The sequence below is a fragment of the Heterocephalus glaber genome, unplaced genomic scaffold (assembly GCF_053883595.1).
Source record: "Heterocephalus glaber isolate CG9 unplaced genomic scaffold, H.glaber_assembly_v1.0 deba00001553, whole genome shotgun sequence".
Lineage (NCBI taxonomy): Eukaryota > Metazoa > Chordata > Mammalia > Rodentia > Bathyergidae > Heterocephalus > Heterocephalus glaber.
The window spans coordinates 14,059,864-14,303,656 of NW_028258344.1; the positions used below are offsets into that span (position 1 = coordinate 14,059,864).

The 243,793-nt window shown below is 40.7% G+C and overlaps 1 protein-coding gene across 1 annotated transcript; it reads left to right on the plus strand.

Annotated features, from left to right (window-relative positions):
* The first annotated feature begins 86,474 nt into the window (after positions 1 to 86,474).
* On the plus strand, positions 86,475 to 243,051 carry Sulf1 (sulfatase 1). The gene is given in 25 exon segments (XM_087190436.1): positions 86,475 to 86,747; positions 97,077 to 97,169; positions 155,925 to 155,997; positions 156,304 to 156,533; positions 167,944 to 168,183; positions 183,435 to 183,586; positions 186,049 to 186,218; positions 196,838 to 196,988; positions 197,872 to 198,047; positions 199,747 to 199,875; positions 200,121 to 200,177; positions 200,954 to 201,083; positions 212,897 to 213,113; positions 215,685 to 215,937; positions 217,446 to 217,542; positions 218,077 to 218,171; positions 218,425 to 218,490; positions 219,468 to 219,640; positions 229,302 to 229,444; positions 229,539 to 229,662; positions 242,086 to 242,115; positions 242,118 to 242,558; positions 242,561 to 242,666; positions 242,668 to 242,775; positions 242,777 to 243,051. Coding segments are annotated over 22 exon segments (3,324 nt in total). The 5' UTR covers positions 86,475 to 86,747; positions 97,077 to 97,169; positions 155,925 to 155,997; positions 156,304 to 156,361; the 3' UTR covers positions 242,871 to 243,051.
* The last annotated feature ends 742 nt before the right edge of the window (positions 243,052 to 243,793 follow it).

The window sequence follows — 243,793 nt, forward strand, 5'->3', positions numbered from 1 at the left end:
ATTTGTTTCCTATATTGGGGTTCCATCATATTCCTCAGCTTCTCTGTAGATTTATTAATCATGTCTTGCACTATGAGCACAATCTCTGCTGTTATCTGAGAAATTATTTCTGATTTCATTTTTCCGAGGTCCTCTTTTATGGCCAGTTCAGGGGGTCCAGGTCATTGAGTATCAGATTGTTCTATCTCATTTCCCTTTGGGGTTGTGGTAGGTGGTCTGGAAGTTTGGTTTTGAGACTTGTTTACCTGTCTTCTCATTTTGACGGGGTAGGGAGGTGCTGTTTGGCACCCGTGCAGCTCACTTTCTCTGAGCTGGGAGTGGTGGAATGGCGGCCCTAGGAAATATTTTTAAGATAAAATATTTATGAGTTTGTACTGTTGAGTCCAATTCAGCTTCAAGAGTTGCACTCAACAGTTTTCACCTCATTGATCTTACATTATTTCCCATTTCTTCCACACTGAAAATTCCCATTCTCAATATTACCAAACTATTTTCTCATTTGTTTTATTCCACAATACATAACCAGTGGTCCCAGGATAACAAGGACACCATTACCAATTATCTGACTTCTAAAATAACTTTAAATGTTGTGATTGTTCCTCTCTGTTCTTTAGGTGGATCTCACTATGGATATAAATGAAAGTTCTGTATTTTAAAAAACTGCTTATCATGGTTCCTTTCTGTGAGTTTTATCCACTACCTCAAGAGAGATTTATATGTTTCCTTGGACTTTCAATATTTATGAATATTTAACAATTAATTTTTTTCTGTAATTATGTAAAATACTGACAAGGCTCTAAAATATACCAGGTATATTCAGAGAATTTTCATCTCAGATTTTTCTGAAATAGTTTAGCTCCAATTTTCTTTATAACTATTAATAGAATGGCTCAATAGTAGGTCTCCTCTATGTGAAGAATTCCCATCTGATACTGCCCCAGATGTTAGTTTGGTCCTCAATAACCAATATCCTTTTCTACCTTGTCAACCCACTTCTGGTTTGGTTCAGATGTTCACCTCTACCTCCCATGGCTCACAAGAAAATCCTAATTAGTCCAATCCTTGTACCAATCACATTCTCCTTGTCTGAGTAGCTTAGGGGCAAGTATAAAATCCAACTCTGGCCAATGAAACATGAGGGAGGAAATAAAACCTAGATCCAAATGACAAAGTGATACACTCAGACTTTCTAACCCTTAGTGTCCTCATCTATAAAAAGTACTAGAATAGGGCTGGGGATTTAGCTCAGTGGCACTGCTCCTGCCTGGCAAGTGCAAGGTGCTGAGTTTGATCCTCAGTACTGGAAAAATATTTTTTTAAAGTACTAGAATAAAATTTATTACTTGGTTTGTCAAAAGAAATAATGTTTTAAACCCCTAGGCAAAGATGTTGGTAACATTTATAGTATAAATATAAGTGCTTGCCAATATCTTTGTTGTTCCTGTCCTTCTTGGGCATATTTCTAACCCTACCTGTACTACCTAATATAGCTAAATGAACTAAAACAAATTACTTAATTTACTTGTGCCTCAGTTTCTTCACCTATAAAATGGATACAAGAGTAACACTTTGTAGGAAGATTATATAAGTTAATAAGTATAGAATGCTTAGGAGAGAATATGATGCATTAAAAAATATTAAGTGGTAACTAATATTGTTAAATGTGTTCTTTTTTTTTTTTTATTTGGTACCAGGAATTGAACTCGGGACCTTGCGCTTGGGAGGCAGGCACCAGAACCACTGAGCTAAATCCCCAGCCCTGTTAAGTGTGTTCTTTAACCATCCCTACTATCGTGTGCTTTTGTTCCAATATAAGAATGTTTAACTTTGGAAGTGTGTGTATTCTTGTTTGTGTGTGTGTGTGTGTGTGTGTGTGTGTGTGTGTGTGTATCTTAGTTATTTTCTTGTTGCCGGACAAATATCCAACACCTACCCACAAATTAAAGGAGGAGAAGTTTATTTTGGCTCAGACTTTGTAGAGATTTCAGTCCATAGTTAGCTGGTTTCAAGGCAAGGTGGCAGAGGAGAAACAGTTCATGTCGCAGGAGGCAGTGAGGGATCAAAGAATGAATAGGGAGATACACCCTTCCAGGCCACACCCCACTGACCCACCTCTTCCCACCAGGCTTCACCTTCCAACACCACACCCAGCTATAAACCTATCTGTGGGGGACTCCACTGATGAGTATCACACCCTCATGATCCAGTCACCTCCCCAAAACCTCATCTACAAGCACATGAGGCTTTGGGGGGAACATTTAGTATAAAACACAAATATATATATATATATATAAATTTCTTTTTTTTTTTTTTTTTTGGCATTACTGGGAATTGAATCCTCAGCCTTCACACTGAGCTACATCCCCTGCATTCCATGTCCTTTTTTTTTTTTAGACAGGGTCTTACTATATAATCCAGGCCGACCTAAAACTCACTATGTAGCCCAGACTGACCTTAAACTTGTGATCTGCTGCCTAAGCCTCCCAAAGTCTAGGATTACAGGCATGTGCGACTACATCTAGCTTTATTTTTTATTTTGAAACAAGGTCTCACTAACTTGCCCAGGCTGGGCTTGAACTTGCAGCCCTCCTACCTCAGTCTCCCAGAGTGTACCACCATAGCAGGCTCCAAGTTTATGTTTTTATCCTTTCAGTCAACCTGCAATTCATATATATTTGTGAAAGGACTTTTGTCACAGAGCGGTAGTGAGTACTTTATAGACTATGCATCGATTACATTATGAAAAAGATGGTGATTTGAACACTTGTATCTACTTTGTGCTCTAGAATAAGAATAAAGAGGTTTCCTTTAATGCACAAACCAACAAAACTGTACAGAATAGTACAGAAAACAAGAATATCAAAATTTTAGAAGCTATAAAGCAAACAGGTGAGTGAGCAGCAAAGGACTTACCAGACCCAAAGCAGTTCAGCCCTGAGCCAGTATCAAGGAAAGCAAATGAGGAAACTGATTTATACCACAAAGTCCCCCAAAGACTTGGGTGACACTGGGGACTTCTAGAAGTGGGATGCATGGGAAGAGGTGTGACATAATAAAACACAGTGGAAACTCTGGAGAGGTCAACCCCAGATGCACCCCACACATCACATAGCCACCCCCACCGCACTTCGGCCAGAAGCTAGAGCTGAGGTCCCCCAGCAGGCCTCGGGCACCAAGCGACCAGAGAGCAAGCAGCAGACCCAGATGTGTCGGGGGAGAGCTGAGAACGTCCATTCCCCACTCAGCTCGGGGCGGGGGGGGGGGGGCTGCAAACCACAGCAGGAGACAGGAAGTCATCTTTTGGGTTCCAAGATCACAATAGTAGAGACTTGGAAACATTCACCCTACAGCTGTCCACAAAAGAAACGCTCCTGCCAGATCCCTAGAGAGTGAGCCCCACATTTGACAAACTTCTCCACACATTGGGAGTTTTCTCAACCCTACTTTTCCAAATTAAAAAAAGGCAAAAGAGATTATCAGACATCTGAAGAGAGCCATTAACAGGACAGAAAAAGACAAGACCAAACCTACAAAAGAGCAACTTGCTAAAAGCAGGCAAGATGAAAGGGACGAAAAGTTAAAAAAAACCAAAAACTAATTCATATTCTCAAAAAAATCAGAGAAAATAGAGCCATGTGGTTCAAGCTGGGGATTTAGCTCAGTAGAGCAAGGTCCTGAGTTCAATCCTCGGTACAAAAAAAAAAAAAAAGAATAGGAGGTTCAGTCAGGTATGGTGGTGCATACCTATAATCCCAGCACTCAGGATGCTGAGGCAGGAGGATCACCATGAGTTCGAGGCCAGCCTGAAATACATAGTGAGTTCAAACCCAGCCAAAACTACATAGTGAGAGCCTGTCAAAAGAAAAAAGGAAATAGGCTACCCTTTAAGAAGGAGTTCAGAAAACAAACAAAAATTAAAAACTCCAGAGCTCTGAAGTTCTTGGAAACTAACAATGTTTGCAGAAATAATAAAATAAATATATTCCACAAAAGAAAAGAAAGACAGACCTCACAGTAAACAAAAGAAAAAGTGAAAGAGATGGAAAATAGATGGAAAATGTTAGAAAAGAAAAGAAAAAAAGGACTAGATGAGTCTGATAGATCCAGAAATAACAGCAAAGAAAGAGGGGAAAGAGTATTAGCATTAAAAATATTCAAGTGGACTAGAATATAGCTCAAAGGTAGAGGTAGGCATGCAAAAGACCTTGACTCAATTCCTAGCATCACCAAAAATATATTCCTCTCTCAAAGAAATTTCAGAAAATGAAAGTATTATAGATATCTAAATTAGGTAGAAATATTCTAAGCAGTCAGACAGGGCTAGACCCTCAAAGGAGTCAGTACAGAAGATGGAAACACATTACAACTATGGCTGGAAGTACACTTGTTGAAGGCCAGGCCTCAAGATAAAGACAGAATGCCTATGTACATCCTTTGATGCCTGCATACCTCGAATGCCTGCCTACCTGCCTGAGGGATAAACAATAATGATCAATATTCTAAAAAGGCATCAATCACTTGGGTGGGTGACCAGGACCTCATGACCCATCTCTTCCAAAAAAGATCCTTGTTCTTTCCATGTACACTTGCTACATGACTTACTTCCCCACTGGATCAATATCACCTAAGTGACTGTACTTATAACCTTATTGGTTGGTCATAATTTTGTCCCACCTTGTACCCAACTTGTGATTTTGCTCTATAAAACTTCCTTTGAGAAGTGGGCTCATTGTCAATCCATTTTCTGGGTACCCTCCTGTCTCTCTCAGAAGCTTTCTGTCTCAAAAATATTCCCTTTTAGCTATATATGTCTCTAATTTCTCATTTTTTATGGCTGAGTAGTACTCCATTTTATAAAACACTCACATTTTCTTTATCCAGTCTCTGGTTGATGGACAACTGGGCTGCTTCCAAATTTTAGCTATTACAAATTGTGCTGCTATGAACATGGGTGCATATATCACCGTGGTATGATTCTTTTAATTCTTTGGGGAAGATACCCAGCAAAGGAATAGCTGGGTCAAATGAGACTTGCAGTCCTAGTTCTTTGAAGTATCTCCATACTGATAAATGGATGCACATTGAGGCAATACTCTTAAGTGAAATAAATAGGACACACATGTGTAAATACCAAATAGTTTCTCTAGTGTGAGAAACTTAAAGTATAAATAAAGACTAAAAGGTATAATAGATAATGTGAAATAGGAAGAAAAGGGGCAAAGGGGAAGGGGAAGTGGTAGGGGTAGGGGAAAGGAAAGAGGAGAATGGAATTAATGTGAGAAAATGAAAAAATGGAAACAAAGTCTTTGTAAATAGGGAGGGATGGGTGGGTTGAAAGGAAGGCAGGAGAATGGGGAAAAAATAAGAACCAAGAGAGATTGTGTAAAGGTGCAAATTCCCAATGGTGAATGTCATTATATTGAATATCTAAAATTTACCAATAAAATTCATTTAAAGAAATATTTCCTACTCTTAACCTCTGTCATCCCTCAGAATTCATTCTTTGATTTGGGGAACATGAACTTGGTGTATTGGACATCTAGCAGGTTGGGAATATCAAGCAGATAAAGTAGGCTCTTAGGCACAAGAGCAAGAGAGAAAAAAAGAGCCTGTGTGTGCTTTGGTCTGGGATTATATGAATTGCTCCTAAGGCGGCTTCCAAGCTCAAGTGGGTGGAGAGGAGTTACTAGGGACAGATGGCCTTAGGATGGCACTCTAGCCCAAATGGGGGAAAGAGGAGTGAATTCTTCAGCCCCTAATATCCTATCTGTATGAAAACCACAGATGAAGTCAGATCGCGAAGAAAGATATTTTCAGACAAGTTCTCAAACATTTTATGATGCATGCAGCTTTCTCTGAAAAGTACTAGAGGATATACTCCACAAAAATGAGAAGGTAATGCAGGGGAAAAAAAGGAAAGAAATGGAGCACAGGAAAAGAAGATTCCCACATTGAAGAGAGGTGGGAGGAGTTAGCAAGAGGATGAAGAGAGGCCAGGACAGCAGCTGACACCTGCCACACAAGTCAGAAAGGCTAGGAGGGCTCAGCAGGGAAGGTTCTGGTAAAGATTTCTCCCAGAAGACACAAATGAAAGAAAAGTTGACTCTTCAGAGAGTTCTTCTTACCCTCATGCTGTTCCTTGTGCCACTGATTCTTCCAAATATTCAGGTTATTCAGTCCCCTTACCTTGAAATTTAGACAAATGACTAGCATTGTGGTTGAATTATTGATAAAGACAAAGAAGTAAATAAAAATATGAATTTTTTTCCTTTTTTTCCTCTCTTTTTTTTCAAAAATATGATTTATTTTCTTTAGAGAAAGCAAAGTATACAAATGAGAAGAATAAGAATTACTTAATATATGAGCAGCATTTTCATTTATGTCATTATGATAACATAAACACTGAATACTGATGTAATCAAAATTGGACCTGGGATTCAGTTCAGTGGCACCGCGCCTGCCTCTCAAGCTCAAGGTTCTGAGTTCGATCCCTGGTACCAAAAATAAATTATGTACAACAGTGTAGAAGGATGAAGATATGTAGGGTACACAAGTGTTGAGAGCAAGATGAAAGGGAAAAATTTGTCTTTTAAGGAAGGAGACTCATAATCCTATGCTAAAAGTCAGAAATAGGAAGAAAGTCATAGGAGCAAGATCTATGGAATTAAATTGAAAAATCAGCTAAAAGAATTAAAAGTGCTTGCATCTAAGAAGAGCTATGGAAATGTAGAACTGACTTGTACTTTTCACAGTATAGCTTGAAAACTATCTCTTTATGCATATGCATATTTGGGATAACAGTAAAGGAAAATTAAAATCATCTTACAAAAATAACATCACTAAACTATGTTATAAAATTCTGATTTCCCAAATGAAATAGAGGACATTTCTTCCAGGTTTACTTGAGTGATTTCTTTCATTATTAAATCCTTTTATCATTAGAGGACTCTGCCCTATCTTCATTAAAACGAAATTATCATTAGTGCAATTTATTTTTATTTATTTATTCAATCAATAAACAGATATGGAGGCCCCCCTGCCTTAAAGGACCTTCCAATAGCTCTGGGGAGAATTAAGCCAAAAATCCTTGGCTGCCTTAGGAGAGTAAGAAAAGTGCCATGACAGTGCGGGACAGTGCCAGTGGCCTGAGAGAGGCTCTGAAACCCACTCAGAGGTGCTGTATGCAGACCAAAAGGGATGATGGAGTTTTGTCGTGTGGCGCCCCTAGGTGATTTAGGGCAGTGGATGCCCCGGAGCATGTCTGTGTGTGGGTCACTCTTCCAGGGATACTGGAAATACAGAGATGGACGAAGATTAGGGCTTTTCTCCCAGGTGGCACAGAATGCAAGGAGGAGTAAGGTAAGCACTGACATACAAACTCAGACAGCCTCAGGAATATGAGCAGGAAGGGTCATTCCCGATTAGAATGTGGAGTTGGGGCAAAGTGCAGTTCTGGAGGTAGGACCTGCTCCAGTCTGTCCTGTTGACTTCCAGCAGCACAATACTTGTGTTATTCATTCATTCATTCATCAACTACACCATTCATGAGTAACTGCTGTAGCCAGAACTGGATTAGGTCTTTGGTATATAGGGTATATTTGAGCAAAGGCAAGAAAAGAGATCAGAAGCCAAATTCAAATGAAGGAAAAGAGCCCAGCCAGGTTGGTGTGCAAAAGGGACCAGGCAGAGGGTGGAGGGCAGGAAGGGAGAGAGGAGGCAAGGAAAATGGGTCATAAAAATTAAAGACAGAAGGGCAGACTGTTTAAGATCTCTGCCTTTATGATTTATTGTTCCCCATGCCCTCTAACCCCTAAAATTCTGCTTACTCTTAGGAATTTTAAAAGCGCTTTGGAAAAACAATTCAGATTCCTAAACTTGTGCAGAAGCAGGGTTGTAGGCAGGAATGGTGGCACATGCCCATCCTCCCAGCACTCTGGAGGCCAGAGCAGAGGAATTCCAAGTTCAAGGCTAGTCTAGGCAATTTAGCATCTGTCTCAATATAAAAATTAAGAAGGGCATGGGATGTAGCTCAGTGGGATGGCCTTGGACTCAATTCCTAGTAACACAAAAAGAAGGAGGGCAATAATCAGGGTTATATCTCTTAGTTTTAGAGTTGATGTTTCTTACATTCTAAATGGTATGAAATAAATTAGCACATTGGTCCCCAAGTGTGGAGAAGAAGCCCTTCCTAGTGCTTGTGTGATATTCTGCCATTGACCTGCTGATGCCTTTACTTTTTCTAAGAATAGCTGGGTGTGGTGGCACACACCTGTAATACCAGCACTAGGGAGGCTGAGGCAGGAAGATCACCGGGAGTTCAAGCCCAGCATGGACTATTGTAGTGAGTTCAAGATCAGCCCAAATTATATAGTGAGACTTTGTCTCAAAAAGAATTTTTTCTAAAAACAGAAATAACTCAACTTTCATTATATTACAGTGCGTGTTATATAGTGCAGTTAGGACAAAGGGGCTGAGTGAGTCACTCCTTTCCCTCCAACTGTAAACACCACATTAATGATGATCCATGCTTCCATTGTCCTAAACTAGGTACAAAATAAAATAGAAAACTTAGAAGGTTGCCATGCTGAGGCGGTGGGACACAGACACCACTGAGAGGCAGTGGGAGTCACCTAGAGGTGGAAATGCCTGACCCTCTAATCCTGGAAGCCTGAGTTATCAAGGCTCTTTGTCCCTCTCCCTTTTCCGTGTTCCTGCTTCTACCTTCTTCTCCCTGATCTTCAGTAAATGTAGCTACTTTCTACTTTCTATGGGGTGTACATTTGGCAATTCTTTCCTCAAACTACCCAAGAACTTGGACTCTTACTGGCCCGTTCAACTGTAACATATGCTTCTTTGTTATGGCCAAGTCATATTGCATGCTACAGACAAGCCATATTTGGTCTCTCCTTTCGTCTTTTTGTGAACATTTGAGTTTATTTCACCTTTTGGCTATTATGAATAATGCTAATCTGAACATTCATGTACAAGTTTCCCTAGAGACAGAGGTTCAACTGGTGGCTGCTAGGGGCTCTGGTAGGGAAGCAGAGGAGACTGACTGCTTTGTGAGTTCAAGATCTCCTTTGGGGATGATGAAAAGGTTCTGGAAGTGGGCAATAGAGTTGCACAAAAATATTAATGAACTTAATGCCATTGAATTGTGCACTTTGGTAAAAATAATAAATGTCAGGTTTGATGGATTCTGTCATAATGTCATTTTCTATCAGAAGTCCCATTTCCCCTGTCCTCACTGCCTCTCCCTTGCTCAGGCAACTTCCTCATTTCTGCCTTGGTCAGTCCTTTGGTGAAGCTTTGGCTCTGAGCAGCACTGGGGCTGGAAACTCAAAAGAAAGCACCATAAGCAGCTTATCCTCTCACAGAGCCTAACTGCCTGGACCCTGCACAGAACTTCACGGAGTATCCATCCGCTCCCATCGCTGCTCCTGTTCCTGTTGCTCTCTTCACTCTAACTGCTGAAATCTTTCATGGTTTCTCTCAGAATTGCTCCCCAGTTATAAATAGCTGCATTCTCCTGATTCATTGCCTACTCTTAGTTTCAGGCTCCCTTTACACACACGTGCGCGAGCGTGCACACGTGCGCGCGCGCACACACACACACACACACACACACACACACGTCCTGCACTTCAGCATGAGCAGCTGGGCAGAAAGTTCACAGCCAGGAGTCCTAAAAACAAGTGATTCCTTCTACATTGCCATCAGAAGGAAAAAAAGAGATCCATCCAGCTTTATTTTTTATTTTTTCAGACGAGGTCTCTCTATGTAGCCCAAGCTGGCCTTAAACTCTCAGTGATCCTCTGCTTCAGCCTCCCAAGTGCTGGGATTACAGGTGTGTACCACCACGCCCAGCAAGATCCAGATTTGCTTGGTTATTAAAAGTTGATAGTATACAGAGCTGGCATTTCCCACACCAGAGTATTTTTCAAGAAAGTCAATGAAACACTCCCTATTTCTCTGTTTGCCTTTATCTGCTCATTAGGTGAGGCTTCTATCCCAGAAAATGTCTTGTGGCTCTTTTCTTAGCTACTGAGGGAAAAGTTTTACTTCTCTGTACCTGATAACTCTAATAAAGCCAATGATAAGAACTGAAGAAAGGTGTTGAGGAATTTAACAAATAGATAAATGCTTCTTAACTGCCTGCTATAACTACACAGATAAAAATCATGTTACCCAGGGCATGCTGGTGCATATCTGTAATCCCACCACTCGGAGGCTGAGGCAGGAGCATTGCTACGAGTTGAAGGACAGCCTGGGTTCCATACTAGGTTCAAGGTCAGCCTGAACTACATACCGAGGCCTTGTCTCAAAACAACAACAACAAAAATCATGTTACATGCTAACACACGAAGTTAAAGGTAAGTGTGTAAGACACAAACAAATTCTAAAGCAGAAGTCTGTGTTACTAGCATTTGGTGCTTGCGTGTTTTCAAGGAAGAAAGAGCAACAAATCAGTCTTCCAACTTCACAGATTACCTGAGTTGGTCTCAGTAATAGAAAATTTTGTTTTTTATTTATAATGAACTATTTAAATTTAGTGAAGGCAAATGTAAATGGTCCAGATCCTCAAAGAAGATTCGTTTTTATTTATGCATAGGGAAAGCCTAAAAATACATGATATTGATTTGTTTGGTTATTCATCTTAATTTTTCCACTGACAGTTTTGAGTTGGCACCTGTCCTGTGACAAAATTTGGTTGCTGACTCTTTCTTTTGTTTCTGTTCCCTCTGAAATTTCTTTTGTCTTTAATAGCAGATTCCAAAGATACATTCCGCGACTCAGTGTTGACTTGCAGACATTTTAGGCAAGCTCGTTTTATGTGGGAAATCCTTTAGAGACTCACCCAGGAGCAGAATGAGTCACCATTTGGTCCTCCGCATCTCCCAAAATAGAATTTTTTTAAATAGCAGCTATATTGAGATATGACCCATATATCTTGTAATTTGCCCATTTAAAATATACACTTTAAGATTGTTTTGTGCCCAAGTGTTGTGGTACATGCCTCTAATCTCAGGTAGAAGGGTCACAAGTTCAGGCCCAGCCTGGGCAATTTGGCTACTTAATAAAGCCCTATCTCAACATTTAAAAAGATATTTAGCATATTCACAGAGTTGTGCAGTCATTATCACAATCAATTTTAGAGCATTTTCACCAAAGAAACCCTACATATCCATTAGCACTCACTCCCTGCTTTCCCCTCCTTCAATTTGTGGCAAGCACTAATCTACTTCCTGTCTCCATGGATTTGCATATTCTGGGTATTTTGTATAAATGGAATCATACAGCGTTCATCCTTTTGTGTCTGGCTTCTTTCACTTGGTACAGAGTTTTCAATCCATGCTGGAGCATGTGTCCTTACTTGGTTCCTTTTTATGGCTCATTAATATTTCACTGTATGAATATATCACATTTTATTTTTCCATTCATCAGGTAATGGATATCTGAATTGTTTCCATCTTTTGGCTATTATGTTAGCTTTCCATCACTGCGACTAAATAACTGAGATAAACAGCTTAAAAGGAAGAAAGGCTTATTTTGGCTCATGGTTTCAGAAATTCCAGTCCATGGTTGGTTGGCTCTATTGCTTTGGGCCTGTGGAAAATCAGTATATCATGGTAGGAGCACATGACAGGGGAATCTGCTCACTTCATGGCAGCCAAGAGGCAAAGAGAGAGACAAGAAGGTGCCAAGGTCCCAATATTCCCTTCAAGGACATAATCCTTGATGGCCTTCTCTCTACTAGGCTCCACTTCCTAAAGGTTCTGTCACCTCCCAGTAGTGTCAAGCTGAGGACCAAGCATTTAATACATGTGCCTTTGAGGGACATTCCAAATCCAAACTTTGGCATCTAGAATTCTATAATTCTGCTATGAATGTTTGGTGTAAGTTTTTGTGCGAACACAAGCTTTCATTTCTCTGGAAAATATATATATCTTTTAATTCAATACTGATTCAAATTGAATCTGAATTCCCTGAGTAGAGACTCTGAGTATACAAGTGGGTATGTAGGCTCGTGTCTGGAAAAAAAAAAGAAAAAGACTCAGAAGAAGCTGTTAAAGGGTAAATGAGCCCAGTATGGTGGTGCACACCTGTACTCCCAGCACTCTGGAAGGCTAAGGCAAAAGGATAGCAACTTAGTGGGACTTTGGCTCAAAATTAAAAATAAAGAAAGAAGCTGGGTATGTAGCTCCATGGGAAGATCCATTACAAACAAATAAACAAACAAAAAAGTAAAAAAAGTAACTGGGTAGAACTTAGTTCACTGATTTTGTAATTTCTAAATCCCTCTGACACAGTACCATCTAAAATCAGAACACCTGGTCTGGGGATTTAGCTCAGTGGTTCTACTGCCTGCCTCGCAAGCACAAGGTCCAGAGTTTAATCCCCAGTACCAAAAAAAATAAAAAATAAAATAAAATCAGAACACCTTAGAATCACAATTTCACTTATGAAAAACTGAGAACCCAATAAAGTTAAAAGCTTTGCTCACCAATTTTTTAAGCTAGGCATGGTGGTGCACATCTATAATCCCAGCATATGGAAGGCTGAAGCAGAAGGATCATGAGTTTGAGACCAACCTGAGCTACCTAGCTAGTTCAAGGCCAGTGTGAACAAGTGAAACTTTGTCTCAAACAAAAACAAAAAAAAGTTTATTGTTGAAATCCATGAAGGCCTTAAAGCCAACGGTTTCCAGTTCTTCATATACATCAGCATTGAATGAGCATATTCTGATATACAGATGTCCCTAATTTTAAAAATTAAATTTGTTAAGAATTTTTTTAAATATACCATTGACTAAGATCTTCATTTTACCAGGAACACAAATAACACTGTGCTGATTAAGACGGACATTCATGGAAGAATCAGTATGTACCATTTCCAAGTGGAGTGACTTGTCTAAATTAACATATTTCATTTTGAAAACAACCCATTTTACAAATGAACTAAAAATTTTCTAAAAGTTGCATAGTTTAACACACGATAAAAGAAAGTTGAAGCCAGAAATGTCTTCCTCGACCCAATTTGCTTTTCAAGTGTTTCACTGTGCTGGCAGAAGTAGGTTAAACACACCCTGCCCACTTCCCTTGTCCCCTACTCTCAACTGCTGTTTTCATGGGTTTTGAATTTTACAGAACCTAAAAATGCAATATTTGTAACCTAGGAATGTCTTGTCTATAAATTTACAATTTCACTAGTCAAAAATCATACATTTCTAAATAAAATCACACATATCCTTCTCCAAAGTTATCAACCAAAACAAAGGGTTCTGAAGCCTGGGCTAGCTCACAAGAGGACTGTGAGTTCTTCCAAGCAGGTGTAAAATAGGGGCTTGTGAGACATATATTTGCCTTCGCTCAGTGTCTCCAAACTCTCACATCAAATCAAGGTAATAGAATTTGGTTTTGTGTGCATCGAACTCGGGACCTTGCACTTGTGAGGCAGGCATCAGAACCACTGAGCTAAATCCCCAGCCTGTTTTTTTAAATTCTTAAGTTCTTTTATTGGTACATTTTAGGTATACAACACATTTACATTTATCATTGGGTGCTTGTACCTGCACATGATGTATCTTGGTTCTTATTTTTTCCCCATTCCCTGTGCACCCTTCACCCCCTCCACCCTTCCCTATTTACATAGCCTTTGTTTCCATTTTTTTTTCTTTCACATAATTTTTCCTTTCCTTTCTTCCCTTTGCCCTTCCCCTCCCACCACCCCTCCACCTTTGGACCTTTTCCTATTTCAAATTATCAATTATTAATTTTAATCATTTTCATCCTTATTTACACTTTCAGTTTCTCACACTAGAGATACTATTCGGTATTTACACGTGTGTCCTATTTATTTCACTTAAGAGGATGGCCTCAATATGCATCCATTTAGCTATAAATGACTCTAGTTTCTCATTCTTTATGGCTGAGTAGTACTCCATTTTGTAAAAAAACTACATCTTACTTTTTTAACTTTAAAAAATAACATTCTATTGCATCTTATTTGGGATATATTGTAGTTAAATAAGGGGAGACAGGGCCAGGGATTTAGCTCAGTGGTTCCACCTGCCTCATAAGCACAAGGTGCCAAGTTCAATCCCCAGTACCAAAATAAATAGATAGATAGATAGATAGATAGATAGATAGATAGATAGATAGATAAGGGGGACCAGAAAAAAAATCAAGGATAGGAATTTTTTTTCCTGTACTAGGGATTGAACCCAGGGCCTTTGCACTACCTCAATCTTTTTTATTTTTTATTTTGAGACTGAGTCACTAAATTGCCCACATTGGGCTGGAACTTTTGGTCCTCCTGCCTTAGGCTTCCGGAGTACTGGGCTTAGGCCATCACACCTGGCAAGGATGGGAAATTTTAGATTTTGTATTAGATAAGAATGACTTTAATACTTGAGTTACCCCTAATAATAGTAAAAGAAACCAATGTAGAGGAAAATATCTTTGGGCATAGCTGGGTGGCCCAAGATACCTCATGAACTAGTAAAGTGACATATTTTTCAAACTGAAATTGAAACATATAACCCCCATAATGATTTTTTAAGTGAATAACAAAATTTATTAGTTAAAACACATTTTGCAAAGATGTTAAAACAACACTCAAGGAATTTTTAAATGAATCTCCTCTATTAAAAAGATGTACAACATTATATTTGGGAATGAGCCTGGAAAACACAGGACTATTGATTTAAATAGCAGGAAAAGAATTTTGGAGTTGCTACTCTCTGATTTCTCCAAAGAAAAGTCCTTACAACTTTGCCAGACTTAGCACCCTTTCTGAAATGCACTCCCCTCCTTTGTTCTGGCAGAAAGCCACAGATAAGCAATGAATGTTCTGGCCAGCAAGAAACATACATTTCACTCCAGAATGAGCTAATATTCCTATGGGCAAACTGTCAGACACATTCTGAAAGCCCAGTTTCTAGAGGTATAAGGAACTCACTTCCTATATTAGCTGTAATTTCCCATTCATATAGAGATTCTAGGTCCTCCTCCAAAATTCATTGCCTGAAATCCCTCCTAACTTTTGTTTACTCAATAGTGGGGGCTTAGTGTTAGTTTCAGTATTCTCTTGTAAGTAGGCAACCTTCTATGTTCATGAATTATCTAGGAATTCTTCAGTAGAGTATGAGTTCCTCCAAATTCCAGGTCTCTAGTCCTTGCTTATAACCTTCAGCGGCAGCTGAAGACTTTTTCCATAGTCTTCTCTGTTTAGCTTCAGGATATTCTGCCAAACCCAATGCTACACCATCTTTTAAGCTCTGGCATCCTATGCCTGGAGGACTGGTTTTCCCATAATGAATATAGAAATTGAGGGCCAGTATGTTAACTAAGTTAAACCTCAAGGTAAGCCACCCCCCCTTATCTTAATGTTCATCAGTAACCCCATCATTTCATCAGGTGTTGTTGCTTCTTCCTACCCTAGTAGATATTTATGTTTAAATTTTAAATTAAGCTTCTCTACCTTCCGATGTTTTTCCTCTTATTCCTTGATCCTACATTGAAATCATAATGCTAGACTTGTGACATCCCTCTCGATTGTTTCCAGATGGTTTCTCAGACTGGTCTAAAGGAAAGTGAAGCCAGTATACGTTAGTTTAAAAGTAAATCTTCAAACAGGGAGATAGTTCAACAAAGAGAGAACAAAAGAGTATGATAATAATGCTATAACACAAAACAACTATGGTAGAGGTAAATTGCTTTTTCTCTGTGTCTTAAAGTGTTTGATCAATTGTGCCAATGTATGAAAATGTGAAGTCTAAAGAAGACAGGCAGCTTTCTAAATCCAAACATCAAAAGCTTCGCTTTTGTTAGAAAAATTTAAACCCATGATACTTTGAATGAATTTGAAATTCTCTAAAATGAGCTCTAATAATAACCTTCACAAACAGAAAGGAAAAGAACAGTAGATTACGTGGCTCTGTGCTATCATTTTCTCTGGTACATTAGTTTTCCAAAGATGGCATTTTGGCTTGTACCAAACAGAAGGGCAAAGGTTACCAAATGCAAGCCTGGGGAAGCCAGAAAAGAGAAGAGCTTTTACAATGGAAGGGGAAAATCCAAGCTCTCAGCTCTGAATGGAGAGAAATTGCATGTGTGAAATTGACAACCCGCAACAGCATGGCACCATGAGAGGGGCCAGGAAATTAACTCTGCCGACTTCCTACTTACTGTATGACAGCTGTGGTTCTGTAGAGGTTTATTCAAGATTCAGATAGAAATCTCCAAGTCTTTGATAACTTTGGCGAAGTTCAGTTGCTGTTTGGAAAGCAATCTAAACAAATAAAATATCACAGTAAGAATGGTAGAAAGAGAGGGAAAATGATACAGAGAAAAACATAAAGAAAAAAAGTCACCCATTGTTCAGTATCTTAAGAATCACTGTTAACACTTGCCTACTGTGAGAAACATTGTTTTACAAAAGTGAACCAATTTGCATATGTAACTTAGATTTCTGCTTTTTCATTTAGACTGTCATAAATATTTTTCCCTGCCATGAAAATATCTTATCCAGGTGTAGTGGTACATGCCTATAATCCCAATATTCTGGGAAGCAGAGGCAGGAGGATCATAAATTCAAGTCCAGGCTCAAAAAAAAAGGAAAGAAATGGAATAAAGATGTAACTCAGTGTGAAATCCCTGGCTTCAGTCCCCAGTACTGAAAAATTTTAAAAATAAAATAAAAGTCTTTATAACCCTTGTTGTTGTTAATGTTTATAGAATACTCCATCACATGACTATATAGAACTTAACTTACTTAACCATAATTAGTGCAATTACTCTTCCCCATTTTTTGTCCTACTCAAATATATTTTCCATTGAACAACTGGAATGATCTTTTAAGAACTCAAAAGTTGATTTTGTAAATAAAAAAAAAAAAGTTGATTTTGTCATTCTATTTGGCACACACCTGTAATCCCAACACTCAGGAAGCTGAAACAGGAGGATCACTATGAGTTTGAGGCCAGCCTTGGCTACATAGTGAATTTGAAGCCAGCCTGCACTACAAAGCAAGACCCTGTCTCACAAAAAACAATAAATAAATAAATACATAAATACATAAATAAATAAATAAATAAATAAATAAATCAGAAATAGCCAGAGGTAGTAGCACATGCCTATAATCCTAATACCCTACTGAGGCAGGAGGATTGCAATTTTAAGCCCAGCCTGGATAACTTAGTGATTTAGCAAGATCCTGCCTCAAAATGGAAAACAAAAGGAGGGAGGGCAGGATTCAATCTCTAACACTGAAAAAACAAACAACCACTATTTTGAGACTCTTCAGTCTGCCATCGAAGACACTTCAGCCTCCCGATATGGACTCTCACAGGACACCGCAGTGAGCTCTAGACCTTCGACTGGACCCTTCAGATCTCCCATGTGCATACAGACCCTCTGCACTCTTCCACACATGACCCTCTCCCCTTCTAACATCCTTTGAAAATTATTAACTGCACTACCTTGACCCTCAGCATCAGTTGAAATTTTAGACTCTCAGGAAGATGGCAGAATGGTGAACAGCAGAGAAACAGCCTCTCTGAGATTTGGGGTCCAAACACTGGAATATAACAATATGAGGAAGAGAAGAAGGACAGACATGGGTTCCTGGGACCTGGCAAGGATCTGAAGTGAGAATTGAAGCCCACAGGGAGAGCGAAGACAGAGACCTCAATGCAAAAGGAGGTAGCAAGCAGCACTTTCTCCCTGAGTCCTGATTCACTGCGTGGGAGAGGCAACTTGAACTGCAGATTCACAGTACTAATGATGACCCCAAAGGCCTCCACAGAGAAATATACCAGTAGAACAGAGCAGTGGATACAGTGGGCTGCAGTGGCTGGTAAGTTATTCAAGTTCAAACATCCCACCAGAGAGGCCACCTGAGCTTGGAATTCAAAACAGCTGTGGCATGGCTCTATCTATGGGCTCCGGCTCTGTGTGTCAGGGTGAGGCAGAACTGAATTCAAATTGGCAGAAGGTCAAGGAGGTGAGTTCAACCTGGCAGGAGGCACATGGAGCATTCCAAGCCTCACACCAAGAAACCAGCCTAAACTTCAATAGAACTAAAGGTGCAGGATCACTGGGATTATTCACTATCCAACCATAAATATACAGCCATCTTGCTGGGATTAATTAACACAGATGAGGGACCTGTCTGCCCACTTTGTCTACCAATTACAGCCGAGACACGCCCTGAAGTAGTCATTTTTTTCTTGTTTTTTTTCTTTGTTTTTCTTTTCTTGTCTCTTTGTTTTTATTTTATTTTGTTTCTTTTCTTTTTTCTTGATTGTTTGTTTTTGTTTTTATATGAATGTGAACATTATTTCTAGTTGTCTTGTTGTTATTCTGTTCTGTTCTTGTTTTTATTTCTTCCTTTTCTTTTCCTCTTTTCTTCACCAGTTTCCCAAAGCTTGTGTAATCTTGCTTTGTCCTCCAGCCTTGCTTCTAAGCTCTTCCTCTTCTTCTATTTATCTATTTTTACCCCATCCCCTGAAGAATATCATGGCCACAAAACCAGCACCCCAAAATATTCTGAAGGACATTCTATAAAGGGATAACAAAGACTCAACTCCACAACATCAGCAGAATGAATCTACCAGGCAAGGCAAGTAATTAAACAGAGGAGAAATAAATGGAACCAACAATAGGAAGAAAACATGACAAGGATAATTCAATACATATCAGTTATAACCATCAATGTAAATGGTCTCAATTCACTAATCAAAAGAAATAGGCTCCCATTACTCAGCAGGCTGAGGCAGTAGGATTGCAGCAAGTTTGAGACCATCCTGGGCTATATAACATGACCCTCTCTCGAAAACCAAACCAAATCAAAACAACAAAAAAAAATACAAAAAAAGAAAGACTGGCAGAATGGACCAAGAAGTAAGATCCAACTTCATGCTACATACAAGAAAGACATTTAACTCAAAAAGAAATTCAGACTGAAAGTCAAAGGATGGAAAACAATACTCCATGTGACAGGAACCCAGAAAAAGGCAGGGATTGCAAAGTGGATTTCAACCCAAGACTGATCAAAAGAGACAAAAAAGGGGTTACTACATCCTTGAAAATGGAATAATCCAAGAGGAAAAAATAACAATCATAAATATATGCACACCAAATACCAGAGTACCCAACTATATAAAGCAAATATTAATAGAAATGAAAAATCAAATAAGCACTAATATAATCATAATGGGAGACCTTAATACCACACTGTAACAAATAGATCAACTAGACAAAAAAAATCAACAAAGAAATATGACAACCAAACCAAACTTTTGAACAAATGGACTTAATAGATGTCTACAGAGCATTTCTCCTCACAACATCAAAATACACATTCTTCTCAGCTGCACATGGAACATTCTCCAAAATAGACTACATTCTAGCTCATAGAACATGCTTAAGTAAATGCAAAGGAATTGAAATTATCCCATGCATATTATGAGACCACAGTACAATGAAATTTGAAATCGATGGCAAAAGAAACCACAAAACCTTCATAAACTCATGGAAATTAACACCACTTGTACAACCAATGGGTCAAAAATAAAATTAAAAAAGAAATTAGACAGCTTCTACAATTAAATGATAATACCAATACAACATACTGGAACTTATGGAATACAATGGAAGCAGTCCTACGAGGGACGTTTATAGCAGTGAATTCCCATGTCAGAAAAACAGAGTGAGCTCAAATAAACAACCTCATGTTGAAATTCAAGCTTATAGAAAAAGAAGAGGAAGTTAAGCCCAAAGCTCATAAAAGGAAGGAAATTATAAAGATTAGAGCAGAAATGAATGCAGTTGAGACTAAGAAAACAACAGAAAGAATCAATGAATTGAAGAGTTGGTTCTTTGAAAGGCTAAATAAAATTAACAAACCCTTAGGCACCTTTATCAAAAAAAAAAAAAAAGGAAAGAAAAGACTCAAATCCATGCAATTAGGAGTGAAAAGGGTGATTCTGCAGAAATCCAGATCATAAATACCTACTTCATGAGCCTGTATTCTAATAAGATGGAAAGCACAGAAGAAATAGACAGCTTCCTAGATACAAATAAATTAACAAGCTGATTCAAGAAGAGATACAAATTTTAAATAAACCAATATCAGTCAATGAAATTAAAGATGTAGTTAAAGACATACCAACAAGCAGGGTATGGTGGCACATGATCCAGGCATAGTGACACATGCCTGTAATCCCAGCACTTAGGATGCTGAGGCAGGAGGATCACTGCAAGTTTGAGGCTACATAATGAGTTCAAGGCCAGACTGGACTACACAGTGAGACCCTGTCTAAAAAAAAACAAAAACAAAAAATCATACCAATATAGAAAAGTTCAAGTCATGATGGATTCACTGCTGAATTCTACAAGAAATTTAGAGAAGACCTAATGAGAGTAGTTCTCAAATTTTAATGAAATTTATTCCGGAAAGCAAGAATTACCCTGATACCAAACCCAGGGAAGGATCCAACCAAAAAAGAGAACTATGTGCCAATCTACTTAATGAACATAGACACAAAAATTCTCAATAAGATACTAACAAACAGAATGGAATAAATCATCAAGAAAATCATACACCACGACCAAGTAGGATTCATCCTAGGGATGCAATGATGGTTCAACATATGCAACCAATGAATGTAATACACTATATGAACAGAACCAGGGACAAAAACCACATGATCATCTCAATAGATGCAGAAAAAAGTATTTGACAAAATCCAACAACCATTCATGATCAAAATCCTACAGAAAATTGGAATAGATGGGCTTTATCTCATACTGATGAAAGCCATATATGACAAACCAAGAGCCAATCTCATATTAAGTAGTCAAAAATTGAAAGCTTTTATTCCAAAATCCAGAACAAGACAAGAATGTTCACTATCACCACTCTTATTTGATATAGTTTTGGAAACATTAGCCAGAGCAATTAGACAAGAGAAAGAAATAAAAGGAATTAGGATAGGAAAGTAAGAAATTAAATTAGCATTATTTCCAGATGACATGATAATCTACACAGAAGACTTCAAAAACTTCACTAAAAGACTTCTAGATTTAATAACCAAATTCAGTAGTGTAGCTGCATACAAAGTCAATGCTCAAATCAGTAGCATTCCTGTACACAAATAACAAACTCAATGAGAGAGAAATTAGGGAAACAGCACCTTTCACAATAGCATCCAAAAAACTGAAATACCTAGGAATCAACCTAACAAAGGAGGTAAAAGACCTTTACATTGAAAACTGCAGTACTCTGAAAAGAGAGATTGAAGAAGATATTAGACAATGGAAAGATATCTCTTTTTCTTGGATAGGAAGAACCAATATAGTGAAGATGGCCACACTTCCAAAATTGTTATACAGATTTAATGCAATCCCAATCAAAATACCAACAGCATACCTTGCAAAATTAGAGAAAACAATCTTAAAATTCACTCAGAACCAGAGGAGACTTAGAATACCAAACACAATCCTGGCCAACACAGGCAAGGCAGGAAGCATCACAATCCCTGACTTGAAAGTATACTACAAAGCTACTGTGATAAAAACAGCAAGGTACTGGCCCTTTTCACATCTCTTTTGCTTCCTGGGCATAAGGTGAGTAGTCTTGCTCCACGTGTAGTCCTGCCATGATGTGCTGCCTCATCATAAACCCAATCAACATAGGCAACCAGTCATATACCAGAACCTCCAAAACTGTGTTTCAAACTAAATCTTTAGTCTTTTTAAGTTGATTATTTCAAGTATTTTGTCAGTGCTCATTAGAGAAACAGATTTAATATGATATTTAAATACATAAGGATTTACAAGGTAGGCATACAACATTTGCCCACAGAATCGGATGTGGAAGAATGCAAAAGGGTGGTCTGCAAGCTGGAGATCCAAAGGATCCAAAGATAGAAGGCTAGGGGCTCACTGTAGAGTCCTGTGCAAGTCCATGTAAAGAGGCTAAATAGTCTGCACTGGAAGCCAGGAGTTGGCTATCCAAGGAGAAGGCAAAGACTGGAGCAAGAAGAAACAGAAGCAAGACTTTCTTCTTCTTTTCCCTTCTTACTCCATTCAGGCTACAAGCCTATCGGTTGATGCCACTCACACCCAGGATGGGACTTCTGTCTTCAGTAAATCCTTTTAGTCACACTCAGAACTCTTTTGATCCAATCAGTTGGATATTTCTTGCTCGATTTAACTATCATAGTTAACTACCACAGTCACAGAAAGCTGACTAATACAGTATTATATCACAGTAAGAAGCAAGAGGAGGAGAAGAAGAGAAGCAGAAAGAAAAGGAGAGAGAGACAAGACAAACAGAAACAAAAAGCTAAAGGAGAAGAAATGAAGATAAAAGAGAATTCTAAGAAAATAACCTATTTATTGTGAAACTCGCTCATCCATTTTTTTTAGTAATTCTAACATTTGATTTGACTGGCAATCACATCTTCTAAAACTTTCCTGGATTCGTCCGTCCCAAAAAGAAAGTCTTTTTCCAAGCTTAGTCCTAAGCACAGTTCTACTATTTATATTCTTCCTCCCCCAGAAGCATTAGCTTTCCACTTGTGATCACTCAATATGTATTTTTAGTCCACTCTTCACCCTTGAATTCAAGGATGAGTATTTCTAACTCTCTCTGGATAATCTTATTTGAATATCTCACCAATATCTTTTACTTTATATTTTCAGTTTCTCCCTGAAAATAGCACCCATCACCACTTTTGTCTCAGACTTTTGGGCCAATCATCTTAATTATAAAAACTAAAACCCAATGGGCGCGAGGGAGTTGTTAAAGCCACAAAGCTGGCTAGCACAGTCCCAACTCTGAAAGGTTACAGTCATCTTTCACTTCCTTCCTTCATCCAGCCTCTCCCATTAGTCACTAAATTGTGTTGATTTTTCCTTCAAATGGTCTTTGTATCCCTCTGCACTCTTCCATCCCCACTGCCAGCCCCCTATTCAGGTTTTCAACACCTCGAACCTCGATGCCTGTGGCAGCCTCCTGGCAAATCTCCATAACTCCATCCTGCACACTGTGGCCTCGGTAGCTCACCCCAAACCACAGGATGTTTGCTTAGAAAGGATTTAGGAGATCATCAAATCTGTTGCACCAAACAGAGAGAATGGGAGAACCAACACAAACCTCTGCCTGCTGGCTAGATCAACACCGCCTCCTCAACTGTCAATCTATAGGAAGCCAGGCACAGTGGCACATGCCTATAATCCCAGCTACTGGGGAGGCTGAGGCAGGAACATCGCAAGTTCAAGGCCAACCTGTGCAACTTCGAAAGACTCTGCATCAAAATAAAAATTGGGCAGGGCCAGGGATTTAGCTCAGTGGTTTCACCACCTGATGCACAAGCACAAGAACCAAGTTCAATCCCTGGTACCAAAAAAAATAAAAATAAAAATTGGGCAGGGGATGTAGCTCAGTGGCCCAGGGCCTGCCTAACAAGTGCGAAGTCCTGGGTTCAATCTCTGCTACCAAAAAACAAACAAAATTTAAAAATCAAAAAAGCAGGCCCAGAGATTTAGCTCAGTGGTTCTGCCGCCTGCCTCATAAGTGTAAAGTCCCGAGTTCAATCCCCAGTACCAAAAAAAAAAAAAAAATCAAAAGAGCAGGGGATGTTGCTCATTGGTAGTTCATTTGCATAGCATCCATGGGGTCTTTAGTCCAACTGCCAGTAACACACACAGGAAACACACACAGTAACACACAGGAAAAGAAGAAATAAGCAGTGAATTTCAAAATAACCAACCCCCAAACACACACAGGCTGTCAGCAGAGCCAGTCTCATACTAAAAGGACCAAGTAGAATCCCACAACAGAGATCAGAAATATGGCTCAGGATTAATTTTAAGACTCCCCATTACAGGTACCATCTGTTCTCCTCCTGTCACACTTAGTCAGCAACCAGGACAAAGGAAATGTGGGATTTGCTCAAAAGTGAAGGGTCTAGCATGATTTCTGGGGAATTTGGAAGCTCTACTTTGATGGTATGTGGCTGCCTAGTGGAAGTTCCTTGAGAGCCATGGTAGTAACCAAGGAGTTTAAATTGGATTTTTAAGAATCCAAACATTCTCCTTTCACAGATGGAAAAACCAAGCCCCAAGCATGCAAAATAACTCATCCAGGATCCCTCACAAAAAAAGAGACCAGAACAGGGCTGGGGATTTAGCTCAGGGTGCTGCTGCCTGCTTTGAAAGTGCAAGGTCCAGAGTTTGATCTCCGGTACCAAAAAAAAAAAGAAAAAAAGGACAAATGAGAGTAGAACAGAAATGGAATGAAGACAACCTGCTTCCTAGCTAGTGCTTTTTCCTTTCCATGATGCCATGCATCCATCTCAGGAACAGAACAGGACTCCTAATAGAGCAACATTTGAAAAAGGTCAAAGCAGCCACATTATCTGCAATATTCCACCTCTGCAAACTCCATTCCTGCCAATCCCCAAGCTGAGCTGACTGTCACGGCACTACCAAACTTCTGAACTCCTGCTCCATGGAGCTGAGTGTTATGGGTTTCATCGTCATGCACCTCCTTCAGCTCTCCATAAGCTCACAATCTCAGCAAAGGACAGCAATCTCCACAGATGAGGACAAATCTGCACTGTGAGGTACAATAACTAAGAAGTAAATGAAGTAGGTAAGTAGTAAAAAGGCAGGCATGATTGTCTACAGGGTTCAAACTGTTTTAAGGTGACACATGAGCAGAATTTTCCAGGATAAACAGAACCCATACAAACAGAACCACTTCAAACAGCAGAGATGTCCGTGGTCTGGCTATGCACTACCACAGGAACACCTGGCTTCCATTTCCACCCTGGAATTGGGCTCATTGGAGAGCAGCACTCATTGCTCTCATCACAAGCTCCTGCCCAGGCCCACTGCTTCATTCAGTCTGTATAAGAGTTCATGTTCTGGACTTCTGGGAAGATGGCAGAATGGTGAGCAACAGAGAAATAGCCTCTCTCCAATATTTGAAATTCAGATGCTGTAATATAGCAACATAAGGAAAAGAAGGAGTAGGGAAGTGAGTCCCCAGGACCTGTCAAGGATCTGAAGTTAGAATTAGAGCCTATGGGGAGAGTAAAGAGACAGACCACAATGAAGAATAGGGAGGTGGAAAGCAATGTTTCCTCCTAGAGTCCCAGCTCTTGGTGTGGGAGGGGCAGCTTGAATCTGCAGAGACATAGTGACTACTGGAGACCCCCAAGGCCTCCATGCAGAAATACCAGTGGAATGGGGCAGTGGACATTGAGGACTTCAGTGGCTGGTGAGTTATTCAAGTTCAGATGACCCCTAGGAGAGAGCAATTGGCCAGTAGCCATTTTGGACAGGGACCAATGGAAATCAGAACTCAGAGCAACTGCAGATTGGCTCCATCTAGAAGCTCCAGGTGTTAGGGTGAGGCACAACCAAGTTCAAGCTGGCAGGAGGTCAGGGAGCCAAGTTTAAGCCAGCAGAAGACACTCAGAGTGTTATGGGTTGAAAAACTTAGGAAAAAAAATTTTAAAAAGAAAAGCTTAGGTCCCAGGCTCACAGCCAGAAACCAAAAGAAGCCTGAACTTCAGTGGAACTAAAGGCCCAGGTTTGCTGAGATTTTCCACCACTGCCATAACTCTATTGCTGCCTTGCTTAGATCAATCAACACAGACCTGAGCTCTGACTGCCCCCTCCATCAATCAGTGACAGCGAAGACATGCCCTGATGGGGACATTATTTTCTCTGCTTTTGTTCCTTTCTTTGCTTTTTAATTTTTTTATTCTTTTTTCTATTTTTTCTCTTATCTTGATTGTTTGTTCATGTTTTTATGAATGAGAACATTGTTTCTAGGGAGGTTTTTTGTTCTGATCTTCTTTCTGTTTCTTCTCCTTTCTTTCCCTCCTATCTTCTTCACCAGTTCCCAAAACTCATGTAATCTTCCTTTGTCCTCCAGCCTTGCTTCTAATCTCTTTTTTTCTATTTCTCTATTTTTCCCCTAACCCTTTTTAAATTTTCTCCCTAAGGGTAAAAAACACTCTTTTGAGGGGATGTGTACTATAGAAATTTTTTTGCTCTGTTTTAGATTTGACTATATAACTACAAATCCTGTTCATACAGTTAAAGGTGGCAAATTAATAGTAACCATGGTTTGTCATTTTCTAGGCTGTGTTTTATGCTACTGTTATTATTGATTGTACTAGTTTAGCCAAGGTGACATAATTGTTCTAATCAGTTGTTCTTCTGTGTATGCTAAGACTGAGATAGCTGAGGATCATAAACAATACTATAGGCCAATACCAAAGGACCAGGGGGTAGGCCAAATAGGCAGCAACTTCTCATCTCCAATAAATTGCAGAGACAGGTTCTTGCAACAGATTCAAAACTGAAAAGATAACTACACCTGGAAGATATCTCTGAGAATTAGTCATCTCCTATGTGTTCCCAATACTAGTAATAAAGATAACTACCATAAACAATTTATAAGCATCAACTCAGGAACTAAAGTAAAAAAAAAGAAAATGAGAAGACATGGAAGCAAGATCCAATCCTAGACTTCCAGCTTGCCAAGGTGAACCCAGGGATCAATGAAGTGGAACAATTCCAAAACCAACCACCTGCACTCTCTGAAGTGGTAACAGCAGAAGTAACAAAGCAAATGAATGAAGTTCTAGAAAAAATTCAAATCAGAAATAATTTCTTAGATAACTTCAGAGATGATGACCATAATGAAGGGCATGATTAGCGAATCTAGAGATGATACATATTAAAAAAAATAGAGGAGCTTAAGAAAGTGATGGAAACCATGAATGCCCAACATAGGAAAGAAATGGAATCCATGAAATGGATATAATCAGATGTCCAGGAGATTAAAAAACAATTCTATTGAAAGTATATGCAGCAGAATGAGCCAATGTGAAATAGGAAGAAAATGTTCAAATGGGAAGGGGAACTAGGGAAGGGGGAGGGGGAAAGGAAGGAAGGGAAAAAGAAAAAAAATGGAAACAAAGCTTTTGTAAAGAAGGAGGGGAAGAAGGGTTGAAGGGAGGTGAGGGAAAGGAGAAAAAAGAAGAATCGAGATATATCATGTACAGGTACAGATTCTCTATGATGAATGTGATCATTATGTATATCTAAAATGTACCCCCCCAAAATTTTTTTAAGTTCCTATTCTCCTAGTCCTTATCAATATTTCCAAGACAGTGTTTAAAATCAGGGCCAAGAGAAGAAATCTCCTGGCTTGACAACTGTCATAGTCTAGTTAGGCAAACATACACACCTCTTCCAGACAATTCAGTAGTGTTCTGTTCCCCTGGTCAGAAATTCTTTTTTCTCTCCAATCGTCATGAATCCCTAAGTCCCACCCAAACCTGCACACAGAGACTCCACTTTCTGTCACCAGCGGAGACCTGTACAGTGCCACCTGACCCCTCTGACTGAACCTTCTCCAGTCAGTAGGGCCTCACACTCCAGTCTCTCTCCCTCCTTCTCTCCCTTTTTCCTGCCTGCCTCCTCCCCAAGAAGCCACGCCCTCCTCCACATCCTGACTCCTCCCTACAGCCTTGGCACTGGCTGAATATGGCCTTGCTCTGCCTCAGGCCAGAGGGGACCCACATTTGGACTGTGATGCCCAGTAGGCCCTGCGCTGCTGTGGCCTCCACAACTAGCCCCTGACCAAAAATACTCAAAAGAAAAATACCAACTATGTAGACTTGTTTCTTATCATTATTCCCTATACAACGTAGCATAACAACTATTTATGCACTATTTATATTGTATTAGGTATTATAAGTAACCTGGAGATTATTTAAAGTATATATATAGGAAAATATATGTAAATTATATGCAAATATTACATTTTATTTATCTTTTAAAATAAATTTTTATTTTATTCCATTCCTCCCCTCAAGCCCCCTCCCCTCCCTATGTATAAAAACTTTGTTTCCATGTTTTTCTTCTATTTTCACTTTTTTATTTTTGGTACCGGGGATTGAACTCGGGATCTTGTGCTTTTGAGTCAGGTGGCAGAAACACTGAGCTAAATCCCCAGCCCTTCACTGTTTTTCTTGTCCCTCCTTCCTTTCTCTCTCCCTCCTCCCTTGTTCCTCTTTCCATTTGAACATTTTCTTCCCGTTTCCCAATGTCTATTATACATTTCGGTCCTTATTTCCACTTTTGGTTTCTTACAGCATAGAAACAATGCAGTATTTACACAGGGGTCCTATTTATTTCACTTAAGAGAATGGTCTCAAGGTCCATCCATTTAGTGATAAATGTCTCTAGTTTATCACTCTTTATAGCTGAGTAGTACTCCATTTTATACAAAAACACACACAACTTCTTTATCCAGTCAACCACTTGATGGGCATTTGGGCTGTCTCCAAGATTTAGCTATTATAAGTTGTGCTGCTATAAACATGGGTATCCATATATCACTGTGGTATGATGCTTTTAATTCTTTTGGGAAGATCCCCAGCAGGGGAATAGCTGGGTCAAATGGGACCTCTAAGCCTAGATCTTTGAGGTATCTCCACACTGATTTCCACAGTGGTTGCACCAGTCTACACTCCCACCAGCAGTGGAGAAATGTTCTTTTTTTCCCACAACCCCTCCAGCATTTGTTATTGGTTGATTTCTTGATAGCAACCATGGAATGAGATGGAATCTCAGCATCGTTTTAATTTACATTTCACCTATGATCAGTGATGTTGAACATCTTTTCATGTATATATATTTGCTGTTTCTATTGTTTTCTCTCCTTTTTTCTGGTACCAGGGATCAAATTCAGGACCTTTTGTTTGCAGGGCTGGTGAAGTGTCACTGAGCTAAATCCCCAGCCCTATTTATTTGCTGTTTCTAATTTTTCATCTGAGAAGTGTCTTTTCATTTCAGATGACCATTTTTTCATTGGGTCTTTAAATGTTGGGTGGTCTGATATTTCTTTTAGTTCTTTATATATTCTAGATAATAGTCCTTTATCTGATGAATAGCTGACAATATTTTTTCCCATGCTGTGGGTTGTCTCTTCACTCTGTTGGTGGTTTTTTGTTTTGTTTGTTTGTTTGTTTGTTTTGGGTTTTTTGCTGTGCAACTGAGGTCTCCATTGTTGATTCTTTGTAGGATTTCCCATGTGATCTGGGTTTTGTTCATGAAGTCTTTGCCTAGTCCTATGTTCTCAAACATTCTACAAATTCTGTCTTCCGGCAGACTTAGTGCTTCTGTTTTAATTTTTTTTTTTTTTTTTTGTACCAGGAATCAAACTCAGGACCTTGTGCTTCCAAAGCAGGCAGCAGCTCCACTGAGCTAAATCCCCAGCCCATGTTTTAATATTTAGATCTTTGGTCCATTTTTATTTTAGGTTAGTGCATCGTGAAAGATATGGGTCTAGTTTCAATCTTCAGCATGTGGAAAGCCAGTTTTTCCAGCACCATTTATTAAAGAGGCTATTTTTCTTCAAGTGAAGGTGTTTGGCTCTTTTGTCAAAGATAAGGGGGCTGAGCATGTCTGGAGTTGTTTCTGCATCTTCTAATCTGTTCCATTGATCCTCAGGTCTGTTCTTTTGCCAGTAGCTGTTTTTATCATAGTAGCTTTGTAGTATAATTTAAAGTCAGGGATTGTGATACCTCCTCCCTTGCCTTTGTTGCTCAGAATTGCCTTTGCTATTCTAGGTTTCTTCTGGTTCCAAATGAATTTTAGCATTGTTTTTTCTAATTCTGTGAGACATGCTGTTGGAATTTTGATTGGGATTGCATTGAATCTGTATAAAAATTTTGGAAGTATGGCCATTTTCACTATATTAGTTCTTTCTAACCAAGAACAAGGGATATCTTTCCATTTTCTGATATCCTCTTCAATCTCCTTTTTCAGTGTACTGTAGTTTTCAACCTACATCATTTTCTAAGAGGGTCTCTTTTTTTCCTTTTTGGGTTTTTTGTTTTGTTTGTTTGTTTCTTGAAACAGGGTCTTGTTATATAACCCACCCTGGCCTCAAATTTGCATTCCTCCTTCCTGCTTCCTGAGCACTGGGATTATAGGTGTGTGCTTATAGAAGAATCTTGAGCATCCACAGATTTTGGTGTCCACAGGGAACCTGGAGCCATTCCCTGCAGTATTAATTGATTGCATTTACTATATATATTTTTTGGTATTGGGGATCGAACTCAGGTCCATGCACTTGCAAGGCGGGGGGGCAGAACCACTGAGCTAAATCCCTGGCCCAAAAGTGCATGGAGGTGGGGGGTTACCAGAGATCGAACTCTGGACCTTGAACTTTTGAGGCAGTCAGTGGCACCACTGAGCTAAATCCCCAGCCCTTGCATTTACTGACTTTAAGTTACACTCAGAGAATTGAGGAGAGATTTAGAATTCAACTTCAACACATGTCCTATTTCTGACCTACAGTCTTTATTCTGCATTGGGAATTATTTTGATAAATCTTATAATTCTAGGTAAAGTGACATAATTATATGGTATATATTTGTGTGTTACACACATAAATTTTCCAATATAAACACAACATATGCCACAAGGATGCATTCTGTCACCACAATCTCCCTTTTGTTTTTGCTTGGAGTTTTTGTTGTTGTTGTTGTTTTATTGTTGGGGGGGGGGCGTTGAGACAAGGTTTTGCTCTGTACCACTAACCCAGCCTCCTGACTGCTGGGGTTACAGGTGTGCACCACCATCCCCCACTCTCTTGTTTTTTAACACATCAGAAACTTCTCCACCTCCGTCTTCCCTGTCACAGTATCATACCAGCAAGGGGATGCAGATTGAGTCCCCAAACACTCCTGCAGGGGTGAGAGTCAAAGCAGGGAACTGGGAGATGGCAGAATATAAATTTTCAAAGGAATGTAGGAAGACTTTGGAACTCCTGAACTTTTACAAATTAAATGTGTTGCTCATTAGCTCAAGGTTATAGTTTTAAATCTTCTATAAATAATATAAAAAATACACTGGTGCTAGGCATGGTGGCACATGCCTGTGATCCCAGCACTCAGGAGGCTGAGGCAGGAGGACTGCCATGAGTTTGAGGCCAACCTGAGGTACACAGAGAGATCCTGTCTCAAAAAGCAAAAACAAAATAGACTGGGCCTAGCTCACTTTGCACTTAGGGTAACTAGAGACTAAGAAAGACATTTTTCTTTTTCAAAGAGATGATGTTATAAATGTGGTTATCTTCAAGGCAAGTGTGAGAAACTCAGCTGATCCAGAGCAAACTAGGTGATGAAGTACTAAGTACTTTACAAGAAGTCTCAGAGCTCCTTCCCTTGCTTAGTCACAAGGTAAGGTCACCTTGGCCCTTCCTGCTCCACCCCAGCCTTTCCACCAGCACCCTCCCAAGATCAGCAGCATGAATTTGCACAATTCTTTACTGGGAAATAAGAGACAGGGATTTTTTTTTATTCTTGTCTGTCTGTTTGTTTGTTGAGATAGGGTCTTACTATGTAACCTGGGCTGGCCTTGGACTCGAAATCCTGCAGACTCCCGGGTTCTGAGATTACAGGCATGCACCATCACGTCTGGTGTACTTGGAACATTCATTCCCACCCAAGGGTGGTAGCAAAGCCTGGAATCCCAGCTGAGGCAGGAGGATCGCAAGTTTGACACCAGTGTGGAGCACATTTGGAAACCCTGTCTCAAAAAAACAAAATTTAAAACAGGAAAGAAAGAAAATGGAAAGGGAAAAACAGTGAAATATGAGGGAACATGGCCTAGGAATATGAATTCAAGTTACCCTGAATGACATATTCCACCATAAAGAGGTTACATGGATTTTTATAGTCGCAAAGCAAAGCCATAAATTAAAGTGTTTACGAAATACACAGGAGGGCTCCTCAAGGTGGGCTACAGCAAGGCAAGGGAACCTCTTCTATAGGATTCAGACATTACCACATTCTTCGTTTTCAGGTTGGAGTAGAGGCTTGGTGAAGTAGACAGAACATTCCCAGAGGTTTACCTACCTAATTGTTAGGAGAACATTAGGTCAGATACAAAGGTTAAAAGGAAATGGCTGCTTTTCTAAATGGCCTAAGAGGGCCCAAAATAACTTGGGCTTTTCATTTGCTACATTTTGTCTCTCTACAGTCAAGGTGTTGTACTCATTTAAGGTCAAAGAATCTGTAGGCTCTTCAATACAGATGCAACATCTTTTCCTGTTTGTTTTTAATTAATTGTATTGGTACTTTTTTGGCATACATAAAGGTCACATTCATCATATGGAATTATACCTGCACGTAATGTATCTTTATTCTTCATTTGCCCGTTCCTCTTCCCTTTCTTCAATTCTTTTTCAATTCCTGCTTTGCAAAAGCTTTGTTTCCATTTTCCCTTCTATTTTCTTTTTTTTTCCCTTTTCCTTTCCTTCCCTTTTCCCTCTCCCCTCCCTCCTTCTTCTTCCCATTTGAACATTTTCTTACTTTCCAATATCTATCATCCATTTTGGTCCTTATTTGCACTTTTGGTTTCTGTTTCTTTTTTGAGACAAGGTCTCGCTAGGCAGTTTAGGCTGTCCTCGAACTCACTATGTAGCCCAGGCTGGCCCTGAACTCATGGTGATCCTCCTGCCTCAGCCTCCCGAGTACAGGGATTACAGGTATGTGCCACCACACCAGGCTCCAGATGTGGCTTTTTGAAGGAACTTCAGCTCACACAAAAAATATCAGACAACAGGACTGGGAATGTAACTCAGTGGTAGAGTATTTTTCTAGGATGCTTGAGGCCTTGGAAAGAGGGAAAGAAGCAAGGAAGGGGGGGAGGGAGGGAGGGAAGAAAGGAAATCAGCTAACAGTGGCATTTAAAGCATTAATAAAATACTGCAATTTAAATTATTACTGTTAAAGGCTTTGCTTTCCAAGCTCAGGGTGACAGGCATCCCTGCACACCCAGCTGAAGCAGAGTTATCAGAGTCTCCTGGCTACACCAAAATGTCATCAGGTAGCCTACTTCCAAAAGAGGCCTCCCAACTAAAGATCACCAGGTTCTGGGTTGCTCGCCTCTCCCTCTGGAGTTAGATTCCAGGTTCTTCTTGTCTCAATAAAATATTGAACAAAATAACCATAAAGCAGTGACTAAGTTTATTTGAGAAAGTAAAAGGGAAGACTGAGAGAGAAACTGGCTCTGCAGAGTAAGCTTGGGCCAAGTAAAAGGAGAAAAAGTAAAAGAAAAAGACACCCTGGAGAAAGCAGGGTGGACTACTATGAGGAAAGTCAAAATAGTGGGCTCCTCATGGCATCTGTGTCCTTATATGCTGTCCAAATCTCAAGGAAACCCAAGAGAACTTCTACATATAGGTCTTGAGAGGTGGTGCTGGGATCCTACCCCTCAGGTGGAGGTCAGGTACAGGCCATCCTATTGAAAACCTGCTGGAGTTCTTGTGAGAAGTCCAGGTACAGAGCTTTGGGAATTGTTCTGCACATGTGTCCAGGATCTTTGTAATTAACAGATCACTCCTACTTCCCCAGCCAGCTTTGTCAAGCCCTAATTTCTTATCCCAACAGGAGGATGGTGAGTTTGGAAATGGTCTGTCCAATGCATCAAGTTCAAGGCCAGCCTGGACTGCATAGCAAGACCCTGTCTCAAAAAGATTAAAGAAAAAAATAGAAAAATAAAAATTTTGCTTTCCAGAGTAACAAAGCACAATACTTGACATTTCTGTTTTAAAAGGTGATTAGAAAACAGGCTTGGAACTGTTCCTTTCCTTTTTAGTTCTCCATGCATTAGATGTGAAAAACTTTCCACTAGCAGTTGCATGTGAGACTTTTCTCTAAAAACAAATTTCTCTTGAATTCAGGTCTTTCAACTTAATTGATTTTAAGTGATCTCTTTAAAAAATATCCTAAGTTTTATCCAAGGGACTCCAGAAATTATCTTATTAATGACTTTATGGTTAAATGCTAAAATACATCTTCCTAAACCGCTGAGATGCTTTGAAAATCATGTCCCAAGTATGTTGTCACTTGAGAAAACAAAAGTAATTTTTCCTTATGAGATCTTTATAGCCAATAAGTAAATTTAGTCTCTTTTCTAGGCAGTTTAGCAGAGAAATAAAAAGTAATAGACACAGCTGGCCGTGATGATTCAGTCTTGTAATCCCAGCACTCAGGAGGCTGGGGCCAGCGGATTACCCCAAATTTGAGGCCAGTCTGGGATTTGTAGTGAGTTCAAGGCCAGCCTGAACTACATAGCAAGACCCTATCTCAAAAAACCAAAAACAAAAACAAAACAAGTGATAGACACAACATAATATCACATTATAAAACTTATTTTAGTAAATCATTTAAAAAATATTTCTGGAAAAAAAAAACCATCACAGTTTTTGCTGTTGCTATTGCTTTGTGAGATTTCTTTCTTTCTTTTTTTCTTTTTTTCTTCTTCTTCTTCATCATAATCATCATGCTGAAGCCCTTTATTAGTCTGTTGGCTTCTTTTAAATCTAATTTCTAATCCTAGAATTGAGTGCACAGTGGATTAAACTGTTATCAAACATCTTTTGGGTATTAGAAGTCACTTCTGGATCAAATGAAGTGTAAGAAAATCAGCATGATGTTGTCCGGAGAAAGTAAGGCAAGCTAACTTAAATTCCATCAGGGAGAATTAAAAGGACTGGAAATGATTGATTAAGAATGGTATTTAATGATTGCCATGGGGATATTTACCTTATTTTAAAGAATCAAATACACGTGGCTATTAGGCCCTGGCAAAGATGTCAAGGCGGAGAGAATGAGAAGGCAGCCATGACTTCTTCCTAAGGAACTCAGTAACTGGGCAAATGGACCTGTCCCAGTGCTACTGACCTTTACCTGAGCCTGTGCTGGATCCAGTGGCTTGGCTTGGCTTGGGGTGGTGAGGGAATGAGATTCCTCCCACTGAGTGCAGGATGTCAGTTATTACAAGGTTATTCTGTTTTGTTTTGGGTACTGAGCTTTGTTCCCAGCCCTTTTTATGATTTATTTTGAGACAAGATCATGCTCTGTTGCCCAGGCGGGGCTCAAACTTGCAATCCTCCTGCCTCAGCTTCCCAGAGTGCTGGGATTATCAGCATGTACCATCATGCCTGGTTTGCTGTTGTTGTTGTTGTTGTTGTTATTTATTTATTTATTTGTTTGTTGAGACCAAGTCTTGCTATGTAATTCAGGTCAGCCTTGAATTTACTTTATAGAGCAGGCTGGCTTCAAACTCAGAGATCCTCCTGCCTCAGCGTCTCCAGTGTTGGGATTTCAAGCTATGGCAAGCCCAGCTCAAGGTTTTCTTTTTTTTCTTTTTTTGGATTTTTTTTTTTTTTTTTTTTTTGGTACCTGGGATAAAACTCAGGACCTTGCACTTTCGAGGCAGGCGGTGGCACCACTGAGCTCAAGGTTTTCTTTAGCAAATAAAAATTAAATAAAATTTAAAAATAAAACCTTGCAAAGGGAATGCAGCTCAGTGGCAGAATGCCTAAGCATGCACAAGGCCTTGAGTTTAATCCTCACCACTGCAAAACAAAACAAAAGCAAAAAAAAATAAAACCCCAAAAAGTCCTTTTGTAGAATACAGTTTTTTTTATTAAGTTTATTTATTGGTACATTTTAGGTACACAATATAGTTACATTCATCATTGAGATCTTGTACCTTTACATGATGTATTTTGGTTCTTATTTTTCCTTATTTACAAATAATTTGTTTCCATTTTTTTCCTTTTCTCATATTTTTTTTTCTTTCCTTTCCCCTTCCTCCCATTTCCCCTATTCCTTTAGACATTTTCTTCCTATTTCACAATGTTTGTATACATTTTGATCTTTATTTACACTTTTAGTTTTTCACACCAGAGAAACTATTCGGTATTTACACATGTGTGAATGAACAGACATTTCTCAGACAAAGAAGTAAAAGCAGCAAGTAAACATGAAAAAGTTCAGTGTCACTGGTCATTTGAGAGATCCAGATGAAAACAATGCTGAGATTCCACCTCAGCCCAGAAAGAATGGCTGCTATCAAGAAATCAACCAATAACAAATGCTGGCAGGGGGTGTGGGGAGAAAGGAACCCTTCTCCACTGCTGGTGGGAGTGTAGACTGGAGCAACCACTGTGGAAATCAGTATGGAGATACCTCAAAGAACTAGGACTGGAAGTCCCATTTGACCCAGCTATTCCACTGCTGGGGATCTTCCCCAATGAATTAAAAGAATTATACTGCAGTGATATGTGCTCACCCATGTTTATAGCAGCACAGTTCGTAATAGCTAAAGCTTGGAAACAGCCCAAATGCCCATCAACTGGAGACTGGATGAAGAAGATGTGGGGTTTTTAAAAAATGGAGTACTACTCAGCCATAAAGAATGAGAAACTAGAGACATTTATAGCTAAGTGGATACCCATTGAGGCCTTACTCGTAAGTGAAATAAATAGAATACACTTTTTAAATTGTTTGTTTTCAAAATAAATAAAAACTGAAGTAATGAACTTCCAAAGTGTATTGTTCTATAGTTTCCCTTTAATATTGTAATTGATGACATTAGAGGCAATTAAACCATTAATTAGAAATCTGCATTGATGCAGAAAGGAAATACACAACCTCAATTTTAGCTTCTGACATATTTACACTTAAAATCAAAGCTTTTGTTAAGTTAAATCAGAAAGAGCTACGTAGCATGAGAAAGAGTTAACCTTGCTTAGGAGTGTCTCTTTTTTTTTTTTCAAAGGGGTTTGTTGGAAAAATACTTGACAAATCTGCCTTTAAAAGCAAATGCAAAAATATTGTGACTATCCTTTCTACAGCCTTCCTATGAAATTTAACTGGTGGGAAAGAAACCATGGTTGTCAAAATAATAAGCACACCACATTTTACAGCTATCAGGAGAGAAATAACCAGTTTTCTATTTTATAGTGAGGGTTTTTTTGCATATCCTAGTGTGTGATGACTAAGAGCAATTAGCCTACAGATAGGTTAATGATGTCAATTTGTATCTTTCCACAGGAATATAACAAAATCCAAGCTTTTATTTAGCTTACAGAACTTACATTGGTCTGAGCAACCAAACATTTCAGCTCATTTGAAGAACAATTTTTTTAAAAGGGAAAGGAAAGAAATAAAAGAGCAACTAAATATTCATGGGCATGAACTTTTTTTAACATCTGTAAGTTCTGGCTTCTTAGTAAAGACTGTAATAGTAATAAGCCTGAGTGGGCAGCTGTTTTCCATCTGTTCCACAGGAACTTTTACACAAGTTCTTACTCCCCAATACTGTTAACCAACTATGAGACTTGTATCACCTTTGTTAAAATGAGAAAAGAAAAATATGTCAAAGATTTATGTCCTGCTTTTCAATAGCCATGTACTCAGCAGGTCAGTTTACTCAGAAGTAAGGACCTACAACAAACTGATTTCAAAAATTATTTAATCTTAGCCCAATGTGACGGCACATGTCTGTTATCCCAGAACTCGGCAGGCTGAGGCAGGAGAATTGCTATGAGTTGGAGGCCAGCGAGGTTGAGACCTGTCTCAACCTCCCCCAAAAAAAGAAATTACTTAATCTCAGACAAATTGAGCTGTTCTAGGCATAGCACAGGCAAATTCTACCCTGACACACAATCTGCTGTCAGAGATTGTAGATCTAGCTTATTAATGCTAGCGTGGAGAGAAGAGATACAAAGATGGAGAAAACACAGTATCTAATTTTCAAAGACTGCATGATTATGAAATAAATTGATTTTGGGGCCCATAAAAAGGGAACTCCCTTCTCCCTTTATATTTTCACCAGCATGTCTTTTTTGTTGCTATTTTTGGTTCAATTTTTACAGTTTTGCCATTAAAATTTTATTTCTTCAGCTCATCTGAGTCTGAGGCTTCACTTACTTTTTAAATTTTTCAAATGTCAGAAAATCTGTAGATTCTTTTCAAAAATTGATTCTGTTTGAGAAGCAGTATATCTTTGTTAATAACCTGGGCATTAAGCAAGTAAATAGGACATATTCCTGCCCTATATTCTAATTGTCTTACGGCCCTGATTTGGAAATTTTGCTGTTCAGGGTCTCACTCCATTTCTTGCAAAATAAATTTTTTTAAAATGCAATTAGGGCAAGAAGGTGACATGTATCCCATTTTTTATAATACAACATGGCCATGAGAAAAATTCCTTAGAGCTGGGTGTGGGGACATACACCTGTAATCCCTAAACTGAAGAAGCTGAGGTAAGAGGATCTCTATGAGTTTGAGGCCAGCCTGTGTTACATAGTAAGACCCTGACTCAAAAAAACAAAGAAAAGAAAGAAAGAAAAGAAAGGGGGGGGAGGGAGGAAAGGATGGAGGAAGGAAGGAAGAAAGGAAGAAGGAAAAGAGAAAAGAAGCATTGCTTTATCCCATAATTATTAAACAAAGCTCTGTTGCATTTATGATTATATCTACCTAACAATTCCCATACCTTTTCATCACTGTCATAGCTTAAAGACGAAATATTGCATAACTAACGGTATTTTGTACATCTAAATTCACAGACTTCTCAAATTTTGTAATGTAGTTCCAGTAATACATAATTACTCCAGTTTAAAAGAATATTTGCAGTTCTGAATTTTATTTCTAAAAAAAGCACATGTTGTTATTGAGAGAAAAATATATGAGCTAACAGAATAAATCTTGGAGTGTATCCCCAGTTCTACCAGTGACTCAGATATTGCCCTTATACTTCCATGGGCCTCACTTTTCTCGTCTCTAAAATAAAGAGATTACCATTTGAGAATTATTCCTTCCAAAAGAAAGATTCTCCTGTATTCTCTGGGCATGAGTGATGTCCATGGCTGTGTCTAAGTCTCTGCTCTCTTTCATTCACCTGTCTCAGCAATGTCCATATTACAAAGGAAACCCTAAGCTTGACTTAGTGCTCCATCTCAGAGACCCCAGCCCTACATTCAGCAGCTCTAACAAAACTCATGTTTCTATTGCTGAATAAAATTCACATTTTCCTTACTTGATATCTATATTTTCTCTTATTATGTCTCATAAATTTCATTATCTGCTCCAAGGAGGACTAAAGCCCAATGTTCCAAACACTGATTTCCACAAATAACGATTTAGAATTGATTTCTAAACTGTTTGATATCGTACTGCCATAATTCTATGGAGTGTAGTATTTTTTATTAAATTATCCCATGTATTGGTCACTGTTCTGCCCTAAGTCACTTTCTACCCTACCTCATCCTCCCAAAATTCTTTACTGCTAATCCACAGGCAGTGCATAGATGAGCAGGCCCAGTGCTTGTTGTACAGTACATGAATTTATTCAATGATCAGTGATTTCCTCTCTTTTTGAGAATGACTTGGTTCAATGTGAATAAAATCAGTAGAGTTAAAGGAGAGTAAGACAGTGTCTGAAGCTGTGTAGCTCTGAGTAATGTAGATGTGTAGGATGTTCCAAGTTACACCATTTATTGATATCTACAGATGCTTTATGATACAAATGGCAATGGATTAGTTGTTTAACATGTTTCTAGGGTCATGGGACTTTGGACGGTATTTGTCATTTACTTAAAGGGAAAATATCTAACAAATGCTCCCATACAAGAAAAGAATTAATCAATATAAGGAGCTTCACAGTTCCCATATGCTACCTCATGTAACATCGATGACCAGAACTTTTTCTTTTCTATTTCTAATAATTTGATTACAGAAGACCTCTGAAGCCAACTTCAGAAACTATTTTAAGAATAAAACATTCCATCAGAATTAGGGAAATCTTATTCTCCGTCATTTTATTCACATGAAAACTAGGGGTAGAAAAATGTGAGTAGCAGGGCCCATTTTGACTACCTTTTACCAAGATTAAACCTGGGCATCATATAAAAGCCAAGCTTCTAAGATGTTGGCATCTTCTTCATGTTTCTAAGTGAAGCATGGCTTACCGTCTGTTACTACTGAATCAATACTGAGTGTACAGAGAAACCAAGTCAGCACAAATTAGGAACCCCTGCAACCTGCTGAATTCTCATAATTTCAGTCATTCGCAGAAGGCTGTCCCCCACTGCATCCTGGTTCTGCCCTGGTCACACCTCCCAGATTCCAGGACTCCAGCAGCGGCACCAGGGCACAGTGTTGGGGGCTGCAGAACCCTCCCCTCCCTCCCCACCACCACCGCTCTGCTCTCCCAGCCTCCCTGGTCTGTTTACTGCACTCCAGTTGGGACTGTAGGCCAACGGGCAGCACGAGCGGGGAGGGAAGAACACCGTGCCTTGAGAGCACTAAATCTTCATAGTAGCCCCTTGGCTTGGTAAACCTTGATGTTGGCTTTGTTCTCTTTTTTCAAGCATGACAAACAAGTGGTTTTTCTTTTTCACTTTAATGATTCTTTCAACAAAATGGGATAGTTTAGGGCTTTTTCCAAGGCTGATAGGTATTTCCGTTTAATGAGGTTTTTATTATACTGTATTGGCTTCCCTGAAAAGAAATTACGAGCAGCAAACAGCTGACAATAGAACAAGGCTGGAAGAAACAATAACCAAAAGAGGGAAAAATGAGTGTGGCAGCAGATGCACGCGCGGTAGCGGGGGGATTGGATGCCACTGCCGCTCTCCCTTGGCCACCATTGTGCTAGCAGAAAAGTGAACGTGGGTACTTATGTGCCGGCTATGTGTGTGAGGAAGATGCGGCTATAGGCACAGAGTCAGCTAAACTGCCATCTGTGGAGCAAGAAGGGTGGCAAGCTCAGTCTAGACAAAGATGAGTGAAGCTCAGAGTGGGGGTTTACAAGGGCCGGTCGGTTACCATGGAAACTAATTGGAGCTAATAAGTAAAGGGACATTTTAACTGTAGGAACAGAGTAGGAGGGGTCATTCTTCAATATCACCGTTACCTGCAATTAATCTTTCATTTTCGGGCCATCCTTACTTAATTCCTATGATGAAGCTATTCCCTCCACCCACAGCCTCACGCTGCTCATCCTGACTTTCAAATGCTGGATATCGTCTTTTAGAAGGAGCTGTGTTTTAGGTTTAGATCCTACAAGACAGAATCAATTTCACTTTTTCCCCCCTTAAAAAATAAACTGTTTGCAGATGGCAAGGAGAAAGGAAGGGAAGTAATGGAAAATTCTTAACTTCTAAACTGACGCTCTGCTGAGCACGAAAGCTGGCTACAGAGAGAAGGGGAGCTGGGACCTTATCCTGCAGCACCAGCTTCAGGTTTTGGTTTGAGTTGATTTTCCCCAACAAAAGCATTTCAGAACAACAAGGAAAATATGTCTTTGTGGACTCATTTTTACAACACTTTTGAAAGATAGCGCGTTTGCTGTACACAGCAAGCATTAAAATCAGCGCAAACAACCAAGATCTATTGCTCACTTGTATTTTTTAACTTTCCAGAAAGTATTAAGCTGGGTAAATGACTACAGTTATCAACAAGAGTAGTAGTCACTGAGATTTAATGAAAATGTTTGCAATTAAGAATAGAATAAAAGGGTCACATTAAAAAAAAAAAACCATTTTAAAGAATAATGTAGGTCAGAGCCAGGCCTGTTTGAGAAATGTCTTACAGAAGGGGAGTTATAAGCACAGGGTTGATAAAACATTGATTTAACACTTCTACAGTTTCTTAGGTTTTACTTTTGTAACTCAATTTATCGTTTAAGAGAATACAAAACTGCCTTAATAGTGTCTCCGGGGTCTTCAAAATCTATGCAATTGAGGTAATCCAGATTTCCAGACAGAGATCTGGTTGGATTAAGTGCCCCCCCGAAAAAAAGGGAAAAAATTACCTTAAAATAATTGGAGCTATTAAAATTTTATGGTGCCCCAGGGAAGCTTTAGCCCTGTTCTGCCACTTGCCATTGTTGAAAATGCTTGTGTTGATTATGTATCTGGATTTAGGTGATTAGAAGTAGTGGTTTAGTGAGCACACTGTAGATTGTGAAACAGACACCTCATAATCACTTCTGAGAAGAAAGTGACGAAATGAATCAGAACTCCAACCTTGGATTATCTTTGTTCTCCTTCTTCCTTGAAAACTAGTTAATAAAAAAAAAAAATCATTATATGAAATAGTAATGCCCCAATCCTGTGCTTCAAAAAATTCTACCAGGAGTAATTTTTAATTTTTGTTGTTATTGTTGTTTTGGTACTGGGGATTGAATTTAGGGCCTCATACCAGCTAGGCATATGCTCTACCATGGAGCCACATCCCTGGCCTTATTTGGGGGTTTCTTGATATATCACACAAAAATTCTTAAAAAAGAAAAAAAAAAAAAACCTAACCAAGTCAATGTTGCTAGATACGATATGTTATTTGTGATACTCGTGCTCCAAGTATTAGATGCCTCTTCAGTCTAAATTTTAATGTTTTGGGCAAGTTTAAAATGGTTTTTGTTGTTCTCCCCAAGCAGTCCTTCCAGTTCAAAAAAACATTCAAAATGTTGACTTCCGACAGACCTGTCAAGGAGTTGATCAGATTTAAAATTCCTATTTTCTCTTTAAGATTATCAAAATTCCTTAGATGTTTGATGGAATTTTTGAAACAGTAAGATTTTGTGAGTACTGAATTTATTTCCAGATATCTTCTTAAAGTACTTTTAATAATTATAGCCATTTTCTGGTTCAAACTGCTATCCAAGTAATTAGTTCTATAAAATAGTGCAGAGAACTAAACATTTTTTTTCACATAAGGAGGAGGTATTGAAATGACAAAAAATTGAAAACATTTCAAAGCAAAATTGTTAATGAGCTGTTTGAGCTATACAGACATTATAAGTGCAATTAACTAGAAGCCAATAAAAATAATCAATGACAGAGTGCAGCCCTCTGGTACCAAGTGCTTTTACAAAGATATGTCTGTGAAAGCAGCAAGTGATTTTAAAAGCCACCTTTATCTACGGCAGCGCGTGCTGTTTTACATGAGTAGGATCGAAAATGATTTTCATTGACTATTTCCGAAGTTCAGCCTGTGGCAAACGAAGAGGAGCCGCACCGGGGAGAGGGAAGTCGCTGCTGGGCTGCGCCCCCACCCCCGCTCGCGCGCTCCCAGGCTGTCGAAGGCAGCCCGACCTAATCAAAGGAAGGTGGGAGTTTAGATTTCAAAATGTAGATGTCACATTTCAGCGCAAACGACTCCCACATTTAACACTTTATCAGCATGACAGGAGGAATCTTTTATCTCCTGTGGGGGGAAAGTGGCTTGCTGAGAAGATTGCCCTCAATGGATTGGCTGTAAAAGATTTTTAGGGTTTCTGGGTATCCTACTGAGGGTCCTCAGCATCCCCGGGGAAGGCAGGGAGTTGTGAAAAGTAACGCACAACTGGCCACCAGAATAATTCATTCCCTCTACCTTCCCTTTAGCACCTCCCACTCCTCCTCTTTTTATAGCAGTCCTTTCTCTCCGAAAATCTCAGGTTACTTGGCTGGGAGTTCTCAAACCTCCCGTTCCAGCCCTGCCCGCAGCCTCCAATCCGTAAGAGACACCCAGCCCCAGCGATTGGATTGGGCGGCCCGTCTTGACACACCACTGCGCTGAGTGCTCGAGGACGTGTTTCAACAGATGGTTGGGGTTAGTGTGTGTCATCACATTCGAGTGGGGATTAAGAGAAGGAAGGCTGCCTCGCTGGAGCTGTGTGGTCTTCTCCAAGTGAGAGTTGCAGGCAGAGCAACTACTTTGCTCTTGGGAGAAGAGGAGGAATTCATTTTCAGCAGCCACAAGAAAAGCAGTTTTTTCAGGTAAAGTAAAAGACATTGAATGCTTCTCTCTCTTTTTTACCATAGTTTTGAATGGAATGCTAGCACAGCACACTTGTCACAGGCAGTTTCTGCTGTCCTATCAATGCTGCTATTGTACGGCTGACGGATAACAGTGTATGTAGCTTGATGCTTGGCTGTAGTTCTAGAACTAACGATTCTCATGCTTTGCTTCTGAAGGTGTAGCTAAGAAAATGTCCTTTGGAACTGTGTTTGTGCCCTTTTAGGTCTCCATTATAGACTCAAAACAGTAGGTGTAAATTGCTCAGAAAGGATGGGCAAGGCCATGAAAACACTTATTTAGCTTTCAAAATTAGATTTCAGTTTCAAACTGTTGCGTTATTACTACTCAATTCATAAAGATTCTTTCAAGAGTCTATTACTGAGTCTCTGGCAGAGATGGAAATGCTTTGTTAACCGACTTGTACAAGGTAGATTGTGTCTGATTTATGATGGAGCAAAGTGTTTTTTAAAAATCTTCAGATTGACTCTAAAGTTTGGAAAGTCCTCAGGAGAAGGGACTTCCCTCTAAGCCCCAAATAGATCAGCTTTAAAACAACAGCAAATAATGCTTGGAGCTGGAAGAAAAGCAGAAGAAGAGGAAAGAGAAAAATGCTCCTTAACATAGCTCTCTTGCAGCTGCAGGGGGAGCAGATGGAGGTAATTCATTTGCAGATCTGTTTGTGAAAGTTTTACAAGTCGTGAAGAACTAAAGTAGCATATCTGTAATGGATCATTAAAGTCACTACATTTATAGGTTTTAAACAGGCTATCTGAAGTGTTAATTAAATGTAAATAGATGTTCAGGCTGAGTTATAAACAAACAAATAAAAGGTTTTAATTAGAAATTAGTCATTGGGAATTAATGGTCATCCGGTGCCTGAGCAGCATAAAATGAGCTGTCATCCTGTGTGTGAGTAACCACTCCGTTCAAGGCACCACCAAGATGAGACTGAATAGATTTATGTGCCCTGCTTAGTTTGTGGTACAAAAAAGACCTTTCAAAAACATGTCCTATTTTAACAGGGATCAAAATGTGAAATTTTCATTTTTCAAATTTTAAAGCAGGATAGGAGAGTCTATGAGTTACTTCTTTTGCCACCTAAGAGATTGAATTACCTTTCTACACGATGTGCATTTACTTGTGCTGTGCAAGAATTCTTGCTTCCACTGGACTTGCACACTTGGGAGAGAAACCCAACAGGGTCCTCAGCCTTTGCAGGTGAGATAGTCTGTGAATAAGACTGTATAGAAGCTATTCTGAAATAGGAGCTGTTTGGTAAACTGAATAACAGGATTGATAGTTAGTCCTTTGTGATTTCAGTACTCAACTGCAGAAAGATGCCTTATGATTCAAGTTGATATACAAATGGCATATGATAGATATATTATATATATGGCAGCCAGTTGATTTCTTTTAAATCTTATTTTTTTAAAGTTAAGATTAGAACGATATTTTAGTATAGTGTTTAGTTGCTACTCAGAATGGTCTCTGGTTATAGTCTGAAAATAGTTTGAAAAATCTCCTTCAGTAAGAAAATAGCCTCATAAATAAACAAGCAGTTATTCCAACCTAGTATTATCTGATTTCCAATATTACATAACCAAAACAGGACTTACTTCAAAAGCTGAAGTCTTTTGGAATTCCAGTCATTCTGTTTTGGCTTTACAATGGAACTGGAGTTTAAAGAAATAAAGCCAGAAGAGCAAAATAATATTCCATGTTGCGTCAGGATCAAGACTTGGGCAGCGTGGAGTAGGTATGGTGCTGGCTACCCATGCCGCTTTCACCATTATAGAAATATTTCAGCAGGAAGTAAAGTTCCTGCTCATGGGCCAGGTTCCCCCAGTGAGATGAGGCATGATGCCACTCTAACAAAGACAAGGTACAGTTCACAAGCGGGAGGCCCACAAGCACACATCCCCGCTGTTGTGGATTCATCACAGGCTACCTAGACAGGGTTTTGACAATATGGGAGAATCCCCCCCACCACCAAATCAGTTGTACAAAGGATTAGACAGGAGGGAAACAAGAAGGGAAGTGTTGAGAAATAATAAATTCACACTTTTAAGAGGTAAAGTTTGTGTCCTCCTACTTAGCGAACTGAACTTGCATAAAAGACAGTGCCCACAAGTCCATCCCAGTTTCTTGTCCAAATCTAAGTCTACGGTTCCAGATGGTAAGCATTGGAGAGACTTATTTATGGTGACTTCTACATACCTCAGTTTGACATTTGCTTTCTTCCTGACAGTGCCTGAGCTGGTAACACACGAAGTTCCCATCAGTATCCTAACAGATGTAGAAGTGTTTGAGCACGCAGGGTGCCCCTCCCTCTGTCCCTCCTTCTTTCTCTCGCTCCCTCCCTTCCTCCCAAGGAAGGGGAGCTTGGCTGGGGGTAGGAAGGTCTCTTCATGGTGGCTGTTTCCTTCTCTCTAGATATGTATTAAGATGATGAAACTTAGAGGTGATCTGGAAACTTGATTCATGAAGTTTACAAAATGCATTTTTATGGTTGGGAGGAGAATACTAACATACACGAATCCTGGTATTGACAGACATGGCAGGTCACGAGTGAGATTTTCATAGAAGAACTCGAAGGGTTCTAATGTTTCCTTCTAAGGAAATTTATGTGACATCAGCAGATTGTCATGACCATTTCCATTGTCATAGTTGAGCCCTGCAGCAAGGGCGACACTTTTCATTTCCTTTCCTAATTACAAATCCATATAGGAACAGACAGGGAAGTGGTTCTTTTGTGTTTTAGATTTACAACACATTTATTCTTTAAATCCATAAAGCAGGATTTCTGGTACAGAGGTGCACATAATACTGAGATTTCCCCAATCATTTGCCATGTGGATGAGCCCAACCAATGGGTCAGGTGAGGACATCTGGTTCTTTTTTCTGTGTACAATATTTTTGTATGTACAGCATAGAGGAAATTTCAGGGGATTCACATTTTATAAGCTGATTCTAAATAGGTTATTATTTTTATCATCATTACTGACATTGGGTAAAAGAGGCACATGTATAAAATTAAGTTTATGGTCATATGCTAAATTCACCTTTGTTTCAAGGTAGAGCCGTGAAAAAAAACTTGAAAGAACAAAGTATTTTATGGAAAAAGTTGATCCTGAAATGTGTTTCTTATTTAAAATATTTTCAATTCAATCTCAGTATTCTAGGGAAGAGGGCAATTGGCCTGTTAGCCTTATTTCTCTCTCTAATATTCCCTCCCTTATACCCAATCTGTCGTCAGATCCTTTGACTCTTTCCTTTAAAATGTGTCCCACATCTGGCCCACAGCTACTGTTCCTGAGCAATGGTCCTTACATGGAAGTCATTGCCACAGCTTCTTACCTGGTCCTCGCTGCTTCCATTTTCTTCTTCGTTTCCTTCTTCTCCTTCTCCTGTCTTCCTCCTCCTCCTCCTCCTCTTCTTCCCCTTCTCCTCCTCCTGCATGTTAAGCATGTGCTCTACCACTAAGCAACACCCTCAGCCCCTATTTCCCTCCTCTGTCCACCTCTTGCAGAATGAGATTTCCTAAATCACCACTTCCCTCAAAATATTTCTTTTCTGCCAGCTACCACATGGGACCTCACTACTACAGGCTGAAGTTCTAATCTGATGTGCTGTTTTTCTGGCATTTGGCCCCAGCTTTCCCCTCCAAAATCTACAACTTCAGAAATCTACCCTTGCCTCCCGATAAGGTGGCCAGACCATGTCCCCTTCTTTAGAATCTTTTCTCTTGGCCTCAACCACTCTAGTTTTCTGGCTTCTTGTCTATAAATTGCATTTGTCGTTATATACATGGCTCCTTCTGATTCTGGGTTCCCACACCTGTATGTAGAATGTGTCTCCTGGTTCATCCCCTCCATTTTTCCATCTTTCAGAGTTTTAGCTGTGATCCCCACCTTCTCATAAAGCCTCCCCTATGCCCCTTTTCCAAGAGTGCTTTTCTTCCCTTGATGCTGGTCTTTGGTTGTCTATGGATTATATTTAGCATAATTACCTTGTATATTTTATCTTACATTATAAAAATTTTTTTATACCTCGACTCTTAAAGTAATGTGATAAGTACTAGCCTGGTACCTTTTCATGCCACCAAAAGACACTAGTGAATGTGACACTCAAACATCCAGGGCTCTTTACTCTCTCAAGTTACCCTGATGTGGAACCATTAACCAGTGCTCATAGCTTCTGTCCTGTCCACAAGAGGAAAGAAAAACAATGATGAAATTCAATTGGTTTTATTTTAGGAAACCTTAGGGAAATATCACTTAAACAGAACCAGAAATTACTGCCCAAAATTAGATTGAAGTATTATATGAAAAAATCCTCATTTATTTTGGTTTTCTGTGACAATAGTAGATGTTATATCTCTTGGCTACCCTTCTATCATATGAAATTCTAAATATATCTTTGGTGCAGGAGAGTATGAGCTTTAGGTTCAAATAGACCCATGTTCTAATCCAGAGACCACCTCTCACAAACCGTGTGGTCTTGGATAGGTTCATTAACTATTCTGAGTGGTGGCTTCCTCCTCTGTAAAACATAATAAGGATGCATAGCTGGGAATGTTGTGAAGAAAACAGATAAAGCACCTAGGTCAGTGAATGTCCACTATTGGGTGTCCAGTAAATGGGGGAGGGTGAAGGTCAGTAGGTGTATGTGTTGATAGAGATCAAGGATGCAGGAATGTATCTTGGTTAAGTCAATCATCAACTGTATCTTCCATTAAGATCTTCTTCAGCAACCAAAGAGAGGGGAATAGGGGAGGGAAAAGGAATGTGCTTTGCACAACTAGGTATTTGGAGTAACTGAGTTAATAGATCTTCAGGAAAACCATACCCACTGATACTCCTCACACAGAGGAGCAGGTTGTGGGTCCTGGAATAATGAAGAGCAGAGGTGGCCAACAGTGCCATGGGGGAACAGAAGACCAATCAGTGGATCACAGCAGGGAGGTAGATTCACCTTGAGCCATGTGCTCCTCTTTCTTCCTCCTACCACACTGTTCAGGAAGAAATATTAATGACAAAACACTGGAGAGTTGGGTCCAGCTTGCAGAAGTGATTGGCAAAGCCAGATACCATTTAGGCAAGACAGGAGGCTTATACCTTTGCCATTAGTCACCTCCAGAGCAAACTGAACAACAAGCTGAAAGTAGTCAGTTTGGGGAGCTGCCTGTCCTTACGTTCTGGACCCACCCTGAACCCTGAACTTTCTGTCAGAACCCTCTCCCCATTAGGGCAACAGACTAAGAAATTTCTTTAACAAAGCACTGAATGTCATTTAGCAAATATGTTCTGAGAGTCTGGTCATTCAGCTTCAGTTATCAGGGCCCTGGGACAGATCCAAGGACATTGCTTCTGGACTTGATCATCTGGTGTGCACCTGCCCTAGTCCCTGGAACTGCCCAGGATGGGGCACAGAGCACTGTTTCTGCATACTTTTCTCTTACCAGCCAACATGTCTATGGAGCTTCCAAAGACAGGTATTAGCACTAATAGTATGTAATCTCACTTTCCGCAGTAGCAGCCAAGCTAGCCTACCTTGCCCTCAAAATACACTATGTACTCTTGAATAAAGATGTACTAAGCCTTTGTTAATATAAAACATGTAGCCTTCTACTTTTTTGTTTGTTGTGGGGGGCTTTTTTTGAGACAGGGTCTTGCTATGTAGCCCAGGCTGGCCTTGAACTCATGGCAATCCTCCTGCCTCAGACTCCGACTCCTGGGATTACAGGTGTGTGCCACCTCACCCACAATAGCTTTCTACTTTATCTTCAAAGTAAAAGCCTTTCTTTTATAGTAGGTTTTTGTTTATTTCTTTGTTTGCTTGTTTGTTAACAACACAACTACAAATCTGTAGGAATTTTTTTTTTGGTACAGGGGATCAAACTCGGATCTTTGCGCTTGCGAGGCAGGCACCAGAACCACTGAGCTAAATCCCTGGCCCAGGAAATTATTTTTAAAATGTGAGTATAAGGGACTCAGACATGCTACTTTTTAACTTAGTGGATAAGGCTGGTAATAAACTACATGATGAAAAGTGGAGAGGTGGGCTGTGTTTCTGAATGAAAAGTCTTAATTGTTAAAAGGAGACTATCTCACAATTGATCTAAAAATTTCATATGATACTAATCAAATTCTGACATGAGTTTGGGAGTTGGTTGTAGGAGCAGAGTTTGGGAATTGGCAAGAGTACAGATGGCTCTTGTTAAGTGTAAATAAGAAGATTCTGAAGTTCATATGGATAATGAACACATGAGCAAGCCTTAGGCACTGTTGTACAAGCACAGCATTTAAAAAAGGAGACTTGTCTTGCTGGGTGCGGTGGCACACGCCTATAAGCCAGCACTTCTGAGGCTGAGGCAGGGGGATCACTGCCAAATACAAGGCCATTGTGGGCTACACAATGAGTTCCAGGACAGCCTGAATCCATAGTTAGACCCTGTCTCAAAAAAAAAAGGGATGGGACCAGGGATTTAGCTCAGTGGCACCCCACCTGCCTTGTAAGACCAAGGTCCTGGGTTCAATCTCCACCAAAAACAAAACAAAACAGGGAGACGTCTTACATAAACAAGGGTGGTATAAAAATGATAGTAATCAGATTTTCTCATTAAGAAATTGACTCCAATGTTTACATATACTTTTGCTTTTCTTTTACTTCAAGATACTAGTTCTGTTGCCACAATTAACTAGTTTTTTTTACGACTTTGTTCTATAGTTTCTTCTATCTGCAAATAGGACTGCTAATAAAGGAACTTTTCCATTTCATAAAATATAAAGAAAGCCTGAAATGAGATTCTTTTAAGAGCACAGGAAGAGCCTTCCGAATTTCTTGGATGAGAAAGACCTAAATACTATCTAATCTGAGTGTTTTCTCTATTTTTTTTAATTTTATTTATTGGCACATTTTAAGTGTACAATATAATGACATTCATCATTGGAAATTTGCACCTTTACATAATCTCTCTTGGTTCTTATTTTTTCCCCCTTCCCCTGCCCTCCCTTCAACCCCTCCATTCCTCCCTATTTACAAAGACTTTGTTTCCCTTTTTTCATCTTTTCATATTAATTCCATTCCCTTCTTTCCTTTCCCCTACCCCTCCCACTTCCCCTTCCCCTTTGCCCCTTTTCTTCCTATTTCATGTTATCTATTATATGTTTTAGTCCTTATTTACATTATCAGTTCTCACACTAGAGAAACTATTCGGTATTTACACTTGTGTGTCCTATTTATTTCACTCAAGAGTATCGCCTCAGTGTGCATCCATTTAGCTATGTCTCTAATTTTTCATTTTTTATGGCTGAATAGTACTCCATTTTATTTAAAATAATACATTTTCTATATCCAGTCTCCAGTTGATGGGCAATTGAGCTGCTTTCAAGTCTTAGCTATTACAAACTGTGCTGCTATGAACATGGGCGCACATATATCACTGTGGTATGATTCTTTTAATTCTTTGGGGAAGATACCCAGCAGGGGAATAGCAGGGTCAAATGGGACTTCCAGTCCTAGTTCTTTGAGGTATCTCCATACTGATTTCCAAGGTGGTTGCACCAGTCTACACTCCCACCAGCAGTGGAGCAGGGTTCCTCTTTCCCCACAGTCCCTCCAGCATTTGTTATTGGTTGATTTCATGATAACAGCCATTCTTTCTGGAGTGAGGTGGAATCTCAGTGTTGTTTTCATGTGCATCTCTCGATTGACCAGTGATGTTCAACATTTTTTCATGTATTTATTTGCTATTTCTACTTCTTTGTCTGAGAAATGTCTGTTCATTTCAGATGCCTATTTTTGAAATTGGTCTTTAAATTTGGGAAGTCTGATTTTTTTAAGTTCTTTATAGATTTGAGATGGTAGACCTTTGTCTGAGGAACAGCAGGTGAAAATTCTTTCCCACATTGTGGGTTATTTCTTCACACTTTTGGTGGTTTCTCTCACTGTGCAGAAGCTTTTTAATAAGAAGAGAGCTCACTTGTTGATTGTTTGTGCTAGTTCATGGCAACAGAGGTTTTGTTCATAAAATCTTTTCCTACACCAATATCTTCAAGACTTCTGCCCAACCTCTGTTCCAGCCAGTTCAGTGTTTCTACTTTAATATTTAGATCTTTACTCCATTTTGATTTTAGTTGAATGAATGGTGTGAGATATAGGTCTAGTTGTAAATCTTTTGCAAGTTGAAACCCAATTTTTCCAGCACCATTTATTAGAGAGGCTATCTTTCCTCCTTTGTCGAAAATGGAGGTGGCTGAGTGTGTCTGGAGTTGTTTCTCCATCTTCCAATCTGTTCCAATGGTCCTCTGGTCTGTATCTTTGCCAGTACCATGCTGTTTCTAGCACAGTAACTTTGTAGTATAGTTTCAAGTTGGGGGTTGTTATACCCCCTGCCCTGTCTCTGTTACTTAGAATTGCTTTTGCTTCTTTTTGTTCCAAATGAATTTTTGGCTTATTTTCTCAAGGTCCGTGAAGTATGATGGTGGGATTTCAATTGGGATTGGATGAATCTATATAGCAGTTTTGGAATTAGGGCTATTTTCACGATGTTGATTCTTCCTACCCAAGAGCAGGGGATGTCTTTCCATTTTCTGATATCATCTTCAATCTCTCTTTTCAGAGTGCTATAGTTTTCACAGAAGAGGTCTTTGATTTCTTTCGTTAGGTTGATTCTTAGGTATTTCAGTTTCTTGGATACTATTATGAAAGGAATTCTTTACCCTATTTCTCTCTCAGTGAGTCTGTTGTTCGTGTAGAGGAAAGCTATTGATTGTTGTGTGTTGGCCTTATATCCAGCTACTTTACTGAATTTGGTTATTAAGTCTAGAAGACTTTTGGTGGAATTCTTGGGGTCTTCTATATAAAGTATCACATCATCTGCAAATAATGACAATTTGACTTCTTCACTTCCTATCTTTATTCCTTTTATTTCTTTCTCTTGTCTAATTGCTGTGGCTAATGTTTCCAGGACTATATTGCAAAGGAGTGGTGATAGTGGACATCCTTGTCTTGTTCCTGATTTGAGTGTGAAGGATTTTAGTTTTGGGCCATTTAGTATGATATTGGCTGTTGGTTTTTCATAGATGACTTTTATAAGATTAAGGTAGAGACCATCTATTCCAATTTTTTGCAAGGTTTTTGTCATAAGTGTGTGTTGGATTTTGTCAAATGTTTTTCTGCATGGATTGAGATGATCATATGGTTTTTGTCCTTGGCTCTATTGATATCGTGTATTTCATTTATTGATTTGCATATGTTGAACCATCCCTGGATCCCTGGGATGAATCCCACTTGGTCATGGTGTATGATCTTCTTGATGATCTTCTGCATTCTATTTGCCAGTGTCTTATGAAGTATTTTTGCATCTGTGTTCATTAGTGAGATTGGCCTATAGTTCTCTTTTTCAGTTGGGTCTTTCTCTGCTTTGGGGATCAAGGAGATGCTTGCTTCCAGGAATGAATTTGGGAGTATTGCTTCCCTTTCAATTTCATTGAAGAATTTAAACAGTAGTGGCAATAGTTCCTCTCTAAATGTCTTGTAGAATTCATCAGTGAAGCCATCAGGACCTGGGCTTTGCTTAGTTGGTAAGATTTAATTATGTTTTCAATTTCATTGGTTGATATTGGGTTGTTTAGAATTTTTAGATCTTCTTCGTTCAAGTTTGGTAATTCATACATATGTAGGAAGCTGTCCATTTCTTCTGTTTTCCATCTTATTGACGTACAGCTTCTTGAAGTAGGTATTGATGATCCTCTGGATTTCTGTTGGGTCTGTTGTAATTTCATCCTTTTCATTCCTAATTGCATGGACTTAAGCGTTTTCTTTCCTTTTTCTGATAAGGTTTTCTAAAGGTTTGTCAATTTTGTTTATTCTTTCAAAGAACCAACTCTTGGCTTCATAGATTTTTTGTATTGTTTTCTTAGTCTCCATTGCATTGATTTCTGCCCTGATCTTTATAATTTCCTCCTTTCCATGGGCTGTGGGTTTGTCCTGCTGTTCTTTTTCTAGAAGCTTGAGGTTCAGCATCAGGTTGTTTAATTGGGTTCCTTCTGTTTTCCTAATATGCGTATTCACTGCTATGAATTTCCCTCATAAGACTGCTTTCTTTGTGTCCCATAGATTCCAGTATGTTGTATTGTCATTGTCATTTAATTGAAGGAACTGTCTGGTTTCTTCTTTAATTTCCTGTGACCCACTGGTTATTCAGAAGTGTGTTGTTCAATTTCCATGTGTTTATGAAATTCTTGTGGTTTCTTTTGCTACTGATCTGCAATTTCATCACACTATGGTCTGATAACATACATGAGATAACTTCAATTCCTTTGCACTTACTTAAATATGTTCTATGAGCAAGTATGTGGTCTGTTTTGGAGAATGACCTGTGTGCCACTGAAAAGAATGTGTATTCTGATTTTGTGGGGTGGAACACTCTGTAAACATCTCTTAAGTTCATTTCTTCAAGAGTTTGATTTAGTTCTAGTATTTCATTACTTATTTTTTGTCTAGTTGATCTATCTGTTTGTGACAGTGGGGTATTGAGGTCCCCACTTCTGTTGTATCAGTGCACATATGACTTTTCTTTTCCACTAGTATTTGTTTTATATAGTTGGGTGCACTAGTGTTTGGTGCATAGATATTTATGATTGTCATCTCTTCCTCTTGGATTGTTCCCTTTACAAGGATGTAGTGTCCTTCTTTGTCTCTCTTAATCAGCATGGGTTTGAAATCCACTTGATCTGCCAAGAGGATAGCTACTCCGGTTTTTTTTTTTGGTTTCCTGTCACATGGAGTATTGTTTTCCACCCTTTAAGTTTCAGTCTATGAGTTTCCTTTTGAATTTGGTGTGTTTCTTGTATGCAGCATATTGTTTGATTTTGCTTCATGACCCATTCTGCCAGTCTATTTCTTTTGACTGGTGAATTGAGACCATTAACATTGATGGTTGTAACCGAAACGTATTGACTTATCATTGTCATGAGTTTTTCTTTTTGTTGGATTCTCCCCCTTTACATTTAATTTCTTGTTGCGCCCGACAGATTCATTCTTCTGTGTTTTCTGGGATTGTGATCTTTGTTGTCTTTTCCTAGGATATTGTCTAAAATGTTTTGGAATGCTGCTTTGGTATTTATGAAGTTCCTAAGGTGTTCTTTGTCATGAAAGTATCTTATTTCTCCATCAATTTTGACAGATAGTTTTGCAGGTTACATCAATCTGGGTTGGAGGCTGTTTTGCTTTAGGTATTGGAATACATCACTCCAACCTCTTCTTGCCTAGAGGGTTTGCATTGAGAAGTCTGCTATAATTCTGATGGGCTTTCCTTTGTATTTTATTTGTTTCTTTTCTCTAACTGCTTGTAGAACTTTTTTCTTGTGTTGAGTTTCTGGATTCTTAAAAATTATATGCCTATGTGTAGATTTTTTTTTGATCAAGGCTATTTGGAGTCCTATATGCCTCACTTATCTGTATGTCAAGTTTTTTTCCCCTGCTTGGGAAGTTTTTTGCCATTACTTCTGTGAACAGTGTTTTTTATGTCATCTGCACTCTGTCCTGTTTTTGCATTGACTCCAATCAGCCTTATTTTGTTCTTCTTTGCATCATGTAGAAGCTCCTGGATTGATTTCTTGTGGTCCCTTACAATTTTAAAGCAATTTTTCTTTTCCTGATCACTAATTGCAATCTTATCTTCTATATCTGAAATTCTGTCCTCACATTGGCTCATTCTGCTGTGTAGACTTTCAATGGAGTTTTTAATCTCCTGGAAATCTGTTTGCATCTGTTTTATGGATTCCATTTGTTTCCTATGTTGAGATTCCATCATGTTCCTCGGGTCCTCTCTAGATTTATTAATCGTGTCTTGCACTATGAGCACAGTCTCTGCTCTTATCTGAGAAATTGTTTCTGATTTCACTTTTTCCAGATTCTCTTTTGTTGCTAGTTCAGGGAGTCCAGATGGTTGAGTATCATAGTGTTCCATCCTGTTTCCCTTTGGGATTGCTGTACATGCTCTGGAAGTCTGGTTTTGAGACTTGTTTATGAGTCTTCTCATTTTGACAGGGGGATAGGGTCTTGGGGATTGCTGTTGGAGCCCACATGGCTCACCTCCTCTGCACTGGGAGCAGTGGTACAGTGGCCCAGAAGCCTCCTCCTGTGCACTGGGAGCAATGCTACCTGAGTGTTTTCTCTATTATCTGAGCAATAGTAACATATCCTTATGGAAACCTGAAGTGTGGAGAATTTGTTAGTTGTCTAGTTTTGTGGTGCAGTGTTATAACTCATGGGCAACACCTGCCATATTAATTTTTTATTTGTTTATTTTTGGTTCTTTTGAGAGAGGGTCTCACCATGTAGTTCAGGCTGGCCTGGAATATGTGGCGATCCTCCTGTCTCAGCCTCCCTAGTGCTGGGATTATAGGCATACACAGCCAGCCTGCCATATTACTTTAAAATAAAACAAGATTAGACTATTACAAGGTATTAGCTATAAAGGAGTCAAAGTGGGCAAAAAAGATTCATAGCATTCAGAGTATGCTTTTATTGATAACTTACATTCAAAGAGTGCAAGACTCATACTACTATTATTTCTTGGCACCAAAATCAATGCTCTAAAATATAGTGTTATCTAGACTTCCTGTCATGTGAAGCCACCTCCTTAACCTTCACCTGCTACCAATCCATCTTCTCCTGTATAGAATGTTCAAGTAAACAGATGTGCTTCATAGTGCCACCAGAATTTCTTGACACTTAAGCTTTTAACTTTCATGTTCCAAGAAGTACATCCCAGAAAACAGAGGCTCTTACAATTCATGTCCTCCTTTTTTCTTTTGAGAGCTCCATGATAGTAAGAGGCAGGAATGTGTTGTGAATATAGGAGAGAACAAAAGCAGAGCCTATATCATACTTTTCTTCAGCATATCAGAGGCCTCATATGTGCTGTCATATTTTTTTCCTTAAATTCTTTTATTGCTACATTTTAGGTAAACAGATTTACATTTATCATTGGGTGCTTCCACCTGTTCATGATGTATCTTGTTCTTATTTTTTTCCCCCTTACATGTGTGCCCTTCACCCCCTGCACCTTTCCCTATGTACATAGACTTTCATTCCATTTTTTTTCTTTTCTCATGATTTTTCCTTTGCCTTCTTTCCTTTCCCCTTCCCCTCCCACCATCCCTACCACTTTGGACCTTTTCTTCCTATTTCAGATTATAAATTATTCATTTTTATCATTTTAATTCTTATTTACACTTTCAGTTTCTCACACAAGAGAAACTATTTGGTATTTACACATGTGTGTCCTACTTATTTCACTTATGAGTATGGCATCAATATGCATACATTGAGCTATAAATGTCTCTAGTTTCTCATTCTTTATGGCTGAATTGTACTCCATTTTATTTTTTAAAAAACCCCACATCTTCTTTACCAGTTTCCAGTTGATGGGCATTTGAACTATTTCCAAGCTTTAGCTATTACAAACTGTGCTGCTATAAACATAGGTTCACATATATCACTGTGGTATGATTCTTTTAATTCTTTTTGGAAGATCCTGAGCACTGGCATAGCTGGGTCAAATGGAAACTCTAGCCCTAGTTCTTTGAGGTATTTCCATACTGATTTCCACAGTGGTTGAACCAGTCTGCACTCCCACCAACGGTGGAGAACGGGTCCTTCCTCCCCACAACCCCACCAGCATTTGTTATTGGTTGATTTCTTAATAGCAGCCATTCTTTCTAGAGTGAGGTGGAATCTCAGTGTTGTTTTCTTCTACATTTCTCAAATGACCAGTGATGTTGAACATATTTTCATATATTTATTTACTGCTTTTACTTCTTTGTCTGAGAAATGTCTGTTCATTTCAGATGCCCATTTTTGAATTGGGTCTTTGAATTTGGGGGATCTGATTTTTTTTCAGTTCTTTATATATTCTAGATAGAAGCCCTTTGTCTGACTTACAGCAGCTAAAAATTTTTTCCCACATTGTAGGTTGTCTGTTAGCACTGTTGGTGATTTCTCTTCCAGTGCAGAAGCTTTTCAATAAGATGAAATACCAATTGTTGATTCTTTCTGCAAGTTCCCATGCTACTGAGGTTTTGTTCATAAAGGCTTTTCTATGCTAATGTCTTCAAGAGTTCTACCTAACTTATCTTCCATCAAGTTTAGTGTTTCTGTCTTAATATTTAGATCTTTAATCAACTTTGATCTTAGTTTAGTGCATGGTGATAGTTAGGGGTCTAGTTTTAATCTTTGGCAAGTTGAAATCCAGTTTTTCCAACACCATTTATTGAATAGGCTATCTTTCTTCCAATGAGGGTGGTTGGCTCCTTTGTCAAAGATGAGGTGGCTGAGTATGTCTGGAGTTGTTTCTACATCTTCTAATCTACTCCACTGATCCTCAGGTCTGTTTCTTTGCCAGTACCATGCAGTTTTTATCACAGTAGCTTTGTAGTATAGTTTTAAGTTGGGGATTGTGATACCCCCAGCCATGTCTCTGTTGCCTACAATTGCTTTTGCTATTCTAGGTCTCTTCTGGTTCCAAATGAATTTTTGGATTATTTTCTCTAGTTCAGTGAAGTATATTGTTGGAATTTCAATTGGCATTGCATTAAATCTATATAGTAATTTCGGAAGTATGGCCATTTTCGTTATATTAGTAATTCCTACCCAGGAACAAGGGATGTGTTTCCATTTTCTTATATCCTCCTCGATCTCCTTTTTCAGAGTGCTTTAGTTTTCAGTGTAGATGTCTTTGCTTCCTTTGTTAGACTGATTCCTAGATATTTCATTTTTTTGGATGCTATTGTAAAAGGAATTGTTTCCCTAATTTCTCTCTCAGTGAGTCTGCTATTTGTGTATAAGAAGGCTACTGTTTTTTGAGTGTTGACCTTGTATCCAGCTACTCTACTGAATCTGTCAATTAAGTTTAGAAGTCTTTTGACAGAGTATTTTGGGTCTTCTATGTAAAGTATCATATCATCAGCAAGCAATGAAAGTTTAACTTCTTCCTTTCTTATTTTTATTCCTTTTATTTCTTTCTCTTTTCTAATAGCTGTTGCTAATGTTTCAAGAGCTGTATTGAACAGGAGTGGTGATAGTGGGCATCCTTGTCTTGTTCCTGATTTTAATGTGAAGGTTTTCAGTTTTTGACCATTTAGTATGATGTTGGCTGTTGGTTTTTCATAGATAGCCTTGATCGGGTTGAGATAAAGACCTTCTATTCCAATTTTCTGTAGCAATTTTATCATGAATGGGTGTTGGATTTTGTCAAATGCCTTTCTGCATCTATTGAGATGATCATATGGTTTTTGTCCTTGACTCTGTTAATATAGTGTATTACACATTGATTGATTTATGAATGTTGAAACATTCTTGCATCCCTGGGATAAATTCAACTTGGTCAGGGTGTATGATATTCTTGATGACCCTCTGTATTCTGTTTGCCAGTGTCTTGTTGAGGATTTTTGCATCTATGTTCATTAGGGAGATTGGCCTGTAGTTCTCTTTTTGAGTTGAGTCTTTCTCAGGTTTTGGAATCAAAGTAACACTTCCTTCCAGGAGTGAATTTGGAAGTATTGCTTCCCTTTCTATTTTCTTGATGAGTTTAAAGAGTAATGGCAATAGTTCTTCTTTAAATGTCTTGTAGAATTCAGCAGTGAAGCCATCAGGACCTGGGCTTTTCTTTGTTGGTAAATTTTTTTATTACATTTTCTATTTCACTCATTGTAATTGAGTGTTTTTTAATTTCTATATCTTCTTCATTTAACTTTGGCAGTTCGTATGTATCTAGGAATCTGTCCATTTCTTCTGTGTTTTCCATTTTATCAGGTTCTCAAAGAGGTATTGATGATTCTTAGGATTTCTGCTGGTTCTGTTGTGACTTCCCCTTTTTTGTTCTTAATTGCATGGATTTGAGGCTTTTCTTTCCTTTTTTTGATAAGGTTGGCTAAAGGTTTATTGATTTTTATTTATTCTTTCGAAAAACCAACTCTTTGATTCATTAATTTTCTGTGTTGTTCTTAGTCTCCATAGCATTGATTTCTGCTCTGATCCTTATAATTTCCTCTCTTGTATCAGCTTTGGGTTTGTCTTACTCTTCTTTTTCTAGAAGCTTGAGGTTCTGCATTAGGTTATTTATCTGAGTTCTCTCTGTTTTCCTAATAAGGACATTCACTGCTATCAATTTCCCACATATAACTGCTTTCATTGTGTCCTGTAGATTCCTGGCATTGTACGGGCATTATCATTTACTTGTAGAAACTGTCTAATTTCTTCCTTAATTTCCTCTGTGACCCATTGGTTTTTCAGGAGGGGGTTATTCAATTTCCATGTGTTTGTGGGAGTTTTGCGGTTTCTTATGTTATTGATCTCCAATTTTATTGCACTATGGTCTGATAATATACAGGGGGTAACTTCAATTCTTCTACATTTACTTAACATATCCTATGAGGTAGCATGTGGTCTATTTGGAGAATGACCCATGTGCAGCTGAAAAGAATGTGCATTCTGATTTTGTGGGGTGGAACACTCTGTAAACATCTCTTAAGTTCATTTCTTCAAGAATTTGATTGAGTTCTAGTTTTTTGTTGCTTGCTTTTTGTCTAGTTGATCTGTCTATTTGGGACAGTGGGGTATTGAGGTCCCCCATTACTATTGTATTAGTGCTTATATGATTTTTCATGTCCGTTAGTATTTGTTTTATATAGTTGAATGCAATAGTGTTTGGTGCATAGATATTTGTTTTGTCTTTGTTTTTGTTTTGGTACCAGGGATCGAACTTGGGTCCTTGTGCTTGTGCAGCAGGTGGTGAGATATTTGTGATTGTCATCTCTTCCTGTTGGATTGTTCCCTTCACAAGGATGTAGTGACCATCTTTGTCTCTCTTAATTAGTTTTGGTTTGAAATCTACTTTGTCTACAAATAAGATTGCTACACCTGCTTTTTTCTGGGTTCTTGTCCCATGGAGAACTGCTTTCCATCATTTTACTTTCAGTCTATGAACTTCCTTTTGAGTTAGGTGTGTTTCTTGTATACAGCATATTGCTGGATTTTGCTTCTTAATCCATTCTGTCAGTCTGTTTCTTTTGATTGATGAATTGAGGCCATTAACATTAACAGTTATAATTGAGAGATATTGACTCATCCTTGTCATGATGTTTTACTGTTGTTGGCTCTTTTATTTATTTTTTCTGCCTTTCCCTTTAGTGTCTTACCTTGTCTGGTGGCTTCCCTCTGTTGGGCCTCATGGAGTTGTGACCTTCATTGTCTTTTTCTAGAATATTGCTCAGAATTGTTTGGAGTGCTGGCTTGGTGTTCACGAAATTTCTCAGGTGTTCTTTGTCATGGAAGTATCTAATTTCCCCATCAATTTTGAAAGATAATTTTGCAGGATACCACAGTGTAGGTTGGAAGTTATTTTCTTTTAGGGCTTGAAATACTTCACTCCAGGCTCTCCTTGATTTGAGGGTTTCTGTTGAGAACTCTGCCATGAGTCTGATGGGCTTTCCTTTGTGGTTGATTTGTTTCTTTTCTTTAACTGCCTGTAGGATTTTGTTCTTCTGTTGGGTTTCTGGGATCTTGACTATTATATGTCTAGGTGTAGATTTTTTTGATCGTGGCTGGGTGGAGTTCTATATGCCTCACTTACCTGTATGTCAAATTCTCCGCCACTGTCTGGGAAGTTTTCTAGTATTACTTCTGTGAACAGTTTTTTTATGTCATTTGTACTTTCTCCTGTTTTTTCGTGGACTCCTGTCAGTCTTATGTTATTCTTCTTTGTACCATCTAGCAGCTGCTGGATTGATTTCTCATGGTCCCTTGCTATTTTTAAGAAATCTCTGTTTTCATGGCCCTTAACCACAATCCTGTCTTCTATATCTGATATTCTATCTTCAGATTCCCTTAGTCTTCTCTGCATGCTGTCAATGGAGTTTTTCATCTCCGAATATCTGTTTGAATCTGTTTCATGGATTCCATTTCTTTCTTATGTTGGGAGATCATGGTTTCCATTTCTTTCTTATTCTGTGCATTCATGGCTTCCAGCATATTTCTGAGCTCATCTATTTTTTTTAATCTGTTTCTGTTCTAGAGCTTCTAATCATGTCTTTTACTCTGCTCACCATCTCTTTAGTTATCTGGAAGAGTATTTCTGTTTTGAATTTTTCTAGAGCCCCATTCATCTATTTTGTTACTTCTTGTGCTATCAGTTCAGGGTGTCCAGGTGGTTGATTATCAGACTTTTCCACCTCATTTCCCCCAGAATTTGCCTTTTGTGTGGTGGAAGTCTGAGGTTGCGCCTTACTTAAATGTCTTCTCATTTTTGGTTTTGGTACTGTCTTTGGTTTAGTTCCTGGGTTGATACTTTGAAGTTGTGTATTGTAAGTATCTTTGTTGATGTATTTAGAACCTTTATGGAATGATTGATTCTCAGAGCTGTCTTCCAGATATAGCTGGCCTTTAGGTTTTGAGTCTCTAATGGCTCTGAGGCTGTCTCATTTTCATTATACCAGGAAGGACCACTGATTAAATCAATCACAACACCTTAGCCCAAGTGGTACAAAATCAGCAACACAATAGCATTAAGTATCTCTTAGAAAATGACAGTTTGTGGTAGTTATTAATCTATCACCTTTAACTGTGTGAATTAGATCAAAATCAAGGACCAACCCAACATATGTTTATAGTGAATAAACTCTTCAATATGGCAATTTTACCCTTCAGAATGGGGAGTTAAAAGGAGTTAGGGAGGGAGGGATAGGTAGGTAGAAGGATAGGGGAAGGTTAGCAGTGAGGACAGAGGACACAGGTGAGAGAAGGAAAGAGAAGAAAAGAAAATTTAAAAAGAAATATGAATTAGGTCCAGAACAAGAACACAAAGGGAGATGAAGAACAATGTGGGACAGCAAGAGAGTTGGGGGGGGGGGGGAGAGAAAAGAGAAAAGAAAGAAGAAAGAGAAAAATAAAAAATTTTAAAAGAGTAGAAAAAGAAAAAAATTAAAAATAAGAGCAAAATAAATAGTGGTAATTTTGAAAATAAAAATAAAAAATAAAAGTGAGAATGCAGAAGATCATCAAGAAGGTCATACACCCTGATCAAGTGGGATTCATCCCAGGGATGCAGGGATAGTTCAATATACGAAAATCAATCAATGTAATACACTATATCAATAGAGCCAAGGACAAAAACCATATGATTATCTCCATAGACGCAGAAAAAGCATTTGACAAAATCCAACATGCATTTATGATAAAAAACCCTACAAAAAATTGGAATAGATGGTCTCTACCTCAAACTGATAGAAGCCATCTATGAAAAACCAACAGCCAATATCATACTAAATGGTCAAAAACTGAAATCCTTCACACTCAAATCAGGAACAAGACAAGGATATCCACTATCACCACTCTTGTTCAATATAGTTCTGGAAACATTAGCCACGGCAATTAGACAAGAGAAAGAAATAAAAGGAATAAAGATAGGTAATGAAGAAGTCAAATTGTCATTATTTGCAGATGACATGATACTCTATATAGAAGACCCCAAGAACTCCACCAAAAGTCTTCTAGATTTAATAACCAAATTCAGTCAAGTAGCTGGTTACAAGGTCAACACACAAAAATCAATAGCTTTCCTCTACACCAATGACAGACTCACTGAGAGAGAAATAGGGCAAATAATTCCTTTCACAATAGCATCCAAAAAACTGAAAGACCTAGGAATCATCCTAAGAAAAGAAATCAAAGACCTCTTCTCTGAAAACTATGGCACTTTGAAAAGAAAGATTGAAGATGATATCAGAAAATGGACAGACATCCCCTGCTCCTGGGTAGGAAGGATTAATATAGTGAAAATGGCCATACTTCCAAAACTGCTATATAGATTTAATGCAATTCCAATTGAGATCCCAGCAGCATACTTCATAGACCTTGAGAAAACAATCCAAAAATTCATTTGGAAGAAGAAGAGACCCAGAATAGCAAAAGCAATTCTAGGTAACAAAGACATGGCAGGGGGTATCACAATCCCCAACCTGCAACTATACTACAAAGCTACTGTGATAAAAACAGCATGGTACTGGCAAAGAAACAGACCTGAGGACGAGTGGAACAGATTAGAAGATGCAGAAACAGCACCCGACACACTCAACCATCTCATCTTTGATCAAGGAGCCAAACACCCTCACTGGAGGAAAGATAGCCTCTTTAATGAATGGTGCTGGAAATATTCAGCTTCAACTTGCCAAAGATTAAAACTAGACCTGTATCTCTCACCATGCACTAAACTAAAATCGAAATGGATTAAAGATCTAAATATTAAAATAGAAACTCTGAACCAGTTGGAACAGAGGTTAGGTAGAAACCTTGAAGACATTGGTGTAGCAAAAGATTTTATGAACAAAACCTCAGTTGCCCATGAACTAGCACAAACAATCAACAAATGGGATCTCTTCTCATTAAAGGGCTTCTGCACAGCAAGAGAAACCACAAGCAGTGTGAAGAGACAACCCACAACGTGGTAAAAAATCTTCACCTGCTGTTCCTTAGACAAAGGTCTACTATCTCGAATCTATAAAGAACTTAAACAGGTCAGACCTCCCAAATTTAAAGACCCAGTCCAAAAATGGGCATCTGAAATGAACAGACATTTCTCACACAAAGAAGTAGAAATAGCAAATAAATACATGAAAAAATGTTCAACATCACTGGTCATTCGAGAGACGCAAATGAAAACAATGCTGAGATTCCACTTCACTCCAGAAAGAATGGCTGCTATCATGAAATCAACCAATAACAAATGCTGGCTGGACTGTGGGGAAAGAGGAACCCTGCTCCACTGCTGGTGGGAGTGTAGACTGGTGCAAGCACTGTGGAAATCAGTATGGAGATACCTCAAAGAACTAGGACTGGAAGTCCCATTTGACCCCGCTATTCCCCTGCTGGGTATCTTCCCCAAAGAATTAAAAGAATACCACAGTGATATATGTGCACCCATGTTCATAGCAGCACAGTTTTTAATAGATAAAACTTGGAAACAGCCCAAATGCCCATCAACTGGAGACTGGATAAAGAAACTGTGGTTTTTTAATAAAATGGAGTACTACTCAGCCATAAAAAATGAGAAATTAGAGACATTTATAGCTAAGTGAATGCACTTTGAGGCAATACTCTTAAGTGAAATAAATAGGACACACATGAATAAATTCCGAATAGTTTCTCTAGTGTGAGAAACTGAAAGTGTAAATAAGGACTAAATGTATAATAGGTAATGTGAAATAGGAAGAAAAGGGGCAAAGGGGAAGGAAGTGGGAGGGCTAGGAGAAAGGATAGAAGGGAATGGGATTAATATGAGAAAATAGAAACATAGGAACAAAACTTTGTAAATAGGGAGGACTGGAGGGGTTGAAGGGAGGGCTGGGCAAGGGTGAAAAATAAGAACCAAGAGAGACTATGTAAAGGTGCAAATTTCCAATGATGGATGTCATTATATTGTGTACCTCAAATGTACCATTGATTAGAATGAATAATCAATAATGCAAAATAGGAAGAAAAGGTCCAAAGGGGTAGGGGTAGTGGGAGGGGCAGGGGAAAGGAAAGAAGGGAAAGGAAAAATGATGAGAAATGGAAAAAATGGAAATAAAGTCTTTGTAAATGAGGAAGAGTGGAGGGGGTGAAGGGAGGGCTAGGAATGGGGAAAAAATAAGAACCAAGACGCATTATGTAAAGGTACAATTCCCAATGAGAAATGTAATTGTGTTGTATACCTACAACGTACCAATTAAATAATTTAATAAAAACAAATAAAAAAAGAAAAAGAAAAGTGAAGGGCCTCCTTCAGGGTATGTCTCTGCTGTCACAATAGACAATGTGGCCAGCAGTGTGCAGTTATAAGTCAATGAGTCTCAGTAAGCCAATCACAGACCCATGAGATTCAGGCAGGTTTCTGGCTGCAAGTCCCAAGTTGAGCTCCCTGTCCTCCTGCAGGGTTGAACTCTGCAAGGTTCTGTTGCAGGTTCCAGGTGCCTGTCCCCTGAAGATAGTTCAGGTTCCAGTGGGAGGTGATGATCCCTCCCATTTACCAAGTATGGTGGTCTGGTGTGCCTTTACTGCAGAGATTCCCTTCACTTTTCCAGTGGGCTTCAGTTATCATCAGGGAGCCTGAGAGAACCCCTCTCTCTGTTGTTCACTTCTGCAGCTCAGGACAATAGCCTTTATGTCCCCCTGTGCCTCTAGTGTGGAACCTGGTAGCTGCACAGACAAGAGGCCAGAGGCTGGGGGCGGGGGGCTCTCTGTTGTTGCAGGCTCCCGTGTGGCTCCATGGGTGGCTGGTCAGCATGCCTGGGGGGTCCTCACCCGCCTGGGGGGGTCATCCTATCATATTCTTTTTTATGTATGATACCTGTATTTAGTAAAGGAGATTTGGGGGAAGTGCTCACTATTGAATATCTTAGGGCTCCACTTACTAGCAGTGACTCTGATGTTCTCCAGAGCAGCCACAGCCTGCCTTCCAGACAGACTCGATCCAAAACACAGGCATGAGACAGCTTTACCTTAGTCGAGAACTTCCCGTGTGCACATCTTTACCCCCTTCTCTGTTCCTGTGTGGAGAAGAATACAAAACAATACAGGGCACTGACCTTTCCCTGAAGGTATATCTAGAAGACATGTGCACACACACAAAAAATTTCAGTAGAAATGCAAAGGATTTTGTGGTTGAGTATCAGTTAGTAGTATTAATTTTTAAAAAGGCATGTTAACAGAGCCCCCTGGAGGAGGAGGTGGAACCCAAGCTGGGAAGACTTTGCTGAAGTTTCACAGGTTGAAAGAGGGAGCAGGAACCCATGTTTATAGCGGCACAGTGTATAATAGCTAAAACTTGGAAACAGCCCAATTGCCCATCACCTGGAGACTGGATAAAGATGATGTGGGGTTTTTTTTATAAAATGGAGTACTACTTAGCCATAAGGAATGAGAAACTAGAGTCATTTATAGCTAAATGGATGCACATTGAGGCCATACTCCTAAATAAAATAAATAGGACACACATGTGTAAATACCAAATGGTTTCTCTAGTGTGAGAAACTGAAAGTGTAAATAAGGACCAAAAGGTATAATAGATAATGTGAAACAGGAGGAAAAGGTCTACCGAAGAGTAGGGGAAAGGAAAGAAGGGAAAGGAAAAAATATGAGAAGATGAAAAACTGAAAACAAAGTCTTTGTAAATAGGGAGGGGTGGAGGGGTTGAAGGGAGGGCAGAGGAATGGGGAAAAAATAAGAACCAAAATGTATCATGTAAAGGTACAAATTTCTAATGATAAATGTCATCATATTGTATACCTAAAATGTACCAATAAACTTAATGAATTAAAAAAGAAGAAGAAGAAGAAGAAGAAGAAGAGAGGGAGCCGGAGATGAGTCAGAGCAGTGGTTCATCCTCATCTCTTCCAAACTGTGAGGTCTCAAACCATTTATTTACCATCTCTGCCACCCAGGTTCCTCCTCTAGAAAGTGGGGATATGAGCATCGCATCGTGTGGACCGCAGCAGCTGAAAACCAGCTGTGTCGCTCTTGCACTGTGAGGAAGGCTCTATCTGAGTTGGGCATTAGAATGAGGGTGTCACTTGCCAATTTTTTTTAATTATACAACTTGTGAAGACGTAGTGTGAATATACAATTAATGGAATCACTTAGGCAAAGCGAAGAAGGAGGAAAGGAAGGGGGAAAGAGTGATTGAGGGAAAGAGAAAAGAGAGGAGAAAGAGAAAAGTCATAGACTTCCCTTGCCTCTACGCTATGCTCTTCGCTTTTATAAGGATGTTGTGTCATCGTTAAATTGGGTCAGATTCTAGAGTGCCCTTTTTCAGAAATGAAGGGAGGAAAGGGGGTGGGAGACAGAGACAGAGAGAGGAATTGGGGGATTCCTAAAATCTAAGTTTTTGGAGACAAAGTCTCACTACGTGCCATGGCTGGCCTCAAACTAATGATCCTCCTGCCTCGGCCCTGTGAGTGCCACCAAACCCAGCTCCAAAGTCTAAATTTTAAAAAAAGAAAAGTCTACTCCCATTAATGCATTGAGAATGAGAAAAGAATGGAAGAAATATATAACAGTAACAGAATTAAGTCAGATAAAGGGACAAAAAGGACACTGGATTGTTAGCAAGCCCAGGCCACAGGAGGATGGCGGCTCCCTTGTAAGGAGAGTGGGGGTCCTGAGTGTGACTTTCATCTAGCAATACCACAAACCTCCAAAGCAACAATGCCCATAGCGAAGGTTTCTCTGTTACAGACTACACTTGGGAAAAGTTTATAATCCAACCTAAGTAATATACATGTATATCCCTAACCATTTATAGTTCAGGAACTGTCATCTTCATCAGAGTTAGTTACTTTTCTTCTGTTGAAATTAAGTTGTTTTCTTTTCTGTTTGTTGGTTTACTTTTTCAAGGATTTATATTAAACTTTGTTCTGAGACCTTCCCACTTAGCTGTACATATTTTGCCATCTGTATAAGGTAATTTTCTACTTTCTCTGCTTTCATTTTTTCAGGCTTCACAAGTGCTAAGTTACTGATTGATCTAGAACTTCGGCTAAGATACTATTTCTCATTTCTGCTTGCCTGTGCTTTCTTCCCCGTATTTCGCCTGCAGCTGGGCCAGCCTCTGTTCCTCAGTGCCTCCTGCTTCTAATCTGCCAAGGTGCGACTACAGTAGCCACTGTCCAGCCCCACCCAGAGCGACCTCACGCAGCTCCTGCAGTGCGGGTCACTTACACATGTATATCAAGGTTAAATAATATAATTGAAACAGATGAAGTATAATTTTCAGATCATTGGCAGACACTGAACAGAATACACAACTTTGATTGTTTAATAAGACATATACCTTCTCAAATAAAAAAGATCTTTGCTCAGATTTAAAAATAATGGTTGGCCAAGTAAAAGTTTAATGTATCTAACTTGGGGGATGTCATGAATTTATCAAGTCAAAACAACAAGCTAGTTTTGCAAAACAACTATAATCCTCTTCCTTCAAATAAAAAAAAAAAATTGGTGGAGAACAACCTAAAATTTAAAGTCTAGGGCTGGGGATTTAGCTCAGTGGTTCTGCCGCCTGCCTCTCAAGTGCAAGGTCCCGAGTTCGATCCCTAGTACCACAAAAAAAAAAAAAAAATTAGAGTCTAAAGGCAAGAAGAGATAAAATCTTTAAGTTGCTTTTGCTTGTAATTTCAGATTTTATCTTGGAAGAGGTCGATGGACATCTTTTTACAGAATGAATGAATGAATGGCGTATTTTACAAATACTAAACATGCTCCCTTCACTATAAAAACAAATCATTCTTTTAAAATTTTTTAACTGACACATGATATGGTACATATTCAAGTAGTACAATGTGACATTTTGACACATGTATACAATACAGAATGATCAAGCTGGTGCAGTTAGCATACAGACAAAGTCTTTGGGGCTAGGGTATGCTAGGCAAGCACTCTAACCACTGAGCTACACCCTGCCCTAGCCTCAGACAACCATTCCTTTTTTTCCTCCCCTGGTACCCCAGATTGAACTCAGGACTTTGCCCTTGTGAGGCAGGCACTGTGCCACTGAGCTAAATTCCCAACCAACCATTCTTAATTTTAAGATTTGGGAAAGCTTTCTCCACTCCCGTGGTTTTCTTTCTGTCCTCTCTCACTTTGTCCTTTTATTTTATCTCAACCACATCATTTCCTCCTCACAATAGAAGAGCCACTCTTTAGTCAAGTACCCTAACTCAATGGCCAGTTTCGGGACTAGGTGTGGTTTTGTTAGAAGGAGACCACTGTGTTCGCCATTTCGTATTCTTTCACTGTGTACTGGGGGCAGCATGACTGAGAGGATAGAGATTATGTCAGTGAGCTGCGGAATTAAAAAGTAGTTCTGTTACTGAAAACGTGTGGGATAGCTTCAACCATGGAGATTCAACAGCATTTGGGTTTCTTAAAAGAGACTTGGGTTCCAGTCAAGTTTTTAATGAAGACTTTGGCCTGTTCTCTTACCCAACTGAATGCTCCGAACCATGTGCTTTGGTTCCTGTGGAAGAAGTGCCAGCCAAAGAACAGCACCTGTAATCTGCTTCTCACAGTTGCCAGGCCTGAGGAGCTGAGTGGCATGAGCCAGTCTGTATTTGAAAGCCTTTAATGGCCAGCAGCTGACTTGTTGAGAACTCCAGCACACTGAACCAAGGCCAAGAGACATAATATGTGAGTGCCTTAGTTAGATCAATAAGCATCATCTGCAGTAGGAACAGAAATTGGGCTTGGATCCCCATCTTAACACTGGGTCTTTTCATTCAGCACTCACTAAGCTGTGACTTTCAGAGTGTGTGTGTGTGTGTGTGTGTGTGTGGTGCTGGGAACTGAACCCAGGGCCTTCATACTGAGCTGCATCCTCAGCTTCTTTTTTATTTATTTATTTTTTATATATATTTTTTTGAGACAGGGTCTCATTAAATCATTAAGTTTCCCAGGTTGGGCTCAAGCTTGGGATTTTCAGGCCTCAGCCTCCCAGAGTGCTGGCTCTACATAGTGAGTTCAAGGCCAGCCTGAACTACATAGTGAGACCCTGTCTCAAAAAGAAAAAAAAAAAGGACAGAAAACATAAAAAATAAATTGTATGGAAAACTTCATGTTTATAGCCATTTTGCTACAAAGGAGCTCTCTACCAACCTACCATTGAGGTTCCCCACTTCATTCTGGGAGGGAGGGAATTAGGCGCTCCCTACAGTGGCTTCTGCCATTGTCATCACTTCTCTGGAAGCTTCCAATAGCCCTGGACTGCGTCGTATTTGGCTACAGGTCAGTCATATTTTGTGCAGGCAAAAGAACAAACTAAAATGTATATTGACCTCAGTATTTCCTTGATAACTTTTCAAGACTTAGCAAAGCATGTTACTAGCCATGAAGTACTGTTTGCTGAATAAGGGCAGAAGTGTTACCTCTAGGGAAGAGGGGTGGTAGGGTACAGTGGGCAAGAGCAACAACAAAGATTGGAAAGCTGACTTCTAGAACTTGGCTGCCTCTGACGCTGGGATTCCAAGGGGGCTGGTTAACCTTACCATTGGCTCTTACCTTTACTTTGCCCTTCCCTCCAGCTACATTATTCTCCTTCACTGGCAATCTCTGCTCTTCCCATACAGGAAGCTTAAATAAAGAAGACCTTCCGGAAACTAAAAGGGCCAGTAGGAGACGGGAAGGACTGTAATTCAGTTCCACGTACCCCCATGCTTCCATATTGAGCTGTGCAGTTTATCTCACTGTTCTGTACGGGCTCGGAATCCGGGGCTCTGCCCCGAGCTACATCCCCAGCCCTTTTGTACTTTTTGAGACAGCGACTTGCCAAGTCACGAAAGTTGCCCAACTTGGGCTCAAACCTGGTATCCTCTTGTCTCAGCCTCCTCTACTGCTGGGATCATAGGTATGCAGCACCGCAGTGGTTTCTGAACTTCATTTCCTATCTCTATGTGTCTTATTTTTTTCTTTTTTCTTTTTTTGAGACAAGGTCTCTGACCTTGAACTCATCGTGTAGCCCAGGCTGGGCTTGAACTCGCTGCAATCCTCCTGTGGAGGCTCAGCCTCCCAAGTGCTGGAATCACAAGTCTGCAACACCACGGCCGGCTTTCTCCACATCTTCTATATCCCTAAAACCATTAAACTAATCTTCCCTTAGTATTGTCTCACCACATCGCACTGCCCTTTAACAGCTGTCCGTCTCCCAGTTTTCTTCAGCATCCAGTCTAGATCAGTGCCAGCATTTCAGGACTTCCACGCCCTTTCCACTAACACCATCTTTCTTCCTCTGTGCACTTTCTGCTGGTCCAACAGGCCCTGAATTTACATCTCTTGCTTCTACTATGGAGCATTTGTTCCTACTGCTTTCTGTGCCTGGTGCTGCCTCCCACCATGGTTCTGCATGTCTGAATCCCACCCACATCAGTAATCCCACCATGATCTGTAATCTGCACTTGGGAGGCTGAGGTAGGAAAATTGCCATGAGTTAAGGCCAATCTGTGCTACATAGTTGAAGCCCTGTCTCAAAAAAACCAAACCCAAACAAATAAACAAACAATAGACCCAAGGAAACCCTGTGATCTCCATGGAACTTTCTTTTCCTAAATATCAATAATTTCCCTTTTCTACATTCTTCCTGCTTAAAATCTTGTCATCACTTTAAGCTGTTTCATTAGGTGCAATTTTGCATTTATTGCTATTTTTCGTAGATTTTTGCTATTGCTTCCTTCTTAGAAACACTGCGGCAGAAGTTGCACTCCAAATCTCTGCCTCCATCCAGCACGGCTGCGAGAGAACTCCACCGATGCCTGCCTCCTTCCATCACACACTCAATTAGAATGGCCAAGGCCAATGGGGGAGAAAATTACACTTTAGTTACTGAAAATTTTTAGGAAACTCGGCAGCAGCAGATCCACAGCCACACCAAGCATTCTTTTTGACAATGTGGAAGACTCTCTTGGCCAATCTGTGGCTTTTTTTTTTTTTTTCATTTTTCCATTTTTTTCCCCCCATCCCTCTCTAGGGCTCCATTATAGCCAGCTGGATTCCACCCAGAAACAAATTCAAATAGACAGTAGGCCAACTAGAATTCCCATCTTCCTCTATGAGACGTGAAACCGAGGGGCCAAGTGTCACTCAAAAGCCAGCCACGCGGGACTGCATGTCATCAATTAACTTCTCCTGAGAGCTGAACTGAGGAGATGGTGACAATCATAGCCAGACCAGAAATTCAGGGACATTGATAGATATGTAGACGTGTCCAGTATCTGCTGCGCAGCATGAATTAAAGCACTCTGTAAATTCCATAGTAAATCATATGTTTTTTTACACTGAAATAGTTATAAAAATTCTTTGCCTGGGAATAGAACTTTCCTTTGTATGACAATTAGCAAGAGAATTAGCTGAGAAGCTTTAAATCACTTGAAAGAGAATATTATCACACATTCTATCAAAGATGGTCAATCTTATGCATTGTTGCTTCCTAAATAATGTAGTTAGGGTTTCTAGATCATCTAAATAAATTTTACATGTGAGAAAATGTGCCACTGGGTTTGTAGAGAGGCTTGCCTAAGATCAAACTTAGGGCCTCTCACACACAAGGCAGGCGCTCTGCCACAGAGCGACACTCCCAGCCCTCAAAATTTGCTCTTACCAGAGAGTTCTATAACCCAGGTTCTGTCAAAAAGTCCAAGTACACCAGGTGTGGTGGTGCATGCCTGTAATCCCAGCCCTTGGGAGGCTGAGGCAGGAGGATCACCATGATTTCGAGGCCGGCCTGGACTACATAGTGAGACCTTGTCTCAAAAAACAAATGTCCAAGTGCATGAATTTCTCCTGGCCCTACAGTGAGTTCATGTGTCAGTTTTACCTCTTTAGGCTAGGACCTAATGAGAAGGTAAAGAGCCAAGCTCTGCCCTCCTTTCGACCATGGAGTCCTTTGATGAGTGCATCGGTCAATAATTAGGCACTGTAAAGAATAATGTGGACTTGAAACTAAAGAAAAGTCATTTACTTTTTAAATGAATTCCTTGTGGAAAATCCACTCCAAAAAAAATAATAATCAGCGCTATTACTACACATGATCTGAAAGTACATAGCTTTATTATATAGACCTTCTTTGCAATAGACTTTTTTTTGCTGTATTTGGGCACTGAATCAAAGGCCTTCTCACTGAGCTACTCCCTGGACCCTCCTCTCCCCTGCTTTTTTTTTTTTTTTTTTTTGAGGCAGAGTCTCATTAAGTCAATAAATTGCCCAAGATGGGTTTGATCCTCCTGTCTCAGCCTCTCAGAGTGCTGGAATTACAGGTGCATGCCACCATGCCTGCTTGTGATAGCACTCTTTAAAAACAAACACCTAAGGAATACTATGAAAGCTCTGGTGACAGTAATAAACATCACTCCACCTCCAAAGCTTTTTCATTTGAGCTGAATCATTGCAATTTGCAATACTTGATAAGCAAAGCAGACGTGCTGTTTCTGCACCCTGGGAAACGGAACATATTGGCCTAAAGACTTTCTCAGGGAAGTGATTAGTGTTAGAATTTATGAGCTTTTTTATGTTGGCGTCTGAACCCAGCCACCTGTCCGCCACCGCTACACTTCGCGCCCCAGAACTCACGGCTGCGGATGCTGACGTCACTGTTCCACACTTCATCACATGTTGTCACCATCAGGGACACTTATCACAATCGAACAGTGGATCTGCCCCTCAGTAACATTACCTCACTGGAAGGCAAGCGTTTAAAATACCTCCTCAGCAACTGAAATTTCTCCAAAGAAATATAAGAGCCAGGCAAAGTGGCACACGCCTGTAATGCCAGCTCTCTGCAAGGCTGAGGCAGGAGGATCATCAAGTTTGAGCCCAGCCTGTGCAACTTAGTGAGATTCTGTCACAAAATAAAAAATAAAGAAAGAGCTGGAGATGTAGTTCAGTGTGCAGGCTCTGAATTCAATCCATAGTACCCTCAAAAGAAAGAAGTATAAGAAAGCAAAATTTTGTTACAGTTTATGTACATGAGTATATGTACAATTATGTATCTTCCATATAATTTGTTTTAAAAACTGACTTATTTGTGAAGCAAGCAAAATTAATAATTATTGGATAATAAATGTTTTTCATACTCATTAACTTATATTCTTCATTTTGTACTAGAAGAAATAACAATGTAATAGCTCAAAATAACAGATCAATTTAGAACACATAAGTGTGGTTTGATTTTCTGGAAAATAGTTTTGTTTTTAAAACATGTAGATTTCCTTTTTGATGTTGTTGTAAGTATGTAAAGGAAGCCATTATGATTTTCCGAGCAATGAAAGAAGTATGTCATGAGCATTTTTTATCATATTTTAAGGTTGTTGGTCATAGTTCAATCCACTGGAAAATGTAACTGCAAATCTGGTTAGAATTACAAAACTATCAGGCTTATGAATATGGCAACTTGTGATGAAAAGGTGAATTCTCTTGGAGACAAGATAATCAGGCAGAATAGTGAGACCCTGTCTCAAAAAAAAAAAAAAGAAAAAAAAGAAAAAGACGCTGGTCCTGGTCCTGGCAGGAGGAGGAATACAACTTAAAAATGTGGCATATAATGTGAGGGTATCTTTCCTTCTCCTCTCACCACAGGGACAAATTGGGCCACGAATCATTAGCTTGTTACGTAGACAATGAACTTTCTTAGTCTGTACTCATTTTAGGTGATTTGATTTTTCTCCATAGTTTATGAAATATACATCTTTTGGCTTCTTGTAACAATCCATGTCTTAAAAGCACTTTCTAAAGTGCTTTTAAGCATTTCATTTGATTTTTGACTGCCTTATGGAACACAGCATATCTCTACCTGTGCCTATTTTACAGGATAATAAACAGCCACATTCTTAGATAACACATTTTGGGGTTCTGAGACAGGGTCTAACTGTATATTCCAGGCTGGCCTTGAACTCACTACATGGCCTCAGCTTCCCAAGTGCTGGGTTTATAGGCATGAATCTCTATGCCTGGCCTTGAAATATTAATATGTAGCTGCACAAGATCACGGTGTCTACAGACCGTTGTGAATAGTTTAAGGAAAGGAGACAGCACCTTCTGTCTCTCTGTCTCTCCTCTTTCCTCCTGCCACCCATCTATCTGCACTCACAGATTTCCCAATTTACGATGGTTGAACTTATTTTTACTTTATGACCCTGTGAAAGTGTACTCATACACTTCACTGTTTTCACTTTCAGCACAATATTCAATAAATTATACAAATAGTCAACACTTCTTTTTTCATTTCTTTCTTTTTTTTTTTACAAAACAGACTTTGTATTGGATGATTTTGCCTAATCATAGAATAATGCAAGTATTCTGAGCATGATTAAGATAGGCTAGAGGAAGATATGGTGTTCAGTAGGTTAGATGTTTTAAATGCATTTTCAACATATGATATTTCCAGCTTAGAGTGTGTTTCTGGGACATAACCTCACCATAAATCAGGGAGCATCTGTACGTGAGAATGACATGCATGAAGCAAGCAAGTGGGGCAAATTGTTAACTACAAATGAATCCAAATAATTAACATGCAAGTGTGCTTTCTACCATTCCTACAACCCTCCCACGTTTAAAACTATTTTCAAATAGTTTAAAAAAAAAAGAAACAGACACAAAGGAGTTAAATAACTGACACGCGCACACACACAGAGCTGAATAGAGGCAAGGTGAAGGACGGGAATCGAGGTCTTCCATTTCTCCAAACTTCCTCTAAACCTGTAATCTCTCTGCAAACTGAAAGGTAACCTGTACCTAAAGTGCTTACCAGTCACAGTCAGCCCTTGTACTAATCAGTCATCAGTATCCAGTACCAGATCCCGGGGAAATCTTACTATGGTGACTGATTGATTGATTGAGGCAAGGTCTCACTCTGTTAGCAGATTGGCCCCGAACTCCTGGGCTCAAGTGACCCCTCTCAGCTCTGCCTCCTGAGTTGCTGGGACTACAGGCATGAGTCACTATGCCTGGATTTTCATAATTATAGTTGAACAATAACCTTTACTTATACAAGGTGTTATCCATTGCAAACCATTTTTACCAGTCCTTTAAAATTTGATCTTCATAATGTTTCAGACAGAAAGTAGATAGGACAAGCATTATTGGGCCCATTTTATAGATTGAGATATAGGTTGTATAGGTTACTTGTATCATTAATGTTCAAATTACTATGTGGCAGAGTCCAGAAACCCAAATTATAGGGAAAAAATTTTTCTATTCCCTTTTTATTTTCATTTTTTTGGTGCCAGACATTGAACATAGGGTCTCACACATGCTAAGTACAGGCTCTGTCTACCCTGCATTTCCAATATATCCAGCCATACAATATGCCCTCTTACCATCCCAGTGCCTTTGCATTTCCTCATGACCTTTTTTTTTTTTTTCCCCCCGGTTTTGCTTTGTTTTGTTTTCTGAGACAGGTATCACTGAGTAGTTCAGGCTGCCCTTGAACTCACTATGTGGCCCAGGCTGGCTTCAAACTCACAGAGATACTCCTGCCTCAGCCTCTTGTGTGCTGGGATTATAGGCATATGCCACCACACCTGGCTCTTTTAAAGAACAAAACAAAATTTCTGAGAAAGACACCTGTATTTTGCTTACTATGGTTCTATATAAAAAATAGCTAAGATTTACTAAATACCTACTTAATCATGTATAAGTATGTTCTGTGTGCATTATCTAATTTAATTATTTCAACATTACTGTGACTTTGAGTCCTCATAGTTCCTATCTGACAAATAAGTGAACAAGTTCTGTAACTTGACCATTGTTATAGACTTGTAGGGATAAGGCTGGACATGGGCTCAAGACCCCTACCATTAACTATCCCCACACTATGCTAGGAATTGGACCCAGGGTCCTGTAAATCCTGGGTAAGCACTATGCCACTGAACTATACCCCCAGCCATTGCCCCATTGTTTTTCTTGTAAATTCAGTTGATATTTCAACCAATTTCTTTTTCTTTTTTTCCTTTTTTATCTTTGGTTCCCCAGTCTGGCCTTAAACTTGCAGTCCTTCTGCCTCAGCCTCCCAAGTGCTGGGATTACGGTGTTGTGCCCCAATGCCTGGCTTAACCAACTTCTTTTCCATATATTTTGTAATACTTTAATGTTGCAATTGAGAGAATTCTTTCTGGAAACATAATTTGTAAGGCAAGGTGTATGTGGGACAAAGCAGGTTACCACATCTTATGTGTATCCACAGCAGCCCGACACACACCAAGCATTCAATAAATGCTTGTTAAATGAATTATGTTTGCAGATCTCTATTAAAAAGCTTTTAAGACATCGTGATTTAAATACTTAAACCCAAGACCTAATAATTAAATTGGCTTAGTTCACCAAACCTCAGCTTTACAGCAAAGCACAGTTTCAAAGCCAGGGAGGGAGGGGGAGAGAGAGAGAGAAAACAAAGATCACTTTTAAGTGATTTTTCAAATCAGCCCTTGGAAAGTTGAACTGCTCTGTTGATAATCTGATAGATATGGTCTCTGACTGTCTGGATAACTTCTTTTAGATTTTTATCACCTGCCCGTATGATTAAAAAAAAAAAAAAAAAAGTGATACTCAGACGGGGCGCTGGTTGTATTTCATGGTTTTTTCCTTTGCTCTAAACAGAGATGAATGTAAAGACCGTGGTCCCCAGGCGGGAGCAGAGCCATCTTCAGGGTATAGACCGATTCCCTGGCGCCCTGCAAAGCCGCCCCGCTGAGCAATGACTCAGGAAGGGACCGGGCGAGAGGACACAGGAACTGAAGACGAGTAGTAGGGTACACATCTCCTCCCTCTTCTCACGCTTCCAGCAAACCCTTTTGTGGATTTTTTCCTCTCAGTTCCTCCTGCTCTTCATCAGCGCGCGGCCCCCACCCCCGCCCCGCCCCAGGCTGCTCAGGCACTCGGAGGCCTCTTCGCCCCCCGCTCCCCTCCTCGGTGCTCGCCCTCAGCGCGGCCCCAGACACCTCAGGAGCGCAGTGTAATCTCAGCAGCTCCGGACCTGCAGGTCGGTCGGAGCCGCGCTGCTGCAGTCCACCCCACCTCAGGGCTCAGGTTACAGCCCGGTGCAGTTTAAAACCTCAAAACAGCTCCTTTAGGGAGCTGCCCCTTATCAGTTCCGCTCTGTCCGTCACCCTCACCTCTGCACTTCTTCCTAATGCATCTTTCAGGCCCAGACATGGGTCTTGCAGATTCTGCAGACGAGGCTTTTTTCTATCTACCTCTCAGCATATCCTTATCTCCCCTGCCCCGGCCCCAAGTATCAGGCCCTCGGAGACCGCAGCCTCTACAGTGGGCTGGAGTCCAGCCTCTTGTTCCCAACGCCTTCTTCCTGTTCCCCCAGTCTGCCCAGCCTGTGGTCCTTGGCTTTACCGCCCTCCTGCTCTCTGCCATACGTGGCTTTGCGTTTGCAATTTAGGTCTCTACCTGCTTCCACGACGACCAGGCAACAATCTGGACTCACCACTCACTGAATTTCTTGGATGTTGTTCATTCCTCTGTCTTTCTCTAGTTCACTATTTTCCCGGGGGGGGGGGGGGGGATTACAGATTTCTAAGACCTCTTAGAGTTTTCCTGATCTTCTAAATGACTGTCCCCAGGTGTAAAGTCACAACAGTAACATTCATATTATTATTATCAAAATTGTCTTTTAAAAGAGACTCTTACTGTGATAGATATATAGAGAATTATACAGATATGTAGATACATCTATACGTGTATGTAGATATATCTACATATCTATATATGCTTCTGTAAACGCTTTTGTTCACAAACAATTCCTTTTGCAAACAGAAATGTTCGGCAAAATTTTCCTTCTGTTCACGAACTCCGAACCAGGTGACAAACATAACAGCCATCTTCCCCAGAATCATGGAACGAATTAAATTCGTGAACTGAGGTACCACTGTGCATATATATATTTGTTTTGGTGCTGGAGCACAAACCCAGAGCCTTGTGCATGCTAAGTAGGCAGTCTACTACTGAGCTATATCCAGCCCATGCCTTTGTGTTTTTGTATTTAAACACAAAAACTTAAAGTGTCACAGTCACCTCCCATCTGACGCTCCCTGAAACGAGAATGTGCTTTTTGTTCACCAGAACAAATAATATGGAAGTAATAGTTAAAGACATTCATACTCTAACACTCTCAGAACAGAAAGGAGAAACAGAATGATATGAACTCACTACCACATACTGGTTACTCTTATTCCCTTTCAGATTTTGTTATTCCTAAACTAGTCAGTCTAGCTCTAAGTATAGGAATTGATTTAAAAAAATACACACCTATAGAGCTAGGGTTGAACCCAAGTTAGTTTGTCTCCAAACAACCTGTTCAAGTTCTACAAAAATGCTAAACAGTAAAACTTAGTCATCAGTTACGTAAAGGTGGTTTACATTTTCCTGCCATTTACATCGTTTTTCCAGACCAATTAAGTTTCCCCCACCAGTAAAGTGCTTCTTCCCATAATTTGGTAGGCTTTTTTTGGTAAAGAGCTAAAAGCAGGTTTGCTGAGCAGCTGGCGAGGAAGAGAAGACTGAGATTCCAATAAAAACGTGTTAACTGGTGTGCAACAGCGCGCCTACTAAGGATGGGACAACTCCACCTCCCCTGAAGAGTACGCAGGCCAGTCTCTGCATTGCTTAATAACTGGTGGCCCAAATGCTCTTCTCTCCTAGACTTGTCCCTTGGGCTGGAACAAAACACACCAGTCATTCAGAGCCCAGAGCATCATGATGATCATGTTCCCAATGGTTTCGTAAGGTATCACTGCTGTGTTCCAAATAAGCAAGCTATGTGCGCACTTACTTCATGTGTTCCCTTGATTTACATGTCCTTGCTTAAGTCACTTCCAAAAATTCTTAGTAAATGCAAAAGGAATTTATCAAATAAATGTGTCATCTTTTCCTCCAAAAGGTCACTTGTTGAAAGATCCTTTCCAGATTCTTCTTCAGTTCACCCTGACTTTTAACAAACTTGGATCTACATGCCATCATTAGGAAGCTACAGTAAGCCAGTTTATTCAGTTAATTTGCATCAGTCTAAATAATTTTTCCTGACAATCACTTCCGTCCTAAGCACCAAATATTTTTTAATCCTAGGTAGGTTATTGCTAAGCATAAATGATTTCACATTTCTCATAAAGATGCCTGTCATTAAGAATATTAACACACATTCCTTCCCCTTGGATGGAAAGGAGCTGTCATTCTAGTAATGTTGCTGCATCAGCCTTTCTGTTGTCAAACACAATAAATGATGAGAAAATCAATCTACTCTTTAGAATTAGTCAAGTGAGGAATCCTTTGAAGTGGGGAGGCAGTGGGGGGGGGGGGGCTTGCCTAGATTCTAGAATCACATAAAAACAAGTACTGTATGTATGTTGGTAAAATGTTGTGAAATTTAATGAGGACTATTTGTTGCCATAAGATCTTCCAGACAGAATCTATCTCTGAAAAAGAATTCTCTACTCCTAAAATAGAGCTTTGATGAGCAACAGATGTGGCTTAAATGAACCCTTGTTCCACCGAAGCAAGAATATATTTTGATTTGTAGGAGGCACAGTGCAGAAGAGAGGGGTTATGACAACAGCACAGCCTCTGCGTAGAAGCTGCTTGTGGGGTCAGGTGGTATTTATTTCCTCCGTGAAGTTTCTCTCATGAGGCAGAATGCAGATGAGCTGTAATGAATATGTTTTGATGCAGAGAGGATGTCTTGCATGCTGCTTACGGAGCGATTTGCATTTGTACTTGTAGTCTAAGGACTTGTGGCATTTCAATGGCCAGTCCTAACCTTTACAGTGATCTATGCCCTGGCAAAGATCTGCAAGTTTCACAAGTCAGTTTCTCCACCCATAAAGGAGAGATTAGATCGTTGTTCAAGAATGACAAGTATTTCATATTTGGGAATGACTAAATAATGAAGTGCCTGGATTCTATAGAAATGCCAAAGAGAAAAGAAGATTAATTTCAAGCCGAAGTCTAGTATAAACATGACCTTCCTATTGTAAATCTCATGAACAGGAAAAGAAATTACATCTAAAGCTTTGCTTCTAGGGCTGAAAATTTGGAAATATATTAATATAAGCATGCTTTGGATTAAAAAAATGAGCTCTGTGTATTATAATCTCTTGTCTGTAGAGAAGAGAAAAAAATTTCTGCTACATTTTCTGCAAAGAATGCAGTTAGTAGAAATTTAAGTGACAGGAAAGGAAGGGTCATCTTTTCATTTCTTTGCCTTTAGGCAGGACTGTAGTTAAGCCATCTAAGGAAAGAGAGCAGTGCTATTACTCCCAATCATCTCTAGGCAGGATGATAAAAATTAGAAAGAGCACATGACAAAACTCAAGGACCTTGAAATTAGTAAAGATCAGCTCTGGCTGACATAATTTCAGTTAAAATTCATTTCTATATTTACAAATAGCCTGACACTTAGCAAAACTCCAAAGGATGAGCTATTTGGTACTGGTTCTCAGCAAAAATTCCATTTAGTTTTAGTATTAATGTCTGGTCATTGTTTCTTTCACCTCTTCTTCATCCCAGTGTTTGAAGGAGGGAGCCCCACCCTGGGGTGCTGGGGATAGCCAAACATAGCACCCTAGCCAGACAGCAGTTTATCGATCATATATACTCAGAGGCACGAGGGAAAAGAGGGCAGGAACAGCATGAGCACAGGGACTATAATAAATCTGTGCTAACAAAAGGAGGAGGTACCCCCTTCCCAGGTGAGGATGGTTTGTTTGAAGAACTGCATGGACCAGCTCAGGGGAAAGCCACTAAGTTGAACTGGGTTGAGGATTTGGTGCAGGGTGGCTGGCCCACAGGGGAAGTAGCATGTAGGGAACAGACCAGTGGGAAGCCTTTGGCCTGGTGGGAGTGAGGAGCTTACAGTGAGGCCATTGGAGCCCAGGGAGACTCAGAGGCAGAAACACATGATATTTTAGGCCTTATGAGGCTGGGTGCCCATATCATCTATGGCAGTTTAAATGATGGTCATATTCCCTGGGCTATACGTGCTCTCTGATGTCTTTCCTATATCTATAGTGTCTCATGTGAAGAATCACTTTTGACTGAGTTCATAAATATGGAGGTTTGGGCCGGGGATTTAGCTCAGTGGTTCCGCCACCTGCCTCAAAAGCTCAAGGACCCAAGTTCGATCCCTAGTACTAAATAAATATGGAGGTTTAAGGAGTTTTTCTAGTAAGAGTACTCTCAGTTCAAGGCTATAGAATTAGCTACATGACTCATGAAGAAGTATTCTTCACTTCTTATTTATTTCTTCTTGTTTATTTTTAATTTTGAGACGGAAACTTACTATGTAGTCCAGGCTGGCCTTGAACTCCACGCCTAGTCACTTCTCACTTTGATTTGAATGGAGGGAGGCGAGCCTAAATGATCCAGACAAATCACATTTTTAACTGTGTTTACTTGATTTTTGTCCCAAGGTAAACGCTGACCGACTCTGGACTTAAGCCAAAGAGCTAAATACCATCTAGCTTGCCAATGTGAGGGTGTTCCTGCCTTCCATTTTTCAAGCAGAATACTGTCAAGGTGATCATGTCTGAGAGCTCAGCCACACTGCAGCTCCTCTTACTTTCTCTGCATTAACAAGCAGGGAGATAACAGGAAGAGCTATGTGGAGGCAGTAGTGTCAGAAAGAAGTTAGATATCTAAACTACACATACAGCCCTTCACTCTTAGTTATTAGATCTTGGCAAGGCATTTCATATTTCCGGCCCCATGTTTTTTGTAGAACTGGTGATTGAAGCCAGGGCCTTTGCACTAAACTACACCCCTAACCCTTCTTTAGTTTTTCTTTTGAGACAGGGTCTCATTGGGTTGCTAAATTGTCCAGATTGGGCTCAAACTTCTGATCCTCCTGTCTCAGCCTCCCAGAGTGCTGGGATAACAGCCATGCACAACGATGATTAGCTTAGACTCCAAATTTAATGATTTAAAAATATTTAGGGTCTTTCTATGTTGCCCAAGCTGGCCTTGGCAGTTCCTGGGCTCAAATGATTCTTCCCCTTCAGCCTCCCGAGTAGCTGAGTCAACATGAGTATACCACTATGGCAGGCCTGAGTTAAATACTTTTTCCGTAGCAAAGCCCTACAAAACCTAAAGTCACTCTGTAGAAACAGGCAGAAATGATGGTTCTTTGAATCTTATGAGTACATCTCAAGCTCGACTGACCTATCTGCCCCTCACAGGTGCCCCCCGCCACACCTGGCCAAGGTTCCTGCATTTCCTCCTTGAAACCCTAGGGCTCCTTGGAACCCAGTTTGATAAGCAGATAAGGTGAGATAATACCCAAGTTTCCTCCCAACTCTCAGCAAAATGGAAAAACTATAGATTGTGGAATTAGATTTAAGTATTTGAATTCTAATCCTGTTACTCTCTGAACTGTATGATCCGTGTTATGGTTTGGATTGATTGATTGATTGGTTGACTAATTTTGTGGCACTATGGATTAACCCGAGCGTTTGCACTGAGCTACATCCCCAGTCCCTTTTATTTATTACTTTGGGGTCGAGTCTCACTAAATCACCAAATTGTTCAGGCTGGGATTACAGGAATGTAATTGAATCTGCGATCTTCCTGCCTCAGCCTCCCAGAGTGCTAGGATTACAGGTATGCACCACCATGCCCAGCTCTTACACCTCTTTTGGAAAACTTGCTGTACCTGAGGAAATATTTCAAATGCTTGTCTCCCAGTGAAGTAATATTACTGAGGGAGAGCTTGCCCAACTGCTCTAATGTAGTAAATTCCCCGGACATTGACAGAATGTGATCAAGTATGGAATCAGAAGTCATGAGCTCTGGTGCTGGGGTGTAGCTCACTTGGTTAGAATGCATGACTCCCTGGCTTCAATCCCTAACTCCACTGGGAGGAAAAAAAAAAAAAAAAAGAACAAAAGAAAAAATTTAAAAAGAGTGCATGAAAAGCATCTAGCTGATATACCCGAAACCCAGGAGGGATAAATGGTAACTCTAATAAAGGTTTTGGCCTTGACCTACATAGAACAACATAAAGGAAGATTCTTGAACTGTTAAATAGCAAAGAGATCTCTGACATTCCTGAAGCCACACCCTCAAGAACTTGAGTCTGAAATTCTTTAGAACCTGAGTTGGGTTTGATTGTCCCAAATTAGCGGAAGCAGGAAAATTCTTCTGATTCACTGAACATTCTGCATGCACTGGAGAGCCTGTACTGGGTGGACACACCCCAAGTCGCTTAAATGACACCGGCCCATCCAGCCACCACAGATGGAATTTAAAGCATGTTGCTTTTACCGGAGAATAACAGAGGACATGTCATCAAGAATGCTTTACTACAAAGCCACAAGAAATTCAGTACCTGACAGATCACGTTCCATATTTCTCCCAGTATCATTCATCAAACAGCTCACAAGAGAGCTGTTGCTCATTTGTTGAAGGCTGTCGTGATGGCCCACATTCTCCCAGTAGTAGGGGAGTTCTTCCATAAAATGCACCCGTAAGTGTGGGCTTTCTGAAAAACCTCACCTTTAGAGGACTTCCCTGGTATTGAGTGAGTAAACTCCACTTTACGGGCCCTCTACCGCATAGTAGCCATGGCCCTGGGTGCCTCCTGACCTGTTTCCCTACAAACTTACATCCTAAAGAAAGCTGATTGAAATTTTAGATGCTCCTTTCAACATATTTTTTTTCTTTTTCAGTACTGAGGATTGAACCCTGGGCTTTCTCACTCAATAATATACCCATCCTTCTCAACCCCCTCCCCCCTTTTCTTTAGAGAGACGATCTTGCTAAGTCACCATATTGTCCAGGCTTGGCTCAAATTTGTAATCCTCCTACCTCAGCCTCCCAGAGTTCTGGGCTTACAGGCCTGCTGGCTTCTCCTTACATTTTATATAACTTTTCTACCACGATCCAATCTCTTCTCCACCCCCACCCCCACCCCACTTCTCTCCCTCTGGCTCTCTCTCTCTCTCTCTCTCTCTCTCTCTCTCTCTCTCTCTCTCTCTCTCATTTCGTTTTGTGTGGTACTGAGGATTGAACCCAGAGCCTCAAACCTGTTGGGCAAGTGCTCTGCCACTGAACAAGCGTGAAAACCTCCCCACTTAAGTGATGGTGTCACCTAAACTCACAGGTCACAGCCCAGGAAAGATCAGGTCAGCCCTTAGTTAATACTCACTCTGCACCTGATTTTCCAGGGCCCTCTGCCCCAGGCCACCAGGGAGAACAGGAGGGCCCAAACCTTTGATGGGAGAAAAAGCAATATGAACAGGGAGAAAGGAGGGGAAATTTGCCGAAGTCTTTGGGGGGGAGCCGGAATTTGAGCTAAACCTTCAAGAAATCTGGAGTGAGGACTTTCCCCCGCTGAGGAGGGGGATGTAACCTAGGAAAAAGAGGCACTGAAAGGCCATCTTTCGAGAATGAGTCATATTCTAATGTGCTGGGCTGAGTGGGCTGAGTGGGGTGAGTGGCTGAGGCTGGAGGTGGGAAGGGAAGTGGAAAATTAATGTGGAGACAAATTGCGGGCTTTGAAGGCCAGGATGAGGAATTTCTTTCCATGCTGGGGAGCAGTGCTAAGGACAGGGCATGATAATAATAAAGTGTAAGCAGCAAGTGGGGAACGGTGGCACACTAGCTCAGCTCGGGGCTGGCCGTTGTAAGTCAGAACTTTCCCAGATGACCCGGGCTCTGATGAGGAGCTCTGTCTCTGTTTATAGCTCCCACAGAGGACGGAGCAGAGATCCTGCGAGGTTTAAAATAGAGGATTTCTCGGGCACGGAGAGCGCCTTCCAAACAAGCGACCAGGAATAATGACAAGGACAGAGACCCCGGTGGGAGTCTCAGGGCGATCCGTGTTTCCTAAGCACTCCGCCTGGACCGCCTGGCTTGCCCAGCCCCACAGCCCCGTCGTGCTCTCGTCCTGCCTGGCGGGGGGCAGCTACTGTGCCGAGTGCGGGCCGGAACCGCACGCCCGGAGGCCCGCTCGGCTCCGCCCCTCCCCCGCCGGCCAGCTGCAGGCACTGTTTGTTTGCCGAGGTTTGCATGCACAGATTGAGTTGCCTTTTTTTTTCCTGTCAGTTCAGCGGTGTCCCGAAATTCACCCCCAGTGCAACTTCTGCCTGTGCTCCTCCTCTTCTTGGAACTGTCTTGTATTTGTCTGGCAACGCTGGTTCTATGGGGGTGTGATGATGATAGTACGAGGCTTATATAACCCGCTGCATCTCGCAAGCACTTCGCAGACAGCCCCTCAGGAGCCCTGGGCACCGGATCGGCCGGCGACGCTATCCGCGGATAGCAAAGCCGAGGCGCTGGAAGCCGGGTGGGAGGGCAGGGGGTCGGAGGCCGGGCCTTCCTGGCTCCCGGGGCTGAGCGGAGGTCAGGGCAGATAAGGAACAATGACTCCCCCCTGGAGGAGAACGGAAGTCCCGCTGCCACCTTATCTCCGCTCCTCTGTCTCCCCCCTGCTCCCCGAGCTCTTTCTCTAGAGAAGCTTTGGAAAGCGCCACTTGTAAGTATGATGCTCTACTTTTACTTTAACAAGGAAGAGATGACAAACTTTTCCTTCCTGCCCTTGAGCGTTTCATGTAATTTATTCTTTTCCCTGGTTCCTCTTCTTAGAGGATGGAAAATGTGTTTTTGGCCGAAGTCTTCTACCCAGTGTGGTCCCTCCTAAGGCTAACAGCAGGGAAAGAGGTTTCCTCTGATAATTCACTTAAAATAACACTCAGGGAGGCACTTAGATTGGCCGCTTTGAGGGCATTCTGGTCATGTCTGTCTGTCTGTCTCCCCCCCCCTTCCTAAATATGAGTCCTGGTTATTCACCTGCCTTGTTAGGCAACAAGAAACTTAGCAACAACTTTGATCTTCAGTTTCTCTGCCTTACGAGTATCACAATTCCAGTTAAATATAATTGTTGAAAGTTTCTTTTCACACTCTGAAATAAATTCCTTCTCTTAGTGTAGGGTTGAAATTTGCACCGACTTATGTAAACTGCACAAAACACTAACTATAGTGAATATGTTCATTTTTATTAAAGTTTTTTTTTCAGTGCGTGGCTGAAGGGTTTTAATTTAAAAGGAACATGGGCACTGAGTTCTTAAGTCTTGGCAAAACCCAAAGCCGTTATTAAACTGTGTTTCTGTGAAGAATGCTGAAATTCACACAGCATTTTTCTCAGGGGTGATGCCCATGGCTTTGAGAAACTACCCTTCAACAAATGGTGGATGTAAAACTTGAGAACAACACTAACAAAAAGGCTACTTATGAACACAGAAACTATGATTTGCTAGTTAAACAAGCCAAGAAAGTAAAGTTCTGTTTGGGGTAATTGCATAATTTGCATTTACAAAATCATGATTATACCTTGTTATACTATGGAATAGAGAAGACTATTGCCTTAGTAGTATTTCAGGTAAGAAAACTAAGAAATATAAATTGGTTATAAGGTTAAAAAAAAAAAGTCTTCTCATGTTAAGTTACTGAGTTTGGTTGTCTTCATTTTAGATAAACAAATGTGAAACCCATATATAATATGTATTTACTAGTATATGATATATACATATTTTGTTATCTTGAACTTTTTTTGAGACAAGGTCTTGCTATGTAGTCCAGATTGGCCTTGAACTGGTGATTCTCAGCCAGCCAAGTGTTTGGAATCACAGGTGTGTACCACCAACCCTGGCTGGCTTGGATCATAAATGCCCCCCAAAGGCTGAACTTATATATGTGTTGCATCTATTGAGTGCTCAGTGTTTTACAAAATGAACCAAATGAGAAATTTCATACCAAATTTCAGATTTCAATGGAGTTATTTTTCATTATTTAGCAAACGTATTTGTCTGTTTTTGAGATTCCCTTTAAATAATATTTCTACTTCAAACTATCTGCAGCTCCTAAGAAATTCTAATATATAATTAAACTTGAAAATGAAACTGGATCCTAGATACTTTTATCCCAAAATTTAAAATTAATTTCTGTCCTCTAGCTAATTTGATTACAAAGACCAGCCGTGGAATCTCAGCATTGTTGTCAACAGCATACTGAGTCACAGTAGAAAGAACATAGATTTGATAAGATCCGAATTTGAGGCTTGGTTTGGCCATTACCTGGTTATAGGGCCACCTATAAGAGGCTTAAGATTTCCAACCTCAGTTTTCACATCTATGAAATGGGATCAATAGTACTTACTCTAAAGAGAAAATTGTTGAAAAGACTAAGAGAAAACAATATATGTAAAATTAGGACAGAGTCTGAAGATAGTCTTTTAGTCCATTTTACGTCTTTTCTATTTACTCTTTATTTTTTAGCACTCATTCAATTTCTTCATTTTATTAAGCATCTACTATGGATTACGTGCTAGGCTAAGCACTAGTGATACAAAGATGAATAAGACTTATGTCCTGGAAGAGTCCATTATCTGAGGAGACAGACAAAACAACAGATTGTTTTCATAACAGTATAATACCTGCAAAAATAGTCATGTGTTCAAAACCATAGCAACACTGAGGCCAGAGTGGTTAGCTCTTCCTGAGAAAAATCAAAGGAACTTTTCACAAAGGTGATGCTGACTGAGTTTTAAAGGAAAAACATGAGGTAGGGAAGGAGGGTCCAAAAGAGACAGCACTGGAGAGCTGGAGGTCCACGGCAGCCTGGGAACAGGAACTGGTCCACATGGTGTGAGAGTGTTGAATCTGGAGGTTTAGTGGGGGCCCAGTCAGTACATTGGTATTTTGTGCTATTTGGACGGTCAACCCTAGTGAAAGGAACTCACCTGTGGACCAGCCTTGGATAGGCAGTTTGTGTCACTGAGACAGCACAGTGGGTAATTTGGGGAATGGAGTGGTACTAGGTATTGAACCCAGGACCTTCTACGGGATAGGTAAGCGTTCTACCACTGATATGTATTTTTAGCCCTAATAGTTTTGTTTGTTTATTCGGCTATTTTGTTTGTTGCAAATGCTTCTCAGTGATGGAAACACTGTAGCACAACCTACTTAAACATTCAAATTCAGCACTTTTGGGAAGACTTCCATCAGTGGAGAGACTTGGAGCTAGGAAGGTGCGCAGAGTAGATGTGATTTACATTTTAGAAAGATTTTGTTTTTACTTATTTTTGCAGTGCTGGGGTTTGAAACCAGCATATGCTAGCCAGCAAATGCATTCTACTACTGAGCCTAGAAAGAATGAATATATATATTATATGAATATATATATTGAACAAATATATATATATAAAATGAATGAATATACATATATAATGAATGAATATATATACCATATATATATATATATATATATATATATATATATATATAGTCGCCCACGTGAAGTGTTGGTTGGGGGTAGCAACTCTGGGGGAACAGTGGAGAGACTAATGTGTACAAGTGAGAAATGCAAAGGGCCTGAGCTGTGTAGGTGACAGCAGGCTCAGATTCCAGACATACTTACAAGGTAGGACATTCTTGACTTGGGACTGGATAAATGAAAGGATGAAAAGGAAACTGCCATAATTATTAGTTCTGGGTTTGGGCCACTGGGTAGCTATAATGGAATACCGTAAGGCAAGAGGAGGTCCAGGTTTTTAGAAGAAAATAGAGTTCTTTGGGGGTAACAACAGGGGGAGACGTCAATATAAGTTCAATTGCAACACTGGGTAAAAATGAAAAGTAATTTTTTTAAAAGCAATTTTTAGAAAAAGTATAAAATTGCTAGATTTTTCTTTCTGAAATTTTGAGAAGAAATATAAAGACTGAGCTCCCCCTCTTATGCTCTAATGTCCCCAAGAAACATCAGTGTCTGCACTGATGGGTTTAGCACTTTAATCTTGGATCCTTGCTGTCTTTAATCTTAGGTCCCTGCTGGCTTTTGTGACTCTGCTGTGGTGAATGGTGTTCCCTCCCATTAACTTTTCAACAGGAAGGCCATGTCTAGGCGATCTTACCATGGGTACCTTCAAAGTGAGTAATTTCTACTTCCACTGAGCCCTCAGAAATGGGCAGAGTCTAGGAAGAAAGATCTATGCGCTAGTAGATACTTATCTATAAGAAGCACATACTCAGAAAGAATTAATATTTACTCAACAAAAAAGCTCTTTCTTTAGCAGGGATTTTTCCACTTCCCCTGACCCACTCAGGGACTGCCATAGGGCAGGTAGCTTCTTACCCGGCTAGTGATGGCCTAGCTACTGTCATTTACTCCTTCCTCCGTGACCAGTGAGCTCCTCCCATACCCTAGACTGGTGCTTGATTAGAGAGGGAGGAAGTGACATTTGTGAATTTTTTGTTTTGTTTTTTTTTTTGGTACCTGGGATCGAACTCAGGACCTTGAGCTTGTGAGGCAGGCATCGGCACAACTGAACTAAATCCCCGGCCACATTTGTGAATATTTAAACAATGACAACTGGAGGAATTTTAACGTTTTGGATGAATAGAAAATCTGATTAGTAGACAGGAAGCTGTGACTTTTAAAATTTTTGAAGTCTGCTTGCTCAATAACAGTTTTCTTATCCCTCTCACCTTGTCTACACTTAATCTTCTATGGCAAAGTCTCTCAGATTTCCTAGCTCTTACCCCACCTGTACACTTCAGAGGAAATGCCATTTATTATGGAAAGGGTTTAGCCCCAGATTTTATGGCTTGTTTTGCAAAGTCGTATACTATTTCTTTCTGGTAGGTGAACAGTATCAGCACATTTAAAGACAGATTTAAGAAGCTATTTCCATCTCTAAATATAAAAAAGTGTTATCACTTATTAGAAACATATTATTTGGTTATAATCTGAATTCTATCAGGCTTCTAATAGCTTATCTCAAAATCCACCAGACTTCACAAATTATCTTTGACTTTGGAAATGATGAAAAACGGTTTCTATTTTTACTAATATTCTTTTGCCATAAAACAACAACAAAAAAGGAAGACTTCCTAAAAGGAACTGTTAACATCTTAGCTATGCAAAATAATGGTGAAATAGATACTTTAGAATGAGAAGAGTTAGCATCATGGGAAAGTTTATTATTTAAAGAAAGAGCAAGATAATATTTGGGGGAATTCTCATTAGCACAAATTAAAGTGAAGAATATACTGCGCTTCCATATATGGTGCTGGCCATTGCACATCTAGGTTACTGAAGCCATTTAAAGTCTTAGCTTCCTAAGTAATTGCTGCTACACTCCTCACAGTCATTTTGAGTTTGCTAACATAATGATTTACCCCAGGCTGGCCGCTGCCTGAGCCACTGAGCTTGCCCACACGCCGTGTGAGGAGTGGATGAGTCGCAGCTGTGCAGCCCCCGGACACCTGAGCCCTGAGCGTTGCTGGAGTTTGCTTTATTTCTGAGCTCCATGGAAAGCTCGAGGCTCCCCAGCTTGCTCTTGGGTTTGGCTCCCTAATCACATGTTTTCTGGTCTCATGTCATTGTGCATGAAGTAATGATGGGCCCATATGCATGCACTGTCCACAATGGCAAAATCTGTGTGCTCAGGGCTAGTGTTCTAATGAGGACATTTTGGACCTTCCAACCACCCTTTAGGGACCAAAGTTTAGATCTGGTTATTACCTCCCAACACAAAGGCAGAATGCACTTCAGCAGCAAAACTAAAGCCACTCTTAGGAGATGATTAAAGGACAAGGGCGTAAGAAAAATAAACATTTACCTTACACATCTGTCTAAATATATGTGTTGTACAATATAGAAAATGCCTCCAACTCACAGTTTAAAAATATCAGTTACTGTTTCAGCACTTCACTAACTCTGAATGGTGCTAGTGTTTTCCACTGAGGACGATTATTTTAATGACATTTCTCTGCAGCAAAATCTGATGCATTTACGAAGTTTGAGAGCCAGGAAATGCAGCTCAGTTCTTGAACAGCTCAGCGAGCCAAGAGAGTTTAAGTTCCACCATCTAGCTGCTTTATAGCAGGAATTTGTTGAGTGCTAAGTGCAGTAACACACAAAAATAGAAAAGCCAACCCAAACAGTTCAAGAACAGCTCTTAAAGTATCAAGCTGAGCAGCAGGTGAAATTCTGTCATTCACCCACATTAATTTGTGCATGGTAATTTTAAATTAATAGGCCTATGTGCCAACATTTTACAGAATTTTGGAGTAAAAGGATTTGGGAGGTCTATCAGTCTTACCTTATCCTATCAGTTTAGGAATGGAAAACCTGAGAATCAAGTGAAAGTTCTTTGTCTCTCTTTTCCCTCGTTCCCCCCTTCCATCTACTCTCCCTCCCTCCCTCCCTCTCTCCTTCCTTTTTGTCTTTAATTCCATGCTGAGGATTGAAGCCAGAGCCTGGCACGTGCTAAGCAAGTGTTCTGTCACTGAACCCCACCTCCACCCTTTCTCCCTCTTTACACACACACACACACACACACACACACACACACACGCACGCACACGCAGACCTAAGTCTGGTGCAGAGTCATTGCTTACAGAAAGTGTCTGACTCAAGAAAAGGGGCAAATGACTAAGAGATTGGTTAAGACATTGGTTTCCAGTCCTTTCAAGTGTATGTGTCTCATTTTCAGGACTGCGGGATAATTCGTGCTTCTCTGAGGAACCACTCAGGATCTCATATTCCATTTGGTTTTTTGAGAGATCTCACACTTTAGCCCAAGTTATCCTTGAACTCAAGACTTCCTGCTTCGGCCTCTAGAGTGATGGATTGCAGAGGTTTGCCTGACTGATTAAATACTGTTTTGTTTTGGTTTTTTTGGTACCAGGGATCAAACTCAGGACCTTGCACTTGCCAGGCAGGTGCAGCGCCACTGAACTACATCCCCAGCCCTAGATACAGTATTTTTAACCAAAATTTGAAGAAACTGAAATGAACCAAGGACCACACTTGCAGGGATGCTCAGTAACTCATAGTTCATGGGACCACGTTGTGCTCAGAGCATAAACCAGACACAAGGCCCAAGCTACAGCTGTCACTCTGAGCAATTTTCAAACCTGACCAAAGGCCTGGGGGTGCGAATCTGCAGTAGGCATACCCTGATATACCCAAGGACCCAGATTCCATCCCCAACACCACCAGAAAAGCGAATAACAATAAAACCTGACCCAGACAGACTACTCCCTTGCAGGCCACAGATTACGTAACTAAGTGCAGTGTTGCATAGCACAGATTTTAAATGTCATAGGAGTTCTGGTGAGAGAGTTAAATAAAAATTAAGATTTTTTGGAAAGTGGGATTTTAACAGGCACCAAAGTGAATGGTATTAAGAACTTTAAGTTTGTAGAGGCCTCCTGAAGCCTGAGGCCTCAGCTGAGTGTGGCGTTGCACACCTGGAATCCTATTACTCGAGAGGCCAAGACAGGACAATCTTGAGCAGTCAGGAGACTGAGGCAGGAGGATTGTTAAATTCAAGGCCAGTCTGAGCTACCTAGCAAGACCCTGTCTTAAAAAGAGTGGGAGCCGAGAAAGTGGGGCTGAGGTGCTGTGCAGCCACGTTTCTCAACCCAGGCGCCAGGCAGGCCACAGGCCACGGCACCCCCAGTGTTGGCTCGGTAATGTTACCTACTGAAGTGTCAGTGAAACACAGCAGCCACTGTCTTCCCTTGCTGGCCTCTGGGGATCGGCTCCTGGACCCCTCCCCATGCAGACCTCAAAATCTGCAGCTTCTCAGGCCCTGACATAAAGAGCACAGCATTTGCCTCTAACCCATGCACCTCCCCCTGTATACTTTCAACCATCCCTGCATTGCTTACCACACTCAGTACAATGTAAATGCCACATAAAGAGTTGTCACACCAAACTTCTGAGGGTAACAAGGAACAAAAGCCTATACACATGTTGAGTATCTACACTTTTAAAAATATTTTAAATCTGTGATTGATTGAATCTGAAATACAGAACCCGTGGATGGGGGTGACTACAAATTAATATGATTACATTTATATCCCTGAAAATCCAACAATTAAAACTAATTAAATATAAGCAAAACTATAAGCCAATGATATTGTAACCAAGAATATGTAGTTTTACTGAAACTAAAGAATAAATGTGGCCAGCTGTGGTGGCGCCTGCCCCTAACCCCAGCATTCCGGGAGGCTGAGGCAGGTGGGTTGATTGCCCAGCCTGGAAAACATAACAAGAGCCTGTCTCAGAATAAAAACCACAAAGGACTGGGGATATAGCTCAGTGACAAAGCCCTGGGTTCAATCCTTAGTACTGCAAGAGAGAGAGAGAGAGAGAGAGAGAAATATTATTTTAACCAGATAGTCAAAAATGAAATTGGGCTGAGGATTTAGCTCAGTAGTTCTGGCAACTGCCTCATAAGCTGCAAGGACCTGAGTTTGATCCCCAGTACCAAAAACAATCATCAATCAATCAATCAATCAAAAATGAAATTGGCAAAAAAATTCCCCTGGCATATTGTACTGTCCCTGCCTGACAAACCAGTATGGAATTGCCACAAATGAAAAAGGAGCAGCCAGTGAGCTGCTGGGTTCCAGGCCATGGAACTGGGAATTGATGATTCGGTCATCCCCTCCCTTCTCTCAGTTCCAGGAACTAAGCAAACCTTCACACAACACAGCAGGAAGCATTCGACTCTTATGTGCGCACATATGCCAATCAGGTATTTAGGCTTTCTCTGGTGTCCTATACCAATGAAATTATTACAGGATTCAACTACACAGTATTATTTTAGAGCTAAGAGATCAAAGTCTCCATTTAGAAATAAAACATAACAAAAACCCCAACTAGTCTCATTCTATAATTTGTTCCCCCAGTGCTGGGGATGAAACTCAAGGTCTTATGCACTCTAGGCAAGTGTTTGGCCACTGAGCTACATCCCCATAACCTAAAATGTCTTGTCACTGCAAATATGCAAGAGAAGTTGTATCTTTATTACTGACTTTAAAAACAAATCAACCCAAGTAATATTTGCCAGTGTTTATTGAGCACTTATTTTGTGCCAGGAGCTCTTCAGTTTTCACGTGGATGTTCTCATGTAATCCTGTTTACCCAATAGTGTGGATACCATTTTTAATCCCCGTTTTTCAGAGGAAGATACTAAGGGATAGAGAAATTAAATAACTTGCTCAGGATCACATAGCTAGTGAATGTTGTAACCTGTAATTCAAGCATTTAATTCCAGAATCTCCCGATCTGAAAAACAGGTTCAGAATAGTCTCAGAAAGGGTTGTCAGTATCATCTGAATCTTTGGCTATGCCAGCCTGACCACAGCCAAATCTTTAGGCATTACATTCAGATTTTTCTTTTGTGCTGGGAATTGAACCCAAGGCTTCACACATGCTAAACGCAGGCCTTACCTCTGAGCTACATTGCCAGCTCAGAGTAAATTTTAACTTCAGGCAGTCCCAGGGTGATATAAGCATTGATATGTCCTCTCAAAACATATAAAAATAAGCATCTGCATGATGCTTATAATAATTTAGGATATTTTCAAGGACTTGGACTAGGATGTGAAAGTTCTAGAACTCACCAGTTCCCAGGATAAGGAGGACAGGGAGGGGGCATTCTAAAGGTCTCCTGAGTGAGAGGTGCCAGACCCCAGAGGGTGGCATAAAACTGGCAGGGGAGGAGCTCAGCTGCTGTCAGAGGGTAAAGACACAGGACAAGGATGGCCTTGGAGGAAACTGGGCTCTGCAGCCCCAGGCCTGGTCTGGGGAGCCCCGATGCAGCATCTCAGTGCTGTAGGAGCCATGCTTCCAGGGACAGGGAAGGACCTGGAACTGCTCACTTTTAACCTGAGTCACCAAAGCCAGTTCCCAGTGGGAGCTGCCAGGTCTGTGGAAGGAAACAAGATACACCTGTTACCTCTGGCAGTTACCCCACCACCACCACCAGCTATAACAACATACAATTGCATTCAGCAGTGGGAAAGTAAGAAAGGCCAAATGAAATGCTTTATTAAACATTTCTATTTACATGGGCAAGAGAAAAAAATTAAACAAAAGGAAAACTTTGAATTATTAAATAGTCCGTCACTTTCCTATTGTATCTGATATTATTTTCTTTCTATGTGTATCTGTGCAGTACTAAGGATTGAACCCAGGGCCTTCACACTGAGCTACATCCCCAGCCCTTTTTATTGTTTTAATTTTAAAACAGGGTCTCACTAAATTGCCCAGGTGGGGCTTGAACTAGTGATACTCCTGCTTCATCCTCCTAGAGTGCTGGGATTATAGGCATGTGCCACTATAGCCAGTTCTCATATATATATATATATATATATATATATATATATATATAAAATGTTAAAATGTGTTATTAATAATAGCAAGATTGCTTTATCAAACACTTGATGCGTTAAAATGGATGTTTCCTCTTAAACTAACTTGTTTTAGTCACTTATATTTTTAACTGTCATAAATTCAGAATATAAACAAATTAGCCACTTGTAAAGGCTTTCTTTGCTATTCATCAAATAATAACTTGCAGCAACTTTAACATTTTATAAATTTATAAAACTTTTTGATTCAGAACATTTTTTAAAAATAGATTCCCACAACCTGAAATTAGATGTCACTCAACCTTTAAACTTGGAACACTTTATAAACTTTAGAAAAGAAACTCTTCTTTATTCGTTCTATGAAATCCAGGCAAAGAATAATACGAAATGATTCTAATGGAAAATCTTTCCCTCGATGAAGAGGAGGTAAAAATGGGAACTTCTGCAAAAGGACTGAATCTCCCACGGTGCTTCAGAGACTAACGAATGAGCATCAGAAAATCAGTTCTGATAAAATTTGATGAATATTATTCCTGATATTCTCCTTTTGAAGCCATGAAAGGGCAACATCTGAAAGATGACAGGAATTGTTGACAAGATGCAGCTGATGGCACTTTTGTTCCTGTCCCTTACAGGTGCTGACGGCCACCCAACCCCTGCTGAGGAAGGGATTTGGCAGATAATATGCAGGTTCTTCAAGGCAGAATAATTGCAGAATCTTGTCAAAGGTATACTTACCAAATTTTTATCTCTTAACTAATTATGCCAAGGCCACCTGAGCACTGTCACTAGAAGGGGGGAACATTTCACAAATGGAGAATAGTAAGAACTAGCGAAAACGGAGGGAGCCGAGGGCTCTACACCTTCCTGTAACATTCTCAGTCTTCTTGGCTGAGAGAGCTTAAAAAGGGCTTTAAGTGTGGCAGAGCCAGGTCATGACATCCTTGCCCCAGAATGCCAGGACTGCCAGGAAATGACAATTGGAGGGGAACAAGTGGCGGCCAGTCCAACTCAGCACCCGTAGTTGCACCTTCCAGGCTCAGAGCACAAGCAGCCGCAGCCACTTGCCTCGCTCACAGCTTGTCTTCATAGCTGCTTGGCGCAGCCAGGTAAACACTGATGCAGGTAAACACTGTATGGTGAGACAGACCCACCTCAGCAATGCAGACTGGGTTGCACAAACATTCTCAGGAGTTGGATTTGTATGAGTTTACCTTCCAATAGCTTCTTCTCAAATGTCAGCGATACCCCAACCAAAACAATGCAGTGGAAGCTGTTGAGTTCTTTTGGTTTCAAATTGCTACTCTTTAACATCATCATCCTTTGCTTGATTTTCCTTCCAAACCTTGTGTTGGCCCAGGTTGGCTTGGAACTACTCCTCTAATCACCAGAATGTTCATGACTCACACAGAAAACAAAAACAAAACAAAATCTTTACATCTGGCCCGAATTTCAGGTTTGTCTTCTGAGGGATTAGGCATTTTGTCTGCATTCTACAAATGCCAAGGGAGGAGGGGCAATGGCTGGAAGTGTCTGGGCTGGGGTGAGTGTCTGACATGGAGGTTTCGGTGTTAGCGGGTTTCCTCTGGCTCTTGGGTGCTTGGCTGCAGGAGGACCTGATTACTGCACTGTGTGGAGCAGAATCAACAGTCAGGGGTTACAGGTCGAAAGGGAGGTCTCCTTACTGCGAGACTCCAGACAGGAGAAGAAGAAAATATTCCAAAACAGAAACTATAAAATGTCTGTATGTACATCTAGGAATAAGTTCAGTGAATGGAAATGTGACTTCATTCAAATTCTTTATCTTCTTGCGTCAGCTTGCCAGACATTTCTTTGTGAATCTCTAGCCCACTGCATCAGCTTCTCTGTGGGAAAGAAAGAGGTTCGACTTTGGTAACTAGAGAAAAGCTGGAGGAACTTAATACTGGAGGCCTCCCTTTCCTTTCCCAGGAGATCTCTGAAGATCCAATTTCTTCAAGCGTCTGCCTTCATGCACGTGTATATGCGTGTGCACATGCATGCATGTGTGGTGAAAAGCTCATTTTTCTGGAGTGCTGTGTTGTTTGTTACGTGGCCAATAATCTTTCATTTTACACTTCTCTCTCATTAATGGGAAATTTCACCTCTCTACACATTGCGTCTTTTTCGGTTTTCAGCATATTCTTATTAGGAGGAAATAGAAATGAGTGTTTTCTCTAGTGCTGGATCAGAGTCACTTGTCAAGTTTAACACACAGGACACTTTTATTTCTTAAAAATCTGTAGGCTCCTTGTAAGTGCTGGCTCCGGTCTGTTTTTTCCATCTTTGAGCTGGAAAATTCAAGTTTAATGTCTAACTGGCTGCCAGCTTCAGAGACCTCTTTTCCTTCCCACCCAAGTCCGTAGTTTGAGTGGGATTAGATAAGCAGCTGAGTCACTTTGCACAGTCACATCTGTATTCACAGGTCCAGTCTTCATATCCAGTAAATTTTTGTAGAAAGAGACAAGTCCTCTTAGTGTGTGTGGACAGTCAGGCTTTATTTATAAAATAAGGATCACTTTACTGAGCCACGTGGTCAGAATGTTGCATTGTACTTTTTTCATGAGCTCTGCTCGTGTTGTTTGGGTATAGTGTTCTTTCATTTTAAAATTTTTCTAGCTTTAAGAACTGATGATGCATGCCCATAATCCCATCACTCAGAAGGATGAGGTAGAGGAGTGCTGTGAATTCAAGGCCAGCCTGAGCTACATAGTGAGTTCAAGGCCAGTCTGAACTATGTAGTGAGACACTGTCTCAATAAAGAAAAAAAACTACTTACCAGTAGCTCTTTGAACTTGGCATCACCTCCAAAATACATAAACCAAGAATCAGAATGAGGAGATATTGTAAGCAAGCATCTAGCATCTTCTGTCTGTTGGATTGCAAGAAGAATATCTCTTGTTCCAGGGAAAGACAGGTTGTATTCATACATAGTAAAGCACCAAAAGGACAATACAGTCTCACCGTTTGGGGGGGGATTTTCAGGACTCTCCTCAAAAAATATTCACACCTGTAGAACAGATTGGTATTTTTGTAGAGCCTGGTTTTCAGCTTCAGGTACACCTGCCAAAATATGAATGGCTGTTACTCTACCTTCTGGGCTCTAATATCGCAGTGTCTGACAAGGTTTGGTGCACACAGACAGGATAACTTAGAACAGCAGCTATGTTGTTTGAAAAGAAATTAAGACATTGACTAGCCTTGTTGATACCTATTTGGATTTGAAAATTTTGTCATTATAAGCATTCCTTAGCAGTGCCTACCAGACACTTTATTTTTTAAATATTTTCTTTAAGTAATATTCAATACATTAAATTAAATGTGACTTTAAAATTATTCCTCAAATATAATAGTAAATTATATCTTTTCAAGGAATCTATATGGAATGTAGACCCTAAAAACCACTAAGATTACTCATCTTGGTACCTAAGAAGCATTTAAAGAAAAGCTTTCTTTTGTGTTCAACCTTACTTACGTTTGAACATTTCTCATTCAAGATGGCATCAGGACATTTATGCCATTGGAAAGCAAATATTCATTGTCAAACAATGAAATATCTGCCAAACACAAAAAGTTTATAGAGTTAAATGCACACACACACACACACACACACACACACACACAGAGTGCATGGTGGTGCATGCCTGTAATCCTCGTACTCTGGAGGTTGAGGCAAGAGGACCATCGCATTTCAAGGCCAGCCGGGGCTGTCAAGAACCTGTCTCAAAAATCAAACCAATTTTAACACCCCACCCCCCCAAATACACAGAACTGAAGCCAATCAGTATTTCTGTGTGTCTATGTCCTAGGTAGAATAATAGAGAATTACTTTAGACTAATTTTGACCTACAATGGCAGTAACTATATTTTTTAAATTTTAAAATATTTTTGCAGTATTGAGGATCAAGCCCATGCCCTCGTGCATATTAAATAAGCATTCTACAGCTACACTCCCAACTCCCAAAGGAGCAATTTTACATTTAACATAATTGGAAGTATGGAGACTATGGAGTTTTATTCTTTTTTCTCCTTCTCACAGCAGAATAGTGTATGATTTCCGCATTGTCTTCATAGTTCTTTTAAATTTGCGCATCATGTTCTGTTATATGGCTGTGGAGTGTGTAAGTTGCGTTTGCTTTATCTCTGCAAGAGATAACACTCCAAAACTTCCATCATTACCCTCCTTCAGATAATCATTCTGTTTGGCTGGATTCCAGTGCCATTTTTTGTTCTTTGTTTGTTTGATTTGATAATTTGTATTTTTGAGATAAGTCTCATTTTGTAGCTCAGGCCAGCCTTAAACCCAAAATCCTCCTTCCTCAGCCTCCCAAGTACTGGAATCACAGTTGTATATGTTAACACCTGTCTCCAGTGCCATTTTTAAAACTAGTATCTTCTTTACACCCTCCTTTTGTCCTTTGAGACTAAAAGGCTTTGGCATGTGTCTTTGACACAAATCTAAGCAATAAACTAAGGCCGGTATGGAAAAGCACACACATTCATGCATGTGTATGTACATAGTTAAGTGGATCTGTTTGGATAGTGTGTCCTCAAAGCCAGTGAGTATGTGGGGGTATTTTTGTTTATTGTTTCTGCAGTGCTGGGGATTGAACCTAGGGCTTTATGTATGTTAAGCAAGAGCTGTGCCCCTACACCCCCAGCTTGGTGAGTTTGTGTTTAAAGAAAATATCAAAGAGCAATGGGATGAGAAGTGTTGTGCACATCAGACTGTGCCGTCTTCAGCTGAGTCCTCTCATTTCTCGTCTGATCAAGATCTGTCCTGATAGAGGGGCCTCTCTGTATGCTTTGGCTACCAGCAGAATGCTGTGTTGTTTGATATGGCAGGGAAACAACCTGCATGAATGTCGACTGACAGGATGAAAACAAACCCTTTGCTCTTGCTAGGATGATACATTTGAGCAGGAAGTTAAGAGGAAAATAGCTATGGGCGGGGCGGATAGTTATGATGAGGATGAGGGCTGGAGGATATTCACAAGTGCCTGTCAAGAAAAAAGAATGGGATGATGTCATCCTTTACTGGGACAATCACTAAAATGAAATGAGGTCACACAACAATAGTCTTGCTCTGTGCTCTGTATCACAAGTTGTTCTGAGAGATTACTTTGCTGTGATGTTTCTCAGGCCAGAAATCCCGGACTTGCATGAAGCCATGCTCCCCCCTACACAAGCCCCCACCCTCCAACCTGCAGAATCATCCTAGCCTGTGTGGAAATGGCCCACACTCAGTTACCAGCTTTTGTTTAAGGTCACCATTTAGGACAGAAAAGGTGTCCAGATTCTTGCAACGTATTTACTTTAAAGAAACAATGCAATTACACAATTTGGAGCCAGGCCAGATGATTTAAATTGGGACTTTTTTTGGTAGGATACTTTTGAATGGCATACTACAGTTCAGACAGAATGTATTCCTGAGTAGAAAGTTTCAGGAAGTCACTTCCTGAAAAGAAATGTGGCCTTGTGTTATGTTAGCATTAATAGGGTTGATTAATTCTGCTTACAGAAGAGGCATTTGATCTGTGTTGATTTTGAGTTTCTAGTTCCTGTGGCAAATACTTTCAATTTTAAGTTCCTTCTCTCAGCGGTATCCTAATTTGACCTCATTTATCTGCTTAGATTTCACCAAAGTGTATCACAATTATAAATGAAAGTTAGACTTTCGAAGAAGCCATCGCTGAAATAATTAGGTGGAAAGGTCAAATCCTGTTATTAAGATTCTGTTGTTATTGCATTAATAGAGTTTAAAAGAAATAAGGCATTGGATGAGGTAGTTTTTAAAATCTACCTAAGTATAATAATAGAATTGTGCAGGCTTTTTTTTACATTGGCATCTGTAGCCTGGAGAATTTTTAGAAAATATTCCTTTTTGTTAAATCACTAGTCTTTGGGTGTATGTATGTATTCAGGGTCAGGAACTTTCCTGTAAATGACATGAAAATATGAAAAGGACAAATTATAATACATTGGCAATTCATACTAGTATTATGAATTTGCTGTCAAATTATTAGGAAAGTTGGTATCATAATGTAGGGGATATGGATGTTGTGATATATGTGGGATAAATACACTTTAAAACTGTTTTAAATGTGGCTACCAGAATATAAAGAGAACCGTTTTGAAGGAGGGAGTCCCCTTTTGGCAGATTCTAATGTAAACTGATGACTTTTGGTACTTTTGTGTGTGTGTGGTATTGAGAATTGAGCCCCTAGCCCTTTAAGAAACTTTTTATTGGGAAAGGGATTTAGCTCAGTGGTTCCCCACTTGCCTTGAAAGTGCAAGGTCCCGAGTTCAATCCCCAGTACCCCCAAAAAACAAACTTTTGATTGTGAACCAGGGGCTCAGACTTGCCATCCTCCTCCTCCTCAGCTTTCCAGAGTGCTGAGATTACAGGCATGTACCACTATGTGGCGGCATGTTGTATATGTGTGTATGCTTGTTTTTGGGGGTGAGTGGGGAGTTTGGCTTTTTGAGACAGAGTCTCACTATGTAGTTCAGGCAGGCCTCAAACTCTTGGCAATCCTCCTGCTTCAGCCCCCCAAGTACTGGGACCAGAAGTGTGGGCTTCCATGCCTAGATTTACCGTTGTTTTTAAATGATAGGTAATTTTGGCTCTAGGGTCTTCGAGAGAGGATAATTATTTTAAAAGTAACTAAAATATTTCCAAAGTATCAGCACTATCAGAAGTTCCCAAATTTTCAAGATCAAATTTAAGTTTCTTTTCTACTTACTTTTGGTAGCCTTTAAAGACATCTAAGTCCATTACCTATTGACAGTGTGCAACAGCATCTAAACCACAAGTGTTATTCTAAGCAAAGCTATTATTTAAAAAGCAGTAAGTTTTGGGTTTGTTTTTTTTTTTTTTTGGTACCGGGGATCAAACTCAGGACCTTGCGCTTGGGAGGCAGGCAGCGGAACCACTGAGCTAAATCCCAGGCCCAAAGCAAGTAATTTAGTCATGGCTGCTTATGATGGGATTCACCACAAAATTAATTTAAAAATTATTTCCTCTTACATTTTTACACAAAAGTGATTTAATATCTTTTCTATATTAAAAAAGCATTTATTTATCACATAAAATATGAATTTTCCAGATTAAGTCCATTTACAGCCTACAAATTCATGGGAGTCAGGCCCCGGCAGAAGCACCGGCGTGAAGGCGTCCACAGCGTGTGGGGCCGCGAGACTTGGCCCATTCGGGTTCCCACGAGGGTTGAGTGCTGGGCTGCCAGGGTTACGGATATTTTGAGTCTCTCTCCTGATCACAAGTATGCGCCTTAGACTGAGACACAAGATTCTGTTCTCCAAAATAACACTGCCGAGAATCAAGACTTGGATTCTGGTTTTAGACACTTTATTTACTCTGTAACTTTGTACCAAATTAGAATGCGCTGGGCCTATTTCCTTTACTGTGCTGTTGTTATAAATCTAAGGTAGAGAATGCGAAAGCACTTTAGGGGGAAGCAACATAGGAAGCCACTCAAACTTAACCCATTCTTATTGTAATATTAAAAGGCTCAAGTATTGTGTGGTAATCATTAGTTCCCAGAATACTGCGTTGTTCCCACCACCTTATTTCTCCTTCATTATTCTTTTAGTTTTATGTCTCTCACTGCCAGTAAACTAATCCCAATGTGTATTTTTTAATGGTTGGAAAAAATTCAAAAATGTTTTGCAAAGAAGGGACACTATAGAATTGATAGGATTACAACTATGTGTCCAATGCCTTAATAAAATTAAAACACTAAAAATAAAATAGAAGGAATGATCATCTCTACTAGCTTAAGCACTTATATTAGAAATGAAATACTTAGGGTGTATTGTATACTTCTGGTTGCTGGAATTCAGCTAAATGTTGATTCTAGGTCATCTTCGCAGTTAGAAAAAAAGAGGTCTAAGACTAACTCCCAGAGGACGTGTTCCTGCTTTCCAGGGTTGGTTGGCTGTTGTCATTCACTAAACTGGTTGAGAAATTGCCATCACCTGGATCCCTAGCAGAGGCGAGAGCCTAAAATGCCAAAGTTCTCACTGTCAGTGCCTGTCACAAGAACGCCTCTCTCTCGGAGAAATATTCCATTTTCTTGTTGCTTTTTTTCCCACCCCAAGCATTGATTTATAGAGGAACTTCTTTCAAGTATGTCACATACAGTATTATCAGCTTAGTATTTATAAGTGATGAAATGTCCCTTCTGGGTGAAAAGAGAGGAATGTAGTTTACATTTCTCACTTATAAGTTCATCTATTTTAAAGAACTTTCTCTCTGGTTGCGGAAATACGAAGACAGAGTTTGTATGGCTTGTGTGTACATGTGTGAACAACTGTTCTAGTGACAACTAACCCTTAGAGGTGACAGGCAATAATTCTAACTATCAAAACATGGTGTTTCTGTGCTCCTTGATTCATGTAGGCAGCAGGACCTTGCCTCTCCCTGATTATAACTGGACTGAGCGCTAATAGGCTTCTGTGAATGTCTGAAAATAAACACGAAAAAGTTTGTTACAGTGATGTAAAGAAAAAGTCTTTCCTACCTTAGGGAGATTTTGGGAAGAGTGCAAGAGTCATCACCTGCAAAGGTGATCTTAGGTTCCTAAATTGAAAATCGGGGCGGGGGGTGCCCTAATTTATAGTGACCCATAAAAAAGGTGTGGCATAGGGGTTAGAAGCAGGATTTAGGAGCCAGATTGCATAGGTTTGAGTACCTGCTGTGCCATTTTTCTAAACGTGACTTCGTTTCTATGTGTCTCAGTGGTCTCATCTGGAAAATGTAGACCAGTAATAATATTATCCTCACTGTTCTGAGGTGAAGATGATTTCAAATGCAATAAAGGCTCAGACAATGCCTAATACTTAGTAAAATGCCTTATGCTTGGTAACTATTATTATCATATGTGAAAATGTAAAGGATCAGTAATGCACAAAGTAGATAATGTCAGTCTGCCTCATAATTCCAAAATTTAAACAGAGTCAATATACCAATAACTCTGGAGGAGCCAGTCAGGCACAGCCCTGCCTTGCGCAACCTGGTGCCACGGGAGGAAAACGTGCATGTGCGCCCAAATAACAGCACGACAGTCCCTCCCCTTTACACACTTAAAACACACCTTTGCACACACATAACAACTGTTGAGGGAGTCAAATGGCTCAATGAATGCAAAGGTATTTGGGAAGTATATTAGCAGCTTTTCAAAAACCAGTTTTTAATTTTTTACTCTCTGGGCCGGGGATTTAGCTCATGTAAAGCTTGTTTTTGCGAAGTCAGGTCAGCTCTCAGTGATTGGCCCTTGAGGCCTGCTCCTGAGGCTTGGCCTTTGCCCATCTCCACCTGGATGTGCTCATGAGTTGTCTTGCCTGTGTTCTACGAGCTCCATCTACGAGACTGGTCAGAACTTGAGTGTCTCCCCACCATGTGCAATTATGTTGTTCAACCGATGTCCCTCCAGTAATTGTCCTTTTACCGAAGTTGTGGAGACTCATTCTACACATCTGTAGCTTAGGATTCAGCCCAGGCCGTGAGGGGAGCCCTGCAGATTCCTGGACTTGTGCCTCTCTCCTTGCGTGCTCTGGCTGACACCTTCTGCAGTACACCTGAAAGGCACTCTGTCCTCATTCATCTTCACTTAGGTTCCCCTCTCTGTGCCGGGCCAGAAAGGACCTCCAGTGGGATGTCTGGCATTTGTGTCCTTCCCTTGGGGGTCATAGCCTGCCATGTCCCAGGCAGTGGCTTCACATAGCCCTTTGTCCAGTTTTCTGAGGACCGGGCTGACACCAATTGCTCCATCATGACCGTGGTCATGACTGCCACATTTGATTTCGAACTTTGTTTCTTTCTTTTTTCTCTCCACTAGGTAGTGAGACCCTTCAAGGCAGTGGCAGGGCCCCATTCACCTCTGTCTTCTCAGTGCCTAACCTGAAGTCCAGTACTCGTAGATGAAAGGCATCTGTAGTTCAGGCAGTGCACAAGAGTTAGGGTGTCTGCTTTTAGTTGAGATGTTGAAATAAATATATAAGTGCTTCTGTAACGTGTGCCTTTTTAAACAATAGAGAAATGTATTAACTGAATACCTATAACCTAGAGATCAATGCAAGGGTGGAACCAATTCTATGCAAAGCTTGCTTACATTCTTTACAGCTACAAGATCAAATCAAAAGCAAAGATTACATGATTGCAGGTACTACTGGACAGTAATGCCAAGTTCGAAGTAGTAGGGGCTGTTTTTAGGGTTCAGCCTGTAAGGTTGGCAAATGTAGTATCCAGCCTGAGGGATTTCTGCCTCTAAGCATATAGCAGGATTATAAACTTCCAGACTGTGGTGTCATTTACTGTAGTCCTCCGAAGGACTATGGTGGCTTTTAATTTAAATTGAATTGGCCTTTTGAAAGTCTATCTAGCTATTTTCTTATGATCAAAAAGTCAGTTTACAAAAGAAGAATTATAGCCAGACTGCTATAAATAGCAGCGATCAAGAAGGAAAGAAGTCCTGCATTTTTATGTTAAAGGTTTTTCTCTTTAAAAAAATCTTTTTTGTTGTTGTTTGTTTTTTCAGTACTGAGAATTAAACTCAGGGCCTTTGTGCTGAGCTATATCCTCAGCCCTTTACTGCTTTTTATTTTGAGATAGGTTCTTGGTACATTGCCCAGGCTGGGCTCAAACTTGTGGTCTTCCTGCCTTGGCCTCCCAGATTTGTGGAATTACAGGTGTGTATCCCCATACCTGCCTTCTAAAACCTTAACATCACACCTGACTAGGAGGTTTCATATAAGAAAGGTCAGTTTCTGGAAGAATGTAGTATTTGTGGAAGTGTGTTACAAAAATGAAAAATGGGCACATCTCTTATATTTAGGGTATCCTTATTTTATTACTTAGAGACTCCCTCAAATTCAGAAGTATTCCAGACACACGCACACACACACACACACCACAACACATTACCTATTCCATTGGGTAATTGAGAGTTCAAACAATATTGTTATTATCAGTAACACAGTTTTTTAATAGTCATTTAATCCATAGGATTCTTAAAATTCTTTTTTGCTCCTTTTTAGCTATATTTCTGTTTTCTTTCAATGAAAAGCAGCAATCTTTTAGGTCAAGAAAGTCTGCTGTGAATGAGATGTCAGCTCTGTTGGTTCATTCTTCTAGTTAACCTTCGGCAAGTCACCTTTTCATCTTTGTTCTCCGATTACACAACCTACCAGGTGGAAATAATAATTTGATCTCCACATGCGTATTAAGCGCCCCAGAGATTCTAATATAGGATAACAAAAACCGGTGCAGTATTGTGGGAAATTTTTCAAAGTAATCATTGTACTTGATTCAACTCTGAGAGAAATGACGTTTAAAGGGCAGTGATTTAAGTTTGTGGTTCCAAAACTGTTTGAAAAGTAAGGGTTTTATTTCACTTTGTTTTTTTTCCAGCATTTCCCCCTTGGTTACATTCCCCACTTAAGAATTTAAAGCAAACTTTTGCCAAAGCCTCAAGTTCCACCTGGTTTGGGGTTGAAACCACATGAAGCCACTGAATTTTGCATAGTTTCCATTTGAAGTGACCTATCAGCTTGGGTTTGCTTTGCAGGGGGAGCCAGGCTCACAAAGAACTTGGCCTGGCTTTTGGTTGAAACTGCATGGAGTTCTGATTTTATATTAGACCCTAAAATGAGGCCACTTACCTCCTTCCATCTTTAAAAAAGCTCTTATTGTAGCGTCCCCAGAGTGTGTATAATCATTAGTAGATGCAGAGGCGCGGTAACACCTTGTTCCAGGACAATGTGGGGGAGAATTTGTCAGCTACTTGGAATTTGTTCTAATTGGGAAACCAGACAGTCTTAGTAACGGAGGCTCTGGTGTCAGCAAAGCACTTGGGAGAAAAAGTTCCTTTGAAGTCTCAACAAAAGGGTTTTCAAGTAAATAGCTCAGAGAGACCTATTTAACTTATTTTTCTTCTTTGCTTCTTCCTTCCCTATGCAGTCATCAATTCAACAGATACTTACTGAGGATTACGATACGCCATGCATGTTAGCTTTTTGTTACTGTGACAGAATGCCTGAGAGAGCAGTGTAATGAAGGAAAAGGTTGGAGCTGGGTCTGCTGGCACAGGCCCTTAATCCCAGCACTCAGGAGGTTAAGGCAAGCAGCCTAGGCTTCCCAGTGTGTCTGAGGTCAGTTTGGACTACACTGAGACCCTGCCTAAAAATAAAAGGAAAAGTCTTCTTTTGGCTCACAGTTTTAGAGGTTTCAGTAATCAGCCCTGTTACTTTGGACGGCAGAGTACATCATGGGAGGAGCAGAGGGCAGTCAGGAAGTGAAAGAAAGAGGAAAGGACCAGGGTTTCCATAGCCCTCTAAGCCCCCAGTGACCTTCTTCCATTAGCCCTCACCTCCTGAAGATCCCCCCTCCTCACCTTCCGAGAGCGTCACGGGTTTAGACCAAGCTTTTAGCACATGGACCTTTGGAGGACATTTAGGATTCAAGCTGGAGTAGCCAGCCAAGCTACAAATGTGGAATATATCGGTGAGCAAAATATTCAGAGCTCCAGAACTTTGTGGGTCTCGCATCTCAGTAGCAAAAGAGACAGTAAAACTAATCATAATATATGGATCAGATACATAGAAATAAACTATTGGAATATAATAAGTGCTATGAAATAAAAATGGAGGAAAATTAGAGATGAGGGTAGAATGCAGTGTTAGAGAGGATTTTCCAGGAAGTATTCTGAGATGGTAAGATTTGGACAAAGACTTAAAAGAGAAAGTAGCAACCAAGTCTCATACAGAAGAACATCTCAGACCGAAGAGCTAGAGGAACAGCCTCGCAGCAGAGGAAACACAGGGGACCATTGGGGCACAAATGGAGTCAGCCAGCTTGTAGGCCATGGCTTGTAGGCCACAGGAAGTATTCTGTTATTTCTCTGGATGAGAATGAAGTCATTACAGGATTTTATACAAAGGAATAGAACATTCAAATTTCTACTTCAAAATGTTCTCTCTGTCATGCTGGGAGTAGAAGGTAGATGGACAAAGTTAAAAAGAAAAGAGTTCTTATGAGGCTACTAAGAACACAAAAGTGTCCCAGGTTTGGTGATAGAAATGTAAGCAGCAGAAGTAGACAGATGCTAGCTAGTTTTGAGCCAATAGTATTGCCTCATCAACTGGATGGAGTATGTGAAAAACAGAGAAAGGAGGAAGGGAGAGAGTAAGAGGGAGGGAAGGAGGATGGCAGAAAGGTTTGGGAAGGAAAAAGAGAAATGAGGAGTCCATAACTTTGGAAATTTAGTTTGAAATGCCTCTTAGACCTCCAAATGGAAACGTCATTAATTAGAGAGTTAGATTTATGAGTCCGGATCTGGAAATAGAGGTTGCATTTGGAAGTCATTGCACAATATCCACAAGGATGTGAGTATAGACAGAAAAGAACTAACCCTTGGAATACTCCAGTATTCAGAGATGAAAGAAAAGAAGAGAAATAAGCAGAAGATATCTGAAAGAGCTCCAATGAGGTAGGAGGAAGACAAGAGGGCAGAGGAATTCCTGATTCTGTGGAAGCTGAAGGAAGCCGGTGTTTCAAGGTCAGAGTAATTAACTGTCTGGCAGATCTGATATGATGATGGTTGAGAAGTGACTGTTGGATTTATCTACTTGAAAGTCATTGGGGACATGTTCAGAGACCACAGTTGGTGAAGTGGAGGAAAAGAAAGTCTGATGACAGTAAGTATAAGATAAAATGGGAGAAGGGAAACTAAGATATAATATGGCAACTCTTTCAAGGATTTTGCTGCCAGTAGAGCAAAGAAATGGGGTGGCAGAGTCAAGAATGTTTTCAAATGATAAGAGAAGAACCAACATGTTTATATGGTAGTCAAAGTAATATCATTTTGAGAAAAAACAGTCCTGGGCAAAAGAGGTGATCATTGCCGGAATGATGGATTTGAACAGGTAGGAGAGGTGGAATCTTGTAGATAGGTAGAAAAGTCAGCTTCAGAGAGAGAACAGGACAATTCATTTCTTTGAGTAGATGAGAAGAATAGAGTAGGGTAGAAGCCAGGAGGCGAGCAGACCAGGGCTCTGGGGCTGTGAAAGTTTCCCTCCAATTCTTCTATTTCCTCAGTGAAGCAAGGTTATGATTAGGGGTCAGGGAAGAGTGTGGGGAGGGAGAAGTTGTGGTGTAATGGGCACCTGAGAGAACAGAAGAGTACCTGGTCTGGGGAATTGAAGTTTGTAGCATCAAGGGCCTCCTTCAGGTTCTTGGCACTGAATATGATCTGAAACTGTTGAGGGCAAATTTTTGGTTTTCACCAGAATTGCACAGGTGTGAATACAGACCAGGCAGGGAGCTGGACTTAACTCTGGTTTTGGGGAACCAAATAAAAGTAGCAAAGTGACAAAGAAGAAAGGGAGCTGAGCGTGTTTGCAAAGGTCCCATATTAGACCTGACTAAGTTTTGTCTGATAAAAAGGGGACTGAAGACATCAGGAGCGGGAGGGCTAGTGACACTGGTTAGATCTAAAGACTGATGCGGTCGGGCATGTCCAAGAATGGCTGCTGAGGGTGATGCTTGGAGAACAGGATGCACAAATTTGAGAAGATGAAAAGGGGAGAGTTCTCAGGACTGAGGAGGGCAAGGACTGACCCAGGAAGTAGCTGGGGGGAGAAGAGAGGGGCTCGGAACAGATCTCACATTCACTTCCAACACTCTAAGAGTTCAGACCTGCAAAATCCTGGTGAGAGAGACAGGGGCAGGAGTTCAGTGACTCAGAAATGAGGGGTGGTGTCTGGGGGTTTGTTGGTAACTAGGGAAATAGTTAGCTAGTAATCTGATAACAAGAATTAACTTTTTTATAAGATGAGAAATAAAGAAGCTAACAGACTTGAGGAAAGAAGAGGGAGAGAACGACAGAGGGAGAAGAGAAGGGAGGAAGGCTGGCAGGTTTTAAGATTTAGGCATGACACTTTCAGTGGATACATCCCAATTTGAATTCAGTTTTCCAGAGTTACGGTCAGATAGCGTAGTTACACACAAACCTAGGCAAATCATTGCATCGAGTATAACATAACAGTTTGCCAAAATGAGATTCCTTCCCCTTTCTTAACAAGAAAGTATCAAGATGCCCAATAACTTACTCTTCTTGTTTTATAGTGAAATAACACAAGAAAATCCTTAGAAAGATCCCAAACAACAGTACAGAAGGAGGAATCCAATTTAAACATAGATGGTCCAGGCTTATTTTATGGCAACAATAAACCAAATAGCGTCCCTCAGAAAAAGCTGAATTCCCTGAAGGCAGGTGGATAGATAGTGCTTCAGATGTATAATAGTGGCTTTATTACCCTTTAATGGCTTGGCAGCTTCTCCTTGCTCTGACAAAAGATCATTGGAAGTTAACTTATTTCAATGATATCTATGCAGACTTTATACCCACAAAAGTAATTCATGGTATTTATCCTGGTGACAGCTCAGAAGAGATGATCGAATTTTTATTTTTTGCATAGTTGTGCCATATTCCATTCTTGATGCCAGAGAAATATTTTTTTAATTTGCCTGGAAATCAGGAACAGCACTGTGGGCAGGTTCTGAACCAACGTGAGCCCATAGATACTCACAAAGTGCTCAGTTGACGAAGTTCTGTAATTTCAATTTCATAGTGGCAGTGAATCCTATTTTCTTTTGGAGCAAAAGAGAGAAAGATGGTCAGGTAGAATGTCCCTGGAGTAATTTTCCTCTTTGTGTTTATAAATTATGCCTTTGCCTGTGGTGAGCAGAGGCCAGAAAGGGGGTGACTTATTTGAAAAATTAGTAAACCTAAGGAAACTTCTTCCTTTCACTTTTCTAGGAAAAATGTCGGGGAGAAAGAAATACTCAAATAAGAAAATAACATTAAGTAGAGAATTGTAGTGAATCAGCATCTTGCTTTTGTACTTTACTATAAATATTATAAAAATCACAGTAAGCTCCCAAGGTAGCTGGCATTATGCAAAACAGATCCTGTGGCCTTCACTTCACACTACAGCTCTCACTCATGCATTCAGCAGACACTCATGTGTGTTTTATGCATGCGGGACAGTGCTCCGGACCCTGGCAAAGGAATAAGACGGGGGCTCTGTTCTCAGGGAGCTTACATTCTGAGGTGGCCACAATACTGCCACAGTGCGAGCCGGAGCTGTCACTGCAGGGGACCGTGTGGAACTCTTGGTGTGACTGGGAATGACAGCACCTTTAGGGGAGGATGAGGCTGGATGAAGAGTTTTTAGCACTTGGTACAAATTTCTTGAAGCTCTCTAGTGCAGAATAACCTTAAATTTGTTGTTAGAATACAATACACTTCAGAAAACTGATTAGAAATTAATACAAAAATTTGCACGATGTTCCCCAGAACTAAAAAGCTTGGAAGTACAAATTGCTATACAGCCAAATGCCTAGCTTCTGCCAGCCTAGGGATGGTTAGGACAGTGGAAGTATATCAACAATCACATTCCCGTCAACTGGTGCTTTGAGTGCAACAAAATCCTTTTCCTCCCATGACTGTGTTCGGGAGTGCAAATAACACTCAGGGAGAAAGCCCCTCTTCAGTCCCCTCTAAAGGCAGAGCACGTTCTCCTAAGTCAGTGGCTGAGTTTTGATACAAAGGAGAACTGAAATGTACGAACTTTGAGCCAAGCATCGTGGCACACACCTCTAGGCTGAGGCAAAAGAATGGAGCGTTTCAGGCCAGTTTGGGCAATATAACGAGACCCCCACCTCAAAAAAAAAGGACTTTTGCTTCCAAAGATCAACCTGTCTTTTCTTAAATTTTGTTTTATCAAAGTCAATCTGTTGAAATTATCACTGTTAAAATTTATTAGTTAACTTTAAAAATGCTTCCATTTCAAAAAATTTTTGTCTCTGGCAGCCCATACGGAGGCTACTTAAATTTCATTTGAGTGACAAGATTAGCTTCAAGAGAAAGATAGCAAAAATACATAAATTAATAACAGCCTCCTATAAGTGTCTGAAAGAGAAAACTAATCCGAAAGTACTTAAACCTCCTAGAAATGCAAATAATAAAACATCAGTGTGAACGATGCCTGTTTGGCATCAATGAGTAGCTTCATGTCCCTTACAGGTTTGCAGAATCGTTGATGGCTCTGCCGAGGGTGACATCAAAAATAGGTCATATGTGAGCAGATTCTGGACACACACTACAAATGTGAAAGTAGCGTGTATTTCAAGCTTCATGTTAATAGTTTGCCGTCATATTATCAGTCTGTAAATTGTCTATAAACAGAAAAGTTGCAAAGAGAAATAAGAAAATGAAACTCAAGCTAGGAAATTGTGCCACGGAAAGCCTTATAGTAGAAACCAAAATAATAGAAATCCTTACAATAGCTGTGTCATTGGGGGCAAATGAAAAAACAAGGCAAAGGACCAGTGGCTCCAAGAGAAAAGAACTGGAGGTCAGAAAGCACAAAGACTCAGCAGAGAGGGCGAAAACTTCATTCCAGATGCTCAAAGACACAGGCTGGGGGTAGGGGGATTCCTAGGCAGCTTAGGGACTGAGCAGGCATAAGGCTTCGGTTTACTTAAAATACCAGTTACGCAAAACCTAGCATTGCAGGTGTCCCTGCAGGATGTCTTTCTCCACACGTTTCTAAGTAAATAAAGGATAGACAGAAGGGTAGATAGGTAGATTAAATGAAGAATAAACAACCATTATCCACACAGATTTAAAGGCTTAAAAATGAATGAGATTTTTATTGTGTGGTTTCTACCCTCTTGGTATGGGTGGGGGTGTGTGTGTGTGTGTGTGTGTGTGTGTGTGTGTGTGTAGAATTGCAAGGAAAAAAATGAATGAAGAAAAATGCTACTTGAATGACCTAATTCTGTGTGTGCTACTGGGTGAAGACAGGGCAACAAGGATGAAAGAAATGAGCATGGGAATTGGTAAGAGTTTGATTAAAAACTGCCTTCACCCCTTCCCCAGTACAATACTTCTAACTAAAGGAAGGCTAGCTTTGAGAGGATGAAGTTTTTTGTTTAACATTAAATAATGAAAGTGTGATATATCCAGGCAATTTTTTCCTTTCCCAGGAACTCTTTTATGCCCACCATCTCTAGCTTCCTCTAATCCTTTTTAGCCTTCTTGTCCTTTACCCTTTCATGACCTTTGGCACATTGCCTCCTGACCTTAAAAATGAGGACTTCAGAGTTTGAGGGAGATTTTGATGAAACCATCTGCTGTTCTGCTCTACCATTTCCCTCACCACTGAATCCAAATAGATCACCAGGGGTTATAAATATGTTAATATTCAGAACCACACCAGTTTACCCCCTTGGCAATTCAGTGACATGGGACAGTCACGGGGATGGTGTGAGTTTGTAACACTCCCGCTACTACCCAAACAGGAATGGGAATGGAAGATCTTGGAGACAGTGGATTCTGATTTCTTCTATCATAAGGAAAAATTATAAAGGTCAGGGCAAATTTTCTTAGCATTGTGTTTTGAAGTTGGGAAAATTCTCATTTTTTTCCATCAGACTTGGTTTTCTTTAGTTCTATACTGCTAATTCTGACCAGAAAATTGAAATATTTGGTTATCTAAGATTTTGCTTTTAAAAATCCAACTTTGAGATTTATAACTCTCTGATGAAAGGGCCATGTCCATGTATCTTGACACATGGTAGCGTTCGGTATGGGGATGCCATAAAACCATTTTGATAAAACACCTAGTAAAGCCAGGGAAGAAAACAGATGGGACAAGTAGAGGTTTCTCAGATAGCTTATCCTTGTCTGTTTCAGGTTTCAAAGTCAAATTGAAGTTGAGTCCAGTCATTTGAGTTGACTAGATGAGGGGCGCATGAATTCATGGATCATAGAAAAGAAGAAACTACAAAATGTTTAGGTTGTGAAAATAAATTAGTAATAAAAGTAGCCAGGCTCAGTGGCACATACCTGTAATATACAACTACTAGGGAGGCTGAGGTAGGAGTATCACATACATGTAAGAGGGAAGCCTAGGCAATTTAGTGAGACCCTGACTCAAAAAGAGATGGGGATGTAGCCGAATGGTGGAACCCCTCTGGATTTGAACCTCAACCCCACCAAATAAATTAGTAAATAATAATAATAATACTGTACCAGCTAGTTTCCCAAGTATGTTAGAGGTGTTATTTTATTTAAACTTCGCAAAATCTATGAGGCAAGTGCTGTTACTCCTATTTTCCTTATCAGGAAACTGACAGCCAGAAAGACTAACTTGTGCAAGTTCTTACCACTGGTAAATGACAGAGCCCATACACATTAAGATCAAGCTTGTCCGACCCCAAAGCCGAGGCTTTTAATAAAAGGCTTATTTTTTAATAAAAGCCACTATGCTGGATGCTAGAAAGGTGCTTGCATCTAAGAAAAGAGGTGAGACTCTCCTGGAAGACCTGTTAGGGCATTCCTTTGGACCGTAACTGTTACAGTGCTCAATTTTAGGACACTACTATTTGTTCTCATGAATTATCAACAGTCAGCACTGTGACTCTTACTAAAAAATATTGAAAGGCAACTTCAATTATTCATGAAATCAACCTTTTTTTAGAAGCTTATTGTATTTGTTATCTAGTATTGCATTAAAAATGACCCTGAAATGTAAGTGGCTTAAAACAACAATAAACATTGATGATCTCACATGGCAATTTGGGAGCAGCTTGGCGGGATGATTCTAGTTCAGGATGTTTGATGAGGTCATGGTCCAACATATAGACCAGGCCTGCAGCCCAGGGATCGCTTGAGGAGGAGGATCCTCTTCCAGGATGGCTCACTCACATGGCCTGCAAGTGGGTGCTGGTTGTCAACAAGAGGCCTCAGTTCTTTACTGTGTGAACTTCCTCCTAGGACTGCTTTCCCCACAGAGCAAGTGATATAAGAGAACAGGGAGAAGCTGTAGACTTTATTAGGCCTTAGCTTCCAAAGGCACATTCTTATCTCTCTGCAGTGTCGCATTTGTTACACAAGTCAGCCGTGTTGTGCGAGGGCGTAAGCTTCACAAAGGTGTGAACTTAACGAGGCAAGAATCTTCATGGGCTCTGTGGGAGGGTGAGTACTACTATACTTGCTCTCAATCTATTAATGGTACCACTTCATGATTTGGGCTGATTCTTCTGCTTCAGGGCAAGACAGAGAGATGAAATAAATGAATGAATTATAATCGCAGCAGCATCTATCCCAAGAAAGCTAGAACTGAGACATCTTGCTGGATTCTCAAATACAATGATTCTTTTGTCCTCCTATGACATCAAGTGCAGCATTTATAACAGTGTTAGGGTCAGAAAGATAGTCAACCATCAGGTGTTTCGAGCAAACAGGAGTAGACATGTTTAGGGTTATGCTTCATACTATTTGACAGATTTTGTTTGAATACCTACTGATAAACGGAGCCACCATCTATGTAGAATCTTTTTCATAATAGGTCACTGGGAAGGTTCACCCTGCCATTTATAGAGATTTATTGCTAAAATGAGCCTTAGAGGTAATTAAATACAACCACTGACCCTTATTATCAATGAGAAAATGTAAGTTCCCAGAAAACTAAAACTTGCTTGTAATTACATGGCGACGCCTGTTCTGCCATAACTGCTCATTGATGAAATCTCAATCAAAATAACTATCTGTAACTGTTTCCAGAGGGTCTCGATGGATTTCACCAGCTTCCCCTAGTTACCAGATGCACTGTTTAAGTGGACTGTACCTCTTCCCAGTCCAATGCCAGACATTCATGGTCATAGATTGTCACCAACACACAATCTGGTCCTTTTAGAGTAAAATCTAATTAAGTCATATTGTGTTTCCCCCAAATTCCTTCTTAGCCAATACATTTGTCTGCTTTAGAACTATGATTATAATAATTAATAGGGAAACTAAAAATTTGGTTTTATTATGACTGAGAGAAGTCTCCATGGGGACCTTCCATCTTAATTTCATCTGAAGTATTTTTTATTCTGGAATCATTTCTTAAACATAGGTACATTATAATTACTGCTTTTTCTTTTTCTTTGTCTTTCTCCATAATTAGCAAGACGACTTTTTCCTCTTACTTCTGTCTGTGTGGTGGCTCCGCAGCTCAGGACCACAACAGGAAAGAAAGGCAGTTCTAAGCTGATTAAATAAATTGCCACCCCTGGAAGGGGGAGACTGCACTGCTGCCAAGCTTGGGAACTCGAATCCCTGCCACAGCAGACAGCTCTGAGGAGCTCAAGACCCAAGGCACATTTGTGGCTTCTGACCTTTGATGGGATCCTTTCTAGCTTTGCTGAAACTCCAAGGAGAAAAAGTTAAGAGTAGTAATGGAATCACTGCTTCTTCCTTCAAGAACATTGAGAAACAAAGTGCTATTTTTCATTAGAGTGTCATATCCGTTTAAATACAAAATTCTCTTTCACGTCACGCATCCCCCGCCCCTTTGGTCTGAGGATCCTGTAAGGAAACAAGTCACTCTGTCTTAAAATAATTGTATCTAAACCACCATGCATGTGAGAAAGTGTTAAGCTTCATGGAACCTTAAAAGAATTTTCCAAATCAGAGGAAACATCCTTCACTTCTTAAAAAACAAAAACAAAGCAAAAAAAACCTGGGCAGCAGTATGCATACAGTAGATCCATTAGCATTGTGAAAAACAGATCACTAACCCCTCTTTTTCCAAAAGAACAAATACTTCACTGATTTTAATAACCATTAGAAAAATCTGCTCCTCATTGGAAAGGAGCAGAGTTTTTACTACCTTCTGAAAGAAGAGAATGTGTGCTCTTATCCTTAAATGTATTCTTCTCTAAAAAAAGGGGAAAAAAAGAATGCAGACAGAAAGGAGAGCAAATAACTCTGTTTGATGTGCAGATATCATAGTTTTACTGCTAATTAGAAAAATTATGAGTACAAATAAAATTTAGATGTGCAATTTGATTAATCTAGATAACAAATATTTTTTAAAAATCACAGATTAGAACCAATCTCGGCCAAGTGATTAAGAACACTTGTTTGGCTTTTACTAATACATTCTTCTATATGTTCAGTTTTGTGCAAAAGCTGTTGAAAATCCTCATCACCAATACATATAATCCCAATGAGGCCAGGGTTTTACTGAGCTGTGGAAAGTGGGAAAATCTAGCTCTCCCAGCCCTCGGCCATTTGTTCCAAAACCAAACAAGTTGGAAAGAATGTGGTTATTTTTTTAACCCCCAATCTGTCTCTACTGTGATATTAAAATCAAAGGTTTGTTGTGAATAGCTCTAAACCCCATAAACAAAGTTAAAAGGCAAACAACAGACTAGGAGAAAATATATGCAAGGTTCAGTTGTAGAGTCAACTATTTTTCCTGGCTTAGGGGAGTTGTATTCTTAGAAGTTATGATAATGACCAAAACCATGACCCGGAGTGGATATGAGAAAGAAGCTTGCGCTGGTTTGGGAAAATCTGTTAATGGCTCATGGAAATCGCTGTGATGGAAGTTCAACCGGAGGCTGAGTACTTACTGGGTACGGTGTACATTACTGAGACCTGAGGTTTGCTTACTTGCAGTAGCTACTAATTAAATAAGCAATCTGGAGGGGCCAGATAAAAATTGAAAAATATAAGAAGTGGGCTGGGGATTTAGCTCAGTGGTTCCGCTGCCTGCTTCGCAAGCACAAGGATCTGAGTTCAATCCCCAGGGCCAAAAAAGAAAGAAAAATGTAAGAAGTATTTTCAAATGATTGGTTTAAATACATCTTTAAAGTCAAATAGTTCTCTGAGAAATTCTTTAATGAAGAACACTAAATGGTGTATGGTCAATATTTTTCTGGGCACTCTAGCATTAACTCAGTCTTTAAGGGAAGTATTTATATGTCATTAGAAAGAAGAATCTTAGCGTGCCTGAAGATGCCAACTCTAAAAAATAGGAATATATTTCTGGAAACATTACCAGGCACTGAAGTTTCATAATACCCAAGAGCAGGCATTCATTCTAGTAAGGCAGGGCTATTACATTTCTGTTGCTTCCATCTGCTTTATTACCAATTCAAACTTCAACACTGGTGAAGTCAGCTTGATCTTCCAAATGTCATGGACTGCATTTCCTTGACAAATGAATGAATTATAAGACTTCATTTCGCCACTCTTTTGAGACTTAAGAGAAATGAGATAAGATAGTACTATCCAAAGGCAATTTGAGGGCTTGGCAAGGTTACAGATTGCTCAAGCCTGTGAAATGAGTGTGTTACATTGATACAATTGATGTCATACATATTTAACAAGAACTGCATTTTTAAGTTGCCCTAAACACAAGTTATCATTCATAATTAAATAATACTTAAGTGAAAAAATTTAAATAATTCATCCAGGAGTGTGCTGATTGAAAATGAAGGAATAGTAGACTTCACACAGATTGCTTCAGTCACAAAAGCAAGGCTCCCCCCTCCCAGTTGAGGATTGAACTCAGGGCCTTCACACTGAGCTTCATCCCCAGCCCTTTTTTCAGACAGAATCTCAGTAAATTGCCAAAGCCACCCTCGAACTTGGAATCTTCCTGCCTCAGCCTCCGGAATACTGGGATGATAGGTGTCCACCACCATACCTGGCCAAAAGTGAATTTTTAAAACTAAAATTTTACAGCATATCAGAATGTTTTGGGTTGAGATAGAAACCTCAGCCCCAATTACTTTAGGCATCAAGGGACTGGAATGTTTGAGCTCACTATTTCTGGGGCTGTACTGCACCACTCAGTTAAAATCACCTGTTTGTTTTCTTCCCTGAATCTCTCGGCTTTGGCCACTGTGGGAAGCTGCATGTTAGAGCAGGTTTGGGCCCTCACGTTTGCAGCGTGGTTGCTACTGCTCGGTCATCACATCCTCACAACTCTTTTTTTTTTTTTCTTCCCCCATTAACTTTATTGGTACATTTTAGGTATACAATACAGTTACATTCATCATTGGGATCTTGTACCATTACACGAGTTTCTTGGTTCTTATTTTTTTCCCATTCCCCTGCCCTCCCTTCACCCCCTCCACCCTTCCCTATTTGCAAAGACCTTGTTTCCATTTTTTTCCTCTTCTCATATTTTTTCCTTTCCCTTTTTTCCCTTCCTCACCCCTCCCAATTCCCCTGCTCTTTTAGACCTTTCCTTCCTGTTACACAATATCAGTTATATATTTTTTAAATTACAACATCAAGATCTAGGAGACATTACCACAGATTTTACAGAATTTAAAAGGATATAGAAAGCATATTACAAAAGTCTTTTTTGAAATAAATTTGACAACTTCTAAGAAGTAACTTAGAAGACAAATTAATGAAACTAACTCTGGAGGAAATATAAAATTTGAATAGCAACTATTAAAGAAAGTATATTCCTAGCTTGAAAACCTACCTATATGACAATAGCAGGCTCATAAACATTTTAACTGATAGATTATATCAAACAATTAAAGCAGAAAAAAGAAGGAACACTTCTCCCCTCATTTTAGGAACACAACATTGTGCTAATCCTAAAACTGGATAAAGATAATAGAAGAAAAAAGTATGAACATAGATAGAAATTTGTTTAACAAAACAAACTCTTAGAAGTCAGATCTGGCAGGATGTAGAAAGTGGTTTTGTTATAGGGATGGCAGTGTTGGTTCAGCATTGGAAGATCCACCCCCAAAAGTCATCATTTTAACAGAGGAAGGGAGAAAGACATATGATCCTGTCACTAGTTGGAGAAAGAGTATTGGACTAAATTCTACAGCTGTTCATGGTAAAAGCTATCAGGAGACTAGAAGTAAAACAGAACCTTCTCAACAGATCAAAGACATGTACTCCATACTTCCAACAAAAACTCCTTCTATGAATGGAGACGATACAATGCTTTTTCCCTAAGGTGGGGAACAAGGGCATATATGCCTACTCTTCATCTGTCCATTAGAGTTTGAAACATAGGTGTAAACCAAGATAGTTTGGCAATAAAATGACACAAATAGGATAGGATTGGCACAGCAGAAGCAAAATCTTTATATGTAGATGAAATGATCATCTACAGAGAAAATACTAAGAAATCTCTAGGAGCCCCTAGAACTTGTACTTGAATTTAGCAAGATTAGAAAACACAAGGTATATATAAAAATTCAGGTCTGTGTATACTTGCTATAAACGAAGAACTGGATATTGAAATTTTAAAGTTATGTAGGAGTACAAAGGACCCAGAAAAGCCAAAAACAGTGTTGGAAGATGTTTAGCACCCAATTTTAAGACTTCTTCTAAAGCTTCAGTAATCAAGGCAGTGTTGGTGTAAGGAAAGACATATAGATCATTTAAATAAAACAGAGAATCTAGAAATAGAACCACACATATGTGGTCCACTGAGTTTTGAAAGATTATTTAACATTAGCATTTTATAGAATATAAACTTGATTCAAGAGCTGAGGAAGAGATAGTGTCTTCAGCCAACGGCACTAGAACACCTGGTATGCATATTTAAAAAATTAACCTCAACTCTTTTTTTCCATACATGAAAATAACTTGAAGGGATCTATGAACCTAAATAAGAAAGCCTAAAAGTATAAAACTTTAAGAAGAAATTATAAGGGAAAATGTTTATGAATTCAGGGTAGGCAAGAACTACCTAGGATACAAAAAACATGATGTATAAAAGAAAAAAAATTGATGAGATTCCATCAAAATTTAGAACTTTAAATGACATCATTAAAATGAAAAGTAGTCCTTAAACAGACCATATTTACAATGCATATAACCTATGAGCAGAATATATAAAGAATTCTTACAGCTCATTAATAGACAACCTAATTAAAATGTAGACACAAGAAGATGATAAATAGCCAGTATAGCACAAGGAATGGTGTGCAATTCTAGGATCAGAAAAATACTAATCAGTACAATAATAAGATTGAATTATACACTCATTAGGGAGATGAAGTCAAAAGTTTTAAAAGCCTTGTCATGACTTTTTCTTTTTGTTGGATTCTCCCCCTTTGCGTTTAATTTGTCACGCCCAGTGGATTAATTCTGCTGGGTTTCCTGGGGTTGTGATCCTCATTGTCTTTTCCTAGGGTATTGTCTAAAATTTTTTGGAGTGCCGGTTTGGTATTCATGAAGTTCCTGAGGTGCTCTTTTTCATGAAAGTATCTTATTTCTCCATCAATTTTGAAAGATAGTTTTGCAGGGTACATCAATCTGGGTTGGAGGCTGTTTTCCTTTAGGGCTTGAAATACATCACTCCAAGTTCTTCTTGCCTTGAGGGTTTGCATTGAGAAGTCTGCTGTGATTCTGATGGGCTTTCCTTTGTATGTGATTTGTTTCTTTTCTCTCACTGCTTATAGAATTTTATTCTTCTGTTGGATTTCTGGAATCCTAACTATTATATGCCTATGTGTAGATTTTTTTTGATTAAGGTTAGCTGGAATCCTGTAAGTCCCTCACTTGCCTGCATGTCAAGTTCTTTTCCCCTCCTTGGGAAGTTTTCTGCCATCACTTCTGTGAACAGTTTTTTTATGTCATCTGCACTCTCTCCTCTTTCTTCATTGACTCCAATCAGTCTTATGTTATTCTTCTTTGCATTGTCTAGCAGCTGCTGGATTGATTTCTCATGTTCCCTTACAATTTTAAAGCAATTTTTCTTTTCCTGGTCACTAATTGCAATCTTATCTTCTATATCTGAAATTCTATCCTCACATTGGTTCATTCTGCTGGGCAGACTTTCGATGGAGTTTTTAATCTCTTGGAAATCTGTTTGTATCTGTTTTATGGATTCCATTTGTTTCCTATGTTGGGATTCCACCATATTCCTCAGATCCTCTATTTTTTTATCTGTCTCCTCTCTAGATTTATTAATCATGTCTTGCACCATGACCAAAATCTTTGCTGTTATCTGAGTAATTATTTCTGATTTCGTTTTTCCCAGATCCTCTTTTGTTGCCAGTTCAGAGAGTCCAGGTGGTTGAGTATCAGAGTGTCCCATCTTGTTTCCCTTTGGGGTTGCTGTAGGTGATCTGGAGGTCCGTTTTGGAGGCTTGTTTATGTGTCTTCTCATTTCCGCGGGGGTAGGGGGGTGCTTCTGGCGCCCACATGGCTCACCTTCTGTGCCCTAGGAGCTTGGCATGGCAGCAGGGGAGCTTCCTTCTGGGTGCTGGGACCGGCTGAGCTTCTCTGCCCTAGGAGCCTGGGATGGAGGTGGGGAGCTTCCTTCCGGGTGCTGGGACCGGCCTAGCTGCATTGCCCTAGGAGCCTGGGATGGAAGCGGAGGAGCTTCCTTCCTGGTGCTGGGACCAGCTCACCTTCTTGGCCCTAGAAGCCTGGGATGGCAGCGGGGGAGCTTCCTTCCGGGTGCTGGGACCGGCTGAGTTTCACTGCCCACATCCTCACAACTCTTAAGTCAGTGAACAACAGTGTAGTGGCTTCCTTCATAGCTCAAACAACAAAGCTTGGGAAGTAAGTCTCACTGACCTGATTTTGGTCATCTATCAGTTTTTGAAACAATCGCTCTTACTGGTGGGAATGGAAGTGAAAAGAAATGGGGAGGGGGGAGTTCCGACTATTCCTAGAAGTACAAGGGCTACCAAAGAGGGAGAAGTGATTCCTTCCAAATAACCAGAGATGGTTACAAGAATAAGGTGTAGCTCATGAACCAGAAAAAGGCAAATAGCTCCTCATTATAGTGTTTTTATTACAAACGGGTTTTTTTGGTACCAGGGATGGAACTCGGGTCCTTGCACTTGCGAGGCAAGCGGTGGAACCGCTGAGCTAAATCCCTGGCCCTCCTCATTATAGTGTTTGAAGGAAGGCACTAGCCTTGTATCACCACTAATGTAAAACCATGAAGTTGGCTTAGATAATGTGAGGATTCCAACAGGAGAGGGTGGGGGGAGTGGGCAAAGCGAGTGCCCTGAGCTCCAAGGAGTACAGTTGCTCTGATGCAAGGGGAAACTGTCTGGTACCTGCACACCATCACTTAGGTAATGGGAACTTGATCCACTCAATCTGATCATTTTTTATGGTATTTGTGCCCACGGGGCTCAGCCACCAGTCCTTATGGCATTGCTGCTTGTCACGCCCCATCCATTGTCTGTTTGGTGCAGAGAACACCAGGGGCTGGCAGTGCCTAAGAAGGGGTCATCTAGTTCTTACCCAAGCAGTGTTTACAGGATCCAACATCGAAGAGAATGTTGCTTTCTTTCATTAAAAAATGCTACCAAAAAAGGTTACAGAAATTCATTCTGTTTATACCTTGTATAACTCTGTGATCGAAAGTATCAGTTGCAATTTAAATATAAAATAACTGAGGATCTACTAAACATCAGAGGACATGTAGGTGTTCTTGACAGCCTGCTCTTTGAGTCTGTTGTCTGTGGTTAGCAGGACAACCTGTACTCGAGGCTCATTGGGTTGGAGGTCCGGCGGGGCGTAATCTGTTAACCACACTCTCGAGGCTAAAGCATATTTAACAAACAAAAAACTGCTGAGCCTGGAGCCCCAGAGCGTCTCCCTTTTTCTAGATCAGTGTGCAGATATATTTTCCAGTGTTTAGGCCACTGTGTCAGCTCATAAGCCACAGAAGCAAGGCATAGAGTGGTAAGTGCCAACAAGTCCAGCCCTGCCCAAGGGGACCTTCCCAGGGAGGCTGGGTGTGTCTTGGAAGGGTCCAGGCATTTGACCATCTCAATTAAATGCTAGCCCCCACCTACTGGCTGTGCTGCCTTGGAAAAGCTGTTTAACCACCCTGTACTCAGTTCCTTCAGCTGAAAACTGGGAGACATCATCCTCCGTTCTTGGTGTTGTGGCAGTCAATGCTATGTGCAGCACATGCTATGCTCAGTGAACAGAAACTGAACTCACACTGGACACATCTGTAGTTGCGTCTGGGCCCTGGAGAGAGCAAAGACCTCAAGCTGGTCCTTCAGACCATAATACTCTGTTTCCCTCCAGGAGAAAGAGATAAGCTACCACCCTGGTGCAAGTCCCCGGACTTCAGGGCAACCCTCCTAGCACCTGGTGCACAGTAGGGATCCTTACAGGTTTGATAAATGAATGCTAATGCTCCAGCTGATAGCTGCCTCCCATCCCCAGGGTATCAATAGCTCAGTAGTTCCATACATTTCTTTCTTTTTTTTTGTACTAAGAATTGAACTCGGGACCTTGTGCTTGCGAGGCAGACAATGGAACCACTGAACTAAATCTCCAACCCCCGATACATTTCTTCTTAATAACATCAGCCTAGTGTCCCATGAAATGGATTTCTATGGGCAGGCACTATCATTAAATATGCATACTTCTGTTAAAAGGTTTTCCTGATAAGAGCTTCTGATCTCTAAGAATAGACTGTATTAAACAGGTAGAAAAATTCTCAACTTTACCCTCAGCATGGTTGTGGGCATCTTAGGGTACCTCAGCAATGTGAGTTATTCAGGAAGGTTGCCCTTGTGGCTAAGCCATTCCTGGTATTAAAGCTCACATTCTGTAGCAGCAGAAGGGCTTAATGTCCTCCTAGCACATGCAGGGCTGGAGGAACCAGTATCCGAATATTAGAAATGAGTCTGTGACATGTAGGGCTTTGTACAGTATAAGAAAACAGTTATGCTGGCTTTCTCCATTCCTTCATTGATTGTTCAATTTTTCTGAAGCTTTACCTTTTCAGGGCCCTTTTAACTGTGCATCTGGAACTGAAATGTTATACAGCCCAGAAGAAGGTTTTTTTTTAAAGGAAGAAGGTACTCAGCCTGCTTTAAGGTTTTGTTTTGTATTTGTATTTATATTTGTATTTTGAGACAAGCTTTCACTTTGTAGTCCAGGCCAGCCTTTAATTCATATGTATCCCAGGCTGCTCAAACTTAAAATCCTCGTGCTTCAGCCTTCCACGTTCTATAATTACAGGCATGTGTCACCATGCCTGGTTTCAACCTGCTTTTTGTTTTGATTGCTTATTGGTTTTAGGTTTATTTGCTTTTAATTTTATTTATTTACTTATTTATTTAATATATTGCCGTACTGGGGATCAAACCTAAGGAGTACTGAGCTACATTGCAGCAGGCACAGTGCCCCTGAGCTACGTCCCCAGCCCCATCGTAGCCTTTTTTTTTTTCTTGATTAATGGATTTTGTTTTGGAAGATATGTACATGCACATAATATGCTGTTATCATTCTCACCTCCACATCACTCCCTTGCTCCACTCTTCCCCTAGTTTCACATTTTGGTGGGAGTTTCAATACATATATTGTTTTTCTCCCTTTTGGCTGGAACCACCATCTTCCAGTAATGTGCCAAAAAGATGAACACAAAGAGAAAGAGGAGAGGAACCCAGTATATGTTCTCTAGGCCTTTTAGAAAACATGGGGTTGTTCCTTTGGCCACATACATGTGAATCTATAAAAAGGGTGATATTGTGGACATCAAGGGAATGGGTACTGTTCAAAAAAGAATGCCACACAACTGTTACCAGGGGAAAACTGGAAGAGTCTACAGTGTTACCCAGTGTGCTGTTGCCATTGTTGTAAACAAGCAAGTTAAGGGCAAGATACTTGCCCAGAGGATTACTGTGCGTATTGAGCATATTAAACACTCAAAGAGTCAAGATAGCTTCCTGAAATGGGTCAAGGAAAATGATCAGAAAAAGAAGGACGCCAAAGAGAAAGGTACCTGGGTTCAAGTGAAGCTCTCAAATGCCCTGCCCAGAGACGGACACTTTATGGGAACCAATAGGAAGAAGCCTGAGCTGTTGGAACCTGTTCCCTATGAATTCATGGCCTAAGCTGGGGATGTGGCTCTGCCCCTCAGCACCTAATTAGGGGCTAAGTGTTCTAGGCCCTGCTTAAAGATAAAAAAATCATCCTATGTTGTAAGGATGGTTTTCTTAATTGAATATGGCTGTGATTCCTTTACCTCAGAGAAATAAATATTTGGAGCAGATTCTTATTATACCTAGTTAGTTATGTCAGGTCTTCACTCTTCAGTGTTTTTCTTGTTAAGAGATAGGAGGTATTGGGCAGATGAATACCCAAATGACCAAATAGTTATGAAATATTTCTATTGGTTTGAAGATCCTCTAAATCACCATGGGGAAAAGATGTATCAAAACAAATGGAAGTCAGTGTATGGCATTTCAGTTAACTACATTGTTCAAAGCAAAAAATATATTTTGTTCATGTCCATCCTCCATTGCATACCCCTTTTATTCCCTTCTTTGAGCTGCATCAATAGCCCTTTTTAAAATTTTGAGACCAGGTCTAAAAAGGTTGCCCCATTGGTACTTGAATTTGAGATTCCCCTACCTCAGCCTCTGGGAGTAGCAGAATGGCCAGTGCGCAACACCATGCCTGCCTTCCTCCCCTCTTTGACCCATTAGGTTCTTTATGAAGGCACACAATTCTCACCCTGTCCTCCTACAAGATGCCGTGAAAGCTAACCCTTTCGGCGGTCCCATCCATTTGCCTGCCTGCAGTCAGTGACAAAAACATTGGTTTGAGGTGGGGTTTTTTTTTTGTTTGTTTGTTTTTTGAAATAGGATCTTGCTACGTAGCTCCGGCCAGCCTTGAACTTCTTTGTAGCCAAGACTGGTCTCAAACTCAGCAGTCTTCCTTCCTCAGCCTTCTGAACCCTCGGGTTACAGGCCTGGCCTACACCACCATGCCTGGCTTTGGTGTGAGATTTCTAGGTTAAGAGTGGTAAGCAGTAAGGCAGTATCCCTTTCTGAAGATGACACATTCAGAGTCAGCCAGGTAGACAGGAAGTTGAGTGAATTCTGAAATCACCTATCCAGAAGGTGAGAGGGAGGGGGTGCTGAAGAACTTGGAAGCAAGCTATGTAGCAAAAATGACACAGAGAAAGCCGAAGTCTTGTCATGTCAACACCTTCTAGCACTGTAGTCTTCTTTGTTGTTGCAAGCTTTATTTCCAAAACAAAGTGAGATAAGCCAGGAAGGATTGAACCTTGTGGCTGGCTGACTTCTAGTGTCCAAGGCTGCCTTTGAAAAGACAACAGAGGTACCCCAGTCGGAGAATCCCTCCCCTGCTCACATGCGCCCCTTTGTCCTCTAACTTGCTGAAAGGCTGAGGGGGCTGCTTTCTGGTCAAAATACCTTAGCCTTTGTTCTTGGAAAAGACAAAATTAAAAGTTAAGAAATAGCTTTCAGGCTGATTGGGAAGAAAGTCAAACGTTTTTATTCTTTTCTTTTTTCTAGTCTACTGAAGGAAAATGGTCTTCTAGAGAAATCAAGGCTCAATGGAAAAGGAAAGGCTTTTAAAGATGAAAGATTGCATGCTATTTGAAAAAGGCATTTAAATGCCCTAATTTTCTCATATGCTCTATGATATGCAAATAGGAAAAGATCTCGTTTGTGGCAGTTGTTAACTAGATATTTCAATATGGCTGAAAATAATGAAGGGTGAGGTAGCCAATTTACTTCTTAAAATATTTTACATTTAAGTTGAGGAAATACCTACAAGAGATGGGATATTACCATCTAGACATCCTTTGTTTTACTTAAGAGGCATTCCTAAGCCTCTATGCTGTGTCAGATTCCAGAGGCAAACTCAAGGGAAAATGATTTCTAGAAGACACCAAAATGCACAGGGAATCCCTAGAGTCCAGAGAAGGAACTGGTGATTTCTGGGGGAGGGAAATTGATGTATGAGTGACAGGAGGAAGTCAAGTAAGACTTCATTCAGGTTTGAACATCCTCAGGGAACAATAGGGGAATCAACCACATTGGTAGGTATTGGTAGGCAGGCACCAGTAGGTTCTTGAACCCAGAAGATTTGTAATGGTAGGGCATCATTTGAGAAAGCATTGAACTTTGAACAGGGAAAAGGCAAGGTTAGGTTAGCACTGAAGACTCCCCCAGTGCCTGGATGAATTTAGGATTTTAAGGTGGTGTTTTGTTTTATTTTGGTTGTTGTCTTTGTGTTTTGATCCTGGGGATTGAACCTAGCACCTCCCACATGCTAAGCATACATTCTACCAATGAACCATATGCATTCTCAGCCCCTATGGAAAATTTGACAAGAAGCAGAAAGATCATTAGAAGTTATTCCAATGATTTGGAGAAGAGTTGAGGAAGGCATGATCTGTGGTGATGATAAAAAGGAACAGAGAAAAGGAGACAGAATTGAGAAACCTTTCAATGATCAAGTCAGCCAGATAAATGATTGATCAAATCTAATGAGGCAGGAAGGTGGTAGAGTAATCTCACTGTTCACAGAATGATAATTGTGCCATCAGATGAGATAGAGACACTAATAAGACCCTAAGTCACTTTTCCTACTAACTCAGTGATGTGGATTTTTTTTTTTTTGTAAGTGGAGAACAAAATACTAGTGTGTTTGATATTTGTAAGGTGTTTTCACTCTTACCAAATGCTTCATTAGTTTTAAGTCATTTGATGTAGTAGTAACTTGCCTGGAAGACAGGCAAGGCTATTATATTTTAGTGATGAGAAGCTGGGTTTCACAGAAGATGTCAACTTGTGCAAAGTCACCCAGTTGGTATCAGAGAAAGCAGAACTACATATTCAGAGCTCCCTTCTTGAGCTGTATTCCTTCCTGGTAGCAGATCTAGTTGTTTGGATAAGGAGCTGACTCCTTGCCAGGATAGAGGCGTAAGCTGTTTCTGTCTTGGTGATGGCGTTTCCCACCTTTTTGTTCAGGTTACTATAGGCATTGCCAAATATGGTTAATAATGCACATTTTTGCTATAAGATGTCATTTGAGAGCTCCATTTGAGACATGTATTGTGTTTTCCTTTGCCATTTGCCAAATAAAGCCCACAAACGAAGACCAACAATAAGTCCCTGGAGCAAATAAACCCAGGACCTGTTATGTCACAAGTTGTCACAGTTCACAACCATGGCACAGCACAAAGGATGAAAGATTACTCAGAGTCAATGTCCAAGAAGGTGTAGAGGGGCTACCTTTAACTGAGATCCTCAGCATGAGAGAGTCTCATAAGGACAGCCCCAAACTGAAGCTTCTGTGGCTTTTTATTGATAGAATTAGAAAGCAAGGATTTTAAAAAAAAAAAAAAAGAACGGCGTCTGGGCAGTAACTCATGTAGGGGACAAGGGAAGCACAAATGAAGGTCAAGGTGGTCTGTTAAATGACTGATCTTGGGACCAATCTAAGTGACAATTCAGAGTATGGGGAAGACAAAGACCAGAGCATGCACTCCTTAAGGCAATGCATTTTGATCCTACTGTGACTTGTGGCCCACTAGGCTATCTTTTAATCCCTAACCATGCATTATGGGAGGTTTTGGGCTTGTGGCTCCAAAAGTCCCTTATCTCTGCATATTCATCTCATACATACCTCTGACCAACCACAGGTGATGGCAAATATTTCATAAATAAAATCAGTAGAATATGTTAATCAGCTTTCCAGTTCAGTGGGAGGTACCCAAGTTAAACAATTTATAAAAAGGAAAGGCTTGTTTTGGTGCATGGTTTCAGAGATCTCAGTCCATGATTGCTTGGCCCTGTTTCTTTGGGCCTGTGGTGACACAGTACATCAGGAGGAGGGAGCATGTGGGGAGGAGGTCTGTTTACCACTTGGCAGCAGGTAAGCAATGAGAAAGAAGAAGGGCCCAAAGTCCGAATATCCCCTTCAAGGGCATGTCCACTGACCAAAATTCCTTCCTCTGGACCTAACCTTCCAAGAGCTCCACAGGTTGGTGATCAAACCTTCACACACAGGCTTTTAGGGAATGTTCCAGACCAATCTATAGCAACAGGAACATACTGATAGCTCCATTAGGGTCACTCTAAACTAACCCTGATTAACCTAGCCCAAAATTATCTGCAGTATTAATAAGATTCTCTTACCTGAAAAGCTCATAGCCTTTTCTGCCTCATATAACAAAAGGATTTCTGAAAAGGGTAATTTAGGGGAAGAGAAGGTAATAAGTGTATGTCTTTGGAAAAAGAAGATGGAGAATGATTGGCAGCAGTGGAGGGGGAGGAGACAGTTTTACAGGGAAGAAAATATGAAGTTGCCAGGTTTATAAATTAATTTCCACTGAGTTCAGCCAAATGTCAATAGATGGCATCCATATTACAGAGAACTATAAAGGAGAAGCAAATTAATTTTAAATGCCTGCCATTTGTGAGACCAGAATATACTTCTGCTGGTCTTAATTTAGGTAAAGACAATGTGACATTTTCTTTGAAGAGCAGGATGCCAGCTGGGCCTGCCTGTGTCACATAGCAACATGAAAGACCATCAAACTTTACCTGTGTCTTTACTCAGACCAAGAACTAAGGGTAGAAATAAGGGAAATTTATTTTTACTTTCTCTTATTATTTGGGAACCGGGGATCGAACTCAGGACCTTTTGCTTGCCAAGCAGGTGGTGGAACTACTGAGCAAAATCTCCAGCCCTGCTTTTACTTTCATACCATTCACTTACAGTAACTTGTGATTTCAAGACTCACTATTATATATTTACTCTTAAGAGGAAGAAGAGCAACAACAGACTTGAACCTAGTGAGAGAATATGTGACATTTCAACTCTACTGAATGTATGTGAAAAGAATGGAGGGGAAAATAGAAAAGAAAGATAACCCCTTCTAACAGTTACATTTTTAGAGCAAGCACAATGATCCTTGAACATATTTGAAAACTCAGATGTCTTACTTTCTCATTTCTGAGGCAAAATACCTGAACCTCACTAGCTAAAGAGAGGTTTATTTTGACTAATAGTTTGTAGAGGTTTTAGTCCATAGTCATCTGGCTCCAAGGCGGGGCAGCATTGCAGGCAGGCACAGCAAAAGAGAACAGTCCATGGTGTGGCAGGCAGGAGGCGGCGAGGCTTCCTTCTTTCCCTACAAGCCTATGGGTCAGTCCCTCTTCAGTGAATCCAGCCCTCACACCCAGAACTATGCTAAACCAATCAGTGCACTAGTCCTATATCACACATCCAAGATCCATAAAGTCCCACCTATGAGAACATGAGGCTTTGTGGTGACGTGTAGATACCAGCCATAACATGGATTTCTTATTTCAGTAGGGTATCACAGAACCCCAAAACTCTAGAAAGAATGAAACTTTAGAAAGAATGTGTTTATTTCTGAATATTTCTTAGGGACAAGGCCATTTGATAAACATTGTGGAGATTTAGGATATACCTATGTATGAGGAAAGAATGAGGTTTGTGTTCCATAGCAGAGAATACAAGATTTGATTTTTAATTAGATGGAACTATTTTAAGCTCAGAGTTTATGGATCTATCAATTTGCGAACCACCAAAAACATTTGATTTTCCATTTTTTTCAAACCCCCTGAGTCTAAGCCTTTGATGGGGAAGAGTTGGGAAGGAAGTAAAGAAGAGGGTGAAGAAGGGCTTTCCTTCCTTAAATGTGGGGCTAAAGCAACGAGAATTTGCACACTTTCTGTACCAGGCAGCTATTCATTTGCTGAGTCAGAGTAGAGGTGAGTTTTATAACATCTTCCTCCCAGAGAGCTGATGACAAGTAGTCGTATCCCTTCTTCCTCCCCTGCCTTCTTCACTGGCATGACTTCTCCTGGGAGTCACTACACCTTTTTTGTTGTTTCTGAGTCACTACTTTAAAATGTTGGGACTTCGGCGTGCTCAGAAGAATGGTGGAGAGGGTTTCACAAACTTAGGGTATTTGAGACTGATGGGGCCAGAAGACATTTCTTAGCATGCACACAGCTTACTCATTTGAGCAAGGCCCTTAACTAGATACAGAATGGGCTTTTATGAAAATCTGAAAGGAAGAAATTGCTTTTCATCAAGTGTGCTTACTATATGTCCCCAGTGTGCTCATGATGGACTATTCTCTGGTGAAATAGAAAAATACAAGCTGAGGAGTTGATAGCATAGTTTAGTAGTAGAGCACGTGCTTGGTATGCACAAGGCTCTAGGTTCAATCTCCTTCGCCAGAGGAGAGGGGAGGGGAGGGAAAGAGAGGAAAAAAGTATAAGATATGAAAACCTCTTCTCCAAAACTCCTCTGAGGAACAGTGATTTGGAATTGGCATTTAGCCTTTGAATGTGGTTCAGTCCCTGAAAAATGGGACACCAACAACACTGCTGAGGGTTACTGGAAGACTTGAATTACAGCAAGTATGTGAAATCATTGTTCAGTGTAAGTCTGATACCAATGGTGTTATTTTTTAATTTTTTATTTTTTTGGTACTGGGGATCGAACTCAGGACCTTTCGCTTGCAAGGCAGGTGCAGTGCCAAATCCCTGGCCCCAGATGGTATTATTGATTACTTGAGCCCTCAGCTTCCTCAATTTTAAAATTAATTGAGTAACTTGATTTCTAAAGTTGCTCTTGAGTCTAACTTCTATGAGTGTGTGATTCGGTGAAGTAGAGATTTAAGTGATCACTGGTTGATTCTTCTTATTGGCTCTTTTAATTACTCTTTAAAAAACCACTGTATGCCACACATACTTGAAAGTATGTAAATTAGGCCCCTGATTTTTAATATTCTATTTTCAATACCTTTACACAATATTTGTAAATAATGTGTAAAAGCAACATTTAGAAATCCTCATAGCCTAATCTAACTCACGGGATCACAGCCCCCTAGCAATCACTGTGTTGACAGTGGGCCACAGATGAAGTGCAGCTGTGTCCAGCTCTAGATTACAGGTGTATCTGCTCCTCAGCCAGGCAGGCCTGTGACGGCCGAGTCCCCAGGGGCCATGAGTAGCTATGTCTGCTTACCGAGATCGGCTGTAAATCTTTCTGTATTACTATCCTCTTAGTGTGCTATGACATGAAATAATTGAGAATCACAGTCTCTATGGACTAAGTGAACAAATGATTTTCATTTCATGGTGCTTAATATGAATCAAGTGGACTAAAGTATTTTGGTTTGTGGATATATAGGTTTTTCCTTCTAAACTTTGCTAGTTTATCAATGATAAGTCTGGATTTTAGTAAAGGCTATAGAATCATTTTCCAAATCTAAGAGTAGTATGTTGGTTGTCTATTCAGTTGAATTTGTACAACCCTAATTAGAGGTATAACTGAGAGTTTTATGTAAACAAATCAGCTTTTAAAACATATTTTATTAGTACATGTTTGCAGTACCTAATGATCACATTCATCCTGGGGAGTAGGTACATGGACATGACATATCTTAATTCTTTTTATTTCCCTTCCCTCCTCTTTCTCCATCTCTAGATGCCCATTCATTCCCCTTCCCATTTGCAAAAGATCTATCTCCCTGCTTCCTATTGTCTTATATTTTATTTTGTTCTTTAAGTTATTTATACCTTGGGTTTCTCATATAATAGAAGTTATGCAGTATTTAAGCTTGTGTCCTAACATAATGGAGTTCACACTTAACACTTAACATAACCCTTAACATAATGGTCTCAAAGTGCATCTGTTTTACTAAAAATGATTCAAGTTTATCCTTGTATATGGAACAGTAATACTTCATTATGTATAAATAGATTTTTTTATTCATTCATCTGTTGATTGATATAAGCTGCTTCTATGACTCAGCTATTATGAGTTGTTTTTCTACAAACATGTGTATTCATGTATCACTGTAATATGATGGCTTTAACTCTTTCAAGAAGATACCTACAAGGGGAATGCCTGGGTCCAATAGTTGTACTTGTTTACATTCCCACCAGTAATATAGTAGAACCCTCCCACATGCAACCTTGCCATTATTTGTTATTATTTGATTTCTTGATGATAGCCATTCTTTTCTGGAGTAAGATGAAATCTCAGTGTTGCTTTAATTTCCATTTCTCTGATAGCCAGAGAAGTTGGACATTTTTTCGTATATTTATTGGCCATTTGTACTTCTGAGAGATGTTTATTCATTTCAGTTGCCCATTTTGGGGGTCCTTTATTTTGGTGGGTCTGATATTTTTTAGTTCTTTATATATTCTCCATATTAGTCTTCTATCTGAAGAGTAGCTAGCAAAATTTTTTCCCATTCTGTAGGTTGTCTCTTCACTCTGTTTTTTTCCCCTTGCTGTGCAGCTTTTTTTTTTTTTTTCGGTACCAGGGATCGAACTTGGGTCCTTACACTTTCAAGGCAGGTGGTGGAACCACTGAGCTAAATCCCTGGCCCCAAAAAGCTTTTTAATTGGATATGATTCCTTGTTTGTTTTTTTGTTTTGGTTTTTTGAGACAGGGTCTCACTATGTAGTCTAGCCTGGCCTTGAACTCATGGCAATCCTCCTGCCTCAGCCTCCCAAGTCCTGGGATTATAGGCATGTGCCACTATGCCTGTCTATGATTTCATTTATTGATTCTTGATGATATTTCTTGTGCAATAAGTGTTCTGTGCAGACTCTTTGTATATCCTGATGTCTTTAGAAGTTTTGCCTATTTTATCTTCCAGCAGATTAAGTATTTCTGTTTTAACACTTAAGTCTTTGACCCTTTTTTTTTTTGTACCGGGAATTGAACTTGGGACCTTGCGCTTTGGAGGCAGGTGCCAGAACCACTGAGCTAAATCCCTGGCCCCTTTGACCCATTTTTATTTGGGGGGATACATGGTGAGAGATACGGGTCTGCACTCAGTCTTCTGTATGTGCATAACCAATGTTCCCAGCAGCATTTGCTAAAGAGGCTTTCTTTTCTCCATGCCTGCTTTTTATCATTTTGTCAAAGATCAGATGGCTTAATGCGCCTCAGGTTGTTTCTACACCCTCTACTCCTGCTTTGCTCTTGTTGCCTAGGATTGCTTTTGCTATTCTGGGTCTCTTCTAATTCCATATAATTTTAGGATTGATTTTTCCAGTTCTGTGAGGAATGCTGTTGGTATTTTAACTGGGATTGTATTAAATCTATATATCAGTTTTGGTAGTATGGACATTTGGATGAACAAATAATTTTTCAAAATTCCTATAAAGTGTAGAAACTTTGAGGACTGAATTTTTTTTTAAAGGCAAAATTCCTATTTTCAAGTGAAAATAGAAATCATATTTGCGAGAGTATAAAAGGAAAAAGATAAAATGCCTGTAAATTAAGAAAGACAGTTTTTTCTTATAAATAAACACACACCCATATTTCTGTTTGGGAGTTGGTTTTGCTATTGTCATTGTATTCAGCACGAAAATTTTGCAATTAGGTAAAAATAATGGCCATGTTTAGAGAATAGCAATATCTTCTAAATATATTTAAGTTCTTTCTTTGGATGTGAAATACAAAATCAATGATTTGGGGTTTATTACTTACCCTTTTTCAGGAAAAAAAAAAAGTTCAGGTAGCGTACTGGTACCTTTTGAAGGATTCCAGGTTTTTTTTAATCATCGAGCAATTTATACCATAATAAAATCCACTTGAATCCTGGGAAATTATAAAAGAGGAACCCATTTCAGTTTTTCATTTCCATGACTAATGAGAAATTCCTAACATTCTTTAATTGACCTGGAAACCTTAAACTCCCTTAAATATAGTTTGGAGCTGCATGTCTGCTGAGGCGATTTCATGTTCCTACTTGCCCCCATGAATTTCACTGTACTCACAAGTTGTAATTACACATTTATTTGTATAGTTCTTTATTTCTTCAAATCTCTCATTAACCACAGGTTGTTGTTTGTCTTCTTCCAAATATAAATCAGACTCTTCTGGTTTCTTGAAAAGGCCATGTTTTTCTAATATTTTAAACCTAGGATGGCTGTCGACTGAGGGAAAGAAAAACAGTAGTTTTGGTTAGGAGATGTAATTAGGAATATGTACACACATACCAAAAATCAAAATAGTGCCTATTGGTAAAAGGTTTTGTTTGTTTGGTACCAGAGATCAAAATCAGGACCTTGTGCTTGCAAGGCAGGCGCGGAACCACTGAGCTAAATCCCCGGCCCTGGCAAAAGGTTTTCTTCTCTCACATATAGGAAATCAAGAGTCAAGGTGTCAGGGCTGGAGCATTAGTTCCTAGGGAGCCATGTTTCATTTCTTCTTCTGCTGTACCGTGGAGCATTCCATTTGTAAGAGCACTTCATGGTCCAAGATGGCTGCTGAAGCGCCAGCCATTGACAGGTGGCCGGCCACAATCTTTAATGGGATCATCCCAGAAGTTTCACACAATCATTTAATTACATTTTGTTGGAACAAATTAACTCATAGGGGTATACAGCTGCTAGGGAAAAAAAAAAACCCTTTTTTGATTTTTTATTTTGAGATAAGGTCTCACTAAGTCACTAAATTGCCCAGGCTGGGCTCAAACATGTGATCCTCCTGTTTCAGCTTCCCAGAGAGCTGGGATTCAAGGTGTGTGCCACCATATTTGGCTCACATACTTAGGGTTTTTCTAAATATGAGATTCTATTAAGGGTATACTCGCTGATCAACGTAATAGTATTCTAAAATTATTAGGAAACATCATTCACACTGTAACTCACTATATTCCTATTTTGAGCATACAGAATGAGTAAGTAAACCTGAAACCAATATTCTGTTTGCTTCAGTTATAGTGAAAAGTAGCAAGGAAAAGGTTTAGAACTAGGGCAAAATACGTCTCTTCTTTGCTTGTCTATGGATTAAATTAGTTTATACATTTTTAACATCTGTGTCCCTGAATGACTGAATTGGCAGTTACTTACAAGATAATGAGGTAAAATGAAAAATAACTGATTTACTAGAGGAAAAATCCACCAGCCTCAGAATCAGAAAACCTGCGTGCAGATTTCAGCTAAAGCTTTCTCAGCTTCCTAGCGCAGTGATACAGCACTTTCCCGTGCAAGCTGTAAAGAACAGATTTGACCATTTACACCAACAGACGCTGATGCCTTGTGAGCATAGGAGCTATTTTATCCTTGAAAGAACACATATATCTTCTACCTGGATTTAAGGTGTAAGAAACTGTTGAAACAGTTGACAGATATGATTCGCCATTCAGTCATTATCAACATAAGGTTAGGCTTTCAGAGGATAACAGAATACATACAAGGGGAAAGTACTAGGTAAGAAATAGTCGTCTAGTAACTAAGTTAGAAATATTTGACTCTCGTCTACCTTGACTTCAAAATATGGCTCTTTGCAAGATTTTTTTGGTTTTGTTTTTGTATTGTTAAGGATTTAACCCAGGGCCTTCACACTAAGCTACATGCCCAATCCTTTTTATTTAGTATTTTGAGACAAGGTCTCATGAAGTCTGTAAGTTCTGCAGACTGGACTTGAACTTGTGATCCTCCTGTTTCAGCCTTGTAGTTGGTTTTTATTTGAAAAAGATTAACATTAGACTCCACTGTAGTGTTCAGAGTAATGTTAACACAAATAGAACATCACTCACGTTCTGCGGGGAGCCTGGGGCCTCTCGAAGTGTGCTGTCACCCTACCTTTAGGGTGAGGGCCCTTGCAGCCAGTCTTGTCTAGAGCTATGCATTCTAAGGCAGGGCTTTTTTTATCCCTCCATTAATTTTGTCACTAGTGCCTAATGGAGTGCCTCACACAGGTGCTCAGCAAAGGGCTGCTCAACTAAGATGTTTATGGCAATTAGAACAAATGGAATTGAATGAGAAATGGCAGATACTATTGACATTTAGTCAAATATCTTAAGAAAAAAATTCCTGTTAAATATAGAAAATGCCAAAGCAGGAATGATTCCTTGAGACTTAATCCAAAACCCAGCCTCCTTCCCTAACTTTATTTATCTAACACTGTCAACCAGCCAGGAAAAATACACAAACACAAGCAAACACAGAAAGGAATCTCATAAGCCTATGAAGCACCCAGACCCAAACATTGCCACAATGGCCATGCACGAAAGCCACCAACATAGCCCACTTGAGAGAGACCTTCATGTCTTCGCTCCAAGTTGAAACACAGGTCTAAAATGCTACTTTACTGGTATCTCCTTAGCATATTAGAAGGGAGGAGAAATGATGAGAGGTTAAGAAGTAGAAGAGATCATTAATAGCAAAGGGGGTAAAAACACCACTATGAAAAGCATCCATGGCTCCTAGGGCAGAGAAGGTGAGCCAGTCCCAGCATCCAGGAGGAGGCTCTCCTGCCACCATTCCATGCTCCCTGGGGCAGAGAAGGTGAGCCAGTCCCAGTGTCCAGGAGGAGGCTCTCCTACCGCCATTCCATGCTCCCTGGGGCAGAGAAGGTGAGCCAGTCCCAGCATCTGCGAGGAGGCTTTTCCACTGCCATTCCACACTCCTAGGGCAGAGAAGGTGAGCCAGTCCCATCATCCAGGAGGCGGCTCCCCCACCGCCATTCCATGCTCCTAGGGCAGAGAAGGTGAGCCTCACGGGTGCCAGAAGCACCACCACCACTACCACCCCCGTGGAAATGAGAAGACACATAAACAAGCCTCAAAAACAGACTTCCAGATCACCTACAGCAACCCCCAAAGGGAAATGACATGAAACACTCTGAAACTCAACCACCTGGACTCCCTGAACTGGCAATAAAAGAGGATCTGGGAAAAATGAAATCAGAAATAATTTCTCACATAACAGCAAAGATTGTGCTCATAGTGCAAGACATGATTAATAAATCTAGAGAGGACACAGATAAAAAAAAATAGAGGACCTGAGGAACATGATGGAATGCCAACATAGGAAACAAATGGAATCCATAAAACAGATGCAAACAGATTTCCAGGAGATAAAAATCTCCATTGAAAGTCTGTGCAGCAGAATGAACCAATGTGAGGACACAATTTCAGATATAGAAGGTAAGATTCCAGTTAGTGACCAGGAAAAGAAAAATTGCTTCAAAATTGTAAGGGACCAGGAGAAATCAGCCCAGCAGCTGCTAGACAATGCAAAGAAGAGTAACATAAGACTGATTGGAGTCAATGAAGAAACAGGACAGAGTGCAGATGACATAAAAAACTGTTCACAGAAGTAATGGCAGAAAACTTAAGTGGGGGAAAAGAACTTGACCTACAGATAAGTGAGGCATATAGGACTCCAACTAGCCTTGATCAAAAAAAAAATCTACATATAGACATATAATTGTTAAGATTCCAGAAACTCAACAGAGGGGACCCTAGGAAAAGACAGTGAGGATCACAACCCCAGGAAACCCAGCAGAATGAATCCATTGGGCGTGACAAATTAAACACAAAGGGGGAGAATCCAACAAAAAGGAAAAGTCATGACAAGACTTTTAAAACTTTTAACTTCATCTCCCTAATGAGTGTATAATTCAGTCTTGTTATTGTACTGATTAATATTTTTCTGATTCTAGAGTTGCACACCTTTCCTTGTGCTGTACTGGCTATTTATCATCTTCTTGTGTCTTCTTTTTAATTGGGTTGTCTATTAATGAGCTGTAAGAGTTCTTTATATATTCTGCTCATAGGTTATATGCATTGTAAATATGGTCTGTTTAAGGACTACTTTTCATTTTAATGATGTCATTTAAAGTTCTAAATTTTGATGGAACCTCATTTATCACTTTTTTTCTTTTATACATCATGTTTTTTGTATCGTAGGAAGTTCTTGCCTACCCTAAATTCATAAACATTTTCCCTTATAATCTCTTCTTAAATTTTTATACTTTTAGGCTTTCTTATTTAGGTTCATAGATCCCTTCAAGTTATTTTCATGTATGGAAATAAAGGGTTGAGGTTAATTTTTTATATACAGATACCAGGTGTTCTAGTGCCATTTGCTGAAAACACTATCTTTTCCTCTGCTCTTGAATTGAGTTTATATTCTATAAAATGCTAATGTTAAATAATCTTTCAAAACTCAGTGGACCATATATGTGTGGTTCTATTTCTAAATTCTCTGTTTTATGCAAATGATCTGTATGTCTTTCCTTACACCAACACTGCCTTGATTACTGTAGCTTTAGAAGAAGTCTTAAAATTAGGTACTAAATATCTTCCAACACTAGTTTGTTTTTTCTCGTTTTCTTTTTACTTTTCTAGGTCCTTTTTACTCCTACATAACTTTTAAATTTCAATATACAATTCTTCATTTATAACAAGTATACATAGACCTGAATTTTTATATATACCTTGTGTTTTCTAATCCTGCTAAATTCAAATACAAGTTCTAGGGGCTCCTAGAGATTTCTTAGTATTTTCTCTGTAGATGATCATTTCATCTACATATAAAGATTTTGCTTCTACCTTGCCAATCCTATCCTAATTGTGTCATTTTATTGCCAGACTATTTTGGTCTGGGCCTATGCTTCAAAGTTCAATGGACAGCTGAAGAGTAAGCATATCTGCCCTTGTTTCCCACCTTAAGGAGAAAGCATTGTATCTTCTCCATTCATATAAGGTGTTCTTGCTGGAAGTATGGAGTACATGTCTTTAATCTGTTGAGAAGGTTCTGTTCTACTTCTAGTCTCCTGATAGCTTTTACCATGAATAGCTGTGGAATTTAGTCCAATACTTTTTCTCCAACTAGTGACAGGATCATATGGCTTTTTCCTTTCCTCTGTTTAAATGATGACTTTTGGGGGTGGCTCTTCCAATGCTGAACCAACACTGCCATCCCTATAACAAAACCACTTTCTATATACTGCCAGATCTGACTTCTAAGAGTTTGTTTTGTTAAACAAATTTCTATCTATGTTCATACTTTTTTCTTCTATTATCTTTATCCAGTTTTGGGATTAGCATAATGTTGAGTTCCTAAAATGAGGGGAGAAGTGTTCCTTTTTTTTTTCTGCTTTAAATGTTTGATATAATTTATCAGTTAAAATGTATACGAGCCTATTGTTGTCATATAGGTAGGTTTTCAAGCTAGGAATATACTTTCTTTACTAGGTGCTATTCAAATTTTATATTTCCTCCAGAGTTAGTTTCATTAATTTGTCTTCCAAGGTACTTCTTAGAAGTTGTCAAATTTATTTCAAAAAAGATTTTTGTAATATGCTTTCTGTATCCTTTTAAATTCTGTAAAATCTGTGGTAATGTCTCCTAGGTCTTGATATTTTAATTTTAAAAATGTATAATTGATATTGTGTAATAGGAAGGAAAGGTCTAAAGGAGCAGGGAAAGTGGGAGGTGTAGGGGAAAGAAAAGACGGGAAAAGAAAAAATATGAGAAAAGGAGAAAAATGGAAACAAAATCTTTGCAAATAGGGAAGGGTGGAGGGGGTGAAGGGAGGGCAGGGGAAGGGGAAAAAAAAAATAAGAACCAAGATTCTCATGTGATGGTACAAGATCCCAATGATGAACATAACAGTATTTTATACCTAAAATGTACCAATAAACTTAATGGGGGAAAAAAATTTAAAAAAAAAAAAAAAAGCATCCATAAGGAATTTCAGTCAGTCTGGTGTCAATTATGTATTGGGCAAACAGCTTTCTACATCGCAGAATCCCTTGAGGGAAGTCTGAATTATGGCCAAGGGTGATATTGATGTTAACAAAGATGATCCCAAGTCACAAAACAGTGGCACCACCTGCAGTATTCTGTGAAGACTGGGAAGTATGTAATTAATTTGAAAGTGTACATGGCAGACTGCATCATGGTGTCTGGTTATTGCTGCCCTTGTCCACCAGAAAAGTGAACAGAGTTCAGTGTCCTCACCCAGGAAAGCAGAACTTATCCCTGCCTGACCCACCTGGGCTCCACCATGTGCCTTGCTTTGACCGGCGGCAGGTACCCAGGTATGCTGGGTGCAGATCCCAGCAAATGCTGTGGGTGGCATTCTGAGCTCCCACCAGCGTCCTTGCTCTTGCTGAGCCAGCGCTAAGAGAATGGCATCTCTCTCATGGGGTCTGCTTCAGCCTGAGCCCTAGAGGGGGAAGACACTGGAGGAGGACCAGCACCTGGAGCGGCCTCCATGTAACACACACAGTGAGAAGTCACACTTTTTTATCCTAAGCTAGTGACCTTTGAGGGGGTCCCTTTCTTTTTTTCCTAAGACAAGGTCTCTCTAAGTTTCCCAGGCTGAGCTTGAACTTGCTATCCTCTACTTCAGCCTTCAAAAGAGCTGGGATTACAAAGTGTGCATTGTCACACCCAGTATGGGGGGTCCCTTGTATAAGTGTGGTCTGCTTTTAAAATGGCTTCATTGTGTTTGCTTGCTTTAAGTTTGAGCCTTTAAATAGTTTGCATAAGGTATTTTGGTAATTCACATATTTGGAGACCCCTGCCCCCCTACTAGCATAGGTAATTGAGGAATTACTGTCAGTAATGTGGGTTAAAATCTTGCTAGAGGAGATGGCAGAAAAACAACTGCAAGCAGTCAAGGGCAATATATTAAGCAGATTGTGCCTCCTCCGCCCAGGAAGCCAGGCCTCCAGGAGGGCTCCCATGGGTGTCCCTGCTTGGGTGGGGATGAAGTCCTGCCAGGGCTGGGTGCAGAGGGAGATCTCAGTGGATGGAATTTCCATGCACAGAGATACTGAGGATGACGCCTTCAGGGTGTGGGTTATGGACAGCTGGCAGCCACCTGCCCTCCTTTTAGAAAGTTTCGAGGATGGGGGATGATGGATCTCTTAGATCACAGGCACAAAAGGAAAAGTCAAGTCCAGTCTTCTCTCCATCTCTGGACAACAAAGTGCTCCAGTACTAACTCAGAGCCTGAGAATGACCGACTTCGTGACTGTGCACAAATTATTTAACCTTCTGCCTCAGCACCAAGCATTAATTAATCATGGCAAGTGGTCTCGAGACTCTACAATGCTAAATACAAATAGAGGAGACCCCCTAATTCATGGAGTTGTGACTCATGGTCTTGAATATTCATGTCTAGCCACACCAGTCCATTCGGTCCCCCGGCAACGCTGCTTTGTTTTCCCGAGCTCCAAGGGGTCCCCTTCTGTTTGTAAGGTGAAAGGGGGGGCTGTACTCGTGTGTGGCTGCAATACTGATGCCCTGTTTGTTCTTTGGGGACATCCTGAAAGGCATGGCACAGAGGCCTGGAAACACCAGTGACACCTGAAGTCCGTATTCACACCAGAATTTCTCCCCATTCATTTTACCAGTTTGAAATTCTTTAGACATACAAGATCTTTAAAGTAAAAATTCACTTCAAAGGAAAACAAAAACAAAACAGTTAGGAGCAAAGACTCTAGTGTGGGGTTGTCCATTTCTGCCCCTTGCTGTGTCATTTTGGACAGAGCCCTTAATGTCTTTGAATCTCCATTTTCTCATTAAAAAAAAAAGAGTAATAATAGTATGCATTTCGTGGGCTGTGGCCAGGATAAAGTGAACTGATGACTAGGAAATGGTTAATGCCTGGTACGTGGTGTGTGGATCTTAGCAAAAACTATTACTTGGTAAAGATTCAAGTTTCATCATCTCAGAAAAGGAGAGCGAAGAGCCAGGAGAGCAAAAGGCAAAGGGGGAGTGTGCGGGACTGTCAGAGCAAGGGGACAGTGGTATCTGTGGGATGAAGAAGGAGAAGCAGATGAAGAAATGAAGGGCTGGGAGGTGTTGGGCAGGAGCAAGAGGAGGCCGGGATGATAAGCTGTGATGTTCCTGGCAGCGGTCTCTGTGGTCAGGCAACAGGAAAACCCAGGTCTCAGATTCTTTCCTCTTCTCCACTGGATGCCAGACCGTGTGCCACAGTTGGGGGCCTGAGAAGAAGCTGCTCCAAGAATGGAGACAGACGAAGTAGTTGGGGAAGTTTCAGGCCTGACCTTAACTTTGCCCCTGGGAAGCCCTCACTTCGCCTCGGCCCTGCTCAGCTCAGGCAGCAAGGCTTCTCCCTTTCCTGCTGTCTACAGCGGGAAGAATTGGGCTCAGAGTGCCACAGAGCACTTGGCAGTGTCTTGTACATGACAGTGGGCTCATAACATTTTTTGGATCACATTGTTCAGTTGATCCAGAGACTGTTTTCTACTGTGGTTATACTCGTCTGCCAGGATCCCAGACAGGAGATGACAGGTGAAGGCAGAGATTTGGGTTTTGGCAGAAACAACTAAAAAGAACTAGAAAACTGAAGGGGAGGCTCCATTAAAACAAGCCACAAGCAAAAATCCAGCATACTTGTCATCCCAGCTACTTGGGAGGATTACAAGTTTGAGGCCAGCCTTAGTGAGACCCATTTCAAAATTTAAAAAAAGGCCGGGGATTTAGCTCAGTGGTTCCACCACCTGCCTCAAAAGCACAAGGTCCCGAGTTCAATCCCCGGTACAAAAACAAAAATTTGAAGTTTTAAAAAAGAGCCAAGGACCTAGGTCTGTAGCCCTGGATTCACTCTCCAGTCCTGCAAAAACAACAACAACAACAACAAAAAAAAGAAAACAGAAATCAAAAACCAAGTACAGTAACTTGCTCTGCCTGATATATCTCTGATAATAATTCACTTTACTATATAAAATAAAATTTGTCAGTGGTAAGCCTATCTTTGTGCATAACAGTTGTTGAATAAATACAACAAATTTGAACATTGCTCTGGGCCATTGTCAGATTCCATTAGTTCAATTGTGTCAAGGATTGGAGGAACCTTATTCCTTCAGACACTTAAAGAGAGTATATAGAAGGTGCTATTAGAAGGTCATTTGAAAGCTGCTCAGATGATCACTCACAGATACAGGCTGAGACACGTTTCAAGATATCCAGTAGTAAACTTTTCAGTTTTTGGTACTAGGAAAGACTGAATGTGCCTCTCAGTAACTCTACAAAACACGATCTTCCACAGTAGTCCTGCCAGGTGTGAAATAATTGGCAGTATCAGTAGAGTTCTATCTTCTGCATGCTTAGCTGCCTCAGCCACTACAAAATCCACCTTCTCAGAAGTCCACCTTCGTGAAAAGACGAGAAGCACCTGCTTGGCTGGGCCTCTACTTCCCCTTTGTAGTGCTAGTGGGCTGGTATATTCTGGACCAGTACTATTGGCATTGGCAGCACCTGGGCACTTGCTAGAAATGCAATTTCTTGGGTTCCACTTGCAAGTCTGGAAAGCTGGAGTATGTAGCAAGACCTCCAGGGGATTCTGGTGCATCTTTGATGATCAAAATCTATGAATTATGTTCTTGAACTTGGTGGAATGGTTGAGATTCTCTTACATGGCTCTTTGAAAATATTCTGTATTCTGAAATTGGGAGCCAAGTGTAGTAAAGATGTTTCTTCTTGGAAGGAAAGCTTCCTCGAAATCTAATTGCTGGAGGGGAACCGATGACTAAATTGCCAGGGAATGGAAACAAAGAAAAAATCCAGTACTTGGATTATGACTGTAGTCTGAATCTTCATCTCTTTTGTCTGGCTTTACTTTCCAGTAAAACTAATTAGCAATTTAAATACGCAAATTTTGGAATATTTCTGAGTTGGATTAAGTTCCAACACAAAAGTAGTGGTACATAAAAAAATTTTTCTCTGTGAATTTGGAAACTATTGACTTACAGTAGTCTGGTGTGAGGACCAGAATCCTATCAAATCTGTCCTTTATTTTTTCATCCATGAGTGAAACTAAATACAATCAGGAAATAGAAAAAATGTTCAAGGTCAATACATACAACATCCAGGGATCCATCACGACCAGAAGTCTTTGTAAGTTTTGGGGGTCTTAGCAAACATCTTAGGCAGCCACTCTTAGGAGCTTTTTAGGAATCCACTTCTAATGATGACAAGTAATATTTTGAAGTTGTCAAATGTTGTTATTTGGCACATATTCATAAATGTTCTACTATAGTGGGCCAAGAGAATGATATACTTGAGATTCACAGCTTTATAAAGGATTTTCTAAATAACCCAAGCTCTTCAGTATTTATAGTTATGAAATGGTTGCTGTACTTTGCTTATCTGCCCATCACTGAAAACTGTTTGTTTCCCTTCATTTTAACATGCAAGTTATATAAACCCATTCCAGATAAAAGGGGAGCCTTCTGTATTTTTATTTTTCTTAGTTAAGTAAATATCATCTACCCTTCAGTGGTTAAGTAAGTGTACAGATATCATTGAAAGTGCTTTCTTTTATGGAAACACAGATACTAAAATCAACTCAACCTTGGTGCATTATAATTTCTAATACATCAGGTTTTAATTAATCTCTTTTTTTTTTTTTTGTGGCACACATGTGCTTAAGACTTCATGGCAACCAACCGGTAGAAAGAAAGGATTACTTTAGATGATTTTGAAATATGCATTGTTTGAAATGGCCTCGGGTGACCAGCTTTCATGAATGGCTGATTTTACTTGAGGGGCACATCATCTGGTTTAATTATATCAGCTCCTTTGTGTGATAATTGTTGTTCCTGTGTATGCTGAGAAATGAAGTTTTAAAGCAAAATAGAGTTGTTAGTGACAGAATAAATTGTGGAACACCACTGGGTGTTTGTAGTTTAGAAGTGTAAATTAATTCCAAGGACTGGTGCACCAAAGTTTATAGATATTCCAGTAACAGTAAACAAATTTGTCCCAAACATCCATGGGCATAGATCCCAATCTGAGCAAATAGCTCAGGGAGATTTATTTTGCAAATAAAACCAGTAACAATTGAGTGTTGCAATTTGGCTTTTAAATTTTTCATTCTATAATGGTGCAGCTTACACATTATAAAATCTACTCTTTTGTAACAATAGAGTAAAATGTTAAGTTTTTCATTACTAAAATGTTTTCCAACTTCTCTGAAATTAAAGTAAGAGTAATATTCTAAGTTTCAAGTCACTACAGATCTCTGATACAAGCAGCATCACGTGAATCTGCAAATGTTAGTAAGTTTATGGTTTTTAAAAACCCCGCTGTATCTCCTCAGATGCTATTCCATTCATGTCTGTCTGTCCAGATAGTGATTTGAGGTAGATCAATAGTTTTGATTGGGCAGAACGTCATAAATTACATAGGTGTCAATAAGAGCGGATAGACAATTTGTATTCATTGTACAGCTTTATGGCTAAGATTAATGAATTAATTTTCCTAAATATATGTGCTAGTTTCTGTATTTATTCTACTGTAATGATAGTTTCCTTGACTGCAGACCTGAATTTCACTATGAGTTCGAGCAGAATCGCTCTACTGATAAGTGTAAAGCTGTCCTCATCAGCTGTTTGGAGGTCAGTATCAGCTGAAAGAGATCCAGTAATCTGAACACAGTGCAGGGATTTAGGCACAGAAGATGATTTTGTCAAGAAAACACTTAGGCTGTGTATGTAACCAATACAGTAGTATAAAAGATCTCAAAACAAGATTTCCCAGTACAAATTGTGAAGAGAGCTTTTGAAATAGCAACATAGGAACTAATCTCAATTTTAAGGCTTACTTGAAAATGTCTCTGTGTTAGGGGACTGACTTTAATATAAGGATGTTTTTTAAAGTCCTATAAGTGATATTTTGGAGAGGAGGAGTAGATCTCCATTATTTACCTTGAGGTAGGAACTGGAATTCTCTGAAGCTGGGAACAAGAATTCTCTGTGTCTTTTGAAATGGGGATTCACCCTTCACGGGTTTCTTAGAGCTGCCTCTGTCAGGTGTCGTCCTGTGCGACACCAGCTGGTTCTCCACTCTGCCACCTCCCAGACCATTGTGTTGGTGGAAAGCAAAAGCAAAAGCGCACGGGGGTGGCCAGTGGGCGTCTCCTGCCTGTGGCTTAATTTATGCGGGGAAGTCAGGTGCTCCTCTTTCCTATGGAGAGCTTGACTCTGTGATAAATATTTGGAGAAATGCTTTTGAAATACAGATGTGCCGTCTAACAGTCTTATAAAAGTATTTTCTTTGACTTAAGTGCATCACAAGAATTATGGAACTTTAAATTTGCATCATAGTAGATTATATACACAAGGGGAACAGACTGAAACAAAACATGCCTTAAAAATCCCAAAGTCTGTTAAAAGCACTTTTTTGGTTGGTGCTAGGGAGTGATCCCAGGGTCTCAGTCATACTAAGCGTGCATTCTATCATTGAGCTACTTCTTTAGTCCTTAGAAGCCCATTTTTAGGGCCTAGGAGTGACTGAACTTTAAGTTACAAGGGTGATGTTTTTATACTACTTGAGAGATCATATGTCATGTGTCTAAATGTTGCCATGTGCATAGTTATGTTGATGCACTGTCTTAAGTATGTGTGCACACACAGAGAAAGACAAATGCATAAGCATTTTTGGCACAGTGATACTCAACAAAGTCCCCACCTCCTTACAGTTGGGTGGGGTCACATGACTACTGGCAGCCAATGGAATGTCAGAATCATACTAGGTTACTTCCTGGTTGAAGCCATGAAAAGCTCCCTGCAAGATTCTCTAGCTTTTTCTTCCTTTGCTTCTTGCTCCAGTTACTGCAGCAACAAGACAACCACACTGCCCTGATCAGCTGGCATTCATGCAGGACTGGGCAGAGCAGAGCACTCTACCAACCTGTGTGTGACCTGTAGTTGGGGTGACAGATAAACTCTGATTGTATCAAGCCACTGATATTTGGAATTTGCTATTGCAACAGATTAATTCTTTTCCTCAATGAGAAGATAGAGAGAAAAAATGTAGAAAACTTAAATTTACCATTTGTATTTTCATAATTCAGCAGTATGAGAATGAAGTGGAAAATAGAATCTGTCTCTGTCCCTCGCCATCCCACAGGGATAACCAACACCAACAGGCCTATGAACCCTTTCAAGGTTTCATCCAACTTCAGAATCCACAGCACTGAGAGGGAGAAGGGGGGAACAAGAGAAAGGGAAAAAAAACAGCATGGCTGGAGGAGGCTCTCATCATTTAGCCAAGTATTTCCCCAAAGATGCTCTGGGCCAGAGGCTCGAGCTTTCTCAGCTGTTGTTGGAAGAAGATTTATGACCCAGAGGGTATAAAAATGTTATTGCTCCAGAAGGAGACTGTTGTCGATCTTCTTTACTCTGGGTTGTGATAAATTAAATGGGGAAACAGGCTTTCTGGGGATCAACAATGGATGAACCTTGCCAGCTATGGGATTGTTAAGAGGAGAAATTAGCTCCTTCGTGGTTTCACATATATCATAAAGATAGTGTATCCCAAAAGCTTCCTCCAAAGAAAAGCAATGTATGGGAGACTAGAGAGCCAAAAATAGGGAGAAAAGGCCATGTAAACTGATCCTAAGAAATATGAGTGTGTAAATTGGCTGTGGGGGTGGGAATCAGTGCTTTGCTGGTATGATCCTGTTTTGCTTCACTCCGGCAACAACCTGTGTTCTGGTTGAATTCAACTCTGAGTAGTTGCAAAATCTCCCCTGCTGCTTCATTTGGTTTTAGTGTCTCCTTTTCTCTAGTCTAACTAGTTAGTGACATTATTTTGTCCTAGAAATAATTCTTGTGCCCCATGCCAGAGAAGTTTATTTCTGTGATGAGTTATTCTGACCCTGTGCCTCACATGCTTTAGATGTGTAAAACTTGTAAAATTCTGCATTATCCTCAGGCAGCAAAAGAACACAGAATGTCATCACTGACCAGCAACTCCTAAGTGAGACCAGGCACTTAGAACTAAAGATAGTTAAAGGAAAAAAGGGAAGGAGAAGTTTGTGGCTATGGCCAAATCTACAACCTTTGAGGTAAAAGTCTTAACTGTAGAACCAAGTTGACTACAGGCCAGGAATTCTCAAACCTTTGGGCTCAGGATCCCTTTATATTATTATGTTCAAATTTATTGAGGGTCCTTCTCCCCAAAAGCTTTCACTTCCATGTAGATAATAGCTATTAGTATTTGATAATTAAAGCTGAGGATTGTTTCTTTTACTTCATTTTATTTATTTATTTATATTCAGACAGGGTCTCACTAAGTCACTGTGGTGCCCCATCTGGCCCAAACTCTCCATTCTCCTTCCTCAGCTAGGATTATAGACATGCACACTACACCCAGTAAAACCGAGAAATTTTTTAAATACTTATCAAATCTTTAAAAAATAACAATAATAGATTATATGTTAACTTAAATGATATGTTCTATGAATAATAACTGTATTTCCCAGATGAAAAGTTTGGTGAATAAAGGGCATTAGTTCTGCACTTTTTATTACTTTTTAAAATGTTTATCTGCATAGAAAAACACTAGGTTCTTACACAATATCTACTTCTGCATTTCAGCCTCTTGAAATGTATTATTTTGGTTAAAATATGGAAATAAAATCTGTCCCCTCTTGGATAAGTAGTTGGAAAAGTAGAAGTATTTTAATAGTAAGTACCTTTTGCAGGTACTTGGAGATATTCTTCTTTGATATTACAACAAACTTGACAGGTGATAATTAATGTTGTAGTAAGAAATCTGAAATCATATCAATGAACTCTTAATATTCTTTAAAATCCACTGGTCATCTTACACTTCGAATATTTTTTACTCGTGTGATTTTGTAGTATTGTGGTCATATGAAAAATACTGGTTTACTGAATTGTGCAAGTATTATAAATGTTGAAACATTTTATTTTGCAATATTAAAAAATGCCCTTTTTTTAATATCACTACCAAAATCATCAGAAAAAATTTTAACTTTGGGGAAACTGCTGAGCTCACCATGGTGGATGTACATTTTCTAAACTTGTGATTTTGGCTTGAAAGCTAAAAGCTAGATCTCTATCATTAGTAACAGATACTATCAGGTTTTTTAAAAATAGTAGGCTTGTTTCACTCATTATAAGAAAATATCTGCCAAATGTCTGAGTCCACATAATTATTTAAATAAAAATAATTATTTATGTAAAATTGGCACTCCGTGAAGAAATGAACTGCTAGTAGAGCTTGGTGCTTAGACTTGCAAGTGCTTTTTCAAAAGACACCCATTTCTCAAGCAGCAAGGGGCTTTGTGTGTCCCTCCTGTTTCATCAAACAGAACATGCAAAAGAAGTTCATATTCAAGGTCAGGATTTAATAAAATTAAACCTTTTACTGATTCATCCTCAGTGAAGCTGGCACACTTTTTAACTGTATGTGAAACTTTATTTATTCACACTAACACAAAAGCAGTTTGCCCAACAGCGCTCTTCTATTAGGAGCTGCAAATCTCAGCAAAATAGAAAAAAAAAAAAAAAAAAAAAAGACCATATGTCAACATTCTTCTCAAAAATAGTTCTGACCTCGTGGACCCTAGACAAAAGGTCTCAGGGTCCCCACAAAGTGCTAGACTACACTGAAAATTTTGTCTGTGGACAAAAGGTACAGGGCTCCAAAAGCGTATTTGGCCATTGTCTCTTTGTTAATTTAATTTAATTTTATTTCATTTTGTAATGGTGAGGCTTGAACCCAGGGCCTCTCACCTGTCAAAAAAATGATCTACCACTGAGCCACATGCCTCAGCCCCACCAGCATCCTCTGTGAAAACCTTGGCACTAACTGGCCATAAAAAGGGAGTTCGGTGAACCCAGAGGTCCCCTTAGACCCATTGGAAGGTGAGGACTCCCATAGCCTATGGCACTGCCAGGCCAGCCTGTGTGAACTAAACTTTCTCTTCAATTAGCTTAAAGCCTTCCTGTTTTTTCTTTGTATGTGACTTGAAACATATAATGCTACATGTACTGTTTGGGTTGACTGCCTTAAACAAAGTCTTGTAGACTTGCTGTAGCAGTTGACCAGAACAACAATTGAGGTTTTCATTCTATGTCTTGGAGAAAAAACAACTTGTATTCTGGTCCCAATCATTCCTCAAGCTCATTTTCCATGGGTGAGAAAAATCTCTTTTTACATTTCTCCCATTTCTTACTGTTCCTCAAGACAAATTGTTAGTCTCAAAGGACACTTGTCGTCCTCCACAAAGTATCCAATTCAAACATCACATCCTTGTCTTCTCTGTCAAGTTGCATTTTGTCTGTCAGCTGCCCTCTCCCCTCCCTTCTTTACTTCTTTTCCTTCTGGAGCTGGAAACCAGGCAGAGAGGGGATGACAGGTTCTAAAAGGTCATTTCTGAATAAAGAATTGTCTGTGTGTAGTGGGTCCCCCTCCCCATGCTGGGGGTTGAACCCAGAGCCTTGCACTTGCTAGCAAGCACTGTACCACAGAGCTACACCTCCAGTGCTGTGTGCACTGGTTTTGGAGAGGTGTGTTTGGTGTGCTTTAGGGAAGGGAGGTAGGGCAAAGATGGAGAGGTCCTTCGCCAGACATTTCTAAAACTTCAATTTTTCTTTATTATTCAACATATATAGGCTTTTACAAATAAATTCCTTGTACTGATAATAAACTGGAGGCATGGTGAAGGGTACAGTATTCCATTTAGATAGGAGGAATAAGCTTTCAAGATCTATTGCACACAAGATAACCACAGTTTATTTATTGTGTATTTCAAAATAGCTAAGAGAACAGATTTTAAAGGTTCTGAGCACAAAAAAGATAAATATGTGAGCTGATGGATATGTTAATTACCTTGATATATTTCACAATGTGCAGATATGTCAAACATTAATTGTGCCACATAGATACATGCAATTACCATTATTCCATTAAAAACAAAAAATTTAAATAACAAAACTGTGGCAGCAACAAATGTAGGTCTCTTCTGTACCTTCAGTTCACCAGGAGCAAAGGTCACTGAAAAGGTAAAGACTACATCTACTTTGTTCTCCCTTTTATTTATTAGGAAATGATTTCTGATATAGTTTATACAAGGTGCCACTAAGGCTCATTTTCTTTTTCCTGAAGGAAAAAATACAGGAAATAAGATAAAGAATGACTAGGAATGTTGACTGAGTTCCAGGGAATACTGTTGGCATTTTAATTGTCAAGAGCTTTCCGTTTCATTTGTGGCTGATTATTTAAACTCAAGTGCCACTGTCAGCCCGGTGCAGTGAGCCGTCCTTTCCTGGTCACCCGTCAGGAGAGGCCGCTTGCTCCCATAGCGGGTGCAAGAAAACCCTGTTCACTGTCTTCACACACCCTTGCAGGCATCAGAGGTGAGCAAAATTTTGCTTCTTAAAGGACCAACACTGTATGAAATATCTAATTTAACTAGTAAGCCTACCCCACACTTAGTGGGAACAAGCCATTAGCTGACATCTCATTTCTCTTGTTTTCCTGTCTTCGTGCTTGCATCAGGTTTCTCATAATATAAAATAAATGCACAGGAGTCAAACAGTCAGTGCAGAATAATTGCAGGCCTTCAGTGTTCAGCATGCACGGCAGTCTCCAAAATAACCCTGAGTTATTAAGAAAAAAACACCTAATCACACATATTGACATATCATAGCCACAGGAGCCATTGGAATTGGCTTATTTTTGGCTTTGCAGATAATGTAGCTATCCAGGACTGTCTTGCTGCAGATTCAAGGCTTTAATTTTAAATCTTATTACTTGTTGAGTCTCTCTCTCTCTTTCTCTCTCTCGCTGTGTGTCTCTACCTCTGTCTTTGTCTCTGTCTCTCTCTCTCTACACACACACACACACACACACACACACACACACACACAGTGTAATTACAGGCTGCAGAATGAAAAGCATTAGAACTGTTTACAAAACATCTCATAAAGTTTTCAAATAATAGGTGTATGTGTATGTGTGTTTGTATAAAACTAAATAACCTGTACAGCAGAGATAAACAGTACACATTCTTCTTCTGATGCCCCAGGTCTGCTCCAGAATTTAGAGCAAGGCACGCCTGATGGAGCACTGTCCTCCTGCCGTGTGATGCTTACACTTAACTAGCTATGCTTATTGATCAGGTGCCAATTTATTGTTGCAGATCAAAATACACCTCTCCAGGTGTATGGGGACAGAATGGCTGTTGAGGCAGGCTGCTATCTAATTAACTTTAGAATAGTCTCAATTCCCATAAAGAGGGTTCCTCGTGACATTATCAGAGAAAGATTTTTTTTTTAAATGAGCCCTTTTGTTATCATTTAGAAGTCCAAGAGAAAAGCTTTCCACCGATTAGTGTTCCAAAGTGAGAGAGGCATTTTTCCAGCCCTTTCAAAAGTCTCTTTCTGTGCAGCTTTGCAAAGATTTTGCAGCGCTCCCCTCTGGATTTCATTTATTTATTTTTTGATGTGGAAGGGTGGTCTCCTTGGAGCCAGTCAGTCATCTTGCCCTGTAGGTTTAGATCTGCTGCGGCAGAGTGAAACCCAGAGACCAGCCACAGTCCGGGTCCAGACAGCAGGCAGGCTAGTGACCGACGTCGCAGGGGCTCTGTGTGCTTAGGTCCAGGCACAAGAGCCAAGGAAACAGGCTGGACAGAGGGACCAGCCTCGTGCCTTTCCCCCTGGTGATTGACCAGGACACTTAGGAGCTTTTTGGGGGCTGGACAAGGTTGTTCTGTCAGTTGCTCATTGTGAAGTCTCTGTCAGCAGAGCAGACTCTGGTGGGTAAGGAGTGACATAATGCAGATAACAAACGACAGCTTTGCGCTTCACTCTGCCTGATAGGTACTCAGCATCTTGTGCAGGTGAGTTAACCTCCCCCAACACGCCCCTCGCAACCCTTCCCGGCACACAGATACTCTGGTTCCCCAGACAAGGCTGGCCCTTCCTCGCCCAGCATTAGGTTTGCTGGGAATGTTTAAAGCACTGTGAGAGTGTGAAGGGGGATGATGTGCTTACGCTGTTGTATGGAGCTGATTAGGAAATAGAGATATTATTTGAGTCACTAGCAGTTCTACATGTTGCCTTCTGTTTCTTTTGGAGGACAGGAGAAAAAATATGTAAAATATGTACATACCTGATACGCTATTTCAAGACACTACTTCAGATCAAAAATCTGCTTCAAACCCCTTGACTGATGTTGCGTTTGTATTTTTTCCTCCCCCCTTCTAGGACTCCATCTGCAGCTGTTCTGAATACCTCCAAGCCTAGAAATTGATTATTCAACCAGGACACCTAATTCAAGGTATTAGCTCTTGTCAGAAAGCTTTCAAATTTGAGCTCTGTGCTGCAAATTATACTTTGGCATTGAATTGAAATAGGAAAAGCTGGACCGAGAATAAAGGAGAAAAGTGAATTTGCAAAATAATCAAGTGCTTAAAAAACTATGCACCCCTTGTGAGTGTTTGCTGCTTCTGACTCATTTACAGCCCTCTTTCTGCCAGTGGATGTGCCAGTTCTGACTTATTTGCAACCCTTTTTTGTGCAACTGTGTTTGGGGTTTGGATTTCATTTTAGTTTTTCTCTCTTTCTTTTTCTCTTGACTGCTCAGACCACCAGAACTCAGGAGACAGACATTTTGTCAGTTTTGCGACATTGGACTGAGTACAATGAAGTATTCTTGCTGTGCTCTAGTGTTGGCTGTCCTGGGCACAGAACTGCTGGGGACCCTGTGTTCCACTGTCAGGTCTGCGAGGTTCAGAGGACGGACACAGCAGGAACGAAAAAACATCCGACCCAACATTATTCTCGTGCTCACCGATGATCAAGACGTGGAGCTGGGTGAGACAGTGCTTCTGCACTTGTTAGTCATTTTGTTCAGATGATTTTCAGAGCCTCGGTGCTGTCTGGGACCGTGGTGGCCACTGGGGGGTTTGCCCTTCATTGTGGTTCCATCACCAACAGTCCTAGAGTATGAGTGACACTGTACGGTCAGAAGGCATTTGGTGTGTGTTTCAGCATTACTTCTCTGGGGTTAAACTTTCAAAATAGTCTGAGGAGGGGCCCAGGAGAGGACAAGAAAGGAGAGTGAGAAGAAGCCTGAAAACTGTAGAGTCAAGGAGGTAGCCATGCACCTTAGAAACTCTGGGTCAAGAAGTTTATAAACCATTAGGCCAAAGTTATTTCAAAGAATATGTAAATATGACATTCTGTGCAATTCGTGTGAAAGTAGACTGATACTAAAGAAACTTTGAATGATTATTTTTAGAATGAATCACTTGTTCACAGTTTGTTATAAAAATGTGAGACAGTTGAAAATTACAGTGTTCCACATATACTTGGTAGTAATTCACCTACCATTAACTTAGGGTTAATACTTTTGGAATTAGCTCACCTAGGGTAATTCTAGAGCACTCAGAAAATATACCAAAATCTAGTGCTTCTAACTTACCTTCTGACTGGCTTTCTCATCTTCTCAGCTCTTTATCCTCCTCCTCCTCCTCTTTCTTTCTTTCTTTTTTTTTTTTTTATGCTGAGATTTGAACCCATGCCAGGCAAGCACTCTAACCCTAAGTAATATCCTCAGCCCTTTTTATTTTTCTCTGAGACAAGGTCTCACTAAGTTGTCTAGGCCGACTTCAGGCAGCCTTCTGAGTGGCTAGGATTACGGGCATGCACCACCACACCATGCTTCTTCCTCTCTGAGGTTCATCCTAGGCTCTTGTCCATAAGCCTGGGGCCAGGTTCTTCCAGTGTACCCTAAGATGGATAGACTTGCCCCACATTGTCATTTCCATTCCCGGACCCCTCTTCCTTGCTCTCCAGCATCACTCAGAGATGCTTCCCCATCACATTCAACTTGAACGTGGGGAGAATCTTTCAGCAGAGCACACCGGGCTTCCTTTCTGAGCTCCTATGCTAGGTTCTTGATGGTTAAACCTTCCATGCTGAACTTGATCTGCATGCCAGGAAGCTTTGATTTCCAGTTTGAAACCAAACCGTGGAATTACAACAAAGTTAACTCCTGGAGTTGGGACAGAAGCACATGCACAGAAAGTCAGCAGGAGTCATAACTGTTGAAATTGATTCGCAGAATCTGCTCTCCCGATTATGTTAAAAAAAAAGGCATTGATGTTTTCCAGGTGACATGATGAAATGAAAGGACTTGCACATATGACTCTGGCGTGTGTGTAGGGTGGTTGCGCCCTTCTTTGACAACCGTCACGTCCATCCCTGTGCCTACAGCTGAGATCAGTAGACCCTCCTTATCCTCCTTGTCTCCTTTTATTCTCAGATTCCCCCTAACCAGGTCACCTGTCCTCGGTGCCCTCCAGACTTTCCCTTCCTGCCCATTCTTCACTTCCTTTTGAGAGGTGTCTTCCATGTGTCTGATCGCTCGGTTGTCTCCCTGGGCCCAGGTGAGCAGGCCTCTCTCCTCTGCAGGCGAATGAGCTCCACACTGACCAGTCTCCAAGGCTGTTTCCCTCTCCCGACTCCTCTATACAAGAGACTTCCATTTTCCTGGAGATGGCTGGTGCCTCCGTCTCCCTCACCTCTGTCTTGCGCGCTGGTACATCTTGTCTCCTATACCTTTTCCACCCCACCTGTTCTTCATGACCCAGTTCAGGCTTCCCACTCTCAGGTTTGGAGTTCCTGCAGAATACCAGCCTCTCCTCCAGCAAGATTGAGTTTTCCTCTGTTACTCCCCCATGCGCACACATACCTCCAGCCTGGCCCTCATCCCACGGTCCCTTGCCTGTCCCGTGCCTGTCCCTAACACTTAACCGCAAGCCACTAGAGGCCAGAAGTGTGTTTTCTTTATGTTACAATCTCCATGTCGAGATTGTGCCAGGAATATATTAGGTGCTCAAAAAACTTGGGATAGACCCACAGGGGGCTGAAAAAGACTAAGACAATTCCCAGAAGTGAATACAGGTATCCATTGTGGACTACTTCATCAACAAACAGCACTGTCTTTAAAAGTACATTAAGGAATTATTGGGGGAAAAAATTTTAGCAAAATTCTAATTTTCAGCTGTGTGCTATACCACATTCATTAAACTTTTCCTGAGTAATTACCAAATACTGGATTCTGGTGCATACATGTAAATTCAAAGGTGAAATGGTGTAATCCAGGCTCAATCAACCCAGTGCTTTCTACATACTTATTTGCCTTTTCTTCCTTCCTTGGTTTTTTTAGTCAGAAAACAAGTCTTCCAGATAACTCTATGAAATAGTCCATATTACTTTCCTCAATATTTATCCATAAGAAAATTGAGACTTAGAGAAGTCGATTCATTTGTAGTGGGCTAGCGAACAGGGACACCAGGACCTATATTAGTTACAGGTCTCAAGAGTACACGTTGAACAATTTGACATTCCGTCAATCAGTCCATCAGCAGACATTTAGTGAGCCCTTACTGAACACAACCTGTGCATGCATCATATTGCTCTAGGTTCAGGGAGAGAGAGAAGGTAAGCAGAAGATGACCCTTCTTTCCTTATAGGCCTAATAAGATGACTATGAACCAAGCAATCCATGGGTCAACAGCTCAGAGATCTTTCTCAGCAGAAATGTGATGCTTTTGGAGTGATTCTTGCTTGATCTGGTACTTTGGCCATCATTTTGTAAGGTGCTCATAAATCTTCTTGAAACTTTCTGCTCTAAATTTTGGTTGTTTTTGGCTTTTACCATCTTGACAATTTTTAAGGGTACAGCTTAATAGTGTAATGTTAAGTATACTCATGTTGTTGTACAACCAATATCCAGGGTTCTTTTTTTTTTTGAGACAGGGTCCCACTATGTCATTCAGGGTGACCTTGAACTCTCTATGTAGCCCAGGCTAGCCTTGAATTTTCAGCAACCCTCTTGCCTCACCCCACCCCCAGTGCTGGAATTACAAGTCTGCAACATCAGGCCCAGCTTCAGAATTCTTTTCATCATACAAAACTAAAATTCTGTACCCATTGAAGAGCAACTGCATTTGCCCTTGCCACAGCCTCAACCCCTGGTAACCCTATTGTGCTCTGTGTCTCTGTGAATCTTCTACTCTAGGTCCCTTGTATTGGTGGAATCATACAACATTATTGGTTTTATGCCATGTAGCAGCATAGTGTAACAGCCTCATGATTTCATCCACGTTTTAACAGAATTTCCTTCCTTATTAGGGCTGAATAATATTCCCTTCCGTGAATATAATGTATATCACGTTTTTATTCATTCATTTAGGGTTGAGAATTTGAGCCACTGCCTCATTTTGGCTGTTGTGAATAATGCTGCTATGAACATGGGTGTATAAATACAGTGTTATCTCTTCAAGATCCTGCTTCCAGTTCTTTTGCAAAGGAAAGTTCTACCCAGAAGCAGAATTTCTGAAGCCTATATAAATTTTATTTCTCAAGGAACCATCTTGCTGTTCTCCATAGCAACTGCACCATTATCCATTCCTTCCAGCTGTGTACAAGTGTGACAATTTCTCCACGTGCTCATCGACACTTGTTATTTTGATTTTTTTTGTCTGTTTTCTAGTAGCCACTCTAATGTGTGCAAGGTGGCATTTCACTGTGGTTTTGATACAGTTGGGTTTGTTTTGTTTTTCATTTACATGTAATTTTGTTTGCCAAGTACTTTAATAAACCTTTGCTTACATAAAACTTTTGCACCTGTACTGCTGTAGGCAATTTTGGCTTCTGTGCCTCCAGAAAGCTATAACAGACTTAGAAAAGACTTAGAAGAACAATTATAGAAATTTTTAATAGAACACTTTTCTTTCTGGGAAAGAATGAAACAATTCTACCTCTTTGTCTGGAAAGACAAAGAGTGAACAGAGCTATAATCAAAGTTTATGAAATAAAGCTGGGGAGAGAAGCAGTTGTTCAGTACAAGTAGGGGCTACTCCCTCAACTTTGAAGACAACTAAAATAAACTAGTACTTTGTGAAGGGAGTTAGACCCATAAAGGGTTCATTAATTACAGTGCTAGAACCTTCCATATGGGTATACTTCATCATTTTCCAAAGAACATTCATTCACAGTAATATGAATGAATATTGTCACCCCACCCAACTTGGGTGGATAGAACAAAAATCATCATCCCAAAGGAAACAGTCTGTGGAAAGCTTAATGACTCACTCATGGTCCCCTGACTTCTGAATATGCTTTTTCCAGAACTTAAGAAATAGTTCCTTAGATTGTACCGTCATCCGTAAATAGTTCAGCTTTTTAGGCTAAGATAATAAATGGAAGACCCCCCTCCCTCATTTTTTTTAAAGCTAGGAAAACACATGGAAGTGACAGATGTGAAGTTCAGGACAGTGGTTACTTCTGAGGTAGGAGTGGTAACCAAAGCATCCATAACATCTGTATTTTATCTTAATATTTCAATATTTGCATACTTATGTATGCATCTAAAAGAAATGCAGTCATGTTATACTTGATAACCGTAGGAGATGTGTTATTCATTCTTTTATTCCCTATGCTTGAAATACTTTATAAATCAAAAGAAAGAAAGTCTGAAATTCTCAATGGACTCCTTTAACTTTCTGAGAGTATAACCAACAAGAGAGAGAATGGGCTCTAAATCTTTCCCAAATGGTCCCTTAGTCCCACTCTGAAAAGCAAAACATCACATGGATTTGACCATTATTCTGACTCAGTGCGGTGTTTCTTACATTTTGCTGATGCTAATATCACAGCAACTCTGACCTGATGATTCTCTTAGATCATAGGTGGAATTAAGCCATAAGTCCATGGAGATACTTTTGTTTCTTTAAAGAAGAGGTCAAATAACTGGGTCTCCAGCCTGGAGCTTGCCCACAGATATATATTGTTTGACTAGCTTTTAAAAAAAAATCAAGCCAACATTTTCCAAATTACGTGGTTTCCTATTTTTTTTAAATCCAGATTTTGACTTGTCTTAGAAATTCAGAAGAATGAAGCCTTGCATTTGCATTCGCATGAGACAGCCACCAATCAGCCAAGGCCCTGTGATTTCTCTTGTAGCTGGTTGCCTTCATTGCCTATCTTGTCTTATAGCCCTGTGGGCACATTAATTTCTATTCCTGTATGCAACTACCCTCAGCTTTTAATAGCCTTTTGCTCTTTTCGGTGAGGGAAGGGAATAATGAGTCTTACTGACCTGGAAACATTCCAGACAGACTTTTTATCCTTTCTTATTCTTTTTTCACCCCAACTTGTTTTTCCCTTTTGGTTTTAGATTAAACTATCTGTATTCCACCACCACAACCACCCACCCCGCCACCATCAATTCCATAGTTTTGGTAGAAAAAGACACTGTTTTATCATGTCTTTTATTTTCTTGTGCTTTGAGAATTAACATTCAGTAGATCAGTACAGCCATTTTTAATTGGGGAAATATCACTGTTTAGGGTTTCACACTTATTGTGGGATTAACTGTCGGGGTGAAAAGATCACAGTGGTGCATTTAATACAGACTACCTGGGTATTTAGCATGAGCTGTACCTCATCATTAAACAATGCTATCAATGAACAATCCTACATCATTTATTTTTTAAGGCTGAGGATCAAACCCGGGACCTTCAAACACTGTACCTCTGAGCCACACCTCTACCCCACAATCCTGCACAATGAATAAGAGTAGGTATTTGCTTGTTACCACCATCAAACCATCAACTGGTGCAGTCCACACAGGTGTGTCTGTCTAGGAGGACAGGTGTATACATGGACCTCCATAAGTGATGATGATGATATTTACTATTGTATTTCTGGTTTTGTGAGTTTTTCTGGCCATGATAAAAAGGCTTGATGAAAATTTTAATGTTACAATAGCATACAATATTAAATAATCAAATGCTAAGATAGTTGAACCAGGAAAGATAAATCTTTGTTTTAAAGTTTAATGTGTTAGAGGAATAATTCCAGCTCTCTGTGTGATTTTGGTCACTCAGGTCAGTGGGACATCTCCCTTTTGGCCTTTTTCACACAGATGGTTTGGGAATTGAACTGTTGGAGTGAGTAAATCACTTCAACTAGCAACAGTTCCCTCCAGCCTCATCCTGTCACACACTCACCATCCAAAACCATGTCTGGAGCCTTGATTTTTAATTCAACTGAAATTTCAAGTGTGGAGAACTTGCTAGGTTCCCAAAGGCTGCTGCTTCTCTGCTCCCAGTCACCACTGACCTATCTGGCATCTGGGTGCATCTGAAAGCTGCCACAGCATCCCCCACCCTTCAGGAGCAGTGGCAGATGTCCCCAGTCCCCACCTGGAACTCTGGCTAACAGACAGCATTTCTTGGCAGTCCCGGGGCTCAGCTGTGGCCTGGACCTTCGCTGTCGCCAGGCCAGCCCAGTGAGCTGTGTCTCCATGCCAGCTACACAGACCTAACTCGGCAGCTTCATGGCATCCCCATCAGCCCCCCTCAGGCAGATTTAAAACACTCATGAAATTGGGATTTTGCTAAGGGGCTGGGGGAGAGAGTGTGTAGACAGGGGAAGAATAATCGTAAGCCATCCACATCATGAAACAGAAAATGTAACTGGCCTAGCTACCCTTCCTGTAGATTTCAAAGAAGTAGATGAGAAAGGTGGAAGGATGTGGTGGAGTTGAGGCGATCACAGTGAATCTCTAGCCATCCCTGGGGATCTTAAGGAGGCTGTTGGTTCTAGGACCCCTGAGGTCACCAAACACGATGCTCAATCCCTTCTATAAAATGATATAGCATTTGTATATATCCCACACACATTCTGCCACATACTTTAAGCCATCTCTAGATGATTTATAAAACCCAACACAATGTAAATGCTATGTAGTTATTCTGCTGTATTATTTAGGGAATAATGACAAGAAAAACAGTCTGTACATGCTCAGTACAGACACAAGTTTTTTAAAAATCTGCATTTCTATCTGCATTGGGTTAAAAGTACAATGCAGACCCTCTGAATACAGAGGGCTGAGTGTATGGCTACATCCGAAGAGTCCCACATCCAGCCACATGCAAGGGATCCCTAACAGCGTTATGCCGTTTGATCCTCAGCAACCCTGAGAAGAGGCAGGAGAGCTGCAGTTAACTCCGCTTTATGGATGAGAAGTACAAACCAAAACAGATTAAGCAACCTGCTCAAGCTAATTTGTGGCAAAATCTGGAGATTTCCCGCAAAGTTCAAGTTCAGGGCTCTTTTCTCAGTCTAGTCCTTGGTATGAATGTGAATCTTGGTGTGAGTGTTTGGTCGCATCCTTTCTATTGTTCCCAGGAACTAACAGCTCTTAACAGCGAAAAACCAGCACAATTTGTGTTTTGGGCCCCAAAGGCCTGAAACTTGGAGAAGAAAAGAGCTGCAGTTCAAAACAAAACTGGGCTTTCCACCCTTAGGATGGAGCACTGTCCCTTCCACTGTTCTCAGCAGATGTGAATGCCAAATTATGAGTTATATTGCAGAATAGCTTTGGGTTCAGCTTGCCAATGAAAACCCAATGGTGCCATAATGGTGGCGGTAGATTGAGTGCAAGGCAGTGTTACTGACAGTAATTAGTGCACAGCACAAAAGAGACGAAGGTCCCTCGTGCGTCCCTTACTGGAGCCCACTGGCTCAGCAGCACAGAGGTTCGGATTCCTGTGCTCCATCACCTGAGTCTGCCCTGAATCTATCGAGATGAGAGGCCATGATTAACACCAGCATGACAGCCAGCTGCTGAAGACAGAGCAACCTCACCTGGGCCTGAGGTACTGAGATCTTTGCAGACCTGGACAGGCGTTCATATCTGTCAACACCTCCCCTAAGAGCCCAGATGAAGCACAGGATGACACTCCAGAAAGTGAGGCCTATCCTGACAGCAAGCAGACACATTTTAGTTCTCGAAAACATCACTGTCACAGCCAGTACTCATCCTGCACACAGCTTCAGAGTATGGCTTCCCGAGCAGGGTGTCTGCATTGGCATCTGGACTCTGCTCGTGAGATTCACCCTGTGAGCCTCAGTTTCATCATCTGAAATACAGGAATCATCACACATAGTCCCCACAGGAAAGCTTACCGTCAGGATCTAATGAGCTGATGCACGGAGAGCACATCAGAAGAGAAGCTGGCAGAGATACGTCCTGACTGCTATATATCCTACAGCATAGATATGGTCTGAGCCTCTTAGATCACTCCAAACAAGGCGCTCACCAGTCTCTCCCAGCTCTGGGCATCCCAGATCCTGGGCCCAACCTCAAACTCCTCTCCAAATGTGGTCCACAAGAGGGACCATCAGGGCCACCTGGACACTTGTGAGAAATGCAAATACTCGGGTCATACCCTAGATTTACTAGAGAGTATCTCAAGATGGGCCTAAACTCCTGTGACTTAGTATCCTCTTCAGGTGCTTTGTACAGCTGGACAAGCGTTCCCGTAGAATCTTCTTTTTGCTGAGATATGAAGCCTGAGCCCACTTTCAGGAACCTCAGTGGCACTGCTGCCCGTGGGCATGGCATGTCCTCGTTGTTTGCTTTGGCGTGTGGACTGGCTGGAAGCAGGGTCTTTTATGGGGAAATTGTTTAGGACTTCTACACAATTAGCTCAGCTAATTTTAAAAAGTTCAATACTCAGAATGAGGAGAGTCCTGCCTGGGGCAATTCCAGTAACATGAATTGGGCTAAGTTTTAGCCCCAGTTTACTGGGACTCAAACTCAGGATCTTGCACTTGCAAGGCAGGCACAGCAACACTGAGGTACATCCCTGGCTAGCCCCAGTTTTTATATTATTTTTGACTTGCAATCCAGTTTCCACCTCCACCCCAGATTTGCAGTCCAACTTAGTCCGGGAGCTGGAGGTTGCAGTGCCGTGATTCAGGGCCTGGGACGATGCCCTCCACTGCCTTCCTTTTTAATTTGAATTCAGCCAAAGCCCATAAAGGAAACTCGGAGAGCTCATTCTTTGAAATAGTCTGTTACACAATGGAAATCCATCAGTAGTGTTTGCTGTTTTCTCAGAATTCAAGGCACTGCAATGAGTAAGGACTACAGACATCTAAAGAGAGACATCTAAATGGTCACCTTCACCCCCACTTCCATGTCTCTGTTCATTGATCTGTGTCCAAAATGCTTCCCCTGTATGATCAACCAACACAAATAAAAAACACAACACTTCTAAAATAGACTTCTTTGATCTTCTACTGGGCATATTCTTTTTTAGTTACTTCTTCACCACCACAGAAACAATTCCTTTTCCAGCTTTCTTCCTGTGCTGAAAACTCTGAGGTGTTAGCTCATAGCCCTTTGATGAATTATGACATTGCTTGGATCTGCTTCTTAGAATCTATGACAGGGGCATGGTATGGTCCAAGTTCTTCTCATCCCAAGGCTGGATGGCTTCAGCAGCTTCTTGGCTGTACCCTGGGTGGACCAGCCATGTGCCCGCCTCAGTCCATGAACCTTCACTGCGCAGTGCCGCTCCATGGCTTTTCTTCTGTTGCGCATGCCATTAGGAAAAAATCTACCCTACCTTCATTTTGGCTTTTATTAAATCTAAATATCTCTTGCCCAGCATCTGTGCTATATACCCGCTCTGCCTTCTACATTTCATCAAGTGAATTCTCTATCTTCCTTTTCATGCCAGGAGATCAAGGTGCCATTTTTGCAGCTCTACTTGCTTTTTCCCACTTTGATATCATCACCCATGCCATCCTCCCCATGTCCCCAATAATACACTCCACCCATCTGACATTTTCTTCCTCTTTTCCTTCCATTTGTCCTCATTTCTCATTTCAGAACTTGAGCATTTACAAGTCCCCTCTATCCTTATATGTACTAGTACTGCTGTATGCACAGTTTTTATATATGTGTTGCTTTGCAAACATTCCCAAGCAATTTCTGTATGTAGGTTGTTATCTAGGGATTTACAACTAAAGACCAGAGGCTGAGAATTTTCCTTTTCTTTTGCTAATGCTACAGGTTGGGGATCAGCCCAGAGTGCTGAGGTTGGGAGAATGTTCAGTGTGAAATGGGTCCTTAGTACATGTTGTCCACTGACCACAAACGTTGCTTGACCCCCTTAAGACAACCAGAAGAAAGAGAGGAGAGAGAGAGAGAGAGAGAGAGAGAGAGCAAGGTGTATACCTTGAGGGAGCTCTCCAGAGACCCACGAGAGAGAGAGAGAGAGAGAGAGAGAGAGAGAGAGAGAGAGAGAGAGAGCAAGGTGTATACCTTGAGGGAGCTCTCCAGAGACCCACTTAGAAACCTTCCTCCTGATCTCATATGCATCATGTGAACGGAAAAAGTTATTATATGAAAAAATTGGTTTAACTATGGCTTTTTGGATTGTTGCACGCTCCTCTTCTGCTCTGAGTGCCTGCCTGGTTTGCATTACGATTTCCTTCCGTGCTGGAAAACATAGACTTTCTCCCTTTCTTTGGAAGGAGTGAGACCTGTTGGAAATCTGAGGCTCCAGGATTCAAATGCAATGGCTTGGCTGGAATGCTCTGCAGTGCATTTCTTGACAAGTCCTGAAAAGACTATTGAATTCTGGGCTGTGCTTTTCTGCAGGGTTTGGATGTGTTTCAGCTACAGTGTTTGGCTAGAGAGAGTAATCAAAATAGACTTTTTTCCTCCCTTAGCAATCTTAGGTTACCTTTTCATCCTTATAGTTAAAGTGGAATATTTTACAACCATGCAGGTATTTTGAGTGCAATAGAATCACAAGTCATTCACAGCTTATCTTTCAAAATTGCATGTAATTGCTCAAAATATAACCTGGTGGTCCTGACCTGATAGAAAAATTGGCAGACATTTGGTTCACTTGCTAGAGGATCTTTTTTTAAATTAAATACAGGAACTTTTATCTAATAGGTTTTCCCCATCTTTATATGATAAAAATGCTGTATCTAATAATCTCTGCATTGTCACTTGCATTCTCACTGTGGTGGGCTGGGGGTTTTGATACTCTGCGTGTAACAGGCTGTTGTTCTCTGTAATCTTCAAAGGGCTCCTGGCCTTTGAATCTGCTCCATATCTAAAATTCTAGCTTTAATTATCAGATTAGCCCTCTTCTTTTTTTCTTTGTGATTAAGGAGGGGAGAAGCTGAAATGTGTTCATTGTTCCACAAAATACTTGAGAGGGTAGGATCCCAAATGTTTCATTTTGTTCTAGAAATGAGAGCTCATCAAATTATACACTCCTTCAAATCAAGGGAGGGAAATTAATAAATCAGGCAAACAGAGACATTGAATGACAGGATATAAATGGGTGTTTGCGCCGTGCACTTTGCTAAACAATGCTGGAATTGTGCTTTGCAGGGTCCCTGCAAGTCATGAACAAAACGAGGAAGATTATGGAACATGGAGGGGCCACCTTCACCAACGCCTTTGTGACCACACCCATGTGCTGCCCATCCCGGTCATCCATGCTTACAGGAAAGTACGTGCACAACCACAACGTCTACACAAACAATGAGAACTGCTCTTCACCCTCATGGCAAGCAATGCATGAACCTCGGACCTTTGCTGTGTATCTTAACAACACTGGCTACAGAACAGGTAAAGTGCAACATTTCTAGCCCATGAACCTAGGTATTATGTCTTAGGCAGAGGAAAACACATTGTGTAGTATAATCTATGTGACGGTCCAGTAAGCCTCTAAACCAAAGTGGTCTCGTTTCTCTGTCAGAATCCTCTCCATCTGGGCTGTACTCTTGATCTGTAATCAGATGCTATAACAGAATTCCTAATTTATAAAGAAAAGAAGTTTATTTAGCTCACAATTCTACAAGGTAGGAAGCCCAAGAGCATGGAGGCAGCTTCTCATGAGGGCTTTGGTTCTGTGCCATAGTCTGGCAAATAGTGGAAGAGCAAGCTAGTACCTGCAGATGAGACAAAGCACAAGGGCACCATTGCTTTGTAACAACCTGCTCTCGAAGTAACTAATCTACTTCTTTGAGGAAGGAGTGAATCTCATCTAAGGACGAATCACCTCTTGAAGTCCCGCTTCTCAGCCCCATCACCATGACAGTCAATTTCAAAATGCATTTCAGAGAAAGCAAAAACTATATTCAAGCCACAGCACTAACGTCTTATTCTGAAAAATGTACCAGTGACAGATCCCTTAGAAAAGTCAGGATTCTCAGTGGACTCACCAGGACACCCAGCAGTTGGAATTTTCCAGGATAACCCAAAAATAAAAGAGTTTTTGTTCCATTTGCCTCCTTACCTATACCTCTCAAGTCCCAGGAGATCACAACACACCTTAAGGCTTTTCTTAGATGCTGGCAAATTCCTGGTGACTGTTTCAAATGAGAAATGACTCAGTTTTCAAGCTGTTTAGAACCTATCCCAGGGTCTGGAGTACAGCAGGTGATCAAACTTACTTATTGCTTATTGAATGAGTAACTAAGCAAATAAACCAATGATGTACACCCTATTGATTCATTTACTTATTTGTGCATAATTACTATTGCTTCAGTCATTATTAAGTCATTATTTTTAGGTCTCAAATGTTCACCTCCATCTTCTAGGAAAGGAAATCATCCCAATTGCTACACCTGGTATCAGTGTTTAACTTACACCGGGCAAGATGATGTTTTCGATTAGTAGGCCTTTTGCAAATTGGGGACCTCTTTTGACAGGGGTTGTAAACATCAAACTGATCTCAGTGAGAAAAATGTGTAGGATTTGTGTGACACCCTCCCAGCCCTCATTCTCCCAGGGCTGATGGCTGTCCTTGGGTTTTCAGAGTGTATTTTCTTGGAAGAAAACAAGAATATATATGGAGGGGATGCAGTGAAAAGTAGAGTTTCCAATGTTTTTTGTCCAGATCCACCTAGACTTATTCGTAAAAATTAAAGAGGTCATTTTGAAAGCTTATTGGAAATGATTTTCAGGCCTACAGATTCTCTATTCTGAAGGTTATTCTAAAGGATTTCAAATAAATATTCTCTTAAATCTGTTTTTAAAATTAAATTAATCAAGCCAGGGATTTAGCTCAGTGGTTCTACCGCCTGCCTCGCAAGCGCAAGGTCCCAAGTTTGATCCCCATACCTCCCCCCAAAAAATTAAATTAATCTTTCCCACTGGACCCAGAAATACATGGCCATTTGCTTTTTTGCAGAGTGCCCCATGGGCACTTAATACTTGTTATTTATGGATGAAAATATCGATTGTGCATATGATAGCAGCATCACTCACAGGCATCTCAACATCTCTACTCGAAGAAGTAGCTCCTCCTGTGATCTGAAGGGTATCTGCTTTTGGTTAGGAGGGAAATTAGGTTACAGGGAGGTTACAGAGAAGCATAGTGTGTTTTCTCACATTAGTGATTTAAATTTATAGCACCTTTCATCTGAGAACTCTAAAGCAATTTGCAAATCCATCACACATCCCTGTAGGGTTCATAGACAGCAAATGTACTTGGCTGTGTTTTATAACTGAAGTGGGGGTTTCAAATTCTGTGTAACCAACTCAGAACCAGAAGCAGAAGAGGTCCTCTAATGCCTAGTTCCTGATTTTAACCACTAAATTCCATACCACGGGAAGTGTGGTATGAAAACAGCCTTCCAGTTCCCAGGCTCCCTAAAATTTAATCCCTAGAGCAGATCCAGAGCTTGAAGGGCTGGGCTTCTCATCCTACCAGAGTGACATGGTGCAAGAGGTGGGCATAGTGGCACATGCCTGTAATCCCAGCACTGGGGAACCTGAGTCAGGAGGATTGCCATGAGGCCAGCCTGGACTACAAGGTGAGTTCAAGATCAGCCTAAACTACACAATGAGACCCTGTCTCAAAAAAAAAAAAGACAGGTGCAGGGAGAGCAGGGCCCTGCCAAGACTTAGTCCAACAGGGTGTGCTAAGTTGTTTCAACTAGCTCAGGGAAGGTGAGAAGGGAAGCAGTTACTCTGGTTTCTTATGTACTCTGTACCAAGAATTTTATCGAAGTTATCTCACTTAGGTTTGCTTTGGTTTGGTTTGGTTTGGTTTGTGCAGTCCTGGTGATCGAAGCCAGGGTCTTCACATACAGATACATCTCCAGGCCTTTTTATATTTTATTTTGAGACAGGGTCTCTCTAAATTGCTAATATTTGCCCAGGCCGGGCTCAAACATGCAATGCTCCTGCCTCAGCCTCCGAGAGTGCTGGGATCACAGGCATGAGTCACCATGCTCAACTTCACTTAGTTCACCTAGCTTCACCTTACGGCAAGCTTGCAAAGAAGGATTCACCCATGTTACCAATGCACAAACCAAGACTCTTGAAGGCTAATTGTCTAAGGTCACCAGCCTGTCAGTGGTGAAATAAACCTAGCACTTCTGACTCCCAAAGTCTTTCGCCCACCTCATTTTCTTATTTCTCTAATTATTATTCTCTTCACCCTTTTCCAAAATGCCTTACAGAGACCAGAAAACATGATAGGATACAGAACAATAAGGTTTTGACAGAAACAAAGGCTAAACTAGTTAAAGTCGAGGCATGAACTACATACCATGGAGATGTAGGGAAAGGTTGCATATTTAGAAACAGGCTTCTTGGTGGCAAAAGCCCAAAAAAATCCACTATACATTGCAAAGTTTACTGGGTCACCAGAATCAAAACAAATCAGTTGCTCTAAGAAGCGCCGCATATTCTGTCACGTTTCAATGTTACTATGTTGTATACATGCCATGATGGCTCAGTTCCCTTATTTTTAGAAGAACAAAAGTACAGCCACAAGGTTACAGTGACTTGCTCAAGTAACAGTGACATTAACACGAGAAGTGTCTGCATGAAGATCTAGGTCTCCAGCATCGCTCCAGTATGCTGCCCTAAGGGTTAGGGCAGGATGAACCCCGCACTGGAAGGCTTTCCTGATGGCAACTGTGAAACCCAGCAAGCTTTTCCTGGGTGCTTCCTCCAGGGGGAGCAGGTTTGCTCCTGGAGAATAAAGGCTAATTTTTCAAGGATTGAGACACTCAGAAGGATTAAAAGTTGGAAGACCAAAATAACAGTGATAAAGACCTGTATCATTTAAATTTATCTTTCATGAAAAAATACTGAAGTGTCTCAGACAATTAGGAAGTAAAGATGTCTTTGTGACAATAATTATTGACATAGCCATGGATAGTAATCTATGTGAAAATACACACATGAACACACAAGAATGATAGGCATTGCGCCAGTTAACTCTGTCAATTTGACTGGATTAAGAGACTCCTGGAGTGGTGGTTGGGTCATGGGGTTGCTCTACTCATTGGTGGATTAATCCACCATGTTCACAGCTGAGTGTGCTGTTAGGAAATGGGGTGCTGTGGAAGGTGGGTCACTGAGGTCAAGCCTTTGGAGGGTTTACCTTTCACTGGAGTTCTTCCTCTGTGTTCTGCTTCACTACCACCATGAATGAAGCAGCTTTGCTCCATCATGCCCTTCCACCATGTTTCTGCCCTGGAGCCAGCTGACTATGCACTGAACCCTCTGAAACCATGAGCCAAATTAAACCTCTCTAAGTTGTGTGCATCCGATATTTGATCCCTGTGATGACAAAGCTGACTAATATAGGCATGTTAGGAAATTATAAGAATTGGTGAGTGGCAGGACGAGCCACGGCCGCCTCAGAGGCGCACGTCCTACTGAGGTCCCGAGTCACGCAGAAGATGCCGAATCACCCCGCTGCAGACAGGCAGGTCTGCCCACGCCCTACCGAGGACCCAAGTCCTGCAGAAGACACCAAATCACCCTGCTGCAGACAGGCAGGTCTGCCCACACCCTACCGAGGTCCCCAATCCTGTGGAACACGCCAAATCAGCCCACTACAGACAGGCAGGTCTGCCCACGCCCTACCGAGGTCCCGAGTCCCGCAGAATACCCCGAATCAGCCTGCTGCAGACAGGCAGGTCTGCCCACACGCTACCGAGGTCCCAAGTCACAACGAACACACGGAATCAGCCCGCTGCAGACAGGCAGGTCTGCCCATGCCCTACTGAGGTCCCAAATCCCACGGAAGATGCCGAATCACCCCGCTGCAGACAGGCAGCCACCTGGTTCCACACCACAAAGACGCAGAGGACACCAGATCACCAAAACATGGCACTGAGTCCCGCTGCTCACGGCCCAGAGGTAGGGGCTTCTGAGCTGCCGTCCCACTGCTCCTGGTCCAGAGGAAGGGGCTTCCCAGCCACCATCCCTCCCGCTGCTCCCAGTCCACAGGAAAGGGCTTTTGGGTCACCATCCCTACTGCTGCTCCCGGCCCCTGTCCCACCTCTCCCAGCTCAGAGGAGGTAATCCGTGCAGGCGCTAACAGCTCCCCCCCTCCCCCGTGCCAGTCGAAATGAGAAAACACGTAAATAAGTCTCAAAACCAGACTTCCAGATCACCTACAGCAACCCCAAAGGGAAATGAGATGGAACACTCTGATACTCAACCACCTGGACCCACTGAACTGGCAACAAAAGGGGATCTGGAAAAAATGAAATCAGAAATAATTTCTCAGATAACAGGAGAAATTGTGCCCCTAGTGCAAGACATGATTAATAAATCTAGAGAGAAGCTCAGGAACATGATGGAATCCCAACATAAGAAACAAATGGAATCCATAAAACAGATACAAATAGATTTCCAGGAGATGAAAAACTCCATTGAAAGTCTACACAGCAGAATGAGCCAATGTGAGGACAGAATTTCAGATATAGAAGATAAGATTGTAATTAATGACCAGGAAAAGAAAAATTGCTTCAAAATTATAAGGGAGCATGAGAAATCAATCCAGCAGCTGCTAGATGATGCAAAGAAGACTAACATAAGACTGACTGGACTCAATGAAGAAACAGGAGAGAGTGCAGATGACATAAAAAAATCTCTTCACAGAAATAATGGCAGAAAACTTCCCAAGCAGGGGAAAAGAGCTTGACATACAGATAAGTGAGGCATATAGGACTCCAAATAGCCTTGATCAAAAAAAATCTACACATAGGCATATAATTGTTAAGATTCCAGAAACTCAACAGAAGAACAAAGTTCTACAAGCAGTTAGAGAAAAGAAACAAATCACATACAAAGGAAAGCCCATCAGAATCACAGCAGACTTCTCAACACAAACCATCAAGGCAAGAAGAGCTTGGAGTGACATATTCCAAGCCCTAAAAGAAAACAGCCTCCAACCCAGATTGACGTACCCTGCAAAACTATCTTTCAAAATGGATGGAGAAATAAGATACTTTCATGACAAAGAGCACCTTAGGAACTTCGTGAACACCAAACCACCACTGCAAAGAATTTTACACAATATCCTAGGAACAGACATTGAGGATCACAACCCCAGGAAGCAAAGCAGAATGAACCCATCTGGCATGACAAGAAATTAAATGTCAAGGGGGAGAACCTAACAAAAAGAATAACTCATGGCAATGACAAGTCAATACGTTTCAGTTATAACCATCAAAGTTAATGGTCTCAATTCACCAATCAAAAGAAATAGACTGGCAGAATGGGTCAAGAAGCAAAATCCAACAATATGCTGCATACAAGAAACACACTTAATTCAAAAGGAAACTCATAGACTGAAAGTTAAAGGGTGGAAAACAATACTCCATGTGACAGGAACCTGAAAAAAAGCAGGAGTAGCTATCCTCTTTGCAGATCAAGTAGATTTCAAACCAACACTGATTAAGAGAGATGAAGAAGGACACTACATCCTTGTAAAGGGAGCAGTCCAAGAGGAAGAGATGACAATCATAAATATCTATGCACCAAACACTAGTGCACCCAACTATATAAAACAAATACTAATGGACATGAAAAGTCATATATACACTAATACAATTGTAGTGGGGGACCTCAACACCCCACTGTCACAAATAGATAGATTAACTAGACAAAAAATAAGTAGTGAAATACTAGAACTCAATCGAACTCTTGAAGAATTGAACTTAAGAGATGTTTACAGAGTCTTCCACTCCACAAAATGAGAATACACATTCTTCTCAGCTGCACATGGATCATTCTCAAAAATAGACCACATACTCACACATAGAACATGTTTAAGCAAGTGCAAAGGAATTGAAGTTATCCCTTGTATATTATCAGACCATAGTGCGATGAAGTTGGAGATCCATAGCAAAAGAAACTCAAAAAATTTCATAAACATGTGGAAATTGAACAATAGACTTCTGAATAACCAATGGGTCACAGAGGAAACTAAAGAAGAAATCGGACAGTTCCTTCAATTAAATGACAATGACAATAAAACATATCAAAATCTATGGGACACAATGAAAACAGTCTTACGAGGGAAATTCATAGCAGTGAATATGCATATTAGGAAAACAGAATGAGCCCAATTAACCTCACGCTGAACCTCAAGCTTCTAGAAAAAGAAGAGCAGGACAACCCCAAAGCTCATACAAGGGAGGAAATTATAAAGATCAGAGGAGAAGTCAATGCAATGGAGACTAAGAGAACAATACAAAAAATCAATGAAGCCAAGAGTTGGTTCTTCAAAAGAATCAACAAAATTGACAAACCCTTAGCTAACCTTGTCAGAAAAAGGAAAGAAAAGGCCCAAATCCATGCAATTAGGAATGAAAAGGGTGAAATTACAACAGACCCAGCAGAAATCCAGAGGATCATCAATGCCTACTTCCAGAACCTATACGCCAATAAGATGGACAACACAGAAGAAATGGACAGATTCCTAGATACATATGAATTACCAAAGTTGAACGAAGAAGACCTAAAACTTCTAAACAACCCAATATCAACCAATGAAATTGAAAATGTAATTAAAAACTTATCAACTAAGAAAAGCCCAGGCCCTGATGGCATCACTGCTGAATTCTACAAGACATTTAGAGAGGAACTACTGCCAGTACTGTTTAAACTCTTCAATGAAATTGAAAGGGAAGCAATACTCCCAAATTCATTCCTGGAAGCAATCATCACCTTGATCCCCAAAGCAGAGAAAGACCCAACCAAAACAGAGAACTATAGGCCAAACTCACTAATGAACATAGATGCGAAAATCCTTAATAAGATAATGGCAAACAGAATGCAGAAGATCATCAAGAAGGTCATACACCCTGATCAAGTGGGATTCATCCCAGAGGTGCAGGGATGGTTCAATATATGAAAATCAATCAATGTAATACACTATATCAATAGAGCCAAGGACAAAAACCATATGATTATCTCCATAGATGCAGAAAAAGCATTTGACAAAATCCAACATGCATTTATGATAAAAACCCTACAAAATATTGGAATAGATGGTCTCTACCTCAAACTGATAGAAGCCATCTATGAAAAACCAACAGCCAATATCATACTAAATGGTCAAAAACTGAAACCCTTCACACTAAAATCAGGAACAAGACAAGGATGTCCACTATCACCACTCTTGTTCAATATAGTTCTGGAAACATTAGCCATGACAATTAGACAAGAGAAAGAAATAAAAGGAATAAAGATAGGTAATGAAGAAGTCAAATTGTCATTATTTGCAGATGACATGATACTCTATATAGAAGACCCCAAGAATGCCACCAAAAGTGTTCTGGACTTAGTAACCAAATTCAGTCAAGTAGCTGGTTACAAGGTCAGCACACAAAAATCAATAGCTTTCCTGTACACCAATGACAGACTCACTGAGAGAGAAAGAGGGCAAATAATTCCTTTCACAATAGCATCCAAAAAACTGAAATACCTAGGAATCAACCTAACAAAAGAAATCAAAGACCTCTTCTCTGAAAACTATGGCACTCTGAAAAGAGAGATTGAAGATGCTATCAGAAAATGGACAGACATCCCCTGCTCCTGGGTAGGAAGGATTAATATAGTGAAAATGGCCATACTTCCAAAACTGCTATATAGATTTAATGCAATTCCAATTGAGATCCCAGCAGCATACTTCATGGACCTTGAGAAAACAATCCAAAAATTCATTTGGAATAAGATTAGACCCAGAATAGCAAAAGTAATTCTAGGTAACAGAGACATGGCAGGGGCTATCACAATCCCCAACCTGCAACTACACTACAAAGCTACTGTGATAAAAACAGCATAGTACTGGCAAAGAAACAGACCTGAGGATCAGTGGAACAGATTAGAAGATGCAGAAACAGCACCCGACACACTCAACCATCTCATCTTTGATCGAGGAGCCAAACACCCTCACTGGAGGAAAGATAGCCTCTTTAATAAATGGTGCTACAAAAATTGGGCTTCAATTTGCCAAAGATTAAAACTAGGCCTATATCGCTCACCATGCACTAAACTAAAATCAAAATGGATTAAAGATCTAAATATTAAAATAGAAATGCTCAACCAGTTGGAACAGAGGTTAGGTAGAACCCTTGAAGTCATCGGTGTAAGAAAAGATTTTATGAACAAAACCTCAGTTGCCCGTGAACTAGCACAAACAATCAACAAGTGGGATCTCTTCTTATTAAAAGACTTCTGCGCAGCAAGAGAAACCACCAGCAGTGTGAAGAGACAATCCACAATGTGGGAAAAAATCTTCACCTGCTCTTCCTCAGACAAAGGTCTACTATCTCAAATCTATAAAGAACTTAAAAAGGTCAGACCTCCCAAATTTAAAGACCCAATCCAAAAATGGGCATCTGAAATGAACAGACATTTCTCAGACAAAGAAGTAGAAATACCAAATAAATACATGAAAAACTGTTCAACATCACTGATCATTTGAGAGATGCAAATGAAAACAATGCTGAGATTCCACTTCACTCCAGAAAGAATGGCTGCTATCATGAAATCAACCAATAACAAATGCTGGTGGGGCTGTGGGAAAAGAGGAATCCTGCTCCACTGCTGGTGGGAGTGTAGACTGGTGCAAGCACTGTGGAAATCAGTATGGAGATACCTCAAAGAACTAGGACTGGAAGTCCCATTTGACCCAGCTATCCCACTGCTGGGGATCTTCCCCAAAGAATTAAAAGAATCATACCACAGTGATATATGTGCACCCATGTTCATAGCAGTGCAGTTTGTAATAGCTAAAACTTGGAAACAGCCCAAATGCCCATCAACTGGAGACTGGATCAAGAAAATGTGGTTTTTTAATAAAATGGAGTACTACTCAGACATCAAAAATGAGAAATTAGAGACATTTATAGCTAAGTGGATGCACATTGAGGTGATACTCTTAAGTGAAATAAATAGGACACACATGTGTAAATACTGAATAGTTTCTCTGGTGTGAGAAACTGAAAGTGTAAATAAGGACTAAATGTGTAATAGGTCATGTGAAATAGGAAGAAAAGGGGCAAAGGGGAAGGAAGTGGGAGGGCTAGGGGAAAGGATAGAAGAGAATGGGATTAATATGAGAAAATGGAAAAATAGGAAGAAAATCTTTGTAAATAGGGAGGACTGGAGGGGTTGAAGGGAGCGCTGGGCAAGGGTGAAAAATAAGAACCAAGAGAGACTATGTAAAGGTGCAAATTTCCAATGATGAATGTCATTATATTGTATACCTAAAATGTACCAATGATTAGAATGAATAATCGATAATGCAAAATAGAAAGAAAAGGTCCAAAGGGGTAGGGGTAGTGGGAGGTGCAGGGGAAAGGAAAGAAGGGAAAGGAAAAATAATGAGAAATGGAAAAAATGGAAATAAAGTCTTTGTAAATAGGGAAGGGTGGAGGGGGTGAAGGGAGGGCTAGGAATGGGGAAAAAATAAGAACCAAGATGCATTATGTAAAGGTACAATTCCCAATGAGAAATGTAATTGTGCTATATACCTACAATGTACCAATAAAAGAATTTAATTTAAAAAAAAAGAATTGGTGAGTATCTATTAAGCGACAGTTATTTATGAGGCACTGAACTAGTGGGGGAAAAATAACAAAGTATAAATATTATATTGCTCTCCTAATAATGCACCTATTATTTGGAATATTAAGCTGCAAACCTAAGAAAAATAATGAAGGAAACTGAAATATGTATCGTACCTAAGTATCCATCTAGACAAAAGGCAAAACAACAATAAGTTTTATGAAGAACAGCTCAGAGAAGATGAATTACTGAGAGGTTTATTTTGGGAGGCATCCAGCATACATAGATTTAAATGAATTGAATTGATCCAATATTCACCATTATATGACATGATTTTTCTTTTTTACAACTTAGGCATATTTTGGGGCTGGGTGTAGCCTAAATTTTTCTAACTTTAGTCATGGAAAATATGAGTCTACAATAGCTTAAATGTTCAAGAGGGAAAAACCAGTAATGTGCCTGTTGCACTCTGTTCTGACAAGTGAAGTGGGAATGACATTGGAGTACCTATCATGAAAGTGAATGTTCTACCTGAATCTGCTTTAAAAAAATTAGTTTACATTTCTTATGAGGGTATAGGCATTAATATAAAACCGCACGAAACTTTAAAGTAGAAAAGACCAACCATAGTTGAGGCAGCATGGAGTGCAAGAAAAAACACTAAGGTGAGGATGAAGGAGTTGGAGTCATATCTGGCACTGCCCTTCAGTAGTTTTGCGGATTTAGGCCAGCTTTTCAACCAATATCATGCAGAGATTGACGCAGAATGATTTCTAAGTTTTCTTTCCTGTGCAAGATTATATTGCACACTTTATTATACTCACTGGAATTACCATATCGATGCAGTTAAAAATTATCGTGTTCAAATTACAATTATAACACACAGTACACATATGAAATTTAATCACATAAGAATTAAATTTTACGCACGCTAATTCTCCTTCATATCATGAATGGAAGGAGTAATATTTAATAGAAATCTTCACTAAATCTTGGGGGTTTTTTTGAGACAGAGCCTTGCTATGTTGCCCAGACCAGTCTTGAACCCCCATGCTCAAGCAATTCTCTACATCAGCCCCCCAAGCAGCTGGGACCTCAGACAGACCTCAGATGTGTGCCGTCACGTCTAGCTTTGCAGTAAATCCTTTTGTTAAGAATTCTTTTGTAACAAATCAACTTAATCTATTTTCCAATTTCATCTCTTTTGACCTAACAAAATGTACTTACATTAGTTACAGCAAGCACATTTATTTATTCTTTAGTATGGAATTTAATTGTAGAGTTCACTTAAAGTAAGACAATATTCTTATTGTTATGAATTATGTATTATAGATTTTTGATAGGTACATAAACATGAAATACACCACAAATTTATCAAACCACAATGTATTTAAAACTACACTCGACACTGGGGTGTAATAAAGTAAGATCCTGGACTTTATTAGACTTATAACCCAGTTAGGGAAACCAAATTCTTATATAAAACCAAACTAATAATAATTTCAACTTGGTTCAAAATTATGTATATTTATAGTTACTACTGTGAAATTTTGCCCCCCGAATCTATTAACTACATGGAGTAAAATTACAAATAATACATCCTTTGATATAGTAAACAAGATTTGACTTCTCTGCAGCATCAGATATTTTTGTAATTACTGGCTTAAAAATAAGTGCCTTTGCTTCAAGAGTTCAAGGATATTTTTCTAAGGATTGTGTCATAGGTGGACTTGGAAAGAAGTGGCAGGCCCCATAGCCAGCAGTCATTACAATAGAGTCTTCCTTATCTGCCTCCCTGTCGCCCAGTCTCCTACCACCTTCTTAACAGCTGTGAAGAGAAGTGTTCAGTGGTGTCCAGAAGAAGAGAATGATATAGAAGGTCAGGGAAATGTCATGTCAGTGGCAGCTGAGTTGAATTGTCAAAGCCGGAGTATAGAAACCTTTCAAATTGTCCAGAACCTGTACATAGATGCAATGGCAATATGGACAAGAAAATAAAATTCACCTTAGGGAGGGAGAAGGAGATTTAATACATCTGGAGGAAAATAATTAGAAGCCCAGATAATCAATTGCAGCGCGCTTCCAGGAAATGTAATATCGAAAGAAGCGAAGGGTGATTACAAATGAGTCTCAATGTCACAAGGCAAGAAGAAAGGCTACAACGAGTGCAGCTGACAGCCCTGGGTGCTGATCACAACGCCAGGGTCCCGTCTCTCTGGAACAAGTGTGATGGGTAATGACACATCTGGAATCCTGAGCACGTTTTCACACTCCATTAACACAAAGACACCAAAAACCTGGAGAGACTTCTGAAGCCTATAACAAGGGCTATGAAGAGACTTGAAGGAGTCGTTTATAAGGGAAGGATTAAGGCAGAGGGTAATAGCCATGGCAATGGGCAGAAAATAGTGCAAAATAACCTAAAAAGTAAAACAATGAGGAAAGGGTAAGACTGACTTGATGTGACTGTTTTAAGGGGGGAAAAAAACCACCAAAAGTAGCAGGAAACATTTAAAAACTGATTAAGCAGGAAGATGTAAGGCAAATGAGGGGATCTGTTTCCACAAAATAAGCCATATTGGGGAGCAAAAAGTATGTCACCTTTCAAGGGATGTTTTCAAATGTGCAGTGAAAACTCTAGAGCAAGATTTCCATGTGCTGCAGGATGGTAAACTATTTTAAAATCAGAAGGCAAAGGTAGAAAGAATAATAATAATGGTGATGCTCATAATAACATCAGGAGTAGCAGAATTTAATAAGCCCTTGTTATGAGCCTGCCAGACTCTGTTTTAAGTGCTTTACATACTGATTAACTCATTTTGTCCTCACAGCAGTCCTACGACTATTATGTTCTCATCAGAGAATGGAAGAGGGGAAGGGGGAGAGCTGACAAGTAGCAGTGCCACGATTTGAACCCAGGCAGGCTGGCTCTAGGATTTTATTCTATACCACTATGCTCTCTTACCTCTTCGAGAACAAGAAGACAGAGAAGGCGAATAAACCTCTGGGGATGTGGAGAAGGCCAAAGAGAGCCAGCCCAAGGTTATTAAGCACAAGTCTCCTGGAGCCTGTCCCCCTTGGCACTAACCACTGGTAGGGTGTGGCCCTGGTTCACCACCTGTGACTCCAAGTCACACTGAGTTTTGTCAGAACAGGAAAATCATCCTGTGGTTCCATGTGAAAAGCTCAAGTAGTCTCTGAAGATAAGAAGTATTCCTCTTGCACATGGTACAGAGGAGAATCCTGAGCATCTGATGCAAAACCCCCTTGGGCACTTTGTCCTGTCCCCATCAACCTACTCAGGGAGCAGGCAGGATCCTCCAGCACTGGGGGCTCAGCTGGCTGACCCTCCATTAGTTCACTCATTCACAGATTCAACCAGTGAACATTCAATACATCAATAAACACTGCCGAGTTTATCACTGGATAAGTTAAAGATTCAGATGTGTGTGCTTTAAGACTAATGCCAATAAAATGCTTTGATTCTGGAATCCATTTTGTCATCCAAAGCCAGTCTTTCCAGTACTGCTACCATTTGCCACAAGTGTATGAGGAAGCACCTGTAAACCCTGCTTCATGGCGCCAGAAGGAGCTTCAGTATGGAAGGCATCAGGCTGGCTACAGGACATGGTCTTTCCCAAAACAAAAGGTCGCAACATTATAAAAATCAGAAACCACCAGGGATTTAGCTCAGTGGTTCCAGCCCCTGCCTTGCAAGCACAAGGTCCTGAGTTCTATCCCCGGTACCAAAAAATAAATCAGAAACCTCAAATTTGCCTACATATATGTATGTATGTATCGGTATGCATGTGTGTGCACACAGACATATATCTACATATCCGTATATTTCATATATAATATGAAATAAAATTTTCTGGTTAATACAGCCAACAGTTTTACCTAGAATAGTGCTTTTTTATACCTGTTTTCTTAGTGTATCCGTGAAAATTATAAGTAGCACCCTCTTTCTCAAAACTATTCCAGTAATACATGTTTTGCCACCCTTCTGATATATATAAGGTATTGGAGGGCCGGGGATGTAGCTCAGTGGTTCTACCGCCTGCTTCGCAAGCACAAGGACCCAAGTTCAATCCCCGGTACCAAAAAAAAAAGGTATTGGACTTCAATATGCAACTTATTTTGTTCCTGAAATCTCACCTTCCTTTCTTTCTCTTTCCCCCCTTTCCTATTGTCATCTCCAGCAAAGGATCATGTTTTCAGTCTTTCTCTCAGAAGGGATCAGTCAGCCTGTTTCGTAGTGGCCTTTCTTAGATATGACATGCCAGTTTTGAATGTGAAGGCCTTCCAGGGGCCTTTTCAATGAATAGCGGTGTTTTTGTTGCACATAAACGTCTATTATACTATCATTCTATGAAATTAAGTGATCCATGTAGTAACTCTGTTACCAGAATTTATTAGCAATAATAGATATATATCCATAAAATATATATATACATAAACAGCCATGACATAAAAATGCAAAGTGACATGAAAACACTGACCATATCCCTAAAAACAGATTTTACCCATTCCCTGATTTGGAAAAATGTATATTCTTTCGATATGTGAAAACCAAGATAAGATTTTTTGGTAGTGTTTTTATAATTCACAACTCTCAAACAGTAAGTTAGGAAATTTATTTTGCCACAAAAACGAAACTTACAGTTTTTTAGTACTTGCCAAACAGTAGCACCCCAAATCTCACACTGGGTACTTCTCTGATGGTTACATTCACTTAACAAAAGAACATATTCTGGTTTTATTCCAGGAGGATCATAAGAAATAGATTCCCCAGAGTGTTATAATAATTATGGTGATTTTATTGAACCATAATCCATGTACTTTGGTGCTACTTATATTTATTCAAAAGGAAAATGTGTGTATGTCACTTTGCCAAAGGACTGGAGAAATTTTGGCATTGCTGTTGCCTAGATTAAATTTCATTTCACCATCTCTTTTTCAAGTCATAATTTCATATTTATGCATTTATTTGTGATTAATCATTTCACATGAGAAAATAACCCTTTTTTTTTTTTCCATTGCAGCCTTTTTTGGAAAATACCTCAATGAATATAATGGCAGCTATATCCCTCCTGGGTGGCGAGAATGGCTTGGATTAATCAAGAATTCTCGTTTCTATAATTACACTGTTTGTCGCAATGGCATCAAAGAAAAGCATGGATTTGATTATGCAAAGGTAATTTTCGGGCACTTTTACACTGCATCAATTTACTTTGTGCATAATGGGGAAAAGCCATTTTCAGTGAGTTAAACTATCCACAAGATTGCCTTCTATGTTCTCACAGTGTTAGAATAAGAAATTTTAAGGTAATTTTCAACTCCAGCAAGAAAAAGATTCTAAAGGAACACTGCCTCTGTATAGTGATCCCCCTTCATTAGTCTGAAAAGCAATCAGCCTTTGATGAAAGTATCATCAAGGAAATGATAGATCATCTATTCTGTCTTACAATAATTTTTGTTTTTCTCTCTCTGGAGGACTTGTCCACATAATCAAATGTTCATCTTTGTACTGTTTTGCTTTTCGGTAGGGTGAAAGTATATTTTGCTGGTGGCTTGAGATTTAGATGTAAAAGTAAGATCAGACAAGTGCAGTAATTAAAGGTTAAGAAACCACATTCCTTGTCTGACCAAGCTTAGTATATGTGACAAGCACACCTGCCCCATGGCAGTGAGAGTCCACAGAAGTTTTTAAGGCTATCACTCTTACAATTTCTAAATCAGGTCACAGAAACTGAAATTGACCCACCCCATGGTTTTCTAACACGCAGATCCTAGAGTTGACTTAGAAATTCACAGAAGTGTTAAATTGCGCACTTAAATTTAAAGGTTTTTTTCTCAGATCATAAGTGCAAAAGGGAAAATACCTTTGAATTTAGCTTGTTAATTTGCCTACTATATTCCTTTCCCTACTTTCCCTTCTAGCCATACCATCTCTTCCTCATTTACCTACAGGAAGTCAAGAATTGGCTCTATGTAGCAGCCCTTCCTGACAGGGTAGAGAACTTGGTAGAAACAAAAGAAGGAATTTAATTTAATGTTGTTGGCCTGATTTGAGCACAGGGGACTTAGAGGGAGATAAGGTATAAGTCCTGATCTTTCATACCCTTTAGAAAACAATGAATGCAAATGAATTCACAGACATTGCTAAACAGGCTTCTAGGCTCATCAGAATTGAGAGTGCCAGGGACCTTTGAGGCAAATTTCAGTAACTTTCTAATTTTTTAAGATGAACAAAAAGCAGCCTAGAGCAGGCCCACCAATCTCAGACCCTAGGTCATTTCCCCAGTTGTGGACACAATCATAGCGTGAACACAGTGTGTGCCACATGCGCTAATTGTCCCTGTTATCAGTTTCTAGCTGTAGGGATGCTTTTCATGCTCCTTGTTCAAGCTATTAACCTTTTTCATCCCCTGTTGCCCTAAGGAGAGCAAAGTAATCAAGCTTCTCTCCAAATACTAAATCAGCGTAACTTGCTCATTATCACAGCTGATTAAGTGTCGAAGACAACTGTGTCTGAAAAGAATAGATATCTTTTTTTTTTTTGTAGCGGGGAAAGAAATTAAAAAGATACTCTCGTGGAAGAAGGGGACAACCTGTGGACTTGTCCTAACAATGATATGTGACACAGATTTTGTCCCTCTAGCATTGCTTTTGCAGCTGTTCTGGTCCTTAAATCCACAACATGTGACCGGTCATGGCTAGAACCCTTTGACATTGTGAACATTGCCTGGGACTCTCTGAATAAAGTTCATACTGGAGCTCCAGGCCAGTGACACACACTTAGAGGAAGCAGGTGGTTGAATGTAAATTTTCATCTTTTCTTTCCTTTTCATCCCGTTCCCTCCCTCCCTCCCCCGCACCACTTGCATCAGTCCCCCCTGGCTGGGGTTAAGTCATTTTCTTGGCAAGTCAGGCTCTAATCCCTGCAGCTGTATTGCTTTAGTTGTACAATTAACACAGCCCAATCTGTAGGAAATCAGCCACTCCCCGTATTTAAGTGTTTCAAGTAAATTAATTTATAAAATGCTGCAGCTTTCCTCTGTGCTCCCAGATTTGGGCCTCGATTTTGCTTAGCAGCAAAGTTGTGTTATTCCCTCAGGTGAATTTTTAATTTGAAGAAAAGATCTTTTCTTGTATTTTGCATTTGTGTGTGCATGCGTGAGTGTGTGTGTGTGTGTGTGTGTGTGCTGCAACTGGAGTGTGGGTGTGGGTGTGGGTGCTTCCTGCCCTTGAAGTAATTAAATTTTTTGCCAATGAATTACATCAATGAAACCTGAGAATGAAATATGTATCCGGTGTTTCATGTGTTCTAGCACTTGTATTGCCGGGTCAGATCATTGTCTTGGGCAAATACAATTTGTCTTTTCTTCTTCCCTAATTGGTAAATTGTCCATTGCTTAAAATATATATATATGTAATTTTTGCATGTTACTAAGCCAGCAGACTTAGAAATTAACTGGCAACTGATTTTCTCTTTTCTTGAAGATGTTTAGTTGCCTTGAGAGGTATCATTTCCTTTCTTGTTTTAGATTTTATCTCTTCATTCAGTGAGTTGCTTCTGAAGAAAGTAGTATTCAAATGTGAACTGATGAATGTCACCTTTTGTAATTTTTGTTTTGTGTCAAATGTATGTTTCAGGACTACTTCACAGACTTAATCACTAACGAGAGCATTAATTACTTCAAAATGTCTAAGAGAATGTATCCCCATAGGCCCATTATGATGGTGATCAGCCATGCTGCGCCCCACGGCCCAGAGGACTCAGCCCCACAGTTTTCAAAACTGTACCCCAATGCCTCCCAACACATGTGAGTAATAGCGTCAACACTGCTCCCTGCCAAACATGGCCCTTTTTTTTTCTCCCCACCCTGATACTCACCTTTACTCCATTTCTTTTCCTACTGCGTATCAACAAGACAGAGATGTCAGCATCCACCATGACCAGATGATAACCTCAGTGCCGGCCCAGAGCAGCCTTGTCTGAAATACAGAGCCCTGCCTAGGTGGTGTGATTAGGAACCACATTTGAAACATTTACAAGTAACTGAAAAGGAAGAGGCACACATCGGGTGAATGGGGGCAGTTTTTACCTAGTGCTTCCTGTTGTTGTCTTAAATAATATTCAGGAGTCAGGCCTAAGAATAATAAAGGTCAAAGGGCATGCTTTTCCTAGCAGCAGAGTGGCCACCCAGGGCTGGCTCTAGAAGCGTGAGTTTATTTTCCAGGCGAATGCTAGAGCAGCTTTGCTGCAGATGTGCAATTAGAATTGCTGCAGAAGCAGCTTGAGTGGCTTGCCCAAGAGGCCTTCTTAGGTCATGGCTTTAAAATAACCAGTGTTTCTCTCGGAGAGGTGGGTCTCGGGGAGGAGGGGCCAGGAGGCACAGGGGAGAGGGCTGAGAAGGAGAGAAGAGAGCTGCAGTGTGCCACAAATTCTCACTAGCCAAGGGTGGAAAAGTCTAGATATCTTGACAAGAAAAAACGTGGCTTTGTTGACTCTCAACACAATTTCTTTCCAACCGTTGTAACCAATGTGCAGTGCTCCACACAGACACTGGCTCTGCAGAAAGCTTGGCATTAGAAAGGCAGGGAGCAGGGACTTGATGTCTGTTTCTTTTAATCACTAAAATCCCAGACTCACTTCTTAATCTACTTGTGCTTAAATACTACCCGTCTGCATCCACAGTGATTTTCTAGACAAGATCCCTGATAGAAAGAAATTTATAAAAGTCAATAAGTAACCACTCTAGTTGCCAATTCTTGGAAAATTTTTCTCTTTATATTCTTATTTTGATTTTATTAAAACTAACTCACTGATGATTCCTAGTCAGGATTATATAGATCATTTTTCACATATCAAGTGATTCAGACTAGAAAGAAGATCAGAGCTGAACTTTGACAGGAACTAAAAATACATGGAAAGCCAAGCCCCCAAAAGTTGGAAGATGAAAGTTATTTTATTGCATGAAATATGCTCAGTATATGAGGAGGGTTTCCCCAGCACCTGGGAAATCTGATCTAGATGAGCCATTGTGTTTTGGAATCAACTCCCTAGGCAGAAACATAAGCCTGTGAAAATCTCACCCTACGTATAACTGTGCAAATAAATTCATGAATGAAGCCACGTGGCAAGCAGCTCTCTGTTTGAGCTCAGTTACAAATTTAGTAACCAGCTGACTCAGTGAAAGGAAAAGGTCTTACAAGATCTTCAGCGTTTCTTCAATACCCCAAAACCCACCTTTTCCCTTTTTTTTTTTTTTTAATCAGAAGACACTTTGTGTACCTTCCTTTGTTGCATTAGTGGAATCCCAGCCTAAGGTAACAGTCTACAACCATAAGCCTGACAGGTGGTTCCCTGAGTTTGAGGGGAAAGGGTTGATAATATATGGTGTTTTATGGTTCCTTAGAAGTCAGCCTGCCTTTGAAGCTTCAAGGCAAGGTCTTCAGCCTAGGGGAAAATCAGCTGCAGGTCAAGAGGTTCTCAAAGCCCCGTTGCATGTACAGAAAATTAACGGCATGAGGAGGGAAATCTGCAGAATTCTCAGGGCCTCAGACAATAGCTTTGAAGAAAGCATCTCTGATTTCAACAATTAAAAATTTTATTTCATTCCACTAGGATTTATAAGTGCTGCCTGTGTTACTATACAGTTCAGAAGAAAGATAGTCCTGAGGAAGACACAATGTTAGCATTTAGGAGCCAATAAGTTAGAACAGGGATTGGCATGCTGGGGCCCATTGTCCAAATCCAGCTTGCCACCAGGTTCTGGTAATAAAAATTTATGGAAACATAGCCATGCTCATTCATTTGTATATCGCTTCTAGCTGCTTTCAGGATACAAGAAAGAGCCAAATGGAGTAGATGTGGCAGATACCATGTGACCAGAAAAGCCTAAAATATTTATTATTTGATCCTCAATGGAATAATTCTTCCATGACCCCTCTTCTAGAGGGAAGAGGAGGAAGTGTCTGGTTAATTATATCACTGGGAGTACCAGCAGTGGCAAGCATAGGGCAGGCTTTCATGGAGCTGTGGGACTCTGAATGAAAAACCATTCACATCTTTTGGGAGAACCGGAAAAACGTCATGGACCAAGAGGCATTCAAAGGGTCCTCAAAGGATAGGGAAAATGTTTGCAGAAGATTCTGCAGACCTTGGGTATATAGGGACTGGGTATGGCACAGTCAAAAATCACCATAAACGTGGGAAATATAACATGTGACCTAGGAACTGGAGCACGGCATACACATTAAGCAACAGGGATAACGCTTGAAAGGTAAACAGCAAAATATTGAGACTTCAGTGAGTTTGTATGTAACTGTAAACACAAGGTCACTGGAGGCTAGTAAGTAGAAAAATAACAAAAAATTAGGGGACTTGATCTTTTCCTTACAAATAGACTATTATTCCTTCTTAGTTCAAGTGAACCAGCCATGCCTTTACCATTGACTTTACAGAGCAAAACTTACACATGGTAGAGTGAAAGTGTTCAGGCCTTCCAGGTTAAGAACCCTGTTCTCCTGTCTCAACTGTACTCACCAAGCCTTAGAGCAGTTTTTTAAGCCTTTCCGAACCTCCATGGTCTTACCTATAAAATGGGGATAATACCAGCATCTTGATGTGATGTCATGAACAAAAATTTAGAGAGACAACATAGGTAAAGTCTCTACCTATGGGCCTGGGACATAGAGGTTACCCCAGAAATATTAATCTTGTCGATCTTTTCTGTTACAATGAACAATATATAGCTGCCAATTTATGGTCTTTTTTGACCCACAAAAAAGTGCAGTTCCATACAGTTCAAGTTAAGGTTTAGGGGAAGCAGCTAGGCAAGTCACAAGTGGCTGCTTATCCACTGTGCCACGGCAGAGCTCCTGACCACCTAAGGCTATGTTGTGATGAGCCTGTGCACCTGGCCATTGAAAATAAACGGGGTAAGGGCGGGGATTCAGCACAGTGCTTCTGCCGCCTGCCTCGCAAGCTCAAAGTCCTGAGTGCAATCCCTGGTATTAAAAAAATAGATAAATAAAAATAAACAGGATAAGCAGCCGTCAAGGCTGTGTTAGCTTTTCCAGGTGCACATGTGTGTGGTGGATGAATACTGCTTCTCACAGAAAATGAAAATTCACATGGTTGGTGGGGTAATTCAGCTTCTCTTTGCCACTAAGCCTCGGGCTTTGAGCACCTAGAGCATGGAGAGCCGCCCTGTCTCCAGCAGGCTCTGGGAGCCTTGAATTCCTGGCATCTCTGTTGTGAAGGTCTCTCCAGCTGCTGCTGGAGGAAGGGGCTGGAGGGAGGGAGTGTGCATCCCATGGGGCAGCTTGTGAGTGTGCAGGTTCAGAGTTCAGTCCTCAGACAAAAGGAGTGAGGCAAATTGAAGACAAGCTGCCAATTGTGGCGCACTGAGCTACTGAATGGCCAGCTTCCTTGGTGAAAACATGAGCAACACATTTAAGCAGTGGCATGCAAGAAGTTAAGTACTGTACAAAACAACTTGGCAGGCCTTGGGAAAACAGCAAGGAGCTGTAGACTCTCCTGTTGCAGGAAGCTAATAATGTGAACTTTTGCTTTAGGTCCTCTTCCTTGGTGGTCAACCCTCATCCGATCCCTTTCATCCAGCCTTGGGTTATAGCTCTCTGACCTTCACAGCCTGGAGTGAAGGTATCATGTTTCCATGGAGTCTGCCATTCCCAACAAAGGCAGGAAGCCAGTTCAGTATGGCGTGTTGGCTTAACAGACTGAGGGGAGAGGTTATGCCCGTGAGCTAAGTATGATGGCAGATTATCAGTCACATGGGGGTACTGTTGTATCACATGGTAGCTTAGCCACTCACAGCCTCTGAGAAATCAAAGGAAGTCTCTGCCATAAAAATACAAACAGGGCCGGGGATTTAGCTCAGTGGCACTGCACCTGCCTTGCAGGTGCAAGATCCTGAGTTTAATCCCCTGTACCAAAAAAAAAAAGTACAAACAATAGGGGCAGAGAATGTGGCTCAGTTGATAGAGTGCTTGCCTAGCATGCCCAAGGCCCTGGGTTTGATCCCCAGCATTTTCAAAAGAAGAAAATACCTACAGTGATTCTTACCATAAAGCCCTTCACTATGGCCAAGACCCTACCAGACTTCTCAGTGTTATTTTTCCAGTAGCATTAAGAATGCATATCCTCACCTACTTGTTCTTCCTGCCTCAGTGATGTAAGAGGACACACACTGGAGAGTTAGAAGGTGTGCTTGTCACCCACCTGCGAACTATGCCCCTGACAACTTGGGGGGGGGGGGTTGTTCCAGTTCAACAGTTGTTGCTAACCATAATTGGAGCACACATAGAGGTTCAAACCTAAAAATTCAGTAGAATAATCCGTGTCTCAACTGGTAAGAACTACTGTGAAAACAGAACTTTTGGATAAACAGTAATCAAAGGGGACATATCTTTGCATAAGCCACTGGACAAAATTTTTCAACTTTTTCTCCTGTTAGCTAAAGCTGGAAAAAAATGTCTTGCCTTAAAAAGAATTTGTACTCTTACTCTTTTCATCCACAAATACATGAAAAGATGGCATCCAGTTGAAGATGACAAATTCTAAATTCTCCATGCAAATTTCTGACTTGGTCAGAACTAACTGCTCCCTTTTCTATAGTTCTACTTTATTCTTCTCTCTTTTATTTACTACGATACCCCTGCTTACCCAGGTCCCGGAAGTTCAGCCGCACAACACTAGAGGGCAGCATTCAAATAGAATGTCATGCGAAATTTGCCCTGAGTTGTGTGAGGCAGCTTTGTCCTGAAGCAGAGACAAAAGTGTTTTATCTCTGCCTCCCAGGGCCTGGTAAGCTTGGCTCCTGACATGGTAGTTGCCTACTTTATTTTTATTTACCATATGGGTAATGTTAATCTCACCAGCTAGCTGGCATTAAAACATTTTTTTACCATTGTTTCAAAATATTTCAACAAGAAGTTTCATAAATTAAAAGGGCACCCAGAGATACCCTAACTCTATAATTTTTTAAATTTAAAAATGAAAACTCAAAGTCTTTTTTTTTTTAATGAAAGCCCAGGGGCTTTCTCCAGGACCTGTGAATAGTTGGGACCAAAGTGGAACCAAAACTCAATTTTCTCAGACCTAGTTCATCCTACTAGTTCATCCACCATCACACCACCTGTCCTCAGCTCCCCTCACTGCCACTGAGTGTCAGAGGGATCCCTATGTATTCGCTCAGTTCTAATGGGTGGCTTCAGCATCATCAAAAGGCTTTTCAAATGATTTTTATTATATGCCTGTAGTTAAGATGACGTGGTCTTATTGTACATCCATTCAAATGCTACCTACCTAAAGACATTTGCAGTCAGGAGAGAAATAGCTCCATAAAGTCAGTTAAGTGTGTTCAATTTTAGTGAAAACAAAGATAGTGTGGGTTGGAAAATTCAGTACAGAATTTCCATTTTAATACTTTGAGTGTGTGTCTTAAATCTGTATAACTGCCTTGTTCTGGGAATTGAGGCCTATTTCACTTCTCAGTGAATGATAGCCCTGCCACCAGTGTCCTTTGAGGCTTCGATCAGTAGTTTGTGTTGTTGTTGGGGGCTAAATAACAAATGAAAAAAATGTTCAGATATAAAGCACAGAAATACATAAATTTTCACTGGAATGACAGCAAAGGCCATCAGCAGTAAAAATGAACCTCTAAGTTTTTGCAACTCCCTAAAATAGGTAACACATGCATTTCTTGAGATTATTCTTTGCTACTAAATTGGTATCCTAAAACACTCATCAAAAAGAAAGATGACATTATGGATTTTTTTTTTCAGAGTTCTTATTCCTAGTTTTTGTCAGACAATGCTGGAAAGAAAATCAACCCCCTTCCCCCCAGAAGTGACATAATGATAAAGATAGAATTTAAAATGCAGTGATCGGGTATCTGTGATCCAGAGTGCTGAGTAACAGTTTCAAAAGAGCAACAACCAAAGAAAGGCAGAGTGTAGGGATGCCTAGCTGGGAAAAGTTACAACTTCTACATACCTGAGTGGTCTGTAGAGGAACAGTCCATTTCCCTGGGAGGCTGTGCTGGGTAGAGTAACGCCCTCACCAACAGACAATGGACAGTTTACCTGCCTGGGCCAGGCACGAGTGACCACCTCCCTCACACATTTTCTTTCTCCTTTTCCATAGTGGGGCAGGAACCCAGAGGTGCTCTACTGCTGCACTACAGCCCATCCCCACCCCTTTTAATTTTTTATTTTGAGACAGGACCTCACTAAGTTGCCCAGGCTTTCTGGGAATGTGCAACTCTTCTGCCTCAGCCTCCCACCTAACTGGGGTTACAGGCAGGTGACACCACACCTGGCAGATTTTCTTTTAAGGAAAGCAATAGAAATTTTAAAAATTACTATCTGGCCCTTTGTCCTCTTCTTGATTTTAGCATCAGCCAGTGTTAACTACCCTTTCACTGACACACCCACTGTGGCTTGGACCAGGGTCAGATTTTGTTCTGTTTTGCAACAAAAATCCACATTCAGCAGTGGGTGGGAAACATTTGAATGGGAAGCAGAAGCTACTGATTGTTTTGTTTTGGTTTGGTTTTTTGGTACCGGGGATCGAACTCAGGTCTTTGCACTTGCAAGGCAGGTGGCGGAACCACTGAGCTAAATCCCTGGCCCGAAGCTACTGCTTGTTTATTCACAGGGCCTCACTGTGTACCCTGGGCTGGCTTTGAACCTGTAATCCTCTTGGCTCAGTCTCCCAACTGTGCCACCACCCTCATGTGCCATCACACCTGGCTCCCCTGATATTTTAAGTAGGGAGAAAGGCTCAGGATTTGGAGGACTTACTCTTGATAGATGAAATGTGTACATCAGTTCTTCTTTCTGTGGCTGAGATTTTGAGGTGCTTTGTGGTACCGTGGTTCATGACTCAGGTCAGTGTGACATAAAGGGAGCACCTTTGAGAGCTAGCATTTCTATGCACTTCAACTTTCACTTGTAAAATGGAAAAAAGATGCCCTAATGAGCTTTTAAGCTCTCTTGCCTACCTATCAAAAGGGAATGATGTGGGCCCATAATTTGCTCTCTAGTGTCATGGAAATCTCTCTTAATTTGATCATCACAAGAACTCTTCAAAGTTGTCATTCTCATTATATAGATGAGGAGAGTAAGCCCTAAATCAAAAAGAAAATCTTATCCAGAATCACAAACTAATAAGTAGCAGAGTTGGGATGCAAATTTGGATCCAATTCCAAAGCGTTAAGGAGTAACTGAATATGTAGTTTTTCCGCTTTTAAGCTAAAACAGCTCCCAGCTCCTTTCCATGGCCTGTGTTCCAGCTGACAGCTCCAGGCCCTGTTTGAATATTTTTAAGTCAATCCTTAGTTAGGGGAACAAGCCTTAATTATCACTGGAGGACGGAAGGCTGCATCTTCAAGGAATTTGGCAGACCTCAGCAGGAGGCAACCACAGGTCTTTGGCAAAAGATCACTTTTCACCAGCATTGTCAGTTCCAGCAAGACCTTCCACCTGCAGGTCCTGAACAGCTGCTGTTCTCAGGGAAGCGGTGGCAGTCTGTCTTCGTATAAAAGGCAGATGCACTCCCCCGCTCCCTGCCACCCACTGGGATTCCACCTGGGACTTCATCTCCAGAACTGGAGATCATTTCCCAGATCCAGAAATTAAGAAAAATAAATGGGGAGGAGAGGACAACAGGCCCTGAACTCTCCCTTTTAATATAAGCCAGATTTAACATGTGTCATTCTATAAACCTGGGAGTCCAATTTGAGGCTTGTAATTTACTGCAACCTTCCCAGTTCCTCCAAGTGAGGCAGGGCCGTGCCAGCACATCAAGATAACCGGTGAAGATATAATTTGCCCACTGTGAGCCTGCCTGTTGATTGCCTATTGTAATTTTTATTTGCATTGAGGTTCTGTGGTTTTTAAAAAGTCAACTGGATTTATTTTTAAATTAAACTTACCCAACATCAAAGGCACTAAGAGGAGGATATTTATTATAAAGAAATCCTATGTAATCTTTTAGATCTGTGTTCTGTGTTCAGGACACGTATCAGTAAATGGCTGGGGGACCTTTCGTGGCCAACTTGCTGTATTTCTCTGACCTCAGACTACACCCGTGGGCGAGAAACCCTTTTGGGAGGGGATTTAGAAGCCCCACTTTCCTTCTCTCAGCCCCTTAATCTAATCCTGTTTGTAACTCGACATCTGCATGGAGACTGGGACTCTCAGGCTTCAGTCCCTACCCACCTCCCTTCTGACAGCAGTTCCCTTCCAGATCTGGGCAACTCAGGCTGAAAAAACAGGACCATTTGGCTCATGAATCATTTATTGAATAGGCAAAAAGTTTATATTTCTAGTCTCTCTTTGAAAGAATGGCAGGCGCCTCTTAAGAGAGTTAAGGTTTTAACATTAGTATTTTTTTCAACCCAGATGCTTACATGAAATGTGTTCATTTATCGGCTCATGGAGGAAATTTGTGGTCCTCTGTTCTAGACATTTTTGAATGCTACATGTAGCGTTTAAGTCTGTGCTAACATTTTAAATGGTAAATGTGTCGAAACAAGAGCAGTGCTGTGAGTCCCATTTACAGAAGAGTAAGTTGACCCTCGCTGCCTTCGCCTCTCTGTAAAACTGTCCCTTTACACAGGCATCAGCTTGCACCTCTGGCCACAGCTTGCACACTTTTAGGGATGATGTCTTCTGAGCTTAACTGATGTTTATGTTTCAGGTCTGCTAGGTAATCAACATTCATACTGACCATCAGAATAACTTTGTGTAACAAGAAGCCCAGTGGTCCTGTTCTAGCATTTTTACCATACAAGAGAGGTCCTGCCACTGGCAGAAGAAAATGTGTAGCAACAGGTGGCGTTTATGTGGTTCAGTGCACGTGGGAATGTCTCAGTGTTCACAGCTTGCATCTCAGAAACTCCAAGTTTTTCCTCATGGGAAATTCACACCCCACAGCCTCAATAGGGTATTGGTGAAGTCCCTTAAATCACTGGGCCCACAATGACTGATCATTTCTCTAGTTTTTGTAATATGAATGATGGCCAGGAGTCCCGTTTAGTCATCCTTGTCTACAGTCCTTCCTTCTCTGGTGAGATTTCCTGTAACAGATGGGCAGTGAGATTTCTCAATCACCATAGACTGTTATTTATTCTGTAAGTCAGGCTACTGGTGAAGTTAGGGCTTACACTAAAGCAATCTCATATGTAGGAAGCATGCTTCACTTCACTTTTTGTTCAGTGTGTTTTAAGAAAGGGAGCTTTGGAATCCAGTCTTGATTCTACCACCTACTAATTCTGTTAATTTGGACCAATTATTTAACTTTACCAAGACTTGGTTTTCTCATTTATAAAGTGGAGATGATAGACTTATTTCCCAGAAAATCTGAGACAGTTGGATGAGTTCACATAGGTAATTACTTTGCACAATACCACACAAGTGGCAAATTCACCTATATGTTTAATAATGCTTAAAGGGAAGGTTCAAATGGATTATTGTCTAGTGGAGAGTTCAGTTCAAGTATAAACAAATACCTCTCAGTGTAAGAACTGCTCTAGCATAAGTGTTCCCTTTTGGGAGATGTGGTAGCAGCTAATGGTCAAAGCAGCTGAGTAAAACTTAAAGAGAAGTGACATCTTTTGTGGGTCCCAAATGGAATGCATCTGACACCAGTTGGATCTTTGCAATAGATTAAATGTAGGCTTGAACTCACCTATCATAGAGCAGTAGGATCTACTTCTCTGTGGTTTGCAAAACTCTTGCCCTGTACCCATATTGATTTCTGTACGGAATGAATAGCCTTATGGTAGGCATGTATATTGCAGAAGTAGTCTTGGTTATAATTCCAGTAAATGTAATTAAATTAATGATTTTAATGTATAAAATTAAGAGTGCAGAAAAAACTCTTACATATACATATAAACTCATAGAGACAGATACATAGATAGATAGAGATAGAGATATTCCACAAAATGCTTTAAGAAATTCAAGAGGGAAAATGTGTTAAGATTGTAATTGTTCATCATTCCACATATTTGTGACTATATTTAATAACCTAATTAGCAGTAAAATTTTTATGAGTTAACATCACCTTGAGAACATTCTTTCCTATATTAGTGAGTTGTATCTGTAGATTTGTAACATCATCTTGATGTGTTTCTTACATTTTTATACACTGAAGCCAAATGAACTTCCACTAAGTACATGTTCAGCAGCCAGTCCGGACATACCTTGACAGGATATCTGGGGTAGTGAGGACTCCGGATCTTCTTATAAACACAAAGAGGAGATATTTGGGGGAAGAAGAATACTTTAAAGGTGTCTAAATTATCTTTCTTAAGTGATCATTTCACAAATTTTGATTTACTTTTTTAAATTACTAAATAAAACAAATATATACATAGTAAGATTTCTTTCTGGGTATTTTCAGAACTCCTAGTTATAACTATGCACCAAATATGGATAAACACTGGATTATGCAGTACACAGGACCAATGCTGCCCATCCATATGGAATTTACAAATGTTCTACAGCGCAAGAGGCTCCAGACTTTGATGTCAGTGGATGATTCTGTGGAAAGGGTAAGCGCATGGCCTGTCACAGCGATGGGCTTTGTCTAACTTCCTTTGTGTTGACATTCTTGTCAATCCTGCTTGTTTATTCCACTTCCAAGCATCATGTTGAGTGTGTTCCATGACTTACCCACTGCTCCCCACCATTCTATTTCTCCAGGCTGGCTTCTTGCTGGTGGTGGAGGAGAGAAAAATAAAACATCCTAAATTAGAGGTTGCACCCTCATATACCTTCAGAAATCAATCAAATAATGTCAATGACTAATGCAGTAGGGATTGTGGAGACTGTGAGGAACTTATTAATTGTCCTATTTAATCAAACAACAACTGCTCAGCTCAGGCTAACTTTTGCTATGTAGAAATTTGAATCAAGTATCATCAAGTTTTATGGCTTTATAAAAAGGAGCCAGAAACACAAACATTTTTATTTGAAATTTCCTGAGTTTAAAAGTCTAGCTTAAGTCAAATAAGACAAGCTGGATCTACCTGGATCAGGGTCAGAGGGAACCTGTTTATAACTCTTCGTAGTTACGTACACAGTGATGAAATTAAATATTGCTTTGACAACAGACTGTCAAAATGAAATCTATAAGGTTTAGTGGTAGAGGTTGTTTTGTGGCTTGTTGTTGTTTTGTTATCATTGTTTTACCAAGCAGACAAACAAAACTTAAATGTAAAATGTACCAGATTCAAAAAAGTTGTGTTTCATCTATATCATAAGACCTCTTCTCTCCAGGACTGTAGGTAATTAGAAAATGTGTTTGTCAGCCTTATTAAAGTAATTCTTGACTTTTGGAAATAATGAGAAAAAAGATTTGGGGGAAACCATAGCGACACGAGTGTTATTTCTGGCATCCCAATTGGCCCTGCCATGACCTGTGCTGTTTTTCAGCTGTACAACATGCTCGTGGAGACAGGCGAGCTGGACAACACTTACATCATTTACACCGCTGACCATGGTTACCATATTGGGCAGTTTGGACTGGTCAAGGGGAAATCTATGCCATATGACTTTGATATTCGTGTGCCTTTCTTTATTCGTGGTCCAAGCGTGGAACCAGGATCAATGTACGTATTTCTATTTGCATCATTCAGCTGTTGCAGTTCACGTGGGTCTAATGTCATTCAATTACTAATCTCAGTGTCTGGTTTCTTTTCATGCAAAACTAGAAATGGTGTGTGTAGGTTGGTAATTTAGAAGCTGAAAACCTTTCCCCTCACCACATGTTAAATTAACTAACATTTGCTTTAAACAAAGAGAATAGTTATCAGTGACAAATTCCCTCAAATTGACCAGAATCTTCATGTCTTTTCTGTGGACAAAGACAGAATGTGATCTTTGAGGACATTATACTTACCTTCTTTGAATCAGAGATGTACTGTCACTTTTTAAAATGATCAGTGCTTAGGTGGGTGTGGCGCACATGCCTATAATCTCAATACCCTGGGAGGCTGAGGGAAGAGGATGAAAAAGTTGAATCCAATCCGCACAATTTAGCAATCTAAATCCTGTCTCAAAATAAAAAAATTTAAAAGGGTAGGTGTGGGATGTAGCTCAGTGCAAAGGCCCCGGGTTCAATTCCCAGTACGACAGTCAGACAATCCACACAAAATCCTCTTAGTATTTGATTTTTAATTTTTAAAAGGTATTACTAAAGCATCATTTTTAAGACAACTTTAGGGCCAGGGATTTAGCTCAGGGGTTCTGCTGCCTGCCTCACAAGTGCAAGGTCCCGAGTTCAATCCCCGATACCAAAAAAAAAAAAAAAAGACAACTTTAAAAAGTGTGATTTTCTTTTAAAAGGAAAGAAACTTAGGGCCCTAGAGTTCTGTTTCTGGCACCTTAGGCTGGCCACTGCTTCCCTTTCCATCTCTGTTTTCCTGTCATAAAATGAGTCCCATGTGCCAGGCTGATCGTATCAGGACATTTTGTATAAAATGAGATTGTGCACATATAGAAATCATGGAAAGGGTAAAAGAGAAGAGCTGGGCCAGGCATTTAGCTCAGTGGCACCACGCCTGTCTTGCAAGCACAAAGTCCTGAGTTCAGTCCCCGGGACCACAAAACAAAGCGAGAGAGAAGAGCAAACGCAAAACCACTTCTAGGCCGGACTGTGATGTAACAGTGCAGAAGCTGGACAGACGGTATAACTGCCTGTCTCAGAGTCCCTGATTCTGGACATGCAGCATCAGGGCCCAGATTCTCATGTGTATGGTTCATCTGTTGCCGCACCCACCGCACTACATCCTGGGCTGATGGGAGGAAGAAGGGTTTCTTTTAAGATGGTTATGAAGCCAACTGGGAATTGTCATCTTTATAGTTAGAAAGTTTTATGTTTCTAATGCCAGGCTACCAAAGACTTGGTAGCATTGGTTTGATTCAACTCTGAAAACTGTTGGTGTCCTTTGCTAGAACACTGATGTTAAAGCCCTAATTCAGCAGAGGAGTTATGGATATTAGGTATTAGAAGAAAGTGTACATCACACAGAAACCATGTACCCAGCAGCATCTGGTTTGGCAGGGTGGCCAGAACACAAGAAGTGTGGGTCATCTCAACAGCCCAACCCAATGAAAGTCAGCCTTGTTCAGTGCTATTGCTGCTGACCCTCACCCACTCTGGCCAAATGTTATTGCCCACCCCTAGAAAACCATAGGGAAGGATGAGAAGAGTTGAAAGCCAAGGACTCACAGCTACAGAAAGAGCAGCCTTAAATGCCACCTTCTACTGGCTTTGAGTCCAGGTTGTAACCACATGTCTCTCTGCAGAGTCCCACAGATTGTTCTTAACATCGACCTGGCCCCTACAATTTTGGATATTGCTGGGCTTGACACACCTCCTGATGTGGATGGCAAGTCTGTCCTCAAACTTCTGGACCTGGAAAAGCCAGGTAACAGGTGCGTCAACATTGAGCTGGTGCCCAGAGCCAGCCTGCAGCTGAAAACAGGGAAGGCAAAAGACGCCTTGCCTCTGAGGATCACCCCAAGCTGAGCCTCTCTCGGCTGCCTATGAATTTCACACTGATGGAGATCTAGTCATGGTCTGTGGGAAGTGAGAGGTGTTCTTTAAATAAACTGTTAGCACAGATCCATTTGCAAAAGCATCCAGATGCCAACAGTAAATATTACTATTTTGCTTTCAGGTTTCGAACAAACAAGAAGGCCAGAATTTGGCGTGACACATTCCTAGTGGAAAGAGGGTAATTACTGGTTCCTGGGGTGCTCCTGGGAACTAGTCCTAGTGGGCAGCTCTCCCTGCTGGGTATTTTTTCCCTCCTTATTTTGGTTTACTAGCCACTGCAGATTTCATAAGCCTGATGGTAAGAATAAATGGTTTGCTCTTCATTCTCTACTGACCAGCAAAGTAACTGTTGCTGCTTCAGAACTGTAAAGGATGGGCCCAATGCCTTTACAGGGGCAGTAGGTTTACTGTTCCACCCCTCAACCTTGGTTCCTAATGGGACCATCCTTCCCACCTCCTTCTCTGAGTAGCCTCGAAGGCTTGGCTGGTACCCAACTTTCTACTTCTTTTCCTTATGTGCCTTTCATAGTTTTAATGTATGTTTATGCCATTGTAATTATCTCCATGCTCACTTCTGGGTTTTCTCTTTCAATTCATTATTCTCATTGTCTTGTTTTTCTTCTGCATATAAATTTGGAGAGAGAAAAAACTGTGTTTTAATGAAAAGAACTTTGAGCATGTAAAACTAAACATTGATGCCCAAAGTTTTAAATTTGTATTTTGGGGGGAAGGGGTGTTTCTTCTTATCCTGATGCAACTTTATAGAACCCAGCTTGTAATTTTCAAAGAGAATTCAGCAAATATTGAACTCCTGTAGACAGACCCTTAACATCCGTGTCTTGCTGTTTGAAGAATGTTGAGCCATGTGACAAGGAAGAAAAAGAGAATAGGCAGCACTGGGGCAAGGTAATTCAGCTCACTTCCCATATCAGAGCTTTTCTCCTTCTCTCAAAGCAAATTTCTACGCAAGAAGGAAGAATCCAGCAAGAACATTCAACAGTCAAATCACTTGCCAAAATATGAGAGAGTCAAAGAACTGTGCCAGCAGGCCAGGTACCAGACAGCCTGTGAGCAGCCTGGGCAGGTGAGTGAAACCATTTTCTTTAACATCATTCCTGTGCCTCCCCATTTCTAATGTAAAAGACTCTCAGCATATAAAGTAGTGTACATTTGTATATGCATAAGCTTTCCATAGTGATCATGAGGGCGAGCTCACTGCGGTGCCACTCTGCAGACATAATTGTCTACCTGGTCCAAGCTGGAACTCCTCATCACTGCTTGAGCTTCCCCCAGTCCACAAGATGATGCTCCTAGGGAGAGTTCTATGCCCATAGACACTGTCTGCTTCTGAGTAGAAGGGTCCTCAAGAGTGATGGAAAGCCTGCCTAGTCAAGTCATGGGTATTTGCTGAGCAGTGAATCACTCCAAGAGACAGGATGGAGCCTTTCCACCCGAGGCTACCTTCAGATATCATCTAACACAAAGTGTAGGATAGACTCTGTGACCAAGTTGGGAAAAGGGAAATCACATTCTGTGTGAGTATTGTTTCTGCCTCTGTTCATAAACTCTGACATCAAACATTTCATTACAATGAATTCTTTTCATTATATTGGGGGTGTTTTGTTTTGTTTTGTTTTGTTTTTGGTGCCGGGGATCAAACTTGTGACCTTGCGCTTTCGAGGCAGGCGCCAGAACCACTGAGCTAAATCCCCGGCCCTTCTTTTCATTATAGAAATATTATTACAGAATCTAGAACTACCAACCCCCAACTACTACCGATATGGTGGCAAAAAATACTGTACAGTGAATTAACACTGCATTTAAGGAAAGTGAGAATATATGATCACCAACATCACTGACACTCTTGATTGAAATCTATGCTGACTAAAAGGAAATCTACAAGGTAAAAGAAAATGCTGTCATGATAACAGGGGAAACAAATTTCTACCAAAATCAGTACAAATTACAACAGAATCAGGAAAGTAAAAAGAACTAACTTTTATTAAGCATTCATCTCAAACGAGACACAATACACAGGATGTTATATGTATTCACTAGATTTAATCCTCACATCTTTCAAGTGAGGTAGGCAATGTTATTCCTGTTTCACAAATGGCAGCAGAGAAGTGGCAAAGCTGGAATCCAAATGACAGTTGCCCAATTCCAAACCTCAGGGTCTTAGAGTCTTCCAACCTAAGCTACATTAATTAGGTAAAGAACTGAGATCTTCTCTGAATCTTTTTAACTTCTCTCTCTGACCTCTAGCTACTCAAACAATTAGTCAGCACCAGTTCAAGATATCAGACACCTGAAGTGGGTAGCCTAGTTATTATCAAAATGCCCCACTCATTATACTTCCTATATACTATCCAGGGTATCTGAATAGATGATCAGAATAAACAACTTGATCCTAATTCTCTTTCCTGCTTTTCTGGTGCACAGGAACTCTTTGAAGTAGAAAATGGTAATGAGGAGAGTTGTTGAAGGAAGGGATAAAATCCCTTCATGTTATTCTACTAAGTCTTAATTTTCAAGTGTTTAGTGGAGAAGCTTAGACCTATTCATTATATTTTAATTCGAAGTCTTCAAATCTTTCTTATGGAAGCTCTAAGTATTATGAATAAAACCGCAGAATTGTTTTGTAGCTTTAAGATGATTTTTATGAGGCCGCCTCAGTAGGCTAATTTACCTTTATTCAGGAGTTGGAAATGTTCAGTGTTAAACATATCTCATGCAAACTGGTGATCATGTTACTGTCTGAACCCTCTAAGTGGTGAGCGAGATGGCCATTTGGGAATAAGGTACACTGCCTACCTACTTTTCAGTATATAATTTTGCAAACCTCTCCATATGGCTTGTGCTGAAATTTTAATGTATGTCCTAGAGGACAAATATAACATAAACTAGACTATGGCACTTAGCTCACACTTTGCACTCAATGTGCTGAATGTAAACTGTTTTAAAAACTTAATTTTGCTTTTTCATGTTTTCCTAAACTTATTTTACTCCCCAGAAATGTGTTTATGTTTAGCTCCTTGGAAATTTCCTCTGCTCTTTTATTTCTATGTAAATCAGTCCGAACATAGATGCCATCTCATGGATATATGTATATAGATATAGATATAGATATATGTATATATATCATAGATATATATAGATATATGTATCTATATCTATATATATATAGATATATGTATCTATATCATAGATATATATAGATATATGTATCTATATCATAGATATATATAGATATATGTATCTATATCTATATCTATATCTCTCTCTATATATATATGTAGGAACACTGGTACTGATCTCCTTTAGAAGTTTCCGAATAAGTGGAACAAAGAATTAGGCTCCGCCCAGATGATGACTTTTTCCCATAAAATTTCTTTAAATTCAGTACAAGTAGGCTCTAGAAGTAAAGAGCTGGAGAGGCCACAGGCCACCTCGAGCTTCAGGTGTCCATGGCACTAATGAGTACTTCCCAGAGTGTGGTTGCTAGGCCAGCAAGGTGAGTGGGGAGCCTGTCCGAAATGCACGTTCTCTGGCCACCCCAAACCTACTGAGTCAGAATCCCCAGGGGGAAGCCCAGCAATCTGTGTGTTAATCAGTATCCAGGTGACTCCGAAGCACATTTCTAATCCACTGCGGTGTCAACTGACGTCACAGCTCAAGAATCTGAGAACTTCAAGGCAATTTTGAGTCTCTACAAGGTGGCTATCAAATCTGTGGGCCCAACCTGATAGCTCTGCTGTGCTCAAGAGTCTTTATCTCTTGGTCTTTTGCTCTTTCTGTCTGGTTATTTGAAGATTATCTTTTTTGGTGATAGCATCACTGAATTAAGAGAAGAAGCGTGCAGAATAATGCAATTGTAGTGCTTGGGATCGAGGTGGCGGCTAAGGTTCACGCTGACGGGCATGGAGTCTGCTGTCTTGATGCTGGCCTCACATCTGGCCTGTGCCCTTCTGCTTGTCTTCCTCTTAGCAGTGGTAACTGCTGCGTCACTAAAGCACCACAGTCTTAGCTTTGACCCTTTGTGGGATGTAGAGGAAAAAATCCTCACTCTGAGCCCCACTAATTCCCCAAAGAAAGAGTACATTCCCCCCTCATCCCACATCCATACCTGGCTAGAGTGAGCACAGGTGCGTGAAGTGGAGTGAATAAAGGAGCTCAGAAGGCTCAGTCTGGAATATCGGTAGCCACCACTTTGTAACTGTGTCTTCGTGAACAAGTCACTTATTTCTCCTGAGTCTCGGTCTCTGAAATGCAGAAAATTAATTCACTCTTGTGAGGATTACTCGATATCATCCCTGTAAAGTGCTAGGTGAGACGGGTTAATCTTCTCTGGTGTGTGAGTGTTGGGTGTTGTTATTCTTCCGGCCGTCTTACCTGTTGTTTTCCTTTCTGTGAAATCAATGGGCGATTAAAACGGGCTGGAATCCCAGACGCTTGGCATCACTTCTGGACTATGCGCATAGAACCTCCAGCAGGGACTAATTAAGACAACATGGACATATGCGTTTGTATTGCTTCCATGTTTCTGAATTAATCCAAGACAAAGTGTGAATTCCCGCCACTCTCTCAGCTAGGCACTGCACCCCAAGCACATTTATATATATACTCACGCATACACACACGCGCGCACATTCACACACACACACACTCATGTGCAAATTCAGCTTTTGCCTTAAAAGACTTTTGTTTGAGAATGAATAGACCAGTGATGCTCAGTTCTAGTTACACATTTAATCACCTGTGTGGCCTTTTGAAAGCTAGTGATACACTCACTACCCCACCCCAGACCTGATCAAAATGTCTACAGGTGACTCCAAGGCATCTGTGGTTTTTGTTGTTGTTGTTGCTGCTGTTTTGTTTTTGTTTTCACAGTGTTAAGAATTCCAGGCCTAGAATCAGAGAGAAAGGAGTCTTTCAGTTGAAAGGATAACATTTTCCTGATAAGGAAATTTCGGTCCAGAAAAATTCAAGCTTAACCTACATCTCTTCACTTTACATTGCATACTTTCTTCCTTGTAACTTACGCCCTCCATGCATGTGAGATTTTTCCCTTTAACTCTATAATTGGCCTTTGTATTAAGGGCAGTTACCACTAACAGTGACAGCCCTCAGCCATGACTGCACAACAGGCCTGTGTGCAGCTTTAGAAATGCTTCCATGCAAGTCCAAGGCCACCCCACACTGGTTAAATCAGAATCTCCAGGGAGGAGAAGCAAGGAGCAAGGTTGAGAACCACAAAGGTCAAGAGAGCATTCTTGGGTTGTTGTTTGTTCTACTTTGTCTTCCTCTAGGTATAGACACTGACTCCTTAACCAGGAGTTACATAAAAGAGAAATTCCCTGGACATCCACTTTTGAAGTACATTTTATGTATTCTCTGGCATTTTTCAGGGGGAAAAAAAGCTTGATTTATTTTTGAGGGACAAATGTCACGTTCCCTTGTTGAATTGTTAAATTCCAGCATTGTTACAATTTAGCTTGCTATTTTTAGCTATTTTATCAGTGCAGAGTCAAAGAGATCTGTTTAAAATTCTATAAGCACCCCCGCATCAAGCAAGCTGATTTATTATAAAGGAAGGTAGAATGTAATTTTTTGAGTGTAAACTAGGTTAGCTCCAGGATGTATGTTCTCATCCAAAACATATTCCTCTGACTGTATATTTATCCAACCCTTTGTGACTACCTGCAGCGGATGCCTAAAAAGACATTCACCAGTAAGATCTGGCCAGAATTGTTAGTTCCACAGCAGCCAACAGCCTGTTTGCAGAAACTCCCTGAACCCGGTCAGAATCACAGCGTGGCTCGTAGATGTGTGTGTCCTGTGCCCCTCCACAGACCCAGGGCTGAGCTCCTACTGAGTTCTTGTCTGCACTTAGCAGTGTGGACCTCTCACGGCCTGTAAACCATGCTTTCTGACCTCTCCAGCCTACCCTGAAGGACTTGTCTGAGCAGTGGGGCATCTACTTACACGTTTTGCTCCTGTGTGTTTGTTCGAAACGGTTCAGAGACAAGAGTGCAGATGGATACTTTACACGTCAACAACAGCGTGGACCCGCCCTGTTTAACTTGGACTCCTACTCTTCTGCACCGCTTCCCCGTGGCCTGCCCTGCTCAGGTTCCCTATTTCCTAGCGTGCTCGTCACACCTTCTCATCCAGGTCATTCGCCTCCCCTGCCTTCCCAGATGCTCTGCCCACACCTGAGCCCCAGCTGAAGATCCACCTGCCACCTCAAACCACTCAGCTTTTAAAGCCCTGCTCAAGGTGCTTTGGGATTACATCCTGAGCCCACTGTTTGCTTAACGTTACTCTGCCTCAGTTTCTTTATCTGCAAAATGGACATCGTAATACCTGCGGCAGAAAGTTGCTGTAAGGGTTGTAGGCGTTAAATGTTAAATCAAACACCTAGAACACTGCCTGATTATCAATCACTGGCCAAGGTCAGTTGACCAGTTTTGTTTTTCCTTGAGTGCAAGAACCATATATTTCTTCCAACTTTCCAACATTGGTGTTTTACAAATGATTTTCCAGGTTACAATCTAAAGGAAGAAACAACTTTTCTCTCTTCTGCTTCTTTCCTTTTACTATCTCTCCCCTTCTCTTCCCATCTCAGCTGACTCCCAAAAGAGGATAAATCTCCTTGGCACAAATAATTCTATAAAACAGGCACAAGTAGGCATACATAAGAACACAGGACATCCTCAGCTGACAGAAGAACACGGGACATCCCTAACCAATCCATGGAATGCACACAATTCAAAGATGTCATAACTGCAGTGATTACCCAGTGTTTATGGAGCTATACCATCATCTCACACTGTGATAGGCATTTTACGTGGAAAATTGCTCTATATGATAGATACTGTATCCATTTTATATATGAAGAGTGAAGCTTAGATGGGAAGATAGCTATAAAAGTAACAAGTGTAAGACGTGTGTGACTCAAACGCACAGCCTTGCTGGGCACAGGTGGTACATACTTGTAGTGTCAGCACTGAGGAGGCTGAGGCAGGAGGATCACTTGAGGCCAGGAGTTTGAGACCAATTTGGGCAATGTAGTTAGAGCCCTTTCTCAAAAAACCCAACACCACAAAAAAAAAAGGCACAGCCTCCTCCATTAAGTAATTACCCTATTATATACATTGTACAACCAGGAAATACTAAGCTGCCTAGGGATTAGGTAAACATTTTTAAAGGTCAATTATGAGAGTCTGGGTCTAGATTCATACTTTGTGTCTTCTCAGAATTCCAGAGCCCTCAACAATTTATTCTCAGGGCAGATCCTGGAGGCCAGGAGGAGCAAGTATTATTTTACCAGATGTGGAATCTGGAAGAACAAAGAAATTCTGCGGTTTGCTTAAAACCATAGTTGGCTGCAAAAAACAATTAAAGTTGAGGTCTTCAGATGCCCAACCCAATCCTTATCTCCATTACAAATGTCCACCTCTCATCAAGTTTACATTATCTCTGATTGTTTAAGCAATAAATACAGTGTGTGTAAGGAAAAATAATAACAATAGTAGCAGCTGCCTTTGCCAAATGCCCAGTGCGTGCTGAGTTCTTCCTGTGTCATCTGTACTGCTCAGGACACTGCCAAGGCTGAGGTTGCATGGCTGCCTTGCACTGAGTGCTGTGATAAAGCAGACATTATTTGAATCCAAGCTTTTCGACCTTAAAAGTCCAGGATTTTCCATATTCCAATATGAGTGTAAAATACCTTTCCCAAATCTAAGGTGACATTCATTATTAGGTGACATTCACTATAGGTGACATTCACTGGCTAGATAATGAATTATGGCAGCACCTTACGTACTTGTAAGGATTAAATGAATCAGTTCATATAAAGTGCTCTGGACCAATTTCTGGCAGGTTCCATAACTAAGGATGGGGAGGGTAGGATGAAATTGTCTGAAAGGTGTATGGCATATTTCTCCTTCAGTTTGATCCACTGACTAGCTGCACAGATGTATTCTTGTACCCAAATCACCAGCCTTCTCTTCTTCATCAGGCATTGCTCACAGATAAGCAGATGTAATCGATCAAAAGCTCTACCGCATAATTGCCCCACAGAGTGATTTCATGTTGAGCTCATTTTAGGAACAACTCAGGAATATGAGACATTGTCCTTGCCCTTAATCCCACTTGCCACTGGAGTTGTAATGGCTACAGATGAAATAACAATTAGAGAAATTCTTTAAATAACCGTGCCTTGCATCTTGCCAACAGTGGGTGTGCAGAAATACCTGTGGATTGCACGCATGCTACATTATTGGTACAGAGTGATAAATTAGAGAGGCAAGGGAGAACTGAAATGAGAAAGTCCCAGAAAGCAGGAAAGGAATTAGCAGAAGGTAATGAAGAAAAGTCAGAGACAGCTGGATCTACCAAGAAACTGATTTACTGATAAACTTCCAGAAAGTAGAAAGAAGCAAGGTAGGGCAAGGGGACGTGTGGAAAGGGCTCTCCTCCAGGCTAACCCGCCTTCCCTTAGCAGGTGTCGCCTGAGCTTGGCTTCCGCCCCCCCCCCCCCCGCCCGCTCTCTGCAAGACAAAGCCTTCCCCTTATTTTGACCATTTAAATGGCTTGCGGCTTTGGTTTCAGAGTAATTCTTTTAAAAATTCTCCTTCTTTTGCCCCTATCTATAAACTCTTCAAGTACAATCATCAATTTAGCAGCAACTATTTCAAGGTTTTATTGCATAGTCATAAAAATGGCCATGCTATGGAGCACTAAAATGACTGTGCAAATGTGTGGTAATTATATTTCATTGAAATTCATAGTACACTTGCCACTTAGAAGGCTTCCTAAGCCTCTAGCTAATTACATTATCTAATAAGTGTGACTTTTTCAGAGGCTCCGTGGCAGTGAAAGTAATTGGCATTTTTGTCAGTGGCTCTTGCTTTATCCAAGTGTGCATGTAGATGTTTATATATCTGCTGTGTGTATGGTATATACATATGTGTGTGTGCATCTGTACGTAAATACATGCATATATGTATGTGTGTTTGATTTTGTATGATACATCATCTTAGCAGAGACAGTGCCAGACATTCAGTGTGGTTAGATTTACTCTTCAGGAAGGAAACTCTCTTTCCCTTGATCTCTGTCCCATAAGAAATCAACAAGGAATTTAGCTAATTGGAAACTGCAGGTTGGATTCCAAGTAGGCTAAGTCACTAAAAATTCTGCCTACACCTTTGTGTTGTGTAGGAGTCTACCTGTCCTGTCAGGTCTGCTATGATGCTATGAGAAGGGGGGCGGGGGGGAAGGAAGGAAGGAAGGAAGGAAAGGAAGAGAAGAGAAGGAAAGAGGGAGAGAGGGAAGGAGAGAGGGGGGGAGGAAGAGGGCAAAGGAAGAAAGAAAGGAAAGAGAAGAAGGAAAAGTTTTGTAATACATTGTGATTATAAAAATACAGAAAGTTTTTACTACCCTCTTGTGACTTAGAAATTAATATTTAGCCAGGCATGGCAGCACATACCTGAAGCCCCAACCTCTCAGAAGGCTGAGGCAGGTGCATCATTTGAGTCCAGGACTTCAAAACCAGCTTGGTCAATGTAGTGAGACTCTATCTCAAAGTAAAAATAAAGGTAGATATAGGTATACACAGAGATATTCAAGCACTAGTAATTCCAAAAATTTTAGACCTACAAAAAGTTACTTATTTTGGCAGCACTTTTCACCAGCAAGAATTCTCTATGGTACATCATTATTTCTTAGCACTGTTGCCTTTCAGTCTCTGAGAATTTCCTGGCACCTTCTCCAGCTAAGTGGACATACCCGTGAGTGTTGAGCACCCAGGCCCACAAATCAGAGGTCCCCACACTAAAGAGCAGGACCTGTGGACTAGCCACATGCAGTTTTCAGCCAAGTCTAAGTCCCTTGTCAGGTAACGGTGAAGGGAGTGGTAAAACCTGATTGCTCCTCAGTAGAACTCATCTCCTACAGGATAGAGGTGCCGTGCTGCTTGCATTCCTCTGTCCAGCTCGAATCATTGACTGACCTAGGTTTCTAGGCATGCTTTCCTTTGCCACACCCATAAATGACTACATTTTTCTCAAACTTCCCATGCGTCTGTGCTACTTAGACCTTCTGCCTTTGCCTTGGGCACCAGTTACAAAGAGGTCCAGGAGCCAGTCACTAACTAAAGCATTGGCTCTTACTCCCAGTGGCACATTAGAGTCACTTGGGGATCTGCTGAAAATCCTTCCGTCCAGCCAAATTTGAGTCACTCATGTGACACAACTCCCTTGTAATCAAGTTGATTTTACATTGTTTTAGTTAAATCTTCTCTTAGTCCTTAAATTATGCGTCATGTTGTCTTTTTGTAGCATGAAAAGTAATTGAGTTGTCTTGTCCCTTGAGCTTCTACTTCCCTGGATCAAGATATTGAGCATTCTAGCCAAGCCAAAAAAGGAACTTACTGTGGCTTGAAATAAAACAAAGTAGATAACACTGCAGGTGTAGAGAGTTAAAGCAAAATCATAAAGCGAAGCCTACATGTCTGGAATGTGGGAATTATACAGTAGAAGTAGCTCTTATAATCCAACACTTACTGAGGACGCAACTCCTTTACCAGAAAGCCAGTGGTGACTCTGTCTCTACTTCACTGTGAATATTTGTGTGCCATTTTGTACACGAGTCTCATTCATCTCCTGACAAAGCCATCCAGGGTCCTTCGTCAGACTTGACCTTGCATTAGGACACTTTGCAACCAAACTGTCACCGAAAGTGTGATATTGGCACCACGTAGGGATAGGAGATCATTTTAAATGATTTGTGAAAGACTATCTTTTTAAAAAATATATATTTATTTAAATATATTTCAAAATATACAAGTAGCAGGACAAACATAACTTTACAGTGCAGATATTATTACATTGGCTGCAGTTCAGAAATGTATGCATTTAAAGAAAACTATCACAAAACCTCAGTCGCCTGTGAACTAGCACAAACAATCAACAAGTGGGATCTCTTCTTATTAAAAGGCTTCTGCACAGCAAGACAAACCACCAGCAGTGTGAAGAGACAACCCACAATGTGGGAAAAAATCTTCACCTGCTCTTCCTCAGACAAAGGTTTACTATCTCGAATCTATAAAGAACTTAAAAAGATCAGACCTCCCAAATTAAAGACCCAATCTGAAAATGGGCATCTGAAGTGAACAGACATTTCTCACACAAAGAAGTAGAAATAGCAAATAAACACATGAAAAAATGTTCAACATCACTGGTCATTTGAGAGATGCAAATGAAAACAACAGAAGCATTCCAGAAGGAATGGCTGCTATCATGAAATCGACCAATAATGAATGCTGGCAGGGCTGTGGGGAAAGAGGAACCCTGCTCCACTGCTGGTGGGAGTGTAGACTGGTGCAAGCACTGTGGAAATCAGTATGGAGATACCTCAAAGAACTAGGACTGGAAGTCCCATTTGACCCAGCTATTCCCCTGCTGGGGATCTTCCCCAAAGAATTAAAAGAATCATACCACAGTGATATATGTGTGCCCATGCTCATAGCAGCACAGTTTGTAATAGCTAAAACTTGGAAACAGCCCAAATGCCCATCAACTGGAGACAGGATAAAGAAAATGTGGTTTTTTAATAAAATGGAGTACTACTCAGCCATAAAAAATGAGAAATTAGAGACATTTATTGCTAAATGGATGCACATTGAGATGATACTCTTAAGTGAAATAAATAGGACACAGATGTGTAAATACCGAATACTTTCTCTAGTGTGAGAAACTGAAAGCGTAAATAAGGACTGAAAGGTATAATAGATAATGTGAAATAGGAAGAAAAGGGGCAAAGGGGAAGTGGACATGGGAGGAGTAGGGGAAAGGAAAGAAGGGAATGGAATTACTATGAGAAAATGGAAACAAAGTCTTTGTAAATAGGGAGGGATGGAGGGGTTGAAGGGAGGGCAGGGGAAGGGGGAAAAATAAGAACCAAGAGAGATTATGTAAAGGTGCAAATTTCCAATGATGAATGTCATTATATTGTATACCTAAAAGGTACCAATAAAATAATATTTTTTAAAAAGTAAAGAAAACTATCAAGGCAGAATATTGCACAGGTGATATCATAAATAGAAGGAGAAAAGGACAAAAATTTGATAAAACTACAGCTTATCAACATTTCACTTGTAGTGGTCAACTTCAAGTTAGGGCTAGTATTCTCCCTGCCTCCCAAACTGTACATCAGGGAGAAAAGTGTGAAGAAAGAAAAGTAAAAGAAGCGATTAGGTCTTTAACATGTAGAGGATCCCGTGAGATGCCTTCGGGGTGAAGGGGTGGCCCACCTCTCCTGGCTGCTGCTGGTTGTCCACAGGGTGTGTAGAAGGATAAGACAGAAGGAACCCTGCCGAGGTTGCTAATGTCTGGGGTGTCAGAGAGTTGGCTGGACCTATGATTAAACTCCTCTTGTCTTCCTCATATGCCACTCTGCCCTGGCTCGAGTTAGAAATTCAGAAGCGGAGAACAAAGAAGGCAAGTTTGTTTTGCTAGAGCAAGCAGGGTCTGGTGAGAAGAGCCCTGACAGCTGTGCCTTGTGTCTTAGTGAACTAAGGGCTTTTACATGTCTCATTCAAGACTGTTTAGTCTGAATGCTGAGGATTCGTGTATCAGATTCTGGCTCTGGTGTCATTGGGGTAGTTCTGATTTCCAATGTTTTCGTTGTCATCTGTATTTGCCTAAAGTGAAAGAAACAGAACTGAGAGTGGAGTTATTCCACAGTCACTTAAAAGCTTGTCCTTCTTCATTCATTCTCTTTAATGGCATTGCCAGTGCTCCCCCTACCCCCCGAAAAAGCCCTCGGGCTGCAGTCCTTAATAAATAACATCTGGGCTGGAGTCAGTCAACTGCTTTCCTGTTGGTTTTGCAGAAGTGGCAGTGCATTGAGGACACATCTGGCAAGCTTCGCATCCACAAGTGTAAAGGACCCAGCGACCTACTCACAGTCCGGCAGAGCACAGGCAAACTCTACTCTGGAGGCTTCCACAACAAGGACAAAGAGTGCACTTGTAGGGAGTCTGGTTATCGCACTAGCCGAAGCCAGAGGAAGAGTCAAAGGCAGTTCCTAAGAAACCAGGGAACCCCAAGTAAGCCTGCCCTCCCTCTGGGACTGACTCAGTGGCAGCTAAAGCATGGGAGAGACGGAAGGTCTCCTTGTACATCTTAGATATTATCAGCACACAGTTTTCCGGCTAGAAGAAAACTGTTCTGTTTAAAATAAGAAAGCTAAGATTAATTTGAGATTTACTTTGTAATATTCTCACTTAAGCATAGAATGAGCATATATTTAGTAAAAGCACCAGATACGAGACATATGCACATAGAAGAGAGCTATAAAGTAGTTATTCAGTTACTCCAAAGGATAAATGTATGGTTTAGGTCAGTTTTATTTTACTTTCATGCTAATGTTTTGATTTGTCTCCCTTAGGTTGCTTTTAAAAAAAATCCAAGGTATCAGTTTGTGTGTATTTCTCTTAAGACAAAAAGCATTTACATTTTTTTAAAGCCACATATTTTAATCTCTGTATTAGGACGCTATTTTTTAAATTTTATCAGATGGTTGGATCATGTCGACAGACAGGGTCAAACTAGTCAAATTCAGAGTGAAATGCACTGCCTGACACTTTGTTCATAAAAATTGCCAGACAGCTACAAGTTGCCTATGATTATGTATAAATAGGGAAAACTCATAGGCTGACAGCTTCCCCTGAAGAATGAGAGACTGGTGCCATCTAGCGGTAAAATATGGAAAGCGGCTCAATTCTGTGATGATTTCTAAACTTAGAAATAAGCAATATATGCATTAAATTCAATTTTGTGTCCAAGATTGGGTAATTACACCATCTATAAAAATAGTGGAAATCTTTAGAATGAGTGTTTTTATTCTGAACAAGAAGGCTTTAGGGTAGTTCATCCAAAATTGTGAGTATACTCTTTATATATATATATGCACATTTTTCTCCAAGTCAGTGACTTTCAACAAATCCTTAAAGAAGTCCATAATCCAAAAGGCTAGGAACTATTGAATTAGGAGGTTTTATTTCTTCTTGACAGGAAATCCCAGATTTAATCATTCTCACACTACTATCATATTTTAAATCAACAAGGAACAAGATCCCCGGACACTCTCTGAACAAAAACAGATTATCACATTTCAGTTTAGAGACAGGGGTGCCCTCTTTTCTTCTGGAAAGTTAAACATCACTTTCCAAGTACTGACCATAAAGTGCACGGATTGTTCAATGTTGAACATAAACAAAAATCTAGGACGGCCTTTTCAGCTGTGTTTTGTTTTTTGTTTGGGGTGTTTGTTTGTTTGTTTTTCAGTACTAGAGATTGAACCCAACATCTTCAGACTGAGCTATTTTCCCACCTTTTAAAAACTTTTTATTTTGAGATAGGCTCTTATTGAGCCATTAGGTTTCTCAGCCTGGGCTCAAACTTGTGATCTTTCTGCTTCAGCTTGCTAGAAAGCTAGGATTATAGGCATGTGCCACCATGCCTGGATAAATAGCTTTTTTTAAAAATTCCAGTATGTCCCATGCAATACTGAGGTATTTTTAATATAAGTATGTTCTTTAGCTCTGCCCAGCTTCGACTGTGTATTTGAGAGCAGGGCTGGGGTCTCCTCTCCTACTGTGTTGGAACCTGCTCTCATGGAGGCTGCTCCCTCATCTAAAAACTGCAGGGCCCAGCAGATGCCATCTCCAAGGCTGACCACTCTGATTCTCTGGGCTATGTGCCCCTCCTTCCTGAGGTAACAGCGCACCAGAGTCTGATGACTGTGCCTGCACAGAGCCCAAGTAGCGTCTGCTAAACAGGGGCCAACATACGTGTGTTAAAGCGCTTATCTACACCCAGTGAGCACTGGACATGTTCCTTACTGGCCAATCCGCAGCCTCACTCCCCACCTGCCAGGTATGGAAAGTCACTTGGCTTCTGCAGGCATTCCCAGCATTTCATTTTTCTTAGAGTGATCTTTCCCTATTTGTACAAAGGGGTGTCTAGACCTTTTTGAAAAAGCAGCCAAAGCCTGACAAGAGTGTAGTCCGAAAGTTTCTAGTCCTAGCTTCCTTAACCATACAAAATGTATGGAACACTCAAAACCTTAGTTTTCTCATTCATAAAAGAAGAACAATAACATCAATTTCGTGCACCTGGCTTAACAGTCTGAGATTTTTATGTAAGGCTTTGTTATAATACTTGTCTTTTAAGATTGTGGAATAGAAATAAATGGAAGGGGTATTTTCCATAGTGAAAGCTCAATAAAGGGTGGTTGTTAGTAATACCGTAACTGGGAACAAAGCTTTATCCGAATAAACTGCCTTAGTAGTTCATGCTGAGAACCAGGTGTAGAAATTCTCAGCTGGCCATCAGTGGACAGGATCTTAGAGACCACCCCATCCACCCCCCAACTTGAGGATGAAGGACCAGAGAAGTGAGTCATTGTCACACTGCAGTGCAGTAGCACAGCCAGGACAAGAGCCTCCCGTCCTGCGGTGAACTCCAGGGTGCTGTCCAGAGTGTGTGATGACCCCACAGCAGTGCAGCCTGTACCGCCTGTCCCTGCCCGAGATCCTTGCCGTGCCAGGGGATCTTCTCCTTCCCTCCTGACCTCATCAGATTGCCCCAATTAACCCATCTTCCCTTACTTTCAGAGTATAAGCCCAGGTTTGTCCACACCCGGCAGACCCGTTCTTTGTCTGTCGAATTTGAAGGCGAAATATATGACATCAATCTGGAAGAAGAAGAATTGCAAGTGTTGCAACCAAGGAGCATTGCTAAGCGTCATGACGAAGGCCACCGGGGTTTAGGGAGTCGCCAGGCTGCCAGTGGCGGCAATGGTGGGGAGACGCTGGCGGACGGCAGCAATGCTGTGGGCCCACCCGCCACCGTACGCGTGACACACAAGTAAGGAGGCTTGGGTCGTCGACTGGATTTGACATCAGAGTCCCCCCTCTTGCCCCATGGGATCACCATTTTGCACTCTGATGAAAGTGGTGTGACTAACTTGGTGGTACAGTGCCAGGGAGCTAAGGTTGCGAGAAGCCTGAACCGTCAAGCCTTGGGTTCACTTTCAGCTGGGCTCCAGCGGAGTGATTCTGTCACACACTGACTTCTCGGGCCTGGAGCTCCTGCCCGTGAGCAGTTGCCTTTGCAGGCACCTAGGATCAGACAGAAGCACGTACGGACCTCTGGAGCCTTCTGTGCTGCCTGATCACCGTGGCTTAGGGTGCTACAGTCACAGCCTCTCAGAAATGAAACTCAGCCCATGTTAGGATCCCTAATTAGGGATAAAACAAAGATCTTGGAATAATTAAAAAAATACATGAAGAAAGTATTGATTGTAAGTTGATTTAGGGAGGAACTGAATGAGTTCACTAAAGCTACAGGGAGTCATCTCGCCTGCCTGTCTGCATGCCTTTCAACGCCCTTTCTGCTCTCCACGACCTGGGACAGGGAAAGCAGTTCTGCATCTTACATCTATTCCCAACCCGACACCAATTTCCTAGAAGCTTCGGGACCCACTGTCCTCACATGGGCTGAGTTTGATCCCCTCATTCTGAGGACGTGGTGCTGTGAGCTCTGCCCGGATTTTCCTCTGTGCTCACAGTTGTTGGAGTTACACACTGAGATTTAAACAGATTGTTCCTCCAGCACTACAGATTGATCCACATCCCACTGTTCTCACTCCCTGGCGCTGCTTCTGTTCCACAGTTTCACGGAGGGTGTAGCTGAGTGGCAGAGCACTTGCCTAGTGTGCACAAGGCCCTGAGTTTGATCCCCAGCAGCATAAAAAAATTTTTAAAGGGGGATTTAGCTCAGTGGTTCCGCTGCTTGTCTCACAAGCACAAGGACCCGAGTTCAATCCCTGGTACCAAAATAAATAAATAAATAAATCTTAATGGATTACTTAAGCTCTTTTTAACAAAGAGTGGAACAGAGTAATTCTTCTACTTCTCTGCATTTCTTCAAACAAACCATTTGCAGTGTGACTGAAAATCTCTCTTTTTCTTTTCTTTGTTTTTTTTGGTACCAGGGATCAAACTCAGGACCTTGTGCTTGTGAGGCAGGCACGGTGCCACTGAGCTAAATCCCCGGCCCCCTCTGTTTTTCTTCTTTGTGTATTTGGCCCAGCTTTCAAAACTTGAGTTTAAGGTTGGCACTTGCTCATGGGGGCATTAATATGGGAAGCTGCCTAGCAGGTGATCGCGGTGACAGTCTGAGTCACAGAGATGTGGCACCATTCTTTGTCCAGCTGGTCACCATGACACGTCCTCGTTTACCATTGTCTGGGCATTAGTGCCAAACTTGAAGCTGGTATCCACAGCAAGAGTTTTCAGGAAATAAGTTATCTTTGCTATCACTAGTGTTTTCTAGTATTGGAATATAAATCCACCCCCCATTTGTTTTTACAGGTGCTTTATTCTTCCAAATGATACAATCCATTGTGAGAGAGAGCTGTATCAATCAGCCAGAGCCTGGAAGGACCACAAGGCTTACATCGATAAAGAGGTCAGCCTAGGCTGGGGTACAGCTTGCTGGGAAAGTACTGGCCTAGCGTGTGCGAGACCCTGCCTTGAGCCCCAGCACCACAAACAAACACAAAACAGAAGAGGTCAGGGTGCTCCGCGGTTGTAAGGTGCATCCCAAATGCAGATTTGGCCTACTGGGATGGGAATGCTCTGTGTACACATAAATTTTCCACAATTATGTGAAAATAGGAAACAAGGTACCTATCCTTTTCCAGAAAGTTAATGATAGTACTGCTGAAAACCTTTAAAGTGTGGGAAGGGAAAGGGATGAACTCAAAGATCATTTGCAATCTCTTCAAAAAATGATTCAGGTATAAATGCGGCACCCCTTAATGTCTGTCTGTTACACATCCATTGGAATATCAAGACAGATATATTTGCGGCCCAGTTTGTTTCCAAGCTGTCATCTTAAATAGTTCTAGTTAAGGAACATAGAAAACAAGGTGAGAAGTAAGGTTCACTGTAGGGAAAACCCTGATCTTAAAATGTAGCTCTTCAAATGCACATTTTCCAGATTGAAGCACTGCAAGATAAAATTAAGAATTTAAGGGAAGTGAGAGGACATCTAAAGAGAAGAAGGCCCGAGGAATGCAGCTGCAGTAAGCAGAGGTGAGCATCTGTCCACAGCCACCTGCCTAAGCTCCCAGTATGAACGCATTGTCACGAAGCTCGATGCCCTCAGCTAAGTCAGGTCACATAAGCCACATGCGTAAGCAAACTGTTAGGAAGAAAAGCCCCATTACCCCGAAACAGTGACAATAGGGTAACTGCCTGCCTTCTATATTGCTTTCTTTTTATAAATTAAACTGTTTGATCAAATGCAAGGCGATGAAGACTCACTTTGTAATCTTCTGGCCTGCAGCTATTACAATAAAGAAAAAGGTGTAAAAAGGCAAGAGAAGTTAAAGAGCCATCTTCATCCGTTTAAGTAAGTAATTCCTTGTTTCCCGTGTTTCCTGGGAGTCAAGGACTGTCCGTTGTCATCCGAAAGACCAGAGGGATCCCTTCATTCTGCACAGTGCAGCTCCGGAAGCAGTAGTTCCCCCGGGGAAGGCTCGGGACGTGGAAAGCCCATGCCTCACCAAGCTCCGTGAGATGCACGAGGGGTCCTTTGAGGGGGAGCTTGCAGAATGCCGACCTCGGTCTGCCTGTGCTTTTTACCTCGAGTGGGGGACACAGGACTGGGGGTATCTCCGTGCACCCCATTCTGTGGCAAGTAATTGGGAGTTAGACTCTTGATTAGGTTGGTGGAGCACCATGTGCTAGTGTTGATGAAAAGAAACATGCAGATTTTTAAAATAATAGCGAATTTTTGCATGTGAAGGAAGTTTAATGTTTGAACCTCAAAATTTAAACCTTGTATGAAAAAATAAAGATCATAGAAAAAGAAAATTTTAAAAATCAGTTTTCCAAACCTATTTTGTATAATCTGTCAAAGAATTTTTAAAACCTTCTAATCCAAAATATCTATTCATTAACCACTGACTGTATTGCTGATGGGTACTAAGCAAGCAGAAAATTAAGCCATTTGTCCAAAAGCTGTGGCTAGCAGTATCTCCAATTCCTGATGACATTCATCTCCAGCAATGCTTAATGTTAATAAGGAAAAAGCTGTTGGTCCTGTTAAAGTTTATAAGGTTCTAAGAGAGTGATCAGTTAGGCCCTCTGTAAAAAGTGCATGTAACAGGCCAGGGATTTAGCTCATTGGTGCCGTGCCTGCCTAGCAAGCGCAAGGTCCTGAGTTCGATCCCTGGTACCAAAAGAAAAAAACAAGGAGGTGTAACTTATTATTGTGGCTCATACTGTGTATCTAAATATTTGTGCAAGGCTCATTACAATAGTCCGACTCAGTATGAAGAAAGTACCTTCTGACCATCAAAATAAAACATCCTTCTATTGGAACAGGGAGGCAGCTCAAGAAGTTGACAGCAAGCTGCAGCTTTTCAAGGAGAACCGTCGGAGGAAGAAGGAGAGGAAGGAGAAGAAACGCCAGAGGAAGGGAGAGGAGTGCAGCCTGCCCGGCCTCACCTGCTTCACACATGACAACAACCACTGGCAAACGGCCCCCTTCTGGGACTGTGAGTGGCTCAGGGCTCACCAGTAATTACCTAGTCCAGGGGTCTAAGCAGATCTGAGAGGAAAACATTGTATCGTACTCTACACTGGTAACTTGAATCATTCTGCCGAAAATGACATTTTTTGCTACCTTGATTATAAATGTCAGGTTTGTCTCTGGGGTTTCCTCCTAATCAGGTTGATTCCCACAGCTCCCGGTACCTGGCCAAGTTCCTACCCAGTAAGAATGTTTTTCGTTTTTGTTTTGTTTTGTTTTGTTTTGTTTGTACCGGGGATCGAACTTGGGTCCTTGCACTTGCGCAACAGGTGGCAAAACCACTGAGCTAAATCCCCAGCCCAGTAAGACTGTTTTCTATGTCAATAGCGATAAATGCATGGGCAGTTTTGCCCTAAGTAGGTTTTGTTTCTGCTTTATTTCAAGTGCATAAGGAAAGTATAATATGAGGAAACGAAGGAAAGGCAAAGGCCCCTTACATGCAGGTCCATACCCTACGCACTAGCACCTAAGTGGACGCCACAAAATCATTTGGTCTTACATTGAATTGCTGAGGATGGGGAAAGACTGCGCTTTTTTAAATGGTGCTTGTTTCCTACTGGGGTCTACATACTGCATACCCCGAGGATGTAAGGAATATCGCCCTGGACTCCTGTGGTCCCTCCTCTGATTGCAGGCTCACCAGCCCATGGTTATGCCCTCTGTCTTCCATTTGAGAGGATCACTGGGGGAAACACAGCCAGTGTTTCTCCCAATGGGACTTGGAACTTCAGAGAACGTACAGAGTGTTCTTGGTGGGGACTGAGGGCCTCTCCCAGGGAATTTCTGTTTTGATGCTTTTGATTTGTGTCCACGTTTGCATTTGTATTCATCACATCAAAGCCAAGTGACTCTTAAAATCACAGCATTTAACTTTTACTACACTCTTGCGGTGGAGGCAGAGGCCTTGGAGGTCTTGGATTGCCGGGGGTCTGCTCTCTGCCAGGCTCTGAGCTGAGTAGTTAGGACACAACAACGAACAAGTCACCTTGATCTCTGCCACCCTCCCCCCGACATTCTAGTGGGGGAGGGTTAAAAAAGGCGAAGGAAGTGAATAAAGCAATTGCAAGTTGAAGTCATGCAATGAAGGAAATAATGATCGAAGTTTTTAAAGGGATCCTTCAGACAGGGTGAAGACGTTGAGTGTTCATCAGCTTTCTGTCACTATAAGAAAATAAGATAATCAACTAAAGAAGAGTAAAGGGTTTTTCTGGTTCACAGTTTTGGAGATTTCAGTCCTAGCCTCAGTCAGCTGGCCTCATTGTTTCTGGGCCCATGGCAAGGTAGCACATCGTGGTGCGTGTGTGGTAGAGGAAGCTGCTCACATCATAGCGGCAGGGAACCAAGAAAAGAGGGACTGAGGGACCCAGATAGCCCCTTCCAGGGCAGACGAAGGCTTCCCACAAAGCCCAGCTACTATAGTGTCACCCTAAGGATCAAGCCTTTAACACGTGGGTCTTTGGACGTCCCATATCCAATAGTAGCACCTCTGCAAAGAGGTGAAACTTGAGCTGCAACCTAAAGTATGAGAAAAGCCACCCATGTAGAAGGGAACAGTAAACCTCAGAGGGGGGAACAGCACGAGCAGGGGTCCTGAATAAGTGACACATTTGGTGTGGCCAAGACTGGAAAGCGTCCTGAAAGACAATGCATTCGCAACAGGAAGTCGTCATCTACTCACGCCGAGGAGGTCCTCATACCTCTGTCTGTTTCTCTCATCTGAGTGAAGGCCAACCTGCCCACGCCACCACCATTTCTTACCTCAGTCACCGCCAGACCTCCTGTGTGGTCTCCCAGACTCTTCTTTTGTCTCACTCATCCATTCTGCAGTGTTAGAGTGATCTCTTAATGACATCCTGTTTTTCCCTAAAGAGAAAAATCCTTAACATATCCAAGAAAGCCTTGGCTGCTACAACCCGGTCCCATTCTGGAGCAGTTTCCTCCCTCCTACTTTTGCCTACTTCCGCCGCTTCTGTGTCTTCCTCAAGCATTCTAAGCCTCTCTTACCACAGGGCCACTGTGTATGTGGCTTCCCCTTCCAAGAGTTCTTTTGTCTCTATGCTCACCCACAAGCCTGGGCCTATCAAGCGTCCATTGACCTTTCAGAGCTCCGTTGTAATGTCACTTCTCACACCTTCTCCATGCCTCAGACTAGGTTCATCCCTTACTACACAGCCAGCCCTCCATATCCATGGTTTCTGCATCCATGTACTCAACTAACCACAGATGGAAAATACTCAGAAAAAAAATTTTCTGTACTGAACATGTGCAAATCTTTTCTCCTGTCATATTTCCTAAACCAAACTGTGTAAGAGCTATTTATACAGCATTTACATTGAATCAGGTGTTAAGAATACTCTACTGAGGATGCAAAGTATGTAGGAGGCTTTGTGGGTTATATGCAAGTTTGGTGTCATTTTACAGAAGGGACTTGAGTATCGTGTTTGATGATATCACGGGTATAGGAACCAGTCTCCTGCAGATAGCAAGCGATGGCTACAGTTTGACTCCGTGCTTATTAAGTATGCTTTTTTAAAAATCTCAGTGTCACACTTATAATGCAGTGAGACAAAAAATCATTTTATTTTGAACACACATTCTTAATGAGTGTTTTCCTCTAAAAGATGACCCAGAAATATGTGCTGATCCAATAGTTATGCTCACTAGCATGCTGAGTAAATCAGTTTATTCAATTTTTTAACAAACATTAAATAGTCATATTTCTTGAAATTGCACTTTTAAATTTCCATCACCCCTGAGATTTATTAGTTATTCTTGCAAAGTAATCAGAAGATATTATATTTATATACTTTATTAAATAAGTTCAAACCTCATTTAAATTTATTGATTTGGAAAATTTCTATGCAGATTAGAAAACTCTGTTTCCATGCTTTTTTTTCTATATCTTTTTATTGGTACATTTTAGGTATACAATATAATGACATTCATCATTGGAAATTTGCACCTTTACATAATCTCTCTTGGTTCTTATTTTTCCCCCTTCCCCTACCCTCCCTTCAACCCCTCCATTCCTCTCTATTTACAAAGACTTTGTTTCCACTTTTTCATTTTCTCATATTAATCCCATTCCCTTCTTTCCTTTCCCCTACCCCTCCCACGTCCACTTCACCTTTGCCCCTTTTCTTCCTATTTCACATTATACCTTTCAGTCCTTATTTACACCTTCAGTTTCTCACACTAGAGAAACTATTCAGTATTTACACGTGTGTGTCCTATTTATTTCACTTAAGAAGATCGCCTCAATGTGCATCCATTTAGCTATAAATGTCTCTAATTTCTCATTTTTTATGGCTGAGTAGTACTCCATTTTATTAAAAAAACACATTTTCTTTATCCAGTCTCCAGTTGATGGGCATTTGGGCTGTTTCCAAGTTTTAGCTATTACAAACTGTGCTGCTATGAACATGGGTGCACATATATCACTGTGGTATGATTCTTTTAATTCTTTGGGGAAGATCCCCAGCAGTGGGATAGCTGGGTCAAATGGGACTTCCAGTCCTAGTTCTTTGAGGTATCTCCACACTGATTTCCACAGTGGTTGCACCAGTCTACACTCCCACCAGCAGTGGAACAGGGCTCCTCTTTCCCCACAGCCCCTCCAGCATTCGTTATTGGTTGATTTCATGATAGCAGCCATTCTTTCTAGGTTGAGGTGGAATCTCAGTGTTGTTTTCATTTGCATCTCTCGAATAACCAGTGATGTTGAGCATTTTTTCATGTATTTATTTGCTATTTCTACTTCTTTGTCTGAGAAATGTCTGTTCATTTCAGATGCCCATTGTTGGATTTGGTCTTTAAATTTGGGAGGTCTGACTTCTTTAAGTTCTTTATAGATTCTAGATAGTAGATCTTTGTCTGAGGGACAGCTGGTGAAAATTTTTTCCCACATTGTGAGTTGTCTCTTCACATTGCTGTTGGCTTCTCTTGCTGTGCAGAAGCTTTTTAGTAAGAAGAGATCCCACTTGTTAATTGTGCTAGTTCACGGGCAACTGAGGTTTGTTCATAAAATCTTTTCCTACACCAGTGTCTTCAAGAGTTCTACCTAACCTCTGTTCCAGCAGGTTCAGCATTTCTATTTTAATATTTAGATCTTTAATCCATTTCAATTTTAGTTGAGTGCATGGTGAGAGATATAGGTCTAGTTTTAGCCTTTGACAAGTTGAAACCCAATTTCTCCAGCACCATTTATTAAAAAGGCGATCTTTCCTCCAGTGAGGGTATTTGGCTCCTTTGTCAAAGATGAGGTGGCTGAGTGTGTCTGGAGTTGTTTCTCCATCTTCTAATCTGTTCCACTGGTCCTCAGATCTGTTTCTTTGCCAGTACCATGCTGTTTTTGTCACAGTAGCTTTGTAGTATAGTTTCAAGGTGGGGGTTGTAATACCCCCTGCCATGTCTCTGTTACCTAAAATTGCTTTTGCTATCCTGGGTATCTTCTTGTGCAAAATGAATTTTTGGATTGCTTTCTCAAGGTCCATGAAGTATGCTACTGGGATTTCAACTGGGATTGCATTGAATCTATATAGCAGTTTTGGAAATATGGCCATTTTCACTGTTGATCCTTCCTACCCAGGATCAAGGGTTGTCTTTCCATTTTCTGATATCCTCTTCAATCTCTCTTTTCAGAGTGCTATAGTTTTCACAGAAGAGGTCTTTGATTTTTTTTTTTTTGTTAGGTTGATTCCTAGGTATTTCAGATTTTTGGATGCTATTGTGAAAGGAATTGTTTGCCCTATTTCTGTCTCAGTGAGTCTGTTGTTCATGTAGAGGAAAGCTATTCAGTTTTGTGTGTTGACCTTGTATCCAGCTACTTTACTGAATTTGGTTATTAAGTCTAGAAGACTTTTGGTGGAGTTCTTGGGGTCTTCTATATAGAGTATCATGTCATCTGCAAATAATGACAATTTGACTTCTTCATTTCCTATTTTTATTCTTTTTATTTCTTTCTCTTCTCTAATTGCCATGGCTAATGTTTCCAAAACTATATTGAACAATAGTGGTGATAGTGGACATCCTTGTCTTGTTCCTGATTTGAGTGTGAAGGATTTCAGTTTTTGACCATTTAGTATGATATTGGCTGTTGGTTTTTCATAGATGGCTTCTATCAGTTTGAGGTAGAGACCATCTATTCCAATTTTTTGTATGGTTTTTATCATAAATGCGTGTTGGATTTTGTCAAATGCTTTTCTGCATCAATTGAGATGATCCTATGGTTTTTGTCCTTGGCTCTATTGATATAGTGTATTACATTGATTGATTTGCAAATGTTGAACCATCCCTGCATCCCTGGGATGAATCCCACTTGATCAGGGTGTATGATCTTCTTGATGATCTTCTGCATTCTATTTGCCAGTATTTTAGTAAGGATTTTTGCATCTATGTTCATTACTGAGATTGGCCTATAGTTCTCTTTTTTGGTTGGGTCTTTCTCTGCTTTGGGGACAAGGTGATGCTTGCTTTCAGGAATGAATTTGGAAGTATTGCTTCCCTTTCAATTTCATTGAAGAGTTTAAACAGTAGTGGCAGTAGTTCCTCTCTAAATGTCTTGTAGAATTCAGCCGTGAAGCCATCAGGACCTGAGCTTTTCCTAGTTGGTAAGTTTTTAGCTACGTTTTCAATTTCATTGATTGATATTGGGTTGCTTAGAATTTTTTGGTCTTCTTTGTTCAACTTTGGTAATTCATACATATCTAGGAATCTGTCCATTTCTTCTGTGTTTTCCATCTTATTAGTGTATAGGTTCTCGAAGTAGATATTGATGATCCTCTGGATTTCTGCTGGGTCCATTGTAATTTCATCCTTTTCATTCCTAATTGCATGGACTTGGGCCTTTTCTTTCCTTTTTCTGATAAGGCTGGCTAAGGGTTTATCAATTTTGTATATTCTTTCAAAGAACCAACTCTTGGCTTCATTGATTTTTTCTATTGTTCTCTTAATCTCCATAGCATTGATTTCTGACCTGATCTTTATAATTTCCTCCTTTCTATGGGCTTTGGGTTTGTCCTGCTCTTCTTTTTCTAGAAGCTTGAGGTTCAGCATCAGGTTGTTTAATTGGGCTCACTCTGTTTTCCTAATATGAGTATTCACTGCTATGAATTTCCCTCATAAGATTGCTTTCATTGTGTCCCATAGACTCCAATAGGTTGTATTTAATTGTATTGTCATTTAATTGAAGGAACTGTCTGGTTTCTTCTTTAATTTCCCCTGGGACCCGTTGGTTATTCAGAAGTATGTTGTTCAATTTCCATGTGTTTATGGAATTTTTGTGATTTCTCTTGCTATTGATCTCCAATTTCAGGCCACGATGGTCTGATAACATACAGGGGATAACTTCAATTCCTTTGCACTTACCTAAATATGTTCTGTGAGCGAGTATGTGGTCTATTTTGGAGAACCACCTATGTGCAGCTGAAAAGAATGTGTATTCTGACTTTGTGGGGTGGAAGACTCTGTAAACATCTGTTAAGTTCATTTGTTCAAGAGTTTGATTGAGTTCTAGTATTTCATTGCTTGTTTTTTATCTATTTGTGACAATGGTGTATTGAGGTCCCCCACTACTATTGTATTAGTGCTTATGTGATTTTTCATGTCCATTAGTATTTGTTTTATACAGTTGGGCACACTGGTGTTTGTTACATAGATATTTATGATTGTTATCATCTCCCTTTACAAGGATGTAGTGTCCTTCTTTGTCTCTCTTAATCAATGTGGGTTTGAAATCCACTCGATCTGCAAAGAGGATACCTATTCCTACTTTTTCTCCGGTTCCTGTTGCATGGAGTATTGTTTTCCACCCTTTAACTTTCAGTCTATGAGTTTCTTTTTGAATTAAGTGTGTTTCTTGTATGCAGCTTATTGTGGGATCTTGCTTCTTGACCCATTCTGCCAGTCTATTTCTTTTGATTGGTGAGTTGAGACCATTAACATTAATGGTTATAATCGATATGTATTGAGTTATCATTGTCATGACTTTTTCTTTTTCTTTGATTCTCCCCATTTGCTTTTAATTTCTTGTCATCCCTGGTGGATTCATTCTGCTGGGCATCCTGGGGTTGTGATCCTTGTTGTCTTTTCCTAGGATTTTGTCTAAAATTTTTTGGAGGGCTGGTTCAGCATTCATGTTCCTAAGGTGCTCTTTGTCATGAAAGTATCTTATTTCACCATCAATTTTGAAAGATAGCTTTGCAGGGTACATCAATCTGAGTTGGAGGTTGTTTTCCTTCAGGGCTTGGAATACATCACTCCAAGCTCTTCTTGCCTTGAGTGTTTGCATTGAGAAGTCTGCTGTGATTCTGATGGGCTTTCCTTTGTATGTGATTTGTTTCTTTTCTCTAACTGCTTGTAGAACTTTTTTCTTATGTTGGGTTTCTGGAATCTTTAACAATTTTATGCGTACACATAGATTTTTTTTTGATCAAGGCTATTGGGAGTCCTATATGCCTCACTTATCTGTATGTCAAGTTTTTTTCCCCTGCTTGGGAAGTTTTCTGCCATCACTTCTGTGAACAATTTTTTTTATGTCATCTGCACTCTCTCCTGTTTCTTCATTGACTCCAATCAGTCTTATGTTATTCTTTGTTACATCATCTAGCAGCTGCTGGATTGATTTCTCGTGGTTCCTTACAATTTCAAATAAATTTTTCTTTTCCTGGTCACTAATTGCAATCGTATCTTCTATATGTGAAATTCTGTCTTACATTGGCTCATTCTGTTGCATAGACATTCAATGGAGTTTTTAATCTCCTGGAAATCTGTTTGCATCTGTTTTATGGATTCCATTTGTTTCCTATGTTGGGATTCCATCATGTTCCTCAGCTGCTCTATTTTTTTATCTGTGTCCTCTCTAGATTTATTGATCATGTCTTGCACTATGGGCACAATCTTTGCTGTTATCTGAGAAATTATTTCTGATTTCATTTTTTCCAGATCCTCTTTCATTGCTAGTTCAGAGAGTCCAGGTGGTTGAGTTTCAGAGTGTTTCATGTTATTTCCCTTTGGGGTTGCTTTAGGTGATCTGGAAGTCTGGTTCTGAGACTTGTTTACATGTCTTCTCATTTTGACGTGCAGAGTGTGCTGCTGGTGCCCACACAGCTCACCTCCTCTGTGCTGAGAGAAGTGGTAGGTTGGCCTGGAAGCCTCCTACTGTGCACTGGGAGCTGTTCCATGTTGACCCAGAAGCCTCCTCTGCTCTGGGAGCTGTGGCACATTGACCTGGAAGCCTCCTCTGCACTGGGAGCTGTGGCGTGCTGACCTGGTTCCATGCTTTTTAATGTGCCTAGATGTGAGATAAATGTTCACATACAAGTAATACAAATTATGAATAATGTACTTAGAGCACTTTTAGTGAAAATCATATAATGATAAAAAAGACTCAATCATCCATTTTTAAAATAATTCTTTTTTCGATCCCTGGTACCAGAAAAAAAAATAAACTAATAATAATTCTTCTTTCTTTTGTAAAATATTTCTGGGGTGAGAAAGGGGTGAATAGGCAGAGCACAATAGATTTTAGAACAACAAACGACTCTACGTGATGCTATAATGGCAGATATCTGTCATTACACACTGTCCTAGCTCATAGGAAATGCAGCAGCAAGAGGAAGGATGCCTCAGTGCAGGTTCATCAGTTACAGCAAATGGATGCTGTGGGGGGACAGTGGGGCATTGCACATCTGTAGGGACAGGGGACAAATGGGAACACTCTATTTCCTACTCCATTTTTACGTGAACCTAAACTTACTCTCTAGTATAATCCATTAAAATAATTTTTGAAAGAAAATAATTTCTCCTTCACTGTTTAAAATGTCACTTGTAAACAGTCATTTTCTCCATCTCTTTATCCCCATTATTAACTGGACAGACGTAATGTCTGAATAGCTAGTGAAGTGTGGTGGCTCAGGGTAACCCTTCTATCCAGATCTCCAGGCTGCCAATTATCAATTACTTGACCTTGGACAAATTACTTAACCTCTCTGTGCCTCTGTTTTCCAAACTGAAAAATGGGTATGGTGATAATAATCTGTCTCAGAAGGTTATTTGAGGGTTAAATAAGCTATAAAGGCAAACCATAAAGTATACAAGAATACTCATTAAGTCTGCCTCCTAACTGTTTTAAAAAAGTATTTGCTAGTACATTTTTGAAACTCAATTAATTACAGGAAAGATCAGCAAATTTGGGACCTCTACTTTTTGCAAATACAAGAGTGGACAATTAGTTTTTAAATTTGACATCTGTCTTACATACCCTCTACAAGTTAACTAGAGAACATCTATGTGGTTTAAAAGACATTCATGGCCAAAACTGATCACAAAGTACAGGGAGTCTACAATGACTGCCGACAATAGTCCCAAATCCACAACACTGGATTTAAGCCCAATGGGCTGAAACTTCATCCTGGTCTTCAGCCTTTATGAACTCACCATCTTGTTTTCCATTTTCACAGTAAATTTGTATTGAGAGAGGAAAATACAGTTATCTTTAACATCCAGCCATGGCGTTTGTAAGAAAGAATACGTGAAGCTTAAAGTGTAAAATCTAAGGCAATGCTGAGATGGCTGGCCTGCCCAGAGCTTTTCATTCTGTTTGTTTTGTTTTCTTTCTTACCCGACAGTGGGATCATTCTGTGCTTGCACAAGTTCTAACAATAACACCTACTGGTGTTTGCGTACAGTTAATGAGACACATAATTTTCTTTTCTGCGAGTTCGCAACTGGCTTTTTGGAGTATTTTGATATGAATACAGATCCTTATCAGGTAAGACAATATAATTTCATTTTATGAAGGTTGTTGGACATAGCATAAGCAGAATGTGAGTGTAAATCTGTTGCTCTGCCCTCTTCATTCACAGCTCACAAATACAGTGCACACGGTTGAACGGGGCGTTTTGAATCAGCTACATGTACAGTTAATGGAGCTCAGAGGCTGCCAGGGGTATAAGCAGTGCAACCCAAGACCTAAAAGCCTTGAAGGTGGTAAGAAAAAGGGAATCATTTTTCTATGTTACCTGGAAAATTCCTTGTATTACCAAGTTTTTTGCCTTTGAAATGTGTATATGCAGAGAAACATGTAGTTTGGGGTCCTTCAAGGGGAAACCTTCCCAGCAATTCCAAACATAATTTGATCTCTAAGTTTAGTTCTGGGTGCACTAGTGAAAAACTTAATCCACCGGAAGATCTGGCGAGCATTTCACTCCAGTCTCTCCCACAAGTCAATTCTGTAATTAGTAAACCCCGATTCCCAACAGAAGCATCTGTGGGAAGATGAGATGAAAGATTTGGGGATTTCCTTGCTATTGCTGGCAACAATCATAAGATTTGCTCTAAGTAAACCAGAAGATGCTCTTTTACTGAGTGAACTTGGATGAAAACATGCAGTGCCCTATTTCTGGCTGTCACCATTTGGAGCACCCACAGTTAGATCTCTGCCTATGGCACAGTGAATTAGTCACAGTAGTTCCCATCTGAAAATAGAGACACTGGAGTAGTTCATTAACTTGGGATCTGAAAGTATCAGAGGATTTGTATGGAATCAGCCAGCTGTTCCTTCCCTGTTCTGCTGATTTCTCCTTTGCCTCATGGAGATGCGGCTCTTTTCGTGGTTGGCCCCGGCTTCTTCCTGGTTAATAAGAATACTCATTTCTTCCCTCATTTCTGCAGAAGTATAAATGTCAGCCACCCAATAGAAGGAAGAAGACCTGAGGTTAGCAAGGGCACCGACAGGCACTGCAAGTCACCCTCAAAGGGCGAAGAGCTCACTCACAGGGCTCTTAGTGCACTGTGCAGGAGCCTTTTCAATGCAGCTGAGTCTGACCTGCATCCACAGGTCCCATGGAGAGCCAGCATCCGCAGCAATGAACATGGGCAGCTCCTTGGGTCCTGTCACTTGAAGAGAGAAAGGGGGTTGCTTTCCAAAATGATGTGTGTCCTTGCCTGTCATCTCCACCACAATAGGATCCTAAAGGCTTCCAAGTTATGGACATCCTGTAAGAAACTAAGAATCCTTCGAGAGAAATCACATCTCAGTTCTCAGTCAACACTGTTCAGTTAACACTTGGTAGAAATCAGTTGCCAGCCAAGACAAGGCCAGACTTAACAAAATAGATATTTGAGTCACTGACCCTACTCAACTTAAATCTTTGCAAATATCCTGCTAATCTAGTGACCGTTTCCTGAAATCTTACAAAAGGAAAAAAGAAAGGAAAGAGCAGCCCACAAAGGCCTGGAATCTCAGCCAGCTATTGGAGGCCCTAGGAATATTACACCCAGCTATCTCTTCCCAGAACGCGGCACTCTTAACTCATTGGACGTGCCAGAACCACTCCATTGCTTGGAATCTGATAGTGTTGTCAGTGGTGGAGTGACAGCCGGAGCCATCCGTCTGTTAGGCCTTGGGTTGTTCTGTCCTCTTCCTTGACTTTTCTTAAGGGGAATTATTATGGGCCCACTTTTCAAGAGTTTTGTCTAAAAATAACCAAAAATTAACTTTTACTGAGAATTACATGGACTTCTGGAAGTACTTTTCTCCCTACTTTTAAGTGAATTCTCCTCCTTTCTTGTCCCCACCCATTTTTTATGTGAACACTTACAGATTTTTTTAATCTTAGACCTTTTTATTTATAGCATTCAATCCTCTCCAGTAGAAAATCTCTGTTGAATTTCAGCACTGTCTGTATTTAACATAATATGTTTCTTTCTAGAGTTTAGATGTTCTGTGTGGAAAACTGCACAGTGAGTGGTTTTATGAGTTCTAAAGCTAACATAAATTACTCTTGTATTTTCCTCCATCAGGAAGTAAAGACGGAGGAAGCTACGACCTACACAGGTATTCCCACTTTTTTGTTCTCAATAGTTTCTTTCCCAAGAATTGCGTGACCCCATCATTGTAACTAATTTCCGTTTCTTCCACACTGCACAGAACATTGTCTGTGCTGTTCTAACACCGTTCTCCTGTACATTTGGTCACTGGGTAGGGGTCTGTCATTCTGCTTTTAAATAAGTTCACTGTGTCAGCAAGATGTCTCCTCAAGCCTTTCCCCGCTCGCATGCTTGTCTGCTTGTTGGATGATGGATTTAAGCACGGAATGATGTGAAAGGGGAAAAACACAGGATGGCCTTTGGGAGCCCTGGGAGTGGGTGGGGACTTTATTATTTTTATTGTGGTGCTAACATGTTGATTTGGTGGGGAAGTTTCATGGAAATGAGTTAGAGATTTTTATTAGATGTAACATCAACAAAAACTAGTGAGAATTTGGAGGAAACAAAAGGTATTTCCTTATTAATGGTCATTAATCAATTTTGATGGCAAAAAAAAAAAAAAACAATGGTCATAAGGAGAATTCAGGAGGCTCTGCAGAGTGTGGCGAATAGAGAGAAGGTGCTGGAGTTAGGAACAAGGGCCTGGGATCAAGACATGCAGAAAGGTATCACCATAGCCCCGAGACTGCCGTGCCTGACACAGAAACTTCACCAGCAGCCCTCAGCCCTGACATCTTACCGCCTTCAGCCACACCCATCCTGCTACCTCACTGAGCCCTGGAGGGGGCCAGACTCCTCGTAGCTTGTCCCTTGGTCACTCAGAAAAGTCAGCCATTGCTGATTTGCTGCTCCCAGAATCTCAGAAATTGACATATGAGGCAGATGGGGACTGTCCTTACCCCTTCTGTGGAAAGGACACTGAGGCACAGATATGTCAGCACTCTAGTTAATGAATCCACTTGGGAGAGAAATTTCTATCAAAGAAACATGAGCATAATCAATGCCATCCATGTTGATATCTTCTCAGGGAAGCAAAAGAATATTGCCATGCTGGGTGCCCCGCCGTCAGGAGGCTTCAACCTCCTGAGCATTGCAGGTGTCGCCTAAGAAGCTTCATGTCATTCCCATGAGAAGCTAAATGACAATAGGAAAGGTGGTGGGGAAGATGGAAACAAAACAAAGAAAGCTGGGCTCTTGAAAGTATTTTAGAGCCACGTAAATATAGCTCTTCTCTCTTATCTTTCTTCCTTCCTCCATCTCCCCCGTCAGCAACCCCCTGTCACCTCAGCACAGGAACATAAGATAGGGCAAAAGAATCCACTCAGGCTGGTCTCCCTGGGCTGTGGCTGACAAGGCAACACCCCTCACCCAGGGCTATTTTCCCTGCTTCCCATGGGTCACACGAGGCCATTTCTGAACATTATGAATAGACCTAGTGCTCAGTATTGACTTTACAGTTACTTTATGATGCACTGCCTTTTACAGCTGAGGGATTTTCAGTCTAGCATCCTTTCATTTCTGTCCTGAGAGACGTAAAGGGTATTAACCAGCTGTTTAAGACGTATGCCTGGTCAGAGCTGAGTCATGAAATGAAGGTTGTGGACGCTCACCTTTCCTGATCCCTGCTACCACCCCTCAGTGGGCCACATAACCAAGTGTTCCTGAGGTCATTTTGACACAGCCTTGGTAACTGCAGCTGTGGAAAGCAGGGGTGACACGATGTTACCTGCTGCTTTTCTTTCTCCTTCCTCTTCCTCCTCCTCCCCTTCCTCCTCTTCCTCTCCCTCCTTCCATTCTCCCCTTCTGTCCTTCCCTTCTATTCCTCTTCCTTCTCCTTCATTGCTCCTTACCAAGGGGCAAATTACAGATTCTTTAAAACTCATAATAATTGGCATTTTTGGACTCCATCCTATCATGAACCATAAGCCATCCCACGACGGATGTCCATGCTGCCAACTAGGCATCTTGACAAGGGGTCACTAAGAGAACATCTGCCCTATCACACCAGGGACTGACTCCCTCGGCCCCACAGGCAGTGCTGGCTGTGGCCCTGCCTGCTCAGCATCTCTGTTGGGGTAAATGGGACCAGTTGCAAAGCAAGCTGTGTGTCTGAGGAAGTGATGGCAAGCCTGCTGTGGGGGAGGAGTGTTGCCCATACACGGCTCTCTGTTGATGGCCTGGCTTATGTGCATACGGAAGACTTGGCCAGTTTTAGAAAACTAGTTAAAATATATTTTTAATCATGAAATTTGATGACGGGAGACGTTGAGAGATAATGATAACAAGCAGATTTGAAATTGAAAAATTCAACAGGGTAGTTTATTTGGGTTTTGCGGGGGGACAGAGGAGGCAGTGCATTGACCAGGGTTTTCTTTTTTTTTTTAATTTTATTGGTCCATCGTAGGTATACAATATACTGACATTCATCATTGGAAATTTGCACCTTTACATAGTCTCTCTTGGTTCTTGTTTCTCCCCCTTCCCCTACCCTCCCTTCAACCCCTCCATCCCTCCCTATTTACCGACTTTCTTTCCATTTTTTTCATCTTCTCATATTAAAGTGTCTTCTTTTTAAAAAAAAAAAAAAAAAAAGGAAGGGGTTTATTTGGCTGAGAGTTCATAGAGGTTTCAGTCTGTAATCAGCTGACTCTTAGATAAGGATGACAAACAGGCATCGCAGAAGAGAAACCAGGTGGTACCCACACAGTAACAAAGGCAACGAGGGAAAGAGACTTCACTGCATCTTTCTGCCTCTTTTATCTCAGCCAGACCACTGGGATTAGTGCGGTGCTAAACCACTCAGTTGGGTGTAGCACTTTAATAATCACACACACCCTGGTACCCCCCCCAATAAGTAAATAAAATAATAATAATAATCACACACCCTTAATCCCAGCATCACACATTCCAGACTCAACTACCTTTGACGAATGAGGCTTTGGGGGGACATTCAGACCCAAACCATAAGATTCCACCCCTTGCCCCACAAAGGCTCATGTACATTCCATTAGGCAAAAGGCATTTCGCCCGTCTCCAGGAGTTCCCAAAGTCCTGACAGTTTCAGCATTGCCGAAAAGTCCAAGTCCCAAGTCTCCTCTGAGATTTAACACAAGCTCTGAGCTGCGAGCCCCTGCACAAATGCAAAGAAAGTTAAACACTTCCAACGTTCAATGGCACAAGATAGGCATTTCCCTTCCAAAAGCTACAAAGAAGGGCATACGAATGAATGGGACCAAAGCAAGTCCAAAATCGAGTGGGGCAAACATTAAATCACACAGTTCCACTTCCAGAATTCCCAGTACCGTTTTCCGCAGGTGATACACCCATGCTTTTGGCTTCTCCAAACTTCTGGGGTCTCCACTGAACCTTTGGCTTCACACTCACATTTTCACACACTGCCCTCTCCGGGGCACACTGCCTGACCTCGCACGCCTTCTGAAGTCAGGGTGGAAGCCTTCCTGACCCCATAACTCTTGCATTCTGCATGCACCTAAAACTAGCACCATGTGCATGATGCCAAGGTCTGCTGCCAGGTGGAGCAGTAGTAGCCAGGCTTCCTTCTCTCTTGGCAGAAGGAATCCAGTGCCTGGATCACTGAGCACTCTGATCCCAATCCTGAGGAACAAATTCTTTAGGTTGCCGCCATTTTGGAACAACTTCCCTTGGCTGATGCCCTTCTGGAACATGGTGCTCTGGGCGGGGGTTCTCTTCTCAAAGCAAAATCTGTCATCTTTCCAAATCTGGGACTGCACAGGGTGGAGTCCTGCTGCTTCCTGTGCTGCCCTCAGGCCACCTTTTCTATTCTGTTCTTTCTCAACAGTCTGGAAGTGGTCTGATCGATCTTTGCAGTCCACAGCTTCGGACTTCCTTTCTGGCCAAACTTGAAATGTGTTAAATCATTCTGTTGGGCTCTTTGCTGCTGACTGTCCACATAGATCTGGCTAGAAGTTCCCAACAGTAGCCATGCCACTGCCTCAATATTCGACTGCCATGAAATCTCTTCCGCAAGATTAATTGGTCATTGCCCCTAATCTCAGTCTCAGGCCAAGTCTCTGGACACAAACAAAATGCAGATGCACTTTCTGCCAAGCCATAACACACATTGTCTAGAGTCCAACAACCACTGTAGTCCTTCTTCCCAGCAGAAACCTCCCAAGCCTGTTCTTTGCTGGATTTCTGGTCTTCTGACCAAGGTCTTCTTATGTAGTCCAGCCTTGAACTTAACTATGTAGCCCAGGCTGACCTCAAACTCATAATACACCTGCCTCAGCCTCCTAAGTGCTGAGGTCACATGCATGCGCCACCACACACACCAAGCAAGAATCTCACCAGGGTAGTTTAGAAAATGTATCTTGTACAAAATGAAGTAAAAAAAGGGTTTTTAAACTGCCTTCTTTTCATGGATTTTCAAAAATTAATCTCCAGGCTTATGTAGAGGGACTTTGAAAAGCAAGCCTGTTTCCTGCCCACCTCCCAACCTGGTTATCAGCATGCTCAAAGCAGGAGCAGCCTAATGGCTTGTCTTACTCATAGACTTTTCCAGTTGGGACCAGCTCAGAGCAAGGGCCCTGCTCAAGAAGAGATACCCAAGACTTAGGAAGTAATTCTTGGCGTGTAGCGAAAGCAATGATATCTGTATTGCAAAACAGATCACCAGGCTGATGGGCTGTTTATTTTCCCACTGCATACGACAGCCACACCTGCTGCTATCTTTTGATGTTTGAGAAGAGCTGCTGGCAGCTGCAGTTGTGGGCCCAGAGGCTGCTGAGGGCCAGGCAGTGAGTTCTTGGCAGCCTTGCTCCGCTTCCTGACCCTCTGGGCCAAGGCCTCCTGGCTGGCAGACCACAGCTTTCATCCACCAGCAGCAGCCAGGCTCTGTCCACATAGCTTTGGCTTCTTTTCATCCATTCCCCCTCTTGAGCAGTAGTTTCTGTTAAAGACAGCTGTGGGTGACCCAGCACACGGCACTGTGGTTAAAATCATGGGTGCCGAACCAGACTGCCTTGGGCTGCATCCCAGCCTGACTGGTGAGCATGCTCAGAACAGCACAGCAGGAAGTGGTGGGTATTGCCAGTGATCCGGGGAACTGTGACTCAGCTTGACACCTGGATGTGTTCTTGAACTTCTCTTGATGATTGCATAGCCTTTCTGTGTCCAGGGTTGGGTGAGATTTACTTACTTGAAATGAATAGTTCCAAGCAATTTACCCTATTGGTTTCATCCCCCTCACCATACCCCCATATAGCCACATTCTTTTCCTTTTTTTACATTGTATCACTTTATACAGAAATGCTTATATTACCTAAGAACATTTTCTTGCATACCTTCTGTACATTTATCCAAATCAGCCAATTCAACATTGATCCAATGTTATTATCTAATCCACACTCCATATTCAAATTTTGCCAATTATCCCAATGTCATACTTAAAGTTTTTAAAAATTATTTTCGGACCTGGGATCCAATCCAGATTTATATATTACAGTAAATTTGCACTTCTTTTCAATGTCATTTCTTCTGGAACAGTTCCTTTTGCTTGTTGGTCATGACATTTTGGAGAGTATGGGCCAGTTACTTTGTAAAATGTCTGGTGTTCCCACATGACTGGGTGCAGTGGTTTGTTTTTGGCAGGAATACTACAAAAATAACCTAGTGCCTTCAGGATAGCTCGTTAGGAGCTGCCTGACTTCTGTTTGGTGGTGTAATCTTCGATTGCTTGGGTAAAGTGTTGTTTGCTAGATTAATCCACTATAAAATACTAATTCTCATTTTTTGATTAGTAAGTCATTCATAATTCTTGCCTGAGTCATTCATTGTTAACATGATGGCTGTGGATGGCGATTTTCCAGCTGTGGTTTCCTCCTGTGCTTCTTAAATCATGTTTTACCTTGAAGAAGTGGTTGCGCTTGCAACCTGTTTGATATTTTATATCAGAGTGGAATCACAGTTCCTCATTTTACTTCATGGATATTTTTTGCTGTCATTATGTATCTTAATGATCAACATGCCCAGGTTTGGCTACCAGCAACCCTTCACGAGGTTCTGTGTAGTTCTGGCATGTGCTAGTTGTTCCTGAGCACATCGCTGCTTTCTGGTCTAGCAATGTGTCCTGGGTTCCTGCATCTGGAATCAGCCATTTCTCCAAAGGGCACCGCTTCCTGTTAGAGGGAGTGGTATTTGAACCCCATGATCTGGGTTTAAAATGTAGAAAGCTGGGGGCTGGGGATTTACCTCAGTGGTTCTGGCACCTGCCTCGCAAGCGAAAGGTCCCGAGTTCAAGTACTAGAAAAAATGTAGAGAGCTGTCTTTGTGATCTTTTTGGTGCATAGAGCTAAAATAAACACATTTATCAGTATTTATTCCTTATCGACAAATGAATAGAGAGATGAAGCTAGTTGAGTGAACCAATATTTCTGGTATAATGTCACCTCCATCCTGAGCTTCATGAAAATGCTTTTAAGACTTCCACATTGAAGGCAGCTTTAGAGTTAAATTATGTGTACTTTATCTTGTTAAAGAAATAGCCATCAAATGTTTTGGTGTATTTATCATTAATCAGTATCGAATTTGTCAAAGATTTTTTTCATTATCTATGAAGATACTCATAATTTTTTCTTTTTAGATTTATAAATATGGCCCATTATATTAATAGATTTGTGAAGAATGAATCAACCTTTCATTCCTAGAATGAATTTTTCTAGTTTATCATGTATTATTTTCTTATTATTGAAGTCTGTTCATTAATATTTTATTGAAAGTTTCTGTATTGTATTTATGAATGGCATCAGCCTCTAATTTTCTTTTTATTTGTGCTAGCATTATCTTGTAGGTATTGTATTAGTTTCTAATTGCTGCTGTAACAAATTATCACTGTGGGCCAGGGATTTAGCTCAGTGGTTCCACCACTGCCTTGCAGGTGCGAGGTCCCGAGTTCGATCCCCAGTTACAACAACAACAACAAAAAATTATCACTGTGCCTCAAAACAACACACATTTGCTCTCTAATATTTCTAGAGGTCAGAGGTCTGAAGTGGCTCTTACTGGGCTCAAATCAAGATGTCAGCAGGTCTGCATTCCTCTTAAGAACTCCAGGGACCAGTCTGTCTCATTGCTTTCTCTGGTTTCTTAGTGGCTCCCTGCATTCCTCATTCACGGTCCCTTCATGATCTTTGAAGCCAGCAGCATAGCTAATCTTCTTATTTATCTTTCTGTCTCTCTTCTCTGACCCCCACCCAATTCCTCTCCTGTGCTTGATGGGGTCACATCTACTTCTATGAACCCCCTGCTTCCCCTTCCCTTTATGAGGGCCTATGTGATTATATTGGCCCTATCTGGATACTCCTGGTTAACACCCCCACTTTAAGATTCATAGCTTGCCAGGCATAGTGGAATATGCCTACAATCAGAGCACTTGGGAGGCTGAGGCAGGAGGATCACAAGTTTGAGGCCAGCCTGAGCTACATAGCAACTCTCTGATTCAAAAAAAAAAATCCGTAACTTTGTCAAACCTGCAAAGTCTCTTGCCATGTAATGCAGTATCCACAGCTTCTGAGATTTGGACGATGGTGTCTCTGAAGGTAAGAGGGTCCATAATTCTGCCTTATACTACTATCAATGTCATACTTGCTTCATAAAAGAGTCTGGAAGTTTTCTTTGATTTTCTGTGTCCGAGAATAGTTTTACAACATCAGGATTCTGGAGGTTTTGTACAATTCTCCCGAGAAACTATATGGACCTGGTGTTTCTTCGTAGTTTTTTAGGTAACCCCATCTCTGCCATGGAAATTATTCAGTTTAAGCTTCCTATCTTTATTGGGTCAATTCCAACTAAGCTGTTTTGCTGAGCAGTTATCTAAGTAGTTAAAGCTCTGGTCCTGGGACCACTGCACCAGGTAGGAAAAGAGAAAGCTGAGGTGACGTGGAGAAGACTCACATAGCCGCGTTAGCAGCCTCCTGCCCGCCTCCTGCCTGCCCTGGAACCCGGGATTCTTCTGTCATGATCCTCAACAGTATTTGAACGTTCGCCTCCACCAGTGGAGGTGGAGCCCAGTGCAGAGGGGCTGTTGCTGAGGACCCTTGAGAGCCCCTTGGGTCCAGCATGACCCACTGGACTGCTCTCAGCGGGGCCCCGCCTGGGGTAAAGCACCCCGTAGCCGTCTGCGGCCTTCGCCTCTCTTGCTGGCAGACAGAACGGTCCGTGTTAGCTTCCTGTGCCGGGGTTGGGGGGGACCCGAATAGGTGTGAGGTGGCCACCTCCGCGCTGCTGCAGCCCCCACCCCTGGGCGCTCCTTTCACGGACCTGCGCGGCCACCACGAGGGGCCACACCAGAGGTCCACGGACGGTGCCACTAACAAAATTTATTTTAGTCCACTTGCTGAGTCTCGGACTGGTTATCGCTTACGTTCCTTTGAGTTTCTCTCTTCATATTCTACCACTTATTCTTTATAAAGATGATTGCTCTTTTTTTCCTTTAGGGTTCACTCAGGATTTTATTTTTGTCCAGTGAGTTGCCTTGGTACTTGTACCTTTTTAATGCCCCTGGTCCCCGTTTTCTCATCTAACTTTGTATTTTCTCGCTGACCAGTTTAGAAATCTAAGAGCATCATTTGACTCCCAGCACCTCCCTGAACCATACTGGATGGGCTTATTCTTCTCCATCGCGTCTGCTTCTCCTTCCATTGCCTGCGTGCTTCTCACTGCTATCCTGTAGCTTCAGTATTTGAAGGAGAGCTGGGCTGGATAGAAGAGTCTTGGTATATACTTTAATTTCTTCTTTTATTAGCATAAATTTCCAATTCATAGTAAGTGTTCATCTTGAGGAAGGGGCTCATAGCCGTCTCTCATCCTAATCTTTTCCACTTCCCTCCCCTCCTCCCCTCCCCACTCCCTTCGCCCCCAGATCAAAGTCTACTTCCCTGTGTGCTACCAACTCTTTTCTTATTTTGCTCTATCGGTTATTTACATTTGGGGTTTCTCATTAAAGAGAAACCATGCAGTATTTAACCTCTGTGTCTCTCAGTTTTACCTTTAACGTCTGCGCTAACACAGTTCTTGTGTTCTCTGTTGCTTGATTAATTACATTTAATTTACTTAGCACTGATGTGGTGTTCTTTACTTTTTGCTTTATTTTGGCAGGAAATTTTTTATGAGATAGGTTTTTTTAATTCTTGTTTTCTATTTTCTCTTTCGTTATTTTTTTGTAGATAGAGGCTGCTTTCATTTCATGGATTGGAGTAGTTAAAAGATCTCTGGTTAAAGAGGGTTCTTTTCTGTAATGCAGTATAATGTCTCTTTTTTATTATTTGGGGTGAAAGTAGTGAAGTCAGGAGTCCTCCAATTTCTTGTCTGTCTTTCTGTCTGCCCCCGCCCCCCGTCTCCCTTCCTCTCCCTCTCTCTGAAATTTCTCCCATTTTGTTTTCTTCTTCCTTTACCATCCAGTTTCCCAAAGACACCTCTGCCCTGCTTTGTGCCCTTTCTCCTGAAGCAGTGTCCTTCACAGACAGCCTCCCACACTCCCACCATTTAGGGCCCTCCCTCACTGTCAGTGCACGAACTACCAGGAGTCTGGACAGGATTTTATACTTGGGGTTCTTGTTCTTTCCAGCGATAGCTTCAAAGCAGTCTTTGGCTCCTTCCTCCTTTCTCTTTTTCATACTGTCCTCCCAGGGCCTGTGTCCAAAGTGTGATATACACCCTTGCTGGGACCTGGTATTGACTTCTTTTCTTTTTTTTGGTACCAGGGATCAAACTTAGGACCTTGCGCTTGCGAGGCAGGCAGTGGAACCACTGAGCTAAATCCCTGGCCTCACTTTTCTTTTATTCACAGGTGATCTGAAATTGTAGAATTCTCTCTTCTAATTACACAAAGGTGTGGTTTGCGCAGTTTTACTAGTTTTCCTTGCTGCTCTGTATCACTTGGTGGGCAGTTCATCACACTAATAACTCACCTCTCTCTGGAAGGCTCTTGGGCACACAAGGAAAGGTGTTGTTTCCTCCAGGACTTAGTCCTCCTGGGGTGGGCGTAGATCTGAGGGAGCCAGAGCTGTATGTTCTTTGCACACGTGAAAACTACTCAAATGTTGATTCACTGCAGGCATGGATTTATCTAGGATGGAGAACTTCTAGGACACAAAAATCTAAGCATTTGAGGCACATACTTGCATTCAAATTTGTTTTTATGCTGAGTGCAGGAGAATATATAATAAAAATTAAAATACCATACTAAGCATTGCTGATTACACTAAAATACTTTGAAATCCATCAATCACCCAGCAACCCTATGAATAATAATGATTTTTCACAACTGTTTCCGAATTTGACAGATGAGGGACTAAGACTCTCTCTTGTCCTCTCCTGGTTACTGAGTGACGGGACTGAAACCTAAGTCCCAGGGGAGGTGGGACAGTACCATTTCCAACACCAGGAGTACTTACACTTAGAAGTTTTCACTTGTTGGATTTTTTTTTATTGTCATTCAATCATCTTTGTATTCTAAGGCCACTCCTTGATAACAGATTATTGGGGGGAAATACTTTCCAGTTATAGCTTGTATTCATTTGCTCTGTGAAAGTAGCATGAGTTGCTTGTTCAGTGAGGTAAGAAACGTGTTTGCACTAATGAGCCCCTCACCTGTCTCCTCAGAGGACAGCTATGGGATGGATGGGAAGGTTAACCTGTCCAACTCACTGCAGACACCACTTGGCAAGGCCCGGCAGAGTTAGACAGTGTGAATGGGCGTGGCTCGAAGATCAGGCACAGCCATAGACTTAGTCTGGTTGACTGGACTGATTACTTGAAGGATGTAGCTAGAGTATTTGCACTGCTGAACACTCACTCTGAGCGAAAGCAAGCAAGTCGAATTCAAACTGCTCATAGTGTTGGGTTCCCGGTCATCTCTGCTGAGCACCCAGTGCTGGTGGCGATGCCCTCTGCAGTCAGACAGAGACCCAAGTCAGATGGCCTGGAAGCTCTTCATTTGACCTTGCCAACTGACCTTCAGACCTTTCATTTGAACCGACCAACATTAAGTCCAGAGAGTACACTTGAATGGAATCATGACATTCCAGAAGTGAATCATCTGAATTCTGAACACTGGAGAAATGGTAAAACTGAAAAACGGACGGGCATGAGGAGATGGATCACGCTGAACGCAGCTGCAGTGGCAGTGGCGTGACAGAGCTGGCGCTCCAGCCCTGCCCTAGGCTGCATCCCCTGACACAAAGAGCCTCCGGAGGATGTGCTTGAAGATCAGCTGTATCTTCCCGTGCATTCTGAGGGAAGCTTCGTTCATCAGATGCTCGACCTGCACAGCCCTAAGCAGCCTGTTCATCCCGAGTGGAGAGGACATCAATCAAGTGGAGAACAACACAAAGGAGGGCTCCGGGCACGCGGAAGGCAGGGCCTCCTATCCGCTCTCCTCCAATTAGATGAAGTCGTTACTTTACCCTAAACTCGAGATTTCTTTTTAACTTTTTATTAGCAAACTAATAACAGCAAGCCTAGCTGCCAACATTCCAAGTTACCACGGGTCCGTTCATGCAGAATTTAGTGTGCATGTGAACAAGTGGTGAGCATCCAGCGGCGACTCATTGTAATTCACTGTTTGCCAAAAGTACACAGAATCCTCGGGGGTGTTCTCTGTTTTGTTTTTGGAGCTAAAACAGTATTATCTTCTGAAGGTAGTAGGGACATGCATACATAAATGTTATCCAGTCAAAATGGCTAGAATTGTGCCTTTCATGGTCTCTAAAACTTGACTTCCTTGGTGAATCTGTCAGTACACTTTCACTGCCTGCACAATGAAGTTCTGATTCATTTTTAACCACTGGAATTTTTCAATGTCATCATTTCTGGTTCAGTGATTTTGCACTTTGAGATTGGCAGGCCATGTCTATTTGGTTAGCATTATTATTATATTATTGTTATTAACAGGGTTATCACAGTCACACTGTTTGCTCTCGGTGTGATAAAATAAAATAGACTCCCGAGGATGACACACAGTATGGATCACATACTGTTTAACATATGCTTTTGCCAGAACATAGTGCATGCGCTTTACCTTGACTTGCTAAGACTGATTAGCAGAAAGGCATGGCTAATAATGCTGGTGGTAAAAATAAATAAACAAAAACAAGACAAAGATTGCCTGCTCTCTCTGTGCCTAGCCTCAAGTCGTTCACCTGTGCTTAAGATTGTGAAATTTTAATTATTTTCATGACAGAAGAAAAAGGACTAAAGACCTTGTGCTTTCATCTTTATTTTGTTTTCTTGGCTTGATTAATAAGCTTAAGTGTTGAGAAAATATATGTAGTCTTAAATTTATATAAGGAACTTTTTCAGTTAACTAAAA